Source organism: Takifugu flavidus, chromosome 8 (genome assembly GCF_003711565.1).
Source record: "Takifugu flavidus isolate HTHZ2018 chromosome 8, ASM371156v2, whole genome shotgun sequence".
Classification (NCBI taxonomy): Eukaryota; Metazoa; Chordata; class Actinopteri; order Tetraodontiformes; family Tetraodontidae; genus Takifugu; species Takifugu flavidus.
In genome coordinates, this window is record NC_079527.1 from 14,988,866 (window position 1) to 15,231,365 (window position 242,500).

At 46.9% G+C, this 242,500-nt stretch overlaps 27 protein-coding genes, 6 long non-coding RNA genes and 3 pseudogenes across 57 annotated transcripts in view; 17 read left to right on the forward strand and 19 right to left on the reverse strand.

Moving 5' to 3' along the window:
• Nucleotides 1-1,787: 1,787 nt before the first annotated feature.
• Nucleotides 1,788-17,236, reverse strand: LOC130530671 (uncharacterized). The gene is made up of 17 exons (XM_057042062.1): nucleotides 16,757-17,236; nucleotides 15,952-16,080; nucleotides 15,509-15,583; nucleotides 15,072-15,245; nucleotides 14,833-14,984; nucleotides 14,561-14,749; nucleotides 13,871-14,468; nucleotides 13,379-13,541; nucleotides 10,930-11,041; nucleotides 9,418-9,508; nucleotides 8,794-8,880; nucleotides 6,232-6,384; nucleotides 5,193-5,322; nucleotides 5,066-5,098; nucleotides 4,830-4,924; nucleotides 4,148-4,231; nucleotides 1,788-1,980 (listed from the first exon to the last, which is right to left on the reverse strand). The coding sequence occupies exons 1-17, from the start codon at nucleotides 16,826-16,828 to the stop codon at nucleotides 1,849-1,851; spliced, it is 2,469 nt and encodes an 822-aa protein (XP_056898042.1). The 5' UTR covers nucleotides 16,829-17,236; the 3' UTR covers nucleotides 1,788-1,848.
• A 360-nt stretch (nucleotides 17,237-17,596) lies between these two features.
• cd40 (CD40 molecule, TNF receptor superfamily member 5) lies at nucleotides 17,597-21,843 on the forward strand. Its single transcript, XM_057042063.1, has 9 exons — nucleotides 17,597-17,773; nucleotides 19,030-19,111; nucleotides 19,300-19,422; nucleotides 19,500-19,643; nucleotides 19,715-19,808; nucleotides 20,016-20,071; nucleotides 20,453-20,542; nucleotides 20,627-20,658; nucleotides 21,315-21,843. The coding sequence occupies exons 1-9, from the start codon at nucleotides 17,723-17,725 to the stop codon at nucleotides 21,564-21,566; spliced, it is 924 nt and encodes a 307-aa protein (XP_056898043.1). The 5' UTR covers nucleotides 17,597-17,722; the 3' UTR covers nucleotides 21,567-21,843.
• Nucleotides 21,844-23,444: 1,601 nt separating this feature from the next.
• Nucleotides 23,445-25,590, reverse strand: irx7 (iroquois homeobox 7). Its single transcript, XM_057042064.1, has 2 exons — nucleotides 24,579-25,590; nucleotides 23,445-24,425 (listed from the first exon to the last, which is right to left on the reverse strand). The coding sequence occupies exons 1-2, from the start codon at nucleotides 24,789-24,791 to the stop codon at nucleotides 23,682-23,684; spliced, it is 957 nt and encodes a 318-aa protein (XP_056898044.1). The 5' UTR covers nucleotides 24,792-25,590; the 3' UTR covers nucleotides 23,445-23,681.
• Nucleotides 25,591-29,629: 4,039 nt separating this feature from the next.
• LOC130530674 (ankyrin repeat domain-containing protein SOWAHA) lies at nucleotides 29,630-40,486 on the reverse strand. 4 transcript variants are annotated; one of them, XM_057042068.1, is made up of 13 exons: nucleotides 39,974-40,480; nucleotides 38,216-38,277; nucleotides 37,514-37,696; nucleotides 36,863-36,970; nucleotides 35,052-35,108; nucleotides 34,681-34,782; nucleotides 34,404-34,415; nucleotides 32,774-34,129; nucleotides 31,393-31,479; nucleotides 30,953-31,303; nucleotides 30,794-30,866; nucleotides 30,628-30,723; nucleotides 29,630-30,339 (listed from the first exon to the last, which is right to left on the reverse strand). In XM_057042068.1, the coding sequence occupies exons 1-8, from the start codon at nucleotides 40,104-40,106 to the stop codon at nucleotides 34,100-34,102; spliced, it is 687 nt and encodes a 228-aa protein (XP_056898048.1). In that variant the 5' UTR covers nucleotides 40,107-40,480; the 3' UTR covers nucleotides 29,630-30,339; nucleotides 30,628-30,723; nucleotides 30,794-30,866; nucleotides 30,953-31,303; nucleotides 31,393-31,479; nucleotides 32,774-34,099. The 4 variants fall into 4 exon arrangements, with proteins under 4 accessions (XP_056898048.1, XP_056898047.1, XP_056898046.1 ...); XM_057042067.1 differs by having other exon boundaries at nucleotides 32,774-34,415; nucleotides 39,974-40,486; XM_057042066.1 differs by lacking the exons at nucleotides 29,630-30,339; nucleotides 30,628-30,723; nucleotides 30,794-30,866; nucleotides 30,953-31,303 and having other exon boundaries at nucleotides 31,316-31,479; nucleotides 34,404-34,782; nucleotides 39,974-40,486.
• Nucleotides 40,487-42,129: 1,643 nt separating this feature from the next.
• On the forward strand, nucleotides 42,130-43,989 carry LOC130530676 (uncharacterized). Its single transcript, XR_008951896.1, has 4 exons — nucleotides 42,130-42,877; nucleotides 43,001-43,080; nucleotides 43,280-43,475; nucleotides 43,594-43,989. It is a non-coding gene; the product is annotated as an uncharacterized LOC130530676 (long non-coding RNA).
• On the reverse strand, nucleotides 43,712-86,685 carry plekhg5b (pleckstrin homology domain containing, family G (with RhoGef domain) member 5b). 7 transcript variants are annotated; one of them, XM_057042057.1, is made up of 21 exons: nucleotides 86,291-86,501; nucleotides 74,606-74,682; nucleotides 59,135-59,276; nucleotides 58,717-58,816; nucleotides 58,570-58,630; nucleotides 58,244-58,335; nucleotides 57,981-58,117; nucleotides 56,913-57,079; nucleotides 50,636-50,827; nucleotides 49,239-49,412; nucleotides 48,651-48,746; nucleotides 48,347-48,547; nucleotides 48,127-48,237; nucleotides 47,749-47,898; nucleotides 47,494-47,631; nucleotides 47,302-47,421; nucleotides 47,098-47,230; nucleotides 46,870-46,985; nucleotides 46,679-46,791; nucleotides 45,635-46,567; nucleotides 43,712-44,912 (listed from the first exon to the last, which is right to left on the reverse strand). In XM_057042057.1, exons 1-21 carry the CDS (start codon nucleotides 86,370-86,372, stop codon nucleotides 44,903-44,905), a joined length of 3,345 nt encoding a protein of 1,114 aa, XP_056898037.1. In that variant the 5' UTR covers nucleotides 86,373-86,501; the 3' UTR covers nucleotides 43,712-44,902. The 7 variants fall into 7 exon arrangements, with proteins under 7 accessions (XP_056898037.1, XP_056898036.1, XP_056898034.1 ...); XM_057042056.1 differs by lacking the exon at nucleotides 86,291-86,501 and adding an exon at nucleotides 80,063-80,809; XM_057042054.1 differs by lacking the exon at nucleotides 86,291-86,501 and adding an exon at nucleotides 80,063-80,812 and having other exon boundaries at nucleotides 46,679-46,985.
• On the forward strand, nucleotides 45,113-47,767 carry LOC130530677 (uncharacterized). The gene is made up of 2 exons (XR_008951897.1): nucleotides 45,113-45,251; nucleotides 47,084-47,767. It is a non-coding gene; the product is annotated as an uncharacterized LOC130530677 (long non-coding RNA).
• A 2,075-nt stretch (nucleotides 86,686-88,760) lies between the features above and the next one.
• On the reverse strand, nucleotides 88,761-94,231 carry nol9 (nucleolar protein 9). Its single transcript, XM_057040139.1, has 13 exons — nucleotides 93,971-94,231; nucleotides 92,975-93,489; nucleotides 92,678-92,888; nucleotides 92,390-92,520; nucleotides 92,165-92,300; nucleotides 91,858-91,954; nucleotides 91,650-91,747; nucleotides 91,293-91,460; nucleotides 90,950-91,202; nucleotides 90,760-90,874; nucleotides 90,514-90,688; nucleotides 89,960-90,093; nucleotides 88,761-89,888 (listed from the first exon to the last, which is right to left on the reverse strand). Exons 2-13 carry the CDS (start codon nucleotides 93,443-93,445, stop codon nucleotides 89,769-89,771), a joined length of 2,109 nt encoding a protein of 702 aa, XP_056896119.1. The 5' UTR covers nucleotides 93,446-93,489; nucleotides 93,971-94,231; the 3' UTR covers nucleotides 88,761-89,768.
• Nucleotides 94,232-94,339: 108 nt separating this feature from the next.
• Nucleotides 94,340-98,384, forward strand: zbtb48 (zinc finger and BTB domain containing 48). Of its 4 annotated transcripts, none has more exons than XM_057040136.1 (11): nucleotides 94,340-94,398; nucleotides 95,044-95,752; nucleotides 95,891-96,204; nucleotides 96,337-96,442; nucleotides 96,526-96,615; nucleotides 96,779-96,865; nucleotides 96,942-97,096; nucleotides 97,171-97,307; nucleotides 97,426-97,590; nucleotides 97,670-97,758; nucleotides 97,849-98,384. In XM_057040136.1, the coding sequence occupies exons 2-11, from the start codon at nucleotides 95,054-95,056 to the stop codon at nucleotides 98,266-98,268; spliced, it is 2,262 nt and encodes a 753-aa protein (XP_056896116.1). In that variant the 5' UTR covers nucleotides 94,340-94,398; nucleotides 95,044-95,053; the 3' UTR covers nucleotides 98,269-98,384. The 4 variants fall into 4 exon arrangements, with proteins under 4 accessions (XP_056896116.1, XP_056896118.1, XP_056896114.1 ...); XM_057040134.1 differs by having other exon boundaries at nucleotides 94,341-94,398; nucleotides 96,523-96,615; XM_057040135.1 differs by having other exon boundaries at nucleotides 94,389-94,523; nucleotides 96,523-96,615.
• A 1,849-nt stretch (nucleotides 98,385-100,233) lies between these two features.
• klhl21 (kelch-like family member 21) lies at nucleotides 100,234-106,396 on the reverse strand. 2 transcript variants are annotated; one of them, XM_057040140.1, is made up of 5 exons: nucleotides 106,240-106,396; nucleotides 102,077-103,139; nucleotides 101,206-101,611; nucleotides 100,943-101,015; nucleotides 100,234-100,828 (listed from the first exon to the last, which is right to left on the reverse strand). In XM_057040140.1, exons 2-5 carry the CDS (start codon nucleotides 103,101-103,103, stop codon nucleotides 100,499-100,501), a joined length of 1,836 nt encoding a protein of 611 aa, XP_056896120.1. In that variant the 5' UTR covers nucleotides 103,104-103,139; nucleotides 106,240-106,396; the 3' UTR covers nucleotides 100,234-100,498. The 2 variants fall into 2 exon arrangements, with proteins under 2 accessions (XP_056896120.1, XP_056896121.1); XM_057040141.1 differs by lacking the exon at nucleotides 106,240-106,396 and adding an exon at nucleotides 103,814-104,328.
• A 1,249-nt stretch (nucleotides 106,397-107,645) lies between these two features.
• taf8 (TAF8 RNA polymerase II, TATA box binding protein (TBP)-associated factor) lies at nucleotides 107,646-110,270 on the reverse strand. Its single transcript, XM_057040142.1, has 8 exons — nucleotides 110,100-110,270; nucleotides 109,585-109,744; nucleotides 109,331-109,429; nucleotides 108,940-109,002; nucleotides 108,710-108,834; nucleotides 108,482-108,629; nucleotides 108,247-108,389; nucleotides 107,646-107,980 (listed from the first exon to the last, which is right to left on the reverse strand). The coding sequence occupies exons 1-8, from the start codon at nucleotides 110,145-110,147 to the stop codon at nucleotides 107,840-107,842; spliced, it is 927 nt and encodes a 308-aa protein (XP_056896122.1). The 5' UTR covers nucleotides 110,148-110,270; the 3' UTR covers nucleotides 107,646-107,839.
• Nucleotides 110,271-113,087: 2,817 nt separating this feature from the next.
• Nucleotides 113,088-117,330, reverse strand: LOC130529641 (V-type proton ATPase subunit S1-like). The gene is made up of 10 exons (XM_057040086.1): nucleotides 117,103-117,330; nucleotides 116,510-116,630; nucleotides 116,031-116,105; nucleotides 115,732-115,922; nucleotides 115,292-115,329; nucleotides 115,105-115,190; nucleotides 114,660-114,880; nucleotides 114,537-114,575; nucleotides 114,200-114,440; nucleotides 113,088-113,955 (listed from the first exon to the last, which is right to left on the reverse strand). The coding sequence occupies exons 1-10, from the start codon at nucleotides 117,279-117,281 to the stop codon at nucleotides 113,743-113,745; spliced, it is 1,404 nt and encodes a 467-aa protein (XP_056896066.1). The 5' UTR covers nucleotides 117,282-117,330; the 3' UTR covers nucleotides 113,088-113,742.
• A 498-nt stretch (nucleotides 117,331-117,828) lies between these two features.
• gdi1 (GDP dissociation inhibitor 1) lies at nucleotides 117,829-124,507 on the forward strand. The gene is made up of 11 exons (XM_057040087.1): nucleotides 117,829-118,305; nucleotides 119,350-119,457; nucleotides 119,642-119,741; nucleotides 119,867-120,001; nucleotides 120,143-120,341; nucleotides 120,491-120,622; nucleotides 120,704-120,803; nucleotides 120,897-121,068; nucleotides 121,238-121,382; nucleotides 121,497-121,551; nucleotides 121,876-124,507. Exons 1-11 carry the CDS (start codon nucleotides 118,261-118,263, stop codon nucleotides 122,026-122,028), a joined length of 1,344 nt encoding a protein of 447 aa, XP_056896067.1. The 5' UTR covers nucleotides 117,829-118,260; the 3' UTR covers nucleotides 122,029-124,507.
• itih6 (inter-alpha-trypsin inhibitor heavy chain family member 6) lies at nucleotides 124,061-132,567 on the reverse strand. The gene is made up of 17 exons (XM_057040077.1): nucleotides 132,270-132,567; nucleotides 131,641-131,676; nucleotides 131,121-131,275; nucleotides 129,477-129,587; nucleotides 129,125-129,372; nucleotides 128,870-129,039; nucleotides 128,670-128,786; nucleotides 128,398-128,569; nucleotides 126,773-128,287; nucleotides 126,554-126,580; nucleotides 126,444-126,461; nucleotides 126,328-126,375; nucleotides 126,166-126,195; nucleotides 126,027-126,071; nucleotides 125,820-125,933; nucleotides 125,365-125,748; nucleotides 124,061-125,216 (listed from the first exon to the last, which is right to left on the reverse strand). Exons 1-17 carry the CDS (start codon nucleotides 132,375-132,377, stop codon nucleotides 124,957-124,959), a joined length of 3,558 nt encoding a protein of 1,185 aa, XP_056896057.1. The 5' UTR covers nucleotides 132,378-132,567; the 3' UTR covers nucleotides 124,061-124,956.
• A 546-nt stretch (nucleotides 132,568-133,113) lies between these two features.
• pfkfb1 (6-phosphofructo-2-kinase/fructose-2,6-biphosphatase 1) lies at nucleotides 133,114-138,660 on the reverse strand. 4 transcript variants are annotated; one of them, XM_057040082.1, is made up of 15 exons: nucleotides 138,431-138,582; nucleotides 137,329-137,509; nucleotides 136,246-136,371; nucleotides 136,072-136,168; nucleotides 135,885-135,951; nucleotides 135,714-135,788; nucleotides 135,570-135,626; nucleotides 135,369-135,490; nucleotides 135,075-135,282; nucleotides 134,777-134,923; nucleotides 134,588-134,692; nucleotides 134,312-134,441; nucleotides 134,175-134,237; nucleotides 134,030-134,094; nucleotides 133,114-133,573 (listed from the first exon to the last, which is right to left on the reverse strand). In XM_057040082.1, the coding sequence occupies exons 2-15, from the start codon at nucleotides 137,435-137,437 to the stop codon at nucleotides 133,514-133,516; spliced, it is 1,431 nt and encodes a 476-aa protein (XP_056896062.1). In that variant the 5' UTR covers nucleotides 137,438-137,509; nucleotides 138,431-138,582; the 3' UTR covers nucleotides 133,114-133,513. The 4 variants fall into 4 exon arrangements, with proteins under 4 accessions (XP_056896062.1, XP_056896063.1, XP_056896061.1 ...); XM_057040083.1 differs by lacking the exon at nucleotides 137,329-137,509 and having other exon boundaries at nucleotides 138,431-138,660; XM_057040081.1 differs by lacking the exon at nucleotides 138,431-138,582 and having other exon boundaries at nucleotides 137,329-137,672.
• LOC130529637 (UDP-glucuronosyltransferase 2B31-like) lies at nucleotides 138,490-144,904 on the forward strand. The gene is made up of 2 exons (XM_057040078.1): nucleotides 138,490-140,019; nucleotides 142,656-144,904. Exons 1-2 carry the CDS (start codon nucleotides 139,942-139,944, stop codon nucleotides 144,264-144,266), a joined length of 1,689 nt encoding a protein of 562 aa, XP_056896058.1. The 5' UTR covers nucleotides 138,490-139,941; the 3' UTR covers nucleotides 144,267-144,904.
• Nucleotides 144,550-151,779, forward strand: LOC130529638 (UDP-glucuronosyltransferase 2B13-like). Of its 2 annotated transcripts, XM_057040080.1 has the most exons (3): nucleotides 144,671-144,687; nucleotides 146,001-146,123; nucleotides 149,154-151,779. In XM_057040080.1, exon 3 carries the CDS (start codon nucleotides 149,156-149,158, stop codon nucleotides 150,764-150,766), a length of 1,611 nt encoding a protein of 536 aa, XP_056896060.1. In that variant the 5' UTR covers nucleotides 144,671-144,687; nucleotides 146,001-146,123; nucleotides 149,154-149,155; the 3' UTR covers nucleotides 150,767-151,779. The 2 variants fall into 2 exon arrangements, with proteins under 2 accessions (XP_056896059.1, XP_056896060.1); XM_057040079.1 differs by lacking the exon at nucleotides 146,001-146,123 and having other exon boundaries at nucleotides 144,550-144,687.
• A 2,022-nt stretch (nucleotides 151,780-153,801) lies between these two features.
• LOC130530280 (UDP-glucuronosyltransferase 2B31-like) lies at nucleotides 153,802-160,350 on the forward strand. 3 transcript variants are annotated; one of them, XM_057041310.1, is made up of 2 exons: nucleotides 153,802-154,139; nucleotides 158,258-160,350. In XM_057041310.1, the coding sequence occupies exon 2, from the start codon at nucleotides 158,260-158,262 to the stop codon at nucleotides 159,868-159,870; it is 1,611 nt and encodes a 536-aa protein (XP_056897290.1). In that variant the 5' UTR covers nucleotides 153,802-154,139; nucleotides 158,258-158,259; the 3' UTR covers nucleotides 159,871-160,350. The 3 variants fall into 3 exon arrangements, with proteins under 3 accessions (XP_056897290.1, XP_056897289.1, XP_056897288.1); XM_057041309.1 differs by lacking the exon at nucleotides 153,802-154,139 and adding an exon at nucleotides 154,655-154,703; XM_057041308.1 differs by lacking the exon at nucleotides 153,802-154,139 and adding an exon at nucleotides 157,713-157,773.
• A 360-nt stretch (nucleotides 160,351-160,710) lies between these two features.
• LOC130530281 (P2Y purinoceptor 1-like) lies at nucleotides 160,711-163,121 on the reverse strand. Its single transcript, XM_057041312.1, has one exon. The coding sequence runs from the start codon at nucleotides 161,776-161,778 to the stop codon at nucleotides 160,804-160,806; it is 975 nt and encodes a 324-aa protein (XP_056897292.1). The 5' UTR covers nucleotides 161,779-163,121; the 3' UTR covers nucleotides 160,711-160,803.
• Nucleotides 163,122-163,232: 111 nt separating this feature from the next.
• On the forward strand, nucleotides 163,233-164,981 carry LOC130529667 (UDP-glucuronosyltransferase 2B20-like; the record flags this gene model as incomplete). Its single annotated transcript, XM_057040118.1, has 1 exon — nucleotides 163,233-164,981. A coding segment is annotated over one exon (1,269 nt), but the record flags the coding sequence as incomplete, so codon positions are not given.
• Nucleotides 164,982-165,341: 360 nt separating this feature from the next.
• On the reverse strand, nucleotides 165,342-167,741 carry LOC130530433 (P2Y purinoceptor 1-like; annotated as a pseudogene).
• A 1,985-nt stretch (nucleotides 167,742-169,726) lies between these two features.
• On the forward strand, nucleotides 169,727-172,453 carry LOC130530334 (UDP-glucuronosyltransferase 2B13-like; annotated as a pseudogene).
• Nucleotides 172,454-173,248: 795 nt separating this feature from the next.
• LOC130530336 (P2Y purinoceptor 1-like) lies at nucleotides 173,249-175,128 on the reverse strand. Its single transcript, XM_057041401.1, has one exon. It carries the CDS (start codon nucleotides 174,374-174,376, stop codon nucleotides 173,342-173,344), a length of 1,035 nt encoding a protein of 344 aa, XP_056897381.1. The 5' UTR covers nucleotides 174,377-175,128; the 3' UTR covers nucleotides 173,249-173,341.
• Nucleotides 175,129-179,809: 4,681 nt separating this feature from the next.
• On the forward strand, nucleotides 179,810-181,625 carry LOC130530335 (UDP-glucuronosyltransferase 2B31-like; annotated as a pseudogene).
• A 349-nt stretch (nucleotides 181,626-181,974) lies between these two features.
• On the reverse strand, nucleotides 181,975-183,493 carry LOC130529496 (P2Y purinoceptor 1-like). Its single transcript, XM_057039770.1, has one exon. It carries the CDS (start codon nucleotides 183,040-183,042, stop codon nucleotides 182,068-182,070), a length of 975 nt encoding a protein of 324 aa, XP_056895750.1. The 5' UTR covers nucleotides 183,043-183,493; the 3' UTR covers nucleotides 181,975-182,067.
• A 152-nt stretch (nucleotides 183,494-183,645) lies between these two features.
• ccn5 (cellular communication network factor 5) lies at nucleotides 183,646-187,782 on the reverse strand. The gene is given in 6 exon segments (XM_057039769.1): nucleotides 183,646-185,005; nucleotides 185,107-185,339; nucleotides 186,088-186,339; nucleotides 186,716-186,745; nucleotides 186,748-186,931; nucleotides 187,574-187,782. Coding segments are annotated over 6 exon segments (1,050 nt in total). The 5' UTR covers nucleotides 187,637-187,782; the 3' UTR covers nucleotides 183,646-184,717.
• Nucleotides 187,783-193,308: 5,526 nt separating this feature from the next.
• Nucleotides 193,309-201,688, forward strand: ada (adenosine deaminase). Of its 3 annotated transcripts, XM_057039760.1 has the most exons (11): nucleotides 193,309-193,534; nucleotides 195,319-195,380; nucleotides 195,978-196,100; nucleotides 197,056-197,199; nucleotides 197,732-197,847; nucleotides 198,795-198,919; nucleotides 199,651-199,722; nucleotides 199,806-199,907; nucleotides 200,130-200,197; nucleotides 200,271-200,400; nucleotides 200,949-201,688. In XM_057039760.1, exons 1-11 carry the CDS (start codon nucleotides 193,403-193,405, stop codon nucleotides 201,051-201,053), a joined length of 1,179 nt encoding a protein of 392 aa, XP_056895740.1. In that variant the 5' UTR covers nucleotides 193,309-193,402; the 3' UTR covers nucleotides 201,054-201,688. The 3 variants fall into 3 exon arrangements, with proteins under 3 accessions (XP_056895740.1, XP_056895741.1, XP_056895742.1); XM_057039761.1 differs by lacking the exons at nucleotides 193,309-193,534; nucleotides 195,319-195,380 and adding an exon at nucleotides 195,397-195,683; XM_057039762.1 differs by lacking the exons at nucleotides 193,309-193,534; nucleotides 195,319-195,380 and adding an exon at nucleotides 195,586-195,828.
• A 471-nt stretch (nucleotides 201,689-202,159) lies between these two features.
• Nucleotides 202,160-214,328, reverse strand: pkig (protein kinase (cAMP-dependent, catalytic) inhibitor gamma). The gene is made up of 3 exons (XM_057039771.1): nucleotides 214,019-214,328; nucleotides 203,434-203,618; nucleotides 202,160-202,741 (listed from the first exon to the last, which is right to left on the reverse strand). The coding sequence occupies exons 2-3, from the start codon at nucleotides 203,588-203,590 to the stop codon at nucleotides 202,659-202,661; spliced, it is 240 nt and encodes a 79-aa protein (XP_056895751.1). The 5' UTR covers nucleotides 203,591-203,618; nucleotides 214,019-214,328; the 3' UTR covers nucleotides 202,160-202,658.
• On the forward strand, nucleotides 204,981-207,115 carry LOC130529500 (uncharacterized). The gene is made up of 2 exons (XR_008951593.1): nucleotides 204,981-205,181; nucleotides 206,597-207,115. It is a non-coding gene; the product is annotated as an uncharacterized LOC130529500 (long non-coding RNA).
• Nucleotides 214,329-215,223: 895 nt separating the features above from the next.
• Nucleotides 215,224-219,027, reverse strand: ttpal (tocopherol (alpha) transfer protein-like). 3 transcript variants are annotated; one of them, XM_057039768.1, is made up of 6 exons: nucleotides 218,945-219,027; nucleotides 218,286-218,511; nucleotides 217,729-217,972; nucleotides 217,421-217,614; nucleotides 217,173-217,283; nucleotides 215,224-217,004 (listed from the first exon to the last, which is right to left on the reverse strand). In XM_057039768.1, exons 1-6 carry the CDS (start codon nucleotides 218,986-218,988, stop codon nucleotides 216,723-216,725), a joined length of 1,101 nt encoding a protein of 366 aa, XP_056895748.1. In that variant the 5' UTR covers nucleotides 218,989-219,027; the 3' UTR covers nucleotides 215,224-216,722. The 3 variants fall into 3 exon arrangements, with proteins under 3 accessions (XP_056895748.1, XP_056895745.1, XP_056895747.1); XM_057039765.1 differs by having other exon boundaries at nucleotides 217,421-217,972; XM_057039767.1 differs by having other exon boundaries at nucleotides 217,421-217,972; nucleotides 218,832-218,951.
• A 4-nt stretch (nucleotides 219,028-219,031) lies between these two features.
• On the forward strand, nucleotides 219,032-222,317 carry LOC130529499 (uncharacterized). Its single transcript, XR_008951592.1, has 3 exons — nucleotides 219,032-219,242; nucleotides 221,074-221,248; nucleotides 221,349-222,317. It is a non-coding gene; the product is annotated as an uncharacterized LOC130529499 (long non-coding RNA).
• Nucleotides 219,730-232,141, reverse strand: hnf4a (hepatocyte nuclear factor 4, alpha). 2 transcript variants are annotated; one of them, XM_057039764.1, is made up of 10 exons: nucleotides 231,970-232,141; nucleotides 223,463-223,637; nucleotides 223,282-223,376; nucleotides 222,859-222,965; nucleotides 222,456-222,611; nucleotides 222,019-222,106; nucleotides 221,787-221,939; nucleotides 221,455-221,691; nucleotides 221,072-221,194; nucleotides 219,730-220,686 (listed from the first exon to the last, which is right to left on the reverse strand). In XM_057039764.1, the coding sequence occupies exons 1-10, from the start codon at nucleotides 232,016-232,018 to the stop codon at nucleotides 220,544-220,546; spliced, it is 1,326 nt and encodes a 441-aa protein (XP_056895744.1). In that variant the 5' UTR covers nucleotides 232,019-232,141; the 3' UTR covers nucleotides 219,730-220,543. The 2 variants fall into 2 exon arrangements, with proteins under 2 accessions (XP_056895744.1, XP_056895743.1); XM_057039763.1 differs by lacking the exon at nucleotides 231,970-232,141 and adding an exon at nucleotides 224,724-225,393.
• On the forward strand, nucleotides 225,589-232,685 carry LOC130529498 (uncharacterized). The gene is made up of 3 exons (XR_008951591.1): nucleotides 225,589-227,958; nucleotides 232,321-232,518; nucleotides 232,619-232,685. It is a non-coding gene; the product is annotated as an uncharacterized LOC130529498 (long non-coding RNA).
• Nucleotides 232,686-232,738: 53 nt separating this feature from the next.
• On the forward strand, nucleotides 232,739-233,769 carry LOC130530097 (uncharacterized). The gene is made up of 2 exons (XR_008951738.1): nucleotides 232,739-232,885; nucleotides 233,656-233,769. It is a non-coding gene; the product is annotated as an uncharacterized LOC130530097 (long non-coding RNA).
• Nucleotides 233,770-234,708: 939 nt separating this feature from the next.
• fitm2 (fat storage inducing transmembrane protein 2) lies at nucleotides 234,709-236,794 on the forward strand. Its single transcript, XM_057040349.1, has 2 exons — nucleotides 234,709-234,922; nucleotides 235,558-236,794. The coding sequence occupies exons 1-2, from the start codon at nucleotides 234,750-234,752 to the stop codon at nucleotides 236,165-236,167; spliced, it is 783 nt and encodes a 260-aa protein (XP_056896329.1). The 5' UTR covers nucleotides 234,709-234,749; the 3' UTR covers nucleotides 236,168-236,794.
• A 749-nt stretch (nucleotides 236,795-237,543) lies between these two features.
• The window catches only part of gdap1l1 (ganglioside induced differentiation associated protein 1-like 1), a 7,722-nt gene continuing 2,765 nt past the window's right edge, over nucleotides 237,544-242,500 (reverse strand). The window contains exons 2-6 of the mRNA XM_057040347.1: nucleotides 241,883-242,075; nucleotides 240,605-240,778; nucleotides 240,415-240,509; nucleotides 240,142-240,256; nucleotides 237,544-240,075 (exon numbers count right to left, since the gene is read on the reverse strand). Of these exons, the coding sequence (XP_056896327.1) occupies nucleotides 239,732-240,075; nucleotides 240,142-240,256; nucleotides 240,415-240,509; nucleotides 240,605-240,778; nucleotides 241,883-242,075 (921 nt within the window). The 3' untranslated portion in view covers nucleotides 237,544-239,731. The remainder of the gene's footprint in view (nucleotides 240,076-240,141; nucleotides 240,257-240,414; nucleotides 240,510-240,604; nucleotides 240,779-241,882; nucleotides 242,076-242,500) is intronic.

Below are 242,500 nucleotides of genomic sequence, written 5' to 3' on the forward strand. Positions count from 1 at the left end.
TTTCAGGTGTCCTGCGCAGATATTGACGAAGGATTAGAGGTAGGAGCACTCGGCTCCGTGTCCTCGTGTTATTTACAGGCGTCCACAAAGCGGCAGATCAATTCTTGCGCCCTTTCTCTGACTTACAAAGTGTCACATCTACTTTCTGGCTGAAATTCATCTGCAGATGAGCAGAATCTGCCGTGTGGAGTGCAGAGAAATCGAGACCAATGAAATCTATCTTTGAAAAGGTGTAAAAATGTGACTGAAGAGAACTTTATGCTGCATTTAGAATGTTTCTATTGTCGTCCACACAGAGGTGGAGAACTCTTCTTCAGAGGGTAACGAGGTGTATAAACCAAACGCACCATCAAAGGACGACGAGGGGAGGCAGATTATTGGTCAGGTTCTTCTTCCTGGAGCCCCTCAGGAAGTGGTCGCTGCAGCGCCTCCACAATGTTCTTCCAGGAGCCGAAGAATTCAGGGCCCACGAATGAATGAACAAAGCCTAGAAACCCTCATTTGATGCTGGAGACTCTAGATCAGCACGTGGGAGGGCGGTCGTTTGATCTTTGCATCAGCAGGTGAGGAATTTCCATTAAAGGGGCGAAAGTGTTGGGATTTCAACCAACAACCTGTCCAAAAACGGATGTGACCAGATCATGAGCAGCCAGAATCGCTGCTCTTCTAACGGCTTTTGTGTTACCTGCACCGCCAACAGATGGTTCCCTCCTTAATTCCACTCATATTTAGCTTTCTTCATGAATGTCGGCATTTTCTTGAATTTATTTCTTTAATCTGGGGACGAATTCACCTGAAAGTGCAGATTAATACCAGAGGCCGCCTGTGGCGCTGCTGGTAGCAGACACGTGCTAATGCTTTGACTAATGGATGATATTTCCATGTATATTTTCCCGTTTCCGTGGGATATTTATTTGCTCTGCAGCTACTGCAATATTCCCTCTGCAGGCTGACCAGCAGATTGTGAATAAACCATAATAACGTCTTGACACCATGATATTTGCACCCAAGGTCTAATTTTCCAATTTTTCTCCTTCGTTCCATACTTATATGTTTGCCTCTACGGTTTGTCGACCCGCCGGTGCTCATTCATCATCGAGAAACTGTAATTTATTCAGATAAAAATGCACATTAGCTCGTTTGCTGCCACTTCTGCTGCATCTGGACGGAAACGGTCCGGCTGAAACCACACGGATCGCATTAATCTTTCACTCCGGGAATGATTTTTGGATGTGATCTCTACTCAGAGAGGGAAGTCATCCATAAAAGACAGAGGGGGGGAAAGTCCAGCCTCTCCTCTCGCATCACCTGGATCAGCGCTGGCGCAGACGGAGCCGCGTTGAGCCAAAAAAGAGCCGACTCACTTTTACCAGGCGTCAGATCCACATTGGCACTGAAATTTCCAGTAGTGGAAATGAGAGCGAGCGGCAGACGCCTCCGTCCGACCCGCCCAGAAGCGTGTTTCTGCCCCTGGCGCAGTGGGCCTGCCATGTGTCTTTTGTAACCTGCTCCTCCAGCTGGACCCTGTGGTCCTGCTCCTGGAGAATACGCTTCTTTCATCCTTTCAGCAGTTTTGAGGGTCACGTTTTCATTCACGGAGTCGCGGCCACAACTTCCTGAAGGCTACTGAAAGGCAGAACAACGTGTGAAGCGCTGTCACATCGCTGCACCTGAGCTCCACAACCAGGAGAAGCCCTGGACTCCTCCAGAAGGGACAGGAGACGTCCCGGAGCTGCAGCAGCTTCAGGGGGGACACTGGACTCCAAGAAAAGACACGATGACATCACTTCAGTGGTTCTCAGGTAATTTATTGCTCCCACCGTCTCCACATGGGGCCAGATCCAAGCTTCAGCTGGACTGGTCCACAGCCGTCACGCCTGATCTCAGGTCAGCGTGAGTCCTCCTAAAGTCGTGGACAAAGTGAGAGATCAGCCCGAACAGCTCCTGGGAGTCCTGATCTGCAGCTTCGCCGAATTTGACCTTGAAGAGAGGAGAGAGGAAGGAGTCAACCAGGAGGCAACGCTGGGACCTGGTGATGGTGAGCAACACGGTCGGCTGCGGCTGGTCCACGCTGGCGCAACGATGCCACCTAATCACCTCGTTTGCTTCATTAGAGGGGAGCCTCCACCCCCGCTCCGGTTAATCGGATAAATCAGCAGGAATTGGAAAAACCAAACTGTCGGCATTTCAGAGGTGAAAAGGTGCCGTTTGGTAATTCCCTTCCCTGCATGCAGATCCTCGCTCTCCAGTCCGAGTTAAACGGCGGCGGCTGCACTCAGAACCGGCCCGAGCCGGTTCAAACACGTGTCTTTTATGTGTCGCCGCGTTCGCCGGCGCGCTGAAACATCCCATTGTCGCCTGTCTCGCCAAAAGTCAGGCGAGCTCAGCAGGAAGAGCACAAAGTCCCTCAAGATAAAAAAGGTGTGTGTGAGCAGAGAGAGCTGACACCGGCGAACACACACCTGCCCTTAAAAAACCGTAAAGAAGGTGAAGACAAACGAGATTTGAACGTGTAAAAACGCTTCAGAGGCGTCGATGCAAGAGTGTGAAAACACCTTTGAGAGGGGAGGATTGGAGCTGCTGCTCCTGCTCCTCACGTCCTCGTGACCTGATGTCCTGAACATCAGCTGATGGTTCCTGCAGCCTGTGTGTGTGTGTGTGTGGGGGGGGGGAATGCTGCTGATGGAATCCATTAATGATGATTCACTCTTAATTTGTCTTTAAATGGAAGCGGAACTCTTAAAGTTACGGAAGCGGCAGCTTTAGGAGACCTCGCAGCGACGTAATCTCCATAAAATCTCTGCTCCTGTTTTAAAATCAGGCCTCCGGAGTAACGGCCACAAAAAAGCCCCCCCACAAACTCAACTGCCAAAAAAATTAATGAGGCCCTTCGATGTGTTATGAATATGCATGGTGACTGTTCAAGAGCATCATTAGGAATTCTCTTTCCAGTGACGAGATGTGACTAAATATGAGGCAGGTGGAGCTGAGACGGAGGATTCATCGGAATATTTCAGGCTTCATTCTGGAGAAAATGAGACTAATTAGCAATTCCACCATTGACTTGAGGACATTAAAGATCTCCCAGCCTACAGGAGCCGCTACAAAGGTGACATTAAACTCCACAAAAGCAGATTATTCCCGGTGGGGAGATGATGCTCCACACCCTGAGATTTACTCATCAGAATTCCCACAATCACGTAAATATATCGGCAGCGTGATGATCCGTCATCGGGCCTAATCAGGAGCCAACGAGCCAAGTCGGCTCAGAGGTTCCTGTCTGGTAATTAATGTGGACCACGTTCTCCACAATTAATCAACATGGCTTTAGTGAGCGTCGGGTGTGTGAAAACACACAGGAAGTGCAGAAAAAGGGTTTCCTGTGGTGAACAGACTCCCTCCACATCGACAGTATTGTTGTCCAGAGGAGCCAGGAACATCTCTCCGCTGCTTCTTATATGGGAGAAGATGAATAAAGAGCTTCTCAGGAGGTTTTTCTTCTCCGCTCGCTTCCTCACACAGGAACAAAGCACAGAATCCAATTGTGGGTTTAATATAACACAATTTTCTGAGCCCACAGTTCCCCGATCGCAATATCTCAGTGGTGAGCGCAGGCGGAGGGGAGCGTGGACGCTGAGATGATGGATCATCCTCAGAGGAGGGGTGGGGAGCCGCCGCCGTGGCGGGAATGGTTGTTTTTGCTGGTCAAAGAGGAGATGAGCTGCATCCGCATAATTAACAGCAGCTCAGAGTGAAAGAGTCGCCGCCACGGCTGGTGTCAGGGATGGAAGAACACGGACGAGGAATGCTCCTCACACAAACCTGGGAAACCTTTCTCAGTAATGCAGGAATGAAGGAATTCAAACTATCGTTATTGCAAATCCAGCAGGAGGTTCTTCTGCTCTCACTAATCTGTGATCATCAGCAACAGCACGTTTGCGCACCACCTCTGAAGTGTCCTTGTGCAGCACGTTAAGGAGGCCAAATAAGACAGAAGCAACCTTGTTGACTTTTCTTTCCTTGTGACACACATGGGCTCTCCCAGTGGATTGTGGGGGATTGTCGTGGCAAATAATTGAAGAGGGCCTCCTGCACCACACGACTGGAGAGCGAAGCCTCGGCCCAGTGGAGAAGGAGCAATAATTACCAGTATGGTGGAGTAGAGTTTCTTCATCTCCTCACAGAGCTTCGTCAGCGCCGACAGGTCAGTGTTGTACTTGTCGATCAACGTCTGCGGCGAAAAAATGGGAAATTAGTTTGTTTTTACCTTTAATCAATGGCTGAACAGATGCTGTCAGTGCTAAAGCTAATGTGAAGGTTAATGCTAAAGCTAATGCTAAAGTTAATGTTAAAATTAAAGTTAAAGCTAATGTTAATAACGTTACTCTCACAGACTGAGATTAGTGGGATCATTTATTGCAGGAATGAAATGAATTTATTAATTTTGCTTAATCACTAAGTACTTTTGCAGGTTTTACATGCTAATTATAAGCTTAAAGAAACACATCATTAATTGTTCTGTGAGGAAAGGTTTTGGCTGCAAACACAAATTGGACAAAAACAGTTTATTACAAAAGGGGTGAAAAGATATAAATTTCAACTGTTGTTCAGCGTTGCTCCTTAATTCATTACATTTCTGAATTTGAATTGTTTTTATTGCAATTATTTTAACATTCAGCTCCACAGTTGTGCCTGAGGTGTCTACAGTTCCTCATCTTCAGCATTTATGCTCAATAACAAAAGCAGAAATTTTTATTATCAGCTTTATTTTGCAGCTTTTAGTCAAAACTTTAAAGCAACAGCAAAAGAAACAACAGGAAAACTTTCACCTTCAGGTCTTTGGAGAACTTGGCCTGTTGGCTTCCAGTTTTCCTCTTTGATGTTTTTCTGTACTGGATGACTTTCTGTAGTTCGTTCTTCAAAACTGGAACACACACACACACACACACACACACACACACAGACAGAAGAATAATAATTGGTTGGTGATTAAATTGGTCATTTAAAGTTTAGAGCTGAGTTTTTGCTCATGAATATCTGATGGGGGTCATTTTGATCTCCTCACCATCGATTTCTGCGGTCAGTCCTTTGATGGAGGCTGTCCAACGAGAGGAGGAGAGAGAATTTCACCTCAAACGTACAAAAGAACCGCTCTTTTCTTCAATTCTGATTAAATGGGAGGTGGAACACACCTCCTGGGATGGTTTCGAATTCCGCCAACTCCTGGGTAAAAGCGGCCAAACTCGGCTCGTGCAAGATGATCTGCTCCACGACGGCGTGCAGCAGGGTGAAGCCCCTGTCCCTCCCCCGCAGCTGGGACAGCTGAGGAGGGGCAAAACGGCAGAATGAGCAGCGAGGCAGCGAACGAGAGACTTTCTCATCTGCATGAGAAACACGCAGTCATTTTCCATCATTACTGGTAGAACTAGAAACGCTCTCCGTGGTCGGAGCGGCGGCGCCGCTGCACTTTAGGGTGCGTTCATTGGCATGCAGAGGGCGTCCGCTCGGGATCTTTGACAGACACTCTTTCAAGGTTCTGTTTGTTTGCCAATTTGAGGCCCTGGGGGGACATGAGACACGCACAAGGTGCTCAGGAGAAGGAGAGACGGTTCTGGAGAAACTGGGCGCTGGTCATTCATCTGGCGAGGCCGAGCGGAGCGGAGCGGAGCGGAGCGGACCGGACCAGACGCGCGGCTTCATTAGACGCGGCTCGGGATGTTTTACCGGCAGGAGCGCCGCCTCCTCAGCCTTCCCATTAGAGGGACGTGAGGGTCGAAAATGCAAATTGGCAGGAGGAAGAAAATAGGTTTTAGCTTTCACCACCTCTCGCTAATTGACAATAATGATATTTCATCCACCGAGGAAGCACATTAAGACGTCTCGTCGCACACGCAATTTAAAATACGCTAAACTAAATGACAGCCCTTTCCTCCGGCTTTGAAGCAACACGCCAGCAACCATCGCCTGGATCCAGCCTCAGCGGCGCTGAGGAGGTCTTCAGAAAAGACCATCAGCGCCGCCCCGTTTAGGAGACGCCACCAGGCCGACTCGTTCCACCGCTCTCACCGGACTTTGGGCACAGGTGACGTCTCCTGTGACGGCAGCTACACGCGTGTCCACACCTGATGTGGCCCGACTGGGTCAGAAAGCAGCAGCAGAGGGATGAGGAGCCACGGAGAAGCTGTCGTGGCTGCCAGCGAGGGGAAGCTCGTTCAAAGGTCAGACTCGTACTTTGGTTAAGGAGGACAGGCGGATTCCCTTGGCCTTTTCCTTCCCGGCGTTCTCATTCAGGTAATTGCCGATGGCGAGGAGGTGCTCCAGCACGGAGACAAACGACCTGCAGCTCTTGAGCTGTGTGCACATTCGGATCTTCTGGTTAATCAGCTGCAAGACAAACACACAAACGGGTTGTTTTCATCCGTACTCCAGCCTGAATGAAGCCGATCCGGGTTCAAACAAATAACTCCAGGTCTCGTTGGGGGTCTCCTGCGTCGGGATCCGACCTCATGTGTGAATAATGAGAGCTCGGCTGTCTGGTGAGATCAGGAGTGCTTCGTGATTGTGTCTACATCCCTCCAGGATGTCTCTTATCCGCCTCTCTGACCATCTGAGAGCAGATTCTGTTGAATATGGATGCAGATCCTATTTAGCACAAATCAAAGTTGTTGGGATTTCAGGAAGAGGAGTTGATGCTCCGGAGGTTTTGTCCTCCACAAACAGCTCGGCGCTCCAGCCAACAGCAACACTCCCACCATATGCTGCTGTGTGAAGAAGAACCCCCCCAAAAAAACCAACCGGGGGGACCGAGGAGACAAAGCAGCTCCATTTATTTACCGGCTGTGGAAGTGAGCATCTGAAAGAGGCTAATATGGAATTCTTCAAGGAATGTTGGACTATAATAACACTTTACAACCTCTATGAGTGCGGCTCTGGTTTGAGACATGGGGGGGTGTAATCCTCACCTCAGACTTGGTGTATAAAGAGTTTATTAAAATGTCAGAGACGCGCTGTCGGTGACGGAACAACGGCTTTAATCTTTTGGGAATCTACCCAACAAAAAAGCAAATCTCAACTCAAGTGTATAAAATCCAAACGGCTCCAGTTTGTAAAAGGCGTCTAGTTTGGTTTGAATCCCCTCGAGAGGCGGGTGTTTGCTCACAGCCAGAAACGAGCTCGGATGAATCTGAAGAGTTTCTCAGTTCTAGGAGGAAGAAAACACTTGATAGATGAGGAAGAAGTGGCGAGGCACCATCTGGCGGCAGCACACCTCACATCTCCTGAGAGATGAAGCCAACGAGATCGGCATTGAACACCTGCGGAGCACGGATCAGGAGCATAGAGAGAAAAGGTTTCAAACTAATCTGAAACATGGGCTGTGATTCTGGAATCCTGTCCGGCTGTCTCCAGGGACGCCGGCTCTGAGCGTTGGCCTCCAACCGTCACTCAAAGCTCCACACCTACTTCCTGCCACACCAACGCTGATCAGCCAGGTTTGGAACGTTCATCACGAACACTCCGGTCTGAGCAGGAAAACAACCTTTTAAGGAAGAGCTGAAGTTCCGTCAGGAGGCGGCTCAGGCGGGGAGGAAGCGCTAAAGTGAAACATAATGAAACGCTTCATCTTTCTGGCGGCGCCGTCCTGCCGACGCACAACTGTCGCTCCCGACAGAGAAGGATGGCAGCGGCAGGCGGAGGGTTCCAGCGCATCACTCTCGTGCGTGTTTCTGCTCGTTCTTAGACAGTCGCAGAGACGATACATCAGGACGGAGGCAGCCGAGCTGAAAGGAACAGGAGCCGCACAATCCCATTTTTAAAAACAAGCAGGCGCCCGGAGGCTCGCTGGGTGGGAACATCCTCCCGCCCGGCAGACCTCAACGCCAACAAACAGCAACGCTCCCTAAAGTCCTCCACCTGTATCATCCTGACTAACAACGCTCCCTAAAGTCCTCCACCTGTATCATCCTGACTAACAACGCTCCTAAAGTCCTCCACCTGTATCATCCTGACTAACAACGCTCCCTAAAGTCCTCCACCTGTATCATCCTGACTAACAACGCTCCCTAAAGTCCTCCACCTGTATCATCCTGACTAACAACGCTCCCTAAACTCCTCCACCTGTATCATCCTGACTAACAACACTCCCTAAAGTCCTCCACCTGTATCATCCTGACTAACAACGCTCCCTAAAGTTCTCCACCTGTATCATCCTGACTAACAATGCTCCTGGAATTTCACCCACACAGAACAACCAGATCAATAAACTCTGACTTCACATCCTCAAAGGGATTTTTGAGTAGACGTGTCAGGTTTCTGCTTAATGAGCCAAACTGAAGTTCATACGGGAAGAACGGGCAGTTTAAGCCTTCCCGACGTTCCGGCCAGAAGATGCACCAGGTGTTGTCTGATTCTAATGTCTTTGAAGAAAACCTGTTCACTGATTTGGACATCACGGAACCCGACGCGGGCTTTATGAGAGAGGGCTGAAATGTCTGCTCTACATCATCTACACTTGATTTGATTAGGCTCCATCTTCTGCTCGCCGTCAAATGAAGAGAAAGTGCCTTTTTATTAACCATCCAGCAAGAGCTCCCACCGCCTCGAACACAAAAAAAAGCTTTCGCGCGTTAATGTCAGTTTGTCTCCGGATTGACTTTTCATTTCAGGCTGAAGCTTCACGCCAGCGAGCGCCTTCAGGAGGGTGATGTGGACGTCGGCGGTGGCTTCCTGCTCTCTGGACTGCAGAGAGACTGAGCCGGCAGATGTTCGACTCCAGGGGAGATGGCGAGAACTCACCGGCTGCAGGTCACTCATGCCGACGGGGAGCTCCCTCAGCGTCAGCAGCAGGTCCAGCTGTGTGCTCAGGAAGGGGATGTTGCACATCTGCAAGAGAGGGACACGGATCAGGTGGCGCTGCGGCGGGGCGCTCTGTTGGCGCGGCGCTCTGTTGCCGCGGCGCTCTGTTGCCGCGGCGCTCTGTTGACGCGGCGCTCTGTTGGCGCGGCCTGAGGTGAGAGCGGACGCCGCAGGCTCGGCCACAGGCGGCTCGATAGAGCTACGCGCACGTTGAAACGAGCGGCTCAGCTACCGAGTCGACCTTTGAGTCCGTTAACCTCTAATCAATCACCGCACAGGCGTCTGGCTGCTCGCTCAGGCAACGTCTTCGAGGAGCCAAAGGTCGCTCTGTCTGACAGAAGGTCACGGGGAGATATTTATAGATCCTTTTGCTATCTGACCGACTGATTCTTCTCACCTGTTCTCAGGAGAGATTAACAGCCAAAACGATCACATTCTCACAGCATTGGTGCTTAAATACGCTGAGGAAACTCAAATATTCCTGATCCTTCTGCGGACCAGAGCCTGGCCACCGCCGGGCGTGTTGGGCCGGGCCACGCCGTACTGGGCGCTGGTGAACTGTACCTCCATCATGTACTGGTCCACAATATGCAGCTCGCTCACTGGGCCCTTGTGGGATTTGTACATTTCCACGTCGTCCACGGTGGGGACGTACCTGGAATCAGAGCAACAAACACGAGGTCAGAGACTGAGCTCAGGCGGCTCCGACACCGGCTCAAAGGTTCTGACAAAAGACGTCGCGTTCAGCTAAAGCGGACCGGTGCTGGACGGCGAGGACAGCGCGTCGGCCCGGAACGCCTCTATAATAAATACTCATCCCAGCGACTTGTGTTGCTTTGAAAGGTCGCGGTGCGTATTAACCCTATTCTAATATTGATTATTCACACGCGCTTGTGAGTAATGAGGCGCCGGCACGCGTGATGATCGCCGGCGTGCACGGCAGCTTTGTTGGTGAATGAAGTCACTCTGATTCCAGGACGCTTCGCTGCGGCTGGGCCAGAACTAAAGCCCTGATGTTGAGGCAGGTGTGAAAGATGCTCGTCGGCGTGCACGAGCGCGGCGGCAGAGAAACACGGACAATGGGAATCCAAACACAACAGAGTTGCACCAGCCGTGCGGCGTCCCAGGTATCGATGCGAGTGTGTTTTCCTGGCTCGGAAGTTGTTTTCCAGAATAAAGAACAACATTTGGGCAGCAGCAGCAGTAAGAATGGAATATTTGGATTTAAAGATTCATGTCTCCATCTCCAGCTTCCCCTCTTTAGACCGGCTGTAAAACCGTGATTCGCAGCGACCCGTGTTAACCCGAGCACGCCTGGCGCCGCTCGCCACCCCCCCCCCCCCCCCCCACCTCCGTGACGGAGGGGACGCTGATGGGCCCGGCCACTCCCTCGCTTGCTCGGAGGCTGAACCCGAAGCCCGGGTGCGCTCCTGCCGTCGGATCTGTGAGTTCTGACCTCAGACCGAAGGCGTTCACTTTTTCATGAGCCGGGTTCTGAGCCACCGGAGCGGCGCTGCTCATCAATATTGCAGCACCTGTTGGGAGTGGTTCTTTCAAGATTGTGTTCCTCAGGCTCCGGCATTAAAATATATATTATGTTTTCATGTGGAATAAATAAAATCCCCCACACAGTACATTAATCCACCCCCGCCTTGCAGGAGGTCACATCCCATCAGCCACTGCTCAGACTGCAGTTTAGAACCAGGCGGCGTTTTGCTCGCTACCCGTCGTACGTTCCCGAGGGCGCGTCAATAGTTTCCATCTCCGCAAATAACCAGGGATGAATCTTTTATTAGTCAGCTGCTCTGGTAAAAGGTTCTGGAAGCTGCTGTTTAGTCTCAGAGCTGTGAAGGAAACAGCAGCTCCACAGGTGCCCCCCCCGCTCCAACCACTGCGTGTCGAACGTGCACGGGCGAGATTCATCACCACGGAATCCAGTGAACTCCAGTTTTAGAGGCAGCTGGACTTTATGTGTCTGGATTATTATGGGCTACATCATTTTTCCTGCCAGTGTTCAGCTCACCACAGACTAGGAATCAGCGTTTCGGAGAGTTTTTCCTCTCTCTTTTCTCTTACCTTCGCAGAGATGTGATGTGCTCATCAGACAGTCCTCCGTCTTCCTCGCTGATGATGAAGAGTTTGTCCTTGAGCTCTCGCGGCTGCACTGGGAAACTTTTGAGGAAAATGTCTAGAAGAGCGAAAGATTTCAAAATCAGTTCACTCCAAAAGCTTTAAAGCTGCCAGCTTTCCTGCACCAATTACTAATCAAAATTCTGGATCTTTCACTTCATTTACATAATTATTTCATCTTTTACAAACACCGGAGGTGGTCAAAAACATCTGCGTCCCAAAAAGTCCAACTGAAGGACTTTTCAACATTCATGGAAGTTCCAAACACTGAATTTTAACACTATCAGCAACTTTCCCAAATTTTTCTATTCTTTCCGGGACTAAATTAGGAGTCCGATATAGGAAATGCAGCAGCGATTCAAACAAACGTGCTGATAGAGACGCTGCAATGCTGCAACGTGTGTCTGAAGCTATGAGGTTAAACAGCAGAGACAGAAATTCCCTCATCAGCTGCCCCTCTGTCACCTTTTGAAATGAGTAATCCTGACATCAGACATCTAAATCATGGCAAGTTGTCCTGGCAACCTGACGCTGAGGGCAATTAAATGAAAACACAAGAGTAGATCCAGCTCTTTGTTGAGTGGCACTCCGACAATACGTGCATTATTCTCTAAAATTGGAGTGCAGAAGTGGAGCGTTTCCTGCTGGGAGCAGGGCGAATCGGGCACACTTTTAATGAGCAGAGCGACATTTCCACTCATCAGACAGGCAGCAGGCGCAGGGTGAAGAGCCAGATCACCCAAAAAGCCCACAGAACCCCGGTGGAGCCCAACCAGGAGTGGAGAGATGCAGCAAACGTCCTCAACCTTCAGTTAAAGAACTTTAATTCTTTCCCTTTGCAACATTTCTTCACTAAAGAGGAACAATCAGCTCCTAGAGGGAGAAAAACAACAGCTTGTGCAGTTTTTCTTTCTTTAACATCCTGTTGTTGCTCTACAGAAACAGAAACACCACCAGAAACGTCATCATCTTCGTCTGACTGTCTGGGTTTTCAGGGCCTTCACACATCTGGATCGCTCTGCATTCTCCCGATGCAGCTGTTGCTTCGCGCGATCATGAGCTTCATGTTGATTAGCTGATTAGCTAAACCAGCGCTAACCACCTCCTGCTCCTCTCTCTCCCTCAGTGTCTGACTGAGAAACCCAACAAGCCCATGGTGCAGCCTCCTAGTCGCTGCTGATTAAATGCTCGTACCTTATTCCTTAATTATTGATGAGCGTCTCATATTATCTCATCGAGGTGTTGTTAGACAGTCTGCTGAGCTGTTGCTACACGGAGCCAGGCTTTGCATGCGCTCACGGCTGCCAGCATAATGAGATCAGATGAATAAAAACCCCTGGCAAAGACTGAGCCATGAGCAGAAAACCAACACTGATCTAGGAAGGTTTGTGACAACAAACAGGCAAACAAGCACAGGGGGGCTCAGGGGGGCTCTGGGTGTCACTGCGAAGGCGATGCCAAGAGAAAGAAGGGATGTTTTTGATATGCAGCTTTGGTAGGAGCAGGAATCCGGAGGCCCTCGCGCGTTTTTAACATTCAAACATGCCGAAAGTGCCTTTGGTCTACTGGCTGCATAAATGTCTGCATGAATAAACGGCTCAGAAAGGCGGGACTGCCGAAACCTTCATATTTACTAGCTTTTATACATGAATGAACGTTGTTGGTCTGATATCTAAGTGAAATACCCTTGAAAAAGACATAGGCTTTTTATATCAAAGGTAACTACAGGCTGTTTTAATCCAGCCGCAGGTTGATGTGTGGCCCCGGGTTACCTGCAGGCTGCCATCAGTCAGCTGCTGCTCCTCATACAAGTCAAAGTTTCCAGGTCAGGGAGGAACATACACTCACAGTGCTGGGGTGCTCTGTGTTGAGACAGGAAATCCCTGTCACTGCTGCTCACATCCCTGATCCATATTTTATAACCGTGAACTCTCATTATGCTGCCGGTTCACACACTCGTACCGATTCCCCCTGGAGGAACTTACAGTCTTGGAAGATTCTCGTCTATTCCGGTCCGTGAAATACACAAATCAATCAGTTGATGGAAAGCAAAGTGACATCGGCTAAGATAAAGAAAATGTTCTTTAACCGTCTCACTGCGTTTAGAGCAGCAGCAGCTGGTGACACACCGCCCCCTGCAGGCTGTTTCGGGTAACGTTTCTATTTTGGTCTCATTACAGCCTGAAAGCTTCAGCATTTCTGGGATCAGCAGTAAAGATTCCAGGTCAGCACTCTTTGAACTGGCTATTATAGTGTCTTAATCAAAACTGACGGTTTATATTTCCTGTGGGCTAGGCGCTTCTTTCTGGTGGTGGTGAAAAGAAGGCTTCAATTCATACTGTGACTTCAGTACACAGGAGAAATAGGCCAATCTCAGCCGTGCGGATCTACTCACTGAAGTTGTGTGCAATCTTCTGGTTCAGCATTATTTGTTGGCCATTACTTGGCTCAGGTACACCCAACGTCCCCAGGTCTTTTACTGAAAATTGCTCAATTAGGCGAGCTGTGTTGATTTCAATCCTCCTGCTGCTTCGCTGCGTCCAAAAGGATTTTTCAATCTGCAAAGAAATAAATTCATCCAGCACAGTCACAACATAATCACTCTGAACAGAACATAACAACCGAAAAAGAGTAATTGTTTCCTGGAATCAGTGAAAACAGGAAAAAGAAGTGAAACCAAGCTGAAACTTGCGATATGCTCGACGGCATTTCTAAGGAACGAGGTTTAAAATGAGCAAACGTACTCAGCAGGAATTCTCTTTTTCATCCCTTTGGTAAATTTACATACATTTAAACGTACTTTTTGGTTGGGAATTCGTATCAAATTTACATAAACATTGGCTTTCCTGATAAACGCGTTCCTGGGTCCAGGGGCGGCTGAGTTTACCTTGTCGGGGGCAACAACGTCCCAGTGGAAAGGTTTGGTGTGCCTTTTCTTGGAAATGCTGCACTTCCTGGGCAATGGTGGGGGGGGTGGGGGTAATGGAATGTTGGCAGCTGCTGGTCTGGGTTCAGGGCTGAGAGACTGGTGGATTGAGGTAGAAGGTGTGGACGCTTTGTGGGTGGGTGAGGCCTGGGAGGAGGTGGGAGAGGGTTGGGGGGCGGCGAGCGAGTCTTCGGGCCCAACATCTGGAGCAGACATCTTCCTCCTGGATCTAGGGACGGGTTTAGGGTCTGACGGATCGCTTTCTGCGGCACCAGCGGAGAAAGGATCTGGTGCAATCTGGTCGTCTGCAGCGTCACGGTTACCTGGGGGGCAAACGTCACCACCAGATCCACCAGTTGGCTCCAGCTCCGAGACCGTCCTCTCTGGCTCTTCAGCTTCTTCTTCTATGCTGATATTTCTCAAAGTCTGCTGGCCCACGAAGGCGTGTTCCCCCATCGACTTCCTTTTCCATTCTGAACACAGTCTGTCAATCGCCTGGACCCAAGCGTCCCGCTCCCGTTCAACGGCCCCGGGGCCACTCGCAGCAGGCAGGCGAAACCTGCCGGGAACGAAGGGAAACTTTCAATGCCAGTGAAATGACACGGTGGTGAGGCTGAAGCCCGCCTCCTCCGCCGAGCCATCGTCACTCACTGGTACGTGTTTTTGTGGGTGATCAGGGTGAAGGTGTCGGGGCTGTGAAGCTTCTCTACCCTGGTGTCGCCATCAGACAGGTGAACCACAGTGGCCATGGGCGCGTATGAGGCGCCCTCCTCATCTGCAGGGATCTGCTGCCTGGAGGGGGTCATCGTTAGCTGGCCTGGGTGGAGGCAGACCTCATACCTGGAGAAGAAAAACGCTGGTTCCAGATTCCCCACCAACCTCCTTAATCACAGGTTTCATCCATCGTTGAAGCACATCCTTACTTCACCCATCTGAAAGACGCCAGGCCGCCGCGGTGGAGCAACAGCACGCCTTCACGGAGACTCGCTTGAGGCTCCTTGTCTGGGTCTGTGCTGCCCCCCTCCGGGACGCCGTATATGTTCCCGTAGATGATCTGACTGACGAGCTGAATGATCTGCACAGAGCAGAATCACCCGGGTCAGAAGAGCTACGGGGAAAAGACAGGACACACACAGACACACACACACGCTCGCTCGCTGACCTTGTGTTTGTCCTCCAGGGAAGTTGCCTCCAGCTCATAATCATGATGGTCTTTAAAGGAAATGGAAAATCTGGATCCAGCCCCGTCGTCACAGCTCTTGACCCGTGAGAAGGAGAGCTGGCGCTGGACGATGCCTTTCTGGATGCTGCACAGCATTTTGGTCTTAAAATCGATCTAGAAAGTCACAAAATGCACATGTGGCACCTTAATGGGTGCTCAACGCCGGCCCACAGTCTGTAGCCTGACGTGGATGTTAGTTGTCATCTGAAGAAGAATCCAGGGAACAGGGATCAGCCATTAATAACCCAGTCGGGCCAGGTCACTAAGTGTGCACGTTGACTCACATTCAGGAAGCAGAGATCATTAAATATCAGGGCTTGTTCAGTTAATGTTGGCGATACCGACTTCAGCGCTTCCTGTTTGGTTCTTTCGCTCACCTGAAGAACCCGTTTCTGCCACCTGTAGCGGTTGTGCTTGTGCACGCTGAAGTTGTGTTGCGTTGGCTCTTGCTCCTGCGCACGTGAACAGAAAAAACAAGGTCCCATTCACTTAAAGTGCAGAAGAAATCTACCAAGAAAAAGAACGTTTCCCTAATGGCCTTCGAGGTGGTCTGTTGCCTCGGGGACGGCGCCCACATTCTTTTGGAGGGAATTTTTAAAACCAAACCAACAGGAAAAGCAACTCATCCCATAACCGTTAAGAAGCGACAGACAAACAAAAGTTTATTGTGTCCCCAGTTTAGTCCTCAATTCACCACAGAGATGAAAGAAAGCCGCTGAAGAAGAGTTGCTTTTTCATTCACAGACCGATCTCAGACGGGGCTGGAGCGCTCTGTCCCCAGCTCAGGGACACGCGGTCGGGGACACAGCCAAGGCCTCACCTCTTCAGCCTGGCTCTGCTGCTGAAGCACCTGCGTCCCCCCCTTCCTGGCCTGGTCCAGCGCGTCCTCTATGGACAGCTCTCCGCTCTTCACCTTGTTCATGATGCTGAGCTGCATCTCGTTGCTCAGCTGAAAGCAACAGGGACCCACCGTCAGTGACATCTGGACGTGTGTGTGTGTGTGTGTGTGTGTGTGTGTGGTGGTGATGGGGGGGGACTGAGGCAGCCCTAAATATTCCAGCATTTCTCTTTTCTTTCAGAAAATTTGCTAAAAATACAAGATTACAAAGAACATAAGCACCAAAAAAAAGAAGAATTTTTGGGAACTATTTGTTTTGTGTCAGGTGCTTCTCACGGTCACTCGTTCCCGGTTCAGGAACACTTTGGTTTCATGACGGGATGTCACGAAACCAAAGTGTTCCTGAACCGGGAACGGCTGATCTCAGGGAAGTTAAAAGCTTATTTCATCTTTTCACACACATCAGCAGCGAAACAGAGGTTTGTTGATTCTAAAGAGGAACCTGATCTGGTACAATGTACAATAACCGCATATATGTGGAACCTGACAGGAACTCATTGTGACTCTTCTGCTCAGTTTCTGCCTGAAAGGTTTCTGCTTGGTTGGGGGGAAACTTACAACCAGGCTGATTTGAGGAAGTTAAATTGCTGTAAAGTCTCCAGGCTGCGCTCAGGCAAAGCTTGGCTGCCTCCGGCTGCAGGTTGACGCCAAGAAAGAGCCAAATCCTGCCGCTTCAGCCTGGATTGATCACGTGTGATCACGCAAAAGACACAAGAACTGGGTTCACCTGTGGCAGCTGCTCGGCGCACCGCTCCACTCTGGGGGAAGCCTCCTTTTTCTTGGATCCCAAACTCAGCATGGTGAGATTTGTCAAGATTCCACTGAAAAATCCGCCCAGCTGAAAGTAGCCCAGTTTTTTGGTGGATTAGGGGCTTTTCTGCTGTCATCCAGGTGCTGAGCAGAAGTTCTCCAGCTGGGGAAAGTTGCTGTGAAATGCGGTTCAACCTTTGTCCTCTTCAGGCTCGGGTTATTTCCAGATTCGGGCACACCCACAACACGCACGGGATCTGTTTTTTTTTCTTCAGCATTTCCAGTCAGACGGCATGTCTGCACTTGTACGACAGCAAGCCTGACCTGCTGCTTTTGCAGGTTCCCCCAGGAGGGGGCGCTACAACACAGCGGCTCCTTTCCCCCTGCGCGATAAGATCACAACTCCTGTTTTTAGTCACCCTATTTTTTTATTTCCCATTCTTACTTTTGCGTCGAAATGTTATTTATTTTGGCCATGATCGCCCCCCGCCCCGTCAGAACTGGGATGAGTGCTCGTGTCTGCAGAAGGACCCACAGACAGACACGGTGAATGGAGGACAGGGTCTGGGTGCAGACGAGGCAGTTACAGGGTGGGTAATCCCCCCCACCCCGAGGAGTCCAGGGGATTCCCTCCAATGGTTCTGGCAGAGAACATCTGGGGAGTCGAGAGGTTTTCTGTCTCTTGAATGTAAAGAAGAACAAACTGAATTCATTCGGCATCACAGCACAACTGCTCCCTTCCGAAATGCAGCAGTCTGCGCGGATATTCGGGGGGGGGGGGGGGTCGTTAACAGCTCTTTACAGGAAATGGTCGAGTGTACGTGAGAGGGGGAATATCCAGAGCGGCACCCTCCTCTTCCTCCTCCTCCTCCTCCTCCTCTCTCCTCCTCCTCCTTTAAAGCAGAAGCAGCTCTGCAACACAAGCGACACAAGTTCAACCGAAATGTCCGACACACATCTGCTGCAGCTCTTCGTGATATTTTCCACTTGTCTGGTGAGTTAAGCGTTCGAAATGTTTCATCTTCAAAGAGAAAATCGCTTTTTTTAACAGGACGGAGCTGAAAATTGCGCGTTTTTAGAACCACATTAGAACACTTCCGGTTCTAATGGTCTCCTCTGTGAAATCTTTTCACTTTGTTCGAACTTCTGAGTGGATTTAGTGAATTTTAGTGTGAATATCAACGTGACGTAGCAAAATAGATCCCAAAATACTTTCACTTTCGTTTTCGTATCCAGTTTAAAGGCAAGCCAGGCTGGAATTCTGGGATTTTACCTTAATTCCTATCGGCAGACTAAATCTTTATAGCATTAAAGTCGCTGTAAAGAGAGCCTGAGATGTAGCTTTTGGTGTAACTTTATTCGAAAGTTCGGGACTTCCCGTTGGACCCTTTTACAGTTGGGTCTGAGGAAGTGAACCAACCCTTTTCACGCTAGAGAAAAGGGTTTTTACTGACGCCAAAAGTCCCACATTCCAGCCAGTGCTGATTCAGGTGAAGAAAAACTCTAAACTGTGGTTTGGTTTAAAGTTATTTTAAAAGGTTGGCGTGAGTTTATAATTAATTGATAGGAAATGAAAGTTGTGAAATTAACATTCCTGGAGTTTTGCGTGACAGACCTTAAAGATTAATAACATTTAGAGCTTCTTCTTGAGTTTTAATAGCCATTATTGTTTCAACGGTTTCTGATTAAATTCAACATGAGCAGGAAGAATTTAGTCTGGATTTAACAGGAATCCAGGAAAGGAGGCCGCCTCCGCCTGGGAATAAAACTAGTGGGGTAAAGTGGGTGGGAGGGTTGCCATTGGTTACAGCTGCTGGCTGGGTTGTCCTTCTCCTCTCCTCTCCTCTCCTCTCCTCTCCTCTCCTCTCCTCTCCTCTCCTCTCCTCTCCTCTCCTCTCTACCCCCCCCCCCCCCCCCCCCCCCCCCCCCATCAGCAGGAGGGTCCCCCTACATGAGCCTGGTCCTGCTCAAGGTTTCTTCCTGTTAAAGGGGAGTTTTTCTTTGCCACTGTTGCTTGTCTGGGGTCAGGCCCTGGGATTCTGGAAAGCGCCTTGAAACAATTTTCATTGTATAAGACGCTTTATAAATAAAGATTGATTGATTGATTGGTTGATTGATTGGTTGATTGATTGATTGATTGATTGATTGATTGATTGATTGGTTGATTGATTGATTGATTGATTGATTGGCGTGGACTCTTTTTCTGCGAACGTTGTTCCAATGTAAACGTTCAAATGCAAATGTGTGCAGGCGCCGGCGGCCGCTCAGCCTCGGTGTGACCCCATCACACAGTACCTGCAGGATGGCAAGTGCTGCAAGATGTGCGTCCCTGGTACGTACACGTTGAGCTCCACTCCCCCACGGTGCAGATTTCTGACTGACAGAAACAGAAACTCGGGACGCCGTCAGAGCACAGAGCAGCCACATCCAAAGGCTCTGACTGGACTCAAACCCAGACCCGGCGTCCTCGGCACCGTGAGCCGGCCCCCTATCGTGCGCCTCACTGTGAATCTTTTGCAGGGACCAGCATGACGTCGCTGGGCAGCTGTCTGGAGCCTCAGTGCCAGAAATGTGAGGACAACGAATATCAGGACAAATTCACCAAAGACTCCAAGTGTCTACTTCAGCCGTACTGCGATACAAGTAAGAGCGGAGCCACGGCCCCTCGTTGCCTTCCCTGCTGCGTTCTGACCTTTGGCCTGTCTTCGACGCTCCCACAGACAGAAACTTTCAGCAGCCCGTCCACGACGTCACGATACAAACCAACTGCACGTGCAAAGACGGCTTCCACTGCTCCTCCAGCGACTGCATCACCTGTGTGCCGCACACGGCCTGCGAACCGGGATACGGAGTCCAATCCAAGGGTGAGTGACGGCGCCCTCGCCTGTCCGCGTCTCCCAGAGCGCCCCAATGAGTTTGGCTGTTGTCGCTGCAGGCTATCACCTCCAGGACACCGTGTGCCAGAAATGCCCCGAGGGCACTTTTTCAGCCAATACCTCGAAGACCGAAGTCTGTCGGGAATGGACAGAGTGAGTACAGCTTGTTGGTGTGTGTTGCTACGGCTACGGTGGTGCTGTGAGAGTCGGCAGGAGCCTCTTTTAGCCCAGCCGGGATGCCGAGCTGGAGCGGTGGGGTTGTTATGGCGATAAAAGGCAGACCGAAACCTCGGGAAGTGAGCAGGAATCTGGTCCGTGCTGCGAGCATCAGGTCCACTGATCGGTTCTGATCCTTTGCAGGTGTCCACCTGGGCAGCTTCTCCAGGCTGGAACAGGAGAGTCCGATAACGTCTGCGGTGAGTTTTAAATATGTGAGAAACAAGTTAGTTTGAGCTCTCCTGCCTCGGCGCGGTTAGCTGACTCAGAGAGAAACCTCGAAGGCGGAGCTCTGGTCTGCGGTTCAGCGTGTGGGATTCGCACATTTCACCTGCAGGCCGCTTCCGCCACCGTTGTGGGCAGATTCCCAGCGAATGAATGGCTTCAGCATCAGGCGGTGATCTGTGAATCACGTTTGCTCCATATCTTAAGTGTCTTCCTCCTGCTGAAGGTGTGAAACCAGTTTCCTGTTGTCTTAAACAACACGCCGGCTAACGCCGCTGACAGACGGTGACGAGCTGCGACTGTGAGTTGAATGGATTTTTAGGTTTTTATGTTGTGTTTGTGTTTTTATGTTCCAGTTGGAAACCTTCGGCAGTACACGGCCGTGATCGGTGTGGTCACAGTATTTTTCCTTCTTGTGTGTTCAGCCGTAATTTACCTGCTTGTTGGTACGTTTTCAAATTTTTGAATATAACTGAAACAATTCCAGTTCCTGCCCAGTTCCCCTCACGCCATCTGTCTTTTTCTGATAGTTAAAAGTTGTGGGCCAGACAGGAAGCTGAAGGTAAACGCTATTTCTGTCTTTGACGCTGTTTCCTTATCTGTTTTATGAGACAGTCGAGCTTAAAGCAGCTGCCAGTAACCTCAGAGGAACCTCAACTTCAAAGATCCTACATGTTTACCACAGCCTTTGACCTACAGGGGTCGCTGTTTTTCTGCCTGTGCAATGCATTCTGGGATGCCAACAAAAGCCGCTGCTAACCTGTTTGTCCTGCTTTTGCTCCTCGTCCATCGGATCATCCTCTTTTTCAGCTGCATTTGATGAATTTCACTGTTGTTTTTCGTTCCGTGTTACCCAGAATGCATTGCAACATGAGTGAAATCCTTTTTTTATGAAAACACATTAAAACAAAAGTCAAGAGTATTTATTTTAACACTAAGTTGGGGTTCCTCTTAAAAGATTCTTTTCCTAAACTTTCTTATTGTGTGTTTGAATTCATCTATTAGCATAAACTGGTTACACTATACACACATCTTTGTTATAATGTTTGGCAAACTTAGTGTACTTTTCAGTATGATTGTTCTGCTAGCAATGAGGTGGTTGTTAGCATGTTGCTCCTCCATGTTTCTACAAACATGAAGGTTAATATTTGTTAATATTACTCGAGTATGATCACAGTTTGAAAGACGAACACACCCGTTGTCCATTTACTCTCATAGAACTGCATCGAACTCTGTGTTGGAGAAAAGCAGGAGCCGCCCAAAGAAGCCAACCCGCTGGTAACTAACCCGCAAGACACCTATGACGAGCCCATGTTACCCGAACGCCAGGCCTCACAGGAAGAACCAAGGACGCCTGAAGAGGTGGACTACGAACTGCAACAAGACATCTCCATAACAACCGAAGTACATTATACTGAAAACGGCAAGTTTGTGATGCAGGACAAGGGGAAGTCGGGCGACGAACCGTAAACGTGCGAGAGGCCTTTCACCCTTTTGGTTTATCCTGCTTTGTATTTCTGCTGCATGTTTCAGGTGTACATAACTCTTTCATTTGTACATTAAGTGTAATAATAGAATCTACTTCTGTGATGGTCCTCTGGTGGCTTTTTAATGGTGTAAATGTGTTGTTAGATTGTGTAAAACACTTGTGTGGCGATTGTGTAAGTTATTGTTGGTGGTACTTACATGTTTTTGCGCCATCCGTTTTCTCATGAAGAAATAGACAAACAATCAATTCTGAATGAAATGTGTGTGATTTTTATTTATAACAGACTTCTGGAATTACTTACAGAAGCCCTGAGCACTGCGTCCACCGATACAATACTTTGTGAACACCCTCTTTCCCATTTTTCAGGACACACAATCCCACACGACTCCCAACAATTTCCGATGCTTTCAGTTTTGTTTTTGCAGCCAACACCCATCACACAATGATTCTGATTAAAACAACTCTCAAAACTACTGCATGAAAAGATGAAATTTAAAACAACGCGATTAATTTAGCATCTAAACAAACACTAAAACTGAAGGTTTCTGTCCAACTTTACAACAGGGCAGTTTTTGATTCAGACCTTTTACTGATGCCTGAATAAAAGTTAAAGATTAGGATGATTAGTGTAATAAAAATCTGATTGAATTTAATTTTGGAGTAAAGTTAAATGACTTGATATTTCCCGTGATGCCCCGCGCCAGTGGAACCGGAAAAACGTCGGTTTGATTTTGTACCGCGGTTGTTTAACTGGAGCGCATCATTTCCTCAAAAGTTACCGAGGTTAATTTGCACAAATTAATTACTACCATTGAGTGAGGTCAAAGAGGTTTTTAAGACTCGGAGTGTCGGCACACTTCGGTTTTAATGATAATCTAATCAAATGGATTAATGGACGTGTCAGCGCAAAGATGTCTGCAAAAAAGATGTAAGTAGCTCTGAATCCTAAAAAAAAACTATTGTTGTGTGATGTGACCATGTTCTTCTGTTATTTAAAACAAAACATACTTTAAGAGTTTTAAAGTGTTGAAGAATCCCAGCGCAAACACACCTGATTCACCTGTAATTAAATGTTGTTGCAGTTGGTGCAGGTATCCATCAGGGGGCGCTGCCGCCCCATAGATTCATGTACATCGGTGCAACAATGCATGTTTTAAGGGGAGAAATAACGAGCACGCCAAAGCTTTGTCCCCATGGCTGTTAGTGGTGCTTTCCTTCCTAGATTTATGGTGAACAAGTGATACTTTTTGTGTATCAAATATGAATATTGAAACTTTGGTAGTGATGTTTACAGCATCTGTGGTGTGTGTGGTCTCCTAGTTTTGGTTTATCAGCCTGTAACTGGTCGATAGCTACTTCTGGCTGTGGAGGGGCTTGATAAGCAGGGTTTTCTACTGGTGGGGTGCAGTTCATAAAGACCCCAGTCGAAAAGCACTCCAGCGGCCTGGAGGCCCCGCTGGTCAAGGCCCAACCAGCAGAAGACTCCCATCATCCAGCAGGTCCACTCATCAGGAGCCGGCCGCTGCGATCCATTCTGGATGGTTAGGAAAATAGATGAAAGCAAACACGGGCGTTTAGTCTCTCCCCAGGTGAATCACAGTCGAGCTCCTCCACATCAGAACGAGCTGATAACTTTTATTGAAGCGGGCGTGAGGGTTTTTCCTGTATGGGGCTGAGCTCGTGCTCATCTGCTGTCTGTGTCTGCAGGGCCAGTTCCTGCAGGGACTCTGATCATCCCCAGGCTAATGGGGGTACAGTCCCTTTGATTTCAGACGCTGCTTTGATAACCAAACGCTGTCTCCTAATGAGCAGCCTGTGCTGATATTCTGCTCTGTGGAAAATATGAAACTGGAAAAGTGTCAGGAAGTTGCTACAGCAGCTTAACTTTATTAATGCAAAAATATTTATGGGTGATTAGACAAAGGAAACATAATTTACAGCTGGGTGGAGGGGAAATACATTTACATCTATTTACAGAAACGTGTGAAGTCTTTGGTCTCGAAAGCTCATCTGGCTGCGAACTTCAGGAAGCCCTGAGGTTTAGAAGGTTAAAGTGCAAATGTGAGGACAGCGTCTGTGGTCGTAAAACACCCGCTCTAGACCATTTCTCGCGGTGTGTAGCAGGACGGGACAAACAGTCCGTTCCTGGAAGCCCACTCTGCCCACAGTCTGCCGGCCGGCTGCTGAATACCGTCCACAGGCTTCCTGACGGTCTCCGAGGTGGCGGTCTCCGCCAGAGACCAGATTTTTGGTTTGTGGTTGACGATATTGTCTTTAGTTTCCAAAGCTGGCCTGTCGGAGTCACTTTTCTGCGTCTCCTCGCCGCGTTGGAGCGCTCTGTCCACGCGCTCGCTGCTCTCCAGGCGCGCATCCGCAGGTGCCGAGCTCTCCAGCGCGCTCTCGTCCCGCTCGGACCCGTCTTCGCGCTCAGGCTCGTCCTCGTTTTGCTTATCCAGATTGCGCAGCGCGCCGTCCTCCTCGTCGCTCTCTCCCTCCTGCTCCTCGTCGTCATCCTCTTCGTCCGATTTGCCCTTAGACGCCCAGCTCACCCGGTTCTCCTTCTTCAGGCGTCGCCGGGCGTTGGCGAACCACGTGGAGACCTGCGTCAGGCTCATTTTCGTGATGATGGCGAGCATGATCTTTTCCCCCTTGGTTGGATACGGGTTCTTCAGGTGCTCGTTCAGCCAGGCCTTCAGCGCGCCGGTGCTCTCTCTCGTGGCCACCTTGGCCACTCGGCCCGCATCTTCCACAGCTCCGTGGCGGTAGGGCGCAAAGAACGCACCCCCGCGAGCCAGCAGTGCGTGATGGTAGGGAGAGACCGCCTTCATGTCGAACCCATTCTGGAGAACAGGAGAAATGGACGTCATGGATGCGTAATTACGCAGGGAGCGCACAGTTCTGTTCCATATCCAAACTAGTGAGTCAAGACTTTGTAGCCGAGGCTGTGAAAGTGGCAACAAATGAGTAAAAGAAAAGGGAACTGATGGACTCACCATGTGCGTGATAGGTCTGTGGTGCGCGTACGGGACAAAGTTGTATCCTTGTAGTCCTGAGTATGTGACGGGGACCCCAGCAGCCATCGCTGCCAGATGCTGCTGCTGCTGCACCCCCGGCGGGCATCCCAGCACCGGAATCTGGTATCCAGCCGGCATGCCGAGGGTCCTCTCTAGGATGAAGTTTCCAAATCCCGTTTGCGATGCGGGCATGTTTCCTGCGTGCCAGTTGATCGGAGTTGACTGGCGGCTGCATCCTCCTGCATCTCTTTATATAGACTCCACAGCGGGCTGCCAGCGTGAGAGCCGGGGGGGTGGGGGGTGCAGGGGGAGGGCCTGGATTGGGTTGACTGACAGTTGCGTTGAAAAGACCCACCGGCTTTCACTGGGCCTAAATCCCATCAAAGAGGCTCTCCGCTGTTCCTTTTAGCGCTGAGGCCGAATGTGTTACTGCACCCAGGGCACCCCAGCAAAGCGCGAGGGCTCCCCAAATATTCCTCCTAAATAGGGTGAATATGGGGGTAATCCGGGTTTGCTGATTGCGTTGATTGAATGAGGAGCTGATTAATTAAACGCGCCTCTTGTCTGGCGCCAACAGACGCTCCGAGCGTCGCTGGTCGCACCTGATCACGCGCAGATCTGGACTTCAGCAGAATCGGGATCAGAGTTGATCCAGCAAACCAACTCAAAGGTTCCTCGCTGACCAAACAGAACCGGGCTGCGGGGGTGAGACTTTCTGGACCGAACCGCTGATGCGGCCGTTCTGGGGGCCGCGCAGCGTTTCAATGGGCCTAATTAAACCGGGTTAAGCGGAACAGGTGTTGACTAATGTCTATGATAATTGTGAGATAACAGATGCTAATGTGAGGGTGGTGGGGATGGGAGTGATAAGCAGATTACACTCTTCATGCCGGTGTGCATGATTCAGAGATGAGTTCAAAGGGGAAGCTTACCTGGTTTCAGCAGGTAGAAGAACTTAAGGAACACATAAGGAACGCTGCTGGAACACCACAGGTCCTGTTGGAGCTTGATTTCATTCGAGAATATTTAGTTATATTTGGGTGAGCCATGAAAGAACGAGTTTCCTAAATACTCATTTATTTTCAAAGTGATTGAGGAGGAACACCCATGGGGATAATTTGCTCCTCAACTCGACTGAGCAGCAACGGTTGGTTAATTATTTCAGTTTACCTGCTCAGACCGTAAAAATCTGCATTTTTATTGTATAATTGGGACAGATTTAACTTCTGCTCTTTAGTTTCCTACTTTGACTTTTTCCCCCCTGGTAGCAGACTTTTTTTGGTTTCTGGTATTTTACTCCCAATTAAGATTCTGAGAATCTCAGTTTCTCTTTACGCATTTGTGACTCTGATAACTGAAAGTATTAAAATGAGTAACGGGTAAGAGGTGATCTCCTGTGTGTGTGTGTGTGTGTGTGTGTGTGTGTGTGTGTGTGTGTGTGTGTGTGTGTGTGTGTGTGTGTGTTGTGTGTGTGTGTGTGTTGCTGCGTCACAGTTCAACTCGTCTTCTCAACTTCTTGTTTCTCTCAGTAACGTCAGAACTGAGCAGTGACGGGTTCGGCCCGTTTGTGACCGTGTTCCTGGTTCAAAGCACCAACTTCCTGTCTGAACGACCACAAACACACGCTGGTGGGGGGGGGGGGGGATTTGAATACACAACCATGAATATTGGGCTGATTCCATCTGCAGTTTGTGGCAGCTTGTCGATCATTTTGGTGTTGGCGTGCACGTGTGTGTGCAGGGACCCAGATACTCAGTCAAGCACAGATAAACTGGTGCCTGGTGGGGGAAGGAGGAATTTATTTGGGTGGGGTCCAGAGAACCTAAAGCAAATTTGAACAGGGCAACAATGGAGCGAGCGGAGAGGGAAGGAGGCTTATGGCACCTCGCAGCACAAACAGCTCAGGGCAGCAGCTTTTGTCCCCCCCCCAGCTCTTTATCCTCGTCCTCTTCTGGCGGCTCGGACCACAATGCAGGTGTCAGTCCTGCGCCGACAGGTCGAGTCGCTGCTGTTTGCCGTCAGGATGTCGCTCGTTTACAGGAGGGAAAAGTGACCAAATGGAGGACGATTGTTGTCAGCGGCCCAACAGATAAGAGGAGGAGATAGCAAAGAGGATGAGATTCTCCTTAAGTCTGATAAATCACCGCTGAAACAGTGAGTCTTTACCTGCAGAGCTGCGGGTCACCTTGTCGGCCAAGGAAGGGAGAGAAAAAGAATTCTGCTGTAACACAAAAGTCAGTTAAAAGACACTTTATCAGGAGGTCCAAATCTGAGTTTCAGCATTATGAGCAATAAAATGAAAGGCCACAAACGGGCTCGAATGTCTGTCAAAACTATTCAGAGTCATTTAAAAAGTTGGTTGATGATAAAACCTTATCATAAAATTGGAAACTTTAAGGCTTAATCTACAGATATGCAACAACTATGAAGAGAGATGTTTGGCTAAAAATGCTGATTGATGGAGACAAAAGGTTTAGGTGTGACTTTAATTACAGGCCTACCTGTGGGCCAACAAAGGGACAGAAGACACAAAGAGCAGCTCAGGTGTGAACAAGACAAGAAAAACCTAAAGAGAATCCACAGCCTTCGACACCGACGGCTCGTTCGTTTATTTTAAACAGATCCTGAGGGAGGAGGAGGAGGAGGAAGGTCTGCTGTCAGCTGGGCTGAAGATCATAAAAATAAAGACCGAGCCTGTTAAATGCACCAAATTATTCCACATATTCGATTGAACTGTGGAATTTAGCACACAAATAATTAGAATTTTAGCTGAAAAGTCAAGCTTATAGTGAAGATTTTGGAAATTTGATCTCTGAAACCACAGAAAAAAAAGATCCCGTTTGAAGTTTGTTCTGCAAAACAGCAACATTGTACATTTGTAAAGGAGAAATTCTCCCGCTCTCGTGTGAAACCCGAAGATCGGGAGGAAAAATCCCCACAAACCAGAGAATTCACCTCAGCCAGGCAGCAACACGCGATCTCCAGCCTGAATTGGAATTTTCCTCCTTAATGAGATTTTCCTGGGGCCCCAACACAAATGGAGAGATGTAGGCAAAGTGGGAATGTTATCAAGCTCTCCCACCTCTTGACTATCGCCCCCTCTCCCCAGACCCCCCACCCCACCCCCCCATCCTTTGTCATTACTCTTATCAGCTCCACTCTATCATTCTTTCAAAATACTCGTGGCGCTGGAACCGCTTGCAAATGTAAGTATGCCTTTGTTTGGGCCGGCCGGTCGCCCGCCTCCCAGCTCCCTCCTGGGTGCAGCTTGATTGATGGCCCTCTGCTGGGTGAGTGACAGGCGGCGTCGGTCGGAGAGCGGCGGCCGATATGACAGCTGGTCAGGGTGGGTGGGTGCTGGCCCCCAGGAGCCCTCGGCCCAGTTTGCAGGAGCCCGGTCAGAGCCCGGTCAGAGCGGCCTCCCTGCGGTGTGCTGGCTGCTGCTCAGCAGCTTGTTAGTGGAAAGTGCTTCATACTTTTCAGAACCTTTCAACGTCCAGTTCTGGAGACGGACTTCATGAGTGAGGGATGGTGCCGATGTCTGTTTCCCACACTCGGGTTCGGTGTTTTCCAACCCGACGTGAGCGATACCTGCGTCAGGTTCCTGCCTTCATCAGTCCCTCCTCTTCGGCCTCACGGTGAGCAGCTAATGAGGTTATTGGGCATCTGTGACGTGACATCTACATTTTGGCCCATTTGTGAAACAATGGCGACAAGGAAGCCAGGGACATTGGGCCCTGTGTTTTCCGACTCAAAATAACAAAGCCACGCCGCCGCCGGCGGGAGGCTGTGCTCTCATGGAAATGAGCAACTGAACCAACAATGTGGAGCTAATCTCTACAGAGAGAGGAATCAGTTACACAGCAGTATGCTCCCCTCAATGCTTTTCATTAGAGTCAGCGTGCTATTGAATCAGCCTCTCCACCCCACCCCAACACACACACGCACACACACACAGCTCTGCGTGGAGCCACAGGCTCCGCTCATACATGCTCGGATACAAGGTAGCCCCCCGACAACAGAAGGGCAGAAATAAGTGGGCCAGAGGGAGGTATGGGGGTGTCAGGCCTCAAAGCACGGGATTAGAGTTAATGTGCCCTCCCTGGGATATAATCTCTTCAGAGGGGGACTTTGTTTGAGAGGCTTGAGGGCAGTAAGATAAGTATCTATTACAGAAACTCCCTCTTTCACCCCCCCTCTAAACATCCTCACTTCAAAAATGAAGCACAAAAACACTTGCCTCTGTTCCCCTCTGTGTCGTCTGATATCCAGGGAGCAAAAGCAAGTGTTGCCCTTTTCAGCTAATCAGGAATTAAGGTCTAAATCCATATGGAGTGTTAGCAGGACCCATATTTACTCCATCTGTGGCCCACAAAGTCGCGCAGTTAAAGTTAAAACCAGAGCCGGTTTAAAAAAGCACATCTGGAGGTTCTCGTGAAGGAAGGAAGGAGACGTATGTGAGCGGTCTGGGGGGTCACAGCTGGCCGCACCAGAGCCAGGTCTTTGACTTTTAGTGACGTTTAACTTTCTTCCAGGGAGATCTCCATTTCTAAACTCTTTTTTTCTTTCTTCTCCATCTGGAGTCTCACCTCCGGAGAGGGAAAATCACCCCGGATTATTGGGAAATGACGCCCACGCCGCTCAAGAGCCGCCCTGAAACGATCGTTTGTGATTCCATTGAATTTGAACTGCGTCATAACTGCGATATTTCAGAAGTAGAAAAAACTACATTTAAATCTTAACGTGACTGGCTCCGCCCTTCACAGCTAAATAACGCGTCTAAATGTGCAATCTTTATCCTCTAACACTAAAATCAACATTATATGAAGATCTGTGAGTGAATGTTTATGCAAAAACAGAAAAATGATGTTTCTTCGCACTCAGGCAACTATTTTATCATTTTAAACCCACTGTAATGTGCTTTACTAATGATTTTCTATTTAATTACCTGCGTCTGTTTACCTGTAATATTCTGCATTTGGCTACAAGTGAAGGATTTTCTGTTAATTCAACATAAAACGCAGAAATCGTTAAGTATGAATTTTAGTTTAATACCAAAATATCTTCATTGTATAAATACTGTGCAAAGAATTGAATGAAGGCAATTAAAGTTGGAAAAAGGGTAGAAAGAAAAGGCGTTTTTTGCGAAGGCAGCAGTAGATAAATGTAAAACATGTAAAAGGGAAGCAGCCCTTTCATAGCAAACACTGGTCACTCTCCACAGGGCCCATTAACACGTGGTAAAGGAGGATAAATACATGAACCCAGCTGGAGAAGGTCAGACGACAGCAGCAGAAGGTTCCCAACGCTGGGAATGAAAACACTCTTGGGTTTAGCTCCAAACGTTGTGCAACAGGAAGGTTAAATTTAGCTCTTCCTTCATCACAGAGGCTCGTGCTGCGCTGGGCAAAGGTTAAACACCTGGTGGGCGCCACATAAATATGGGTGATGCAACACGTGCTCGGGTGGGTTTTAAGCAATGTTCTGGTGTCAGAAAGTGGGAGGAAACACACACACACACACACACACACAAGGCAGAACGGGCCTCTGCTGGGTGATGCTGCTCCTCAGCGGGAGAATTTCCGGGGCCTGAAGGCGGGAAGGACGAGTTGGGGCGGCGCCGTCCGCTCCTCCTCGATCGGGGCCAGCTCCTCTGCTGAGCCCCACTTCTTCTTGGAGTGAAACAGCGACGCCAGCTTCCTGTTTCGGTTTCGGTCTCTCGCTTGAGTCACCTGAAAAGCTGATCGAGACCGTTCTCATTTGAAAGAGCCAATGTGGACTTTCAGTTGTTTTTAACGACATTGACACTGAACGGAAATATGAATTCATCAAAAATCAGATGTTTATGTTGGGGCGACACATCGTTCCTGTTAGAACTGCTCGGCACCAACCCGGGGCAGAATTAAGGACGTTCTGACATCCATATTAAACTACAGTATGTGACGCATGTATGTGATCCATAAGGGCGGCGGCACACAATATCAACGCTGCCAAAATGGGGCTAAAATCAGGAAGCAGAAGTCCTCACCCAGCTCGCCATAGTCCTCAGACCCCTCTGGCTCCTTCATCTTTAAGTAATGAAGGGCGAGATGGCCACTGTAGTCCCTCAGGTTTGCTTTAGCTCCTATAAAGAGGCACATTTAGAATCCCGTAACGAAGCATCGTCCCCCCGACCCACGAGCGGTGGTTTTTACCGTAGGTTCCCACGAGCAGGTCTAGAATGTGCTGATGACCGTGCAGCGCTGCGATGTGTAGCGGAGTGTATCCCTGCAGAGGGAACCAAGAACACAAACACTCAAGATGTTCCGCTCTCATCAGAGGTGTAACGGGGCTGCAGAGGTGTTTGAACGTACCCCCTGAGGTTCCCCAGGCCCAGAGCCCACCAGCCAAACCAGCAAGAGACACAAGTACACAAATTAGCAAAGGTTATGGAAACACAAGGTAATGATAAAAACATAATTGTGGGTAATTCTCTGGAAATTGCATCGTTCTAGCGTCGTGGCACATAGAAGCACTGTTCTGGGAAACAATTAACGTGACATGACGTGATTTATTAGCGCGGCTCCACAACACTTTGTGCTGTCATACATTTGCACAGCTGGATCTCCACAGAGACGCTGTGGGAACGGTACGCTAAACAAGAAACCAGCAGCTGGTGCCGCCCGCTCAAATCCACCAACGGGCCGTCGCTGCGTACTCACGTGCTGCAGGGGACAAAAGGATAAATCAGGGAATGGGCCCAGACAGGGAAGAACCTGAAGATGATGATTCCAGGACAGACACACAAACCCACCGATTTGCTGTTGACGTCGGCGCCGGCGTCGGCCACCAGGGCGGCCATGTCCCTGCTGCCGTGCTTGGCCGCCCAGTGAAGAGCCGTCTGTGAGGAAGAGGCAAAGAAGAGTTCAGCAGAAAGTTTTTCCTTCGCCGACGTTCCGGACGTCTGTCAGGAGGAATCAGTCATTCCCTCCAGGGTCTCACACAGAGCGGCCTGGACAGATGGGGAGATGGTTTCCTGCCATCTTACAGCCTAATTACAAAACAACACAGCACTGTGCCCACAGCTGGGGGTGGGGGGGGGCAGCCGCTTGTCACGGGGGGGAAGATTGATGATGTTAGTGTGACCCGCAGAGTGGAGACCCACCCAGGCATCAGCACACTTCTGTCAGCACGCATCAAAGAGGGGAACCAAGCCCTCGGAGACGCAGGGCCGCTCAAACGCCAACGCTGACGGGAAAATAACTGGCATGTGTACTGAAAATACACAAGCGCACGTCCCGGTCACCTGTAGGAGGACGTCTGTGATCCGGAACACGTAATTACGGGCTATCAACAGGTGCTGCGGTCAGCTGAGCAGGCAGCCGTTCACAGTTCCACCTTTGGACATGCTAACAGTTTCGCCGTCGCTTGCTAACCGTGCCAGCTGCTGTTAACGGAGGGAACACGACCAGGCAAAACCTCACGATTGACATTAACTTAGAAGATTTTTACTTTAGCTTAACATGCTATTAGCCATTTAGCTCTAATTGTGGGGTGGTCTTGGAATAATTCTGCAAACACCTTCGTGTGTGTGTGTGTGTGGTTCAGTGGCTGTAATATACGTGTGTGTGGTTCAGTGGCTGTAATATACGTGTGTGTGGTTCAGTGGCTGTAATATGCGTGGCAGAAATGTGAGTCCAGTGTGTTGACAATTGCTTTTTCGTGTTTGGAGGCTAATTGTAGCATGAAGAACTCGTCCAGCAGCTGGTTGGAGAGACATTTCTGAGCAGAGCCAACGCAGTTCATGATGGATGCAGTCTGGCTGGAGTGTCTCCATCCCTTTTGTCTGCTGGCTGTCGTCCTCTAAGATGGATTGGCCAAAGGGCAGTTTGAGAGGCAGCTCTGCAGCTCTCCCAGTGTGCACGTGTGATGGACGAGGCTAAACAGGATGCAGAGTCTTCCCTTCCTACGTCTTTCGCTTCTGTCGCTGCCCACTAGGGTCCCGCCCCCCCACCGCCTCCACAGACCCACCTGTCCAATCATTCAGGGACGGCTCTATCGCCGCCGTGCGCTCCCCAGAGAGGGAAGTGGCGTCACATCAACAAGAAGACACAATGGCGAGTGTGGGCGACGCCTGATGCACAGACAGAGAGACAGAGAGACAGAGAGGAGTGATGGCCCGATGATGTACTTACAAACTGTGTGGTGGAGGAAGTCCGTCACAGCGGGATCACGGAAGCAGGAAGACAGGAAGAGGAGAGCAGTTAGATGAGATGATGAGGAAAAAGCCCAGTACCACTGGTTCAACTGGTACTGGTGGGCAAACATCGCCCACAATGACTCACAGTCGAGGATGTTTAAACCACATTCAACAGACACCGACAAACTGCTCGTTTGTCCTTCGGTCCTGGAAATGTGGGATGTAACTGGACTGTAGGTGTTCCAGCAGCTCTAACGGAAAAATGCAAAAATGTCTCAAGGAAGGTTCCTTTAGACACTAGCAGAGAGCCGTAGGAGCCCATGTGGGGAAACCTCGGAGGCATATTGTTGTTTTTGAGTCCCGAAGTGTCCCGCGGCAGAACGTCGTTACTCTCCTAATCCCAACAAACATTTGGTCAGAGCAGGAAACACTTGATTCCTGATGAAGAGTAATCCCCGCGGCCGTGGTCACACACGCCATTTAGCGCCTGGCGCTTGACACGCTAACATCCCGTACATCAGGACGGGACTCTGACAAATGTAATAACTGTTACGTGTGAAGTCTCGGGTTCTCGTGGCTCTTGGGACTCGTGTTGTCCTGTACGTTATCTGCAGAAGGGTTAGGGTCGGGGAAAGGCTGAGGGCTAAAGACAACATCAAAGAGGCCTGGGGGGGACTTAACACCTTCACAGGGACACAACCGGCATTGTTCTACAATTAATCCCAGCCTGCTCTATTACTTTCAGATTATCTTTAAGTGGGTGAAGTCTTTGTGGAGCATTAAGACTCTCCTTAAGCTCTCCCCCATCTCCCCACACTTCAATGGCGTCCATGCTATCTTGTCCGGGTGGGGATGGCAGAGGCTTAGGGCAACTCTTAGAAGGTGGTCCGGCACGGCTGCAGGACAGTGTGAGAACTGTGACACAGGGGAGGGACAACAAACATGAGCTCAAATCTCTTAAGCGCACAGGGAGACAAATGAAAGGATTTGGGTTGTCAGGGGGGCAAAGGAGCTAAAAAGCTATCTTTCATAATCCTTTTGATAGCGGACCTTTGAAATGCACGATCTGGATGTTTTAACACCGAGTTCTCAGAAAATCTCCACAGAATGAGCTTGTGAAAGTTACACAAGCAAAACAGATCTGAGAGTTTGTGCATCACAGCTGAAAGATCAAGAAATGCAATGAAAGGTGATCAGTTTCTATCCCATTAGCATGGCAGCGGCGGTGCGCTCACGCCCACCTCGTTCGGTCCGGACCTTTGAAACCGACTGTTTCAGCTAACGGAGGGAGGAGCCGAGGTTTTTGACTGGGGGCAGTAAATCATAAAAAATATAGAAGGACACTTACCCCCTGGGGAGCGTGGTGGTGCGTCAGGAAAAAAGAAGAGAGAGAAAAACCGTTCAGTCAGACCAAAGGCACAACAATCAAAGAAGCTAGCGGTCACATGGAATGTTGGCAGAGATTAGCTCCACAGGTTAAACATCCAATCATTTAAGTTGGTGAAAAATGCACCAGCGACGCTCTGAGATCTGAATCATCAGTCAAACGTGTAGAGACGTTTGTCTCGCTGAGATCAGCAGCACTTTTGAGGACATTTGAGGCACCAGCGTCGGGCGATACTCACTGATGTGAAGTCCTGGATTTGGTGCAGCAAAAAGACAAAACACAAGAACATAGATTAGTGGATCTGTGCATCACACCACACAAATGGGTTCAGCTCTCCTGGGAGGTGAATTTGTAATTGTGCGGTACAAAAGCAGCCTGGATGACTTTAGTGAGCAGCTGTTCTTTTGCCCTGGAAGACTTTTTGTGTTAGAAATCGCTGCAGATGATCACAAATGTGATCCAATATAAATAAGTGGTATTATCCCTGGAGGGGGCAGGTCAGAGGGCGGGGCTACCTTCTTGTTGGCCAGCGAGGGGTCCTGTCTGAGCAGCTGCGAGAGGTCAGGGACTCGAGCTCCGGCGGCGGAGTAGATCCATTCCTTCTCTATAGGATCCAGCTAATAAAGAGAGAAGTGGGCGGAGCTCAGATGTGCACACAGAGGAGAAACCCACCCCGCTGTCCACATCCTGTCGCGGCCTCGCTTGATAGTGCTGAAGCTGCAAACGTCTAATCCGGTTCCTACAAACCACTGAGTCACGGACGCGTGAGAGCAGAGTTCTGTGATGAGTTCAGGAGCATCAGGAAAAGACGGCAGTAATGGCTACAGCTAACAGTAGGATGTAAAGGATGTAAAGATCCAGAAAGGTGGTCGTAGAAATCACTCACGGCGACAGCAGCAGAGCCCACGCTGCCCGTGCTCTCCTCATCCTGCTCCGACTCGGACTGAAAGACAGAACAGATGATTTTGAACTCACCGATGACTTAAAAGGTCAGCGTGACACGAGGCGGCCTCGACCCCAGTGGAGTGCCCGCTGGCTTCAACACGCACGCCGGCCGGCGCTCTGATGTTTTCCAGCTGACCAGACGTGACCAAAGGGTGTCAGACAGTGAGCGAGGTAACGACCCGGCGAGGCCGAGGTGTCGCTTTCACACATGAGGGGTAATGAATAACAATCCAATTAACAATTAGCTAAAGAACAACAGACGTGTGCTTTTTTCTCTCTTCCGGAGAAACTTGTGACAGCTCGACGTGTCTCAGGTTGATTTATGTGTTCTTTTGAAGCAAAAGGTTCTCAGCTCAGGATGTTAGGAGGTTCCAGCCTCTCACGTGTGAAGTGTTCCTTTAGATCAGGAGCAGACAGCAGATTAACAAGCTTTAAAGTGCGGGGGGGGGGGGGGCAAAAGTGTGGAAAAGGTTCTGTCTGTTTAACAGAAATCTCCTTTTTCTTCTCTATTTCAGATCAATCATTGGAATTTTTGCCTTGATCACAAATCTTACGGGGAAAGAAACAAGTCCCCCTCTTTTAATTGTTCCTTTTTAGAATTTTAATGACTAACATTAAGACAACTCTTAATTTGAGCCTTAAAAATAAGTGTAAACCATCTTTACCTCCCTGAACTCAGAGTTTCTCCCACAAATGTACTAAAGTTCTTCTGCGTAAAGCTCAGATCTTCATCAAAACAGCTGAAAGGTCTTTTCTAAGCTTCAGGTGTTCTGATTTGGAGCGGTGACGCTGCAGCGTTCAGCCGTGTCACTAATGCGTTAAGCAAACAGATTTAATCTGATTGATGAACATATTTCATCCGTGGATTGTTGAGGTCGTCACAGAAACCACCTTTGTTTCTGTGGGATGGATCTCAATCTCTTTAATGGACACAAATGATGATTATCTTTCTAATGAGTTCCAACATGTTGATGCTTAACATAATAACGGTGAGCTTCATTTAAATGCAGATTCTCCCCCTGCAGGTCCTCCTCCCACTCCAATTTAACATACTGAAGGCTACAAATCCAGGTAATTTATTTAGCACCACCTGCTGGGTGAAGCTAGAACCAGTGCAGAGAGGAAGATGATGCTTTTGCAGCAACAACATCCAGTGTAAAGAAAAATCTTTAATCAATTAATTGCACTGAATCAGAAACACAAATTTTCCAGCAATATCCTAAAAGGATGGTTATAAAGAATAGAAAAAAATAGCTGAGATGATGTGAATCAATCATGAGACTAAAATAATCTTGATTTTAACAACAACAAACAGATCTGAAATCTGGGGTTTTCATATCACCGTTGGCCAGCAGGGGGCGCTCTGCGGGGAAAGCTGCAGCCTTTTATCAGTGCCGTCGAGTCAAATCTGAACTGAATCAGGAGAGAAGCCCTTTAACGCAGACGTGTCTCCTTTAGGGACGTCCACTGGCCGGTCCCGACTGGTTTATATGGTAAAGTTTAATCACACCACTTTGTGTCTTAATTGATTGAAATATGATTCAAAGCTGTAATAACCAAACTTTAGCCGCTGAAATCGAATCTCGTCCAGCTTTTTCCAAATTAGCACAAAAGGAATTCACCTTTGTTCGATGGTTTGATTACATTTGTGCCATTTAGCTCAGAAACACTAATTGAATCAAACCTCCCTTTTCTGCTCAGAAATGTGTTCCGATACTTTCTTAACTGGCGAAACGGTGTGAAAATGGTCACCTTTGACCCCGAGTCTTTGTCCAGATCCTCCTCCCTGCTGCTCTGTGCTGTGTTTGGGACTGGGATGATGGGACACGACGGCTCGGTGTGCTGGACCTGCTGCAGAGCCTGCAGGGGAGCAGAGATCAGTCAGGTCCGACTGCTCGGACATGTGGCCACGTCGAGCATTAACAGGCAGCAGCAGGGCAAATAAAGCACAGGTGGCATAAAATCTCCTCATCTTCTGTGATTAAATACTGTTGTTGTTGCGGGAACAATATGTAAAAGTGCCTCTGTGGAGGATTAGTGTGTTTTAAAGCAGCTCCGAATGTTTTAAAGTGCTTCTATACATTCGCTTGCCCTTTAAGTAAAGCCATATAACCTTGCCTTTCTTCTGATAGCTGCCACCTCAGCTGCCCCCTCCCCGCGTCTGTGCTGCCCCCCTCCCCGCATCTGTGCTGCCCCCCTCCCCGCATCTGTGCTGCCCCCCTCCCCGCGGCTGTGCTGCCCAGTATTCTTCTGTAAATGTTTATGCCACGTGACCTCCATGAGCGCTCCAACAGAGACATCTTTGTGTAGGAAGAGAGGCCACAGCGGCGTTGATGGTGCTTTCACTGACTTTTGGATTTTCGAGCGTTGTCTCTGAGTCTACCGCGCTAACATAAAGGTCACCTCTGCGGCAGCGTGGGGTCGCCTGGACACGGCTTGCGTGTGCGTCGCGTCCCACGGCGCCGTGGCCGGGCTCCTGGCTGGACTCGCGTGTCTCTGACCGTCCACGTCTGCTCTGGGATGTCGGCCGACTCGCTCCTGTAGCATCTGTCTGTATTTCTTCTTCAGCACAAGATATTTCTCACCCTGCAGCAAACAGGCAGGCAGCAGTGGTGTGGGTCAGAACCTGAGCTGCTTTAAATGGGTCTCATTTGATTATTCAGCGCTGCGCCACAGCTCTGCTGCTCTCATGGCTCAGTAGGAAAGTGTCCATTATTATTGATCTGGCTACATTTAGCGTATATAACTTATATTGGGTGATAAGATTACCCGTTACACATTCAGTGCTCAGCACTTCTGAGTTTTGATCACTAGAGGGACAAAAAGACTTTAAAGACGCCCCTAGTGGTCGGAGGATAAAACAACACAAACTGGACCACAAATATTCATCAATGGATCCGAATCAGTAGTCGTAGAATCAATTAAAATCCCAAACAAAGATCCAGATATTATTTAGCCAGTAAAGCCAAATGTCATATCTCCTTGTTTAATTATGGCTGTTTATGTAAAGCATGGCTCTTTAATGGCATTAAGAGATTATGTAGTAAAAATGTAAAACTGGGAGAACAAAAAAGAGCAGGAACTCTGAGAAAGTCTTTTACTTACATTTTCTGACTTCACCACAGCGATCCGGTCGATGATGAGCTTGAATTCTTCTCTGTACTTGGCTGCAGAGACAATATTTACTCTTCAGGCTCTCATTTTAAACAAATTCCTCAGGTTATTTTATGGACGAGGCTTGATGGTGGCCCAGCGTGAAGGCTGACAGACCAGTCCAGATGCTTCTCTTTAATACCAACTGAATAATAAACAACCAACATGGTGAGGGGGGGCACAGAGACCCCCCCACCACCACCCAGGCAGCAACCTGAGTCTTTTAATAGCTACAGAAAATCTTTGACTGTGGATCCAAACAAAGAGGCGCTGACGGAGGTCAGCAGATAAAGATCTCTGATTTGTTGACACCAGGAGCAGGTTTTCACACACGTGTCGTCTTTGTCATTAAAGGGCTGCGCTGGTCGTCAGGACAACACATTTTTCCAGCCTTAGGTATTTCATTCAGGCCTGTAGGTGTTGGTGGGCACATAGCTCAGGACAATTGAAGAGTTTCCTCTTTCCATGAGGTGGAAGGAAAGAACATATGTAGTGAGAGCTCACAACAGGAAGTCGCAGGGAAGCAGGCGCTCACGTTTGGGAATTCCTCAGAATTCCACAGCAACCTACTGGTTATTTATTAGCCCAAAATGACTCCCTCCCGTGCACAACACCCCCGCTCTTCCCACATGCCCCAGTTTGCTGATCTGATGAGAACCAGCCCATTAATAGAGGTCCAGATCCAGTCATGCATGTTGGCTGGCTGATTAAATTGCTATCATCACAATTAAAGGCCTCGAAAACCTGCAGCCACATGTTAGCTGGGACTTTAAATGGGTGAGAAGCAATTTCTAATTGGACATCTGTGTCAGATGGCAGCGCTCTAAACCTCTGTCAACAACCGGAGCATCTGGACGGCGCATGTTAGCAAGGTCACTCCGTGTAATCATTGGGCGGCGTTTCAATATGTTTGTGTTTAAGGCTAAAGGTCAAGTTGGTGTCCAGTGGACAGACGGTGAATCACAATCTTCTGACCACTGAGACATAGAATCTCTCCGCTGTGACGTCTTATTTAAATGACTCTACTTCCTTTCAGAATATTTCTGTTTTACTGGCGGCTCATGACTCAAGAGTGACCGCTCTCTCACCGCTACCATCATCTGTAGGTCAGATTTCGCGTTAACTTGATTCAGTTTTAACGTTTCAGCACAAGCTGGCAGCTTTTGGAGTGGATGTTTGCCACATTCCTGGAGGAAGTGACTCCGTGGTCTCTTTAAAGCGTCAGCCTGCAGACAGAGGTCTGGGACCACCTCGGCCAGCCCGGCAGAACCCGTCTAAATAAAGATGGGAGGCATTCTGGCTGCTGAGCTTCATAGAATGATTATATAAGGTCTGCAGAGGGAGGAGAGGAAAGCCTCGCTGCGCCGGTCTGCGCACAGACCGTCTGAACGCGCGGCCACGGGGCCTCCACGTGACACACGACGGGCTGCGGCGGCTCCTCTGATCACCGATCAGACGGCTCTTACTGGCGCGAGGCCGGAAGTGACACAATCCTGCTGGAACTGCAGCTATTCGGGTCTTTAATGCAGACCAGATGTTTGAGGTAGAACAGGCGAGGACAAAAGCAGCACCAGGGGACACAAACCCCACCTTCCCCAACCGCCTCCACCTAAAAAGAGCGGTTTTTAACAGAAACTGCAGCGCGCGACCTCATCGCCGTTTGCGCGCCGCTTTTTTTCCCCGATCGCTGATCGATGATCGATCACCTACCTCGTAGCTGCGGGTCAGAGTGGCCAATAAAAGGCTTGAAGGTCTTCAGCAGATCTGCGTTTCGGACCCTGCCGGAGCCTCCTCCGCTGGAGCAGAAGTATTCCAGCAGCGCCTCCTCACTCACATCACTCATGGCGCAGATCCGCGGCCCCAAACGGCCCCAAACGGCCCCAACTCCTCCGGACACCGAAGAACCGCGTCTGCCGGGGGGGAGGGGGGTTCACCACTGCTCCATAACGCAGTCGCCGGGATAATTAGTTGTGTAGTTCATGTGTAAACTTCACTCCACCCAGAGGAGCAGAGCGCCGCTGCGCCGCGTCCTGTTAACCCTTTAGAGCCCAGCGCGCAGCAGCATCCTGCCTCCAGCCCGGGCACCGCGCACACGCACACGCACAGTGCCACTGGGCATTTGAACGTTTTCCAACCAAACATGGCCGATATCAGCTCTTGCGTTGGGGTAAAGGACACGTTCAGACCCGGAGAAAGCAGGTTTCTATTGAAAGGATGATTATTATTATCTGAAGGAAACGACGTTAACGACCATCCCATCATACCGGCACGATGGTCCTCTGATTTACACAGAATCACTAAATAAGAACCAAATCATCATTATTCTCTTGTTGTCCGAGTCGTGACGTTGAACAGGCCGTTTCCCAACACTGATGAGGCTCCATCGGCCTTGGCACAAGATTCCTGTTTGCATCTGATGAAAAGATGTTTCTGGAAACTTCTGCCTGCAATTGAATGTTGGGATGTTGCTGTGTGCCATCAGCCCCAGTAGATCCACCGGCCCCAGTAGATCCATCGGCCCCAGTAGATCCATCGGCCCCAGTAGATCCATCGACCCCAGTAGATCCATCAGCCCCAGTAGATCCACCGGCCCCAGTAGATCCACCGGCCCCAGTAGATCCACCGACCCCAGTAGATCCACTGACCCCAGTAGATCCATCAGCCCCAGTAGATCCATCAGCCCCAGTAGATCCACCGACCCTGCTCCAGGGAGCGTAAACGGACCCGCTGGGGTGTTTGTTGGGGATCGTCTGTGCCTTTAACTTCAGCTGAGCTGACTTTAGCTCCTGGTTTTGTGTTTCTCTGTTCTTTCTATTTCTGTCTTTGCGTTGCTGTAGCAACCGACGTGGCCCTCGGGATCAAACCAAGGCGTCTGATATTTGGGTTTTGAAGTGCCACCAGAATGAGAATAACCCTATATTTTGGGTTCAGGGCAGCGATCAGCATCAGTTCAGGTATTACACGCGACACACTGTCAGATTAATTTAGCTGTAAATATTAAATGTGCCAGACCTCCTAATCCCTCCCGTGTAGTAGCAGCGTCTCCATTTAATTTATAAAATGGGCGGGTTTTGTTCCTGGTTTTAGGCCGCTGCTCTACCAAGACAATATTGTAATTACGTTAAGCTTCTTACCGACTGATACAATTATTGAGGTGAGGAGTTTATCTGACTCATGTGAAAGTGGGACCTTATGCTTTTTCAATTTAGCAAACAACACAAGTTTTACAGGAATTAAGGCGATCCCGAGGGATCTGTGGCGTCTTTATGGAGCAGCTGCTGATCTCATCACCTGCTTCCAGAGCTAAACCCCATCAGAAGGAAAGTTCTTCAGCACAATTACTGTCTCATGCTCTTCGTTAGCAATACAACGTTAGTTGAATTCTTTCCATTTTCATCTTATCAGGGTTGAATGAGAAGGTCCAGGCTGTGATCCTGGAGAACCCCCCCTGATGCTATCAGAGGCTTCACCAGTATTAGAGCGGTGTTAGAGGATGTTTCTGCTGCCCTGGGCTGGTTTTTATGGATTTACATGCGTATCAGTAACGACTTTGTTAGAAAAGTAAATAATTCAGTGGAGAAAAAGTACCACAGTTGCCTCTGAATGTGTGATTTTAAGAGGAATTAAAGACGAGTAATTACCGAGTTACTTCTCATTAACGCTAATCAGATTAATATTGATCCATTTGAGCTTAATGGGAATTCTGATCACCGAGGGGTGAGACCGGTTCTGCTGCCGAACGCCGGCTCCACGGGTCCACGCCAGATGTTCCTTTGCTCCACGTGAAGGTCAAAGCTGGAGTGTTGTGTGCTACTGATGGAGGGCAGATGTTGGCAGGGTTATCTGCTCCATATGGCCTCCGCTCGTCTGAAGGCCTTTTCACAGCACAGCTCATGTAAACACGCTTTCCAATGCTGTTCTGGCTTTTTCCCGGCCTGTAAAACATGTCCTAAATCCAATCACCTAGTCCTCTAAAGGGGATGATGTTGATGAATGGGGCTGCGTAGTGGTTGTAGTGACCCATAAGCCCCTACTGAGATTACAGGCAGGCGACCAGCCGGACCGCTCAGGGGCACCAGGAAACAGCCAGAGCTTAAAGAGGGATTGTTTAGACAGACAATGGTGTCTACCTGCTTTTAATCCCCGCTCGAAAAGAGAACAGCGGATTGGCAGAGTTTAATAAATGAAAGTGCTCCTATAATCGGGATTTGTCAAAGTGCCCCTTTGTGTTAATCGGACATTTTTTACAGCATGGTTTCTGACATCTGCCGCAGCAGGTGGCAGTGACCCGTCCTCCGCCCCGGTGCATGTGGCGTTTCTGACCGGGCCTCACACGGAGATGTGCACTCGCCCCCTCAGGGCGTGCCGGGTAAATCTGCAAACAAATCAAGTGTGAAGACCTTTCTGGGTTGACTAAACTGCTGTGTGATATTGTGTGATACCAACCACGACAGTTGCCGTTTGGCGTCACACTGAAAGTGATGGAGAGTGAGCAGAAAACACGGCGCAGGACGCCCCCTGGTGGTCGGGAGTGGCGTTGAAATGACGCGCAAATTTATCTCAATTCTTTGTCTCCCAAAGTTTTCAGCTGCTGCGGAGATGACACATCTGTGAGTGAGTAGGAATACCCCGAAATAGGAAGGATCGAAAGATTCCATAAAATCTTATCTTTATCTCCCGTCTGCCTCCTCCTGTCTTATTGCATTTGAGCTGTAATTTTTCCTTTTCTTCCATAAGTGGTGAGTCCACCTGAAAGAGTAGAGTGCTGCTACATGATAATAGCCTCCTCCGCTCTGCAGGCAGGATGGTTGAACCAGGTTGTGTAATTAATTCATTGCTCAAATAGAAATCTGCATTTAAATAATTACAGTTCAGCGTATTAAAATCATTTTAAAATCAAGGATTACAAGAGTAAATCCAGAAGGGCCAGATGTGAGCACGGGAGGGGCCCCCGCTGAATTCTGGGAGCAGATTAAGGAGAAAATCCCACAAGCGCACGCTGTCTTTTCTCTGCAGCTTAGAGGCAACATGCTGTAATCCAGCGATTAGCTGATATAATCACCTGTAAATACACCTTGGTCCGTGATGGCGGGCTTCAGAAGCACCACTCACATCTGGACTGGAAGCAGATGTTTGGACCAGAGAGACAGCTGGACCTGATCTGTGTTTCTGAGTGGAGAAGCTGCCACTAACCCAAACAATTCCCCCAGAGGTCAGTTGGTCGGAGTCCATCACATCGTTAGCATAATGACTCATGCCGACCCCACAACTCAAGTATGTTAAAAATAACTAAACTTTTGTCACGACCCGTCTGATCTCTGCCCCCCCAGATGTTCTCCCACCGGCTGTCGGCTGACATCAGCGCACATTTTAATGTCCACCCAGCCCCCAAATGGGTCCATTAAGGTGGATTAAAACTTTCAAAACACAGGCTGTGACACATTTAGGTGCTTTTTTACGTTTTATTTTGTAAGACACTGTAAAGTCATTCCTGATGGAGGAAAACATGATTTTGGTTTGTGGCAAATTCAAATTATTAAGACTACATCCACAAAATGAGAAAAAAAAATTACAAATCGTAGGCAAACAATATAAACAATATCTTATATAAAATATAGCAAGCATAATAAATATTACAAATAAACAAAGAACTAAAAGTAAACAAACTATTTGGTTTGGGGCAAAGTTTGGAATAAAGTTTCCGCTGATCTGAACACTGAAAAAAATGGATTCTTGCGTTTGTCACCTGGAAAAACAAGCAAACCCAGAGTGACTCCTCATCCTCATCTTCATCCTCATCAGAGCACCTCAACTTTTCATGTTTTGTGTCTTGAAAAAACACCAAGAATGTAAGCCAACGTGCCGTTTCTGACAGTGTTCAGACATGATCTCATGCTCTTTGGTTGGTGGAAACTCAAACTCAAACGGTGCAGAAGATTCCTCAAAGCTTCCTCAGTGACTTCTCTTTTTTAGCAAATCACCTCATCTTGTTAGTTCCTCATAACCAAGCGGCGTCAGTTCCAGAATAGTAAGAAAAGGGAGGACTGATGGTCTGTGACGTCTGCTGTGGAGCTTTGGCGAGTCGCTGGGAATCTGTCGCTGCGTTGACAGGAGCTGGGAATCTGTTTTGGTTCAGTCGGGAATCGGGGACACACATTCACATCTGCACAACAACAAATCCGTGGTGAGACTTTAATTTCACTCAGTGTTTCTTCTATACATCGACGACTGTGCAATTTCATCTTTTTTTTTTCTTTTTGTTGAAGCAAACCAGGAGTAGCACAGATATGGGCTGGTCGCCCTCCTCCTGCATCACTTAACGTCCGTCTTTTTAACTCGGGATCGCTCCCGATTCAAAGGTCCCGACCTTCATGATGCTACTTCTGTCGCAAAGTGCAAGCAGTTAATGAGTCTCTCTGCTTCTCCCTCCACTCCAAAGGAACTCTGGAGACCAATGCAAAATGTCCCAACGCAAAAGAGGATTGGATCAGAGTCCAGAAACAGGAAGAGAGAGGCAGCAACGCAGAGAGAGAGAGAGAGAGAGAGAGAGAGAGAGAGAGAGTGCATCTGTGTCTCAAGAACTTCGGTCCACTGAAGCCAAACAAGTGTTGATCCTTACTGGTTCCACTGGTCGAGTGGTTATACCTCCCTGCAAGAAGGCAGAAAGAGTTTCACACAGCTGCCTTCAAAAAGAGAAAAGACTAAATAATAATAACATAATAATAATTGCTGACAGAAACAGTCGTGGATCCAGATTCTGCAACGATCCCTTCAAAATACGCGTATCCAACATATTTTACAACCAGTATTTTCGTGCATATTCGGCTAAATGGAAAGGCACAATCTGTGTCAGACAACAGTATTTTCCTGTTTCCCGTATTTGATATCAACACTGTCTCGCTGTAACCTGGACACTTTTCTCTTGGCAGGATTTTGGACCCAGAATGTTCCCGACCCTGGTTGTTCTTCAGCACCGAGACTTCTAACTGTAAGAGTGGCTTTAGTAATCGCACACGCCAGCCGTTGTCTGTTCTTGGATCAGAACTTTGCTGTTTGTGCTCGTTCTGCTTGCACGTCTGTGCTTTGCTTCTGGAATTTTTCTGATCCCAGCTAAGGGAACGTCAGGTCCAAAGATGCTGAGCAGAGACACCCTGAGAGTGACGAGACGTTTGCTGCTGAGCATCAATTTAGAGTGAATATGATACCAGGCTAAAGCTCTCAATGGGAAGCGTCTTCTGAACTAAGACAGGACCACAATCCCTTACTCCGTTGTGCACCTTCACCTCATCTTTGTGTGTAACTGCTGTCGCTGCTTCAGCGTTCCTCCTCTAAACTGTGGGAAGTGTGACTCTGCTTCTGTGGGGAACTTACGATGCAGTGAGCGTGGAGTTGAGGACGAGAGTGGTGCGTATCCTGTACAGCTGAGCCACCGTTAGCTTCTTGTGCTGCTGCGCCGGCGACTTCCTGTTTTTGGGTGAAACTTCCCCCGAGCTGCCGCCACCAGATGTGGACTTGTTCCTCGCGCCCACGCCAGCAGGCAGAGCCGTTTCCCCGTCCGAGCAGCTGTTCTGCGACTGATCGGAAGGCGAGGAGCGCCCAGCGTCCCCCCCGTCCTCCGCGGCGCAGGTCGGCTCAGCCGTCTCGCTGCCGTTGGAGCAGTCACCTAAATGGTCGATGTCACTGGTAAACAACTCCAGGCAGCTTTGGCCCAGTTCTGACATGCTCCTGCTGTGAGCCAGCGTGCTGTCGGGGTCCCTGGAGCGTGACTCGGCCTGCGCTTCAGGGTCGAGCGAACGCGTGTGCGATGCGGCGTTTTTCCCGTGAAAGTGCTGCAGCAGGTTGTCCTCCGAGCGAGACAGATGGAGGTGCGGCTGAACACGGGGCCACCGCCGAGGTTTAGCGGACTGGACCACCGATTGCTGGGACCCTAGTGACGTGGAGTCCTCCTCTTCCTCCTCCTCTTCCTCTACCCTCGTGGCCTGCTGCAGTTCATCCTCCTCCTCCTCCTCTTCTCCTTCACTCTGGTCCGGCTGTGGTTGAAGCTCTCTCAGGAGCGACTCTGGCGAGAGAGTCCCATAGGCGCTGTCCATGGAGAGAGAGCGGCACTGGGGGTCCAGCTCTTCTGGGTCAGGTCCTGGCTCAGCGTAAAGTCTGCGGGGACTTGAAGTGGCCCGAGTCTGAGGGACTTCAGCCAGGTCTTTATCTGTGATTCCCTCTAGATTCTTGTTGGCAGAAGGATCTCCGTGTTCTCCGGGCTCGTCAATGTCCATCACCGACAGCGTCTCGGTGGAACCATCTGATTGGCTGGGAACAGAGTTTTGGTTGGTTGGAGCTCAAATGCACATTCAGATCATCTGGAGCTGCATTTTTAGCAGAAATGCACTCATTCACAGCCTGGAAGGAACGCGGTTGTACCTCGAGTTCTGCTGGTCTTTGTGCCTCAGACATGGAGAACTTGTTGTGGAGTTACTGCTCTCCTCCTCCTCTTCCTCCTCCTCTTCTTGCTTTGTGCATCTCTTCAACTTGTTCTGCCATTCAAAAACGTGCCGTCTCTGAATACTGCCTGGGAATTTGTGAATAAATGAAGCTTGAAGCGAAATTCCAACCTGTACGTTGGAGATTGCATCGACCCAGCTTCGCCCCTGGGTGGCGCTGTTGGCCTGGAAAGTGTAGGCTGCCACTGCATTCTTAAACTCGTTGAGGTAGATGAGGATGAAGGAGCCTGCAGGGGGGAGAGAACAAAACCCAGAGGTGATTAGAAGACGGCTACCTGGCTGGATTTTTAAAAAGCACTTTATTATTTCTCCGTTTCCTTTGAAGGCCTCGGTACTCGCCTGGATCTTTGAGCTCCTTGCAGACGATGTTGTGGACAAGGAGAGGCTGCCGGATGATTTTCACTTTCTCCACTTTCTTCACCGGTTTGGTGATCAGCAGCAGATCGGTAAACAGGACACAGTAGACGTCCATCTGAGGACAAACGCGTTTCATAAGTCGCCGTCACAGGAAATGATGCGTGGAGCCACGGAGTGGACCTTTACCCGACTGTCTTTGCCTTCCTTCATCCTCAGAGCCCCCTCCAGGTGCAGCTGTCGGATTTCCTCCGGAGAGGTTCCTCTCATGGGAGCCATCAGGTCGAAGTGGTTGAACTCTTTAAGGATCTGAAGAGGAGGCCGCAAAAGTGAGTCGGTGTCTGACGGCGCGTTCATTTGAATAAAGAGCTCTCGATTGACCTTTTCTACTTCTTCACTGCTGCCCTCGACGGCTTCATAGGAGTCGATGCGAGCGGAGATGGTGGCGAGTTTCTGTTGTTCCTGACGCAGGCGCATCTTAGAGTCCACGCTGTTGATGAAGCCCTCCACTACTGCCACCTGGTGGAGGAAGAACAAACGTCACTTGTCTAAACACATGGCAGAACATGTTCCAACACGTTTTAGTAACTTCTGATGAAGCTCTGATAAATACCAATCCAGCATTAAAATGCTCACCATGCTGTTGAGGACGTCACGGGTCGCCGGCTCGTCCGTCTTCTTCAGGATGCTCTTCAGCAGGAGCGGATACTTGGTGAGCCTCTGGTGAGGCTTCGCCACCATGTCGGCCAGCTTCAGCCGATTACACTGCTTGTGCGTTTCTCCCCACTGAAAGGAACCAGAACAAAGACGGGAAACGGATCATGTAACAAACTGGAAATGCAAAAATGAGCAAGTCCTCCGGGTGCAGGGTGGGACCGTCAACAAATGTACGAAGCCCGTTTAAAAGCCAGCGGAGTTTCCAATAGCGCTGCACAAGAAAACTCATTTCACAAATACAACAGGAAAAACACCTAAAATAACTATTGGATCACCAAAAGGTTGTGTAGGACTGACCGTGACGTAGGTCCTGAAGAGCTCATTGTCCCTGAGCAGCGTGCGCATGTATTCCATGCAGCCCTCCTCCTCCATGCAGTAACGGATGTATGGCTGGAACCTGGAGCCAAACTGGACACGCAAGAAAGGCGTCAGAGGTATTAAACACGCAGGAAAGCCACGGGCGCAGTCAAAAACAACATTGTTAAACAGGAAGATCTGTTCTACTACTCTGACTGACCGTCATGAAGCCGTGGTGCAGGTGGGTGGGGTCGAGGAGGGCACGCGCCTGCCTGGCCTTCTCCAGGACCGGCAGCATCACCTGGTTCCACAGGGCCCTGTGAAGGCGGACGATCTCCTGGATGTTGCTGAACAGCCTGGACGGCTCCACGTCCCCCAGCAGGCCGCTCTCCTGCAGGTTCAGCAGCCCACACTGGAAGAGCTGCACGTCCACCCAAACAGAAACAGACGTTTGACTACAACCGCTCAGGAGCTCAACACGCATGTTCAGCTGTTGATGTGCAGATTGAGCTGTTTGCACGTACATCAGTGATGACTCGCAGTTTCTTTATGTATGTGGCTTCAGTGTGCAGAAGCTCCCATATCGCCTCCTGCTGGTGGAACTGTCTCCTGGTCAGAGTCTGCACGAGGAGCAGGTGGGAAATCAGAACAGATCTTGGGAATGTTTTAAAATGAGCAACGACAGTCGTCCACGCAGAGCAACCAGACCAAATGCAATCAATATGACAGATTTTATGGGAGGATACATACATTTACTGACTGATTTGAGCTATTAATGTGTATTCAGTAACTTCATCATCCCACATATTACTGGGATACCTGTAAGAACTTTGGCCTAACCTTTACTGAGGGAGCAGTGGTATCTGGATGTTCTGATTAGTCACGTATTTGTTATCGGCTGAAACGGAGCAGCCTCAGATGGCTCTCGTGATTTACACAAGCATGTAAAGGCTGTGTATTGTTCTGGGAAGTAGCATTCAGGGCAACTCTACGGGAGATAAAGGATGAGGAAGTCCATCCAACAAGCAACTCCTGCCTTTTTAATCACGTGACGTCGGTGTTGCATAAGGGAGGTTTGTGCTTTAATCACGTCCTCCTCGCTGTGTTCGTACCTGCGGATCGTCCAGAAGCATCTGCCAACTGTCCTCCATGGCCAGGTTGGTCTCCTCCTCCTCCCCCTCCTCCCAGGAGTCCTGGTGGAAGGACAGCTGCTGGGGCACTTTGGGCAGACCAAACATTGAGTAGGAGTGGAGTTTACTCTGCAGCTGCTCCAAACGGTCCAACTCCTGACAAAGAAAGCAGGGAAACAAAGAGATTAATGCCGTCGCTGCTGCGTCAATTTATTGATGCGTTCACACTGTAAGTGGGGCCGAGTCGATGCATTAGCATAATTCCTGTCCTCACTGGCGCCTCGAGTCTTGAATCCAACAGTAGCTGCTATTCAGCTCATTGTTCAGCCTCTCGGGCCTGATGTAGTTATGAAAATTAGCTCTGTGCATAGAGACCACTTTAACAATAGAGTGGAGGGGGTGGGGAGGGAACACCAGCATAGGGGGGGAGAAGGGCTACTGGTTCGTGGCTCATGAAGTGTCCCGACTGTGGCTTTACCTTCAACAGCTCTGACAAATTGTACAAATGTGATCAGCAACTGGCAGCTTCAAAGAGCTGTGACAGGAGGGTTTGCCAGTGGGTCATCGCCACAATATGGAGGGTCTGGGTCCAGGTCCTGGTGGAGGAGCTCTGGCCCTCGGGAGGTTAAGGGGGACAGTCTGGATGAATAGAGGTGAGGGCTATAGTGACAGATGACTGACAGATACTGTCTCCATCTGACATCTGCTTCTTTGCAGGATGTGACCTCAGGATGGAATTTGGTTTTAAAGAAATCATTATGCTCCCATTTATGTGCAGGTCTGACATTTCTGTCAAATTTCTGGGAACAAAATTGATTGTTTCCATCCGTCTGCAGAATTGATGTGAAGCTAAAAGCTAAATTAGCACTGACAGAGTTGTTTAATGAATCGCTTAAAGATGTTATTCCAGCACTCCGCGTTACCTTGTTAGGGTTCCTGCAGCCTCGAGCAAATTAGATTTAAAGGTTTTTAAAACGGATCAGATCCATGACCACTACACAGCTGCTTCAGACAACCTCTCCAGAGCGCACGAGACCTCAATCATTAACGCTACGCAAAGTTTCCCCGATTTCCTGGATTTATTCTCCCATTTAAACCAAGAGTGGAGATTTTTTTATAATTATGCAAAACAATTTAAATAGTCTTCATTCAGTTCGGGGCTTTTGAAACGAAGGTGGGAAGAACAGAATGAAACTTTCCATCTATTGAAAACAAGTGAGCCAACAAGTCACTTAAAGGGAAATTACCTCACCGGGTCTTGGGGAGGGAAATGACCTGCTGACCCCCTCGTGCTGCTGCCAGCTACCGATTCTCTTTCTCTTGAATCATCTACGCTGTGACCAACAGCTTTAAAGCAACGCTCATGTGATCAGGGTTACCTTGCCAAAGGGTCCCGCTCCAGCGTTGGAGCTGAAGAAGCCACTGAAGCGGCTGGCAGCCCGGTTCTTCCAGCTCTCTGACCCAACCCCAACACTGGGCAAGGAGCCACTGATCTGCCCCAGAGCATCCGGGGTGGGAATATTGGCCTCCCCCAGGAACTCTGTAATGTTCTTCCTCCGTCGTGCCTGACCCTGAACAACAGAACGACAAACTTGGTGAAAAAGTCTGGGGAAAACATCTTAAAAGTTTCATGTCCTTCTGATGGAAAATGTCTTATTTTGGGAGGGGGGGGGGGGGGGGGTACATCATTATATAACTAATCATATCTAAAACATTGTTTCATCTGTCAGTCTAAAATTGTGTGTAAAAATTAAACATTTGCATCCAAAACACTTGAGTAGATGCACTCATTTACAATAAATTGCCCCAGTGACCAAGAACTGAAAATGAAAACTAAAGAATGACCATCCTGGAAAAAACCACTTACATTTCCAGTTCTGGAACGAAGAGACAATGAAGCAAAGAGAGAAATACGCAAAGTAAGGACAAACAGGAAGTTGGAGGGGAATTCTGTGTGAGGGTGACATCACTAACGATGAGACACAAACAGGAGAGGGAAGGAGCGCCGCTTCCTTCGTTACATCACTCGGAGCAGGAGGGAACGCGGTCCGAGGAACACCGGGCCACTCTGGCCATTGTTCCCCCTCCATTGTCCCCCTGCCGGCGTTCCCTCCTGCAGGCTGTGACCACTTTATGAGCGGCCAGCAGAGCAAACAAACAGGCAGCGCAGTATCTGAGGAAACACTTGTTTTTGTTGTTAGCAGCGAGGAATCTCACCCCCAACCTTCAAACACGGAGATGCTGAACCCACATTCCCGGACCGAGCCGTCATTCCTTGTCAGCCACGTACCCCCCCAGAGAGGCAAAACAGGACAGAAAGCAGTTCCTCAACGCTGCACGCAGCCGAAACATCCCAGAAACCCTCGGAACAGGTTAAATGTGACCGTGATGTTCCGTGGAATGACGTCAGCCTCCCTGATCCCACATGGGAATCTGTGCAGTGGCCCTTTCACCCCATCACCACTGCCCCCCCGACTGTCACCAGCACCAAGTTCTCACTGTTGCTGAACCTTTTTGAGATCATGAAATAAAAGAAAAAACATGTTTCCGGTGTCTTGAAGGTTCCAAAACGGAACGTTTTCCTCCTAAAAACCCACAAACATGTAAAATCAGGTGGGAGAAAAGCAAAGTGGTTTGAGGGCCCAGACGAGCTGCAGGAAGGGGCCGATAAAGGCTTATCAGAGGGTTCTGAGTGGCTCTGCGCCCTGCATGTGTAACACCATGAAACATAAATATTTTGACTGCTCGGCGTAATTGTTCTGGGTTGCACAGCCATTTTAGGAAGAACATCCCGGGTTCTTTGTGAAAGCACTTAACTGGAGTAAAGGCCTGAAAGGGGGTTACGTAACAACAGTAAATCTGAGTGTGGGGGGTCCTGCTCACTATCAAACAATTCTGCCCTTTTCTGGCTGTATTGATCACCAGAGGGGAGAAACTTCCACGCAAATACACATTCCGGAGCTGTGGGGCCACATTTAGTGTTGGAGCCTCGGAGAAGTGACCCGCGTTAAACCGATCGGCCGAGTTTAGACGAGGTCAGAGAGCCGCCGCGCACGGAGGCAGGCACGTTTCGGCTTATCCCGTCTACACCAGCAACAGAGCCGAGAAAACAGATATTTCATAAAACGAACAGCGTCCTTGAGAACTTCAAACTGGAATCAACAAGTTTTTGAGCCTCACCACCAACTCACATCGGAGCCAAAATGGGACATTTGCCTCCAGAATGTGATGAAGCCATAGATCAGCAGAAAGGCTCCAGCAGAAGAAGCTGATGTACAGTTAAACGACAGGTTCATGCAGCAGCGGCGGCGGCGGCGCTCACCATCGAAGCCACGGGCATGTCAAAGCTAACAAAAACCATCCTAATCCTTGACTGGCGTTCATGGACTGCAGCTCATCCTGGAGCCTTCTTCTTCCACCGCGAAGAGAACTCATCAGCCAGGGACTCTAGCTCATGACCTCCCCCACCCAGGTACTCGTGTTCAACTTCCCCGCGCTCTGGGCAGCGTCCCGTTCCCGCCGGAGGGGTCCAGGTGTCTGGCTGGCGTGGCGTCTGCGTCCGACAGAAGCTCCGCTTTGAAGCTGGATGTGTCCAGTGGCTGCATGTCACGCACGCACTGGGCTGAAGTCATAGCAACCAGGAGGATCCTGCCTCTTTGTGCGGGGCAGGAAAGAAGAGGCGGAGTCTGGGCAAGAAAAAACGGGACTGATGGGAATGTTTGGAGGCGGAGCCTGGGTGACAGCTGAGCGGGAGTCCCTGCTGCAGACTGAAGCCACATCCTGGTCCCGAGAGTCAGTTCAGAGGTGGAGCTAGCTGCTAAACACATTTAATCAGTCCTGAGAAACTTGTTTTTATTGCCCACTTCAGTTCACTGTCCTTTAGTTCCGTTTGTTTAAGGTTTAAGGTTCGTTTGGAAAGACTTGAGACCTTTTGCTCTAAACTTTTGACGACCTCGAGTAGCAAAAGAGGTTAACAAAGCTGACAGTGGCGCTACTTTCAAGGTGCAGGACTAAAGAAAGGATTTAGGTGCCGATTTTAATTCAAATTGGGCAGTGGCGCTCAGACTGGCAAACCTCTGGAAAGGCCAACATCATTCTGAGACATTTCTTGCTATTCTTTGTGCTATCTTCAAATCTCTGTTCACTGGAGAATGTAGAACAAAGCCTTGCTAGCTGGTCACAATAAGGAAAGAGAGCGGCTGGAAAACGAAAGGATGGAAAACCCCTCCTTCCTTTTTGCACATGTCGGCACATTTCATTTTACAAGCCTTATATAATCATTTGGCCTCTTTACACCCTGACACTGTATTTTCTTACTTTGGATCTAATTATTCTCCAGCTGTAAAAACACTTAAGTTCAAGCAGACACACACGCGGCCGTCGGCTCCCGTGTCGCCTGCTGAAGTAATCACATTTCCAGGGTTTCCCTCGTGCCTCCCCAGTAAACGTGTCAGTCAGGACAGAGAGGAACAAGAGCTCAAGCACTTTTAACCACCTTTCTATAAACTGGGGCATCTGAGTGTCTGTCTGTGTGTTAATCATGCTAACGATATCATGGCATGTGTGCCCTCCAGCTTTATCTTATCAAAGTTTGTGGTTTTAACCTTGGCTTGAAAAGAAAGAATCTATAAATGGGAAGGGATTACATTAAAATAAAGAAAAGCAGCCCTAACAGCCCCGCAGCTACTGCCTTTATGATGATAATGGCTTCCTCTTCATCAGGCTGGTTGATTAATGATGGCAAAACTCTGTGACACTGACCTGACTGAAACACACACACACACACACACACACACGTAGCACCAGGAAACGCCAGCCCCTAACACTAACCCCCCCCCCCCACAGTCAACACATTTCAAGGCCATTTCAGTCCCACCACTGCTACACAAACTGAAGATTATTTTTGTGTGTTTTTCTTTTCACGAGTTTGGTAAAGAGAGATCATGGGGACTCTTGACCAGCAGGGGGCGACACTGCCCCCGTCACACAGAGCAACAGTCACAAAAGGAAAAAGAGCTCAAACATTAATATTCTCTGTTCAGTCCAGTCTTTCAGGAGGAATTTTAAAAAAATACTTCTGAAAATTGCACAGAAATATCTTATACCAATACACATCTATCTGTATGTACTATAATGAATACGGTATATATGGTATATTGAGTTGAGCATATAGAATGTTGGCATATTCTGAAAACTACGACATTTAAACTTCTCAACTATCCTGATTTTCCAGGCTACTGTCTGCATGTGTAGTTACTTTTATTGCACCTCAGCATGACACCATCACGAGAGTCTGACCCTAAACGTCTCACCTGACAGTCGGTGGTCAGGTTCAGCTCAGGAGGAGGCAGCTCCAGAATCCCCGAGTCCACATTCAGCAGGTCCCAGCTGCGCCACGATGTCAGCCGAACAAAACGAACCATTTTCAAGTCAAACTACCAGAGTCTCAAAACGATGTGTGGGAAAAAATCAGATCCCAAAATCAAATCCCAAATCAGAAAGAGGCCATGTTTTAAGGGAATTAGAATCCAGAGAGGAAGTTGTGAGCATCAAAGTGACTTTAGGATCCTGCTGCAGGATCAGCCACGCAAAGGTGTGTGAGTGTGTGCTCAGCACGCTACTCTGCACCTTTCAGCATCAGGGGAAGGTCCTGATCACACACACTTCTCAACATTTAGCTCCTCCCACAACACAAGGCGAATAAACAACAGGCGCGAAAATCAGGAGTCGATTCCAGTCACAGGATCAGATTTTTGATGATGAAGGTCCATAAAGTTATGCTGCCGCCTTTTCTGGAGCATGAAAATGCTTTTATTGGTAACATTCGTTTGATTTTCAACCCAGCATTCCAGAATCGTTGGAAAACGATCAAATCCACAAGCTAACAAAGCTGCAGAATAACTATAACGGATCTATGGGCTGGTTTTTTTGGAATGTAACCTCCTGGAAAACTCAATTCCATCTTTAAAAACATCACAGCTGAACATAAACTCAACCAAAACTTATCAGGCCACGATCGACCCCCCCTCTGTTTGTTGCAGCGTCTGTCTCACACACACACACACACACGGACTAAAGAACAACCGTTTCTGAAACAAAAGCACAGAAAATCCATTGTATGAACGCAACTGCATGAATACAGTTTAAAGGCTCCTCGGCAGCTTTTGCAGTAGGATTTAACATACAGAGATTGTGGAAGGTCACAGAATAAAAACGTCTCCATGGAGCTTTTTTTAATTCTCACACCCACAAACACAGAGGTTCTCACCTCCGTTTCATCAGTATTTGTGAAACTCGCCGTCAGCACCTCGGTGAGCCGAGTATTGAGAAAAAAGGGATTAAAACGAGAAGTGACGACATGGTAAAGAACCACAAACACACCACACGAGTCCCTCCTGGTCAGCAAGTTTGCTTCAGTTTGGGGAGTTTTAGGGTCAAAAAGAGGGAAACACCTTTGTGTCCAGAGCGCCGTGGCAACCGATGGCTGTTATATAAAACAGCTGAGCGGCACAGATGAGGCTCAAAGTACTGTACACGCATACTGGAAACCATAAAGTCTCAGACGGCTGAGTTATCTTTATAACGTCCATAAACGCTGCGGTTTCTGTTCCCAGGAAAAAGGGAAAATCAGGTCTTATCAGTTCCCAAAAACTGTTCTGATACTGTGCCAACAACAGTTTCATCATTTTATATGAAACATTATTAAATATCTTAATAATTTCTTAACAAATAATAGTTCTAATATTTAAATGAATAATAATCACTTTAGTATTAAAAGTGAATTCATCCTAAATTTCTTTAACAGGGGATTCGGTTGATTCACAGCAGCAGTTTGGATCCTTCTGATTTGATCTTCGGCTCAATGACCTTTCAGCAGAACACGGCTGGATGGTTTTATTGTGTCGTTATCCAACCGTCACTCACCGAGTTCTGCAGATTAAAAGTGGAACTTCCCTTTGATGTGTATCAAAGGTGAGACCATGAGAAGATATTGGCAGAGCGCAGCGGGCTCACAGACGGGCAGCAGAGGTTCCCACCAGCCATGGGGAGGCACCTCCAACCAAGCAGAGCTGAGCTCAGACCTCCCTCCTTAAATATGAATCACCTCCATCATCACCTCCAGAACCCGTCAAGGCCAACAGGCGGGAGCAAACGGTGCAGTCAGGTGAGGCCGGATCTCAGGATCCTGGCCCAGCACCAGGCTGATTCCCCGGCAGCAGTTTACGGTGAAGGCCGAGACCCAAAGACAGGCCTCAGTGTCAGACCTTCCACGGATCAGCAGCCTCCAGGCCCGGTCGGCCTCTCAGCGGTGCCAAAACAACCCCGTCCTGTCGCTGCAGGAAGTGCTGAAGAAGCACAGACGTTTCCTGAGTGAGCTCATCCTCTTCAGCCATTCGGGGGATCGGTTGAGCCGGCAGCTGGCATGAGAGCAAAGCCACAGCTGGCCCGGCACAAATACGCCCCACAGACCCAGATAGAATTCCATGAGGTCATCTTTGCACGACAACGCGGTCCTGAGGCATCATGGGAGTGAACGAGGGAGGAGGGTGGGTCCGAATGAGACAATATTTGTGTCTGCAGGGTTCGGTGTATTTCAGGGGTGAGAGACAGTTTGAGCTGAAAGTAGAAGCGCTGTCGGGCCCAGATGTGACTCACCAAGAGATCGTCACCCTCTCGGCGTCCCAGAGATCCATGCTCCGCCTTCTCGCTGCCGGGGGTGAGGATGTAGGAGCTCTGACCAGCAGAGGGCTTCATGTTGGGCAGGCTGAGCGAGCGCAGGTCCTTCACGCCTTGTTCCACCTTCAGCTCATCGCCCTGTCGCGCTAAAACCAGACAGAGAAATCCAGTTCAGACCAGCTAGAACGGGGGCGTCACATGTTTCCAGCAGGCGACCTACTCACAAAATCACCAAGTCAAAGTGATCCACCCACCACAAAAATGCAAAACATCTAATTATTTTCACATGTATTGAGGACTCTTTGTATGTCCAATGTATGGTGACGTACCTTGCATAACCAAATGAGCCGATATTGCAAAACACACATAATAATTAACTATTAACATTTTTTTGTAATTGCCCGAGTTTACTTTGATGACTGAAGCAGCCAGGGATGCACAGTCGGGACAGGAGCACACTTCCAAATGTTCATCAGTCATGGTGGAACGTGTTTGGACTTTCTAATCTTCATTAGACCGGCAGATGAAAACGCACTTCAATAATGACATCGTGAATAAAGTCCACCTCCCATTCCGTGTGAAAGTGATCCGTTTTTGCATTCTTGGTCCCGCTCCCTCGTTCATTTGATGACCAGAAGCTTTAGTGATGGCTTCCAATCAGAGGTAATTGGCTGCCCTGGCTGTCAATCACGTGACGGGACGAATGACGGGCTGAGATTTTCTAATGTCACGATCGACGTAACGAGCCCCCCTGAGCGAGAGTCTCTCACCTCTGGGGTTGACTCAACGCCGAGGGTCATTAGTGCAAAACACTTTTCCAAATGATCAATTATTTTAATAGTTGATTCTGATGATGAGAGTAAACGAGGTTGAAACGAGCGAAGGCGCAGCAGCAATTAGTCCTCATAAAGACCAACGCTGTAGGTGGTTCAGACTGGTGCCGAGACCTGCGAGTCCACGTGGCGACACCGCCAAAGCCTTCTGAGAAGCCTGCTTTGTTCCTTCGCGTTCTGCCGAGTCAGCATTCATAAAGACGGTGGATCTCACCTTTGACTTTGAGGTAATGGCCTCCGAGGGGGTACGCATCAAAGTCGAGGGACAGCGCCGTGTTGGACTGGTCCAGGAACAGGTTGATCCGGGACATGTCAATCCCGTGCCTTTCAAACACCGGACCCAGAACCTCTCTGGTAAACAAGCAACAGGAGAGTCATTCATTCATTCATTCATTCATTCATTCATTCATTCATTCATTCATTCATTCATTCATTCATTCATTCATTCTTGCTGCGCCTCTTCTGGCTTCCTCTCACCTGAGGCTTTTCTTTTTCATTGCAGGGACAATCTCCGTGTTTATGTCCACATTTAGATCGAACTTGAGGGTGAAGCACTCCTTACTGGGGTCCTGCAAAGAGGGAGGTGATGTCAAAGCCGTCCTCCAGCCGGACTGCGCCGGACCTGGACCAGAACTCGCCCCCCTTAGTGTTGCTTTATAGAGAACAGATTCTGGGTCTGCCCGGGGCGCGGCCCATCACGCCGCCACAATCAGGCCTCCGGCACTGATCAGTGGCTCAGGTGCCGTGAACGAAAGCTTGCTTTTATCTCGTGCGCTGCAGCGCACGTCTGCGTGACCACTCACATCGGTATGTCGTCTCCTGGCCTTCTTTTTCACCAACTTTATCCCTCCAGTTTTCCGCTCCCTGAAAATCAGTTACGCAACATGTGAGAACCTCCCGGCGACGTCATCACCCCCCCCCAATACCCCCCCAGATTTACAGCTACGCACCCGCGGTCGTTGCTCCCCTCGTCTTCTTCCTCCAGGTCAGAGGGGGGGCTGGTCCGCGGGGGACATGAGCGCGTGGATACGTTCCGAGCCAGGATGGAGGCTAAGGACCGAGAACAGAAGCTACATCACAGGTTCACGTGCACTTATTCACCACAGAATCCCTCCACTTATAAGTATTGGTGTTTATGGAGTAATAACAGTATGTACCTTTGTCATAAAAAACTACGAGTACATGTGCACTGTGTTGGTGTCCTTTAAATTACACACATTTACGTGCACAGATTCCCGAACTAGTTAGCAGTGATTATTTTGGGGCCCACAGTTATGCAGTAAATGCTGTAAATCATCGACCTCATGCTGGAAATGTAAAGCAGAGCACGCGAGTGTGACTGTCCCACCCGTGAAGGGAAGAATCTACCTTGAGGCTGCAAGTCGAATCGTGGGTGTCGGTCAAAGTGCATGTTGTCCGTGTTCTCCGAGTGGCAGCGCGAGTCACATGACTCACACAGGTGAAGGGGGCTTTTGTTATTCAGGTCACGGCAGTCTGGGTGGTGGCAAACCTGCACAGAAACAGACCAGAAGCAAAATCAGCTTAATTTAAACACTTAATTACACGATTTTCCGATTTCAGGTAAATAAAAAGGTTTCACAGATGGCGGCGAAGCTGCAACGGGGACAAAGCAGTGGCCGCCGAGGCCATTCCGTTGGTTCGGTGACACCCCCCAACAGACCATCTGTCCCACCGTGGGATGCCAACTAATTACCTTAATGTTACTTTTTCACCTTGTGTGCTGATCTGGGACCAGCTGAACCTTCCATAATCCCAGCCACAAAACCAGGGCTGCAACAGTAAAACTGACCACAGGTCAGAGGGTGGGAGGCTGCAGGATTAAGGGCCTCCCCCCGTCCCGGCCCAGACGGACCAGCACCCCCCACCACCTCACACGCCCAGCTAAGGAAGCAGGGATGTATGGGCTGATACAATGGCAGCCCCACTAATGTACTTCCTGTTATTGTTTCCATGTCGGCAGGAGAACCAGTGTCTGAGAGTGTGTGTGTGTCTGTGTGTCTGTGTGTCTGTGTGTCTGTGTGTGTGTGTATATATCAGCAATGAGACTCTGTTCAGTAAAAATAAACCTAACTGGCAGACGCCATCCCTGGAACAGAACAGCGGAGATCCCTGCTGTTCTTCACTCAAACAACAGAAGCCTGGCAGGAGGTCGCGTCTCCACGTGCACGAACTCGAACGCAGCTCAGGTGAGACCCTAAAAATGAAAAGCTGAACGGCGTATTCTCGTCCCCATCGGCACGCAGGCGCCGCTCGGCTCAGTTACTGACACAAAGTTGCTTCTCCAGTTCTTTTTGTGCTGGATTTATTCATTCAAGAGGGAAATCTGATGAAAGGATCAGTTAAATCTCTCTGTAGCTTCTCTGAGCATCGTGGACGTCAGCAGAGAGGAAGCGCTCGGCTCCATCTAGTGGACGGACGGGTCAACACCACAGCCAACTGTGTCGATTCGATCAAACGTGAATTTATGCAGGACAAATTGTGATCCGATGATTAATCCTGCAGACTGGAGTCTCCCCCACTTTTGGACTTTGGCTCCACGTCCACACGGAACCCCAGTAACCATCCGCCGTGCCGTGTTTCCAGTTCACACGTGTGTCGTCTTATTATTAAGCCAGTCCTCTCGAGGTCTCGCCAGGTATGGACACAGACTTTAAATGAGCTGGTCACAGGGCTGGATAAGGACAGAAGGAGGGAGGCAGGGATAAAGTCACGGGAGGGTGAGGAGTCACATTTCAGATATAAACACAAGCCAGGAAGAAAAAATAAAGTCCGTCCAGAAGCTTTTCAGAAGGACAAAGCCCCCCTAATCTTCCTGCCTAATTGGTGCCTGTGCTCTGTCAAAGCCATCTGACGGCTGCACAGAGATTAAACTGGCCCAGGAACACCCCCCCCCCCCCCCACCACCATCTCCTCCCTTCCTGTTCATACATCTGGGGTCAACACACCCAGGCCGAGCCCCGAGACCCCCCCAACTCAAACCCCAACTCAGCGAAAGCAACATTCAGCTAAAAGAACTGAAATAAACCCTTAAAGGTCGCTGTAATTCGGCCGATTCCACATTAAAGGTCAATTTCAGAGGAAAATGACGACACCGCTGCAACGAAGTGCTGCCACAGATCAGATCAGCATGTTTGAGACCATTTCAGCATGACAGAAGCCACAACGCTTCTGAAATATTCTTTACCTCACTGGTGAGACGGGCTCATATTGAGCAGCGGGCACCGGAGGACGGGTCAGGTGATCCAGTAGTTTTCCCAGACACGGACGTCTGGAAGCAGCTCTATATTAAAGCCGACTGGGCTCCGGTTCAGCCCTGCGCTCCCGCTCAGGTGCAGCCGTTTCTCAACCGTTGTGGTTTTGCATGTGTCTCCGAGGGAGTCACACCTTCCCCAAGGTCAACGCATGCACGCACGTTTCCCCGAAGGAGTCAAATGTCACGTCACACACATGTGGCATGTTCTCCGTGAGGAATGGAGCCGGCGTATCAACACACGCCAAGGGAGAGAAAAATGACCTAATCAAAATCAAAGGAAAAAACTGCAGCCTATAAATGAATTCATTGTTTTAAAAACGCACAAACGAGTGTTTCGACCAGAGATCAGACGCCTCACACACCCTCGCGCAGCTCGTGTAACATCTTCACTGTAATACCAGACATTTTTCCACCGTAAAATCAATAATTTGAGGCAGTTCTAGCCTTTATAGATCCACAGGGACCCTGCGTGCAAAGCAGGCGCCATATTTAGACAACAGGCCGATTGGTGAGACGTCCACACGCGTCGGACGGAGCGCCAAGATTCCTGCAGGAACCGGCGGAGCCGAAATCTTCCAAGACTTGAGCCAAACAAATAAATTGACAATGATCATCCCAATAAACACACGCGCGCTCGAAGATGCAATCGCCCGTCGATACATTTCCGTTCACTTTGCTGGAGAGGCTCCGAACGCCGGCGTGCGAGCACCTCGACAACCCTGGAGTTTTGGTACATTCCAGAAGTGATGGCTCAAGACTTGTGCAACAGGGAATTTCTGCAGTACTGAACATTCCCGTCAATGAGAGCGAGCCGATTGCTAAACGATAACGACATTCGTCTTCTGACGGTCGTTAGACTCCACACAGGAGGAGGAGCTGGGGCCGACTTCGGGAGAATGTGACCGTGCGCAACAGCTGACAGCTCAGCATTTGTCATGTGAGTTTATGGGCATGTGCGCCCCCACATGCCTCCGCTCAGCTCTCCCTGGATTAGTGGGGGCATGAGTGAGGGCTGGAGATAGAAACACCCACCAACTATGAACCCACTTGTTCAGCACATCTACGTGCACTAGCTTCCACGCATCCGCCCTGAGGACGTACGTGCACGCTCTGGCGCTGTGCTGGGGCCCCCACACTCAGCCTGCCATAAGAAGCTTGTTTGGGGGAAGAAGTCCGTGAGTCCTGTGAGCTGAATCAGGATTAGAACCACAACACTTAATCTACCTGATGTTCTCATCAGACAGAGCTAATCACATCAATTAAAAATGTCATCAAATTACTTTAAGGCATAGGCCTTTAACCCCCCCACCGTGATGCAACCAGGCTAATGTCCGAGTGTGCCGGATTTTATTTCCCCTCATAAAAGTCTTGGCTTCAGAATTAAAGATTAAAGATTAGTATTCTCTACCCTGACATCAGTGGCGCCTAAATGCAGCGTCAATAATCTGGTTCCAGTTGTAATTTTCCGAGTCGTCTTCTCTACCAACCCCTTCAAATGTGATTTAAAATTAAGGATGGAAATTGTGGGTTCGGCTCAGCAGCCTGGCAGGTCGACATGGCGACCAGCGTCACGATCTGGGCTCCGTGAGCGCGTTTGGGCGACTCGCCAGGTCCTCACAGGATGGAAAGTCTGAGGGCAATCAGCCCGCGTCTGGAGTTATGCGGCGCTCCGAGGGAAGGGACGCAAACAAATTAAAAGCCAGATTAGGGATCTGCCTCCATGTGACACCAGAGCCATCCATCACAGGAGCTCTGCTCCGTAATGATCTCCACATCCTCTCTGAGCAGCCTCACACGGAACAGCTTGTCCTGCCAAGAGCGCACCTCGCACTTACGTAATGGCGCGCAGCGGCGTTTGTTATAGACGGCTATGAGCCTCCATTCCTCCTCGAGATAACCATCGTCTTTAAACGACCCCCTTGATGTCGTCGCAGCGCTCCTCAAATCTGCACGTCTCCGTCCGCACATAAACCCACCGTGGCCTCGTGGTTCCGAAATGGACCAACTTCTAAAGACGACTTGATTCTTTTTAACTCAAGAGTGCGACAGACCAGATGAACAAGAAATAAAAGCTGTTTTTATTACCAGCCTGAGCGGGTGTGGAAGAGTCTTTATTTATTTTGTTTATTTGCATCCATGAGAAAAACACTGCAATTCTTATCTATTATTGACAATTGTAAAAAAGCTCCCACACGTTTGTTGCACAACTGGGTGCTGTTGTCGGTGGAGGCCACACCCACCGCTCCAGCTCAAATCCCCATCATTGTTCTGGTGACCACCAGACCTAAACACACACACACACACACGCGCCACGTCTGGCTCCATCCACACTCACCGAGCATGTGTTCATTTTCGCTGGGTTGGTACCAAAAAGCGAGACAATCGGCACGAATTTCAGCGGATGGGCTCGATGAATTGGACCGGGCCCAAACTCGGCTATCAGGCTTCTTGGGATGCTAATGTTGCACTTTGTTTTCTTTACGGTTTTGTGGGGGACGAGCAGGTGTGATCACCACACAACCCAGGTCTGAGGCCGACAATCACAACACTCACTCGAGCGTTTTACAACCTGTCTGGTCTTGGTTGAAATTCTTGCTAATGTGAGTTACAATAACATTAGCATCCCAAGAAGCCTGATACCTTCACACCCTCTTTGGTGTCTATCAAAAAACCAACCCAACCGCACGTGTGTGTGTGTGTGTGTGTGTGTGTGTGTGTGTGTGTGTGTGCCCCCCCCCTCCTCACAGAGACACCTCCAGCAGTTCCCAATAAACACACCCACACACGCAACAATGACTGGTTAGCCGCAGATAAAGCAGCAGTCAAGCTCGGTCTTGTTGGTGGAATGAATGCAGGGCAGACAGTCAAACACCCAGACAGACTTTGGCCAGAACAACTCACACAAACTAGAACCTCAAACTAGGAGATCGTCATCGAGGGTTCAGAGTCTACGGCCCAAACAATGTTTTCCACTAATGCACTGACCTTTGACCTGATCAGAGGATATCCAAACAACGTAGATAAAGCCAGATGTTGGTAATACGTACATCTACAGCAGAGCTTTGCATTGATTTTCCATCTGCAAATAACTAAAAAAAAAAAAATTAGGTTAAGAGTTAAACCAGGTTACCGTCACGTTGGGAGCAGGTCACGCCTCCCATTACAGCCCCCCCCCCCTTTAGCTTATCTGTCCTCAAAACAAGGCAGCATCCTCAGCCCTTATTCTTCAGAGGAGAGGAGAGAGAGAGAGGAGAGAGAGAAGAGGAGGAGAGAGGAGAGGAGAGGAGAGGAGAGAGAGGAGAGGAGGAGAGGAGAGGAGAGAGAAGAGAGGAGAGAGAGAGAGAAGAGGAGGAGAGAAGAGAGGAGAGGAGAGAAGAAGAGGAGGAGAGAAGAAGAGAGAGAGAAGAGGAGAGAAGAAGAGGAGGAGAGAAGAGAGGAGAGGAGAGGAGGAACCTCCCCCCCATGTAGCTGTTATGCAACAGCCGCTCTGTGCGTCTGGTCCTCATTAACTGAGCCTCCTCTTATCTGGTCTCGTCCTGACACCTCACACACGCGCACACACACACCTCTCTCACACACACACACACCTCTCTCACACACACACACCTCTCTCACACACACACACACACACACACACACACACACCTCTCTCACACACACGTGGGTCTAGAGGAACAGAGGCTCCCTTTGTTCCTCCCGTGATGATGATCCGAGGTGGAAAGTTCATTAAATGTAGGCGGAAACGGGCCAGACAGGGTAATGATGTCATTCAAAGCAAAAAAAAAAAAGGAATTTTTAAAACTAAAACAATGACAGCAGGTGCAGTTAATCGTCCCCATAAATGATTCTGCACATTTAAACGCTGATGCTGATACTTCAAAGGACCATTTCATCCTAGTGTCACCGTGTTCAAACCTGCAGGCTGTCACCATTCAGGATATTCCAAATTAAACCAGGCGAGTGGCCAGGACACACCTTTCCCCTATATTCCAGGAGCATCCTGGCCTGGATGTAGTTTGGTTCTGAATGTGGCTCCTGCTGCAGGATGTTTGTGGCCAAAACATCACAAAAGAAAAGAAAGCATGCACTTCAGGAGGACAAAAGATGCCCTTTTTTGGACAAACCTGACAGCATCCTGGGAGAACCGGAGCTTCAGGTACTGGCCTGAGGACAGGAGGACAATGTCCCACACAGGAATCTACAACTTTTACCAGTGGCACACAACATTTGCATCACAAAGACGCTTCTGTGAAGCAGCACAAAAGCTGTGAAAAATGATCAGGTTTGGAAACTCTCCGCTAGCTCGCTGGAGTTTTCCACGCTAAGCAACGGGCCGAGTCTGTCGGGCCCGAGTGGAATTTCAAAGTGTATATCTGAGTCACAACTTACTGAAAGTTGCACCAGCTCAGCTGGAGCTGCTTCAGTATAAACTTCCTCCAACCAAAAACAGCACAGAGCTGCTAAAAATAGTCCAGAGTGTGTCTGGTCCAGCACTCTTAATGAGCCGCCCCTCAACTGGACCGGTTACGACATGGTCTGTAAATCCAGCGACACAACTGGACCCCCTCCCCTCCCCTCCCCTCCCCTCCCTCCACGACATCACAGCTCTGACAGCCTTCAGGTCCGGAGCGGCTCAGCGGGATGAGGCGCACGTTCGGGCCGTTTCCTAAATTCAGACAATCGGCGTCAACACTCGTCACGAATCGGACGAGTTTTTTAAGCTTTTAAACAGTTTGAACTCGACACAATAAACGGCGACTTCCTGAAAAAGAAACGTCGATGCGACTTGGCCGCCGTTCCAAACTGCATCTGTAGGATTTCATAACGTCGTCCTCCTCTGCACAGCGACAGGAAGAGGTGGGATTTTCCAACATTACACACACACAATAAACATTTCAGAGAATCGGGATCCCTCAGAAGCCGCTCGTTTTCTCCAAATATTCTCCGCCGCCGCTGTCGAGGGGAGCATCAACAACATTTGTCACATCTCTTTTAACTTTAATCCTCTGCTGCCATCCCAGACAGCAGATCCACACAAATGAGCTGCAGATAAAGTCCAGCCTGCTAGGTCGCCATGGCGTCCAGCCGGCATCTCCGGGGCTGAACCGTTAACCCAGAAATGAACCAAACTAACCCTGGAACCAAACAGGCCGCTCCCTCCGCTTCAAGACTGCAAAAGCCAAAACAAACCCCCCACAGCTCCCTCCAAATCTGCCACAAGGTCAGGACAAGGTCGTCTTCATTATCAGTAAACCAGCAGAGCGCGACGGGATTCACGTCAGGACGGGAAAAGGTGAAAAGCAGAACTGATCTCAGCTGGTTGCTCTGAACCTCAAGTGTTCTGGGGCAATTCTGCTGGACTGTGACGCAACCAGCCGTCCTAGCCACAACCACAGGGCAAGAGAGGGCAGATAGACAGGAGGGTGTTGAGCCAGACCACGGAAAGGAGGAAGTGAGAGGAAAAGTGGGCTTCTGCTGATATTAAAACTGACTGAAGACGGCTCCAAAACCATTACCGGCACCGATTGATGCGCCCAGAACTGCCAGCGTGGTGCAGATGAAGAGGGGCAGGCTGGTGGGTTCCAGGAGGTGGAGGGTTTGTTCACGAGCAGATGTGAAATATGCAGACGGAGGAGGAAGAAAAGGAACGATGGTCTGCAAAGATGTGAACAGGAGAGGAGATAAAAACCAACAGACACCATAACTCAATAACCCGAGAGCAGAACCGTCTCGCTGTCGCTTGGATTTCCTGCTTTGGTTTCTTTTATAATGACATTTCTTTTTGCAGGATGGATCCAAACAGATTCATAAATGAATCAGTGGACTGCAGAAGAGGGTTCTGCAGAAGAGGGATGCTAACAGGCTAACCAGCTAACCCAGGGAGCCCATATTTGGACCTTTAGAGGTTTTCCGAGTGTTGCTCAATAATGTCGTCATAGCTGCAGGTTATTTGCATACCATAATAATATTCTGATGACCCCTGCCAACAGTGTCATAGGGTCAAACACAGCAAGTTCTCACCCTCATCTATTCCTAAACCTAGAATACTAAATCTATGCAGCACTTATCCTCGGATCCAGACCATAAATGCCTCAGCAGGTCCACAGCAGATGAATGAGCTGGTGCCACAACACAACACACGTCTTCATAAACAACCGAGTAGATTTCAGACGGGATCACTTTTATTCATCATCCACCGTGAAGTCACAGAAATTCCCGTTTGTAATGATCCAGCACACGGCTGCAGCCAGTCCCGCATCTGAATATCAAATCAATGAATTGACCCACCATAGGAGAACTTCCAGGGAAGAAAAGCCCCGTTCGAGCCTCTGCAGCGGAACCAATCAATCCGTCCAAAGTCCAGCAGACAGTGCAGCAGGTGGGGAGAGTTTCTCAAACGTCCGCCAGAGGAGCGAGCGTTAATAATCCAACCCTTTGGAAGTTCAGCGTTCCCTGAGAACTTCGCTCTTACGACTGGGGAGACAGGCCAGAGCGCTGGAACACACTACAGTGAAAAACAGACACAAAGCCCCGCCCACCGTCTCCTGCACACCCCCACCAGCTCCCACACGCCCCAGCTGACTCATGTAAACTCACACTGAAACTTTTTTTCCCCCCGCAGAATTAGCAAAGATTTCCATCCTGATGTAACGCAAACCGGCCGCACCAGCCACACGCTGCGTCTCACCCGTGTCCGTGCCGAGTCTCCCCGCCGCATTTACAGCTCCGGCTAAACTTTGACCTTGAGGTGACCGGAGGTTAAACGAGGGAGTTCGTTTTTCGGAGCAGCTGCAGATTGAGAAACGAGGCGTGGACAAACTCACTGTGCAAACACGGCTCGTACCGGCTTTGAGAAAGGCCTTTTGAAGTGCTCAGGTTACAAAATCAAATATATTTAGAGAGGAAATGGCGAAATAACAAGTCTGTCGACTGCCTGGTCGCCAGAGGCTCACGAGGAGCGTCGTCACGTACCCTCGGGTGTCACACCTTCCACACCCTGAGGCTGATTAGTTATTAGCTAGAACCGTGATTAGCTCACAATCTTTTCAAAGGTAATTCTAGAGTGACGCAGAGGATTCTTTTCCAGTTATTAGACCATATCTGGGACAAGTTTTGAGGGCTTCTCTCCAGCTGGGAGCGGTAACCTGTCCAGGACGTAATCCTGTCTCTGGGTGACAGATTCCAGCACTGGCCTCCAGTCTGACGACCCGTCTGGATCGGTTGTACTGATCAGGCCACCGCTTCTGCTTTCCAGCTGGAATTGAGTTATTTCAATGTCTGCAATTAGCTGGTTCCCAAAAACCCACCCAGGACACGAGGCTAATGGGGGGCGAGGGGCACGTGGGGAGCAAAAGGGGGGGGGGGGGTGAAGAGTTTAAAGGAATTAATAGGTTTTAATTCCCAGACAGACCTCATCTCTTCTTGTCCAGCAACCTGTTGAATCCATGTCGGCTCCGCCGCCCCCCCACCGTCAGCCGTCATTAGCAGAGGTTTTATTTAAAAGAGCGGACAGCAGCAACACAATTACCCTTGAAGGATTAGTCCCTGCTGGCGGGGCCTTTGTTGGAGGCTGGGCTGGGAGGAGGGGACGGACACTCGTGACCTTTCTTTTATGTATGACCTTGGCATTAACCCCTAAACATCCATGCGTCTGGAATTTTTGAATTTGTTCAATAGGAAGGGGGAACAAATGGACATATGAGCCCGAAGCTAACGAGGATCAGTGCAGGAAGCAGCAGGAAGACAAAAAGAGAGGATTAGTGTCAGAACGTCCTCCCGTGATGCTGCTGGAGGTTTCCTGGCTGGCTCGCTCTGAAACGGATGCGTTTCCGGCCTTGTTATCACCTCTCAACTCAGCTGCCGTTTTCACCATTTTCACGCCTGTTTCCACCCTCAACACAAACAAGATTCTTGATTTGCCAAGGACCGAGGGGGGCCATGTGTCCGTCATCTCCTTGCTGGAGTCTTTCAATCCCAGCTATATTGCCTAGTCCTTATAAGGCCACAGACCGTCAACCGTGGACCGTCGCCTTGGAATTCCTGTCTGCTCCGGGATGCTATGGATGGACACACACGCCGCTGCCCACTGCAGGGCTCACAAATGGCTTCCATCACCAGTATCAATCACCCTTTTCAGATGGTTTCCAGCAATAGAAAACCACACAACCCTAAATTTACCACCACAATAGACATTTTAACTTTAAATAACTAAATCACACATTTGTTTGTGAAATCCTCTCAGACGTCTCACACTTTAGGATCAGTGACCTGCAGGAGATGCCGGCGATGAAACATTTGCCTCACACACTCAGTGGGGGGTCCAGAATCCCCCTCTTGGTGCAGTATATTTACCCCGACTCGCCCTCAGAATGGTTGCTGCTCTCCGTGGATTACAACATCCCGAGAGATAGAAGTTTACAGGCGCGTGAAGGAAACTGTGACTGGCTCACAGCTGATGACGTACTGGTGTGTGTCTGTACAGGAGAACGCTACCAGCCTGTTGTGGCCTGCAGGGGTGGCTGAGCCGGTCTCACCCCCACAGGGGGACGTCCACGTGCAGAAACAACCAGCGTCTGGGTTCGTCATCCTTAACGGTTCAGCTTACCGTCACAGAAAGGAGGTTTCCGCGCATTGTTCCGCCGGTTGGTAGCAGATTAATGCGTCAGACATAAGACCTGAACACCACTTTCACGAGTCGAGGTCATCTCGAAACAATCAGAACCCAAACAGGCAGGACAATCAAACGAGGACGGTCCCCACAACAGGATTCTGAATGTATTTTGCCCCCCCGAAACATGAAGGTACAGCCGGTGGTGCTTCTGCCAACTGGGCCATAAAAAGCAGAGTGAATCTGGCTTGTGTGTTTAAATAATGGTGCGCTGGCAGGTTCAGACAACCATCAGGTTACGTTTGTGGTTTGGACTGAATAATCCCAGTATACAAACTCTCCACGGTTACCAAGAAGGACGGCTGAGCCTAACACCAAGGGGTCGGAAGGAGGGACACTCTTCTTACAATGGCTGCACTGTGTTGACTGGTAACTCCGAGCTGAGCGACTCGCCTGCTAACACACACGTCCAGAAGTCTATACGTCTGCCAGCTGAGGAGCACCGAATGTTCCGAACATTTCTTGGCATGAACTTGCGCGTGTCGCTTTAATGACATTCAAGAATGTTACGGTTTCCTAGTTTGTGCTTACAGCTGCATCCTGTACGTTGGAATCCTGTATGAGGTTACGTTATTATGTATAAAAAAAGACGTTCTGGGCAGCTGTTGATGAACGGAGAACGTCTGCACACATGACGGAGGAACGAAAGGCTGCAGCAGAATGTGTAGCGTCACTCTTCCCCTCATAAACACGCTAACACCAGGGCGTCTCGACACTCCGTTTCCTGTTGGAGAAGGTGATTAGCTAACTTTTCTCCAGATCTCCAAGTAACTCCAGACTCACCCAATCATTTCCGAAAGCAAGCTCTAAGTAAGTTCTGAATAACTTCTCCAAAAACAGCTTTGGAGTTGAGGCCTCCACTGTCCACATGAGAGGGACTTTGAAGAATCTCTGCTGTGTGAAATGCATGTGGGAAGTAATCAGGCCAAACTGATGAGCACGCCGGCGTCGCCTTTTTCCCGATAAATCAGTGGCAATGGCTTCGACGTGAAGACGGTGGAAGTATTTGCAGAGTAAGAAAACAAACGTAACTCACTGAAGCTGTGTGATGTCTGACAGTTTTGCCCACCAGGACCTCTTTAAACATTAACAGAACATCTCCTCAGAAGAAGCAAAGGACATGAAGGATGATGTGGGGAGCCAGAAGAATACACACAGCTGTTTTAAATAGTTCTACTGTCCACACATGCCGAGCCGAGCGCCTGAATGTTCCCACCCAGCAGACGGAGGGATCAGATGCACCACAGTCGGGCAAACCCAGCTCAAGCGCGCGCACGCACGCACGCACGCTTTTTTAGCAGCATTAAAATGTGCTGCTGCACATCTGCGCCACTTCAAAGGGAATTAAACATCAATTACTGGAACAGAACAATCAGAATCCCAACGTTTCCTTTTAGCTGCCACCATTTTGGAAGGTCACTTCCTGTCTGACCCAAAGTCAGATAAGAGTTCCAGGCGTTTGTGACACTTGTGGCTTCATGAAAATGAACGAACAACCTTTGAGCTACGCTGGCAACAGAGATTAAAAAACACATTCAAATTCAAAGAAGCAGAGCTGAAGGTCAAATGATTCAAGCAGCTGGAATAAAGTGAGTGAGTGTGACGTAGTCCACACGAGCCAGTCTCTGCTTGTCTGACTAACGTTTTTTTCCCCTGTACAACATCAGAAAAGCATTAATCAGAGAGTGGGGAAAGAAAAAAATGAATCAGAGCCGAACACTGGGATGATTTTAGGGCTAAATGTTAGACACTTGGATAAATTATCAGTTATGTGGACATTTTGATCACGATGATCAACACTGAGGGAGAAAAGACACATTCACGAGTCATCAAAATGTCCATTTTTGCACATGTGAGGATTCATTAGTCCGTCTCGACCTCCGCTTACTTAGCTTCCGTTCTCTGCCTCCTCTTTTAGTCACAAAAGCTGAAAAATAAATAAATAATAAAAGAAAAAAAGTCTCTGACTATTTACAACATCCCTGTGGCACCAGCTGTTCTGGGGAGGGTTGCCATGGCGATCCACACCTTAGCATTTTGTCTTGTCTGGTCCTGTCATGTCAAAGGGAGAGAAAGACTCAGGGCTGGTGAGGAGATAATAAGCCCTTCCATCTGGGAGCAAGCAAGCTCCAACTAGCATCCAGCACTAACCAGCATCATCTGAGCTGAATCCCGCCAATCAGCCAGGAACCGACCGGCGCGGCTGAAGCTAGTCGTCCTGCAGGGCGCCAGAAGGCTGATTACAAATCCAAAATCCCACCGCAAAGTATCCAAATACACACACGAACCCTCCTGGAAACACATGCCGGGCCAGCAAAACGCCTGCCAACATCCTGCGAGCGCTCCTGTTGTGTGATGTGGTGACAAGCGCTGAGCGACGGCGGCGCGGGTTCAGAGGGGGACGCAAACGGCGGCGCAGCCAAACACGCTCACAAAGTGACTCTGCAACTGTGGGAGAGGCGGCAGCCCTCCGAGTTCCACTCCTCACACCACCAACCACTGAGGAGTGCAGAAATGGGACAAAATGCCTGAAAACACGCGTCACATCCGCCTTTGTGGGCATCTAGGAAAAGGGTGCTATGGAAGGGACAACGTGCAGCACAGATGGCACAGTGGGCCCAGATTATCCAGCATAAATTTAAGGCAGATTACTCCTTCCCAGGCAGATGAATCTGATGGAGCTGAAGGTACTCCAGCAGGATTTAGGGCGTCAACACAGCGAAGAGAGGCAGGCTGGTGGTGATGTTGCCCCCTGCTGTTTACAGCTGCTACACAGGCTACAATTCCAACTTCACATATTGAGAAACAATGTGTACAAAAAGCTTTCATCTTTTCCCGTAATCTCTCGTGATCCAAGTACTAGAATCAGCAGGAATAGTTGTTATGAGACCTCAGGATGTTCAGGACAGAAGGTTGGGAAGTGAAGCAAAAAAGTGCACTGACAATAGTGATGCAATCTAGTGAAGTTTGAGCACGATTCCTTTTCCAAAACAAGCACCAACACAGAGTTGGAACTATTTCTTCATTTCCATTGATAACACTGGGACTCTTTAGCTGCCGTTAAACCTTAAACTTCACAGAGATGCTGAGAAACCACACTTGAAACAGTAAAGTAAGGGAACCTCTGCTGCATGTAAACAGTAATTACTTTAATAAAATAACACTTTAAAAACAGTTACTGCCTCTCCTTACATAATCCCCCCCCTTCCCCCCTTCCCAGCAGATAGAAGGAAATGACGCTGCGGCAGAAGAGGGCAGGAAAACACAAACGGATGAAGAGCGGGGTAAGTATAGCTCAGGTTAAGCTCTTTTCCCCTGATTTATTATTCTCTGTTGCCATGGAGAGCAACTCTAGCACATCAGCAGAGCAGCTGTAAACAGGGTAAACAGGCAGGTGGGTCCATGTTTCACATTAAACCCAAACACCTTGTGCACGCTTACATTAGCCCCGACATGCCTGCGGATTTCTGATCTGTGTGCAGTTGGCAGAGGGAGACCAGATGCTGTCCTACACTCTGTGTCTTGGCAACTACGACTGGTTTCACTTCAAAGAAATACCAATATCATAAGTCAAAGGCAACATGCTCTTTAAAAGGTGGACTGGTGTAGACGTGAAGCCAACATCCCGCTCCCAGACCGCCCCCGCCCGCCTGCCATCAGGCCAGAAGCCAGGATTTATGCACTTGGACTGTGCTGCCAAGCTGGGTTTGGACCATGACTTCACTGAGGAAATATGTCACTCCTCTACATTCAGAACGCTGGATTAGGTCCAATGAATTGGACGGTTGTGTCCGCAGTGCCGTAACCCAGGAAAACGCACCTCCCCCCGAGATGCACGACTGTGATCAGAATTAAAGGACACAAAGTATTTGACGATGTCTTAATGAGGACATAAAGCTTCCTTTAATCGTCCCATCGCAGGAGCAAAGGGGTTAAAAGGTTTCTGCTGAGAGGACAGAAAGACGGCATCTTGCCTCCATGGGGGAAATCCACCTAATCCTCAGCTCTGGTGGCAGCGAACCAAAACAGAGGGACAGACAGAGGGACGGAGGGACAGACAGAGGGACAGGGGGACAGACAGAGGGACGGGGACAGACAGAGGGACAGGGGGACAGACGGAGGGACGGGGACAGACGGAGGGACGGGGACAGACAGAGGGATGGGGGGACAGAGAGAGGGACAGACGGAGGGACGGGGACAGACAGAGGGACAGGGGGACAGACAGAGGGACGGAGGGATAGACGGAGGGACAGACAGACAGACTCCACTTGGTCTTCTGGCCAGACCCTCATTTCCAGAAACCCAAAGCTAAATCATGTCCCAGTGTGACTCCGGACTCTCTCCTGTTCACACCTGAACGGGACAAAAGCCAGTTTTTTAACAGCGGTTCAGGAGCGCTGCAGCCAGATGTGCTGGGCGCTGCAGCCAGATGTGCTGGGCAGCTATGAGGAACCTGCACGGATCCAGTAGACACACTGTCAGCGTGGAGGACATTGAGGTTGATTTACCCACAGGTAGAAGCTGAAGAACTGAGGAGAAACACTCAACCTTGCTGCTAAAGAGAGGTTTGCTAGCACGGCAACAATAAACCAGTGTGGGGAAGCCTGAGGAACGGGCGCGGCCAACGCTGGCAGACACCAACGCTGGCAGACACCAACGCTGGCAGACACCAACGCTGGGTGTCGGCCGGGAACAGGAAACGAACCAGCGGCTGAAGGCTGGAGTCCAAACGACCTTGTGACCTCCTAAATATGCACTGTGGATTTAGAACTGTCCGGAGATATAGGAGAAGTCTGGTTTGTTCCTCAGTGTTGGATGAAACCAAGTTATTGTGAGATGGCGTCAGTCATTTCGGCCCCTGCGTGTCGTGTATAGAAGCACAAGTTTGGAGTCCTACCTTGGAGGCCCTCCGGCGCTCCGCACACTCGGGGTGCTGACACAGCACCCAGTCCTCCTCCTGGACGGGCTTGTCATCTGAAACAGAACACACGAGTCCTTTTAACATGTGTCATTATCACCACAACACTGAGCCCACCACCCAGGCAGCCATTAACACACCTGTCTGAGGAACGCTGGAACAACATTCTCGGCCTGTGTTTACATAAAGACGGAGAGAAAAAGAGGGAAAGAGATGGAGACACACTCTCGCGTGGGAAGAGAGGCCCGAGCTGTCATCAGTGAAGAAAGACAACTCCGCTTAAAAAGAGTTTCCTGAAGAACAGCTAAACAGAGGCAGGAGGTGGGGGTGTGGTGCTGGGGGGAGATCAGAGAGAAATGACCTGAGGGTCCAGAAGAAAATGGAGCAAATGGAAGGAAGGCCTGTTCTGTTTGTTGTAGAAAAGTGCACTCATCGAGGATAAGCTCCACAGCAACAAATCACCATTGTCAAATAAACTCAAACCCAAATCGCCGCTGACCGGCCGGCCCACGATGCCTTGAGAGTGCGATAAAAGGCGCCGTTTAGGTCTACGTCGTCTCCGTGTACACACACGATAAAGATATCCTAACATATATATATATAGATATCCCTGAGAGCGCCAGTATTTACCTGATGCTAATGAGAAAAACAGCTCGGACACGTGCAGGAAGGAGAATGAAAGAGCGGGGAAGCCGAGCAGGGAAAGCAGGAAGAGGCGGGAGGGGGGATGGGACAGACCGCCGAGCTGCCCCTTCCAAAAAAAAGTGTTTTCAAGAATGAAGAGACTTTCTAGAAAGACATTCCCAGCAGGATCTGGGGTTTTCATGGCTGCGCTCCCTCGCTCGGCACAGCTTTAATGCATTTACAGTGACAGACGGGCAGCTGTTTAAACTTTAAGACCGACCTTAAACAATAACTGTTGGCTAGAGAGAAGCCAGGAAACAAGGTCAGAGACCTTCCCTGAACTGCAGTGTTGTGGAAGTGAGCAGGAAGCATGAAAACGGCCACCTCGAAGTGCTGCGCTGGCGCCGCTGCTGCTCCATCACCTCTGAGCTGAAGGACCCAGCAGCCTCCCGTCATCCAGAAACCTGCAGCTCCTCACGGGTCAGGAGGGTTTGAGGGGGAGAAAGGGGAACCTTCCCAGGTTGCTGATGTTCCACGGCTAACGAGGACGGAATAATCTGCCACCACTGTCAAAGTTTGACCAACTTACTGGGGAAAAAGTGAGCGAGTGGGGCCGAGCTGCAGCTCTGAAGCCACAGCCAAGCGGGCCTCCGGCTAATGGCTCCCTCAGGCTTTTACAAGCAGCGAGCTACAGAAGGAGCCGCCGGCTTTTCTGGACCAACCTTTAAAGAGGCACAACTTTCTGTATCATTTCACACATGACTTGCGCTCTCTAAGGTCAATGAACGAAAGAACTGCTAATGAGGCGCAGTAGCTGCTAAATTTAAAGAAACGATGCCGTCTCTTGTTACAAAGTAGTGCAATCAAGTACAAATGGTTTAAAAACGCAAAAAGCTACTGCTCATTAGCATTTAGCTGCTCCGTCGGCCACAGAATGAAACGCATTCATTTCTCCACCCTTTCCAACTCCTTCCAAAGTTCGGAAGCGTCATCCACATTTGATTAGATAGCTGGTAATAGTTGCTGTAATCACTTTAATGCCCTCGTTTCACTACATCAACTGAGCTGTATTCAGTCAGAAAATTGCAGCTCCATCTGCCAAAGCTCCATCTTGTCTCCAACTTATTCATATCTTGCTGACTCTCCCTCTTTCTCTCTGTGATCAACTGGAATTCCTGAACTCAGCAGTGCTGATTAAGCCAAAAGCAAACACAAGCACACATTATACAGCAACACACGTGACAGCAGACAATGAGCTCGCACACTAAAGAGACAGTGGAGCATCCCATCTGCACGGCTCGGGGCTGATCGCTCACTGCCCGGGGCAAAGACCCATTAGGCTTCCATAAATAAGCCTCAGCAGCTGGAGCGAGGTGAACGGATGCACACGAACACACCAGACGCACCGACGTCCCACTTTATCAGCCTCTGCTTTGTTTTAAATCAACGATGAACCTGAAAGCAGGATTTGTTCTTTCTTCTAAGAAAGATCTGTTTTCTTCTGGAGCTGGCTAAAAACACACCACAATTTTCTCTTTGCCTTTCCCAAATTCTTCTTTGCTTCAGTAAAACTGAAATAGGATCTGCCAACGTGTCCGGCCTGCCCAGCTGCCAGCCAGGATGCCGACCCATGACCACCACGAGGTCACCAATGGTTTTCCACAGCTGCTGAACTCAGAAGACATGATGTTCGCTAACGTCCAACATCATCTGCGGCAGGTCGAGGAGGCCGGGAGAAGCCGAACTGGCATGCGTGACACCAACATCATATCTTTTTATGAGGAATGCGAAGAATGCTTCGCTCTATTTGGTGAGATCACATCGTGGCACATGAAGAAAGGCTGAGATGATTCTTTCATTTGCCCAGACTTCACTCCCTAGATTCCCATGTTTATAAGAGCCCCCCCGATCTTTACATAATCTGATGAGCGCCAGGTGAGATGAACAAAGGCCAGAGGCAGGCGGGATGCTGGGAGGATCTGCCGGATCTCAGGGCGCCAACAACCAGCCAGAAATGTGACAGCAGGTAACATTTCAGCCAATAGAGGTGAGATGATACCAGCAAACCTGTGAAAGCTGCATAAATAATGGGCCACGGTTGTGTTTTTATAGCATTTCAGAGCTTTGGTGCACGTTCAGGCGTGAGCTTGGGGGTCGTCCGTCACCTGTGCCGTACCATGGGGGCGTGATGGGACCCCCGACATGTGGTCTTCTGGTGAGCACAAGCAGGAAGCTGCTAGAGAAGCGATAACTACACCAGCAACAGTCGCTCTCCAACCATCGTTCGTGTCTTTTCCAGGGTCACAAATGTGCTCACGTGAATTTCACTCCTGGGAATTTCTTCTTTCAGACGGGTTAAACGCTCCACGGTTCAGGACCTTTGGGATGAGCTGGAGGAGTGCTGATTTCTGACTGCCTGCATGCATTCAGATTCTCGCTACATTTCTGAGACCGCTCGCTCTGAAAGCGTCTATGCAGAGGGTGATATCCACTCACAAGTGGAAAATGTGACTCAAACAACGCAGCAGACGCCAACTTTAAAAAAAACAAACCCCACAGTGGCTCCGACCACTGGAACAGCAAGTGGTTCAACATCATCTTTCATGTGATTTACATGGTTCCTGGGACCGGGTTGAAAAATGAGAAAAGAAAGAGCCACAGGAAGCTCTCAGGGCCCAAACATAGTAAAAAGATTCCGCACCTTCCAGACACTTCTGTCAGAAAAGTGGCTTTGTTCTACAGGTGAACGAGTCCCGTGGGCAGAAGTGAAAAGTGAAGCAGGTTGCAGCTGTTTCTAATCCAGAGGCTTGGTCGGCAGTGGGGGAAGGAACCGAGCCTCCTGCTCAGTGTTGTTTTAGCCCCACAGTAGTGAAATCACATGTGCATCACACACTCGCCTGCGTCTATCGCCACAGAGGAAAGCCACAGACGAACAACGCTAAACTGTTCCAGGGACGCTTGGAGGGACACACGCAGTTGGTTTTAATGTGAAAGATGGAAGAGGACTACAGTCCGTTCTGCTGGTGGAACCCTGCCACGCAGATCCGTGCACGTCCGTCCTCTGCATGGCAACAGTACAACAGATGTAGCAGAGAGCTACTACGGGGCCCTGCCAGCATACTTAGGAGGGGTCGTGAGGAGATTACTGCATAGCTCACATTTTTAGGGTATTGATGCCAAAAGGTACAGTAATCATCAGAGTAGGAGGCTGTTGCATAACAGTTTGGACTTTTTTGGATCAGACTTATATGGACTTCATTGGCACCAAATTCCAAGAAAAGCAGAAGCGTTTTCTGCTGTTACTGGAACCTCTGGATGACTGACTCCAGGAATCCCAGCGGGAGCTGATATCATGGACATAACTGGCAAATGCAGACGATAACTGCAACAAGGACAAAGTTGAAAGTCTTCTTGTGCATTTGAAGAGGATCTGAAATCATCACGATATTTTTATTTGCTTCCTGAATGACTTCCGCTTCCTGAGAAGCCCGAAGGTCTTGAACAGACAACATTTCAAACAGCGTTTGAGAGGTTTTGCTCGTCTTTGCCTGCACGACTTTCATCAGGTGGGACGAAAGAAAAAAAGAAAACATTCAAAGCTGATCGGCAAGAGCAGAACTCTGCCAGAACCGCCGCACATCTCTGGAAAGTCCACTTTCTCACCCGAACACCCCAACTGCTGCTCACCTGGGTTCCACCTGGGTTCCAGGTGAGCTCTGGTGGCTCGCTGGTGGTGCTAATTACAGAATCGGTGGGAACGGTAGACGAAAGCGTGGCATACCTGCTTTCAGGCTCCGCCAAACACGTCTGCCGGAGACGTTCTGGAGATTAAAGTGACCTGATTTTGAAGACCACTTGGCAGAGAAGGGATGAAGAAAATTCCTTGCTGGTCCTGCACAACCACTCCCCTGCACTGATGGCATAAATCAGGGCAGCGCAGCAGAAGGAAAGTGCACTTCAGGAGTGGTAAATGCTTCATGTGAAGGCCGGCTCTCGTGCACGACCCTCCTTCCTTCTCTAACGTGAAGACGCACCCATGCCGGGTCACAGAGTGCTTTCCACGGAACATCACAGCAATGGAAAAGAAAACCCTTTTCCATGATGCTGCTTAAATCCTCAGCTCAAAGGTGCAAGTGAACCAGATCCTCCACGAGAAGAAAATCCACTAGCGTGACTGAACGCCAGCAACGGCCACAACCACAATTAATCTAAAAAAAACCCTGAATTTCCTCAGATGATCAGTTCGGATGGCTTTAAGAACCAAGCTGCCTGGAACAAACAAGGGTTCGCTACGTTCACGAGGAGGATCCTGTGGAAAAAGGACGACGGCGAGTGGACGTTCTGGTGTGGACCTGAATTTGTTTGGAGATTAACGTTGCGGCTCATACTGATGCGGGACAGTTACTCATGATCCTCAGGTGGAAGCCATGTGGACCGAGACCAGACGGACAGAGAAGCCTGCTGGCTCGTGGAATGCTTTCCCTCCCCAGCTCTAAGAGCCCAGACATGAGACACAATGTCCACCTGCCCCCCCCCCATCGGTCTACATCGGCACACATTAGGAACCGGTGAAATATGTGGGATTCTAATCTGGATTCAACGATGGAGGTCGAGTTTTCTCTGTCCAGCTCTTTACAGGTTTGAGCTCTGCAACATGTGAATTCAGGAAAGAAACTATCCTGTAAAAGGCTTAATTAAGATAAGGTAATTAGGAGATTACGTCTGAAGTCACAGAATCTTAAATGAACGTGAACAAATGTGGCCAGTGTCTGACACAAAAACTACTTAGTCAGGTGATCCTCTTCAGCTTACCACGCAGATTATGGATGACGTCCAAGGAGGAGGCCCAGGAGTAGCGCTCTTCAGCCAGAGAGGGGGGCGAAGCCTCCAGCTCGTACGCCCCGCGTTTCTTCCAGTAGAGGAACATTCCGACTTCCTGCGGCGGCTTTGAAGATCTGATGTAAACTCTTATTGTTTAAACGTCAGTTCTGGATTGGACCTGAGCGGCCCCTTCCTCAACCGCCCAAAGCTCATTAAAACCAGGGCATCTGCGGTCAGCTTCTCATCTACCATCTTTATAAAAGTCTCGTTATTGTCCGACTCGGCTTTGCCAGCACCTGCACAACCACCTCATCCAGCTACGCCCTGAAACACTCTGCTTTGAACCTCCTGTTTGGGTCTCTAACCTCGGCCGTTAGCTCTCCAGGGGGCCACATTAGTAGCTCTAAACCTGGAGTAAGCTTCACCGCTGCCATGCAGGTTTCAGCTTGTTAACAGGTGGTGCAACAACATCCCTCAACCTTTAGTCCGGCGCTCCCCGTTGCTTTTCAAGTTCAGTCAAACATCTACTTATTGCACCAGCACCAAATGCTGCCTGCTTCTAATCCAGTTACCGGAGCTATTCCTGACTAAATTACTGACGGCCAACTGCTACAAAAACAAGCTGCAAACTTATCTCCATCAGCGAGCGGCGTCCGCTCCTCATCTGCCGTTAGCCTCAAACTTGTCCCTGACAAAGTTCTGCAAACTGTACAGATGTGCGAGCCGCTCGCATTAAATCCCCGAGTAGGATCTTCTGGTAATGCGGGGGCTTTCTGCCCACTCCATCACACAAGTGTTGTATTCATGCAGAGGTGAGATGCATGCTGGGACAGGCGAGCTCAGCCAATGGCTTTTGGGCCGAGTGACACAAAGATCCCTTTTAAACCGCGGCCCACACCCAGAAGTCGATTTTATGTTTTTCACCAACTCTAAAAGTCTGACATTTTTCTGCATTAATTAGCGCCCACGCTCTTTATGTCTGCTGACAGATTTATTATGTTTTCATGAATGCCTCCGTTCTGTGGAGCCTCGGCTCAGTTATTGCTGCTGTGGTACAATGAACAAACTGGCCTGTTGAGAAGATGATTATCAGAGACACGAGCAGCTCAACGCCAGCCGATGGGAGGCTTCAACGTTTCCCCGATCACTGAAATCTGCAGCATTTTGGCGTAACCATCCACCATGAGGACGACCTACAACTGTTCGAGACCTGCAGGGGGGACTCGCGTGCAGGAATAATTCCAGCTCTACAAGTTCAGACAAACCAACGTGTGCATAAAGGCCGGTTTCAGTCAGGTTATATTACAACTATATGCACAGTAGTGTCTGCAAGTCCCTGGACGGAGCAGAAGCAGCTACGTGCTGTTAGATATCAGATGCACGGCTGTTACTCATCTAACATGGGAAAAGAGGCACTGTGAGAGCGTGCTGCACCGTCCGGGGGAAGGGAGGGATGTTGTCGCACACAAAGGCCCACATGTCCAATTTTGGGATAAGAAATTAGAGGGTAGAATAGGAGCCGGTTTGCTGCTCAGCTCTGGGCTTTGCAGACATATGGTAATAATCTGAAGCAGCTTTGAGCGCGCAGCTTCCCTTTTAATGAAGAGAAGCAGTCGTGCAGCATGAGAGCCTGGCTGCAAACACAAGAGCCAATTTCCTCCTGCTGCAGGAACAAAAGCGGAGAGAGAGACAAGATAATAGACCGCCGTCAGCAGTATCCTTTTTCATTCAAACCTTTATTTCACTGGGGTGGAACCCTCAAGATTAAAAAATCTCCTTTACCAGAGGGTCCTGATGGACATACAAGAGACACCAAATGAAAAACATCAATTGGATTAATAAAAATCCTCCACTTTTCATAACAAAAAGAAGCACAAATGATGCATCCCTGTTTTCATCGCCGCTATGAGGATGAATCCACTTTTCCCATGATCAAAAATAGGAAATTCCGGGGTTGAGAAACGTCACTTGACAGTTTTATATGTCCTCCAGCAACAGTTTTACACAAACTGTGGTCAGGTGCTGCGGGAGGCCCACAAGAGGCTGATAACTCCCCAACGCCAGTGAAATTCTAAAATATACTTTCTGATGCAACTTCTAGAGAAGTGACACGTACACCAAACTGCACGTCATGACAGATGCACTCAGGTTATTCATCCGGAATGGCCGTATTTTGCAAACAGACCTCTTCAAATGGAACCTGCCCTCATTCTGAGCACCAGTGTAACAAATCAGAGCACAAATGTGATCATGTGCAGAGCAGAGCATGAATGAAGCGGCTGCTCGCTGAACTATTAATGGTGTGTTAATAAAAGTGTGTGAGCGGCTGCAGCACTAGACTGTAAATGAGCCCACTGCAGAGTGTGTGAGAGTGTGTGTGAGAGTGTGTGTGTGTGTGTGTGTGTGTATCTCCATGACAGAGGGACTGCAGTTGAAGGCTTGTGCGTGCCCAAGTGGAGGAGGTTTTAGGTTATATTTAGCAAGGTGGCCCATCAAAATGGCTGAAGTTAACCCTTCACAGGTTAAGCTCACACTGGGAGTGCTCTCAGAACGGAAGGAACTAGTTTCTCCATCGAGGTTCAGAGTAATAAAAACACATTCTGCCTCAATGTAATGAAAACAGCTCTTGTCTCATTTGTTGGACACAAATATTGTTTGAGCTGAAGGCAAATGGGCCAATGCTAAAATACACAACACACACACACACACACACACACACACACACACACACACACACACACACACACACACACACACACACACACACACCACACACACACACACACACACACACACACACACACAGGCACGCACGCCTTCAGGCCAGACCAAGTTTACAAGTTCTGCATCCTTCTGCTGGCTGTTATAGATTAAAGTTACCTTTGGATCATAGCATGAGCGCAGGATAATGCAGAGGACACATGAATCACCACAGAAATGGACTCTGCAACTTGTTGATTAAAATAATCCCTTAATTGAAACAGTGGGACTGGAAGTGCTGCCAGCTGAGAAGCCAATAACAGAGTGAACAGGATCATAACCACTTATTCCCCCTAAAACATACCCTAAATACCCCAAAACACAGTTATTGTCACGTGGAGGGCAGCAACCCAAACAGTCATTAAGAGGGTGGAGATTTTAAATGTGGAGGGAAACTGAGATAATCAGCTGCCGTTGTCTTTGTCAAGAATGTGTGAGTGTGTGTGTGTGTGTGTGTGTGGGGGGGGGGGGGGGGGGTGCTGCAAAGAAGGGGAATTTAATAATAATATATTGATTTATGCAAAAACCTCATAGAATCTGAAAATAGAGTCATTTTCTAGTTTTGGGTTGTGTGTCCTCCCAGGAAACTGGGATCCCAGGTGAGAGTGGTGCATCCCTGTAGGACAGGATCCTGGCTGGACTGTTGCCCTCAGGGACCGGGTCCGGACACCCCTGACTTAGATGGACCGAGGTTGGACAGGAGGCCACATACGAAATGATATTGGACCTCAACACCGAGGTCAACCTCCAGGAACGTGCGAGTGTGCAACGCGTCCTCAGCTCACACTTCCAAAGCCAAAATCCAGGAGAGGGTGCATGATGGGTAATCTGCACATCGGTGAGGCTCAACAGGATTTACAGGTTCTGGAGCGACACACGTGGCCAAATAGACAAAGTCTCATTCTAGGAGGGACTGTGAGCGTCAAACCACATCCTGCATGTGTTGAAAAAAAAGTTTGCTCTTTAGAAAAACAGTTAAGCTGTCAAACATTAAAATATAGCCCCCAAGCTTTCGAGTGCTACATCACACACGCAAAGAAGAAACAAGAAGAAAACCGTTGGTGCAACTGTGGAATACACTTTTACTGGGTTTCATACCATCACCAACAGAAATTTGGTTTTAATACTTGATATGTTGTTTTTCTGTCATTCCGATTGCACATGATGCATCAGGTTTGGCCCAAGGTGCTGGAAAAGTGGAGGACAAGGACAAACAGAGCCGTGCATCATCTGAAATCTGACCTCCCCTCCACACAGAAGTGAGACAAACACACCAACAATGCACTGAGAAGGGCGGTAATAAGAGCCAGGATTCTGTTTCCCAAGTGTCCTTCATGAATAACGGAACCAGAAAGAGAAAGTGGCCCACAGCGATGACCTCAGCTGTAACCCAAAACACCGCCACCGCCATGGTGACGAAGGTCACCTCATCTGCTGGATTCGTCTGCTCTGACAATTTAAAGACAATTTATCATCACCTCAAACCTAATTTGGGCATAATTGTCAATTATAATTAGTGGTGGAAGCGTAGCGAATGGAGAACTCCGTCTTAAACAGAATCACCACTAGGGGGCGAACCTCAGTTAAACAGCAACTAAGGAGAGCCGGACGTTTTACAGGGTGTAAACGGTTCTTCTTGCAGAATGAAGGCAACTAACTGTGAAACTGGACCTGATAAAACTGAAAAAACGGTTCCTGAGCAGAGCAAACTGTGACCCCGGAGCAGCTTCAGGAAAAGGCAGAAGTGCAAAGAGTGGAAAAGAAAGGAAATTACTGCTGGAGAAAAAGAAAAGAACAATGGAAAGAGTCCGAAGGAGGAAGTCTGAACTGTAACTAAGGCACGAGCCCAGCAGAAACACACTAGTTTTAAAAGAATCAAGCGTTCAAACCCAAACAAAGGTTCCATTCAGAGGCCTATTTAAATTCAGAACTGTGGTGGGTGCGTCCAGACATCAGCTGAACGCCCCGTTAGTCAACGAGGACCGTGTGCTCTGACCAACAATCATTCATGTTCATTTCAAATCCACCATATCAGAAGTCAAAAGCGGCTCAGAAGTCAGAACAAAGGAGGGAACTCCACGGACATCAGCAGGCCAGACCCTCCACTGATGAAGCACAGCAGCTACCTACAGATTCCAGACCCCCACATAAACATGTTTCCCAGTCTGGTCCTCTCAGAGGACCGTCAGTGCCTGAACGCTGGCGCTCGTGACGTCCCTGTTTTTGTTTTTTGGAGGTGGCCAAAGAGCAGACACGACATCTGGTCCCAGATTAGACTGGTGTGTTTAAGACAGGTTTAAGTCTCCGGTGGCCTGGAACACCGAAGAGTTCCAGACTCAGCCAATTAAGGGGGCTAAATCTTATCTCCACGCTTACTGCATGAACCCATGACCACTGTGGCGGCACCCCAGTAACACCAGTGGAAAACGACGTCAGAGATGGAGAAAGAGAAACTACCCACAGCCATTTTGTAAACACCTCCTTATATAATTAGACTCTCTCACTGCTTCCATATTTATCCACGTCGATATTTTGGTCACTGGGAAATTCAGCAATGTTCAGCTTTTCACAGTGATATTCTTGGGATTATTATGGGGTGATGAGAAACTCCTGATCCAGCAAAACAGCCATTTGCCTGCCTGATTTTGGGTTTTTTCCCCAGGATATTCACGAGGTCATTTATGTGATTTCTAAAGCCTCTTTAGCCTCACACAGATCCAGCTGATCTCCACAGATCTTCTTTTTTTCTATTTTCACATGTACAGAAAAAATGTCTCTTACACGTGTGATGTGCTGGCGAATGTCCACAGAGCTCCGCCGGCATCCGCGTAAATATGTTCTGATTTGATCATATAGCTAAATGTCTGCTGGGCTGTTTTCATACCAGTCTGACGCACCAGGAGCTCTTTATTTCTCCAAATGTCTTCTTGTCACCCTGTAAATATCACACACACACACACACACACACACACTCAACAGGCTCCTGCTGTATTCACACAGGGGGATCATGCTGAGTTTATACTGGGGAGTCTGGAGCACCTTTGGAATAAAGTGTGTGAGCTGGATCGATATCAAACACAGTTCTTGACATCTTTAAACGGGTGTTCAGCACATTTTCCAGGGACAAAGCTGCAGGTCGAGCAGGCTGGAGGAGCTTTGTGGAGCGGCAAAATGTAAAAACGTATAAAACCCAGTAAAGAGCTGCACCCCTGTGTGGGTGAGAGCCCTTCAGGTCTGCGTCCCCTCGGACTCAGAGGCCCCTGTCTCCAGCTGGGATAACTGCTCAGGTCAATTGCCAAGTGCAGATCTGAACCCTGGAGTGCAGGAAACGCAATAAAACAAAGACCTGCAGGTTCAAAGTCAGTCAAGGACCCGGACCCGAACCCGAACCCGCAGCCCTGAGGGTGGACAGAAAAGGCTCGACCCCAAGGTAACTTTTTTAGGTGAACTGTTACTTACTGAGTCGTAGTCTGAGCCCGAGCCAGCTCCTTGGAGGCGACTTGTGAAGAACTGAATTCATGGTCCACTTGTTTGGCACCATTTAAATATCCGAGCCTGTTCGGTCGAATCTGCGGCTCCACTCGGCTCCGTCTGTCAGCAATGATCACACACAAACCCAGGTTCAATCACTCATTCCGTTCCCATGCCCGCTGTCGTCCCCTCAGCCTGGAGGATCTGGTCGGTGTGGAGCACAAAGCTGCAGCTCACATCACGGAGAACGCTGCAAAGCCCCGAAGCCAAGCCGGTCCGAGAGAGCTGGTCCCGGGTCGAGGAGCGCCGAGGCACCGCTGCAGGCCGGACGCCGTGTGCGGCTCGGAATGACCTGTTGCTGGTCACACGCTGCTGCTGAGAAGGAAAATCCCCTCGACGACCGAGCGAAAATGTTTGCTGCTGAAGCTTTGGGGGGTGCGGGGGGAACCCGCCGATCAGAGGCGTTTAAAAGTCAGGATCCACGCGTCGTCCTCTTTCTGATGACTTTCCATGACGCGGTGCTGGAGTCCAACTCGTCTGGTGGGTAGTTTGGTGTCGAGGTCGCGCACGGACCGTCGGCTCCGCTTCATTCATTCAGACCAGCTCGAACCACAAAGACGCGGCGCACTTTATCTGCGCAGTGACAGCGAGGAGCCGCTGGGGGCGCCCGCGCACAGGGAGGCGGCAACACCTGATGAGGTCACAGGTTCCGTCCAGCCGCAGGTGGGTCGGGGAGACCGTCACAATGTCAACCAATGGAAATAAGGAAAATCAATAAGCCAATCTTTCAGGGCCATTATCTTTGTGTTCTGGTTTGATAAGCCAAAAATGGTCTGATTTCAGGATAGCTCAAAATAAATAAAACCTTTTCATGAATTTTGCCAATAATGTATCCAAAAACAGTCAAGTGTTGTTTATTTACAATAAATTTTCTTCATTGTTTTTTTCAAATCACATGTCTGAAGGTCGGCTCAGGCCGGTTAGTGTAAGTTACAAAGATAACAAATTCAACGTTTAACATGGACCTAAATAACCCATATTTTCCCCATTATTGACTTTATCCTGTTTAAGCTGCATATGCAATAATTAGAATGCAAAAATAATTGCCATTTTATTTGATCTGAAAAGCTTGAACAAATGAAAGCGGACAAGCTGTCGTTTTCTTATTTCAGGCCTCTCGAGTTACCACAGAGAAAATCCTAAATGATTTCATTTTGTGTTCTAGATGGAAATAATCCATTTCTCCAGACTGAAATGTTTGGGATCATTCGGTTCACCTCTGCTGTGCTGGTTCTTTCTGCAGGATGATTGTGGGAAAACATCTGAGCTGACAAAGCCAAAACAATGACTCTGCCAAACATGGCTGCGTTGTTTGTCTGCTCCCCTCAATAAAGAGGCGGGGTACAGCCAACAAAGAGAGACAACAGGGACAGAGAGGGGACAGAGAGAGGGGACAGAGAGGGGAGAGAGAGGGGACAGAGAGAGGGGACAGAGGGGACAGAGAGAGAGGGGAGAGAGAGGGGACAGAGAGGGGACAGAGAGGGGAGAGAGAGAGAGGGGGACAGAGGGGACAGAGAGAGGGGAGAGAGAGAGAGGGGACAGAGAGGAGAGAGAGGGGACAGAGAGGGGAGAGAGAGGGAGAGAGGGGGGACAGAGAGGGGACAGAGGGGGAGAGAGAGGGGACAGAGAGGGGAGAGAGAGAGGGGGACAGAGAGGGAGGAGAGAGAGAGGGGACAGAGAGAGGGGACAGAGAGGGGAGAGAGAGAGGGGACAGAGGGGGGACAGAGAGGGGAGAGAGAGGGGGAGAGGAGAGGGGACAGAGAGGGGAGAGAGAGGGGACAGAGAGGGGACAGAGAGGGGGGACAGAGAGGGGAGAGAGAGAGAGAGAGGGGAGAGAGAGGGGACAGAGAGGGGAGAGAGAGGGGGACAGAGAGGGGACAGAGAGGGGAGAGAGAGAGGGGACAGAGAGGGGACAGAGAGGGGGGACAGAGAGGGGAGAGAGAGGAGAGAGAGAGGGGACAGAGAGGGGAGAGAGAGGGGAGAGAGAGGGGACAGAGGAGGGGAGAGAGAGAGAGAGGGGAGAGAGGGGACAGAGAGGGGAGAGAGAGGGGGGACAGAGGGGACAGAGAGGGGAGAGAGAGGGGACAGAGAGGGGAGAGAGGGGGGACAGAGAGAGAGGACAGAGGGGGGACGGGGAAGCAGCTCCCATGGCAAATTAGCAATACTTTGAGAGGGAGGGTTAGTCTACACCTGGATCCACTTTAACCTGCAGTCAGGTAAACTTGAAGTCGGGTAGTATGAAGGGAAATAAATTATTTCTCTCTTAAAAACGTGAATTTGAAGGATAATGAAAGATTAATTATTAAGTCAAGTCTAATTACGGGTTTTCTGCTCTGGCAGTGAACTTCACAAAAATGGCATTTGCTGCCCCCTAACGGTTAAAAAAGATAGCACGATGGACAAAACTGTAAAACATTTATTCCTTTATGTTCCACAAAGACCTGTGTAAGAAACTGTAAACATTTATACATGTATAAAATGTCATCAGTGACCTACAAACTGTGGTGCACCATTATATTCCTTTAACACAAATGTACAGCAGTGCAGAGCAACACAACAATGCAAAGAACCAGTTCACTTTCATAAAATACTGAAAAACTGTCTCACATTTGTCACATTAGCATCCCCTCAACTGGCTCAGCCTACTTTTTTAAAGGTTGGAGGTGAGCGTGAACAAGGTAACAGGCGCCGCTAAGAACATGTGCTGGTTAAATGCATCCAGAGCTCCAAGAATATCCAACCAGACAGCCGTAAACGTTTCAAAAGCACTAGAAAGCAAGAAAACACAAAGTCTGCACTCAAGACATTTATCATTTATTATCTGGCAAAAATTTTCCATCTTCACTTGAAGCTTCAAAGTGCCACGGACAAAGAAATGGAGACGCCAAATAAGAGCTTAAAGAGAATTTTGATATTATTGGATCATGTGACAGCGTATATCAAATGTACTGTAGGATCCCCCAGATGGAACTCAGCACATTCACTATGATCCTGATGGCTCCGAGCGGCAGCCTCCAGGAGAGCCCCTGGATGAGCCTGTGGCTGCCAGCGGATGTGTTGATGATGCATTTCTCACAAAAAAAAAGCAGTTTTAAAGTAGAGCTGTGAAAGCCTCTAGTGGTGGGGGCTGATGGTGAAGTCGGCCAACACATCCAGGAGATGGAGAAGCATCATCACGCTCTCCAGATCCAACATCTTGGAAGATGCCAGATCTCCTGTCAATGGTCCAATGTGGGGAAACTCCTGATTGTCCAGAGATCTTCCAGGGTGCGTGTCTGAAGGACCTGTGAAGCAGCTGCTGAGCCTTGGAGTAAACTGTCCAACAGTGCCTCAGGTCTGCACACTGGAAGGTCGATGAAAAGCCGTGAATAAAAAAGGCCAATGACCCGACAGCATGTAGAAACGTTCAGTGTAAGCCCAGGTGACTGGGTCTGGTCAGTCCCTTGAAAATTCTCATCTTTCCTGCACCGCTGAGATCAAAACTGTAGTCTGTGGTCACGTATGGCGTCTCTCCATCAAACCCAGGCTGAAAGAGAGAGACGTGTCACTTCCTGTTCTAAAGAAACAACACTTATCTGCAAATATCTGCATTCTGACCTGTGATGTGAGGATGCAGGCAGGCAGTGAAATCGCTCCTAGGAGGAGACAGTTGACGTTACGGAGGACGGAGGGATCCACAGGCGTCAGCAGGAAGTAAAGGCCTCGCTCCTTGTCAATGCCTCGAAGCACGCCTGGAACACATCCACAACCACGTCTGTTTTACCACTCAAACTTAAAATGGCTGCAGCTTTTTACCCACAAAGTAATTGGGGGAACAAGTAAAACCTGTGAAAATATCAAAGAATTTGGTCCTTCAACATAAAGAGTGAAGACTTGTTGTGCGTGTGTGTTTATGCATCTCCACAAAGCAGTGGAACCTTTTATGAGACACCCCAGTCAGACTCCCCCCCTAACGATGTCAGCTGTGAAACTACTGCTTTTCCCAGTTATACACATTTTAACACATCACATAAATGCTATAATATACACTTCAGACCCCCCCCCCCCCCCCCACCGCACAAGGTTCAGATTGTCATTTTAGATCAATACCTCCATCTGACCACAAGGTGTCGTTATTGAGACCATTTTGCCATTGGTACATGTCTACTTACCAAAGCCCACACAGGGGCAGATGGGGGCCTGTGACAGCAGGACTGGTCCCCCCCTGTTGGTTACCTTCTCTGCCAGACAGCAGAGTCCCACCAGACTGCCATTGACTGCATAAAACATGTGACTGGGGGCCACCTCACAATGGACCACACCTAGTGCCACTGCAGTGTAGGGCACCTACGAACAGAACACACTTATTCACCCGTTTGCCCAGCATCATAAACATCCAGTTCAGAAAGTTCATGTACCTGGTACGGCGTGAGGCTGTGAAGAGGTCTAACTGGTCCCAGGTCTGCAGACTGGAGCTGACTCAGGTAGGCCAGCAATGACAGCTCTCTGTGCTCATTACTGCGCTGGTGTTTCCTGTCGCAACACAAAGCAACATTCAAGCCTTTGCTGATCAAATACTGACCCCCTCACACAGGCTGCAGCACTCACGATGTTCCCTGCCGTGCAACACCCTGGAAGTCTGACTGGACGGCCAGATGGGTGTAGCTCCTGGGGGGGTGGTGGCTCTCTGTAAACTCATCCAAGGCCGTCTGGGCTGGTGGGTGAGTCTGGTAACCCTGCGCCGTCCTCAGAAACTCTGGTGTGAGGGCAGCAGACTGGGAAAGCTCACTCTTGTCCAGCTGCACCACGTGCGAAACTGGGAAAAAGCGGATCATGTCCACCAGCAGCTGAAATCCAAACCCTGTGGATGGCCCAAGAAATGGTTCGGTCTCCGTTTAAATTGGACGATGTTTAAAGATGCTTTCTTTTACTGGGTGTAACTGGTGCTGACCTTTGACCCAGCCCATAGTGTTGATGATAACCGGAGTCTCTCTGCTCTGAGAGCGCCTTCGCCACAAAAACTTCAAGGATTCCAGATAGCGGTCCATGTCTGAATCGCAGGAAGGCTGACCGTAGTAGATCATGTGTTCTGGAGTCCACTGATGTGTGAAAGGAGGACCTGAAACATAACGCATGTCCGGTAAAAATATAAAACAGGAAAAGCTGCTAAGAAAGATATTCAAAAAAAAGAAAGACTTCACAGAACATTTATTTTGGAGGAGTTAGGTTAGCTTAGCTGCTTGCCAGAGCTCAGACTCTGGGGTTTTGGTCCGTTTTAAGTGTCATAAAGAGAAGGATTAAAACATACCCAGAAGTGGCTCTTTAACAGTTGAGAAAGACAGACAACCAGCAGGCGTGAACTCCGTTTGACCAAGGTCGCCTTCCAAATAGTCAACGCTGGTGGTGCTACAAACACACGCACAAACATCAGCTTTCACCTGGTGCTGTTCACAGGGACCATTAAATAAAAGCATAGGATATAACCATTGGACACAATGTATAAAAAGAAAACCTACTGATTTAACAAAGTATTGATGAGCGTGCGGATAAATGTCGACTTTCCCACATTTCTGGCACCACAAACAAAAATGACAGCACAACCATCCATGTCCCCTAAAAATGAAACATATATTCATTTAGTTTCCACCGGTTTTCTCAGGTGAAGCCCCGACTCGACTGCCTGACCTAAGGCCGAGGCCTCAGTCCTGCTGGTGTATTATACAACCACCATTTGTCTGCAAAATTGCTCCCTTTCATACTGGTGCAAAATGTTCGTCCAGTAGGAGACGTTTGTGGATGCGAGCCGTGTCTAATGACGCCTACCTCTGCAGGCGCTGACCACCGTGTTGAGAGCATCTCGGTAGCTCTTCGACATACTGAGTCCCTCAACGCTGCTGACGAGTGGAATCACTCCCAAGCCATTGAGTGGAGTGTCAAAAACCGCTGATATGAGTTCACTCTAAGCAGGAGTGAAGGGAAATTAGCTCTCCGTGACCTCTGGGACTGCTCTCATGACCTTTCCATTCTAGTGACTGTGACACAACGTACCATCGGGGGGCTGAACAATTCACTGAGATCAGGGAAGCTGGACAGAAACCGCGTCAGCCGACTCTCCATGGGCTCCAGCAAGATGATGGACGAGGTCGGCGTCATCTGTTTTAGTAATTTCTTCCGCGATGCTGGGCAAAGTACAGCGACAACAGTGAGACAGAATTATACAAATCAATTCGCCAATAGAGAGACAGAACAATAGATTTTGTCACAAAACTAAAACAGACAAAAATTCTGGCCGTGCGGCAGAACATTCTAAGGGGAAAAGCAATCTGAAGCATTCACCTGTAGGCAGGTGTTCCTGGAGGATGCGTGCAGCGTCCGTGCGGGGATCTCTGTTGGGACCTGACGTTTCCAAAGTCCTGACCGTCAGGGGACAATGTGAGGCTGGTGAGAAGAGTGGATAGGACTCCTGGCCCTCTTCGATGGTGAACCCCATCACTTCTACTCGACCATATAAACAAGTCAAAAGGCATTTCCCACGGAAACACAGGGTCTAAAGGAGAATGACGGGATCAGAGTGAATGAAAATAAAGCTTTCGGAAGTGTCAGATCTCTACCTGAACGGCCTCAACAGTTTACCTGATCTTTCTGCATGATGAGCACAGCATGGTTTTTCCGATCATCTCGCTCTGCGCAGTAGTGAAGAGCTTCTCCCTCTAGTCTGCCCTGCCGCGTCTTCTCAGGTGCACTTGAAGGTTCCATTTTCTCTAACTGAACAGACTGGGAATACTCCCTCCATTCCTCAACATCATCTGACCCACTTTCAACCGTAAACACCGCGTTTCCGTTGGTCTGAGATTGGGGCTTCCTTGATTCGGTCTGATGGGAGTTTTTGTTAGACTCAGCAGCTGACTTTGCTTTATTCTTTAAACGCTTGACGCTGGGCTTTTTCTTCATGGACACTTGGTGCTCCTTGATAATGCTGATCATCACAGGAGTAGAGTTGAGCTCAGAGGATGTGACGGGGATCCTGCACCGCTTCCCCTTGATGTCCTTCCATTTCTGAGACTTGGCATGTTCCTTAACTTGAGCGTGCTTCTTTACCTTCATGACTGAACTATTTATACATGTGGGTGCCAGCAAAGATCAATGACCTGCAAACAAGGATGTGCAGTAGATGTTCAAATAACGCAGATTTCTTCAGGTTGTTTTAGTCAAAATGTAGTTTGATTGTTAGCACAGGGACGCTCAATCCTATGCTGACAATCACGCCGTAGTTGAATTTAAAAAAAAAACAGGCAGATATAAGTTGGAACGTCAGATTTTTGAATTATTAAACGATTAAATGTACTGCCGAGTAATTAATATATTCGGAACATAACAGCATGGCATGCATTGATTTGGATAACAGTTGCAGACTATGCCAATTCCAAACCAACACACATCATGAGTGCATTAAATCTCTAAAAGTGCAAAATATAAGAGCAAAACGTACAAAATCAATTTAAAACGGCTAAAACACCGTTGCAGCGTGAATCGAGCTTGCGGTGTGAAGTTCCGATCGCTAACGTAGGCTAACAACACTGGAAAAAACCAGCAGGAAGACTATGTTACGTTCTTTTCTACAAAACTTACCTGCGTCTATCCGAAAGTGATACAGAGCTGTAGATTTTTTTCAAGCAACATACGTAAACGATTCTAAAGTGAATCCATTAGACTAGCTAAGACTTACAATAACAGTGCTAACGGGCTAGCTAACATGTGTGAGTCACAAACAGGTGCCGCATCTAAGTGGTCAACTATGATATTTCCCGGAGTTTTTTAAACGACTAGAAATGTGACTCGGATTACTAAAACTGTTTTATTGTGCCATAAATCATCATTTAATTATTTGTTTGAGAATAATGTAGATATATATTGTGATATTTTAAAATATCAAGAAAAACAAGAATATTATTGATTAAAAATGGACAACATAGATTTATCCCGGAGTTCGTTCGCCCAATCAGCGTCATATCCTGTTCCTTTTGCAGTTTTAGGGGCCTGCAAGAAACGAAAAGAAGGTAAACACAGCTCCCTTGCTATGTTTGTTAAATGTTTTACAGGACAACTTGAGCTTTTACGGCTCCTCATATGTAGGAATCAACAATCAATTTCGTGGATATGAACGTCAAATTAAAGCCGTTAGGTGCGTACCTGTCGTGCTAAGGGACTGTCTTAAAATATGCGCTAAGAAATAAACGTCGAGCTGCTAGGTAGCTCTGGCTGTGCAAGAATTCAGAATCCTTTTAGCTGTCAGTGCAAACAACATGGAAAACTATGAACTATTTTAACTAGAAACAGTGGTGTCAGTCAAAATTAAAACGATGTTGCTCCAAAACTTTGAAAGTTGACGATGATTTTTCTTAATTCAGTTTTAAACTAATGAAAAATTGTAGTTAAATATTTAGTTTTATTTATTTATTACTTTTGATGTTGATGGTGATTGAGATGGTGTGTGTGTGTGTGTGTGGTGTGTGTGTGTGGGGGGGGGGGGGGGGGGTTAACGGTATATCTCATTTGGTTAAACAATAATTGGCAGTGATAGCTGATTGTGTGACAACTGAGACATTTAAGACTGGATTAATCTTCTTACAATTTGATGATAATAACTGGGTTGTCAATAGCGAAATGGCTGATTGTCTTTGTGTCCGTGTGTCCTGCACCAGTGGACCAGCGATGCCTGCTGCAGAGAGCAGCCACGCACTGCGTGTCCTGTCCTGCCTGAACCAGCAGAGGGCGGTAGGGACGTTCTGCGACGCTGCATTGAATGTAGGAAGTGGAATCATCTTCCTGGCCCATAGAAACATTCTGGCCTGTTTCAGTGACTTGTTCCAACAATCTGCTGCAGCTCCCACTGCACCGTGCACAGAATTCTGCCTCCAGGAGTGTCCTGAAGATGGTCTGGAGTTGCTCCTGAACTTTGTGTACACAGGAGAGCTCAAGTTGGACAGTCACAACTTCCACAATGTGCAGCATGCAGCATCCAGTCTCTGTGTTGAGGAAGTGCTCAATCTCTGTCAGCAGTTCAAGGCAACCTCTGAGGATCCTGTGCCTCTGAAACGAAAAAGGGGAAGACCAAGAAAGCCCACCTCAGATCCAAAACCTCTTTGTTTAGTCAAAGAAGAAAAAGAAATCATGTTCAAAGACTCAGAGGCTGAGGCCGCCGTGGTGAATCATAGCATGGCATCCACCACCACCACCACCCGCTCCGGTCGCATCGTGAAAGGCCCCAGACGTCTGATCCCTGACGAAAATCCCTCTATTGACTTCACGGCTCCTGATGTATCCAGCAAGAGGCCTCCGCATCTTCCCACAGAGGCAAAGATACGGGAGCCTGTTGGGGACAATCCAGATCAGCCAGCTGGTGAAACAGAGGTGGAGTGAGAGTCTGTAATAACATCGATATCAATACTGAATATTCCAAAAACATCCTAAGGGGCTGAGCGATATGACCCAATATTAATCATTAATCATCATCGTGCAGGATTTATTTCATGAACTGTTTGTTTGCAGGTAAGTGAGGTGCAGACTGAAGCAGGTGATGTTGGCGAACCAGCAGAAGATGAAGATAAAGATGATGATGATGATGATGCTGTGGAGAGTTTTGAGCCAGTCACTGAAGAAACGGATGAAGAGTATGTGCCCGCGGCAGAGCTGAGCTGCTTGTCCGCATCTGCGCCGTCAGCACGGAAGCGCAAAGCTCAGCTGCAAACGGACAAAACCGAGAATAAGGAAGTTGTGGAGGGCGAGTCCAAGAAGGACTGTGTCCACTGTCCCATCTGTGACAAGTCCTTCAAGAGCAAATATTACCTCAAAGTGCACAACAGGTACAGACGTGTTTGAAACTGAAATGAAGGCTTCGGCTTTGCAATAGAACCGTTTGCCTGAGGACAACTTAAATATTGTTTGGTTGAATATATGTGCTGCAGTAAATGAACGCTTTTACCCACAAATAACAGACGGCACACAGGAGAACGGCCCTTCGGTTGCCTGAAATGTGGGAAGAGATACTTCAGGAAGGAAAATCTACTGGTGCATGAGTTCAGAGACTGTGCCAGGGTTCAGGTCAGTAAACGAGCAAACAGCTTTACTCAGATTCACCTGAGAAAATTAAAATCAATGTGTGCCTGACTCTTTCGTGCCAGAAGTTCACCTGTGTTACCTGCTCGGCCACGTTTAACGGGAAAGAGGAGCTGCGGCTGCACGTCGTCTCTCACACTGGAGACATGCCCCACAAGGTGCGTCCTCTGCTACCCTAACGGGACACAGTCGACGCCTCCAGTTTTCCAGAATCACTTCCCAAATGTTGATTTAACTCCGCGAACGTCTTCTCTTGCGGTTGGTTATGAAAATGAGGAGATCTTTCCCTTTTACAAGATATTTTCACTGACTTCTTTTCAGTGCTCCATTTGTCCTGAACAATTTATGCGCAAGAAAAGTTTGACTCTTCACATGATGAAGGCTCACGGTCACCCCAAACCACACGCAGTGAGTCCCTTACTGTCAGCACATCCCCTCCGTGAGGAAACCACCTCTAGCTTTGCTGAAATGCTTCACTCTATAGTGTCCCCAGTGTCCTAAAACCTTCCTGACGCGTACGGAGCTGCGTGTGCACGAAGCAGCGAAACATCGGGGAGAAAAGCCGTTTGTGTGTGAGGAGTGTGGACATCGAGCATCAAGTCGGAACGGCCTCCAAATGCACATCAAAGCCATCCACAGGTACTGAAATGGGCCCGTCCCTGCCGCGTGCACCACGCAGGACGTGACTGGCTGAGTATGTTTCCCGTTCACAGAAACGAGCGGCCTTTCGTGTGCAACTTGTGCGGCCACGCCTTCTCCCAGAAAAACAACTTAAACATACACCTGCGTATCCACAGCGGCGAGAGGCCGTATCAGTGTCATCTGTGTGGCAAGACCTTCCGAACCCAGGGTAGCAGCTGCCTCCTGTCCTGCTCGGCACCTGTGGAAAGATAACAAGCAAAAGCTGTTTTTACAGGTGATGCCACGAGGGCTCTTTCACTGCATCTATTTGTCTCTTCCAAAAACAGCCAGTCTGGATAAACACAGTCGGACGCACACTGGCGAGCGTCCGTTCGCCTGCGACGTGTGTGAGCAGCGCTTCACAGAAAAAGGTGCCCTCGTCCGACACAAGGCCAGCAAGCACGAGGAAGGCCGACCGCACTGCTGTCACATATGCAACAAAACATTCAAAGGTACAGAATGTCAGCATAGCACGTGGCTTTTAACTTCCGTGGTCAGTCACAACTCCTCCTGTGCTGGTTGTGTCCACAGCCAGAGAGCAGCTCCGTGTTCATCTGCGTCGACACAAAGGCATGAGGAAGTTTCAGTGTCCAGACTGTGGCTACAAATTCACCAGACAGGTAAGGATCCACTTGTATCCGTTACACCTGGTGTTTAAGCTGCTGTTACATGTGTTCTTGGAGAGCTGATATGTATTTCGTCATTCCCAGGCTCATCTGCGGCGACACGTTCAGGTTCACAAACGGACTGAGAACTACAATCCCCGACAGAGAAAACTGAGGAACGTTGTTGTGCAGGAAGTGGACGTAAATCCCTCAGAACACGAACCCGCTGAAGTCGTGGAGGCCTCGATGACCTCCGAGCACAGTGGTTACATCATAGGGGCTGTTAAAGAGTCCACAATCCCACAGCCCAACAGCAGAGGGGGCCTTCACCCTGGTTGCATCATTGATGGAATTGATTCGAGCCACATTGTGATGGAGGAGGTGGTGACCAACCAGAACCTCGGAGAAGATGTGGCAGCAGAAAGTTTCTCTGTGTCAGAGGTGCTGCAGCAGTCGCAGCTGGTCCAGTCATATAGGTCATCCGTGCAGGAAATGGTTCAGAGTATATCTGAGAACAAGACCTGAGGACCAAAGGACAGAACTCATTCAACATTTAGGATCAAAACATGTAAATGTGAAAGTTCAGTCTATTGTGTTGCTTTAGTTGTTTAAGAACTTACTAATAAATTACTTTGTGGTAATTTGGTGGAGTTAAACTTAGTTACAGAAATGCAACATTACAAAAAAAGAACCTTTTTATAAATTTATGTTGAGTTGGGGTGTAGTGACCCTTCACGGCCACTGGATGGCAGAGTCGCTGCATCCCGGTTTAAAGTTAGTCAATTACAAGAGAAAAATGTTTTCCTCGACACAGTGGAAATGAATAGATAACTTGAGTTAGTGTTCTAATTCACAAAATACAGTAACGAAACTAACAAGAGCGACTTAAATAAATAGCATTAAAAACGGCTATCTTGTTAGCTTAATCTTCTTCTGCTATCGGTATTTGGCAAACCCGCTTATGGCGCATTATCGCCACTTCCTGGACCGGAGTGTGGCTTTCAAAATAAAGACAAATAAAACCTGTTTGGGTGCAATATTGCTTTCTTATTGTATGACTGACTGACACCTGTATGATCCTCTCATGAGGTAAACGGCCAGTTTCTGCAGCGTGTTGAGTCAGGCTGCAGAACCAGACGTTTTCACAGATGCACTGAAATCATCTCGAGTTTGTTTTTTTTAAAAAAACCTCATTGTTTTCTCTAAAACACACACTGTTGCACTTCTTTCATTTGTATTTATTTGTGGGAATTTCATTGAGACCTTGCATGCAACTGGGAAGGATTTAGCAAGCACGGAAAATAAAAGAATACAACCACAAAGCAAATGCTGACAACAATCTCAAATCATACATTTTATATACTGGAGCATAACATTCAAGACCAAATGTAACTGTTGAAGTAAACTAAGGTTACAACAGAAAACTGACGCTTGAAATACAAGTTTTAAGTGGACTGTTGCTATTAAAATGCATGTCTATATAATGCTCAACCACAAATATAATCAATAACTTTTGATGAAACTTATCAACTTGTGATTAAGCACACCAGCCTGCAGTCTGATATTTGAATAACCACATCAAACACTGTAGCTACAGGAAACAATACTCAAACATTACTCAAAGAAACATCCAACCCAACGCTTGTAAAAATTAAAAAAGTACTTCTGAGCAAAACGAGATCTTTTTCACTTCCAGTTGCAACTGACGCTTCATAAACATCCATCACGTATTCTGGCACTGCAGCACACATATCCATAAATAAACATTTAAACACATATGTCAATACACATTTTAAGAAATTGATTCATGCACATTTGACTGGAGCGCGAGAGGCTGCTTTCAGGGTTTGCCAAAAAATTTATATATATATTTTTTGCTTGCCAATTAAATTTGCTTTTCTCTTCAGGCACGCTGCAGCCGTTCTTTACGCCATCAGTGATCTGACTCAGACACCCAGTTCACCCACCATCTCAGCATCCCAGTGATGAGAACATGAGGAGTGAATCTGTTATTTTCTGATGAGCTGTAACCAGCAACAGAGAATCAGCCGAGTAAAATGTAAACCACCCTAAATGATCCTGTTCACTTCTGAGTCTGTGACTCAGCTCATTTTAGAATCTAAACAGATGAATTGGTTCCGATTCTGAAGCGATTCTGAAGCTGCCTTGGATGCCCCATTAACTATTAAACACCACGTCAATGAGATTTGGGGCAGGTAGTTTGTTGTTTATATTCAGATTTAGCCTTAGGTTTGTGAATTCAACACAATTTAGCATAAAGGCTAACAGAGCTATTGACACAGATACGACCGAGGCAGATTCTTCACATGAAGCACTAGAGTCTTGGTTTTACACCACAAACTCAACTCACTAGACTGTAGAGCATCCTGTTACTCCTTCAAGAGGACCAAAGGGTTTGGGGGGGGGGGGGGGGGGGTTACTGGCTTAAAAAGGCAGTCAGAATCATGTTGGAAGAATAAGGAAGTGCAAACTAGTTATGATCAAAACTCGACATCGAGATTTAGCTGGTTTATAATCTCCTTCACCGATCAAAGGAGGACAAGAGGAGGCTGCATCTCAGAACAGGTCCAGGCCACTGATCTGGAGCCACGCAGTGAGACCTGACCAAGGTCTCAGGAAGACTTGACACCTGTGTCAGCCCGAAGCTCCACCTGCCTCCGTCTTCCACAACTTCAGCATCGCGATGAGGTAAACTACACAGAGCACGAGAAACAAACAACATGGAGGTGCACACTCAATGTGCTGGGTTCACATCCTGGTTCTGGTTGAGATTATTGTTGAGATTGTGGAGCGCCTGTAGACGCTGGTGTCGGTGCAGGTGGATGGCGTTTGACTCGGGAACATCAGCAGGTTCAAATGAGCTGGAGACCAGAGGCATGAACTGTCGGAAGATGCTGACGCTGCCGTGCCAGAAGGTCGGCTGAGGGAGTCGACCAGCAAGAGTCCACCTGCGTATGCTCGGGTCGTAGGCTTCCACCACATCCGACAGCTCAAACGTGTTGTCGTAACCACCGGAGACGTACAGTTTACCGCCCAGTACCGCCACACTGCCTCCAACATGGACCTGAGGACACAAACCAGTAAGGCTCATCGAGCGAGATCGTGCCAGCATCACGCAGATATCATGGTTTAAGGCGACTGCTGTGATAAAACTGTAGTTTCAGTGTGAACTACAAACCTGGTTCATGGGCGTAATTTTGTCCCACTCGTTCTTTTGGGGGTTATAAACATCAACCTCTGCCGAGTCGTCCCTACAGACAGAGACACTGTATGAAACCATGTAGAAAAGGGGCAGAAAGGAGAGGAAATGAGCAGGAAAAGCCTGTTCTGATGCCTGTCAAACCCTCAGCTCTGACAGCTCCTGGCTCCTTGAGAGCAGACCCTATGCACTAGGATGCTTCTAGGCACCAGGATGAGATCCTCAGTCTCTATAAAACTCACCTGACGAAGTAGATGAGGCTTTTGAGGGTGACCGTTTTTGGGGTGAAGGACCACGGCGGCAGCTCCCCGCAGTTGACCATGGCCCAGCGGTTGGTGTCCGCGTCGTAACACTGCACAGCCATCGTGTCCTCGCCGGCCAGACAACCAATAGCGTACAGGCGTCCGGCGCACGTGGTGGTGGAGCAGTTGTCCATGGGGTGCGGCATGGGCGGAAGGGCCTCCCAGCAGTCGAGCATGTGGTCGTACCGCTCGGTGCTGTCCGACGCCACCACGTACAGTTGACCTCTCAGCACACAAGAGCTGTGGTACTCCCGCGCCTTCAACATGGGCGACGCCTCCGTCCACTCGTTGACGCTGGAGTTGTAGCGCCAGACGCCGTCGTAGAGGCGAGAGCCGTCAGAGCCGCCTGGAGGACACAGACACGCCGATGAGACCACCAGCACCCACGCTGCCAACTCGGAAACTACCGACTACATATCTGGAACAAAACCTCTTAAATTCACTTGAAATTCCTAAAGTACATGATTGCAATACAAAATAAATTGCAATAATAAATAAAATAAGGCTCCGCCTCAAAGAAATTACATCCCTGATCGGGCCCTTCAGCTATTACGCAACATCATTTCTCATATTTCAGTCAGCGATACACTGAATCCACTCTGCTAAATTTATCTCACAACTCGAGATCAACACAGCCTCAGAGTCTGAGGTGATGTTCTCGAAATTGAGGGGGCAACAATGACGCCAGGGCAGAGGTCCAGGCAGAGCCATCACGTCCTGTCTCAGAGCCACTGACCAGCAACGCTGAAGGTTATTTATAAAGCTGATGTCCAGCTCAAATGGAACCAAACCCCGTCCCTGCGTGACCTACCGGAGACATACATGTCGTTCCCGAGGGCCGCTATGCTGTAGCCTCCCCCCAGGTGGTCAGGAAACTCCGCCAGGTAGCGCCACTGTCCAGTTTGAGGGTTGAAACAGTCCACTGTGACCAGTTCATCACAGTCCTGGTCACAGCCGCCGATCACCACCAATATTTCAGCCAAACCCGTGGACGGCCGAGGGCGCATGCGGTGGCAGGGCCTGTCGTGGCGGTCATACTCGCACGACTGGAAGCTGCGCGCCTCGTTGACCATGCGGAGGCATGTGGGTGAAAGGTAAACGAGCGGGTCGCTCTCCACGTGGGCCAACAAGAAGAACCTCCTCACAAACGGGAGTCGGACCTGCTGGAGGAGCTCCGGCCAGTGGTGCAGCCTCCGCTGGAGGTCGGCCTTCACCCAACGCACCGCGATCTGGTAAACCGTCTCCTCCTTGTCCACGCACAGCTCATCGTCCGACACAAACTCCAGGAGTCGCTTCCACGGCAACCTGTCAAAGTCCATCCCTTTGGCCAGCTCCATCATGTTTTTCAGGACAAAGCGGCGAGCGCTGGCTGCTAGCTCTCGGCAGGCGTAGGCCTCCGCAAAGTCCTGGATCTCCAAACAGTTGGAGACGTCCAGTCGCTGCTCTAGGAAGGCGCAGCAGGCCTCTTTCACAGAAGGGAACTGAAACAGATCAGCCGTCTTCAGGAGGACGTCCACGTTGTCCTGAGTGACCGTGACACGTCCTGTGTAGCAGAAGTCCACCAGGAGACCCAAAAGTTCAGCTGAAACCTCATGAAGGACCACGCAGTCCATGACGCTCTCCCGCAGCGTTCCGGTAAACATTGCCCGGAAGTAGGTGCTGGCGGCCGCCAACACGGTCCGGTGACAGCGGAACTCCCGGCCCTCGGCACATAAAGTCACGTCGAAAAACTTTTGCTCGGCGCGCAGTTCGTGGATCCCCCGCAGCAGGTTGAAGGCGTGGGCCGTGTCGAAAAACGGCAGGGTGGATGGCTGTGTCTGCAGGCCTGGCCGCTCCATCGCTGCTGTGCGTCTCCGTCAGAAGGCTGCTCTCATCTGGATCAAGACAAAAAACAGGTCAGAGTTTCTCAAACATCAACACGTCACATTCGTTTTTTCCTCCCTCACGTCAACACAGGAGACGAGGAAAGAACCGACCAATCAGAGCTGAGCTAGTAACCCTCTTCTGACTCATTAACTACTGATTTAAAGATCACAAAAAAAACACACACAAGCTTCATGAGTCAACCTGAGCTGACTCAACAACCTCTCCTTCTCACATCATGTGATTAAACTTTCTATGGAAGCTACTAGATCTGCCATCTCTCCATCCTGTTCCACATTAGGCTGACGAGCACGCTCGTCACCTCGTAATTACCGTGTCGTTTGACTTCCATTACATCAAAATTGAGTAAGTCAGAAGCCAAAGTAGACGCCCTCAACTTGCTCAAGAAAGAAAAGATCATTCATAAGTCATTTATAATAAACCCGTGAGACGGGGGGGTAATTAGAACTGCATCATGGTTGACGAGTCTGAACTGTGATTATAATGAAAAAGAAATAAGGTGCTCGGCTACGATGACGCGTAACAGCAGTAAAACAGGTAAGAACAGACAAAAAGACATTTCTAAACAATCTCCGGCAGGTTAAAAGCGTCTTCAAGTCAAAACAGAACGAAAGACAAGCACTGAAGCTCTTCCCATGAATAGTTTTCCCCTCCGTGGGCCTACCTGCTGAGCTGCTGCAACGGTCTAAAACGCCACCGCGAAGCTGAACAACAGCAGCTCCTGGCTCCTAGTTAAGAATGAGAGCGCGCTTGTGCTCAGGCGCTATAAATACACCAGCAGTGTCCATTTCCAGGCATACTGGGGGCGGGCGAGGGTGAGGGAGGAGAATCTGAGGCGTCAGCGGAGGTAAGTGGTCTCTGGGAGAGACTGGCTCAATAACAGAAACCACTCATCAGAAGTTCAATCCAACGGGATCGAACCCACCAGGCCGACAGGTTCCGTTTCCACCCTCGGTGAGAGATTCTACCAAAACAGGTCCGACTTTGTGCTGTTCTGTTCAGGGATCCTTCCTGTGACATAATGCAGACTTTTATTTCCATTCCAAACCTCTTCAGTGAGTCACCACACAAGCATCCATCCAATCTTCCTCTTCCTGAAACATTCTTTCATCGCAGCGCTGCTAATCTGAAAATCACTCCTGGCTGTTTATGTTTCAGTCCGGATCAGGAGAATAAATTTCAGTTTGTCAAAAAGTGCCGAGTGAACAGGTTGAAGCCACCTACAGGAGCAAGCTGCCTCAGATAATATTAATATTTGGAGATGATCTTTCCTGCTTAAAATACACAGCTATCTTCTTACGGCTTGTTTAAAGGCTGGAACACAGCCGCTGCTGTTCTAGCCAAAGGACACATTCCCATCAAAGCTCCCACAATGTCGAGCGAGGACTGACCTCCTGAAGGACAGACCAGCCTCCAAACAAAGGCTCAACTTCAGAAACCCCGTCGCAGGAACAACAGACATAAATGAGTGGAGTAAACATTAAAATCTTCCTCTGGATGAACTGAGGGCCCATTCAAAGCAGCGTTTCAGGGAACTGAAAGGTTTCCAGTGAGATCGCCCGTTCCCACCTGAACAGGACGCACCGTGTTTGATGGCGTCCAGTGAGGCCGGTTGGATGATTGTCAGGTGGGTGTGTGAAGGCTTTTACAGCCCGCATGTTTACCCAGAACAGCTGACTGAAATATATACTCCCACAGGAGGCGGTGAGGAGTGAACAGCAGCACCAGTGTGCATTCAGAAGCACAGAGGCTGGCTCCAGGGCCACGGGGCCCCTCCAGAGGTACCACAAGAGCTCAGTCTGGAGCTGAATCAAGGCCACAACATCACACGATAAAAGCAGCTGATGTTGGCGTTCATGTGCCGACGTCGGCTCGTGACAAACAGATGCTTTTAAAAATGTAGTTTGGTAGAAGCGCTCAAAAATAGTGTTCAGAATTTAGATTTCTCCGTTGTGTTGAGGAACGCCATCATCAAGTTGTGGTTTATGGTTTGTGAACACGGCTGGAAGCAGGCCACCATAACAAAGCTCCACAAACAGACCCGCACAAACGGAACCGCCGACTCGGTGTTGGTTTGTTCCACAGCTTCATGAAAGTGTGACGAGTCCGAGCAGAACTGGGCTGGACGTAAACGGCACAAATATAAAACGGGGTCAGGGTAACTGCCGGTGCCGACACCCGGCTGGGGTCCCTAAAGTGTTTTCAGAAAATTCTAAATATTTAATTTACAGGGAAAAAAATACAGTCCATATAAATTCTTGTCAAGCTGCATCTTTGATACTTGAGGGCATCTACCGAAAAGGAGAGAATTATATTTGAAATCAGACATTGTGTTTTATATATGGGTGACAGCACCTGGTGGGTTAACGACCTTATTAACGACAGCTTCTCTCAGGGAAAAGTAACCAGAGCAGAGCGCAAAGCTCCAATCTGGCCATAAAAAGGCAACCAGACAGTTCATCTGCCTCCTGACAGAGGAGGGCCTCCTCCTCCTCCTCCTCCTCCTCCTCCACCAGGGCCTAACAAGGGAGTATTTAGGCAGGATGGGTGGATGGACTGTTTTCTGGATAAACCTGAGCAGAGACACTGGCTAAAAGTCCCACCGAGCTGTGATTGGACCCTGGACCCGACAGCAGAACATCAGGAGTGTTCAGTCAAACTAAAGTTCCAATTAGATGAAAATCGATTTAGTGCAGGTTCGATTGAGAAAAACAGAAGACGGGAGAATTGGAGCTGTGTCCCGACAGCCCGAAGCCCTGTTTGCATAGATCAGAATGTCATTTCAAACGTGCATGTGAGAAGGTTCTATGCAGATGCAAAGCGGCGTCATTTACATTTCAAAGTTGCAGATGATGAACAGCCGCAGCCGCTAAACTTGGACGGTAGCTCAAATACTTGGGCGGCAAATAAAACAAAACCATGCAATGAAACCTGTGAAGCAACTTCAGTCCATTTTCTCCTCAGCTGCTGTGAGAAATTAGTCTGCAGGAACCGTTTTTAACCGTTTTAAATTGCGTCATGAACGTTCTTCAGTCCGGTCAAATCCGCAGACGTGCACACGCACAAAACCTCGGCTGTTTTCCAACTCACCCGTAATCGTGTTGAGCGATCGTTGCCGATGTTAAAGAGGCTTTCGGGGTAACATCAGACATCGAGCAGAGATTAAAGTTGTCCGTTCGGCCTCGATGTCGCCATGATGTACTCAGTGATGCCTTCAAGTGCCGTCGTAAATATCGCACTCCTCGCGCAACCTGCAGCGCGGACCCGTTTTACTTCCTTATGAACTGTCGCTTTGCAGTCAGTTCTCTCCTCTTTAAATGGTCGTGCTTCAAGCATCTACAAAGGGATTCTCTTTCATATAACACATTTCTTTATGTCAGCATCAGGTGAAAATAACACGTAACAAATGTTTCCCTCTGCTCGTCCAATGACTGAACTAAATACACTTTAGTAGACAACATTGGTGCTTTAGCATTTAGCAGGTTTCCAGGGCAGCGTCGTCCTGTTTTCAGCTAGATCTGGGCAGGAACTGTAATTAAGGGACTTTTCTTCCAACTCCCACCGTGAAAGTGTATTTTACTCTGTGATGGATGCAGGTGCAGCCTGAAGCCACAACTCCTGCGGCCCTTGTTCTGGTCTGGAAGAGATAAAACCCGCCTCTCAACCTCGGATTCCTGCAGACACCATTCTGTCACACATCTGCACTCGAACCTCAAACTGCGGCTTATTGATCAACCCTGTTCTGCTGTTATTGTCAATTATTTGTTTGCTTCGCTTGTGTCCTGTCGTCGGTCAATAGGACACCAGTGCCACCTTGTGGCCCCACGGTGCAGCTGCACAAATCATTGACTAATCGAAACATTAATTCATTAATAAAAAGTTTGCCTTGCCCTTATTATTCCAAACTATTTTGGTGGGTTAAAGACGTAATAGTTTTGCCGAATAGGTGACTTATTTACGTTTTAAAAGATACATATTTGCGCCAGGGGAATATTTACGGATTTCGACATACATAGTATAATAACCTCTACTGGACATTCAGGGTACTGCAAGATGGACGAAGTACTGCGTGCGTGCGTGCGTGCAATAATGGATACAGTAAAGAACAAATTCTAGATTTATAACATTACTTTAAAAATCTTGCCTTCATCATGTAACTAGCCTAGATATCAAACTACCTACTGTAATGCACATTTTTAAATGTGTTTACCAAAAATTGTTTTAAAAAAAAAAAAAATTTCACCATGAAGTACAAACCACTGTAGTTAGTTATTAAAAAAAGAATAAGGATCTCCACCACTTATGAAGATGCCTGATGTGCTGCCACACTTGTCTAAGGAGGCTAAATGTCCATAATGAGAAGAGCCACCATTGGTCTCGTCATTTTGAACAAAATGAGAACAGAGTTTCTCCCCTGGTGAAGTTTTCCAGTCACTCACCTCTGCTGATGATCTACGTATAAGGACAATTTTTAAAAAAGACTCCCAAACCAACGGTTATCACGATACTCCATGTTATTGATTATAAACTGACACGAGACACAGTTCAAACTCAGTGCTTGATGAAAAAAAACGAAACTTCTGTCAATAGAATCTAGTCGCTGTAAAAAAAAAGCCGACAGCAGGACAGATCCATCAAACACCGACCGCTTCGGCAAAGATGAAGCCCGTAGCTTCGTGTGAGTCCCGACTCATTTCTTCCTCCTCACTTTGGGCTTCTTGACCGGCCGGAGGTAAGGGTTGTCGATCATGCTGTCCTCATTGACCTTTGAGGAGGGGACGACCCCGCTGGGAGGCAGCATGGAGTTCTCCTTCTCAGCTCCAGGATCATCCTGGGGGACAAAATGGTTGCACATGGAGAAAAAATAAAACACAGAACATGGAAAATGTAGATATTGGAAATGTAGATAGGTGATCACTTTAACTCGCACATGAGTAAACTAGTTTAATCTTGACGGTTCACTCAGAGCCACAATAATTAAAGTCATCAGCTGATATCGTCACCACTAATCTGGCCAACACCACCATTGTGATAGAAAATCCTCGGGAATAATTTTCCCTTGGAGAAAATAATAAAAACTCATAAATGAGGACTTACAGCGATGATATTCCCTGCCGTGTTCTCGCTGTCCGTCTGGTCGTCCTGCTCTGATGAATCCGTCTCCTCAAGACTCTGCAATTCCAACTCCGAGGGCAGGAGGGCACTAAGATATGGAATTGAACTCGGCCGCGCTGCAATCACTGGCAACACAGATCCGAAAGCAGTCGTGCAGAAAGTAAATAGCTGTGGGTGTAAATATTAATGCAGATTTTTCACATAAAGTTGGCCTCACGTGGGAAGGTGGTGATGTCATCTTTGAAAAGGCTCTGGGTTTCTCCCGTCTTTGCCATGAATCGTGTGAGGGCTCGCTCTACATCTCTTCTCTGACTCGCTGCCTTCTCCCTCAGCACTTGATAGTCAGACACAGGTTCTCTAAAAGTCTGCAAAAACACACTTCGTGTAATATTCCAGCCCTTTGGGATTTTTTTCTACATGGCAATGAAACGCAGTTCTGACTCACAGGTGTTTTGATGTAGGTGTGAGGGTCAGGGAACTCTGGGAAGTGGCTGGGAATATAGGCCGGATGTGATCGCTTGTGTCCGGCTGTCAGTGCTTTAGGCGTCACAGGCGGGTTCGTCACCGGGGCTTAATGAGAGCATCAAATACGCAGGTGTAAATCACAGGTTTGCCAAACAAACAGCACAGAGATGTAGATGAGGTGTTGGTGTTGGAGAGTGGGCGCCAGCTTACGAGCAGTTATAACCATCCTCTGTGATCTCTTGGCGTACACGGGCAGAGTTTCAGCATTAAAACCTGCAGAGACACCATCACATTAAATCAACATGTGTTCATATGGATGATTACCTGCCCCCAAAACACCAACAGCACGATGATTACTGTAAAAAGGTCATGGCAACTATTTCATAATAACTTCACAATCTCAAAATATTGTGGATCTTCCACAGAATTCTGACTTTTATCTGATTCATTTTAAATGAACTTCAAAACACTTCAAGAACCATAAATGTACTCTCCCTATGGCTGTGTATGTACATCAGGGATATCAGCAGAAATATTCCTGCAGCTGCAAGGCAATTGGGTTAACTAGTCTAGTTTATGTGTTGGGCCGTCGAGGACTTACCCATTTCAATGAGTGTGACCACTGTATCTGACAGGGTCGGGATGCTTCTCGCTGTGTGTTCACAGTAAGCTTTAGCACTCCGACCAACTTCAGTAATAACTTGGGGGAGGAAAAAATAAAATAAAGTTTAGTTTCGTCATACATGTTTCTCTTCCCGTGTAAACGAATGTATTTCATGAGCCGACAACACAGGAGATTTAAAGAAAAATGGCGACGATGAGGCCAGATGAGCGAATTCTAGGGTTGCTACACACAGCTCTGCATCATCTCCGTCAGCGTCTCCACCGCTGCCTTCTCCGCACTCTCGAATCCAGACTCGGTCAGGAGGGCGCTGACCACCACCTGCAGGGTCCGTCGCCGGGCCAAATGGTAGTTCTCCGCAGGACTGGAAGCGGCTTTACTGCCGCCCCCGCGCTGAAAATACATTTAATCACATGTGATGGGATGGTTTAGGGTTGCGCTGCACCAGGGGTGGACTCATTTATTTAAACACAGTAGGAGATTCCGCATATATGAAACGAACTTATGGTCATATTTCTGCTTGTTAGCGCGTGAAAAGCTCAGAAAATGCGCCGCCTTATAGGAAGACGTAAAACACAAACGTAACCAGCTGATTATCCGAACATTTATCTGATGTCATAATTTACTCTTTGCGCCACTGTTACGTGGTTTAGTAATAATCATTTCAGGAGGTTAAACTCAAGACAGAGGAGCAGGCGTTCGTTTCTGCTGAGCACCGTGCGGATACGGACATTAAAACTTCTCTTACCGCTCCTGAATTCAGTGGACCCCCAGAGGCCACCACAGAATCCGCCATACTTGACTACTGGTGGATGCCTAATGTATTAAATAAACTTAAAGCTAACATCAAAGAGAAAACAACTTTATTTTGTCGAAGAACGTTCGATCCACCATTTGTAAACACTATGTGTTGTGTCGTCACTTCCGTCGAGGGACATTTACACTATTTATAAAACAACTAGCGCCACCTACCGTAGCGGAGTTCATACAGCAGCCTGATATATAAAAAGAACATATTGAAAATGACAAGGGAACTAAATTATAATTACTAAATTATTACTAAAGTATGAAATTGTAGAACGATAACATTTAACACTGGACTGGAAAGCTACTACATTACAAAAGACCCGAGCAGACTGGCTGCTGTAGACACCTAACAATAATAATATCAATAATATCAACCACAGTCCGTTTTCCTCAGCCTACAACCTTATCTGACTGCTCACCAGTTTTCCATCTGCTCCTCTACAATTGTCCAAGGCGTGGAGGGGCTCTTCTTCAGGTTTCCTACATCTCACAAATAGGGTTTTTAAGTTTTTTCCTGACCCGGTTCAAGGGTCTAAGGGCAGAGGGCATCACAACTGTGCAACTACAGCCCTCTGAGGCTTGATCAAGGCTTCTTGGCTCTGGTCATTTGCAGATTAAAGATATATCCAGGTTGCCTCCTATTCCTGCAGGGGGGAGGCAGGCGTGCCCCGACGCAGGGCAGCTTGTTGGGTTTTCTCACACTTGGATTACTTGAAAGGTGATCTTTTACCATTATTACTAGGTGATCATTTTAGAAATCCCCTCTAAGAAAATTTGCACAACCAACAGTAAATTATCTGTATATGCATATTGATTTTTTTGGTTTATATATAACTATTTCTTGGGCTTTAAACCTCTGGTGGTATTTAACATTTTGTTGCATGATACCTACATACATTTTTGAAAAAATTAAATCTTTTTTACATTATAGCAAATACCGTAATGTATTTTCTCTTAACGAACCTAAAAACTAGATCCTGATGTTTCACGTTGATTTTGCTGTCAGAATATTGAGATGCTGCAGGTCGGTGGGACCATTTTCACTTCCACATTATCATCTTGTGTAATATCCTGTCGATTGTTTAAAATGTAAAATAACAGCCAGAATCATTGAAAAGTGATACACATCACACATCACACATTTTCCTTCTTATTTTGTTTAATTTGCTGCCCAGCAGCCAGAGATTCCAGTAGCCTGCACTTCCCCCCCCCCCCCCCAACATCTTTCCCTGTAATCAGGTAAATATATATATTTTCAACCAGCGACAAAATTGAGCAGTATATCTGGTGATTTATGCTGCCACCAACATTGTCAGGTGTGTGTCTATGTGAAGAGAAAGCATTTCCTTCACGAAGCATGTAAACGGTTTGCTGAGCCTCTCTGTCCTGCAGGCCGATGCGTGGAAGCCACCTTGATCCCTTGTGGCTTATGCATGTCCATAACGGCAGGATGAGCCAATTCAGACCTCCATCTTTGCTGTTTTTCTCCGCTCAACTCCGCTGGTGGCTCCGTAACAAACCGCTGCTCCACAAACGGTAGGAGAAGTGCTTCCACCAGTGCGCCGAGCAGCCCGAGCAGAGCCAGACTGGAACCCAGCATGTAGATCTTCAGCATGTGCCTGCTGGGCCGCTGGTTTAGCATCTCCTTAGCAAATGGGATCATCTCGCCAAAAGATTCCATACTGTGCTGCTGGATGTGACAGTGGATGTTGTATACGCATGCTTTAGTAGTGTTAAGTAGTGAGCAGGTTTCTACTTCAATCAAAGGATGATGTGCAAATACTCACTTTGAAGTTCAGCCCGGGTTGTGCCTCAGAGTTCAGTCCGGTCAGGAATCCAACAGCACAAATTCAAGGCTTGATCCTGGAATTTAAACACCAGTGGAGCGTGTGCTCACACCGCATGCATATTCATGAGGCTGCAGCACTTTGTTTTGGAGACCTGATTGGGGGAAAGGGCACGGCTGTGAACGCTACCATAGGTGAAGCTGTGCATGTGACATCACACATCATGTAAACATTCACAATCCTGAACATTGAACAGCACGAGCAGTTGCTGGGTTTCGTGGCTCCTCACCATAAACGTTGATCCTCATCAGGAGAGTCTCCACACCGGCCAATCAGAGCGTGGGACTGTGAGGACAGCCAGGTCCACTTATTGGCGAGAACCAAGGAATGATATCAGCGTGATTATACATCCCCCTACTGAACAATGACCAAACGCCGTGAGACAAAGTTCTGTATAAGTGACAACTGGTTCTAATCACATGTTCTTGAGGGGCTTTTGTTCATGATCACAGCGAGGTGATACTATAGCTGTGTGTTGAGAGCGTGCCTTCATTTCAGCCTCTCTGCTCTTTGACCTCATCCATCCCCATTCTGTAGTGAGAGGGGTTGTGAAACACATTTGATCTTTGCTACAGAGACGTGTGTCGTGAAAAAGGAGCTGACAAGTGTCACGTCATATCAGCAATGCAAATACAAATGTGCAGAGCAAAGGATGGTTGCTTGAAAATACCAGGGCTTTTACTCCTGATCACATCAAAATAGTCTTTCAGAAATTTTGATTGGTTTAATTTTTCTTCATTTATGCTCTGATCAATGTTTTTCACAAGGAAAATGATAACTTTTTAAAGATTATTTTATGAGACCTTAAGTGTGTGACTACGGTATTTATTATTTAACTCAGCAATGAGTCAATATCTTGTTTTTTGTATTCAGAAAATGTGGAATAAAGTTCAATGGGATTAAAGTGAATTGAACGGGGCTGAACCCTCAGGCAGGTCTGACTCTGATACCCTAGTTACCCTTTTTCTCGGTCTGGGTGAGACAGCAGGGCTCTCCACCAAAGCAGCAGTCAAAGGTCACATGCAAGTAAAACATTATCCTTTTACCTTTTCATACTTCCATGTAAAAGATTAACACATTCGCAATTTGTAAATATTTTTATTTTCATTAAAGGCAAAGTTTTTTGACATGAACAATGTTGACACAAGCAGAATTAAGGCACCATGAAACTATTTGCTGTCTGGAAATGCCAAAATATACATAAATAAATTACATTTTAGACAAACATTGTCAATCTAATGGCACTTGTGTGTGTGTTGTGAATAAATCTACATCTGAGAAACATGTAAAAACACATTTTTAAGGCAGTTCCTAAACATTATGTACAGGCATTTATCACAACAGCAGTCTTTAAATTAAGTTTTGTGATTGTTAAACAGTAAAAACTGTTTGGAAAAGGTCCTACAGCATTAAGGCAACATTGGTACAGACAGTGGTACAAAAATCATCTTTAAGCAGAAACACACACTCACACACACTCAAAATGGTTTGAAGCTGAATCCATTTTGGTAGCTGTGAAATGAAAGAAACAATATTTCTCACAGAAAAAACCCAAAAGGAAAAAACTAAAGGAAAGAATAAAAGAAGGGAAGCAATTGTGACACCTTTAAAGGCTCATACAAAAGCTAGGAGAGGAGAGGAGGAGAGGAGAGGAGAGGAGAGGAGAGGAGAGGAGAGGAGAGGAGAGGAGAGGAGAGGCTCCTGGATGCACCTAAAGACCGAGGAATGTCTGGAGCTTCACTCCGTCTGAGGCACTGAGATCGACGGACCTTTTGGGTCGTCAAATCTGTCCATGGTGTTCAACTGCATGATCATGTGCACGCCATAGATGAAAATGAGCAGCAGGATCAGTGAGGTGAGCAGGGCCATCCATATTCCTGGGGTGAAGAAACCAGCACAGTCACTGGCGTAGGAGAAATTAGTGCCGTTGGCCAATCCAAAGCCTTGGATCTAGGTCACAAAACAAACAGCACGAACCAGTCAAATCACAAAGCCTATATTTAAAAACTGAGGCAGAATAATGAGAGACTTTAATAGGTTTCCAAGTATAAATATACTTTTCGGTGGCCAATGAGTCCTAACATTATATCCCGTTGGCAAAGGTTCAAACAAGTGGAGTTTCAGCCTATTTATAGTAATGTATTTACATTAATGTATCTCTAATACTAATAACATTGCAGCACCGTAGGTGTACCTGGAAGTCTACAAAGTCCAGCCTCCATGCTGAAGTGCTTTGGTTAGCGGAGCTTAGCACAAGCAGAGCATCGTCTTTTGAACTGCTAACAGACTGGCAGTGATAAGAATATTCTGCTGGGGCGTAGATGCCGCGGCTCCCAATGAAAGTCGCCGTCATGCCGTTAGACCGCAGCTGCACAGAGTTCAGGGTGAACCAGTTCCGCGCAGACACGGGGAAAAACCGTTGACTCATGAAAAAACTGGAGGTCAATAGAAATACAGGATTACTGAGCATTGCAAAGACACTGTATTCAGATGTGATTAATAACACTCCAGAAGCTGCAATATTGTCTTACCTTAGTGTAATGCCTGATGTGGGATAAGTCAGGACAAGTCTACAATTAGACAGAAATGACATTTTTGACAAAAAACCCTTTTCATCAGCAGACACCATAAGAAAAAGCTGTAGGTGGTCTCACTGTGAGTCTGTGTTGTTACACGTGGAGCCGTCAAAGGACGGGGTTTCTGCAGCAAGATCGATCCACGGTTGCGAGGCTGAGAGGGCAACGTTGAGCTTCTCAGCCCAAAGCATGATGCAAGGAGCACCAGAAGAATTAAAAATGATGGGGGGCTTGATGTCGGCTGTTTGGAGCAAGGACCTCCCTACGTGTTGGTTTGACATGGAAATCTCTGGAATCACCTGTAGACAGGCAGTGAAATTTAACAAGCCCCACATCCTAGTACATCTTGTTTCATTGTATAGAATGTTGGATTAGTAGAGCTACGACTACAACACAATACACATTCTTGCAATTTGGTCAGTTCAAGTCACATTTAGTTACAAATCTTGATGTTAGCGGTGATAGATGGATCCTGATTAATTGTCTAGTAATTACAAGATGTTGATAGAAAATGTTTTCCTACTCTTGATGGCTGGAGTCCTGTGTATATCGCAGCATATGGAATGTTTTTGGCTTTCATGCTGCTCACAACTTTGCCAATTATCTCATCTGTTGAAAGGGACACAAATGAGCCACATCTATCACGTGTTGACCGATGACATTTACTGTAACAAAATATAAAAGATGAAATTCCCTGACAGGTAACTTACCGTTGTCACGCAGGAGCTGCTGGCACGAATTTTCCGAGCTAGAAAATGAATAACAAATTTTAGGTTTGTCGGTGTAATTGGACTCAAATGTGACTGACACATACCAACCCAAATGATTTCAACTTCAAGTGTTTATGTTGTGTTACGTGTTGCACCAAAAACTGCACCGCTCAGCTGTCTGTCACCTGATGCCACGTGCACTAATGCGACGCTATAGTGTTACAGATGGTGGCTTCTAAACCATGCAGCCATGACAGATGCAATCTAAAATTACAGCGATATGTTGAAGTGTGTTCTCTGAAATATGCAGTGATGAATCGGCACCAAAATGCCCATTTAATAATGTCTATCTGCGGTTATTAATAGACTACACTGATAGCATGTTTGATAGGCGTCTTTTGACATTTTGTGCTTCAGTATTAAGAAGGAAACACTCTTACTCTGCACAGTAGGGCAGATTGATGAGCAACAGATTGCTGACAGCTCTGTCGATACTGAGATGTGCCAGCGTGTCTGCATCTAGAAGAACAGGTGAGACACTGAGCTTTTCCTGCAGTAAAGCCAGAACAGGAGAGGAGTCCAGCCATTCCACCGCAGGAAGACTCACTGAAGAGGAAGTCTGCAGCGCAGCCTGAAGAGGAATGTGTGCAATGAAGGAACAGCATTGTTAACGGTACAATGAAGTCATCTCAACCCCAGACTAAACTGAAGATGATTTAAAAAAAAAAAAAAAACTTGCCTCGAGGTTTTGAAAGGCACCATCCCCCTTGTTTCCATACACTCCACCAAAGATTGCAAAGTCCTCTTTGCTCAGCTGCACAGAAAAATAATTACAATTGATCCACATCAGAAGTTAAAATATACCAACATATTCAATATTGGAACTAATGAGGAACTAAAAAAATAGGAAGCAACACAAAAGGTCACAGTTACACAATAATGAAACAACTCGGTCACATGGTAAACCAGTACTAATACGAGCACTAATGACCCCGACGTCTTCGTCTTCTTAACTGCTTTGTCTATTTCGGGGTCATGGGGAGGGTACACGACCCCTTACTCTCCTCATTCTTACATCCAGGCTGTCTGCACAGGCTTCAAAATTCATTACAATCACAGACATCCAATTGCTCCACGAGCAATGTGGTCGTCAAAAGTTTTCCCACTCAGATCTAATATGTTTTACTACTACTGACAACTGGAAACATGGAGGCCGACCTTGTCCTGCAGAAAGAGCAGCACGGTATGGGGGCCAGAGCCAAAGGCAGCGCTGAAGTAGGCACTCAATTCTTCAATGGATGTGATGTGGCCAGCAGCCAGTGGGGCCAGGGGTGGTAGGCTATATGCATATAAGACAAAAGAAAAGGATTGTAATATGTTATACAACAGCTGTTGGATTTTGCATAGCAAACCTAAAGTGAGTTACTGCCTCTTAAAGGACAATCCAAGACTGTCAACATTCACAACATGAATGTAAATTTGCACCCGATGTTCCTGGAAAAAGCCCCTATAAATGAATGAGCTGCTGTTGTGTTCATAAGAATTAATGAGACAGGAAGTCCACATGCAAATGACAGAAAGTAGAATAAAACAAAAGCAGGTCACAGGCAGCTTCCTACTAACTCACTCATAGGTCGAATCACTGATTGTGATAAAGAAAGCTCGACTCCATCTAGACTAATAAAATAAGCGAAAGGGGTGGGAAGAATTTAGTACTTTGTATGCGTATTTGTAGTTAGCTCCAAGCGTTAGCGTGTTAGCCAGCTGGCCAGGGTTTACTCCTAATAACTCATTTTAAATCCAAATATTACCTCTCGGTGGTCCACATCAGGACAGGAACTTGGGCAGTGGGGCACACCGCAGCGAAACACGAAAAGAAAAGGACATTTAAAATGATGAATCGCTCAGAATTCAAGTCCCTTGAACCTGCCATTTTTATTTCCGCAAAGCTCTGCCGCTCACGTGACACCACGCGCCAGCTGACAGTCATGTGAACAGCAGCAGGACCAAACTGCTTCCGGTTTCCTTCACTCCCCCTGCCCTGCCCACGTTTCTGCTTCTGAATTAAGCGACAAGATGCGGGATGAACCAACTGGATGTTTCAGTGGTCGACAGACAGCAGCGGGTTTCGTCACCTCTGCGATGATCTTTCGAATAAAGAAAAATAAAAAAGCTCTTTCGAAAAAAACGTTTTGCATAAACCAAACTGTTGGACTAAAAACCAACAGGATGACGTGATGGATTCCTATCCAGAATTATTCCATTGTGATCCAAACACCTGCAACTTTCAATGGTACTGGGGGCACTTTCTACCTCAGTAAATGTGTCACAACGCTTAAGTTTTACGAACGACAAGAGGGTGGACAGTCAGCCAAACCAACAACAGCAAATGTCTAACTAAATGTTTGGAAAGAAAACGTCTGTTTGTATTCAGTGAAAGCAACTCCCATTGACATCTGTGGTGGCGGAGGGATACCGCTGCCTGCATCCACGCGAGCCCGCACCCGCAACTGGAAACGAAGCAAAAGCAATTGGACAGGATGTAATAATATACCAAAGCGTTATATTCTACGACAAAGATTAACGCCGAAACTCCTGCGCAGTGTCGTGCAATAATGCAGCCCAATAAACGTGTGACCTTTTCTATTCCATTTGCTTTCGTGTCCGGTGTGGTGTGTAATGTAAAGAGAGAGGCAGGACTAGTTTCTGGCGCGCACCGTCATTGTTCTGGAGTGCTCCGCTATCAGGGCCATCTTTGGTCGTCCTCGCCGGTGACAGAGTGGACTGTCTATTCCATTAGTCATTAAATGCCGACGATTATCAAATAATATCTCACCCCGATCGAGTCGATTGAAAGAGAAAAAGGGAGACAACAACCCGCTGTTTTGTGGACCCTCCGACAGACTTTCCTCCAATAGACCTTCATTTCTTTTGCAAGAAGAGAGCGACGGGAGAGGCGCTGATACAACATGGATGAGGAATATGATGTGATCGTCTTGGGCACCGGACTTACAGTAAGATCTCGGGCTTTTATCACCCCACACACTGACAAAACAACGTATTATCAAACTATTTTGTTCAGCGCTCAGACCTTTAATCCGCTATTCATGCATCCAGAAGTGAAAGCCTTGCACATCCCTGTGCGCTTATGTCATTATATGGATGCAATAATAATAAATGCGCGTGACATTTGTCGCTGGATTTACCAGTCCTGGTAGTTTGCGTGTCAGGAAGTGAAAAATTCCCGAGGATGTATTTTATATTCCAGGTTTTCCCCCTGGAATGTGGTCAGTGATCCACCCAGTAGCATCATTTAGGCGTAACCCCACACTGTCATGGTCCTCTGCAAAGACAGGCCTCCATCCCGACGGTGGCGCAGGCCTGGCTGACGCTCTGCCGCTTCCATCGTCGCATTTCCCTTCCCTCATCACGCCCAGTGCGGCAGAAATGCGCCGCATGCCATTCCTGAGATTTCTAACTGGATTTCAGGACGCGCAAAAGTGGAGATTTTTAAAATGATAGCGGGGTGTCAGATTACTGCTCGTCACTGTGCAGCCATAATAGCTGCACCATGACGTGATGGTGATGTACGTGTATTCATACAGTTGTAGGTGACAATAACAATTACAATAACCACAATATTCAGACAGACGATGAATAAACCGATTCGCGCATGCGTACACGTTTTAGTTGCCCTCCCCGATGGCTCCCCCCCGTATCTTACCTTGTAAAATAAATGAAATAAGACTGGTAAAATGTAAGCTTTTGGTGTTACAGTTCAGGCCTCCCAAATGTTTTTTGCCACCATTTAGGCTTCAAACAACTTTGATTTTTCAACCAATGTAACAAATGAAAAAGCTGAGAACAGGAACAGATTGTGAGATTAATATCCTGATTAATTAACAAATTCTTTATTGTGTAAGGTGTGAGAAGATAAATGTCCTTTGGTCTGTAACCTGGATGTTTTGATGCATCACATCATGTCAGTAGATGTCGGTGTTTGGTCAGTTTCCTGTTTTTGGTGTTTTTGGTGACTGTTGTGCCTTGTTCTACAACAGGAATGCATTCTGTCTGGGATCATGTCTGTGAATGGAAAGAAGGTTCTGCACATGGACAGAAACCCCTACTATGGTGGGGAGAGCTCCTCCATCACCCCTCTGGAAGAGGTAACGGACTCATGGGAGCTATAACACCAATCAATATATTTGATGTCCCTCTGTGCTCCTCAGTCCACCGCTGTCATTGTGCAGCTGTGCCTGTTGCTGTTGTCTACATTTGCTTAACCCTCCTTGATAATTCAAATTCCTTCATTTAACCCTAACCCTAACCCTTTCTTGCCCTCTTTCACAGCTTTACAAGCGCTTCAGTCTTCCAGACTCTCCACCTGAGTCAATGGGAAGAGGAAGAGACTGGAATGTTGACCTTATACCTAAGTTCCTTATGGCCAACGGTCAGTTCCACCTATTAATAAATATAGCCATAAGTCCTGTGGGCTGCTAAGGAGATGCTGGTAATAATGCAGGATTATGGGCTGTGTGTTTTGGTGTGTAACCAGCAGTATGTTTGTGATTGCAGGACAGCTTGTAAAAATGCTGCTTTACACAGAAGTAACACGGTACCTGGACTTTAAAGTGGTGGAGGGAAGCTTTGTCTACAAAGGAGGAAAAATCTACAAGGTGCCGTCGACTGAGACTGAGGCGCTAGCTTCAAGTGAGCGTTTCCTGCGTGCCCTTTAGGTTCCAGCCGCTGACTACAAATAGAGATACAAATAGAGATTGTTCAGGATGTTTACGATCACTTCAACACTATTTAATCATTACATTCCTGAATCTCGGCGCTTTGTATCTCCAGATCTGATGGGAATGTTTGAGAAGCGAAGGTTTCGGAAGTTCTTAGTCTTTGTGGCCAACTTTGATGAGAATGACCCTAAAACCTTTGAGGGTGTGGATCCCAAAACCACAAAGATGAGGGACGTTTACAAGAAGTTTGACCTTGGCCAGGATGTGATCGACTTCACGGGCCACGCCCTGGCCCTCTACAGGACAGACGAGTAAGAGCAGCGCGTGTTGATGCAGTTTACAGCTAAATGCATGAAATTAGCATGTAATTATTCCGCTTGAATCTGGATTTATGAAAGTTTCAGTTGTTATTGGAGGCCGACTGTCACATAACCTCTACTTCTGTCGGTCTCTCTTTCAGTTATCTCGATGTTCCTTGTTTGGAGACAATTAACCGTATCAAGCTGTACAGTGAATCTCTGGCCCGGTACGGGAAGAGCCCCTATCTGTACCCCCTGTATGGTCTGGGAGAGCTGCCGCAGGGATTTGCCAGGTCTTTTAATAGACGTATCTCTTTATAGTGCCAATCGAGGCGCTCTGCAGTTCCCCAGTTCTCATTTACTTTGCATTTTAGATTGAGTGCGATCTATGGAGGCACCTACATGCTAAACAAACCTGTGGATGAAATAGTGATGGAAGGGGGCCATGTGGTTGGAGTGAAGTCTGAGGGCGAGGTACACAATGCAAATTTCCAAGTGTCAAACCAAAGTTAAGGTGTTTGAATGCTGCAGGTGCTCGGTCCTCACTGATTCCGCCTCCTGCTGCAGGTGGCTCGCTGCAAGCAGCTCATCTGCGACCCCAGCTACGTTCCAGACCGCGTGCGCAAAGCAGGTCAGGTGATCCGTGTGATCTGCATCCTCAGCCACCCCATCAAAAACACCAACGATGCCAACTCCTGCCAGATCATCATTCCCCAGAATCAGGTTAACCGCAACTCAGGTGAGCGAGGACAACCGATGCCATTGCTGTCACCTTGTGGCTCGTAGACATTAGCTTGATAACAATGAAAATCCTCCTAAAGTTCCTTTACCAGATTTAGCAAATAGCTTTTTTACTAGGAAAGCATAACTTTGAGTTCTATAATTCAGCCTTTGTTTCCATTCTCCAGACATCTACGTGTGCATGATCTCTTATGCTCATAACGTGGCGGCCCAGGGCAAATACATCGCCATCGTCAGCACCACAGTGGAAACCAGCGAGCCTGAGGCTGAGATACAGCCGGCCCTGGAGCTGCTGGAGCCCATTGACCAAAAGTGAGCAGTTCTGCATTTCACACTCACCTCTTTTTTTACCAACATACAAATCAAACACGATTACAAGAATTTATGGAACTCGGAGTTGTTTATTTGAGTCTTTTTCGTTTATAGATTTGTGGCTATTAGCGACCTGTATGAGCCCACAGATGATGGATCTGAGAGCCAGGTAAGAAATTAGATGGATGGATGGATGGAGGGATGGATGGATGGATGGATGGATGGTGGAGGGATGGATGGACGGACAGAGGGATGGATGGTGGATGGATGTCAGAGGGATCGGTCCATTGTGGTTTATTCTGGATTGGCCCCTGTCTGATGGGTCTGAATGTCTTTCACAATCTTCTGAAATATCAAATCTGGGTGCAGGTGAATGAGGGTGCTGTAGTCACCCAAGAGAAGAGCATCCGTGCTTTTGTCTGTGCAAACGTACACCCTTGAAGTTCCTGTATGTAAAATGCTAAATAAGAACAGGACTTCATTTTTTTTCCAGGTCTTTGCCTCAAGTTCCTACGATGCCACCACCCACTTTGAGACCACTTGTAATGACATCAAGGACATCTACAAACGCATGACTGGGAGCGACTTTGACTTTGAAAACATGAAGCGCAAACAGAACGACGTGTTTGGCGAGGACGAGCAGTGAGGGGTAGAGAGGGTGGGGCCTGGAGAGGGGGCGGGGCATCCTTTACCCACTCTTTATACACATTAATGCTCATTCACACACACACACACACACACACAGTTCAAATACTCTGTCACAGAGAAGCAGGGTTGATATGGTCTTTCATTCATTGTAGAATTTACAGTATAATCATGTCTTAACTATTAACTTTTAGAGGTGAGTTTATTACTCGTTGGCATTTCATTCTTTCTGTAACTCCTTTTCTCTTCATATCAGAGGTCGGCAGGATGGCGAGCTCTGGCATGAGAGATCTCTGGAAGTGTCACCTCCAGTTGACAGGCATGCATCTTTTACACAGTAGTATGTACATAGGCTGTAATGAACGCTGGTCCATTCCGCACTCATCGCTCCTGTCAACCCTGCTTTCACTTTTCTCTTACTTTTCCCGTGTTTCTTCAAGAGATGCTCCTCATTTTGGCTCTGTCAAGCTCAAACAACAACAAAAAAGATGAATTACTTTAATGCTGTGTTCCGTCAACTGATAGTGCTCACATTGCAATGCTGTTGTGTTCCCTGTGCTAGCAGGCAAGCTAACCAGTGGCTATTAGCCGTCACCCCATCTCCAAAAAGACTTTCCTTTCCTTGCCTCTATTGTGTGATGTCATTTTGAATTGAATAGTTGACTTTCTAACATTTTAAACTATCGAGGAGTTCTGCTTCTATATATTTGGTGCACATTTCACTGGCTGAAGTTATGAAGTTTATAGATTTGAGGTTGGAGCTCTTTAAAGGGAATATAAGGTTGTCTTTGTTGTGTCGGGTGAGGCTTCAACAAGTATTCTGGTTCACACAGATCTAAGAAGGAATAGTGGAGCTGAGAAGTGCCACGTGGTGAAAGAATGTATGTTGGGAGGAATGCTCGGAAAGTTTCACTTAGGAGTGGAGAAGGGGAAGACTGAAATTTCAGCTGACAGTGAAAACACCAGATTGTGTCTTGGTTGTTTCAAACCTTTGTGCTCCTCATTCTCAGAACTCTCAGAACCTTGAGCCACAGTCATAGATTACAACCCATACGAAGAAAGTCAGCTGTTGACACTTGCTTTTAGCCTTAATTAGGGGTCAGAAGTCGTTTTTTCTTCCTTATTTTTGACTCTCTGATGCAAATCCAGTGCTCTGGTGAAGACGGTGGCGTCACCTTCTTACACCCAGCACAGACAATATCTCTGACACTGGCCAGTAAATCCACCGGCACCCAATCTGTGGGCCCTCTGCCTGCACAGGAAACTCTACAGTTGACCAACATCTCCACACACTACACATACGTGATCTCAAATCTTTCACACTAGCAATCAGTTGATCACACTAATGATAATGATAATTCATCCTACTACCACCGCACATGTCAAAGGTTTGATCAGATCAGTTGCTGGTCGTTGGAGGAGAATTGGTCCCGAAAAACACGAAAACTCTGGTGATCTATAACAAGATCAAGACATGCCTGATTCAGCTCGTGCCAGAGCCTCATCCTGGTGGAAGATCTTTATAAGAACATCTGCAACAGGTTTTTCACGCAGGTTTTGGTCTTAAACGCGACACAAAGCCGACACACTGGTGATACACGTCCCTCTGCTCCCTGACACTCCCAGCTCATCCACCATTATGCTTTTGTGCCTCAGGTACACGTGTTCCTGTAGTTGATGAGCAGTTGTTCTGATCGCTTGATGTGATGGATTCGGTCACTTGTTATTCTAGTGTAAGACAGCTGGGGGGGGATCAGCCTTGCACCAGGAACGGTGCTGCAGGAGGGAACACTGAAGCAGTTCTATCTGATGACAAACAGCGAGGAAGGAAGTCGCCAATGTTTGGGGCAGACATGTCTTACTTATCCTCTATTTATTTGAATTTCACTAACGTGTTGTGGAATAAAGGTTTATGTCAAATGCTGAATATGCTATGCTGTTATTTTATGCTCTGGTGATAAAAATGGATTTTTAAAAGTGATGCACACCCATTTTTGTTAATTGCCGTGTCATGTGTTATGATCATTCCAGTGTTGCATCACTGTAGTAACATGTTTATTGGCATTCCATGGAAACAGGTTGTAGTGGAAGATAACAATAAGAGATGGTAACAAGCCTGTATCAGCATAATCCAACACTGCGGTGTTCAACCTGGAAAACACGATCTGACTGAAACTGGAATACTAATTACTTCCATATTTAATGCCCATTTTCCCATTAAAAGCAGCCTCTTCTTATTTAAGTTATTGAAAACAGAAGCCTCTTATGTGGTGTTTTAATTTCACCCAGTTCGGCTGTGTGGGAGCCACTGTTGAGAAACTCCCTTGAAACGAGAGATGAAATAGTTCAGGCTGAGTCGTAGAAACTTGCTGTCCTTGTTTGATCACTAGTATGTGAACAATGCCTAATGTCTTGTGTAACAAATAAAATGAATTAAACTACAAATGAAATCATAGAAAAAATAAAAAAAGCACATGGCATACCTGGAGTTGACTCTGCTTTAAGTTTGAGGTTTCTTTTGCCATCACAGATGATCTAAAGGTTCACTGTAAATGCTGACATAAAATCTCATAAAATCTTAATAAAGGGAGACTGGAAGAGAAGAGTCTTCCGAGATTAAAAACATCTTGATTTTATAAATACATCAACACAATATTATGCAGAATATTAATAGTGATTGTTTGTAATACGGGACAATATAATCTGACTGTGAATGAGTTGGAAAAATAGCAAAGTTTACTTCCCAAAATCCATTTTTCTGTTTTTTCTTATACTGAGATTCATTACCGGTTTAATTTCTTCTTTCATATATAGTGAAACTAATTTGATATTCTAGTTTTGTGACAATAGCTTGACCACATGACTCTCTGATAAAACCAGGCCTCGCTGTGGCCTCCCAGGTCTTCACCCCCTCTTCAGAGAGCCAGGTTCAGAAGGCCTCACGAGCCACCACGTAGCTCTGGTAGGCGTGACCCAGCAGCCTCTCCACCTCTGCCTTGGGCACCACCCAGCACTTGCCTGCGTGGTGTTTTCGAACGCTGTCTTTCAGCGTCTTGTCCTGCAAAGTGACCGGCATGTGCTGGGAGCCCCAGCGCAGCATCCCGCGGGCTGAGGCCGCACGCTGGTGGGCGCCTTCATCCACGGGATCCTCCACCACAGTCACACTGATGTCGGCGTGCTGAAACTGGCCTGCAGACATACAGGACAGCAGCGGCGAGGAGTGAACACCAGTTCTTCCTTCAAACTACGGACAATTACGCAATTATACCTGGCTTAATTACCACATTAACAACACAATATGGGCACAGTCAGTCGATGCTGACCCCTGAGGCCGTACCGAGGAGACCTTGTGTGGAGGCAGACAGTCCTCTTCCATCTGTGATGTAGAAACCAAGGTGAGCCTTCTGCAAGTAGGTGGGGTGTTGGTATTCGTGGAAGAGGATCAGAAACTGGACGTCCTTGGCCAACTCAACCCAGCAGCTCCGATGGTTGTCAACGGTAACGGTTACTCCCTGCCTCCTCACTGATCCCTGCTGATTGATGGGAAGGATGTCCCTCCCCTCCCCTTCCACCACCACAGCGTCCAGGGAGAGCGTGATTGAGATGTCCCCGGGACCGCCTGTGTCTGTAGAAATTGTGAGAAGGTCGAAGTATGTCCGGGAACGTTCCTCCACACCGTTCTTGGGAGGAGCCCCCATTAGGTGGCCGTCCACAATGATCCCTTCGAAGGACAGAAAAACACTTAACAAACTGATCCAAGTCAGGAATGTAGCCCAAGGAACACAGGTGTACCTCTCTCAGGGTCCTCCAGCAGTCTGAGAACATCATTGGCTCTTCCATCTACAGTGAAGCACATGTTCTCATGCAGCTTCCCCAACGACACCACAAAATGAGGATCTCCGTCAACTAGAGGAGGCAACAATAACCATCGTCGTGTGATTTTAAAAAAGATTCTTGACACGGTGATGTTTGGAAATGAAAACAAAGTAAGTTCTCCACCTGATGAGGAGAAGAGCCGGACCGTGCCCGTTCTGGATAAAGGTTCTGCAAACACAAGAACAGTCCACTTCATTCCCCAGCACTGGGACCAGTGACAGAACTACACAGGTACTGGAAACAACAGAATTCAAATACATACCAAAGGATTCCATGTCCGCAGTGTCATCCCCTGAAAGTGCAAACATTTCCATAAAATCTCAGGAAAATCTAAATTAAAGACCTGAAGGAATGTTTAAAATCCTTAGCCGCAAAGTCAGAGTCTCCCTAAAACTCCTGATCTAGAAAACACATGAAAACTTACAGGTGTCATAGTTGAGGTCGTAGTCATAGTCGTAGGTGGCATCAACATCTGCAAACATCAGGAGTTCAACTCGCATCCAGCTGTTCGTGATGAACAAACATTAATGTGACACTCACCTTCTGCAAGGTCTAAATCTGTGAGGAACAGAAAAACAAACAGGTGAAGAAGAATTCCCGAGTCATGTAACAACCGTCCTTAATTCAAGACAATAAAGGAACTCGGTCACCTTTTCTCTGAATGAACGTCGAGACGTCTAGTGGAGAAATACGGAAAAACAAGTTGGGAATTAAAGACGCTTTAATGAGCGGCGGCTTTTACCAGGAAAAAAGTTCAAGTTCCTTTAAAATTATATATAAATTATATACGTATAGCTTTTGTTGGAGCTGCTTTTCCATGATTGAATCTCTAAATACTCTAAATACTAAATCTGGAGTGTGAAACCTACCCAGAATGCCGGCTGCCTCCCACGGGTTTGGCTCGTCTGTTACACCGGGCATGGGGGCAAAGGTCGCCGTCACAAAAGAGGCAACGCCTGGGGCCAATTCTAAGTGTGTATCATTGTGCTCCGTGGCTGGAACTGGAGCTGGGGTGGGAAGGGCGGGTGAAGATGGGAGCGCTGGTGGAGCTACAACAGTTTCAGGCTGTGGAAGCTCTGGAGCAGATGTGATGCTGTTGTCAACCTGTGGTGCTGCTGTTGACCCCACCGGACCCAGCTGTGGGGTAAGGGGTCGCCCATACTGGGTGACGGTGTCGGTTCTGGGTGTATTGAGTGAAGGTGAGGTGAAGGGGGCTGTTAAGGGGGGCGAGGGAGAGGTTGTTTTCAAGGCAGTGGAGAGTTTTCCTGGGGCTGGAGCCGATGCTGTTTTTAGAGCATTAATCAGGGAGGTGGGAATCTTACCTCCAGCAGGAGGGGGGGCAGTTTTGGAATGCTGGGTGGTGCCTGGCTTTTTACCACCGAATGGTGCTGGGGGGCTTTTAACAGAACTGGGACTTGAGGTTGTTGTGGTTCTTCTGGGAGGTGAAACGGCTGCTTTTGTTTTAGTTGGCGGTGCCCGAGGAGGATCGGGCTTCCCTTTGGGCGGCGAGCCGGGTTTCTTTCCAACACCAACAGCAGATGCTTTGGTGGTAGCGGTAGTTGTTGCAGTCGTGGTTATCGTGGCTGCGGCGGCGGTGGTGGCAGAGTCAACTTCATCCAGTTCTGGTTGAACCACAACCAAAGAAGTAACCGGGGTCACAAAGTTATATCTGAGTGAGAGGTTAGTGGCTTTGTCCACCAGGAGCCTCTGAGTTGCCGGGTCAGTAGTGTTCAGTTTGGCCTGGAGCAGCTCTTTGATGGTAAAATAGGCCCAGAGACGATGCACAGCGTTTGGGATTCCTTCTAGGTTGGCTAAACAGTCCAAAGAATCAACGCTCCCATTGCCTTCAGTCTGGGAAGTCAACACACGGTTCTCCATCTTGACTCGCTGCCTGGAGTCCGTGGCAGACATTGAAATCTTTAAATCTTTCACGCCGGGTTTGACCTTCCCAGCCACCACCAGCTCAGAACCTTGGAAGTAGTTTGGGAAGAGGGAGCGAGTGACGTCAAAAGCCTGATCATCCAGATATGACAGCTGGACGTCAGACAACAAAGGACTTGCTACTTCGTCATAGAAGCCCTTCAGCTGCAAAGCAGCGTCCGCATCCTCGTACACCATCCGAGCAACGCCCCGGTTATCCAGAGCCAGCCGTTTCAGGAGCAGGAAGTCTGCATCGTCCCCAAAGGCGAGGCCGAACAGAGAGGCTGAGCCCAAAGCCTTCCTGGCGTTAGTCAGGATGGTGTCACCAGCTGTTTCCCCAATGGTTGCCTCCCCATCAGTGAGGAAAATTACCAGAGGAACACGGTGGGACGCGAGGTGTCTGGAGGAGGACGGAGGGTTGATGAGCTGGGCAGCTGAGAGTAGAGCTGCATTGATATTGGTCCCTGATGGGGAAGAAAAGGGGAAAGTGATACAATGGCTCAAACTATTTTCTCCCCCAACGCCCATGAACAGAGACGCAGTCATGCAGGTTGTGTTCCGTCACTGAACTCACATCCTTCTGCAATAATCCTCCTCACAAACTCTTTGGCGTCTCGCACGTTCTGTCTGGTTGCTCTCACCGTTCGCCCTCTCTTCCAAGTGTGTACTTGGTCTGAGAAGGTGATAATGTTGAAGTGGTCTCCCTCTCTGAGGTCAGCAAGAATGGTGCTCATGGCCTGTTTGGTCTACTGACAGGAAGGATTAGGACGAGTGCCAGACGTCACTCTGTGTCGCAGAATGTAGCAGATGCAAAACTAAAGCCGGTCAAATCCCGTTCTACATTACCTGTTTGATCTTAGTCCCTATCATTGAGCCGCTGACATCAATGACAAATATGACGTCTTTGGGTACCACGGGGAGCCCTTTTGGTGCAAAATAATGGACAAAATATCCATCGTGCACCTGAAAGCAGACCAAAATACAAGGTGGCTGTTTCGTAATTCACCTTTACAGCCGTTCTTTCTTTAAAAAAGGCTTGTTCTCACCTGAACTTCGCCCATGAGGTCTCTGAGTGCCACATCATACTGGATCATGAAGTCAGCATGGACACCTTTAGGGGAGACGCTGCTCTGCTGCTGCAGAGACGGACTGTAGTGAACCCGAGCGCAGCAGCCGTTCTGCTCAACCCGAGTGGAGGCCGGGGCTTCTGTGTCACCTGCAGGAAAGGTGCACGGGAGTGCCACAGCAGTCATGGGAGCCAATTATGACATCTTAAACTACAGTCATTGCTGGAGTTTTACCTTGAGCAGTGCTGGACAGGAGGCGGCTTGTTTTGAGAGGAAGCACTTTGACGAAACTAAGGCCCGTCTGTTCTGTTATACTGACATCTAATGTAAGGTTCTGCACAAGCTGCCCAGGCCTCAGACCCAGACTGAGCTCATAACGGCCCAGTCGTCGTGGTAACAGCTCCTCATAGGTCAGGCAGAACAACATCTGAGCTCCGGCGGGGACGCTCACAGCAACACGGAACTTTTCCGTCTCCCTCTCTCTGGAAGACAACAGAACCTGGTGAAAGCTCTGAATGCAGGAGAACACGTGCAAAACTGAAATCATTCTTCATGCAAAACGCTTGTAGGAAAGCCTTTTGCTAACTTCGTCGCCACAAGGCCAGCTGCTCGTCCTCGCTTCTTCGCAGCATCATAAATCTTCCTGGCAGCAGCTCTTTCCTTCACCTGAGCCACATACACCTTAGAACCGGAGGTACTGGTGGGGAAAAGAGGAGAAATAGTTATTTGTCTTCTTTGTTTTAAAAGCAGTCACAGAGTGCAAATGTTTATTTGCACATGCCGCTTATGGCTATGTGGTGGTAGTAGGTAAAAATAGGATTAATAGGGGTCATAAGCAGGTTGGGTGGGGAAGAAAAAGAGCAATTTCCCTTGAAAAACAGCGCAAATGGAGAGAGATCACACAGCCCGGTGACGCCCGGGGAGTGCCACGGCAGGCTACACCCGGCAAAGTCCCAACCAAAACCATGGCTCAAAAGCAGGATCCAGCTCACACAGCATTTCGTGAGCTTCAGTGACCACTGATGCCATGTGACAAGGTGCAAAATTCAGGTCAAGTCCATTGAACAAATATGTCTGCAGCGAAAAAAACCCATCAAGGGCCGGCTAACATAAACATGCAGGCTTGAAACGGCTCTTGTTTAAGAGACAGAGCAGAAAAACACGAGGATCGGAGCGGAAAAATGGAGGCGCTTGTATTTGAAGGCGCGGTGAGGAGGGGGTGCAGGAATGACCGGAGCACAGAACACACAGTTCTCAGTTTCAAAATGCCAAAGAAGTAATGCAACACATTAGCCGCAACCTTTCCCCTGAAAACAAGAGCGGTGTGAGCACTTATGCTTCTGAAACATGTGTAACCTCCTAACTAACACTTCCATATGAAAAAGTGTGTGTGTGTGTGTGTGTGTGTGTGTGTATGTGTGTGTGTGTGTGTGTGTGTGTGTGTGTGGTTTCTAAACTGGCAGGGTGCCAGGGTAAACTGCCATTTTCTCTATTAACGTTCTGACTTCCATTCACAAAGCCAGTATTCATCAGGTTGCGGGTTCTCCCTCCTCCTGACCTGCTTCACTTAGCAAATCCTGCTCAAGGGTCAGTGTTTGACGTGCAATGTTGACTTGTTTGTTTTGCTTATATTTAGCAGTTTAAAGAAGAGCCAACTTCGTGTCCCATCTGGACCAAACCTGGACCAGAATCTTTCTAAAATGCCTTTAAAGTTTTATTTAACGTCTATAACTGACACCAACACATCGTTCCTTATGTCACATACATCTTTTAGAAGAACATCCCTGAAAGGTCAGTCTGTTGGTGAAGCTCTTCAGGAAGCTGCTGCAGCCTCACAGTCTGCAGACCTGAACCTTCAGCTCGTCCCTGGCTTTCATTTTCCTTTCATGGGCCGGGCCAGAGGTCATCAGACGTGACCTTTTGCGGGTCGTTAATGTCACCTTGGTCAAGGTGTGAATGGATGTTGAATCGTCTGGGCCGACCTCTCAGGAGATGCAGGCGTCAGATCCTTGCTGTCTGAGGTCAGAAGGTCAGAAGGAACATTGCCCAGTAAACGTTTCCTCTAGAGGTGCCCTCATCATGAAAGGAAGCTCATTAACTTCTGTCTAATGGGAGGACGTGTTTGTCCACTGCTTCTCCACCCGACCGTTCATGACGGACATGATGGTCCATTTTGTTGAGAAATAAAGTGTATGTTGGGAACATGGGGGACAGAATAGGTCTGACTCACATGGTGAAGTTGGAGATGAAAGCTGTGGAGGGCAGATCCACCTCAAAAGCAGCTTCTTTGGTGACGGAGAGCTGGTTCCACACTGAACTCTGGACGGTGGTCACGGCGTAGCGGGACACCACCGAACACCTCACGTGGTAGTCGGTCACCTTCAGCTAGTGAGAGTTTCAAATGGACACGTGATATCAGAGCTGGAGGCGAATTCTGAGGTCTGATTAGAGCGGCGGCGTCACGGAGCTTCCTGGTAGACAAACCTCTCCAAGGTTATCTATCTGTATCGACCCGTGAGCAGCTTTTAACAGAGGACGCATCCAGGCGAGCATCGGCGGTGGCTGAGCTGCCCACCTTTGAATTCTAGTTTTATTTTTACGCATTTTTTGGCAGTGAAGCCTTCCTATGAGGGCACCCTCTGGTTTGTGAGCACTCCACAGATGTTGCGTCTGATGCTGTCAAATGCTGCTCATGAAGTCCAGAAGCAACATTTCGGACAGTTTCAATGACAGCAAACACTCAAACTCACCGCTGGTTTTGTTGCTTTGCTTTGACGTTTGATCCTCTGGAACAGAAACAAGACATGAGGGCAACAAGACATTCCCTTATAGATAAGTATAGGGTACAGTATAGCTTCAGATACAGTCAGTACATAGAACACTGTCCTCAGTGACATCAGTGAGATCTTAATGTGATCTCTTTCCTTTTCCAACACCATTTATTCGTGCTACACCTCTATTTTCTTCCCCATTCTGCCGAGCTGAGGGTCGGTCAAGCTGTTGCCTAAAAGGTCCAATGAATCAAAGTCATTCATGGAGGGAGGGGAAGTGAGACTAGAAACAAATGCTTCCAGTGTAGCTGAGCCCCACAAGTGTTATTTTGCTGTCAGGAGTTGAAGCCCTGCTTTAGGAAAAATATCAATAACAGTAAATGGAAATCTACGTTCTTGCTTGTTGTTCTGGGAACTTGTTGCTGAAGTTCCTCTTTTTCTAAAATTCTTTTCTTATCAATTTTACTCATTCATACATTAAAAGTTCCTGATGCAAGACTGAACTACACAGTTTAGTTTGGGACAGGAAGAAAGGAAAAGAACATCTTAGCATAATTCCTAATTAACGAATCCCAGCCGAAGGGAAAGGGAAAAGAGGAAAAACGTACCTGCAGCAGATTATTACTGTTGAGCTTCGCTCTGTAGTTGCTGCCAAATCCCTCTCGTACACAACAAGTGAAGACAACTAGAATCCAGAGAACTTTGAGGTTCATCATGTCTGTGATACCGGAATAACGGCAACAGCAATAACAATAATAGCACTTTTAATTCCAAGGTGAAGTCAGCTGGTGGAAGGACTGATGGCAGCAGCAGCTCAGAATCTCACATTTTCCGTGCGTGATTTGTCTCCCGCTGCCTCAGCTCCCCTCCGAGTCCCTCCAGGTCCAGAAATATGTGAGGATTGTGAGTGGAGACGCAAACGTGAGAGTCAAACTCAGCCTGGAAGTTGCGTGCGCTCCGTGGATTTGCAGAGGGCAGCTCCCAGCGTGCGCTCACGCACAGCTGCTGCACCAGAAACGAGGGGTTTGTTAACCCCTGCTGGGCTTTACCCCCTCACCCCCCAATCTTTGAGAGTGTTCAGAGAAGGTCTATTTGTCCCTAAATTTGAGTTAATATCATGTTTGACCCATTATTGTCTAAACGAACCAGAACCTTTAGAGTTCAGCTGTCTTTCCTCATCAAATCTTGCGAATGAGACGTGTTGGGGGACTTATTTTACACAGTGTGTCTCTATTGCTGTTGTCCCCCTCTCAGGTTGGACCACATCTGTGTCCCATTGTTTTGTTTATTAGGTGCTGTCCATGGTTCTGATCCACACCTCCGTTATCTGCACATGAGGATTCAACTGCGGCTTCCTAAAGATTCTACTCTATGAGAAGCATCAGTTTTCAGGTCACCACTGAGTCTCCGACTGACCTGAAGGGTTTTTGGAATAACTGGAGAAAATCCGCATCGGCAACCTTTTCTGTATTTGGTTTGCTCTGCTGTTTTACAATAAGATCAAAAAAAAAGAAAATATTCTGAAGAAATTTCTGTTTAAAACCAGGAGTTAAATACATTTCATCGGGTAGTTTACATCACTTGCACAAACATTACTTTAGAAAATCTCAGCTCTTCATCTTACAACACATTTTCTCAGCTTTAACACACATTTATGCCCTAAATCTGTGTAAACAATGTGCAGAATTCTGAGTAAAACAGCTGTAGTCAGATAAGACACAGGAATATTTCACACGCACATGTTAAAAACAGTCTCCTGCAGTTTCACCTTTACGCCGCTGCTGTTTTCACCTCCATCACATTTCACTGCTGCGCCTGCATGTAGAAACAGTAATGTAACGATGGTCATCACTCAGATGTGCTCCGGAACCGTCTGGAGGGCGTCTTCCGGGTTTCTATTTATGTCAACATTCTGCAAGGACAAGAAAATAAAGGGCAAAAGCCTTTTTCAGCCACAAGCATCCTGCAATACTAATGCAGAGTCATCCGGGACACGTTTGCACTGTCCAGTGTTGATAAAATTAGGTGTAATTTTTAAAAATGCATGAAAAGACAAATGAAGCAGGTCATGGATGTAAAGGTATAATAAATTCTAATTAGTTAGAACTTCGAGCTCTATTGAACTTTAAAACGGATTTTTAAATATGGGTTTATGTCGCCACCTGCTGGCATATATAGTAATTACACAAAAACTGCCACATTCCGCCCTTTGAATGTGAGAATCTATTCTATTACTGACCCCACCTGTGTCAGATAAAGTTGTTTCATTTTCTAATTTAACCTCAATGGTCAACACTCTGAGTCAACAATTCAATAATATGACCTTTAAGAGCTGGCTGATAGTTACAAAGTTCCTGTGGAAACGTACCACTGGCTTTTCTCTGTGTGTGTTCACGGCTTCAATATTGAGGAAAAATGGCTCAACCTTACAGCCTGCATTTGAGGAGAGAGAAACACACTCAAAGAAATGGAAAATTATAGGCTACATTTCTTATTACAACTATTAAATCTACCATATGCCACCGGTGTTAGTTTGAGCACTGTGTGAAGGGGGCACCGCAGGTAAGGCAGCTGATCTGTGGAGGTGAACGGTTATTGTTATTAACATGAAACCACACGTGTCAAAGGTTTGGAGGCAGATTCTCTGTACCTGCAGGCTTGTCCAGGAAGTAGGCCAGCAGGCAGCGCATGATAGCCTGGTGGCAGATAACCAGCACGTTTTCCTGCCTTTCCAGCTCCATGATCACTGGCTCCAGACGATGGACGAGGTCCTCATAAGACTGAACAGAGGTGAGACGATCATTCAGACACTGTCAGGTTGCATCCAGAATGACGAAGGTCTGTTTTATTCTAATCCTGATGTTGTTTATAGGTGCTTTCAGCCTTTACCTGAACTCAAACGGGACAGTGTTTCATGCCTTCTTACCTCCCCTTTGGGGTAACGGTAACGATACTTGTCCTGGTCTCTCAGTGCAAACTCTTCTGGGAAGTTCTCCTGAATCTCCTCGTAGGTCAGTTCTTCACAAACGCCCTAGATGCGACGACACAGTAGAAGAAAAGCTCTGCCGGGTAACCATGAAAGTTCAGATGAAGGCTAGAACTATCAGAAACCCACAGCATCGATCTCATTGAGGGCCTTCCACTGTTCGTACTGAACTCCCAGAGACTGTGCAGTTTGGATGGTCCTCTTCATGTGGCTCGTCCACACCTTCAGGTCACGGATGTTCTGACCTTGGATGAAGGTCGCCAAGGCAGTTGCATACTGGCAGAACAGTTGAAAAGAAACAAAAACTGCTTTTAAATGATCTAATGGGGAGATTAAATGGTTGCAGGACATGTGTGCATACGTGTGTGAATGTGTGTGTGTGTGTGTGTGTGTGTGTGTGTGTGTGTGTGTGTGTGTGTGTGTGCACCTTCTGTCCTCGAGGCGAGAGGCCCGAGTCTCCACCAATGCGGCCCAACAGGTTGAGCTCGCTCTCTCCGTGGCGGCTCAGGTAGATGGACCTGGCGGTGACGTGGATGTTCATGAGGTAGTAAACGATCCTGCTTTGAATGTGGTCCTGCACTCGGTTCACCAGGTATCTGCTGCCCACATTGAAGATCTTGATGTAGGAGAGCTTCCTGTCATGACAATATTAGGAAAAGGGTCATAAGTGGAATGCCCCTATAATAAGGCCTGTATATTTCCAGGACGGTGTTGGTGCTACCTGTCTCTCTCATCATCTATAGGCATGTAGCTGGATTTATAGCACTCGATCCGCTGGATGAAATCCTCCATGGCCTCCTCAACGTCGCGATCTGCGTAATCCGGACTCCCAGATTTAACTTGCTGGGAAAAAAATGCACAACTGGGCCATAAATTCCAGGTAATTAGAGGCTTATAAGCGTCCTGCTGCGACGCTCCTCACCTTGATGTTCTCTGCGATGATTTCCGGGTCATCACAGATTGATTCCACAAAGAAAACCTGCACACAAGCAGTCGTTTAAACAGAGATCTGGTGCGCGTTCGAGATCCTGAAGGAATTGGCCAGAACATTCCCGAGGTTGCTCACTTTGTAGCCCCTCTCTTTTGCAAAGGTGAGGATGATTGTCCGCCTCTCTCGGGTGGTGTTGGTAGCATCGAACACCTGCAGGAGACGGACAGAGGTGATGGGACGGGTTCTACCCTGGTGACTGTTGAACATGGCCAGATCAGCAGGAATCCTGGATGTCTGTTTACTCACAGCCACTTGTCCCTGCTCCTTGGTGAAGTAGGCGGCGACGTCTTTGAGGGCGGCAGCTGCACAGGCCCTGAGGGAGAGGTGACACTGTCTGACCTCCAAACACAGCAGATATTTTAATCACATTTCCGTCTGGGGCTCTAATGCCGCCAGGACTAGTTACAGGTTCCTGGGCGGGTTCTTGTCTTACTTGCGGATCCTCATGGCCTCCTCGTTATCAGGTTTGAAGAACTCAAAGTTCTCGTAGATCTTGACGGCCTCCCGGCGGTACTGGCCCACGTTGAACACTGTTTGGATACGAGCAACAAAAGCTTAATTCAAGCTTTTCCTCTGACAAGGACACACTGGAGCTGCGGGAACTGACTTTTTGTGGGCACGCCGATCCAGTTCAGGTAACGGGTGAGCTTCTTGGAGATGTAGGTCTTCCCTCGGGCTGGCAGGCCCACCATCACAATCATCGTGGGAGAGTTACAGAACTGAGGAACTGATGCTGAGACAAACACAGGAGCACAAACACACGCTTACTGTTGACACGCAGCTGGAAAAATGTGGATTTTAGGGATGAATATGTTATCTTTAGCTCTTCAGGGACACATGCTGGGTCACTTAATCTCTCCTAAGAGTGACACAATGAGCACAGAGCCCCAGATCAAGTATCGGACACGGAGCGAAGAGTCAGTGGTGGATGCAAGGTTTCATGTTCTGAACGGAAATATGTTGATGCGTTGAACACGCAGAGACCAGAAATCAAACAGAAACACTTGAACTAGATCTCCTTAGTCCTCATTCAGCCTGGTGTTCTGCACCATATGGCTGAGGGAACACGGCCCTCCTAATCTGTCTGTGTCTGAACTCTTCCCTGAGAGAAGGTTCAAGTTAACGCTGCACATTCTCCCCACGACGCTACGCTTGATATGCAGTTTGCTGCATCAGAACTCGTGAAAGGATCCATAACCGGTACTGTAGTGCACACTGGAACCACAGTGGCTTTTGCTTCTGTCAGTGAGAGCTGACGCATGCGACTCTGGGATCGATCATCAAAAGAAATGAATGGTCACATATTCTAAGCTTCAGTGACCTTTTTTTTTTTTTTAAAAATTGCTAATTTCTTACCCAGCCATGGTGACTCAGTGGTTGCATGTTTCTCTGTCTGAGGGGGTCACAAATGCCAGTCATTTATAACGCAGACTGCCCAGTCACTCGTCTGTCTGCCTATACAAGGACTGGGACAGTGGTAACCTCCAGGCTGTTCCATCGTGAATGGAGTTCGCTGCATCAGCAGAATGCTGAAAAGACCACGTCAGACGCAGCACAGAGAGCCTGGCGTGTCTCCTCTGGCTGTCGTCCACGGCTGACTCGCCTGTCTCTCAGACACCGACTGAAACAAACGCTACAACGTCTAGCTACGGACAGCGGGACAGAGTGTCCCCGTCTGTGCTGCACTTACATCCTCTCCTGCAGTTCAAGTTGCAGCCCATCCATGGCACCCAGATCTTGAGCAGCGGGGTCTGGGTGAGGCATTTCTGGTCTATGGATGTGTTGACGGTGAGAGCCATGAGCCTTAGATGCCAGAGCGAGCTCTACTGCACTGATTAGCTGCTGCTGCTCAGCTGACTGTTGCCAAGGACCTGCAAACATGAGCCGGAAGGAGGATGTTCTGCCTCTCCATCTGTTTATTGGGTTATCGGGCCTGAATGCAGCAACCAGAATCACTACGGTGACATCAAAGAACATCCAAATCCACCTTGTGCACGTGGTGGTGCAACAGCTGTTGCCTCAGAGTCGCTGGATCACGTGATCTTTTCTTCTTTTTTTTTTTTAAAAAACCGACCATGTTGTTACCCTTTCGTTCCACTAGATGGCAGAAAAACCCGGATCTTTTTGGTATATAGAGATACCACAGAGGCAGCTCTTTTAGCAGTGCATGAGAATCCAACACAGGCATATTTAACTGATTATTATATGTGATTTTTTTTTAATTGCCCTACAATCACCCTGAAATGGCTACTTTGTTTTTGCTTTATTTTCTTATGTCCTTATCTGCTTGTCCCAGGTTGGAATCATGAAGGCAGCAGCCACATTCTACCAGAGCCTTTTGGCGACTGCAAAAGGTTGGCTAAAGATCCATGTCTGTGTTTTGGGCCGGCCTGGGGAAGCGCACGCTAGCACACAATGGTGTTTTTGTTGTGCATTCTTATCATCTACTTTCACTTGATAGACTGTGCTCACTTGTTTAAATAATGGATAAACAGATTTTAAACTGTAAATATGATTTTCAATGTAATCTTGTGCAGGAGTAGCATGTAGAAATAAGAATAGAAGAACGTTCCACTGTGTTCAACTGCTCATCAGTTGGATCACTCGGCTCTCAGAATCTCCAGAGATTCGTCATTATTTTTAGAAACCTGCACTTGTGCAGCTGCGACACTCAACAAGGCAGTTTGTTTTTTTGGCATCAGAAGACGTTGAGTTATTTCTGCCCTCATCTCTGTGTTGCATTAGAAGAACCTTTGCTGCGTGGTTGCTCAGGCATGCTTTGTTGGTCTCACCTGCACTGTCACACCTGCGGAGTCTCACGCGCTCCAGCTGAGGAAGCTCCATGTTATACTCCAGTGAGGTAGCCAGCAACACAGCGCTGGAGACTGTGGCCAGTGAAAACAAGTAATGCTCTTTTTAAAGAAACTACACCCCCACTAAAGAGCTCTTGACTGCCCACCACACTCAGCTCCTATCTTTTCATGACACATGGACATATGATAGTACCACACAGGGCTTGTCCTTTACTGTGTGCCAGGGCCAGAGTTCACAACATACACAGCAGCACTCAGAGGGCGTGTGCAAGTGCAAAGGTCATTAGACAACTGCTTGCTGTCGCACATTTGGACATGATGGTATATAACATGAAATTATAAGATATGACAAGATTTATGTGGGGATTGATCACTGCTGGGTTGCAGAGTTGGGAATGCTGCCACATGATGAATGTGTTGTTCGCATGTGTCATTTTATGTATTGACAAGTTCAGCATTATAAAATCCATATGTAGTGTCTTACTCCTTTCTCCTGCAGTAAAAGCTGCTACTGGACTGGTCAGCGGCGCCAGACCCAGTAACAGACCAGTAACACCAGTCATCCGGAAATGGGATTCAAAGTAAATCCGAGTTCTGGGTGGAGAGTCTGTCTTCATTAACAGGCACTTGCCACTAGAGGGCAGCGTGCACTCTGGTCGGCTGCTTATATTAATTAGTAATCCAGTTAAAAACGTTAAAACAGTTAAAACGTCTTTTGTGTTTCTCACGTATAGATTTCTATTTGATGGAAACATGTACGTCACTTTTTAATTTTTTCTTTTTCTTCTTTATGTTTGCTGCCTTTCATTGTTCTGCACGTGGAAGTGGTCATCAGTCGGTGCTGAAGAGAATTGTGTTGTACCATGTTTCTGTTTTCATTTAGGAGTACTTTAGAATTTAGGAATAGTAGAATCATTAGCAAGTGTAATAAAGATCAGTGACCCTTCTGTGACATGATTGTGGTTTAGACAGTTGTAATCGCAGGAGCCAGTCAGGCTGAAGGTGATAAACAGATATCGTAAAACTGGACAGCATGGTGGTCCTGATAAGCTCATCTGCAGGAAGAAGGTGAACTTTGACCTGGTCATTTGGGAAACAATGGAGAACAAGAACTGTGTCAGCAACCAATGGAACGGGAAGAAGAAGACGAGGTCATCCAAGAAGAAAGACTGGATTGGACTGGATTAGCATCAGTAATTTACATATGTGTTTCTATAAAAGACTGGGTCAAGGGATAGTTAGGTTGTCAGACTTCATGCCCTGACAATTGACTCTGTTATTGTAGGGTTATGAACTGGCCCGGAGCTCTGTAATATTTGTATCTTGAATTGGTTCTATTTGCCAAATACATTTGGAAATTGGCATTTTTCTTCTTGAAGTCTTCATTCAGAGAACACGTGGATCAGCAGTGACACACGAGAGGTATTGCGACCCAACAGTGCAAAGGGTTCACAGGAGACCTTCTACCCACGTCACCAGATAAGTTACACATGAACTTGCTTTTGAGTGAACCCGATAATTTTCACTCCCACTCACGATTGTCCAGGAGAGGAGGAAGAGGGTCCAAGGTGAGGATCAATTTCACACTCATCTGACTGGCATAAGGGGTGTAAATGCTAACAAGGCTCAAATATTATGAACAAAAAACACTTATTCTAAAACTAATCATGACATAGAGTAATCATATTAGAATTAGAACATAATGACATTAATTCAGTTATTTTAAGAGCCTGTTTTCCAAATGCTAATCAAGATGTAAATTAAAAAAGATGATTTGTAAAATACCAAAACCCATTATTTAAATTCACATTATACAAACATCACAAAACCTTGAAATGCATCATAACTGAGTGCAAAGACAGAAGCAAATTAAAACTGAACAGGTTTTAAAGTATTGCTGCACAACCCTGTTTTGGATCTGAGGAAATCACTGTTGACCGTTTTCCACTGAATTATTTCCTGTTTTTGCTTCATGTAGTTTCCCAGGAATTCACCATCCTGTTTCCACTGGGAATTTCTTTATTAGCTTTAGTCTGAAATATTTGAGAGACAAAACCTTCATGGAGCCACTCTGTCAGATAGATCTCCACCACGAGACTCAGGAGAAGTTTGAGAACTCAGCATGACTCTGCATTATTAGTGGGAGAAAAGTCCTGTGGACTCTTCAAAGCAGTTAAAGATCAAAGATCCACAGTGTTACAGGCTTGAATATTGATCCTTATTGATTATCCTGATACACAGACCATCTCATGAATGGTTTAAATGGACGAAACTGAGCTTTCAAATTTTTTATGTCTACACACTCATATTGAGTCAGATTTTTGTCCTACAGAAGTTCTCCAACCTGATTTGTCTGCACCTCTTTTGATTTAAAAACATACTTTAAAAATGAAACCTGCCAAGACTGAACACCTTATCTCTGGATTCAGTTTGCCAAACCTTTTCTATTCTGAACACAATCTAAACTTCAAGAAGTGTTGCAGTCAGGGTTTAGGACAGGTTTAGTGAGCATTTATTGATTTTATCCTATTTGGAGCCTATGATGGCCTATGTGGTGTCATGAGGAACGTTTCCACTGCAGAACTTTGGAGTCATTTTACCAGCCAGGAACACCAAGTCTCTGCTCCAGGGGACCCCTGAAAAACTCCTAGGTGGGGCTTGAGGTTTGCTCGGCGCTGATTGGATGTGGTGCCATGAGAAATCATCTTTTCTTTTCTGGAACTTTCTCAAGTTCTTCTTCGCCTCTTGTTCACGGACACAGAGCTGCAGCAACCACCTCAGCCTCAGCTTCAACCCCAACCCTCAACCCTTCCATGTTCACCTCCTTCCTTCGTTGTTGTTTTCATGGTTGTGTTTTAGTCAGTTGTTTTTGAAACCCATCCATCCATCCATTCTCTGCCGCTTATCCGGGGTCGGGTCGCGGGGGCAGCAGCCTAAGAAGAGAAGCCCAGACTTCCCTCTCCCCAGCTACCTCCTCCAGCTCATCCGGAGGGATCCCCAGGCGTTCCCAGGCCAGTCGAGAGACATAGTCTCTCCAACGTGTCCTGGGTCTCCCCAGGGGTCTCCTACCGGAGGGACATGCCCTGAACACCTCACCAGGGAGGCGTCCAGGGGGCATCCTGACTAGATGCCCAAGCCACCCCATCTGGCTCCTCTCAACGCGGAGGAGCAGCGACTCTACTCCGAGCTCCTCCCGGATGGCAGAGCTTCTCACCCTATCTCTAAGGGAGAGCCCAGCCACCCTACGGAGGAAGCTCATTTCAGCCGCTTGTACCCGTGATCTTGTTCTTTCGGTCATTACCCAAAGCTCATGACCATAGGTGAGGGTAGGAACGAAGATCGACCGGTAAATCGAGAGCTTCGCCTTTCGGCTCAGCTCTCTCTTCACCACAACGGACCGGTGCAGAGTCCGCATTACTGTGGACGCCGCACCGATCCGCCTGTCGATCTCCCGCTCCATTCTTCCCTCACTCGTGAACAAGACCCCGAGGTACTTAAACTCCTCCACTTGGGGCAGGATCTCCTCCTTTACCCGGAGAAGGCACTCCACCTTTTTCCGGTTGAGAACCATGGCCTCGGATTTGGAGGTGCTGATTCTCATCCCAGCCGCTTCACAGGCGGCGGCGAACCGATCCAGTGATAGTTGGAGGTCACGGGCCGATGAAGCCAACAGGACCACATCATCCGCAAAAAGCAGAGACGCGATCCTGAGGTCACCAAACCTGATCCCCTCAACACCATGACTGCACCTAGAAATTCTGTCCATAAAAATTATGAACAGAATCGGTGACAAAGGGCAGCCCTGGCGAGGTTTTTGAAACCCCGAAGCCAAATCTCCTGCTTCACCTGTGTTTCACCTCTATCATCTTCCACTGGGTCTAAAATGGAAAAGAAAAAAAGCATTTCTATGCAGATGATTCCAAAATCTACATTTAAGTTGATTCCTGTACTTTTTCATATTTCCAACTTTTAGTATCAGTGGGTTCAGCCAACCAGCTACTTTTGTAAGTCCCTCCTAATCTATGGAAGCAGCTTCCTCTCAGCTGGACCAGGCCCCACCTTCACAATTCTCCCCTGCACAATCTTTAAAAATGAAATGAACCAAAGCTGAAAGAATAAAATGAAGGGTTGATTTCTGGGATATTGATGGTGATGCTGAAGGTATTTACCAGGCTCATGTGTCTGTTGATCTGCGTCTCCACAGATGGCTTCATATCCAGTCCTGACCTTCCTGGTGTTCTTCTCAGCAGCTCTGTCCTCCACCTGTGATGGAGGAAAAGTGCTTGTTTACCCTCTAGATGGGAGCCACTGGCTAAACATGAAAATCCTCTTGGAGCTGCTTCACTCTCGGGGCCATGAAATAACGGTCATACGTTCGTCCACCAGCTGGTACATTTCTGAAGTCTCGCCCTACTACACCTCCATCACCATCGCCCAGGACCACTCACATCACATCGAGAGTCAAGACTTCATGACCTCTTTTTTAAAGAGGTCAATAGAGATTCGGCGGAGAGAAGGTTCACTCTGGGCTTTTTTTGAATTTTATCAAAACCTTTTCAATATGTTAGAAGAAAGCCAGCAAGACGTGGCCAAGATGGTCATCAACATCTTTGAGAATGAGACGCTAATTATGAAGCTAAAGAAAACTGAATACGATTTCATGCTGTTGGATCCTGCATTTCCAGGTGGAGTGTTGTTAGCGCACTATCTCCAGCTTCCAACGGTGCTCAGTGCTCGCTGGGCTTTCAGCGGCGAGGCACACTCTATCATCGCACCTTCTCCGCTCTCCTACGTTCCCCAGGTGTTGTCTTACAACTCTGATAAAATGGACTTTTTTCAGAGAATGAAAAATGTCATCTCTCATATGATCTTGGTCTACATGCACTACTTTGTTGTAAATCCCCCTTACCAAGCAGTGTGTGACAAATATTTTGGTGCCGATGTCAACGTCATGTCTCTCATGCAGGGAGCTGATCTCTGGTTAATAAGAACTGATTTTATATTCGAGTTTCCTCGTCCTACCATGCCCAATGTGGTCTACATCGGAGGGTTTCAGGGCAAACCTTCTAAGCCTCTTCCAGCAGATTTAGAGGATTTTATGCAGAGTTCTGGTGAGCACGGGGTGGTCGTCATGTCACTGGGGACTCTGCTGGGCGATCTTGGCCCTGAGTTATCAGAGATCATTGCATCAGCGTTTGCCAACCTTCCTCAGAAGGTGGTGTGGAGACACATTGGAGAAAGACCCACCAGCCTGGGAAACAACACCATGCTGGTTAAATGGCTGCCTCAAAATGATATCTTAGGTCACCCGAAAACCAAACTTTTTATGTCGCATGGGGGCACTAACGGTATTTATGAGGCCATCTACCATGGGGTCCCGATCCTGGGCCTTCCTCTCATCTTTGACCAGATTGATAATTTTGTACGCATGAAGGCGCGGGGGGCTGCTGAGATGGTCGATGTCACAACGTTGGATGTTGAGTCTCTGACCAATACTCTGAAGAATATTCTCGATCCTACGAAGGCATACAAAGAGAAAATACAGAAGCTGTCACAGCTTCACCATGACAAACCAATGAAACCCATAGACAGCGCCCTCTTCTGGATGGAGTTTGTCATGAGGCAAAAGGGCGCCTCACACCTGCGTACAGAGTCCTACAAGTTACCGTGGTACGCCTATCACTGTCTGGACGTGATGGCCGTCTTCACAGCCTATGGCTTGATACTCATGTCATTAGTTTGGGTCTCCTGCCGATGTGTCATCAGAGCTGTCATTAGCACGACAAAATCACCAGCAAAATCTAAGAAAGAATAAAGGTTAATATTTGTCTATAACTGACAAATCAAGGTTTTCCCCTCATGAATTACAAGTGTTAAAAAGCCATCAGTCAGTCCTTTGATTAGGAAGAACGATACACACACTTGTTCACAGCAGGACGTGATTTACTTTTTAAAAACATACAAATTAGGTAAAATGTGGATGTAAAGAAGTCAGCAGTGAAGGTGGTGCATTAGGCTTGTTATTGTAGGTCAAACATTCCTTTGGTAATGTGATGACGAGCCTGACGACAGAAACAAATCTGAGTGGAGGGAAAGAAGCCTGATTACGAGCTCTCAGCAGGGTGCCTCAGCTCACTCAGGGACACGGTTATACATTGACTTCTGTTTTAGCTGATGTTTGACAACTCTGGACATTCAGGGGGTTCTGGCCAGAGGGTGAAATCACAGAGTCTGAGGTAAGAAGACGTTTTAGTTTGTGCTCAGTTTTTAGATGTTTATAATGTAATAAAATCCCGTTGAGCAGTTTTCCTCTCGAGCAGAACCAGCTGCTGTTTACTTTCCACTTGGCATCGTTTAACTGCTGCAGCTAACCTGCTGTAGAAAGGCTCTGATTCATGCATTTCCTCTGTGTGTCCTATCACCTTTGTCTGATTAAAAACCACTATGATGTGTGTTCTTTTTCTTGTTTACTTCCATTTCCTCATTTATTGTTTTTTCTTCCTTCTCTTCATCCTCGTAGTTGTGACTGTGACATACGTTAAAGATATGAAGCTAATCTACCATTCATAGACAAATAACATCATTTAACAGGTTCTCATTTAGTCTTAGTACATGATTTGTTGTCTTACCCTTGTTAAACATAATATTTTATCAATATTCTGTGTGAACTGCAAGTCATGCCGTGCATTGCATTTATGCGTTTGCGTTAGGACTCTGAACGCACCTTTGGAAAAGAAAAACAACCTTTGAATAAAAAGCAAAGACGATGTTAATGTTATTCACACGAGCTGGTGCTGCTGGTAAATCATCATTACAATAATACAAACTGGTTTCTGCTGCACACAGGAGAAACCTTTGAGACATGACGAGGTGGGGGAGTTGGGGGTGAGGAGGTGGAGGGTGAGGGTGGGCTTGAATGGAGGGATTCAATTACCGCATATATTTTAAGACAGTTTCAGATCACGGAACTGGTCAGAATATAAATACCATGTAGTTCTTGTTTCTGTCTGCTATTTTGTATTGTGCTTTTTGTAAACCTTGCGAAGCTCTTCCTCATTTTTTACTTTGCCTTGCTAATTTATCTGAAGAGCTCAGTAATGAGACCTACCGAAGGCACAGACGTTATGTTGTGTCGCTGAAGCCATTGGTGCACTTTATTTACGTTTGATTTACAAATGACTCTGTGAAAAACAGTGTGGTTGATCTTCTCCAGGATATGTAGACAGGAAGCAGATGTCCGGGTCTGAAGCTTATTTCAGGTTCTCGCGTCTTAGCGCTCACTTCCCTGATTGTTCTCGCAGTCTCACAGATGCATCATTCAATTCTTCCTCTCATGCACTTCATAGTAGTCTGCCTTCAGTTCAGTTGCTCTTGCTTCATTTGTCTTTATTCCTTTAATGACATCATTCCCAATGTCTCGAGTTTTGTGTTCCACCAATGCTTTTCTCAAAACTCATGAAACTCTGCGTTGTTAGTCTGATTTTGAGTCCAACCTCTTCGTGGACCTTCAGGTCCTGACACGGGAACATCTCTATTTTGTTCTCTTTAGGTTAACGGGGATAAAGTAAACTTCCTGTGAACAAGGAAGCCAATCATCTTGGCTCCGCACATGCACGGCTCAGTATTATATCACTGCTGCTTACCACCAGAGATTTGCCCATAAGATTTCCAGGTACCTGACCGCTCTCAGTACCCTCCGGGGCCCGTATGAGTGTCTTCACCTCCAATTTTGCCTTACTAATGCCACAGTTGCCTTTCAGTAAATGTTGGAGGGCACCCTTCCCGGCATGAGGGATAAATGCTGTTCTCCATATCTTGAAATTTCATGACTATATAGAGGATCTGAAAGGGGTAGTGGGAACATGGCATCAGATTCCAAGGAAGTGTCAGCTCATACATAGGTTGCCTGCATTCAGATAGAGACCTGGAAACATGTGGGAGAATAACTCACAGAGCATCCTAATGAGTCCAACCAGAGACCCAATAAAGGTATTAACATCACATCCAAAAGAAAAGTCACAAAATCTGGCCTGACAAACCTGTCCAGTGAGAGTCATCTTTGCATACCCAGATTTTATTTTGACCTTTGTGATAAATACTGACACATCCAATAAATATCTGGTGGCTGAGCTCTATCAGCAGGGCTGTAAACAACGTATCATTACTTATGGTTTCAGAACACATCTGATTATCAGATTTGCCATCTACACTCGAGGCAAGCTCGAGGTTCTAGCTTTGATTCCGGGGTTATCTCTACTATGCACCTACGTTCACTGTGTACTTCTGATTTAAGCAAAGCCAAACTCAGCATTGTGGGACATCGCTGGGTGGGTCAGTCAGCAGAGTTCCACTTCACCACAAAATAATAAACAAGACAAATGACTATGTCCGCTGATACACTGTCAAGGTATCCATTAAAGCTCCAGGGTCACATAGAGGACTACACTGAAACTCTACCCCAATGTAATTTCCACCATATCAATCAATCAATCAATCAACCAACCAATCAATCAATCAATCAATCGATCAACCGATCAATAAATCAATCAATCAAAATGGTCTCTAGGCGCTTTCCAGAATCCCAGGGCCTGACCCCCAACAAGCAACAGTGGCAAAGAAAAACTCCTCTTTAACAGGAGGAAACCTTGAGCAGGACCAGGCTCATGTAGGGGGACCCTCCTGCTGATGGCTGGCTGGGTAGAGAGAGAGGAGAAGGGGGGAGGACAGGTAGAGGAGAGAATAGGCAGAGATCAATGAAATGCATTAACTATATTAATTATAATAAACTGCCAGTAAATCTGAGTGGGTCAGCAGGGTCGGAGGTAGGGGCAGGAAAACTACACAAGAAATAACATCACTGATCTACTTTGTGAGGAGGAGAGGAGAGCCTTGACCTCAGTTTTTCCTGAATTAAGGACAAGGAAATTTGAAGACATCCAAGACTTTTTGTCAGTTCTAAAGCTTCACTAACGTCTCTGTCTCCTCTGGTTTAATGGATAAATATAGCTGAGTGTCATCAGCATAACAATGAAAATTTATTCCATGCTGCTGAATAATGTTTTCTAAGTGGAGCATTTACAAGGTGAAAAGGATTGGTCCAGGTGAAGAAACTTGTGGAACTCCATGTCTAACCCTACTGTATGAAGAGGGAATGCCGTGGACATGAGCAAACTGGTATCTATCTGATCTATCAGCTGCACTGAGGTCCAACAGAACCAGCAGAGAAACCAGTCCATGATCTAAAGCTCTAAGAAGATCATTAGTAACTTAGCCAGGGGAAGAAAGCTGGAGGGGGAAAGGACGTGCCATGGATGGCTGCACCTCTCGGGGTGACAATGATCCACCTGTGACCGTTCCCACCTTCACCCCAGATGACTTTAGAGTTGCCCAGGAAGAGGATGCTTCCGTCTGTAAGGTCATGACATCGAGGAGGAGAGGACAGAATCTGCATGATAAAGAAAAAGACAAATAGCAGCCAAAACAAGGAGACTGGTATCTGAGCAGAAGACAACCAGCAGGTCCTTCCCAGTAAACTGAGGCCAACTGTGCCAAATACCTACATCACAACATGGGTCATGTCAGAGTTGATAAAGCAATCCACCTGGTGAGACGAGGGTCAAATAGAAGACTATGTGATCCAGTGATCAGGTATTTAACAGAAAGGACCCACTATCCCAGAAAAACCACCAGTGGGTTCATTCCTAACTGGTGTCCCATTTGAGCTTATTTCTGTGGAAAACCTCCACCTAGAGACAAGGGGAGGAGGCTTGGTAGACCATCTTTCCCACTTCACACAAGTGACCCGTCTAAAAACACATCAGCCAAAACTGCGGCTAACATAGAACTTGACCCACGTTGACTGACCTGAAAGACACTGACTAACCCCAACAGACACTACACAGGCCAGGCAGGTGACCTTTCTCAGACTCTAGAATGACCATTGTTTGCTGGTTTAGTTCTAGATGTCCAGAGACCTCTTAAATCAGGGCTGTAGAGGGTCCAGAAAGATTTACGTAGCAAACGTGCACGGCACGTGTTTTTCATCATCACAATTGTGGATGTGGAATCTTATTTGACGGCCTTGTCTGTAGATGTGAGGGATCAAGGAACATTATAATCTTGGCCCCATAAACGCAGGCACAGCTCAATATTAGATCACTGGTGGCTGAACAAGCCTTATTGACAGTGTCCTGGTCCTCGTGGTTCACAGGTAACTATTATTTCCACACTCTAGCTGTTGCTGAAAAATAACTGACTGTGAAAGAAGCGTTTAGTGACAATTTGAGTTGATTCAATGTAAGTGTGGATGAGTATTTTTGGTGTATGTGAATGTTATAGCAGTTCATGTATGTTTGATAAAGCAAATGTATTAAACACAGTTGTGTTATTGTATTTTAAGTATTTCTGATATGTTCAGTATTCGTTTTTTGCTGGCTTAGCAAGCAATAGTAACGTGTCCTGGTCAGTGTCCGGACTAAACCTTAGCCATAGTAACGTGTCCTAGTCAGTGTCCGGACTAAACCTTAGCCATAGTAACGTGTCTTGGTCAGTGTCCGGACTAAAACTCAGCCATAGTAACGTGTCGTAGTCAGTGTCCGGACTAAACCTGTTCGAAACAGACTCAATGTTTACTGTTTTGTAGTCATTGGACACACAGTGTTTAATAATAATTATAATCATAATATTTGCCTCTTCTTGGCAGTGATGGCTTCATATCCAGTCCTGACCTTCCTGGTGTTCTTCTCAGCAGCTCTGTCCTCCACCTGTGATGGAGGAAAAGTGCTTGTTTACCCTCTAGATGGGAGCCACTGGCTGAACATGAAAATCCTCTTGGAGCTGCTTCACTCTCGGGGCCATGAAATAACGGTCATACGTTCGTCCACCAGCTGGTACATTTCTGAAGTCTCGCCCTACTACACCTCCATCACCATCGCCCAGGACCACTCACATCACATCGAGAGTCAAGACTTCATGACCTCTTTCTTAAAGAGGTCAATGGAGATCCGGCGGAGAGAAGGTTCACTCTGGGCTTTTATTGAATTTTATCAAAACCTTTTCAATATGTTAGAGGAAAGCCAGCAAGACGTGGCCAAGATGGTCATCAACATCTTTGAGAATGAGACGCTAATTATGAAGCTAAAGAAAACTGAATACGATTTCATGCTGTTGGATCCTGCATTTCCAGGTGGAGTGTTGTTAGCGCACTATCTCCAGCTTCCAACGGTGCTCAGTGCTCGCTGGGCTTTCAGCGGCGAGGCACACTTCGCCATCGCACCTTCTCCGCTCTCCTACGTTCCCCAGTTGTTGTCTTACAACTCTGATACAATGGACTTTTTTCAGAGAATGAAAAATGTCATCTCTCATATGATGTTGGTCTACATGCACTACTTTTTTGTAAATCCCCCTTACCAAGCAGTGTGTGACAAATATTTTGGTCCCGATGTCGACGTCATGTCTCTCATGCAGGGAGCTGATCTGTGGTTAATAAGAACTGATTTTATATTCGAGTTTCCTCGTCCTACCATGCCCAATGTGGTCTACATCGGAGGGTTTCAGGGCAAACCTTCTAAGCCTCTTCCAGCAGATTTAGAGGATTTTATGCAGAGTTCTGGTGAGCACGGGGTGGTCGTCATGTCACTGGGGACTCTGCTGGGCGATCTTGGCCCTGAGTTATCAGAGATCATTGCATCAGCGTTTGCCAACCTTCCTCAGAAGGTGGTGTGGAGACACATTGGAGAAAGACCCACCAGTCTGGGAAACAACACCATGCTGGTTAAATGGCTGCCTCAAAATGATATCTTAGGTCACCCGAAAACCAAACTTTTTATGTCGCATGGGGGCACTAACGGTATTTATGAGGCCATCTACCATGGGGTCCCGATCCTGGGCCTTCCTCTCATCTTTGGCCAGATTGATAATTTTGTACGCATGAAGGCGCGGGGGGCTGCTGAGATGGTCGATGTCACAACGTTGGATGTTGAGTCTCTGACCAATACTCTGAAGAATATTCTCGATCCTACGAAGGCATACAAAGAGAAAATACAGAAGCTGTCACAACTTCACCATGACAAACCAATGAAACCCACAGACAGCGCCCTCTTCTGGATGGAGTTTGTCATGAGGCACAAGGGCGCCTCACACCTGCGTACAGAGTCCTACAAGTTACCGTGGTACGCCTATCACTGTCTGGACGTGATGGCCGTCTTCGCAGCCTGTGGCTTGATACTGATGTCATTATTTTGGGTCTCCTGCCGATGTGTCATCAGAGCTGTCATTAGAGCGACAAAATCACCAGCAAAATCTAAGAAAGAATAAAGGTTAATATTTGTCTATAACTGACAAATCAAGGTTTTCCCCTCGTGAATTACAAGTATTAAAAAGCCGTCAGTCTGTCCTTTGATTAGGAAGAACGATAGACACACTTGTTCACAGCGGGGAGTGATTTACTTTTTAAAAACATACAAATTAGGTAAAATGTGGATGTAAAGAAGTCAGCAGTGAAGGTGGTGCATTAGGCTTGTTATTGTAGCAAAATCTAAGAAAGAATAGATCAATGATAAATTTAGGTTGTCGCCTACAGTTTAGGATTACGGTAGAAATCATGATAAAGGGACAGAGAGGTAGATGTGAATCCTATATCAGAAAGAAGAGCACCAGTTTAGTTGGTGTGTGGGCTTGGGTTTACCAGTTCATAGAGAAAACCAAGAGAGACACTTGTGTTTGTACCATCAAATTTTTAAAATGTTTTATGATAATATGTATGTAATATGTACATCTAACATCTGTCTGAATTGATATCTCTGTTAATAGAGGTCTTCAAAGAAAACACTTCCTTGTTGCCTTCTGTTTTACACTCATTTTTCTCTTGACATTGTGTAAATCCTTTTGTCAGAACTGAACCAAGAAAGACATGAGGCAGTTACCCACTCGTGTTTCCCCATCAGAACTTTTTACACCTACAAAATGTGTGCAAATGTTTAATCTGATATGTCCACAAAGGTTCTCATTCACCAGGTCATAGTAATCCATTCAGGTCATGTGGACACTCAGCTGGACTGTCCAGTTGGCTCCCAATGGATTACTATAACCTGCATGGATGAGAACCTTCAGGTCAAGTACCCTTAGACTGGTACAGGAGGGGAGGGGAATGTCCTTTAGTGTCTCTCAACAGTCCACTTGACTCTCTGCTGGACCTTACTCTTGGAAGATGCTTATCAAGCTGCCATTCTTATCTTGCTCTTCCTTCAAGGACATGCAATGATGATCTCAGTACTATCATAGCTGAATCTGAAAGACATGAGTCTCTGAATAAAACATGTTGTGGTTGAGCCATGCCTCTTTGGTTGGACTGATACAACAGGAATGAGTAGGATACACACAAGTATGTTTGCTAGTAGAATGATGTTTTTGACACTATATGTGGTAAACATGAGGACGCACACACACATACATGCTACTTCCCTCACCTATGGTCAGGTACGTTGGGTTGCGAATGAAATAACAAGATGGATGATACAGGTGGATGAAGAAGGTTTCCTCTGCACAGTGGTAGGACGCTCCCTTAGAGATAGGGTGAGGAGCTCTAACGCTTGGGACGAGCTCGTAGTGGAACCGTTGCACATCAAGAGGAGCATTTGAATCAGGTGCCTCCTGGATGCCTGTTTCAGGCTGTCCCACCAGGAGGAGACCCCAGGGAAGACCTGGGAAACGCTGGCGTGACTGTCCAACACTTCCTGAGGAGCTAGAGCAAGTGTCCCGAGAATCTGGGCGTTCCTGCTCAGGCTGCTACCCCTGCCAATGGGTACGAGCTAAACGGGAGAAGATGGATGGATGGATGGATGGATGGATGGATGGATGGATGGATGGATGGATGGGTGGATGGATGATGGATTGGTGGATGGATAGATGATGGATGGAAGTTTCTTACATTGCATGTATAGTTGAAATGCTAGGTTATAATATACACTATTGTATAAAATACACCCTATAGACTCTTCTAACAAAGCTGTACTCTTATTAAACTGTAGAAACATACAGGAGCATGACTGATCTGATGACTGAGGGAGATGCTCAACAGAACCAGCGATTGGACCGAACCGCTTGACAACAGCCAGACATTTCCACGTTCCTTTGAGTCAAGAACACGAGGCAGGTTTACAAGTTAATCAATCAATCAATCAATCAATCTTTATTTATATAGCGTCTTATACAATCAAAATTGTTTCAAGGCGCTTTCCAGAATCCCAGGGCCTGACCCCAGACAAGCAACAGTGGCAAGGAAAAACTCCCCTTTAACAGGAAGAAACCTTGAGCAGGACCAGGCTCATGTAGGGGGACCCTCCTGCTGATGGCCGGCTGGGTAAAGAGAGAGGAGAAGGGGGAGGACAGGTAGAGGATAGGATAGGTAGGAGAGGAGAGGAGAGGGGTAGAGGAGAGGAGAAGTAGAGTGAAGGGGAGGTAGAGGAGAGGAGAGGAGAGGAGAGGAGAGGAGAGGAGAGGAGAGGAGAGGAGAGGAGAGGGGTAGAGGAGAGGAGAAGGAGGGGGAGAGGAGAGGGAGAGGAGAGGCACAGAGGACAGAAACACACACACAAAAAATGATTAATGATTGAACCCAATATTGTGTAAGTTTGTCTTAACTGTTCATTTACCACTGCTGCCATATGTTTTTCATTTTTGCGGTGGACAGAACTGCTGTGCCCAACACCCATGATTCAGCATTTTCTGGAGGGAGAAAATGGAGATAATCCCTCAGTCTATTGTTCGAAAGTCTCCACCTTCAACAAAGAACCTCATGTTCATGTTCAAAGCCTCACTTTTGCATATTTGAACCTATTTCTCTTTCTTGCTTTTACAGGTTTGGCTGATAACATGTAAAGGAAAAACAGCAAAAACATCTTTCATTCACTGTTTAAGAACGCGAGGCAGGTTTACAAGTTAATGATTGAACCCAATATTGTGTACACTTGTCTTAGCTGTTCATTTACCACTGCTGCCATATGTTTTTCATTTTTGTGGTGGACAGAATTGCTGTGCCCAACACCCATGATTCAGCATTTTCTGGGGGGAGAAAATGGAGATAATCCCTCAGTCTATTGTTCGAAAGTCTCCACCTTCAACAAAGAACCTCATGTTCATGTTCAAAGCCTCACTTTTGCATATTTGAACCTATTTCTCTTTCTTGCTTTTACAGGTTTGGCTGATAACATGTAAAGGAAAAACAGCAAAAACATCTTTCATTCACTTTTCAAGAAGAATCAAGAAGAAAAAAGGTTAATATTTGTCTATAACTGACAAATCAAGGTTTTCCCCTCGTGAATTACAAGTATTAAAAAGCCGTCAGTCTGTTCTTTGATTAGGAAGAACGATACACACACTTGTTCACAGCAGGACGTGATTTACTTTTTAAAAACATACAAATTAGGTAAAATGTGGATGTAAAGAAGTCAGCAGTGAAGGTGGTGCATTAGGCTTGTTATTGTAGGTCAAACATTCCTTTGGTAATGTGATGACGAGCCTGACGACAGGAACAAATCTGAGTGGAGGGAAAGAAACCTGATTACGAGCTCTCAGCAGGGTGCCTCAGCTCACTCAGGGACACGGTTATACATTGACTTCTGTTTTAGCTGATGTTTGACAACTCTGGACATTCAGGGGGTTCTGGCCAGAGGGTGAAATCACAGAGTCTGAGGTAAGAAGACGTTTTAGTTTGTGCTCAGTTTTTAGATGTTTATAATGTAATAAAATCCCGTTGAGCAGTTTTCCTCTCGAGCAGAACCAGCTGCTGTTTACTTTCCACTTGGCATCATTTAACTGCTGCAGCTAACCTGCTGTAGAAAGGCTCTGATTCATGCATTTCCTCTGTGTGTCCTATCACCTTTGTCTGATTAAAAACCACTATGATGTGTGTTCTTTTTCTTGTTTACTTCCATTTCCTCATTTATTGTTTTTTCTTCCTTCTCTTCATCCTCGTAGTTGTGACTGTGGCATACGTTAAAGATATGAAGCTAATCTACCATTCACAGACAAATAACATCATTTAACAGGTCCTCATTTCGTCGTAGTATATGATTTGTTGTCTTACCCTTGTTAAACATAATATTTTATCAATATTCTGTGTGAACTGCAAGTCATGCCGTGCATTGCATTTATGTGTTTGCATTAGGACTCTGAACGCACCTTTGGAAAAGAAAAACAACCTTTGAATTAAAAGTAAAGACGATGTTAATGTTATTCACACGAGTTGGTGCTGCTGGTAAATCATCATTACAATAATACAAACTGGTTTCTGCTGCACACAGGAGAAACCGTTTATGCACATAATAAGTTACTCTGGTTGATATTAGGATAAAGTTCATTATTTTCCATAATGTTTGCATAAGGTAGACTATTGGGATTTATGTTTAATGACAATCCAAAGGGTGACATCTATTGAGTAGGCCAGGCCTGTATTTAAATGACAATCGTTTGTTTCCTTTGATTTGCTCATGAGCTGGGATATCACCTCACAGGATGGATAAATAAATGATAGAGAGATAAATGATGCCTGGCAGGAATTATGACCCTTAGACAAGCTCCTACGACACATGTGTGTTGATTACCATTAGCTTACATGAGCTAAAGCAGTAAATTATGTCAACGTGCTCCCTGTTGGACATTTTGAGCAGGGAAACATGACAAGGTGGGGGAGATGGAGGTGAGGAAGGGGGGGGGGGGGGGGGGGGCTCAAATGGAGGGATTCAATTCTACATTTTTTAAAAGCCTTTAAGGCAGTTTCAGATCACGGAACTGGTCAGAATATATAAAATACCATGCCGTGAGTGTAGATATGACTTCATTTCACTGTGTAGTTCTTGTTTGTGTCTGTTATTTTGTATTGTGCATTTTGTAAACCTTGCGAAGCTCTTCCTCATTTTTTACTTTGCCTTGCTAATTTATCTGAAGAGCTCAGTAATGAGACCTACCGAAGGCACAGACGTTATGTTGTGTCGCTGAAGCCATTGGTGCACTTTATTTACGTTTGATTTACAAATGACTCTGTGAAAAACAGTGTGGTTGATCTTCTCCAGGATATGTAGACAGGAAGCAGATGTCCGGGTCTGAAGCTTATTTCAGGTTCTCGCATCTTAGCGCTCACTTCCCTGATTGTTCTCGCAGTCTCACAGATGCATCATTCAATTCTTCCTCTCATGCACTTCATAGTAGTCTGGCTTCAGTTCAGTTGCTCTTGCTTCATTTGTCTTTATTCCTTTATTGACATCATTCCCAATGTCTCGAGTTTTGTGTTCCACCAATGCTTTACCGTATTTTCACGACTATAGATTTTCTCAAAAATCGACGGTGCGCCTTATAATATGGAGCGCCTTGTGTGTGGACTGAGTTCCAAAATCTGCTGTGCGCCTTTGGTAGGTGCACTACGGTAAACGATCCGCCCATCGATTAGCGGCACACCTATGCGTAAGGAACCCCTAAAATGGCGCCGATCAAGCGAGACGCATATGAAGCTTACTTTAAACTGCAGGCCATCGAATATGTGGCAATCTTAGTGTTTTTGCTTTATGAGGAGGCGGCATCTCTCCATACGCGCAAGGACAACTGTTGCGCAGCGGCTGCCCGCGGATTACCAGGAGAGGGCGGCCATCTGCCACGACAAGATAACCGCGACCAGCCACGTCACCAACATGGATGAGATCCCTCTGACTTTTGACATCCCTATGACCCACACAGTGGAGAAAAAAAGGGAGCAGCACGGTTGCGATATGCACAACGGGGCACGAGAAGTCGTCGTTCACCGTGGTTCTCGGCTGCCATGGAAACGGACAGAGCGCTGGATGACGGAAGGTGAACACTCCTTCACAAAGACTATGAGGCAGCGGCAGTTCTAAAGCTTCACTAACGTCTCTGTCTCCTCTGGTTTAATGGATAAATATAGCTGAGTGTCATCAGCATAACAATGAAAATTTATTCCATGCTGCTGAATAATGTTTTCTAAGTGGAGCATTTACAAGGTGAAAAGGATTGGTCCAGGTGAAGAATCTTGTGGAACTCCATGTCTAACCCTACTGTATGAAGAGGGAATGCCGTGGACATGAGCAAACTGGTAACTATCTGATCTATCAGCTGCACTGAGGTCAACAGAACCAGCAGAGAAACCAGTCCATGATCTGAAGCTCTAAGAAGATCATTAGTAACTTAGCCAGAGGAAGAAAGCTGGAGGGGGAAAGGACGTGCCATGGATGGCTGCACCTCTCGGGGTGACAATGATCCACCTGTGACCGTTCCCACCTTCACCCCAGATGACTTTAGAGTTGCCCAGGAAGAGGATGCTTCCGTCTGTAAGGTCATGACATCGAGGAGGAGAGGACAGAATCTGCATGATAAAGAAAAAGACAAATAGCAGCCAAAACAAGGAGACTGGTATCTGAGCAGAAGACAACCAGCAGGTCCTTCCCAGTAAACTGAGGCCAACTGTGCCAAATACCTACATCACAACATGGGTCATGTCAGAATTGATAAAGCAATCCACCTGGTGAGACGAGGGTCAAATAGAAGACTATGTGATCCAGTGATCAGGTATTTAACAGAAAGGACCCACTATCCCAGAAAAACCACCAGTGGGTTCATTCCTAACCGGTGTCCCATTTGAGCTTATTTCTGTGGAAAACCTCCACCTAGAGACAAGGGGAGGAGGCTTGGTAGACCATCTTTCCCACTTCACACAAGTGACCCGTCTAAAAACACATCAGCCAAAACTGCGGCTAACATAGAACTTGACCCACGTTGACTGACCTGAAAGACACTGACTAACCCCAACAGACACTACACAGGCCAGGCAGGTGACCTTTCTCAGACTCTAGAATGACCATTGTTTGCTGGTTTAGTTCTAGATGTCCAGATACCTCTTAAATCAGGGCTGTAAAGGGTCCAGAAAGGTTTACGTAGCAAATGTGCACGCCACGTGTATTTCATCATCACAATTGTGGATGTGGAATCTTATTTTGGCGGCCTCGTCTGTAGATGGTGCTTCTGCGTTCCAGTGAGGGAACAAGGAACATTATAATCTTGGCCCCATAAACGCAGGCACAGCTCAGTATTAGATCACTGGTGGCTGAACAAGCCTTATTGACAGTGTCCTGGTCCTCGTGGTTCACAGGTAACTATTATTTCCACACTCTAGCTGTTGCTGAAAAATAACTGACTGTGAAAGAAGCGTTTAGTGACGATTTGAGTTGTTTCAATGTAAGTGTAGATGAGTATTTTTGTTGTGTTAAGTTGATTAATGGCTGCTGTTTCTGTTACTGCGTTGCACACAGAATACCTACTGGGTGTGTGTGGGTTTGAGAATGCTTGTGCATGAGAGACAGAGAGAATGTGAATGTTATAGCAGTTCATATGTTTTTGATAAAGCAAATGTACTAAACACAATTGTGTTATTGTGCTTAAAACACAATAACATAACGGTATTCAATTTTTGCTGGCTTAGCAAGTAATAGTAACGTGTCCTGGTCAGTGTTCAGACTAAACCTCAGCCATAGTAACGTGTCCTGGTCAGTGTTCAGACTAAACTTCAGCCATAGTAACGTGTCCTGGTCAGCGTCCGGACTAACTGGTCAGCCAGTTCGCAACAGATTCGTTGTATACGTTCTGTAGTCATTGGATACACGGTGTTTATGAATACTACTACTACTACTACTACAACTACTACTACTATTAATAATAATAATAATAACAATAATAATAATAATAACAATAACAATAATAGAATAACTGGTCCGTATGTTTGTAATAGCCTTTGCCTCTTTTTGGCAGTGATGGCTTCATATCCAGTCCTGACCTTCCTGGTGTTCTTCTCAGCAGCTCTGTCCTCCACCTGTGATGGAGGAAAAGTGCTTGTTTACCCTCTAGATGGGAGCCACTGGCTGAACATGAAAATCCTCTTGGAGCTGCTTCACTCTCGGGGCCATGAAATAACGGTCATACGTTCGTCCACCAGCTGGTACATTTCTGAAGTCTCACCCTACTACACCTCCATCACCATCACCCAGGACCACTCACATCACATCGAGAGTCAAGACTTCATGGCCTCTTTCTTAAAGAGGTCAATAGAGATTCGGCGGAGAGAAGGTTCACTCTGGGCTTTTTTTGAATTTTATCAAAACCTTTTCCAGATGGTTGGAGAGAATCAGCATGACGTGGCCAAGATGGTCATCGACATCTTTGAGAATGAGACGCTAATTACGATTCTGAAAAACAATGAGTACAACCTTTTATTGACAGATCCTGCATTTCCAGGTGGAGTGTTGTTAGCACACTATCTCCAACTACCGCTGGTTTTCAATGCTCGCTGGGTTTTCAATGGAGATGGACATTTCGTCATCGCACCTTCTCCACTCTCCTACGTTCCCCAATTATTTTCTTATAACTCTGATAAAATGGACTTTTTTCAGAGAATGAAAAATGTCATCTCTCATATCATGTTGGTCTACATGCACTACTTTGTGTCAAATCCCCCTTACCAAGCAGTGTGTGACAAATATTTTGGTCCCGATGTCAACGTCATGTCTCTCATGCAGGGAGCTGATCTCTGGTTAATGCGAGTTGATTTTATATTCGAGTTTCCTCGTCCTACCATGCCCAATGTGGTCTACATCGGAGGGTTTCAGGGCAAACCTTCTAAGCCTCTTCCAGCAGATTTAAAGGATTTTATGCAGAGTTCTGGTGAGCACGGGGTGGTCGTCATGTCACTGGGGACTCTGCTGGGCGATCTTGGCCCTGAGTTATCAGAGATCATTGCATCAGCATTTGCCAACCTTCCTCAGAAGGTGGTGTGGAGACACATCGGAGAAAGACCCACCAGTCTGGGAAACAACACCATGCTTGTTAAATGGCTGCCTCAAAATGATATCTTAGGTCACCCGAAAACCAAACTTTTTATGTCGCATGGGGGCACTAACGGTATTTATGAGGCCATCTACCATGGGGTCCCGATCCTGGGCCTTCCTCTCATCTTTGACCAGATTGATAATTTTGTACGTATGAAGGCGCGGGGGGCTGCTGAGATGGTCGATGTCACAACGTTGGATGTTGAGTCTCTGACCAATACTCTGAAGAATATTCTCGATCCTACGAAGGCATACAAAGAGAAAATACAGAAGCTGTCACAGCTTCACCATGACAAACCAATGAAACCCATAGACAGCGCCCTCTTCTGGATGGAGTTTGTCATGAGGCACAAGGGCGCCTCACACCTGCGTACAGAGTCCTACAAGTTACCGTGGTACGCCTATCACTGTCTGGACGTGATGGCCGTCTTCGCAGCCTGTGGCTTGATACTCATGTCATTAGTTTGGGTCTCCTGCCGATGTGTCATCAGAGCTCTCATTAGAGCGACAAAATCACCAGCAAAATCTAAGAAAGAATAGATCAGTTCATGAGAAAACAGGTGTATGAACCTTGTTCAACCTTCTAATTTTAGGTTGTAACTTTAATCCATTTCTTTTGAAGGCTGCAAAGCTAGCTGTAGGATTTAGCCAGCTTGAATCTTCCCACTTCATTTTGGTTGAATAAAAGTGGAGCGTCGTTGCTCTACCAGTGGTAACTTCATGTGAAATTGATTATGCATTCACTGTAAGCTCTGCTTCCCCCTCACGCAAGCTAGAGTTGTTGCCTTGTTTCTTTTTATGGGTTACAACCGACCAAACCAGGTCAACTGCAGGAGTGTTGAGGTGTGCAAATAATACTGAAGCCTTATTGGAGAAAAAGGGTTGGTGATAGAATATTAGTTAAATGGTTGTTGAATATGTGCTAAATATTTCGCTGATGAGCTTAAGACTTTTCGCCATTTGTCAGCAACGTGCGCGTCCATCCAGTGTGAAATAAAATTCTTTCTTTAAAAACTACAACTGTGGTGCAATTCCTCAGTGTTCTGTCTCCAAGTCAAGGTGTCCAACTTTGTCTCACTATCTATGAATGTATAAAACACACTTTTTTCCATTCAAAGATCCTGTGATCTACATCTTATAATGTTTAATCAGCAACTTTCATTAGAAGTGGATCCGTTGGAGCGGGTGTTGCACGCAGCTTGTTCCAGACAGGTGCTGCTTGTGCCCCGGTTGTGGTTTTCCTTTCACGGCTGAATAGAATTTCGCTTTCACTAAATCTCTCACTTTGTACTACTCCTCGTGCATTTCTGTTTCACTTGCGTTTAAATTGAAGTTCCGCACCTCCTCCCCACCACCCTGTACTATCAGAGAAGAAACGGATTCCTTAAGAATGTTTTATTATTTCATCTGAGTATGACGGATGAAAGCACCAGTGATATAAAGCAGCAGATGCACATAAAAAATAAGCTTGTATCAGATGGCTGATGGAGGAGAACCTCGAGTAAAAAGGGTTGTCGCCTGTGTGGCAGGTTCCTGAGCTGGCTGCAAACATTTTCTGAGAGGAGCCAGGATGTTTTCATCTCCACGGAGGTAAACCAGAGGGTTGAGAGCACTGTTCAAACAAACAAGGCCACGACTGAGCTGACGGGCGATGTACACTCCGTTAGACCATTTTGGGCACACCTTCCAAATGAACAGAAGTCTTGACCAAAGGCTGAGGTTCTTGAGTATGTGATAGGGGATGTAACAAACAGAAAAAAGAAGAACCAGGAGGAACAACAGCTTCATACATCTCTGTTTTAATACCTTGTCAGTGGTATTTTTCCGGCAGAGAACAACAAGCACGTGTCCGTAGCAGCCCAGTGTGATGAGGAGCGGGATGCAGAATCCCATGAACGTCCATCCAAGACTGTACTTTAGGTAACTCTCTACATACTCGTCATCGGTGGTATCAAAGCATTTCTCAGTGTTTCTCTTAAATGTTTTGGTGTAGAACATATCTGGAAGACACTGAATTCCAACTAACAGCCAAGTGGTGACAGAGATAATCACAGAGTGGGTGAAGGTGATGCGTCCCATCGCTCTCATCGGATGGACAATAGCCAGGTACCGGTACACACTTATGCACGTCAGGAACCCGATGCTGCCATACAGATTAAGATTGAAGCAGAATCTTGTTATCTTGCAGAATGTCTGTCCGAAAATCCATCGACTCCTCATGAGGTAGTAGACCACCAGAAATGGAACCGTGAGCAGGTAGAGAACGTCTGAAATTCCCAGGTTGAGCACAAATATGCTGATGTTGCCCAGTTTCTTCCAGTTCTTCAGCAGAGATCTTAGTCCCCATCCATTAGCCGCCAGACCGATGAAGAACACCAGGATGTAAACAGGAGGCAGGAATTTGCCCGAGAAACTAAAGCTGACAGGAGGACAGAAGCTGTTATTCATTGTCTTCTGGACAGAGATCAGCTCTGCTCTGAAACGTGCTCCCCGAGGTGTGGCTGCATGCTGCAGAGAAGACTTCCTGTTTTAATGCTTTTATGTGTCAGAAGGGAAATAACCCAAAACTGTACATCGGAAAGAGTTGATATGTGTTGATGACTAACAGAAACATCGAGTCAAAGTACAAGTGTTATGTTTAGCATTCTGAGAAACAATGAGATTGAATGAACCTCAACCAACATACAAAGTCTTGGACTACTATTTAAAATCTACATGCATTTAATTTAAAACTGCTTGAATAGATGAAGAAATAGATTTGAGTTTCAAATTGTTTCTGTTCGCAGCCCCTGTGCTCAGAACCTTATTTTGTCACTTATTAGTTTATACTATTTTTAAAATCGTTAAGGTTGTCTCATTTGTTCACTGATACTGAGCTGGTTGCATTTTTCTGTCTGTGACACCGTAGCAGCATAATCCTTCATAAAAATCAGTATTGAGAGGAAACACATCAGGATTCCAGGAAAACTGAGGAATCTGATCTGAATTTGAGACTCAAATACAAAACAAGCATGAAGATCTGGCAAAAATCAGCACGAAGATTAGGCAGATGAAGGAAAACAGACAGAAAACCACGATTGTAAAGCTTCAAAAAAACACATTTTTAATATGTATTTACTTTGAAACGTCCTGACACAACAATAAGACCATCAAAACAACTCAAACTCTTAGCAGCCCTCAAGTAGGCTCACGTCTCCAAACACACACAAATAACATCACCATCAAACATCGTCTCAAACAAATATGGATGTTAGGACCAAAACCAAAGGAGATCTTAGGTCCGCCATGATGGATAGGAGAGGTGGTTTTATAAAGAAACCATGAAACCAACTCAGGTCTGAAATAGTACCACACATACAACTACAGTATAGAGAGGAGACATCTGCGCAGAATTATCTACAACAGTAAACGAAGAAGTAAAAAATCATCACAAGCAAAACTGTGCAAACAAATAGTTGCATTGCTCACATTAGAGAATAAAATCAGTCAACACAGAGACTGGTGTCATAAAATTAACAAGTTATCAAACATTTCTGACTCTAGAAACACCAGTTAGTGTAAACTAGACACTATTAGATATCATTTTAACTCCTGACTTTTAGATTTTACTTGCAATTGAAGGTTTTTATCAGTGCACGGCCTCTAAAATTACCATATACATTAAACTCACTTCTATCCTTGACACATGCTACCATATGTGTATCTTTGGCTTACTTGTTAATTCCTATTATTAAAAAATGTGTATTATTAGTGGTAAAAAAAAAAAGTGCTGTCATGTGTCCGCTGTCAAGGTATCCAGTAAAGCTCCAGGGTCACATAGAGTACTACCTCATTGTACTGTAATTTCCACCAAATCAATCAATCAATCAATCAATCAATCAATCATCAATCAATCAATCAATCAAAACCTTTTCCAGATGGTTGGAGAGAATCAGCATGACGTGGCCAAGATGGTCATCGACATCTTTGAGAATGAGACGCTAATTACGATTCTGAAAAACAATGAGTACAACCTTTTATTGACAGATCCTGCATTTCCAGGTGGAGTGTTGTTAGCACACTATCTCCAACTACCGCTGGTTTTCAATGCTCGCTGGGTTTTCAATGGAGATGGACATTTCGTCATCGCACCTTCTCCACTCTCCTACGTTCCCCAATTATTTTCTTATAACTCTGATAAAATGGACTTTTTTCAGAGAATGAAAAATGTCATCTCTCATATCATGTTGGTCTACATGCACTACTTTGTGTCAAATCCCCCTTACCAAGCAGTGTGTGACAAATATTTTGGTCCCGATGTCAACGTCATGTCTCTCATGCAGGGAGCTGATCTCTGGTTAATGCGAGTTGATTTTATATTCGAGTTTCCTCGTCCTACCATGCCCAATGTGGTCTACATCGGAGGGTTTCAGGGCAAACCTTCTAAGCCTCTTCCAGCAGATTTAGAGGATTTTATGCAGAGTTCTTGTGAGCACGGGGTGGTCGTCATGTCACTGGGGACTCTGCTGGGCGATCTTGGCCCTGAGTTATCAGAGATCATTGCATCAGCATTTGCCAACCTTCCTCAGAAGGTGGTGTGGAGACACATCGGAGAAAGACCCACCAGTCTGGGAAACAACACCATGCTTGTTAAGTGGCTGCCTCAAAATGATATCTTAGGTCACCCGAAAACCAAACTTTTTATGTCGCATGGGGGCACTAACGGTATTTATGAGGCCATCTACCATGGGGTCCCGATCCTGGGCCTTCCTCTCATCTTTGACCAGATTGATAATTTTGTACGTATGAAGGTGCGGGGGGCTGCTGAGATGGTCGATGTCACAACGTTGGATGTTGAGTCTCTGACCAATACTCTGAAGAATATTCTCGATCCTACGAAGGCATACAAAGAGAAAATACAGAAGCTGTCACAGCTTCACCATGACAAACCAATGAAACCCATAGACAGCGCCCTCTTCTGGATGGAGTTTGTCATGAGGCACAAGGGCGCCTCACACCTGCGTACAGAGTCCTACAAGTTACCGTGGTACGCCTATCACTGTCTGGACGTGATGGCCGTCTTCGCAGCCTGTGGCTTGATACTCATGTCATTAGTTTGGGTCTCCTGCCGATGTGTCATCAGAGCTCTCATTAGAGCGACAAAATCACCAGCAAAATCTAAGAAAGAATAGATCAGTTCATGAGAAAACAGGTGTATGAACCTTGTTCAACCTTCTAATTTTAGGTTGTAACTTTAATCCATTTCTTTTGAAGGCTGCAAAGCTAGCTGTAGGATTTAGCCAGCTTGAATCTTCCCACTTCATTTTGGTTGAATAAAAGTGGAGCGTCGTTGCTCTACCAGTGGTAACTTCATGTGAAATTGATTATGCATTCACTGTAAGCTCTGCTTCCCCCTCACGCAAGCTAGAGTTGTTGCCTTGTTTCTTTTTATGGGTTACAACCGACCAAACCAGGTCAACTGCAGGAGTGTTGAGGTGTGCAAATAATACTGAAGCCTTATTGGAGAAAAAGGGTTGGTGATAGAATATTAGTTAAATGGTTGTTGAATATGTGCTAAATATTTCGCTGATGAGCTTAAGACTTTTCGCCATTTGTCAGCAACGTGCGCGTCCATCCAGTGTGAAATAAAATTCTTTCTTTAAAAACTACAACTGTGGTGCAATTCCTCAGTGTTCTGTCTCCAAGTCAAGGTGTCCAACTTTGTCTCACTATCTATGAATGTATAAAACACACTTTTTTCCATTCAAAGATCCTGTGATCTACATCTTATAATGTTTAATCAGCAACTTTCATTAGAAGTGGATCCGTTGGAGCGGGTGTTGCACGCAGCTTGTTCCAGACAGGTGCTGCTTGTGCCCCGGTTGTGGTTTTCCTTTCACGGCTGAATAGAATTTCGCTTTCACTAAATCTCTCACTTTGTACTACTCCTCGTGCATTTCTGTTTCACTTGCGTTTAAATTGAAGTTCCGCACCTCCTCCCCACCACCCTGTACTATCAGAGAAGAAACGGATTCCTTAAGAATGTTTTATTATTTCATCTGAGTATGACGGATGAAAGCACCAGTGATATAAAGCAGCAGGTGCACATAAAAAATAAGCTTGTATCAGATGGCTGATGGAGGAGAACCTCGAGTAAAAAGGGTTGTCGCCTGTGTGGCAGGTTCCTGAGCTGGCTGCAAACATTTTCTGAGAGGAGCCAGGATGTTTTCATCTCCACGGAGGTAAACCAGAGGGTTGAGAGCACTGTTCAACAACAAACAAGGCCACGACTGAGCTGACGGGCGATGTACACTCCGTTAGACCATTTTGGGCACACCTTCCAAATGAACAGAAGTCTTGACCAAAGGCTGAGGTTCTTGAGTATGTGATAGGGGATGTAACAAACAGAAAAAAGAAGAACCAGGAGGAACAACAGCTTCATGCATCTCTGTCTTAATACCTTGTCAGTGGTATTTTTCCGGCAGAGAACAACAAGCACGTGTCCGTAGCAGCCCAGTGTGATGAGGAGCGGGATGCAGAATCCCATGAACGTCCATCCAAGACTGTACTTTAGGTAACTCTCTACATACTCGTCATCGGTGGTATCAAAGCATTTCTCAGTGTTTCTCTTAATGTTTTGTGGTGTAGAACATATCTGGAAGACACTGAATTCCAACTAACAGCCAAGTGGTGACAGAGATAATCACAGAGTGGGTGAAAGTGATGCGTCCCATCGCTCTCATCGGATGGACAATAGCCAGGTACCGGTACACACTTATGCACGTCAGGAACCCGATGCTGCCATACAGATTAAGATTGAAGCAGAATCTTGTTATCTTGCAGAATGTCTGTCCGAAAATCCATCGACTCCTCATGAGGTAGTAGACCACCAGAAATGGAACCGTGAGCAGGTAGAGAACGTCTGAAATTCCCAGGTTGAGCACAAATATGCTGATGTTGCCCAGTTTCTTCCAGTTCTTCAGCAGAGATCTTAGTCCCCATCCATTAGCCACCAGACCGATGAAGAACACCAGGATGTAAACAGGAGGCAGGAATTTGCCCGAGAAACTAAAGCTGACAGGACAGAAGCTGTTATTCATTGTCTTCTGGACAGAGATCAGCTCTGCTCTGAAACGTGCTCCCCGAGGTGTGGCTGCATGCTGCAGAGAAGACTTCCTGTTTTAATGCTTTTATGTGTCAGAAGGGAAATAACCCAAAACTGTACATCGGAAAGAGTTGATATGTGTTGATGACTAACAGAAACATCGAGTCAAAGTACAAGTGTGATGTTTAGCATTCTGAGAAACAATGAGATTGAATGAACCTCAACCAACATACAAAGTCTTGGACTACTATTTAAAATCTACATGCATTTAATTTAAAACTGCTTTGAATAGATGAAGAAATAGATTTGAGTTTCAAATTGTTTCTGTTCGCAGCCCCTGTGCTCAGAACCTTATTTTGTCACTTATTAGTTTATACTACGGTATTTTTAAAATCGTTAAGGTTGTCTCATTTGTTCACTGATACTGAGCTGGTTGCATTTTTCTGTCTGTGACACCGTAGCAGCATAATCCTTCATAAAAATCAGTATTGAGAGGAAACACATCAGGATTCCAGGAAAACTGAAGAATCTGATCTGAATTTGAGACTCAAATACAAAACAAGCATGAAGATCTGGCAAAAATCAGCACGAAGATTAGGCAGATGAAGGAAAACAGACAGAAAACCACGATTGTAAAGCTTCAAAAAAACACATTTTTAATATGTATTTACTTTGAAACGTCCTGACACAACAATAACACCATCAAAACAACTCAAACTCTTAGCAGCCCTCAAGTAGGCTCACGTCTCCAAACACACACAAATAACATCACCATCAAACATCGTCTCAAACAAATATGGATGTTAGGACCAAAACCAAAGGAGATCTTAGGTCCGCCATGATGGATAGGAGAGGTGGTTTTATAAAGAAACCATGAAACCAACTCAGGTCTGAAATAGTACCACACATACAACTACAGTATAGAGAGGAGACATCTGCGCAGAATTATCTACAACAGTAAACGAAGAAGTAAAAAATCATCACAAGCAAAACTGTGTAAACAAATAGTTGCATTGCTCACATTAGAGAATAAAATCAGTCAACACAGAGACTGGTGTCATAAAATTAACAAGTTATCAAACATTTCTGACTCTAGAAACACCAGTTAGTGTAAACTAGACACTATTAGATATCATTTTAACTCCTGACTTTTAGATTTTACTTGCAATTGAAGGTTTTTATCAGTGCACGGCCTCTAAAATTACCATATACATTAAACTCACTTCTATCCTTGACACATGCTACCATATGTGTATCTTTGGCTTACTTGTTAATTCCTATAATTAAAAAATGTGTATTATTAGTGGTAAAAAAAAAAAGTGCTGTCATGTGTCCGCTGTCAAGGTATCCAGTAAAGCTCCAGGGTCACATAGAGTACTACCTCATTGTACTGTAATTTCCACCATATCAATCAATCAATCAATCAATCAATCAATCAATCAAAATTGTCTCTAGGCGCTTTCTAGAATCCCAGGGCCTGACCCCCAACAAGCAACAGTGGCAAAGAAAAACCTTGAGCAGGACCAGGCTCGTGTAGGGGGACCCTCCTGCTGATGGCCAGCTGGGTAGAGAGAGAGGAGAAGGGGGGAGGACAGGTAGAGGAGAGAATAGGCAGAGATCAATGAAATACATTAATTATAATAATTATAATAAACTGCCAGTAGAACTGAGTGGGTCAGCAGGGTCGGAGGTAGGGGCAGGAAAACTACACAAGAAATAACATCACTGATCTACTTGGTGAGGAGGAGCAGCAGAGCCTTGACCTCAATTTTGCCGGAATTAAGGACAAGGAAATTTGAAGACATCCAAGACTTCACTAGCTTCACTAACGACTCTGTCTCCTCTGGTTTAATGGATAAATATAGCTGAGTGTCATCAGCATAACAATGAAAACTTATTCCATGCTGCTGAATAATGTTTCCTAAGGGGAGCATGTACAAGGTGAAAAGGATTGGTCCAGGTGAAGAATCTTGTGGAACTCCATGGCTAACCCTACTGTATGAAGAGGGAATGCCATGGACATGAGCAAACTGGTATCTATCTGATCTATCAGCTGCACTGAGGTCCAACAGAACCAGCAGAGAAACCAGTCCATGATCTAAAGCTCTAAGAAGATCATTAGTAACTTAGCCAGAGGAAGAAAGCTGGAGGGGGAAAGGACGTGCCATGGATGGCTGCACCTCTCGGGGTGACAATGATCCACCTGTGACCGTTCCCACCTTCACCCCAGATGACTTCAGAGTTGCCCAGGAAGAGGATGCTTCCGTCTGTAAGGTCATGACATCGAGGAGGAGAGGACAGAATCTGCATGATAAAGAAAAAGACAACCAGCAGGTCCTTCCCAGTAAACTGAGGCCAACTGTGCCAAATACCTACATCACAACATGGGTCATGTCAGAGTTGATAAAGTAATCCACCTGGTGAGACAAGGGTCAAATAGAAGACTATGTGATCCAGTGATCAGGTATTAAACAGAAAGGACCCACTATCTCAGAAAAAACACCAGTGGGTTCATTCCCAACCAGTGTCCCATTTGAGCTTATTTCTGTGGAAAACCTCCACCTAGAGACAAGGGGAGGAGGCTGAGTAGACCATCTTTCCCACTTCACACAAGTGACCCGTCTAAAAACACGTCAGCCAAAACTGCGGCTAACATAGAACTTGACCCACATTGACTGACCTGAAAGACACTGACTAACCCCAACAGACACTACACAGGCCAGGCAGGTGACCTTTCTCAGACTCTAGAATGACCATTGTTTGCTGGTTTAGTTCGAGATGTCCAGATACCTCTTAAATCAGGGCTGTAAAGGGTCCAGAAAGGTTTACGTAGCAAATGTGCACGCCACGTGTATTTCATCATCACAATTGTGGATGTGGAATCTTATTTTGGCGGCCTCGTCTGTAGATGGTGCTTCTGCGTTCCAGTGAGGGAACAAGGAACATTATAATCTCGGCCCCATAAACGCAGGCACAGCTCAGTATTAGATCACTGGTGGCTGAACAAGCCTTATTGACAGTGTCCTGGTCCTCGTGGTTCACAGGTAACTATTATTTCCACACTCTAGCTGTTGCTGAAAAATAACTGACTGTGAAAGAAGCGTTTAGTGACGATTTGAGTTGTTTCAATGTAAGTGTAGATGAGTATTTTTGTTGTGTTAAGTTGATTAATGGCTGCTGTCAGGGTTTCTGGGTTGTGTCGGTCGTTGTCCTGCAGGGGGGGTGTGGGGCACAATCGGTGGCAGCTGGCACTGCTGGCACACCCACCTGTAGGCAATTTACATCATGCTGCCTATTTAAGCAAGGTGCGCCTGCCTGTCAGTGCCAGGGTGTCTGTTTGTCTTGTGAGGGTGTTCTGTTCGTCTTGTCAGCGTGTCTGTTTGTCCTCCTCGTTGTGTGCTGGTGTTCTGTGTTTCCTGGGGTGCTGCTCCAGCTTCGTGTCTCCTGGAGGGCCGCCCCAGCTTCGTGTCTCCTGGAGCGCCACCCCAGCTTCGTGTCTTCTGGTGGGCCGCCCCTGCTCCCTGGCCTGCGTTCAGGTCCTGATCAACCCGTCTGTGACAGGCTGCTGTTTCTGTTACTGGGTTGCACACAGAATACCTACTGGGTGTGTGTGTGGGTTTGAGCTTGTGCATGAGAGACAGAGAGAATGTGAATGTTATAGCAGTTCATGTGTTTTTGATAAAGCAAATGTACTAAACACAATTGTGTTTTAAGCATTTCTGATATCAGAAATGATATCAGAAATGCTTAAAACACAATAACATAATGGTATTCAATTTTTGCTGGCTTAGCAAGTAATAGTAACGTGTCCTGGTCAGCGTCCGGACTAACCGGTCAGCCAGTTCGCAACAGATTCATTGTATACTGTTTTGTAGTCGTTGGATACACGGTGTCTACTACTACTACTACTACTACTACTGCTAATAATGATAATGTTTGTAATAGCCTTTGCCTCTTCTTGGCAGTGATGGCTTCATATCCAGTCCTGACCTTCCTGGTGTTCTTCTCAGCAGCTCTGTCCTCCACCTGTGATGGAGGAAAAGTGCTTGTTTACCCTGTAGATGGGAGCCACTGGCTGAACATGAAAATCCTCTTGGAGCTGCTTCACTCTCGGGGCCATGAAATAACGGTCATACGTTCGTCCACCAGCTGGTACATTTCTGAAGTCTCGCCCTACTACACCTCCATTACCATCGCCCAGGACCACTCACATCACATCAAGGGTCAAGACTTCATGACCTCTTTCTTAAAGAGGTCAATAGAGATCCGGCGGAGAGAAGGTTCACTCTGGGCTTTTTTTGAATTTTATCAAAACCTTTTCACTATTTTAGAGGAAAGCCAGCAAAACGTGGCCAAGATGGTCATCGACATCTTTGAGAATGAGATGCTAATTATGAAGCTAAAGAAAACTGAATACGATTTCATGCTGTTGGATCCTGCATTTCTAGGGGGAGTGTTGTTAGCGCACTATCTCCAGCTTCCAACGGTGCTCAATGCTCGCTGGGCTTTCAGCGGCGAGGCACACTTCGCCATCACACCTTCTCCACTCTCCTACGTTCCCCAATTATTTTCTTATAACTCTGATAAAATGGACTTTTTTCAGAGAATGTCATCTCTCATATCATGTTGGTCTACATGCACTACTTTGTTGTAAATCCCCCTTACCAAGCAGTGTGTGACAAATATTTTGGTGCCGATGTCAACGTCATGTCTCTCATGCAGGGAGCTGATCTCTGGTTAATAAGAACTGATTTTATATTCGAGTTTCCTCGTCCTACCATGCCCAATGTGGTCTACATCGGAGGGTTTCAAGGCAAACCTTCTAAGCCTCTTCCAGCAGATTTAGAGGATTTTATGCAGAGTTCTGGTGAGCACGGGGTGGTCGTCATGTCACTGGGGACTCTGCTGGGCGATCTTGGCCCTGAGTTATCAGAGATCATTGCATCAGCGTTTGCCAACCTTCCTCAGAAGGTGGTGTGGAGACACATTGGAGAAAGACCCACCAGCCTGGGAAACAACACCATGCTGGTTAAATGGCTGCCTCAAAATGATATCTTAGGTCACCCGAAAACCAAACTTTTTATGTCGCGTGGGGGCACTAACGGTATTTATGAGGCCATCTACCATGGGGTCCCGATCCTGGGCCTTCCTCTCATCTTTGACCAGATTGATAATTTTGTACGTATGAAGGCACGGGGGGCTGCTGAGATGGTCGATGTCACAACGTTGGATGTTGAGTCTCTGACCAATACTCTGAAGAATATTCTCGATCCTACGAAGGCATACAAAGAGAAAATACAGAAGCTGTCACAGCTTCACCATGACAAACCAATGAAACCCATAGACAGCGCCCTCTCCTGGATGGAGTTTGTCATGAGGCACAAGGGCGCCTCACACCTGCGTACAGAGTCCTACAAGTTACCGTGGTACGCCTATCACTGTCTGGACGTGATGGCCGTCTTCGCAGCCTGTGGCTTGATACTCATGTCATTAGTTTGGGTCTCCTGCCGATGTGTCATCAGAGCTCTCATTAGAGCGACAAAATCTAAGAAAGAATAGATCAGTTCATGAGAAAACAGGTGTATGAACCTTGTTCAACCTTCTAATTTTAGGTTGTAACTTTAATCCATTTCTTTTGAAGGCTGCAAAGCTAGCTGTAGGATTTAGCCAGCTTGAATCTTCCCACTTCATTTTGGTTGAATAAAAGTGGAGCGTCGTTGCTCTACCAGTGGTAGCTTCATGTGAAATTGATTATGCATTCACTGTAAGCTCTGCTTCCCCCTCACGCAAGCTAGAGTTGTTGCCTTGTTTATTTTTATGGGTTACAACCGACCAAACCAGGTCAACTGCAGGAGTGTTGAGGTGTGCAAATAATACTGAAGCCTTATTGGAGAAAAAGGGTTGGTGATAGAATATTAGTTAAATGGTTGTTGAATATGTGCTAAACATTTCACTGATGAGCTTAAGACTTTTCGCCATTTGTCAGCAATGTGCGCGTCCATCCAGTGTGAAATAAAATTCTTTCTTTAAAAACTACAACTGTGGTGCAATTCCTCAGTGTTCTGTCTCCAAGTCAAGGTGTCCAACTTTGTCTCACGATCTATGAATGTATAAAACACACTTTTTTCCATTCAAAGATCCTGTGATCTACATCTTATAATGTTTAATCAGCGACTTTTATTAGAAGTGGATCCATTGGAGCGGGTGTTCCAGACAGGTACTGTTTGTGCCCCGGTTGTGGTTTTCCTTTCTGACTGAATAGAATTTTGCTTTCACTAAATCTCTCACTTTGTACTACTACTCGCGTCAGGTTCCCAGTTTCTGGGAACTCTTTTGCAGGGTTTCTCCTGCGGGGGGCGTGGTGGAGCCATGCCTCAGCCACAGGTGGTGCCGGGGACTGGCGCACCTGCAGACTATCGTAATCAAGCCACCTATTTATTGACTGTTCTCATGGTTGGCCAGCGTTGGCGTGTTTTGTCGTTTTCGGAAAACCCCGGCTGTACCCTCCTGGACTTTTGTGAGACTGTTTCCTTCGTGGATAACTTTTGAACCCGTTATCCGATTATTGTTTTTTCTTAATCCTTCATGGACTGCTTGTGTCGTAAGTTTACGTTCCCTGTTTTGATTAAGCACCGAGTCGTGGTCTCCGCGCCTCTTTTTGAGTTCTACAAACTTTAATAAAGCTTCTCGGAACGATACGCCACTGTGTCCTGCCTGCTTTCGGGTCCTGATACAACCACTCCTAACACCTCGTGCATTTCTGTTTCACTTGCGTTTAAATTGAACTTCCGCACCTCCTCCCCCCCCACCCTGTACTATCAGAGAAGAAACGGATTCCTTAAGAATGTTTTATTATTTCATCTGAGTATGACGGATGAAAGCAACAGTGATATAAAGCAGCAGGTGCACATAAAAAATAAGCTTGTATCAGACGGCTGATGGAAGAGAACCTCGAGGAAAAAGGGGTGTCGCCTGTGTGGTAGGTTCCTGAGCTGGCTGCAAACATTTTCTGAGAGGAGCCAGGATGTTTTCATCTCCACGGAGGTAAACCAGAGGGTTGAGAGCACTGTTCAAACAAACAAGGCCACGACTGAGCTGATGGGCGATGTACACTCCGTTAGACCATTTTGGGCACACCTTCCAAATGAACAGAAGTCTTGACCAAAGGTTGAGGTTCTTGAGTATGTGATAGGGGATGTAACAAACAGAAAAAAGAAGAACCAGGAGGAACAGCAGCTTCATGCATCTCTGTTTTAATACCTTGTCAGTGGTATTTTTCCGGCAGAGAACAACAAGCACGTGTCCGTAGCAGCCCAGTGTGATGAGGAGCGGGATGCAGAATCCCATGAACGTCCATCCAAGACTGTACTTTAAGTAACTCTCTACATACTCGTCATCGGTGGTATCAAAGCATTTCTCAGTGTTTCTCTTAAATGTTTTGGTGTAGAACATATCTGGAAGACACTGAATTCCAACTAACAGCCAAGTGGTGACAGAGATAATCACAGAGTGGGTGAAGGTGATGCGTCCCATCGCTCTCATCGGATGGACAATAGCCAGGTACCGGTACACACTTATGCACGTCAGGAACCCGATGCTGCCATACAGATTAAGATTGAAGCAGAATCTTGTTATCTTGCAGAATGTCTGTCCGAAAATCCATCGACGACTCATGAGGTAGTAGACCATCAGAAATGGAAGCGTGAGCAGGTAGAGAACGTCTGAAATTCCCAGGTTGAGCACAAATATGCTGATGTTGCCCAGTTTCTTCCAGTTCTTCAGCAGAGATCTTAGTCCCCATCCATTAGCCGCCAGACCGATGAAGAACACCAGGATGTAAACAGGAGGCAGGAATTTGCCCGTGAAACTAAAGCTGACACGAGGACAGGAGCTGTTATTCATTGTCTTCTGGACAGAGATCAGCTCCGCTATGCAAACGTGCTCCCCAAGGTGTGGCTGCATACTGCAGAGAAGACTTCCTTCTCCTGCTTTTTTTTAATAGATTAGATAAGATTAGATTCAACTTTATTGTTATTGCACATGTACAGGTACAGAGCAACAAAATGCAGTTAAGCATCTAACCAGAAGTGCAAAAGAAGCAGCAAGTGAGGATAATAACTTAATAAATACAGTATGTGCGGTTATTTTTACAGTCGTTTACCAGGTTGTGCTATAAACATATTTTACAGATGTGACAGAAGGGAAATAACCCAAATCTGTACATTGGAAAGAGTTGATATGTGTTGATGACTGCATTGCTCACATTAGAGAATAAAATCAGTCAACACAGAGACTGGTGTCATAAAATTAACAAGTTATCAAACATTTCTGACTCTAGAAACACCAGTTAGTGTAAACTAGACACTATTAGATATCATTTTAACTCCTGACTTTTAGATTTTACTTGCAATTTTATCAATGCACGGCCTCTAAAATTACCATATACTTTAAACTCACTTCTATCCTTGACACATGCTACCATATGTGTATCTTTGGCTTACTTGTTAATTCCTATTATTAGAAAATGTGTATTATTAGTGGTAAAAAAAAAAGTGCTGTTTTGTGTCCGCTGTCAAGGTATCCAGTAAAGCTCCAGGGTCACATAGAGTACTACACTGAAACTCTACCCCAATGTACTGTAATTTCCACCATATCAATCAATCAATCAATCAATCAAAATTGTCTCTAGGCGCTTTCCAGAATCCCAGGGCCTGACCCCCAACAAGCAACAGTGGCAAAGAAAAACCTTGAGCAGGACCAGGCTCGTGAAGGGGGACCCTCTTGCTGATGGCCGGCTGGGTAGAGAGAGAGGAGAAGGGGGGAGGACAGGTAGAGGAGAGAATAGGCAGAGATCAATGAAATGCATTAATTATAATAATTATAATAAACTGCCAGTAGAACTGAGTGGGTCAGCAGGGTCGGAGGTAGGGGCAGGCCTCCTACACCCCAATGGGCCCCGAGCTTGCCTCTTCTGCCTCTACCCATCCCAGATGACCTTCACCCGCCAGAAGGACTCCACCCAACAACCACAGGGGCGGCCTGTGGGGTGAGCCCAAGAACATCATTCTTCCCTATAGCCACCAGGGGGACGAGAGAACCGGACCACAGGCCCTTGGGACCTGCCTTCACCATGCCAATGGTTCAAGTGGGAGGCCCTCAGGGCAACCCAATGTATGTGTACAGGCCCTGGACAGAAGCAGACATTGTGGAAGCTGCAAAACACCTCCCTCGTCCGGAGAAAGGAGGAGCGACAATGGCAAAAGCTCTGACTGACTTCTTTCGAGACTATGTCCCGACATCCTCTGAGATGGCCAGAATAATGATGAAGATCTGCTCACCCACACAGTTCGCAGCTGTAAAAAGCATCTTCAGCGGGCACTGGCAGCCTGCAACAATCAACTGGGCGTCATCTGGAGCAGACGATGACCCTCATGACATAGCCTATAGGGACTTCACCACCCGCCTGATCACCAAGGTAACCGAAGACTTTAAAACACAATGTGATCTCTCCAAGGTTTCTGCGTGTGTTCAGGCAAAGGATGAAGGACCACAAGACTACGTCCAGTGTCTCATGATAGCGTTCGACGATCACAGCGGCATGACCAAGCCTGACCCTTATCCAGGCCCAGAAGTCACCCCGTATGAAACCCTCCTGAAACAACAATTCCTTCAAGGCCTCCAACACCCACTGAGTCAGCTGGTTAAGGACTCATGCATCGGATGGAGTGATGCTGATACGCGACTCTCCATGGTGGTAAAGCATGCTGATCACCAGTACAAACGACAGCAGGAAAGAAGGACCGCTACGGAAGAAGAGGACAAGCATACAAAGAGAGCCCTGCAGCAGAAACAACTGGCTCTCCTCAAGTATCCTCCACCAGACGGCGCCAGACGACACGACGGAGGAGGCCCTCCACGTGCCCCATCTCGAGGCCCACCGCAGACACGACAGCAACCACCGTACCAGGGGCAGGAAGACTCAGACGCCTGCTTCTACTGTGGTTGGAATGGACACTGGTTACAAGACTGCCCCCGGAGGAGAGGAAGAGGGCGTGGCAGCGTGTCTGTGTGTGTCTGTCAACTGTTTGATGTTCAAATGCTGCAATGTATTGAATCCAGCCACCCTCCTCCCCATCCCGGAGGAGGGCAACCCTCTTGATTGCGTGACAGAACTCTCTGTGTCTTGTTCCCCACGTCCTGACCTCATGGATCAACCTCTTATCAATCCTGATCTTGTTCTCTTTGTCGATGGGTCAGCATCCCGGGATCCGGACACAGGCCGGTGCAAAGCCGGTTACGCAGTCTGTGACTCCCGCGGCACTGTTGAATCTGCATCATTACCGTCCAACTACTCAGCTCAAGCCGCTGAATTGGTGGCCCTTACCAGAGCTTGCCACCTCGCAGCCAACCAGTCAGTTACCATCTTCACTGATTCTAGGTATGCCTTTGGTGTAGTTAATGATTTTGGAGCATTGTGGAAGCACAGGGGCTTCCTCAAGTCTGACAGCGCTCCCATCTTGAATCATCGGCTGGTGGCGGCTCTTTTGGACGCTGTCCTTCTCCCCTCACAGACTGCAATCTGTAAATGCACCACTCACACTAATCTCTCTGACCCTATATCTGCAGAAATCCGGACACAAGTGAAAGCAGCACTGCCGTCTCCAGCAGACCAACAGCTCCATCCGTTACATCCAGGGGACTACGTGGTGATCAAGGACTTCTGGAGGACCAGGTGGAACCAGAAAAGGTGGCAAGGCCATTCCAAATCCTGCTGGTGACTCAGACCGCGGTGAAAGTAGCCGAGAGAGCAACATGGATCCACGCATCCCACTGCAAGAAGGTGCCAGAGCCGAAGGAGCCGGTCAGTAGGGAGTGAAACTAGCGTCCCTGCTGCTCCAAGTGGCGTGCCAAGCCACCAGCGAAAAAACAAGATGAGCCTCCAAGGAAAGCCTTTGCATCCCAGGCGACGGACCGACCTGATCCTGAGGAAATTCCTGTTTGTTCTGGGTGTGATATCAATCACAGCAGCATTACCCATCTTCTCCCCAACGCCACACGAGAAACCAGACCTAACAACACATCCCACAGCAGAATGGCCTCTCAGGGAAAGACGTCAGGCGCCCACAATCTCTCCCTCGTCTAGGTGTGCCTCCGGTACCGCCCATTTATTCATCCCTCAGGTGTGCCTCCTGCCTAATACCTGGGCCACAGTCATCGTCCCGCTGTCCAGCATTTCCAACCTTGAGAACACAGCTGCAGGGTATGCCGGGAATCAATGGTACATGACCAATGATCAGCTAGATACCGGATGGCACACCCTAGTGGCAGACCCACCGGGCCAGGACTGGTCATCGTATACGACAACAAACTCTGCCCGTCGACAGCGCTCTCTACTGACACTCACCTCGACGAGCAACAAGCTTACACTGACAGTAAATCTCACAAAAGGAAGCCTCCTTGATGATCCTGACGGGAGCGGCTGCTGGTTGTTCCTGATGTGGCCATGGAAGGATGGAACTGATCCTAGTTTCCTGTTGCAGCTCTGTGTGGATCGTCCCAATGGCACCCCGATAGACCCCATGCCTGCTGTCCTCTCACCTAAAGCCACTTCCTCGGGAATCAAGCTAGTCCTAGAACCCACGGTGGATGATTATTTCGAAATCATGACTGGTATTTCGGGATCCACAAATAACTGGTTACTGTTAGCAGAACAGGCAGGGACGGCTGCAAGATCTGACTGCACTGTATGCTTGGGACCCCGTCCAGTGTTAAGAATAGTCCCTCCCCCTCCCGGTCTGAACGCAACATGTCTGACAGAACTCCTATCCAAATCAATCATGACTTCCTGCTCAGGCTGTGAAGAGCCCTTCCCAGTTGTAGAAAAGACAAGATCACCACCTATATTTAATGCTGATGTTGCACAAGGGAACTTCACATGCTTCACAAATAATGCTCCAGGAACCACCCCACTAGGAAATGTAAACATCACATGGTGCCAGACGACCGTCAACTCACTGTCCGGACAATACAAGGTGGCCAGAGCTGACCTCTGGTGGTGGTGTGGAGGGAATGTCCTGCGAAGCATTCTGCCATCCAAATGGACAGGAATTTGTGCCCCTGTAAATCTTATCCTGCCTGCCATAATTGTTTCAGGATCGGTATCTCATACACTCTTCCCACAAACTTCAACCAGAATCCGTAGGTTCGCAGACAGCACGGGCCAAGATTCAACCTACATCGACGCTATAGGAATACCACGGGGAGTGCCCGACGAGTACAAAGTGGTGAATCAGATTGCAGCGGGCTTTGAGAGCACCATCTGCTGGTGGTGCACGATAAACAAAATGTGGACAGAATCAACTATATCCATTACAATGTGCAGCGACTGGCCAACTACACCAGGGATGGACTCCAAGCAGTGCATGAGCAGCTGCGTGCAACTTCCATGATGGCATTCCAGAATAGGTTGGCGTTGGATATGCTCCTTGCCGAAAGAGGAGTGTGCTCAATGTTTGGAACCGAGTGCTGTACATTCATCCCCAACAACACCGGCCCCATGGGAAAGCTAACACGGGCGGTGAATGAACTAAGGACTTTAAGCGACACAATGAAAGAACACTTGGGGGTTGACACCAGTATGTGGGACAAGTGGCTAAGTGTTTTTGGGAAATATCGGACACTCATAACATCAGTACTAACATCATTAACAGTGTTTACAGCAATTCTTGTGTTGTGTGGTTGTTGCTGTATACCATGTATCAGGGCTCTCTTGGTGAAGCTGATTAATAGAATGATGGGAGAAAGAGTGATGCATCTGACCTATGAAGTTTTAAGAACTAACGAAGAAGAAGCAGTTTCACCAGAGACACCTGTCGTCACTACAAACAGCTGGCTCAACATTGACTCCAGCGAAGATTCATCCGAATGTGAACTGGAAGAGGATTATAAAGATGAACTAAGTTACTGATGTATTTCAAGTTTACTGTCAAAATCAGGTTGATCCAAGTAGGATCAAAAGGGGGGAATTGAAATGGAATTTGATTGTGGAATGTAAATTGTATACAAAAGGAGGAAATTGAAATGGTATTTTATTGTGAAATGTTAATTGAGAGCAAAAGGAAGGCTTGAAATGGAAATTTAGGAAGGGTGTGGTGGAGACTGGGAGAACAGATGAAGTCCATTTGGTTCCTCATTCATTTACAAGGAAACAACGGTTGAAAGAAGACCAGCGTCAAACGGAGGGGGGGACATCCTCAGTCATTCAACTTCTTGTGCCAGCCGGAACAGATTCATTGTATACTGTTTTGTAGTCGTTGGATACACGGTGTTTATGAATACTACTACTACTACTACTACTACTACTACTACACTACTACTACTAATAATAATTAATAATGTTTGTAATAACCTTTGCCTCTTCTTGGCAGTGATGGCTTCATATCCAGTCCTGACCTTCCTGGTGTTCTTCTCAGCAGCTCTGTCCTCCACCTGTGATGGAGGAAAAGTGCTTGTTTACCCTCTAGATGGGAGCCACTGGCTGAACATGAAAATCCTCTTGGAGCTGCTTCACTCTCGGGGCCATGAAATAACAGTCATACGTTCGTCCACCAGCTGGTACATTTCTGAAGTCTCGCCCTACTACACCTCCATCACCATTGCCCAGGACCACTCACATCACATCGAGAGTCAAGACTTCATGACCTCTTTCTTAAAGAGGTCAATAGAGATCGGCGGAGGGAAGGTTCACTCTGGGCTTTTTTTGAATTTTATCAAAACCTAATCCAAATGATTGGAGAGAATCAGCATGACGTGGCCAAGATGGTCATCGACATCTTTGAGAATGAGACGCTAATTACGATTTTGAAAAACAATGAGTACAACCTTTTATTGACAGATCCTGCATTTCCAGGTGGAGTGTTGTTAGCGCACTATCTCCAACTACCGCTGGTTTTCAATGCTCGCTGGGTTTTCAATGGAGATGGACATTTCGCCATCGCACCTTCTCCACTCTCCTACGTTCCCCAATTATTTTTTTATGAGTCTGATAAAATGGACATTTTTCAGAGAATGAAAAATGTCATCTCTCATATCATGTTGGTCTACTGTACATGCACTACTTTGTGTCAAATCCCCCTTACCAAGCAGTGTGTGACAAATATTTTGGTCCCGATGTCAACGTCATGTCTCTCATGCAGGGAGCTGATCTCTGGTTAATGCGAGTTGATTTTATATTCGAGTTTCCTCGTCCTACCATGCCCAATGTGGTCTACATCGGAGGGTTTCAGGGCAAACCTTCTAAGCCTCTTCCAGCAGATTTAGAGGATTTTATGCAGAGTTCTGGTGAGCACGGGGTGGTCGTCATGTCACTGGGGACTCTGCTGGGCGATCTTGGCCCTGAGTTATCAGAGATCATTGCATCAGCGTTTGCCAACCTTCCTCAGAAGGTGGTGTGGAGACACATCGGAAAAAGACCCACCAGTCTGGGAAACAACACCATGCTGGTTAAATGGCTGCCTCAAAATGATATCTTAGGTCACCCGAAAACCAAACTTTTTATGTCGCATGGGGGCACTAACGGTATTTATGAGGCCATCTACCATGGGGTCCCGATCCTGGGCCTTCCTCTCATCTTTGACCAGATTGATAATTTTGTACGCATGAAGGCGCGGGGGGCTGCTGAGATGGTCGATGTCACAACGTTGGATGTTGAGACTCTGACCAATACTCTGAAGAATATTCTCGAGAAAACAGGTGTATGAACCTTGTTCAACCTTCTAATTTTAGGTTGTAACTTTAATCCATTTCTTTTGAAGGCTGCAAAGCTAGCTGTAGGATTTAGCCAGCTTGAATCTTCCCACTTCATTTTGGTTGAATAAAAGTGGAGCGTCGTTGCTCTACCAGTGGTAACTTCATGTGAAATTGATTATGCATTCACTGTAAGCTCTGCTTCCCCCTCACGCAAGCTAGAGTTGTTGCCTTGTTTCTTTTTATGGGTTACAACTGACCAAACCAGGTCAACTGCAGGAGTGTTGAGGTGTGCAAATAATACTGAAGCCTTATTGGAGGAAAAGGGTTGGTGATAGAATATTAGTTAAATGGTTGTTGAATATGTGCTAAACATTTCACTGATGAGCTTAAGACTTTTCGCCATTTGTCAGCAACGTGCGCGTCCATCCAGTGTGAAATAAAATTATTTCTTTAAAAACTACAACTGTGGTGCAATTCCTCAGTGTTCTGTCTCCAAGTCAAGGTGTCCAACTTTGTCTCACGATCTATGAATGTATAAAACACACTTTTTTCCATTCAAAGATCCTGTGATCTACATCTTATAATGTTTAATCAGTGACTTTCATTAGAAGTGGATCCGTTGGAGCGGGTGTTGCACGCAGCTTGTTCCAGACAGGTGCTGCTTGTGGTTTTCCTTTCATGGCTGAATAGAATTTTGGTTTCACTAAATCTCTCACTTTGTACTACTCCTCGTGCATTTCTGTTTCACTTGCGTTTAAATTGAAGTTCCGCACCTCCCCCCACCCACCCTGTACTATCAGAGAAGAAACGGATTCCTTAAGAATGTTTTATTATTTCATCTGAGTATGACGGATGAAAGCAACAGTGATATAAAGCAGCAGGTGCACATAAAAAATAAGCTTGTATCAGACGGCTGATGGAAGAGAACCTCGAGTAAAAAGGGTTGTCGCCTGTGTGGCAGGTTCCTGAGCTGGCTGCAAACATTTTCTGAGAGGAGCCAGGATGTTTTCATCTCCACGGAGGTAAACCAGAGGGTTGAGAGCACTGTTCAAACAAACAAGGGCACGACTGAGCTGACGGGCGATGTACACTCCGTTAGACCATTTTTGGCACACCTTCCAAATGAACTGAAGTCTTGACCAAAGGTTGAGGTTCTTGAGTATGTGATAGGGGATGTAACAAACAGAAAAAAGAAGAACCAGGAGGAACAACAGCTTCATACATCTCTGTTTTAATACCTTGTCAGTTGTATTTTTCCGGCAGAGAACAACAAGCACGTGTCCGTAGCAGCCCAGTGTGACGAGGAGCGGGATGCAGAATCCCATGAACGTCCATCCAAGACTGTACTTTAGGTAACTCTCTACATACTCGTCATCGGTGGTATCAAAGCATTTCTCAGTGTTTGTCTTAGATGTTTTGATGTAGAACATATCTGGAAGACACTGAATTCCAACTAACAGCCAAGTGGTGACAGAGATAATCACAGAGTGGGTGAAGGTGATGCGTCCCATCGCTCTCATCGGATGGACAATAGCCAGGTACCGGTACACACTTATGCACGTCAGGAACCCGATGCTGCCATACAGATTAAGATTGAAGCAGAATCTTGTTATCTTGCAGAATGTCTGTCCGAAAATCCATCGACTCCCCATGAGGTAGTAGACCACCAGAAATGGAAGCGTGAGCAGGTAGAGAACGTCTGAAATTCCCAGGTTGAGCACAAATAGGCTGATGTTGCCCAGTTTCTTCCAGTTCTTCAGCAGAGATCTTAGTCCCCATCCATTAGCCGCCAGACCGATGAAGAACACCAGGATGTAAACAGGAGGCAGGAATTTGCCCGTGAAACTAAAGCTGACACGAGGACAGGAGCTGTTATTCATTGTCTTCTGGACAGAGATCAGCTCCGCTCTGAAACGTGCTCCCCGAGGTGTGGCTGCATGCTGCAGAGAAGACTTCCTGTTCCTGCTTCTATGTGACAGAAGGGAAATAACCCAAATCTGTACATCGGAAAGAGTTGATTTGTGTTGATGACTAACAGAAACATCGAGTCAAAGTACAAGTGTGATGTTTAGCATTCTGAGAAACAATGAGATTGAATGAACCTCAACCAACATACAAAGTCTTGGACTACTATTTAAAATCTACATGCATTTAATTTAAAACTGCTTTGAATAGATGAAGAAATAGATTTGAGTTTCAAATTGTTTCTGTTCACAGCCCCTGTGCTCAGAACCTTATTTTGTCACTACAGGTTGTCTCATTTGTTCACTGATACTGAGCTGGTTGCATTTTTCTGTCTGTGACACCGTGGCAGCATAATCCTTCATAAAAATCAGTTTTGAGAGGAAACACATCAGGATTCCAGGAAAACTGAGGAATCTGATCTGAATTTGAGACTCAAATACAAAACAAGCATGAAGATCTGGCAAAGATCAGCACGAAGATTAGGCAGATGGAGGAAAACAGACAGGAAACCACAAGTGTAAAGCTTCAAAAAAACACATTTTTAATATGTATTTACTTTGAAACGTCCTGACACAACAATAAGACCATCAAAACAACTCAAACTCTTAGCAGCCCTCAAGTAGGCTCACGTCTCCAAACACACACAAATAACATCACCATCAAACATCGTCTCAAACAAATATGGATGTTAGGACCAAAACCAAAGGAGATCTTAGGTCCGCCATGATGGATAGGAGAGGTGGTTTTATAAAGAAACCATGAAACCAACTCAGGTCTGAAATAGTACCACACATACAACTACAGTATAGAGAGGAGACATCTGCGCAGAATTATCTACAACAGTAAACGAAGAAGTGCAAAATCATCACAAGCAAAACTGTGCAAACAAATAGTTGCATTGCTCACATTAGAGAATAAAATCAGTCAACACAGAGACTGGTGTCATAAAATTAACAAGTTATCAAACATTTCTGACTCTGGAAACACCAGTTAGTGTAAACTAGACACTATTAGATATCATTTTAACTCCTGACTTTTAGATTTTACTTGCAATTGAAGGTTTTTATCAGTGCAGGCCTCTAAAATTACCATATACATTAAACTCACTTCTATCCTTGACACATGCTACCATATGTATATCTTTGACTTACTTGTTAATTCTTATCATTAGAAAATGTGTATTATTAGTGGTAAAAAAAAAAAAGTGCTGTCATGTGTACATTTGCTTTGTTTTATTTTATTAAATTACTTCATGATCACCTCTGACTTGGAGATTGAAACAAACCTAAAGTGGATCAGCAGGATGGGGGGTGGGGGGGGGGAGGGGTGGACTGCATATTATTTAATTAGTAAAAGTGGATGAACTAGATACAGATAAAGGGGCGAATGCTGGATTATGAACTGCCGGTGTTCTCCTTTCTGTCGTCACGATAACGACCAAGAGTATAATAATGAAGCAAATGTCAGCAATTGTCCCCACTCACAGTTTTAGTATCTCTAATATGTTGGCCTGGTGACAGAATGTGTGCTGATTGAAATACCTTCAGTCACTGGCCTCAGTCCCCTCATCAACCCGCTCCTACGGGCCTGTCAGGGCCTGAAGCCTCCGAGTGCTGGGTTACGAAAAGGCCCGTAGGGGCAGCTGTCGCTGCAAACACACGAGTGGATCATCATCACGGGCCGCCGTATCAGCGCCCCCGCCAGGCAGCGGAAGGTCACCTCAGCAGTGCTGGTCTGATGAGGTACACAGCAGGAGGAGCCGCTGCACTGGCCGCAGTAGCGCAGCCTGTAAGCGTGAGTACTGACGCAGCCCTGGTGGACCAGCCGAATGGGGCCTGGCAATGTGTAGCTGGCCCCACACTGCCCCTGCTGCCCTGCCTGGACGTGCACAAACACACGCATGTTAGAAGAACGGGTGAGGTCAAAGGTCAACGTGTGTCACGGCTAATGAAATGACAGTAATGAAGACGAGCGCTCACTTCGGGGGCTGGGTGAACTGTGTAGCAAGGCCGCACTTTGCAAAGTCTCATTTCCATTTGCAACTTGCAGGCGGGGTTCTGGTTGGAAACCCGTGTGGAGACCCCGGCGCCACAGCTCTGAGAACAGGGGCTCCACTGGGTGCTCTTCGCCGTACAGGTGGGGGGAGGTGGGACTAGTTTGTTCAGGGGATGATATTGCGGGAGAAAAGGCCACAACCCGGTTTTCCTCGTGGCTAAAGAAAACAAAGGAGGAAGTCAAACATAAAAAGATGAGCATGTTTCAAATTGCAGCTACTTTCTCCTTGCAAATTTTACCCAGACCCAAGAAATCCATTCAGAGTGATCCCAGTCACCCCAGAAAAAATGGTTTTGGAATTATTTGATCTTTTGTTTTCCCAAAATGGTCCAGTGTATGAATTCACAATTCAGTTTGTGGGAGTAAAATCCAAACAACACATATTTTCTCCCCAACTCTACCCGCTTCCTGTCCTGAAAACCAGCTGACCTCTGGCAGTGACCAATGAAACAGGAGATGTTTGCCTGCTGCTGTCAGCAGGTTGTTTGACTGAGTCGATGTTTGAAACTTCACTTTTTTCAGACACACCTTTTTCTAAGGTCTGTGTCTGTCTTCCTGTGTGTTTGATTTTCACACAGCTGTTATGAAAGCAGGAACAGTGACTGTGAATAAAAAAAAGTGTTTGGATGTTTCCAGAAGAGCATGAGTTATATTCAGACTGTGAATGTTCCTTTGGTCAGACACGCCCAGTCGAGGGCATAAAAATGCTCCTGTAAAATGTTCCAGACATGACCTCTAATGACAAATCTCATATAAACAAGAAATAGTGCCGTCACCACGACATCCACTAGGAAGAAATTTGTAAAAATGCACCCCCCCACACACACACACACACTTTAAAGGGGAATATGGACACTGTCAGCATGAGTAGAAACAGTCGGGCAGAGCTGGATTACAGGGCCCACCTGTGATGGCGTCCTGAATGACGGTGTTCTCCAGGTTCTCACACACCCACTGTTTGCAGCATTTCCCCGGTAACCGAATGTGCTGTGGTCTGGGACAGTCTGGGGTGGGACGACGGACATCCAGAGGGCAGGCTGGCACACAGGCCACCCCACCCCCGCTGCAGCGGCACAGCGTGTGTGTACAGGAGGGCTGGAAGGACTGGCCCTCGCCGTAAGTGACGCCGTTGACCACGCAGCCCAGCGCTTCCTGACCTGAAATGTGCACGCAGAACAGAAGCTGTCTTCACATCCCTGACCTACTGATGTGGGAAGTTAATCAGGAAGTGGACGAGTTAGGCCAGGTGAGGAGGGTGGAAAACACAGGCGTCGCTGTCTGAGCCGGTCCAGTTTTATGAGAACCGGGCCTCACTACTGAGAACCGTCTGTGTCTCAAGTCTAGTATCTGCAATCTATCACACCCAGACAGCAGTCGTTACAGGAAAAGTGTCAACACGAGTCCTTGAAACAGAAGTCCAAGTGTTTCTCGCCCCCGGCAGCCTGTCGTGCTCTGCTGAGCAGACTTTAAACACATGCTGTCGCACTCATGCGGGCCGAGCGTCGGCCCCGCCCACACAGACCTGAACCTCACCGACACATTCGCCGGGCCCCCCGGGGAACTGGCACTGTAGTCGCACTGCAGGCCTCTCTGGCCGTCGCAGGGAAACCTGTGGCTGCAGGGCTCCCCCAGCTGCCGGGCACACACCGGGCAGCACCGGCAGCCGTCCGCCACCAGGGGCACTCCTGGGGGGCACTGGGGGGCCGAGGTGGGGCACAGACAGGGCCTGTCACACAGCTGGGAGCACACCTGAGGGAACACACACGGGGACAGGTTACAGGAAAAAAGTGCACTGAAACACAGCCAAAAGCCTACCGCCACACCCACACTTTGCTGTGCACGTGCATGTGCACGTTCTCATGGAGATAAACAAACAAGCATGGGGTCACTGTCCTGACCCCCCCCATCACACACAGGCAGCTCTAATGGGAATCCTATAATCTACTATTGTGGGTTTGCTTGATTTCTTATTCTTCTTGTTTACCGATTTGTTAAAACAGACAATAAGAAGAAAAAAACCTTGGTGACAACTACAAATTAAGGAAAATAAAACTGTACAGCAACTAACACAAATATGAAGCTGATATTGAAGATAACTCACATACAGACAGAACACACACAGAAAAGTGATGATTCTGGGAGTGTAAAAAAGAATATATAAAATATAAGACATTTCCACAAGAAGATTTGTCCAAATTACCATCAATTATCTTTGAGATACGCAAAAAATGTATCACAATTATATTGAATTGAGGTTTGACCCACAAATAAACAAACAATAACCATTTTAATGAGCTTTAAATGAGAGCATGTTCCCCCGGATCAGTAAAAAATGAACCTGAGTATTATTAGTAGTGAGGTGAGAAAGGTCAGAGGGCAATCAGGGCTCACCTGTGTCACCACACACAGCAGAACAGCCGACGCCATCAGCACGTCACTCCACGCTCGCTCCATGAGGTCTGCTGGTGCCGATGGAGCTCGTCCGTCTCAGCCAGTCGCTGCTCATTTTCGCTCCTGCTGACATTTATAAAGTCTGGACGCTGATGTCACAGGCTGACGACAGTGTAAACAGCTGCTGGAGCAACATCTGAAATGTTTCGCATTCCTCCTCCCTGCTCCCCACACAGCCTCCCTCCCTCCTCCCTCCTCTTCCAGTCTTGTGGCCATCCGAGTTTGCACAGCTTAAGACGCGCCGAGGGGAGGAAAAATACACGAGGCCAAACGTCCACAAGGAAAAGAACCTTCTGGGATTTTGTGGCGATGTCTCAAATATATGTTGATCTTATCGCGCCGCTGTTTTTACAGGCTGCCGCTTTAATGCACCTTCAGGGGAAAACGCTGGTGTTCCCAGAAAGGAGAGCTGAAGAGAAAAGAGCCCCTCCATCTAAACGCTCCCTCATTTATAATGTGTAACTTGGATCAACGTTTCCTCCGTCTGGTTGCCGTGGTGTCGAGGCAGCACGTCTGTTGTTGGCCTGACCTTGAATCATCCTGATCTCTTCCATTGTGAGACATTCAGCTCCTCGGGTCTCCGCTGAGACGCTTCTCCCTCCGCAGGCGTAACCATGTGGAAGGCAAAGTTTATCTGTGTGAACCAAAGAAGAGCAGCGCACAACTTCGTCACACTAACGGCCGCCGTCGGAGGTCAAGATCCCGGAGATCACCAAAGATCAGAGTCAAAGATCTGGCCCTGTTGGAGGGAAGATTCTTGATGTTGCTGCTCCAGATCCAAACCACTCAGAATCGAAACACCTCAGCTGAATCCAAAGAAACGTCACGCCAGCAGCAGACAGCTGATGGTGACGTTGCTGCTGAAGCCTCGTTGTTGCTGCGCTCATGTAGATCTAATTATCTTGATTTGAAAGGCCTTTATGACAGAAAATTGAGATGATTATTTTGGATATTCTCTGAATTTCAGCATCAGGCATTTGCAGACGGTGCTGACATCTTGTGAGTAACAACAGTTATAAATAGAATGAGAAGAAAGGAAAGAATGTGGGACTCTGTAGGTGGGCTCCAGGTGGTCGATCGCTGTAGATGGGCTGCACCAGTTTGTCTGAACACGAGGACTTCCTGGCAGCTGAGCCACATGTTTTCCCCCAATTCCAAGAATGTCAGAGGCATTTCCAATCGCTGCAAAGACTTTCCAGCCTCAACACACAAAAGCATGTTTTTCTTATTATAACTATATATATCTATATACATCTCTCTCTCTCTCTCTCTCTCTCTCTCTCTCTCTCTCTCTCTCTCTCTCTCTCTCTCGCTCTCTATAAACACACACACACACACACACACACACACACACACATATTTATATATATAAATTTCCTGAAAAGTTTCTGTATAGAATCACCAAATTAAAATTTAGGCTAAAATCTTTGAACAAAGGGAAATATTACTGACTCCAATAGCTTTGTATCGAATGATTCAGTCTTTATCACGTCTGTCACAGTGGAGCTAAAATGGGAAAGTGGGAAAATGAGCTCAGAGGGAAATGTTGTTAGTTTACGGTTATTAACGCTGCCGCAACCTCGATCTGCGGCCACCAGGTGGCGCCAAAACACCTTCACGGTTGAGTAATCGCGAGCAACAGCTGCGGCCTGGTGTTGTCGTGGAAGTCTTCCCTTGGGTTTCCATCAAAACACCAAAGTCTAAAATAGAGTTAGATTGAACTTGGTTTGATTATGAGCCATAAAGTTCATCATTTTAGTGGGGATCTAATTATCACGGAACCACAGGTGTTGATTAAAGTGAGCTGATTTCCCCCTCAGTATTGTCTGTATTCTTTTATTACCCTTTTGTGACCTCGGTGAGTCCAGACAATGGTAAATGCTGCCAGTTTGTGGGTTTGGGCCGTACCAGCTCGCTGAGGCCGATTTGAACACGTCTCAGAATAAACAGAGCGCGGGAGGAAACAGCTACACATCAGACTCAACTCTTTTCCAAGGACAATGTTTGACACACACATAACACGAGCAGCTCCAGTTGCATTTGGCATTTTTTTGTCTGAGGTTTTGGCCAAATGGTCCAGTCATTGGCAGAGCCTCCGCTTCTCCTTCTGGGAGAAAGTGAAGAGGACAGAGAGGTCCAGCTTTGCAGCCATGAGTCAAACGTCACGTGCAAATGAAGGTCTGAGCAGGATGTTGATGAGTTACACTGACTCATTATTCCAGTAAAACATTCTGTTCTGTAACGTCAGCCATCCTTGGATCAGCACCACACCCACAAAATAAAGACCCAGAATCACAATCACAGCCTGAATTACCGTGTCAGTTCCTCTTCCTCCTTTCTGTGCGACTCTCATTTCAACACTTCAGCCCTGAGTTGATCCTCTCACACAGACGCGGATTTCCTTTAGTCAGGCGTGTAGGTGATGATGTCATTCCTTAACTTTGGCTTTAACATCAAACATCACAGCTAAATCACTTCCACATGAGCTGTTCATTTAGACCTTCAACACGGAGGGAAAATACGGGCAGAAAGTGCACGGAAACAGTTGAACATTTACAGAATATGATGAAAACCTACACCCACTGGTGCAGGTGTTTCCTATGAAAGTACCCTGCAAAGGAAACACTACAGCTGTTGGAATAATATATGCTTCCTAAATTGAATTCAAAGTAGAAATATATCCAAAAATATCAAAGTTAGACCTGAGCTGATTTTCTCTGGCCACTCATCCAGAGACTAAATATGATAATTAGCTCTGAGCCAAGAGACTGAAGTTGGACCTTTGATTAAATAACTAATAGAAAGAGAAAGGGCGGATTGTTCAGAGGCCGATCACCTTCGTGGTCTGTGCGCTTGTCATCGCCAGTATTAAAGTTGATCTGCTCCAAAATGAGGCTGCTACCTGAGAGAAACATGCACACGCGGCCCCAAACAACACTAGTAATTCCAGTCACAGCCAAAATGTTTCCCTAGAATTCCGGACATTCTATCCTGATGTGTGAAAATCCCACAGTGTTGCCACAGGAACACCAGCGGCTGAAGGGAAGAACGCCACCACTCTCAAAGGTCACCTCCTGACGTACGCAGGGTTGAGGTCACAGAGAGAACCGATGGTCCAGACACTTCTTCTCACCTATTCATCATGAAATCACATCAGCCAGAGCTGCAGGGACACAGTCTGGAGCGCCAGGAATGGCAGCTGACAGCTTCCTCTTTGACTCTGCGTGTCCGTCCTCCAACACCTGAGCTTCATTCATTTATGGGTCGAATACAGATGTTGTTTAAAAAGATTGTAGATGTGACCGGTGTATGTCTGCGTTGTGTTATTTTTGTGGTTGTGGTGCGTAGAGTAGCCACGGGACACAGTTGAACTTTTGGAGGCACTCTCCGTTTAATCTGGTCAAAATAAAACAGCAAAATTAACATGTGCCGCTATTTGCTGATCCAGCCCAAACTACAGAGAAGACAACATGGAGTTAGCACCATCGCACCTGTTCACATCAATAAAACACTACATCGGAGCAACATCAGAGCTCAATATAGACTTGAATAGAACTGTAGTGTTATAAGAGTGACAAATTAAGACAAAATAATAACAAAAAGACACTTAAAACAAGGGATTACAAAAGATGACTGACCTCTTCCCAACACGAGAATTGCAAAAGGGAAGAGGAAATCGCGACCCTCGAATTTATACAGGTGCACCAAGGGGAACACACGAAGAAGAAATAAAATACAGAAGAAGTGACTGGAGGACCAAGACAGCACAGTAAAACAAACACCAGGTATGTTCAACAATAGTAAACAAAAGAACAATTTTGTGTAATTATAATACAATATTATATATCCCTGTTACATAGACACCATTTTGTTGCTGACAGCGTTCTGGATGCCTGGAGATTGAACCCATGGGCCTGTGGTTGGACACCATTGTAATCCAGCACAACCTGCTTGCACCAGCCGTGTTAACGAGTTAACATTAGAAAGTGGAACTGGGTGTGGGGAGAATTGCAGCCATGAAGCTTGTCTATTTCAAGTAATTCTACTTATAACTACTGGAGTAAGAGGGTGTTTGTGGAGGGTTTTTTTTTCACAGAAACATAAATTAGAAATAGAGGCCTTCCTTTTTAAACACACCAAAATCAACAAAACATCCATTTCTGGCTTCAGTTCCTAAAAATAGTTAAAACAAATAATCAACAAGGATCCAATTCATGAACTTGGCTTCTTCAGCACGTAATAGCTTGTCTTTTTTTTATACATTCAAACTAAAGTCATATTCTTTGCGGCCAGTAAGAGACAAGATTTTACCATTTTTATAATATTTTTGGAATTATTTCCTTCTTCTGATTATGTCTCTGAGCTTCAGAACGAGTTCGGGTTCGTGGTCCGCGTACTGGCTGTTTTTTACTGTCTTACAGTGGCCTCTAGTGGTCTAATGATAAACGACACCGAGCCAGAGGGTATTTGCCCGCAATGAGCCAAATATTCTGTATATATTGTCATCTTCAGTATTTATTTATTTAATTTAGGGAAAATGGCGGTAAATGGAGTATCTTTTTATGTTCAAGCTTAACATACATTAACGGGGGAAGAGACAGATATTTCGATGGTGATTTCACTTCCTGTAAGAAAAAATCTGTCTCGCGTGTTTTTAAAAAAAAAAAACTCTTCAGTTGATTGCGCAACTGTTTTTCAGAATTTATGATGCAATTCTTCCACAAAACTGCACAAAAAAAAAACGATCACTTTCCTGATTATTACACATGTATTAAGAGTCTTATGCCACATTTTTATTGCTGATTTAGGCTTTTACTCAGTTCCAACACCTTTTAATTTCTTCCCATGAATTTAGCAGGTTGTTGTGATGTCTTGTGTTATAGAGAACACACTTAAAAAAGAACAGTGATGCAATTTAAGAGAACCCTGCTGGTTGAATTACACCCACGGGGACTCTGCCAACATGGAAACTGACACACGTAGAAACATCTGACCTGCAGCTTCCCTCGAGGTGAAGGACTCTGAACACGATGGTCAAGTGTAAAGTCACATGCAGACGTATAAAAGTATGTTAAAGGTTTCTGCTGTTCTGCCGAAACTGCAGCTGTCTGTGGAAGTGGAAGCAAAAGAGCCACAAGATGGTCATGCTGACGTAGATAGTTTCAGGAGAAGATGGTACACAGATTACTTAGAAACCTTCTAACAGATCCCAAAATAAGGGTTTATTTTTAAGGCTCCTGTCTGCCACAGGACCCCAGCGTATACCTCTGGTCCTGGGTGACAGGAACACCTCAGGATCAGGTGCTCTATGATTCCAAGACTGGAACTGGTCTGAACTCTTCCATGAGGTGGTCACTGTTGGTCCCACACACCCGCTTTGGCGTGACCATGAAAACAGCTTCTTCTTCACCAAGAATCGAAATTAACCAAACCAAAGTGAGTTCTCAGGATTCCTCTTCTGTGGAGCGAGCTGTGGTTATTCAGGGATGTTTAATGGAGGTGAGAGCAGCACAGATCACCTTGCTGTTGCTTTTGTTGTGTAACACTTGGACAGAATTAATTAGCAAAGCTCTCATCACATGGCTGCAAAGCTGCTGCCGACCAGCCAGGTTAATCCTCCCGACATACTGTCCGTTAGAACGCACACTTTCCCGCACAGCTCTCTGCTCCCGCACCCCTTGCACGCACGCTGACCGCGCGGCAGCGGCGTCCGGGCACCGAGCGGCGCGCTTGTTGCAGCTGGGCGGTGGAAAGGCGTGTCCTGGACTCATGCGTATAATAACCCGGCGCGCCGCGCTTGCGGGTTTTGGCTCTCTGCGCACCGGCAGGATCACCGGCATCCACAGGACCCACACGATGGCCGAGCTCCCCCCCGGTAGAGTGGTGTTCAACCAGCCCAAGGTACGTTAGCGGCGCGCGGGGAGTTTTGGTTCAAGTACTTCAGCTTTTTGATGCGGCCGCTTTATATGAAGCTCAATATGAAGCTTCCTCTACTGTCCACATTTGCAGCATAATGGAAGCAGCAGCGCTTCTTGGTGCTGATGGAGGAGCTGGAAGTCCATTTGCTGCTTTATAGATTTTGCAGCGCAGGGAGCAAAGATGATGCTTTAAAGGCGGAAGTCCTCCGTTTACAGTCGCTCATAGACGCGTCTGGCCCGGCTTGGTTTGTTTTGGAGCCCAAAAATGTCAGTTTCCTCCAGGTTCTGTATTTTCCACTCGAGACACCTGCTGAGCTGAGCACGCTCCTTCAGGACTAAAGGCTCCACAAACTGTCCATCTTCATATTGGAAGATCCGTTTGAGAAATGTTGATCAAACGGATCAGAAGAGAGAAACGATCCTGTCAGACAGTTTAATGCAGATCACCCAGAAACAATCATCAGCATGGCGCCCTTTGGAGTCCATGCTGACTGGGCACATGATCTAACGAGAAGAAAAACGTTGACAGTGAAGTGAAGACGCACGCACGCACGCACGCACGTTAAAATTATGGGCTATCTGGTGACAGTTAATGGTTTGTAACAGAACATTCTGTGGGACGGGCGTAGCTCTTCTCTGTTAAAGTGATGTGATGTTTCTGTGTTCTCGTCGGTACCGGAGGAACCAACCAAAAAACCCCGGTTTCATTACAAGTTTCAATGGTGCGTCACGCCCTGATCATCAGGTTCCCCAAACAGCTCCACCGACACCGTCCTCAAGGGTGGTTCTGAGAGGTCCAATCGTTGGAGAAGCACTCGGCCTCCTGTGTCACTGGTGGCACTCAGAGCTTCGGCGTCCTGATCGCATTATTGTGAGGGACCGATTCTCTGTTCTCGTGACTTTAGGGACCACAGTCTGCCAATGCAATCACCAAGACCAATTAGTCCCAAACGAAGGTTCCAGTACAAGAACAGCACACTGAAGAGCAAAATCACTGAGGAGTGTTGCCTGACCCTGGAAATAGACCCTGGAGGAGAACCATCAGCTCCTTCCTGAAGGGCTGGCTCTCTTTCTGCCCCGTCCCCTCAGGAATTTGGCGTTTTGGCGCCCTTATTTCTGAGCGTGGTCCAGTTTGATCATATCGAGTTTCAACCAAGAGTCCAAATACAGTAAACAAGGTTATAAAGTCGCCCGCATAGAACATCGGCCGATTCTTCTGACCAGAGGAGCCACACTGGAACTAGCAAAGTCTTCCTTACGTAACAACACTGTCCTGCACACTCTGAACGCGGTGACCCAGGAAGTGCTGTGTACGAGGTTCCTCCGAGAGTCCCTCAACTCACAGACGACTTAAGCAGCTGTTGTGGATCCTTTCGACACGCTGACGACGGCAGGAAGTAAACATTAATACACGAAACAGATGTGACAGCAGATTTTCGGTCTTATCTCTAAATGTTCTTGCACGAGCGTCCTGAATGTGGCTGCAGCTCTGAGTCTGGCATGTGACCAGAAATGGCAGCAGAAATCTGCTCCTGAGGTTTGGACCCTTGCAAAATTTCCCATTTAAACAGATGTTCATCATCAAGCGATTTCCCAATGTGACTGAGTTCTGGAGCAGCTCTCATTTATCTGGGATCTGCCATAAATCCAGCTCCCAGCGCCGAGGAGGCGCCGGCCATTCCTCTGGAAGTGTTGCCCAGTCACGCGTTCTGCCACTAACACCTCCCGGTTCCCCTTTTACTCAGTCTTTTGTGTTCCTCTCTGCAGGTTGAGCTGCACGTTCACCTCGATGGATCCATCAGGGTCCAGACCATCGTCGACGTGGCCAAGTAAGGGGGCTCTATTTTTGTAGTGGGTCTAAATGTTGGAGACAGGGAGTGCCGGGGAGTGTCGTCTTTTTTCCAAGACATCCCAGCGATGGCGCTGAACCGAGCCCCAACGCTGACGTGCTGGGCATCAGATGCTGGAATGTTGGGAAGTGCTGCCTTAAAACAAGAATAACAGCACAAATCTTCACTAAAGCTTTAGTTTTATTCCGTTTTATCACCTGTGTGGATAATGAGCGGGGACCCTTGGAGAGGAGCCAGCCGGCACTTAGAAGGCAGAACTCACGTCAGGACCAAGGTTCAGCGGTCAGGAGACAATAATGGAGCGTTTTACCACTCAGTTAAGCCCACATTTGCATCGCTGCCACGCCTGATAATGACTCATATCAGCTGATATTTACAGCGAGCTGATAATTTAAAGAAGATATTGGAAAGCATAAAACTAAAAGACGTATGTTGTTGAACTTATTGTACTTGCAGTAAAACACATCCGCCCGTGTCTGATTCACCTCCCTTTACCTTCCTAGATCATTATGTAAATTATAAATATATATATATATAGTTATGGGGACCACACAATGCTCTTTTTCTTCCCTCCAGGAGACGTGGCATCCGTCTCCCAGCGAAGACGGCGGAGGGGATGAAGCAGCTCATCATCCTCAAACAGCCAGCCACCCTCACCGAGTTCCTGGGCAAGTTCTCCGAGTACATGCACGTGATTGCGTAAGTTGGGCGGCGCGTTGACTTCAATAAAGGAGCGCGGTGATTTCCTCCCTGTCCAGATGATGGGATACGGGCCTCACCTCTCGCTCACGTGCCTGGAATGTTCACAGTAAACGAGGAAACCAAGGTTCAGTCATGTTGTTTCCTATCAAACACGTGCAGCTCTACTGTTACCGGACGTCCAAAGGCTCTTAAAGGGACGGTTCACCTCATAATGAAACCTAAAGCTACTTCCCTCATTCAGTGTTTAAAACAGAGAACCAACTCTTTTCTGCAGAACATCAATATTGGATCTGAAAACGGTCAATGAGTGACGTAAGGTCTCAAATATCCACGGGTTTTAATGCTGCGCTGATCCGTCCCTTTAACACCCGTGCGCTGCCCCGTGTGTGATTAATTGTAGGGAAACTCAGCAGGATTATGTAACGTTACTCAAGCACAAAGGTGTGGGCGTATTTGAAATGCCGGACATGTAGAACATCAAGTGTAAAGTTGTTGGGAGGCCCGTCGTGGTGTCTCTCTGACATAGACTCAGTCCTTTGGTACCAGAGCTAAACTGTTGATAAAAGAGCAGAACCACTCTGTCAGAACAGCCCTGAAAGCCTTTAACAATGAGCATCTGTCGTGGTTGTGCCACAGTTGTGCTGAATGGAGCCTTCTGTGCTGAGGCTCTTCAAAGCCCGCTCTACAACAATATAGAGGAACCTGCTAGCTGAATTTTAGCCCATGCGGTTCAATTTTGGAGTCAATACTGGAAGCTGTGCCGTGTCATGTGACACGAAACAGAAAGTCTCGTAATGAGGGAGTCAGTTCTGCCCCTGACACTGTGCAAATGCTTATCATGCTCATTTGAAAGGATTATTACTGTGTTAATGGCTCTTGTCCTTCAGCGATAAGTGATTATTGGTGTCTTTATCAGTTATCTGTGTTTTTCTTCATCTTTTTGGTTTTTCAGAGGAGACAGAGAGGCAATAAAGAGGATAGCATATGAATTTGTCGAGGACAGAGCCAAGGAGGGTGTGATTTATGTGGAGGCCAGGTACAGTCCACACTTCCTGGCAAACACCAAGGTGGATCCTATACCATGGAACCAGAAGGAGTAAGTACTTCACTTTCAATAGAATCTGGGTGTTTTCATAAAACCACAGTTTGGTAAAATGTTCAAATCATGGCAGGAAACTGTGGAAAGATCAGATTTTGTACACAGCTTTTTGGTGTCCGAAGCAAATTTTGTGATTAATGAGATGTCCGATATTTATCACAAGAATTCCTCCATCTCAAAAGTCTATTTTCTCCTGGCAACACTTCCACGCTCTCCTTCCCAGGCTCGTTCCCCGTGGGAGCGGATTAAGGGAAATTTACACAGTCACTCTGAAGAATGGAACAGAGTAATGTCAGTTGCTTCAGACATGTCGGACAGGTTTTGCCGTATTTCCCCTGTGCTAACCTGGATCAGGAGGCTGACTGGTGCCACCTTCCTTTTAAATTATCCCCATCTTGCAGGAACACGCAGTTCCAGCTTTTATTCTTCTGTTTGCCCTGACGGAGCATTTAGACTTGTGGGTGGGGACGGTATCGAGTCACTTTTGTGCTATTTAACTGTGTTTTTCTTTGTTTTCTTCTTTACTCAGAGGTGATCTGAGCCCAGATGAGGTGGTTCACCTGGTTAACCAGGGCCTGAGGGAGGGGGAGAGGGCCTTCAATATCAAAGCCAGGTCCATTCTATGCTGCATGCGCCACATGCCAAGTAATGAACTGTTCATGCTCCTGTCTGCCCAAAGCACCTCGTGAGATAAGGCTCCTGCCTGTCTGTCTGTCTGTCTGTCTGTCTGTCTGTCTGTACGTCTGTCTGTCTGTCTGTACGTCTGTCTGTCTGTCTGTCTGTACGTCTGTCTGTCTGTCTGTCCGTCATGTACCCAAAGCTCTTCCTCTTTATGAGCAACACAGACAAAGAAAAGGAAGATGTTTAAAACCAGCTCATATTCAAATCACATGCTGATAAAAGGGTCTGACATTTTAAATTAAACACACACCCTTGTTTTGTTTTTTACTTTTGTTCTGCAGCACAGTGACACTTTTATGTGACCAGAACCGATTAGACTAGAGTCAAAGCTCAAATGACCTGTAATGGTGTGAACAACACCTGCACAGAGACGGGTGCGTGGTGACGGGAGGACCAGGACCACCTGGTGAATCACCTGTCCTGAAGGGTTAAACAGTTGTTTTAAATGTCAGGATTCTGCCAGCCATTGTGCACAGCTGAGAAGTTTCTCGCTGTAATGCTTAAACGCGAACGTGACGTCCAGCTTGACCCATTTGGACCTCTTACTTTGTGCAATGGACTTGACAATATTTCATTATTCAGCTATAGTTTCAATAATGTCTCTGCATGCTCCCACTCCTCCAAACCATCCAAATCGCTATCGTGCATCCATTTGGTGTCCACGATGTTCATGTGGCAGCTTCTGGATCAACAAAATAACTGAATCCTCTTTAAAGGTGATTCAGGAACTAGAAGCACTTGCAAGTGTCACAAGCGTCTCATCGTAGAATCCATATCACAGATGTGAACCTGTGGGTGTAGCATGATGCTAACGCCACATTGAGTCAGACTCCATCTGTGCAACACCTGTGTATACTGGGTGTGGCAGGCCCACAGTGTGTAGTGATATTGGTGTATTTTGTGTTCTCCAGACTGGTCCATGGATATCGTGGAGCTGTGTAAGAAGTATCAGCATGAGGGCGTGGTGGCCATCGATCTGGCAGGTGATGAATCGCTCAGCAGTGAAGCCAACCCTGACCACAGGAGGGCCTACGAGGTGAGCAGGAGGTGTCAGAAAATCTAAAACTCATTACCTTTACGGTATGTTTTTGAGCAACGGGGCTGTAAAGCTCCATTTTACAAGCGAGCTGTTGTGTCTCTTGGGGCCACTGTAATATCAGCATGTTTGAGAAGTGACACCTGTCATGATAGAAGCGTCTCCAGAGACGGTGAGCAGTGGGTGGGAACCGTCTGTGGAACAACAAATAAATTGTTCGTTTTCAATTATTGACAACGAGCAGAACAGAGTCCACACTAATATCAGCACTTATCTTCACATTAACCTCACCTCTAGATAAAGATGTGCACGTTTAGCAAATCACAGCTGGCCTGTCAAAGGTTAAGGCTGCAGGTTAGAAGTTGTAACTAAGTAATCATACTCAGGAGCTTTTAAAGATTCTCTTTATCTTCTTTGACTTTCACTACTTTCGCTCAAACCTGGCGGTGACCCGCCGGGGAGGTGCTTCTGTTCTGTCTCCGAGCACAATGGCCCCTTATTAAATTATTAACCTTACTGAACGAGTCTGCAGCCAAGCAGGTCACTCAATATCTGCTTCTGGAAGATATCGCTGCCAATGGGCACAGCTGATGGGCGTCCAACTCCAAGCTGGCCGACTGGATCAAAGTGGTGGTTCCACACACGGACACAGTATCAGACTCTGACCTGCTGCAGCACCTGAGCACACCTGTCGCGTATATGTGGTTGACTTGGCGTATTATTGGTAACAGGAAGCTGCGCGCTGTGGCGTCCACAGGACCGTCCACGCAGGGGAGGTGGGGCCTCCATCTGTGGTGAAGGAGGTAGGCCCTTAGACAATAGGAGACAGAATGCACCGGCAGCAAATGAGGATCCGCCCGTCACTCCTGCCCTGTTATTATTCCAGGCGGTAGAAGTGCTGAAAGCTGAACGTGTTGGCCATGGTTACAGAACTCTGGAGGACCAAAGCCTGTACAGAAAGCTTCTGGATCAGAACATGCACTTTGAGGTAAGAGGATCACTCAATCTGTGTAATGGAGCCTTAAAATAGCAAGAAATATTTTGCTTACTTACAACAAGAACCTGCATTCCAGCTCAAATAAAGATGATCTCACCTTCCTAATTAACAATTATCAACAGCTGCTAATACAGAGAACTTTAGCTGTCAAACGCACTCACAGCTGGGAGAAGGTGTTGGGCTGACTGCGCTGCTCTCCTGCTCCCACAACAGGTCTGTCCTATTTCCAGTAAACTGACGGGAGCCTGTGACCCAGACTTCACCAAGCACCCTGTCATCACGTAAGCCAGCTGCATTCATGGCCACCTGACTGGGTGACTGTTTAGCCTGGTTACCAGTTTTGCCCGTGCACAGGTTCAGGAAGGACAAGGCCAACTACTCCCTGAACACAGACGACCCTCTGATCTTCAACTCCAGCCTTCAGCTCGACTACAGCGTCGCGTCCAAGTACATGGGCTTCACCGAGCAGGAGTTCAAACGGCTGGTGAGACACCGACTCGATCCGTCTTTCACAGGGCGAAGCTGCTAAAATGTGCTTGCTGGTGGAGAAGCTCCGTGCATCCCAACGCTGCTTAATTAAAGGCATGAATAAGCAAGGCAGATATCAGGCCGCGAGCCGCAGGTCCAATCAAAATAATGGGTTTGGTCCCTTTAAACGGCTCCTCTGCAAATGTTCCCATGTTTTCCAAACATCAGGTTTGCTCATGTTATCTCGTGTTTATACAAGGAGCTCAGCTCCTCGTGAACTCTGTTCGTCCAGTTCTGAGATGTCCGTTTTGAAAAGAAAAAACCCAAAACGTATTTCTCCTGAAATCCAAACGCTTGATTTTCGTGTGGTGGAGGAAAAACAGAGAATTTGCTTCCCGAGTTTCCAGAACATGAGAAGAAGCGTCACCATTTCAGGTCTGCTAAAACTCCAGCCAGGATCCAATCAAACTGTGGGATCATCGGATTAAAGAAGCCATCTTGTGCTAACGAGGGAAAAAATTAAAGTCTAGTTCCCAAACGAACATCTTTTTTTGTTTCTTGTAGAACATCAATGCCGCAGAATCCTGTTTTCTGCCAGAGAAGGAGAAGCAAGAGCTCCTCATCAGCCTTTATAAGGCCTATGGGATGTTGAAGAGCACTCCCTTCTAGAGCTGACGGGTCCACCGGAGCAGCGTAACAACCCAGGGAAAAACCACTGTGACCATCACAAACGCCCCGACACGACAGCGCGTCTGCGTCCTGCAGCTAACGGACACACGGACTCTCGCATGTGCTCCTTCCTCCACGTACCCGTTTGTCACCTGTGAGGTTTCGCCAGTTTTTCCATCTCTGTGCTTTTAGTTTACAGTCAAATTCCTGAAGGTGTCACAGTGTTGATAAGACTTGTCATCATGTGGCGGCTTCAGAATCAGGGAACTTCCAGTACGCGGGCGCGGGCCATCCTTTGGGTCCTCGTGTTGCATCTTTTGGTGAGCACACCTGCAGAGTAACACGTGGTCTTTAATCACTGTGGGTTTTCATGTTTACCGGCGAAGCGAGGGACCTTTTTTAACTCTACACATCATCTGCATCAGGTGAAACAGCTAAATACCAAAAGTACTTCAACATTTAAACGCTAGATGGCGCAATACTGCCACCAACGTGAGTTTACAGTATTTCAGAATTATGATCCCACGATCTTATCATGTATTTATTTAGAATATTTTAGACCAACTAAAGCACTTCCATCTTTATCAGATGCATTATGAGAAACAAATCCTAATAAAAGCTGTGCTGAACTCTTCTGCATGTCTCATCTTCAATAATCTGCACTCCATTAGATTTAAAGATTTATAAAGAACAACCAAAATTAAAAATGTTGCCCAACAGCACAAAAGGTTAAATTTTGGATTTAACTGACTGTTAATGAATACCTGAAATGATACCTTAGACAAGATGTATGGACTCAGGTATGAATTCCAACTATGATATAAACTGACCCTCACTTAAATCTCGCCAGAGCGGATGTCGTTATTGCTATTAAAGAGGCCAAAAAACGATTTAGAGATGAAGTGCCCTGTCATGCTCTGTTTCCTTATGGCATAAAGAGATAAATGGGAACACTGGGGCCCACGTTGGCCACACATGTAAGCGCTGGAGTCCGGAGGCAGCACAAAAGCTGCATTCAGCAATATTTATGGCTTCAGATGTGATTAATCCAGGCTGGTTGGTGCCGATCCTGCTCAGACGAACCAGAAATAATAGCAGACAACAGATACAGTAATTCATATCTATTTTATTACAATTGCTATCACAAAGATATCACTGAACATTAACAATAAATATGAAGTCTGTACACAACAGTTTAATGGCAATTAAGCTTGTATAGGACAAAAAAAACCTGAAACTGACTGAGGATCACAAACAAACACAGACGGAGAAAGTAAACGAGAGACGGATGGTGGTGAACATGCCCCCCCGGTCACACTGTTCAGTATCAGGCGGTAAAATGCTTTCAGCTCCCTCAAGTCTTCAGAGTTCTGTCTTTTCTTGTCTGATCGGGATTATAAAATGACCAACAGAGGAAAGAGCAGCTCCTGTTTCAGTCTGATCCCCCGGAGAAGACGAGCGTCTGGGCTGCAGCAGCTCCAAACAGGCCGGCAGTGAGCGAAGGCGTCCTCCATGAGGACCACCAAAATGCACTCTCCTCCCTCCTCCACGTCTCTGCCCTCAATAGTCTGTACTCCCCCCTCGCTCTTCAGTCCATGGTTGACTTTAGGACGGGTCTCCACTTCCCTGGGCATCGTGGCTGCTGGAGCCCTCTGCCTCTGGCGCTGGGGCGGCCCCGGCGTTCCCTTCTGCAGAAAAACACAGACGTTAAAGAAATCAATGGGAAAACCATTTGCTTTCTGTGGTTTCTGTGCAGAATGAAGGTCCAAATGAAGTCCTGGCAGCATAACGGTCGAGTGCTCTGACCGCTGGACGGCCTGCCAAAGCTTTAACACTCGGATCTGCATCAAATGATCACAAATATCCAATTGTGTTAATGAGCAAAACCAAATGAAATGAATTCCTACCAAAGCTATTCTTCTAAATCAGACCTGTGAATTCTGCATCTCTGACTCTGAGAATGAATAAAAGCTGTGGGTTTACACGGTCCTCGCAACAGGCCAGAAATCTGCCTTCAGTGCTCAGAAAAATTAAATTCCAGAGAAAAGAACCAGAAGTTCCTGTAGCTGCACCCTGTTGGCCGTGATGCGAGATCCGTTAAAAGCTTCCCACAGAGCCACAGTAGAGCTGCGTGATTTATCAGCGTCGGCGGTTATCATGTCATGGGAAACTCGTCTGTGACTGAGACGGAAGTCCGAAACAACAACCGAGTAGTTCACAATGGTGAGACTGGAGATGTGGCCAACACCCAGAAAGGGAGGAAACCTCCCGGTGATTGTAAACACCTGAGTGCAGAGACCCCGATTCACAAAGATAAAAGCTTCAGCTGGAGTTCCAGAGGGGCCGTGCCTCATTAGAATCCCTCTGCAGGTGAGCTTACCTGCAGCCTTTAGGTCCATCTCCGCCATGTCTTTGGCAAGTTCACTGGTGCCGGCAGGCCCTTGTCCTCCTTCCCTGGTGATGTCGGGCACGGCGTTCCTGCGACCTGTGCGATCACAGTTGATGAAGTCTGAGTACGACGCCTCTACGTCCATCATCTGTCCATGACCTGCGCTCTCATTACACCTGCCAGAGGACGGAGGAAGAGGAGTCAGAGCCCTGAGACGGGGGGGTCGTGCCCGGTGACCTCACAGTCATCGTGAGCAGAGCGGAGCCGCGCTGGATTACCGAGCCAATACCAGCTCTTCAGAAGCTTTCAGCACCAGACCAGATATCAGCCACACAGAATGAAGGTGTTCAGAATTCCCAGAACTGTTTCAGAGGAGCGATTAAGGGCCCCACCGACATCGCTGCTAATTGGTTGCGACAATTATATCAGGAAAACAAAACCCAGTTGAAATTCTCTGCGGCTCTTGGGCGTCTGTTGTCAAATATCTAATCAGTCAAATGTGTCCTATTTTTCACAGTCTTGATAGAAACCCAGGAAGGGCCTGAACGGAGGAACACGGAGACTCAGCAGCGCTGCAGCGGCAGCCAACCAGAGGGGCTTTTAAATGACTGGGAGAAGTTTGAGGCACTAAAGTGCCCTGAAGTTTCAGCTGTCTCCTCTCCCTCCATACGCTCATTAACTCCAGCTCTGTTATTCCTGCTTGTTAACGTCATATTCTCCCTGCCTTCTTCCAACCGTCTGAGGAAAAACAAAAGTGTATTAGCAACTTATTTGTCCTCCGTTTCCTGTTCTCAGTCCATATATAACTAGGTCATGGACACCGCCAACCATTAAAACACCACACAGCTGGCAAATCCTCAGGAGGGAATACGTCTGCGCCAGAACTGGGAAACGGAAAGAATGCAGTAATGGTGGTAAACACAGAGCTCAGGGCTGGATAACAAGGACAGATTCACAGTCAGGAGCTTTAAAACCACCTCTGCAGCTCAACTGTGGATCTGCCGAACAACAAAGACGCCAGCAGAATCCAACAGAACTCCAAACCCGCCTGACCCGGCGGACCCAAGGCCCAACCGTTCCCACTCCAGCCACGATCCCTCACATTCCTCTCAAATCACTGAAAGGGTCCCACAATTGTTTCCTTTCTGTTATGGACAGTTTGCGTTCTCCGTGCCAAAAAGGAAGCGCCGTCTGGTCGTTGGCTTTCAGGTCACACGCAGCCACCATGTTTCTGGAGGGAAAATGAATTTGGCAATGAAAGGGCAATCTTTAGGGCCCCGGGGGGGAGAGCGCTACGTTGGCAAATGTCACCGGGTTTCTGGGCGGCTGACTTTCCCCCAAAGCTTCGCAGAAACACACAAGACATTCTGCATCCTGGCTGCACACGGCGGCGCCGCTGCTGACGGGCAGGTGGTCGCTAATGAGCCATATCAGGGGGGAGGAGTGACGGCTCGTGGTTACACCAGTGAGTGTTCCATAAGCTCAGGCGGACCTGAAAGCCTTTCATGAGTTTAATCATTAAAGGAAAACTACAAGAGCTGCAACATGCCTGCGTCTCCCGGTCCTCCGGTCAGAGACGCCCGGTTCTGTAGGACAAAACCCAGTGAACTGGAACAAAGAAGGAAATGTGTGTCTGAAGGAACGGGTGGATCCAGGATGTTCAAAGACAAACTTCCTCAAAAACAGACGCTTGTGAAGACGACCCTGCATGTGGAGTTGCCGGGTTTAAAAGACACTCGGTGGGTTGATGTGATGACGAGACTGTTGGTGAGCGGCGTTGTTTGTCACTGGCCCAGCTGCTCGGTGGCTTATGGGACCGTCGTTTAATTACCATGTTTGTTTAATTAGTCGGCCGTGCTTGAGGAGGAACCTCTTCCCTCAGATCATTAACAGGTTTCCATGGAAGGAGGACAACTTTGGTGGTGATGTCCTCAGCCTGGCCTCAGCAGTGATGATGTTGAGCTGCAACAACACGTATCTCATGTTGTCCCCAGCCGGGCAACGGCCGTGTGGGTCACGGAACCTTGGTCCCGTTGTGTCCCTGCTCTCCCTTTCTAGCTCCGCGCGTCGGGTAGAGAATGTCTGCTGAGGCTGCAGACACGGCAACAGTTGCAGTTCTGGCAGGGTTGGAAGGAACCTGCTGCAACTGTCACGTGACCTCGAGTGTCCAGCAGGAGAGGGTTGGACAGCATGGAGAGCAGGGCCGAGGCTGTGGGCAACGCCAGTCAACCCGACCACTTACACTGGGCCCATTAGAGCCCAGCTGGAGCCTTTTAAACCTGATTTGGATGTAATAAGCTCACATCAACATCAGCACTAACCTAGAGAAAGCCGGGTAGAAAATGCTAATGGATGGAAATCAGAAACATGGAGGAGGGTGTAGAAAGCTTCTGTGAACCCGACGACCAGCTCCAACGGGTCCACTGGTCTTCAGAAGCACTTAAAAAAAGATGGCATTTTAGATTTACATTTGAGTTGGTTTGTCTGGAAACAGAATTGTCTTTGAATCGTTGACCAAAATGGTCTTCATGTCCTTTTTGTGATTATTAACCAAAATCTGGCATCACTAATGAAATCTGAGCAAACCAACACAGGAAAACATGAAGCTGACAGTCCTACCACAGCCGCTCCACGCGTTCTCCACTACCCACACGATCCTCCGCAACCTTCAGCGATCCGGCATGGAACCAGCGTTCCAGCTCTTTGCCCTCCCGTTCGCCTACTCGCCCTTTCAGCCTCTGTCAAACGTGATCTGGGCTCCGTCTGTTCACATGATGTCAGCAGCAGCTTGTTTGACACTGAGCCCACTTCAAACAAAAGGGAGCTGTTTCTCCTTGCTGAGATTTAGCATTGTTTCCCCTCTGCAGGCTTCCTCTATGAGCTCCCCACATTCAGCTCTAGTGTGTATATTTGCCCATATCCTTCCTCTTCTCCTGGGACCAAGGGTGTCAACAACTAATTTCCCCTGGTGAGGGAAATAATGCTGCTTTTTCTCTGCAGTAATCAGGTGCTTTCAACGTTAAAACTTTTCCCTGCTGAGCACAGACACACACACACACACACACACACACACACCATGACCGTCACCCAGCAGCACTTAAGCTTCAAGCTCCTACTGTAAATTCTTGTTCCAGCTCTCCGTCTTCTTTTTCAGACATTACCAGGAGTGAGTGCGGATACCACGATGATCCCGCCCCTCTCCTTTAATTGCCATCCAAAAGGAGCATGCTGAGGTCTCATGACTGAAGGCGTTATCATCTGAAGAGCCGCGGATAAGACGTCTGACCGGTGCTATTAGCATCAGCTGCCAGGAAAGACTTGAACAACCTAATGAATAAAACAAGAGGTCCAGCTCAGGCCACTTCTTCAGAAGGGTGCAGCCAAATCAAAAATCAATCCAGCTCGGACACATTAGGGCACACAGACGAGCCCCCAGTCGTGCTTTGGTTTCTCTCTTCACAACTTCAAGCCCATCTCAGATAAATTCCAGAGAGGATCAATAGACAAAGAGAAAAGATCTGGAAAGGATTTTTGCTGCTGACTGTTAATAAGCTGCTCAGAGATGCTGCCAACAATCACTTTCTGCATCTGTGGATTCTCTGATATTCTGATGAGACTTTTGACTTTGAGGTAAAGATAAAACCCAGACGTAGAGCAGACAAGTGTCCCAAAACCTAATCTTCACTACATGGGTTCAGTTTAGTCTTAGTTCGACTGTAACTTTGCACAGATTTCCACTGCAGAAGTAAAGAAAAATAGACTTCATTTTGTAGGTTTCTGAGCTATATTACTTTTCATTTAAGCAAAAGGACTGAAGCTACACTGTAAAACATCCACAATCATAACGTTGCAGCTGGAATTAGCATGCTAACAGTTTTACTCTAAGAAATGTTTGGTTTGGGTTTTTTTTTTTTACCCAAAAAGGAAACAGAGAGTCAGTGTGACCTTTTGCATCAGGAGGGACATTAGGAAGGAAGAGCAATGCACATGCATGTTATATCCTGGCTGATTACAAGTACATTTGAGGATTTGCTGACCCGGAACGGCAGCCCGATTTCTCAGATCAGCCTCTCTATTCGAAGTAGTGGGGGAGGAGACCCACCAGCACCTCCGTGCAGCCGAGAGGGCTCGTCCCCTTATTCCAGTCTGCAGGTAACTCCCAGCTTTGTGAGACTTTCACAGGATCCAGAGTAATCCCCCCCAGCACCACCGAGCCCAAACAAATCACATCAATCACGTGACCTTTCACTGCACTGCAGCAAATACAACCGACTGAGTAAACGAAGGTTGACAGTCCAGAAAATTATTAATAGAACATGTTTATTTGAAGTCTGTGGAATTAAACAGACTTCCCCTCAGTGACCACTGGACTGACTCACTTCTGTTCATCCGTCAGGCCCGATGATAATAAACACCCAGGAGCCGGGTGATATTCCCACTACACAACAAATTCCTTTTGTTAGCGCAGCTCACATAGCAACAGCTGCGCTGGTCGATACACACGCGAACGAGTGCAACCTGACGTCGCCACACTGTCACGCAAAATACGGAAACAGGATCGCAGGATCAGGCATCCGTGTTTGAGCTGACTGAGGGTCCCGTTACATGTACGACAATGTGCAATTTGTACGGCTCTTCCTGTGAAATGTGCAAATATCCAATTTTTAACGGATCCCTTCCAGGTGGTGCCGACATGTGACCGGATATCAGAGTCAACAGCAACAGCAGGCGTCCTCTCGAGCTATAGGGAGCCCCCCCCCCGTGGTGTATTTGTGCCTGTGTGTGTGCCTGTGTGTTTGTGTGTGTGTGGAAAAAAAAACATAATTCACAGTTCAAACAGGATCAGCAAAAGGCATTAGATTATAATCTGGGTTATTAAACGTCCTGGACACGTTTGCCGTGATATAAAAATCAACATTCGATACTGTCAATAAGCCACAGTGAGCGAGCGTCTCGTCACCACACGTAGGACCCAGGTTACCTCGGCTGCTCTGCCTCTTTTAGCAGAGACCTTTGCAGCCCAGCATGGTCACAAAAATGATCTCAGGGTCTAAAACTGGCCTCCGTCGTGTGTTCTGTTCTAGTTCCCAGGAGGACTCGAGGGTTTCGGACCTTCAAGACCAGTCCAGGAGCAGCTTCTCAGCTGCACATTAAATTTCTCTCTGCTCCGGTTGGATGGATGAGAACAAAAGATGTAAAGTCATTATTATTATTAATATTATTATTCCAAGTAATCTGTTAAAATGCTTCTGTTCTGAGAAAAGGTGATTTGATGCCATTAAGCAGATGAAGGGAAACAGTAATTAAGTAGGAAGGAAATAATTACAACAATCAATAAATCCCAACTGCTTTTGCTTTTCAAATGGTTTTCTTTCATTTCTTCCCCATTTCAGGGTACTGACACACACTAACGGGACCCTGGGAGGCGTCACTGATGAAGATCCATTTCGAATTTACATCTAAATCAAATCCAACCTTTGCGAGGTGTAAACAGATCCTTCTCCCACCGTCCATCTATTCTAATTCTCCTACATGGTCTCATGCTTCTATTTCCGTCCATAATAACAAGCAGAGCTCAGCAGGAAGCAGGTGTTTGCCCGGCCTCCGTGTTTATGGCCTCTTTTTCCCCTCTAAGCACATGCTGGAGGCTAAATGACACCCTTATGTTGATGAAGAGGAGAGGAGGAGTGAGGACAAGAGTCAGATAAGATGGAGTGATGCAGGAGGAGGTGGAGGGGAAGAGGTGCAGGTGGAGGAGGAGCAGCCTCCTGTTTGGTGATGATTGTTCTAAATTTCACGGTAAAGAAAGCAGCTCAAAATGAGTCTTGAGTGATGATCATGGCAGAGCAGAGTGGATGAAGGAGGAGATGGAGGAGAAAGAACGCTGCCAGAAGACGAGGGAGGACGAGGAGCAGGGAAGGAATGCTGTCCTGTTTATTGTGCTTTCTATATACGGAGAGGAAGATTCCCCACAGACTCCAGTGTTTTTATTACACTTTTTCATGCATCAGAATCAGACTTCCTCCTCCTCCTCCTCCTCCTCCTCAGCTAAACTGCAGCCCATGACCCTCATGACCCCTCTAAGATTAGAAACCCCCCAATTTTCCATACATGAACACTAATAACACTCCATTTGCAGCAAATACATACGGCTAATGGAAGAGAACGCCACCCAAATCTTTGTGACAGCGTCGCTGACTCGACCTGGAACTTCTGCCTGGGTCTCAGGTGCCTGTGCTGATGCCGACCGCGTTCCTCTGCTCTCTAAGTGACCTGCAAAATCCTCGCCAGCATCGTCCTCACACCACTTCCCCAGCCGAGGAGGATGTGGGCGTCAAATGATTGGATGTAATGACGCTCACAGGCTCCTACATTGTGGGCATGAAGCAGATCATCTCCAACACCCCAGACAGTCGACGCACCGACTCACACAAGCGTCGGCTCCAAAGCAGCAGCTTTAAACGTCCAGCTGGAAGAAAGAGGCGAGTCCCCCTGATAAATATCATCCAGGTGGGATTGTGTTAACCTTCAGGTCACACAGCAGATCCATCAAAACAGCCTGTGTTCAACAGCTGGGATCCCCGACTTCAGCGTCAGGTTTAGTCAGGAGGGTTTCTCCTTTGTTGAGGAGCCCCCTGCTTTTTCAGTCCTCAGAGAGTTGGATTTAAAGAAATCTGACATTTTAAAGCACGCTGAGACTTTGGAGTTGCAGCAGATACAGAACAGTCCATCACAGGCCGGCGCTTCCCTTTGTTTGCGTTTCCCTTTTTAGTCCTCAAATGTGGTGACTCCTCTTACTCTTTTAAAAGTCATACAGCAGATTTGCTTTGTAATAATTATTCATCTTTTTTCTTCAGGAACCCCATCAAATCATCGTAAGCTTAAAGAGAACAGCAAAGGTCTGCATGATTAATACCACGTGATAAAAAATTCTCTTAGTGAATTGATTTCTCGTGAGTCAGCTGATGTATGGGCCCATTTCAATTATTTACAATCAATGGTTATAATATGATCCTTTGGGGGCTAATGATATATTTTATATGGCATAGATTGGGCATAGTTCAGTTAAAGACATCAATTCAGGTACCTCTTAGTAAAACCTCTTAAAAGGAATGTTAATGTTGGGTTTTATTCTAGTATGGCCCACTGTCGCTAGGTAACAGGCAGCCATTTCAGAGGAAAGATGGGAAGCCTTGTTTAAGTCTGTTGACATAAGATAATAAAAGTATACTAATAAGACTGTAAAAATAGCTGAATGTCCTCAGATACTATTATCATAGAATGTTTAGCCTGAAATGTGTATTTATTTGTTCAAGCACCTTCTTTCCCGTGGAATCATACAGAACCCACTAAAAGATGTTTTCCTGTTAGTTCCCTTGTTTTTCTTCATTGATATTTGTCATTTCTGATGATGCACGCTTCGCACCAGGCCACTGGGTGGCGCTGTTACGCAGTGTTGCCAGTTTTGCGATATCAGCGAAGAAGAATGAGTGACAGTTATGGATGCTGCATAACAACTGTCCTTCCAATAAATACTATACGCACATACATCTGCATATATGCTAGTCTGTGTCACTAAAGAAGACCCCAAGGCAATTTAATGATGACGTCATGCTTAAGATTTACCACAATGTCATAATAAAAAGGCAGGAATAATGATATCATCTTAAAGAAGAGGCAGTTCTGTTCATTCATGATGAGTTGAGTTTTTACAGAAATGTACGATAAATGGAACATGTGTCTTTGGGGAACACCGAAAGGCTTGAAAACTCCGATCGATCCAATTCCACATTGATACTTAGCCTAGTTCAAACTGGTTGGCCCAGTTCAGTCCCAAGGAAAGGCTGCACTCCTCTAATCCCAGAGCAGCTATAATTACACGCACGACCATTACCCACGGCCTCGGCTATTTATAGCACCGGTAGACCCATTTCATTAGATTTACCTTTATGCCATCACAGGCAGCAACCAGCAGATGGATGATACCAGTCATGAATCACATAAAATGAGATGATCTCATGCTTGTTTTACAGCAAATGTGCATCTGTGATTCTTGAAGCCTGGTGGGAATATTTAACATGTTCTAATGAGCAGATGCAGCCTGGTACCAACAAGCCTTCAATGTCTGGCACATGATAAAGGGGCTCACAATATACTCTGCTGACGAGGAAGCTTGAATCTTCCACAAAAAGGCCAAAGACCTCAGTTCTGGTCAATCGGAACACCACCATCCGGATCCCTGCTGTCTCTGAAACAGAAAGGCCTCTGGACAGGTGAAGGGATCCAGACATAATCTCTCATCTGGAAGAAACTGGAACCAATTCCGAGATTAAGTTTCTATATTTAACTAAAGCACGTGATCATGATCCTTCTGCCCTTGCGGGAAAAAAACAAACCCTTCCGGAACCCACTGCATTAAACTGCTACCGAGGAGCAGAGCTCTGGAAGAGGAACTGACAAATATCATCCAGCTCTGGGAGGAAAGAGAACTCTGAAAAAAGTAACTGAAATGGTGGTCGTAGTTTATAGAGACTCGGCAGGAGGAGAGGTTCATTCACTATCCTCAAGTTGTATTGACCATAAAGAGCTGCAGATGATCAGAGCTGCACTGCCGAGACCCGATTACTCGGGATCTAGTCCCGTCTGAGTGACACTAACCACTGTCACAGGTCAGAAATATCACACAGAGCCCCCGAGGGTAAGCGGCATTAGAAGCAGAACTACGAGCAGATGTTATCCTGATGGTCATGTGACCGCTCATCTGCAGACGTCCACAGTTCTGACAGGCAGGAAGGAAGGACGGTCGTGTCCATGGCCAACAGAGCGTCTCCAGACCGTCCCTGCCTGATCCAACGGCTCCCTGCTGCTCTCCCTCCCCTACTTGGCCATTTTGAGGATACCAGACCATGTTTGGTTGGCTGATGCTAAGACGAGAGAGCGATTCCAAAGAAAGCCATGCGAGTCGGCTCCGGCGCTGCAGCGTTAATGCTAAAGCTCCACAGATCCTTCAGGGCAGATGGATATTGGCACCAGTGCTACTGAATACTGGGAGCTGCATTGTTTTGAACAGATTTTCAGCAGTCTCATTGGAATCAGACTGAGCTTTAAGTGGTTGTCACATTTATTTACTATTATTTATCATTACTATCTATTATTAACTACATTTAACCACTATTAACTATGACCAAACGTGTACAGATCAAAAATCAAAGACTGACAAACTGCCTTCCAGTAAAGACCCCACACACACACACACACACTCACTCACTCACACACACTCCAAATGCATGTGCACCTATCTGCCAGAGGTAATTATTGGTTATCTTATCAAATGAATCCTCACTGTCATCAGTGATGTCAAACACTCAGATCAGCGAAGCCACTTCCTGTTTTTGCTGAGCTTTTCCAGGCACAAGCTCATCTGGACACATCAGATTGCAGCTCTCACACAATGCGCTGATCCAGTGTAATCGGAATAGTTTTTGTTCCAAAACACATGGCAACACAGCTGCGTGTCAGGGCGCGGCGGAATGGTTCACCCTAACTAAAGTAATGAACGTTAATCTGTCTCCTCTCAGATGAGACCGCGTTGCTTTCATATCTATCTTGTCTAAAATGTTGACAGAGGAAAAGGTTGCAACTATCAAACCAATTCAGACCCCAGGAATGTCACTGCACGTCACACTCGTGACCAAATCAATTGATTTTTTTAAAAATTTGATTTATTTCCATCTTTCCAAGATCTACAATCAAAACTCAAACTATAGAGTGACTTGACCTAAGCGGCCTCCTCTCAGAGTGACTGCTGTTTCCAGTAGAGCTCTACATAATCCACCTAACATCATGGAATAGTGGGAACGGACAGAATCAGGGCCACAGCCATGAACCGCTGTAGCCACGGGATGAGGAGAAGCAGGGGACACTCTTGGTTTCAATCCTCCAGCCATGTGACAGTGAAGCAAAGCAGCACATGCAGGGCTGAAGGCCAGTGTTTATCCTCACTGCTGCTTGTGCCCAGTGACGCTGGCCCCTGCCCAGCAACACTCATGCAGAGTGGGGGGTCCCAGGCAGCTCTGGCCAGCCTCAACAGCAGCTCTTCAGCCAGAGACGAAGCCGCTCTCACATGAACAGAAGCGTCATCAACGCTTCTGTTCATCCAGTCGAGAGATCAAACAAAATTACCATGAAAGTTTTTGGCGTTGAGAGGATAATAAAGATGAGGAGACGTAATGGATGCCGAGTGCTCGTCATTACCACAACGCGTGTGCGTGCGTGTGTGTCAGTCCCTCAAATTGAACACGACGCGCACAGCTGAAGCACTTGAATGTCATTAACAGCGACGATAGCAGCCAACATTTACGGACGCGCAGGCACAAAGACGCGGAATCTGCGCGCTCCGTGAAGGAAGCACGCATCGCCTCAGCCCGCAGAGATGTATTGTCTGAGCCGTCGCTGTTGTGCGTGAGGAAATGTCTCAATAAAGCCACGCAAAGCGCCTCCGCGGCGACGCGGTTTCCCTATTCTCGAGCAGCCGACCCAACAAAGGGCGCAGATGTGGGAGACGCGCGCCACTAACCTTGGCGGGGTCACCTCCTGTTATCCACTTGTTACAATGGAGATTCAACACCATGGATCCTCCGCTTAAGTTTGCTGGCAGGCGGACAGGAGGCGCTGCAGGCCGAGCTGGGCTGGAGCCGGAACAGGCGGCCGTGGAGGCAGCGGCGGGGAGCCCGAGGACGCGTGGACGCTCCTTCCCTTTCCCCGGGATACCAGCCGCGAAACAACGAGAAAAGGTTACGTCTTCAAACAGCTGTTATTCCAAAATGGAGTTAGCCGCGGCCAAGCCAATCAGAGCGCGCCTGCGGAGGCTCCCACTCCTCTGTGGGCTGGAGCCAAGCGCCACAGCGCGCTCACATCATCACAAGACTTCCAGTTTACAGGCATTTTTCACAATAACCACCATGATTCACTGTAGCTCTTCTGTCACGACAGCTTTATTTTTACACCAAAAGAGCGGAAAACCCCCACTGTTGAGACAGCTGCAGCCTTCCATGACTTTCAGGGCTCGATTCTTTATTACCCGTGATGTAGTGTGGCAGAGGAAAGAGGGGATTTATTATATTACACAGTATATCAAAGGACAGATATGAATAGATGGCAAAGTGCCATTTGCAGCAAATTAAACAATCCCACAGTCCTGATAAATACACAAGGAAGAACAAAGTGGACATAAAGAGAGGGCCATTCTAATTACGCTCAAGGGAAATAAATAGAGGTTACAGCCGGTGGGACGCACAATACAATATCAAGAGCTCTTTATCTATTTAAAGAGATCCTATACACACTGGGAAAACCTTTAAAATCTCATGGCCTTCATATGACTTGGAAGCTCATCATAGGCTATAAAATATTATTTAAGGCCAGGGTCGTTTAGTTTAGTCCCAGAACAGCACAAATATCTTTGCTTTAGCCGAACACATTATTTATTTGGGAACATTTAATGATTTTGACTTTTTGGTTGTTTTTACCAGAAACTACAGTAACGCCAGTGTCTCTTTTTTATTAATAAGAATTAATAAATTCTGTAGTTCAGCAGATAGTCAATATTTAAACTCATTTAGATGTCTTGACTGTGGTGGTTACTGGGAAAGGGTGAAATGCCGCCCCCTCGTGGACATGATCGATAATAACGAGTGTGCGAGTGGTCAGGAAAAGTAAAAATGATGCCAAAGCCCCAATAAAATGCAGTTTATATACGCATCTGAAACACGAATACACAAATTTAGCAGTTTGTTCCTATCATTTTATTTTCCTGCTTTCACTGTCAGCAGAATAATACAGCTCAAACACGCAGACATGCCTAAAATAAAAGTATAAAAAAGACAATTGATAAAAATAAGTATTTTCACTCCAGCAAAAGAAATAGATTCAACATTATTGCACATTCGTCAAGATGGCCTGGTGAAAGATTTGGCAAAACAGATGTTGGTAAATTCAGGACTGAATGTTCTGCGTGTCCCTCTCAGCTGCCATGTTGAGACTGGGCCACAAAACAAGTCAGAAACCAAACATAAGGCCGGTCAGCTGACCCTGCAACACTCATTCTCAAAGTAGATTCAAGGCTGCGAAGATAAAAGCTGGAAAAGCTCTGGGAGGGAGGAGACATTCAATCCCATCACATCCATCGGTAAAACAAACCATGACAATGTTATTGACAATATCCATGAACATTCTTTTAGTGCACACAAATCTAGCACAGGTTGTGACACAGAGAAGAAGCTAAGCATCGATAACCATTTAAGGCAACTTATCAGAAGCTTACAAACACAAAGGGTTTCAATCCTAGTTGTAATGACCAGATGAGCATTTAAAGGATGTTTGGTTGAACTGGCCACTTCCCAAGCGTAACATTTTTTGTCAAAGTAACATATTGAAATTTGCTTTTGTTGCTCAGAACTTGGTAAAATCCGCCTCCTCAAATAAACAAGTTGCTAAAATAAAATCTTTACATTTCAATTGTTGAATTTGAAGACTTTCATGCTGAGTTGCTGGTGTGTAATTACTTTAAATTCAATAAACAGGCCAGTTGATGAAGATATGTACATCTTGTATTTTGTTTTAAGCCATAAAAGAAATAAGAAGCAATTCAGTTAAATTTGTAGTACCTGTTACCAAAAAAGCTTATTCAGCATTAACATTGACTCAGTACCAGCCGATACCAAAAGCCCAGCAATCAGAATCAGGACCAAAAAATGTGAGTTCTGCACATCAATACAGATGCTAGCTAAAAATTAAATGAAAAACACAATTTAAAGAGAAAATTGAAAATAAATAAGAGTTATTAATACTTTTTAAAATGTTAGAAGCCATTAGTGATATTTAAACATGAACCTGCACCATCGTTGTGAATTGCATTTTCATGTGTGATTTTTTGACACAAATATTACCTAGTTCATCTAAAATTTTCTAAAAATCTTCCCTTCCAGGCGACAAGAATGAAGCAAATCATTACGTTTTGGAAGGTGGAGGCATGAAGGATTTGACACCTTAAAACCAGACTATAATTGTGTAAAAGTTGGCCATCCTGATTTGTGTCCTTCTAATTTGCTGCTGAGATGATGGCGTCCTTGGATGCTGGGCTACACCTCAACTGGACCCACCGACCTGGACCGGCGCTGCTACTAAAGTACATTATCTAGGATACTATTTGCATCTTGCCCTGAAAGAGTCTACACACGTGTCAGATGAAACAGGAAGTGTCCTCCCAGAGGGGCGGAGCCTCAGTAACAGTAGTAGAGTTGAGAGCGAAGCCCCCTGAAGGTGTCCTCATCCTGGCCGCCCCCTGCCTGTTCTCCATCAAACAGCATGGAGTCGGGGAACACCACGCCCTCCAAGGGGTCAGGCTGGCAAAACTCCACTATGAATTCCTCCTCACTGTCCAGTAGCAACCTGGACCAGGCACACATGTCCAGCTGTCCCGCCGTGCCGCCGTACTCCTGTGGGAGGACGGAGCGCGGAATGTGGCGGTGTAGAGAGCGCGGGTCTGACCCGTGGAGGACGTACTGTTGGAACACAGCAGCACATCGCCATATTCACTTTAATACTGGTTATTCAGCAGCTGTGATAGCAGATCAGGCCAACGATCATTTCAATAGCGTCATCATTTGTGACGTCTAAGTCTGGCTAAAGTGTTCACAGCATCTCCGGCTGGAAGAAGAAAGGACACTCACCCTCTCCGCCATCTTCTCCTTCAGAAAAGGTTTAATTATAGCAAAGATGCCTTTGAAAATCCGAGGCTCGTTTATGATGTTAACCGCCTTGATCCTAATGGGAAACCCGTCCTGTGAGTGACAGGAAGTCACAACAAACCCTGAATGCAGCATCACTTATTCAATTAAGCAACATATTTTGCTTCAAGAGTTCGATAATAACTTAAAACCATCTGTGGAAGATACAAAGGAGTTAGGTGTCACCTTACCTGGAGGATGCTGACCACTTTTTTGGCGAGGAACGGTCCCGGATTGGAGGCTTGTGACATGCCGACTCCAGTGTAGTCCGCCAGGATCACAATACCGTTGACCTGCGTCACCTCGGGCTGGATCAGCTTTTCCAGCGTTAGATAAATGGCTCTCACATTATCAACAAATGGATAATCATTGGGTTTCCATTTTCCTGCACAGGGAGATGGGCTTGAGCAAGTGTGCATTAACAACAATGAGACAGCAAGTAGGATTAGATTATATAGGGCTGAAAATGTTTTATAGAAGAGGAGGAGACAGCGGCGACCTGGCCTCAGACAGAGGATAAATCTGCCGTTAGGATCAGGGTGTGGCAGAACTGTGAGGAAGCCCAGGTCCAGAACATGTTTAACTGTGGAAGGCTTCAGGTCCTTGAACACTTCTGGCCAAGCTTTACGGCCCGCGTGGTAGTTGAGCAGCAGCTGCAGAGCGCGGTCATAATCAAACTTCCTGGCCCGCAGGAAGCGGAGGAGAAAGGAATCATCCAGCCTGGTCCGAAGATTGGGCTGTTCCTGAAGCAGGGTTGGAATGTTCAGTTATAACAATACAATATTCCAAAATACGAAAAAAAAACAGTTACCAAACTAATAAAAAGGCAAATAATAATGTTACATCATTTGTGCACAACGAATTATAGACCTTGTTAAATGCACATGTATTGTCATATCTGATTTTAATCAATCTAAAGCTTTAGGATAGCATAAAATAAAAATAAAATCTTCAGGATGCAACAGAAAGATGATTGTACATCCCTGTCCTACTATACATAACTCATAACAACAATAACAACAACAACAACAACAATACATGAGAAGAATGAAAAACCTTCAGTATCATGTCTCTCAGGGCTTGGACATCACGGAGACGCCACTCTGGCTTCTCCTGGAGCTCTTCCCGTGCTTTGGCAACAAGTTCTGGGGTCAAGGTACAAGAATAGATGGGTGGCGGGGGTCCAGGGAACCAGCTGTGCCCTGCGGACCCTGGCGGGTCTGCGGGTGGTGACATGAGATCGATGGACTCATGCTGATCAGCCATGGACTGAATAATAAAGCTGAAAAACAACAAATTCGTTTGAATGCCTCGTTTTGGACTGTCCAAATAACAACTGTATATGTGCATGCGCGTATACGTATGCACATAAAATATATATATATGTGTGTGTGTGTGCACTTTGAGTGTCTTGGCATATTTTCTAAAAACACACTTTTATAAATGAACGTTTCCAGCATATTATGTCGAATAGCTATTTATCCAAAGCTGCTAATTTTGCTGAATGTGTTAGTAATAAATCAGTGTCTGTTCTTCCTCCCGAACCGGATCTTAAGCAGAACCGATGCGAAATGATTGCTGACAATAATGACTCAAAAATACCTTTGATTACTCAACTATTAAACGTGGGTTGTTTTTTTTCAAACACATATGATATTTTTGATATATTACGAACGTTTACAGCATAAAGGAACCAAAACCAGCGTATAACTAACCTGTCACGAAAACACTTCCGAGTTGAACAGACGACGCTTTTCATTGGTCGGAAAGCGACACGTGACCAACTTCTTCTTCTTCTTTTTACTTCCTCTTCTTCTTCGTCTTGTCATTACTACCGCTGTTTTGTTGTGGTGGTGCTTATTATTGATAATATTAATATTTTATTTATTCTATGTTTCTATCTACCGTGATGCAGAAGTTACACCTGTAAGCGACAGGTGGCAGTGTTTACCTGCATGACGCTCCGTCTCAGGCTGCAAACAGGATCAGCTCCCGCTTACCAACTTTTCTCAAGTAGGTTTTCAAATTTCAAACCTGAATATATCCATCATATATATATATATGTGTGTATATATACATACACACACACGCACACACACACACACACACACACACACACAAAAGTGCTGCTTCTATCTGTTGTCTCAGTTGAAATCACTCTCCTGGACAATGTCTCTGTATATTAATATATGTCATATTTAGAAATTGCATGTTGGTGTTAAAATTGTATCCTTTAAACCAAATGCTGCTTATATTATGCCTTTATCTGTTGATTTAGGCTAAACAATGTGATATAAACCATACATTTCTTTAGTTTGTGTCACTGCTTGGAACCTGTGCTGGCTGTTATGATTTTATGGTATTTTATCAATCTGATGCCACAGGTCGTGATCATGCAGCACTGCCGCGATGGAACTATTTTATCTCCCAACCGATATCTTTATTGTGTTGCTCTTTTTGCTGTTCAGCAGAATCAACAGATACCATAAAATACATGATATGCAATGTAAAAATAGACCTCGAGATTTATTAAGTCTTCATCACATTTCAAAGCCACCGTGTATTTTTTAAGGCAGTACGAGTTACAAAGGCACAAAATTTATTCCATCAGTTAAACCATGACAAAGTACTAAACAAAAATATATATATTATTGTGAAACCTCCTCAGTGTGTTTGCCTATAACATTTAAAAAGTGGGTACAGTGTTCACTATATGTCCCAAGATTTGTTTGGAAAAAAAAGTTGCTTGATGAAATAAAATATACAGTTTATTCTAGCTATTTAAAGGACTTAAAAGAGACCCCATAAACTGAAGTTGTATTCCTTTATCATTTAATGGTAAAGTTTTTGCTTTCTTAGTGAGACAATTTTGTCACTAATGAACATAAAATAAAATACTGTGCAGTATTAAACACACAAAATGTAAGGCCGCTGTAACATTCATGAAACACTGACATGACCACATCACCATGCACACACTGAGGACATTCTAGAAATATTCATGTTGCCGAATAATGAACCATATGTACAATTATAGAATCTTTGTGATGATCTTAAACAATAAGAGCAACCATTAAAGTTTGAATGCTTTTAAATTTCTCTGGCCTTCACTGAGCTGCAGCTGCATGTGTTAACAAGTGGATCCCTGATGTAAAACAGCAATCTGCAAGGAGCTTAGACACAAATATTCATATTATTTAGCTACATATTTGTTTCTGTCAAGTTTACAGCTTTAATCCTGACTGTATTAAAGTACTGGTCAAGACTCTGGTTCAATACGTTAAAAATCTGTAGGAATAAAGATTCCGAAGTCGTTAGATGGCCTCTTGCTTTGTGATAGTGGGCTGAGGGATGGAGGTGGGCTGCTTGGGCACAGTGGCAATGACCCCCTGAGGCAGTTTATAATGTTCTGAACTGGAGGCAGTGGGTGGAGATGGAATCGGGGTTTCAGGAGTGGCTACAAAACAGAGCAAAAATAGGACCGAGTCAGTGCAACACCAGCAGGCATATGCTGCCTGTACCATTCTGGGCTATAGCGTCCTGGACAACACAATATTCGGGATAAGAATAAGCACTTGGGGAAATTTCTCAGAGCATTAAACGCATTAAGAAAGAATAACAGGAGTTCTCTTTTACTAAATAAGCCAGATTAGTTTCCATGAAGAATTTTAGAGGATTATTCTGCCAAGCCTGTTTGTCCTTCCAGCTACCTGGCTGACCTGCACATGGAGCGGGTGAACTGTCTCTGAGGTCCTTCAGACCGGCCAATTCTGGCTCGTCAGCTCAGCTGTGTATGGACACCACATAAAAGCCTTCTAATACTCGCATGTTCTCCTACTCACAGATTTGACCGTTGTGGATGGGCGTCGGCATGCTGCTGGCAACAATGACGTTACTGCTGAGGTGCTCCTGGACCAGGTGAGGGTGCAGAGAGTGAGGAGCATGTGGAGCCTCGTTAGCAGAACCTGAGACAAACCTCAGAGTCAACACACTTCGGACCACATGGCTTTAACTTACAGGTGAAACAGTTTTATCAAGTCAGAACTCTCACATCAGAACTCTGACATCTGTGAATCATAATTCCAGTTGTGAAACTGATTCACATGTTTAACATTTCAGAATTCTGACGAGGGTCAGCTTGAAAGGGTCGACATCAGGGCTTTGGGGAAACCGTCTCGATTTTAAAGGGAGACAAAGACTGGGAACAAACTGTGAGGCAGCTCACCCCCGAGCAGCATTTCCTGGAGCAGGTTATCGATCTTGGCCATTCCGAAGAGTTTGACAAACTGAATCTGCTCGATCATCTGCCAGGTGATGCTCTGCAGCGTCGGCAGTAGCAGGAGCAGCTCTCCGAAGCGACCCCGACAGTCGTACTGCCGGTCGTTGATGTAGTCTTCCAGACTGACCTGGACCTGGTAGCGCATGCGCTTGATCTTTCCAGGATCACTCAGACCTTTAGCATCTGTGGGTCAAGAGATGCACAGGAAAACGTTGCACACCGGCGTTCATGTTTAGATTTTCCCCTCCGTCCCAGATGGGCTGTAGTGGAGCTCGTACCAGGATCAAAGAAAACTATGGCTTTCAAGCAGGCGTATTCGTTATCATCTATCTGAAGCTCCTGGAAGGGAAGCACAAGCTCATCCAGGATTCTCACAGCCACCCTGCCCACCTCCAACTCTGGGCAGTTTCTGGGAATGATGTAGTCATTTCCTGCAGGAAAAACATCAGATTTGGGGGATTTAAACATGAAACGCACGTTAACGGCATTAAAGCCTACACAGAAATTTACCTAATAAGAGGACATCTTTGAATAGCATGGACCTTTTTGCAGCACCCAGTAAGAGGTGCTCTCCTGCATGAGCTCGCAGCAGCGCCACCTGGAACACACAGAACAGTCTGGGTCACCATCTAAACAGCATTTAGCTTTATGCACCAAACTCAACCTAAAACCCTGGAAGAAGACCTGGAAAATCAGTTACAGAGGGCAGATGAGCTCACTGTTAATCATTCTGTACTTCTTCAGCGGGCTTATAACTTTAAAACCAAGCAATACACTTCAACTCAAGATTAAAACATATTAACCCAAAAGACACTGAGGTGTTGGAGTGATGAAGGAAAACACGAGTTCTCGGTGACATTATTCACTCAAAACTGCTGTGATGGTCGTCCTGCTGTAGCGGCTCGTCCTTCACCTCCGCACGTGCGCGGCCTGTGCATGAGTCTCACCTGGTCATCCAGCGGCAGGTCGCAGAACGCTGGGATGTACTTGGCCCATTCCACCAGGACCAGCAGCTGCTGCTTCATGGACTCGCACACGTCCGTGATGGCGGCGATCTTTTTGGTTCTGATGTCACCGTTCAGGATTGGTGCGGGAGACGTGATCTGGGTGACGCGAGATCATTTGTCAGCTGTGGGAGCGGCGCTCCATCCCGGAGAATTCTGTCTAAATCGTGGTTTGGAACTGCAGCGTCTGATTAAAAGCGCTGCGATGCTAAAGTGTCGTGGGTGGAACTTCCTGATTGAAGGGAATGATCTCCTCATTAAGCTTGGCTGAAGAGCCCTGCGCGGTTGCCTGCAGCACCTTTATTTGTCAGGGTGTAAGGTGAGACGCTGGGGGGTGATGTCTGACCTGTCGTGACAGAACGTCTGCCTGGATGAGTGCGTTGATGGAGGGTAAACTGCTGTCCTCGTAGCTGGACCTCCTGGTGCTGATTCTGTCTCTCTCATTCTGCACAGCTGCAACAGGAAGAAGCACAGCCACTAAAAACTCCCTCCTCTTCGCCGCACAACAGATTCCAGACGCATTTATTGGGAACGCAAGTCTTTGCGAGTGTCGTCTTTATCAGGACGCAGCGATTATTGCTTGGAAATGTTTGCTCAGCAAAAGCTGGTTAGAGACTTCAGCACTGCGCTGAGTGAACATTAACAAAGTGCTGCTCTCCTCGGTGTCGCAACAGCCTCACCACACACAACTCTGGCACTGATTTGCTGGTGGGAAGTGGAAGAGAACCTGATGTTTTCTCAGGAGCGCCTGGAGGAGGCAGGGTCCTACCTTCTTTCTTCATGCCCGCTCTGAAGCACTTTTTCAGCCTGCAGTATCGGCACTGATTGCGCTTGTCTTTGTCCACGATGCACTGCCTGTTGAACCTGCCGAGCGAGCGCTGTTAGCGTCGTGTGCTAACCCTGAGAGGCTGCGTTCAAACATTCACACCCCCCTCGACCGGCGCGCTCACCTGCAGGAATACATGTGGTTTTTGCGGACGCTGCGTCTGAAGAAGCCCTTGCAGCCGTCGCAGCTGGACGCCCCGTAGTGTTTGCCCGTGGCTCTGTCTCCACAGATGGCGCACAGACTACCTGCCCCCAGGTGGCTCGACGCGTTCATGTTGGCCGTCTCCGCCGGTGAGGAGTCTGACACAACGACAGGGACGAGCAGTTCAGTGACACAGATTACGCTGATAAGATAAGAGAAATGTTTGATGTTTTAAGATTCATATTTTCATTTTAGTTAAGACTTTTTATGATTCAGTCTTCATTTTTTCCCCCGAATGGTGGTGATATTTTACACTCCATGAATGTTATTCATGTTAAAACCTTCACTTTTGTCTCTCATCAACCACCCATCAACCTGATTTGGTGGCAGACAAGCAAAATGACATCTAATGCTAAGTTACGTGTATTTATGAGCGGGCTCACAGGTATTTCCTGTGGGCGGGGCTAACAGCTCCTAAAGGTGGAAACGGTCGCGGTGACCAGAGTTGATCAAAAGCAACTTTAGCAGAGAACAATCGGAACCTGATTACCTCTCGGAGAGCAAACAATGCACACAATTATCAATCAACCAGTCAATCATAACGTATTAAAAGGTGTCACACATTTAAAAAAAAAAAAAAAAAACAGCTCAGAATTCTGACATCAGTACTCAAGAAGTCCAATATTTCATTTTCCAAACAATTCTTTCCATTGCACTACAAACTCGGATGAATGGAACCCGATTATTTCGTTAGGAACCTGTTGGATTAATTGAGGATATCTGTCGATGAGCAAACATGTAAACTGTCCAGCGGGTTGACGTGCGTTTATCCAGGACAGCGAAGTGATTCCATAAAAGTTGGGAATTCCCAGCCAGCATGAGAAATTCGGATATTCGAGAATCGAAGCGAGAGCCAGATGTCGTGGGAGAGTGGAAACATAAATAATTTGGTGTCTTGTGAATCAGAAAAGTGAAACTGAACTTTGGTTTCCAGTTTAGGCTGAGTGGAACCAGCCTGTAACCGGAGCCGTTTCATGGTTCTGCTGAACTTCCACGTCCAGCTGAAACAGGCTTGAGTGACACAACAGGCGTCTCCTGCTTCCACGTTTCATGCGTCCAGGCTGATAAAAGGTGTCGGACAGATGACCCCCCTCCCTCATCTATCACAACACGCTCCAGACCAACGTTTTAAATCAGTAAAAGTCTCAAAGTTCATCGGCACCCTCGCGTACGTGCGCACTCACCTGTGCCCAGCGGCAGCACCTGCATGTTCTCGAACTCCAGCGTGGTGTAGGCTGGGTCCAGAGCCTCGCTGTAGTCTGCCATGTCCATGTCTGCCTGCCAGCACTTTGGACAAACAAATGCTCAACTACCTGACAGCAGGACTGAGACACTTGTCCAAGCAGCTATTGTGCCCCGTCCTGCTCCACACACCTCCACGCAAGCGCCCCCCCCACCTCTCTTAATTCGAGCCTATAGCTCCACCCAGTAACGGAGCGACTCCTTGGCCCAGTGGCGGATGATGGGTCCTGGTGTCAGATATGGAGAGCGGTGAGTGACAGCGGAGCCTCGTGCGTCCAACCCCAGAGGGGAAGTGTGAGTTTGTCTCTGCGGTTGATGGTTAACCAGCCTTTTTGATGGTGAATCACTGGTTTTAGATAGCACAACTTTGATATGTGTCATCTCGCCTCTTCTCCACATCAGCGCTCCGCCTCTAAAAAGCAGCTTATTTTATGGTCAACAACACTTTCTGTGGCTTCAACGCCGCCCTAGAAATGTGACGAGTGTCCAGTTTTGATGCCCGTTAAACAAAATGGAGCCTTTGCATTAATGAATGTAAACTTAGTGTGTCACTGTCCTCTTAATCCCATCAATTATTATCATCCTTAATTAACTGGGCTGCTGGGGTCCACAACAACTACTAAATACTCCAGTACGCAGCTCATTTGCTTTTGATTAACAGCCTTCCCAGATTAAAGTGGTCACTCACACACACACGCACACACACACACACACACCACACACACACACACACACACCACACACACACACACACCCTTTTTAAACATTTAAACATTTTACATTTTTCACCCATTTTAAAAATTTCCTCCATTAATCATCTGCAAACTATGTTGGAGTTAATATTCATTCCACATTGTTACAGATAATAATAGTGTAATGTTGATATTTGTCTTATTTTGTAACGTCCTGTAGAGGCTCTAAGTGAAACAGTTTTATTTTATTGATATTTTATTTGATAGCTTTTGGCTTCGGTGCTAAAAATGATGAGTTTTAGCATCATTGGAGCTGCGCGGCTGCTCTTTAGCAAGTCCCACTCCTGTTTAAAGACATCTTCCGCGCCGTGATAACCTCCGGTTGTGTGTATCGGTTGTGTTTGTGTAGCTTGTGAGGCTTTGGTCTGAAATGTGTTCCCTTTAGTTTTGGTGCACGACAACCGTAATCTGATTATTTTCAACAACAAATGCTTCACTTGCGCAAATCAGCCGCACACACAGCAAACAGAAGTCTTGTATTTGAAGAGAAAGTGCCAGTACATAGCAGCAGGTCAACGCTCTGGAGTTCAGACGCAGCTCCACAACCGTAAAGCTCGTGTAGGTGACCTTGTTAACCACACGCACACACACACACACACACACACACACACACACAGTATAGTGGGAGCTCATAAAAGGATTCTTCCCCCAGCTAACAAATGTCCCAACTCTGCTGGGGCCCAGAGGTTTGCTAACGCTGGGATCCAATCAGAAATGGAAGCAGCGGTGATGCAGCGATGGCTACACCCTCAGAAACTCCTCTCATTGATCACGAGCTTGGATTTATTGATCTTGTGGTGTCACGTTGAGTGAGGAACCTGATTAACTCAATGGAGACCTGCTTCTGTGATCATTAGGTGATTAACACACTCAAATTAGAGCGTGTTGGTTCACTTGTGTGTACAGAGGTCATCCATTACAACATTTCTACAGCTTCGATCGGCTCTTCTGCAATAGCCATATTTGCTCAAGAAGTGTACTGATTATTTCAAAGCAATGAGCAGGGGGGGGGGGGGGGGTGAGGATGGGAGAATCAGCATGAAGCTATGAATGAGTCACTGGGAGCAAATCTTATCTCCTCCGGCATTAAAGTGCTTTTATTGCTGCTCCCATCTTGGATTTCTGTGAACTCCTCAAGGAACCGTCATATACAGGACTATAAAGTATAATCTGTGCAGTAATCCTTTACAGAGTCCTTAATCATGAACTGACAAACTGTCCCAGCGTAGGCAACAGTTCCAAAAACAGCCCTCCATCTTGTGGGCGGGGCTTCGCCGACGTGTTTACCGAAAGCTTTCCTCCATCTCGGTCACAAGCGCTAACGTGGCCACATGGGCTTCAGGAATAAAAGCCTTTCGTTCTGAAAGGGTCTCAGAGATGTGACGCCTGTTCTCCATTAAGGCTTTTAAACCAAATGATGTTTGGATGAAAATGTCTCGATGATGTTTTCATTCTGTTTTCTGACAGATTTTCAGATCCTGGATCTAAAAAGATTGGTGGGTTGCAGGTTAAAATAGAACAAACCAACAATGTTTATCTCCATCTGCAGCCTTTTTACATTTAAAACATGATATCAGTCGTGTTTGGTGGAAAATCAAAGTTTGTGTTCTAAATGTAGGTCATCTGTTACAGCAGGGCCCATCCAGGCTGCTGATAAAACACACTAATGTTACACGTTGGCGCCCACCGTGACAGGCCCCTGCACATCAGGAGGCCCCCACACAGGAGACTACTAGAAGCCTCCTCCCCAGAAAAACCCGACAATCATCATTGTTCTCAACTATGTTTCTGCTTTCATCGTTTGGGTCCAAACCTAGTTTCCTGCTTTGTTTCTCACTCTGCAACATCTGCCGTTTGGTTTGAGCCCAGTTTGTGCAGGTGTGGAGAAGAGGGGCGCGGGCCAATCACGGTGCAGGGTTTAACCGATAAAGTTGTGTTTTTGGAGCCCATCGGGCGGCTGCCATGTTGAAAATGATGCACTGAGCGTTCTGTCTTATAATGAGTCACCCAAACTGCTGCCCTGAGGCTAAAAGTCAAAGGATCGCCGAGACCTGATGTAACACTTGTGTGATTCTCCCCTTTGAAACTTCAAACTCCAGTTTGTGAACAAAGTCTGAATAGGAATCTCCGACCACTGACCAAACTCCATTTTCAACTGCTGCCTATTTGTACCTTCTCCTCAATGACTACATTTCATTTATACAAGCCGGATCTCCAAGGCAGCACCGTTGTAAAATAATCACAATGCAGGAAACGAAGGAAACTACGGCCTGGACGGCCTCACAACACACGGGATATATCGCTGCCTGGGGGACCTAATTTGTTTCTTCCTGAGGCAGATTGGCCACATCAGGAACCCGAGGACCAGCGTCCTCCAGCAGACCTGAGGCCAGCAGAGAGAGGCTGCAGGAGATGGAGCAGACAGGTGAGTAAAGTGTCATGGCAAAGACCTTGTCAACAGATAACTATCTGCAAATAACAGAGCTTATGCAAGCGCATGCGTCCGAGCGGGGGAATATCATATTTTCTCTGCTCGGTTCCACCGACTCTAAACAGATTAGCTCAGGAGGATTTTACTAAACTGACTGAAGTTACGCTTTTCCCTGCATTTTGTTCAACAACACGGCTCCAAATATGAGGTGGAACTGTCCTCAGAGGCCTTCGCCCCCAATAATTGAACCCAAATCACCGCCATTTGTTTTTCTGTTGACACATACGCTGGTTTCCACACAGGAGGGTTAAATGACGTTCCTTATATTTTAAATAACCACCGCGTGTGTTTGAACTTTTGTAAAATGCTCAGTTGAATGCGCAGCTTTTCCGTCTTCACTATCGTCACTATTTGTCTTTTGGGTAATGATAAACCTCCAGCCCTGTTTTGTTGTTCATTATCTTGTAGTATTACAGGGTGTTAGAAATGTAAAGTAGATAAAAAGGCTGTCGTATATTCCTGACATTTTCCCTCCGGTCTTAGAAGACAAGATTGATGAATTCCTGGTCATTAAATGGGATTTTTTTTTGGGTCAAACCGACTTCAGACGCTGCGAAATATTCAAACTTTTTAAATCAACATTCATCCTGTCACGCGTCCCGCCAGACTGAAAAAGTAGCCCGTGTGCATGAAATAAGTAAACAATTGCATCAATAAACATGCACGCCGTAAATCAATCACAGTTTGTGATAAAGGTCTGTAATCATTAACTGTTTTTGCTGAGGATTCATTTTGAGCGCAGGCCTGATCCCCTCTGTCAGCAGCTCCTCTCTGATTGTTTTTATCTCTCAGATTCTCTGAAAGTCATCAGACACACACTCCACATTTAACCTCTGCCATTTTGTCAATGATTAAAAATATTGTTTTACTCAACAATGCAAATATACAATATTATAAACTGCAGCTCACATGCATACAACTGTGTCCTAGTCCTTCAAATGCTTTAGTTTCTTATTCCTAACCATTATTTTGCAAAGAGTAAAGAAAAATCATGCAAATCTCACAGATTTAATTGTTAGTGACATTAAAGGTGAAATATGAGCAAAAGGCCTCAATGATTTCCACCCATAACACTAGTGTAGTGCAGAATATGTAGTATGTTACATACTCAGTAGTTTAAACTGCATGTACAACTGAGAATATGCACTATTATTTACGTTCTTCCTAATCACGAGGCTTTTGTGCCATCTAGTGGATAAAACGTGTATGCACAACTCAGACTTGACTTAAATTTCCAGGAGTAAATTAACTGTTATCAGATCCAATTTAACATGCATTTTGTCCGTAAAAATGATACTTGATATAAATATAACATATAAAAACATAAAACTATTCTATTTCTTTTTATCGGTTTGTCTTGTTTTCTGTAACAAATGCTTAATATCCCATTAATGAGATACTGTTTCCCCACACCTGTTTTATACTACAGCGTTTGTAATTTCTGATGCTGATTCTCTTGAGATGGACAAATCTCCATCAGACTAAAAGTTATTAATAAATGTAATAAGCTCCAATGTTCATGGAATCGTTAAATTAAGACGAAAACATTTCACCTGCAACTATAGACTGGTCTGTTAGCATGTAAATACGGTAGCATCAACATCACACATGTATTTTACTTCAGAAACTCCTCGTTATACCTCTGTAGGTCGATCGGAGCAGCATGAATCTGCCTCACAGCAGCTCGAGGCACAAACAGCAGCGGCTTGTTTCAGAACTAACCTACCAGCTACGGGTCTCGGGTTCCTTTTACCTTCAGCTGGCTCGGTAAAGACCAGCGTCCCATCCTGGCCATACATCCCTCTAAAGGCCCGGCGAGCCGGCCAGCTGAGCAAAGGCCCATGAGCCTTGGCGGCTCCCCCAGGCCTGGCCAGGCTGAAAGCAGGCCTGCTGCTGTTTAACAGGCAGTGCTGCCTGGAGCCAGCAGGGCTGGCTGTTAGGGCCCGCAGGAGCCCGGGATAATCCCATAATGCCTGCCACAATGAGATTTGATTGGAGACTTGAACACTCAGATTAATGGTGCCAAGAGAACAACGTCCTCCCCCTCCAAAGCTAGCCTTTTGGCCTCAGACCGAGGAGTTTCGGTGTACACACATGCAACATCTTCCATCTTCCACGTAACCCTGAACCTTGCAGACAGGCTGGATTCAGACCCACAGCAGGACGACGCAGCCGGAAATCAACAAAGTTGTTCCATAGTTGTGTGTTTGGTACTTAATGGAAGTAAATCAGGACGGCCCATTAGACTGTGTCAGTATTCAGATATTAAAGACGGGGGACAAACCTCATCAGTACTTTTATAGCTGCTGTTAAGTAATTAGTGCTTCTAATTGACTGTAAATCTGAGTCTGTAAAGTAGCCTGAAAACAGCGCTCATTTCAGGGCTAACGTGTTAATACCCAATAACTGAGTCATTAATTGCATCCCAATTTGCGCCTGTGTGCTTGTTTTTATCATTTATTATGAGCCTCAGACCTGTAAAAGCACCTGAAAAGGTGTTTCGCAGATGTTGTGTTTTTCCCCTGGCAGGTTAGTGGGCCTCTCGCTGACCTACAGACGCCTCATTCAGCTCTGAGGGCAAACAGATATCTTCCCCGAGGAGCTGTACAGCGGCTGTTGTCATGTTTGCATTCCCCAACTTATTCTGCCAACAGCACAGCTTGGGAGTTTGTCCAGGTTGTGACCGTTGAGCAATTAATCTCCCGCGTCTGACACCAAGTTATGCGTTAAACGAGCCGCGGAAGGTTCAGGCAATCCTGGAAGATGTGTTTTAACGCGCTCGTTTCTGGCAGTTCCCTTTGAAGCAGGACGTTCTGGTCACTGTTGTTCCATGTGGAAGTTTGCTCGTTCTGCAGAAGTCGCCAATACAAGCAAACAGAAGAGCGAAAACTGGACAAAGACCCCAGTGTGACTGCATCTAGGCCAAAAAGAAGCTTAGCGAAGCTGCAAAAGAATGTATTTGTCACATAAATGTGCTGGTTCTCAAAGATTTGCACCACAGAGCCACAAAAACTCTGAATTCACAGGAGTTTCTGCTAACAGGCTGATGTTTCCTCTCTGCCAGGAGGAAAAAGAACCTTGTGAGGAGATTTCAGACTTGAAAAAATGAATTCGTTTTTGTTTTGAACGTTCAGGGCGTCTTTTTGGCTGCCGCCACTGATGAGTCAAACCAAGAGATGGAGATTAAGGAGGGAATTCAGCCAAATGTAATAACTTATCCTAAATCTCCAACCAGCAGCAGAATCCGTTGATTCCAAAGTTTTAGAGCTTTGAGTTGCAGGATCATCAGGATCAGATGATGGTAAAATATTGTTTTGACGCTAAAGCAGATCATGATTATTATGATGAAGGAGTCCTTTGATAATGATGTGTTTCTAAGTGAAGAAGCCTTTGGTGGATTCACCACATCTGCCTCTTATTTCAATTCAAACTCATTCATTTCTGGATGAATTTGCTAACAATTATCTACAAAAACATTGTTTTCTTCTCTAGAGAAGATTCATCTCTGCTTTATTAATGTGCCAAATTTACAAAATAGCCAAATTTACAGACTCATTTTGATGCACATTTAAGAGAACTTTAGCCGTCCTTCATGCTGTTTGGACATTAATAAATAATCAGACAGAAGATCATGGTGTTCCCTCTCAGAACCTCCAGAACATTCTCACTACTGGAGCAGAGGTGGATGGTTCCATCCTGAGTTAAAGAGAGAGCAGATGCAGCTGAGCTCATCCTGGCTCTCACTGTCCTCTGAAGAGCCTCCTCGCCACCACGAGGCCTCAGCGCCAGCAGCCTTTTTAACAGCCTCCATATCTCAGACACACCTCCTGGATTAAGGCCGTGTGAAAGAGGCAGACACCAATGGCGTTTCCACCCTGAATCTGATCCTTCAGAGGCAGGAAAAGGCCGGCGGCCGACGGACTTTACAACAAAAACAGAACTCACCAAATGGAAATTCCACACTTGAACTGACTTGAGTGTTTACATTGACCATGTCGAGCGCTGCGTCCTCTCGGCCGTCTGTTTAAAATCCACCTTCAGCATGAGGTATAAAATGTGGAAGTTCCTCGCGGTGCTGCGGTGTGAAGGGTGTTGTTGGTGCAAGGTAAGGCCGCCGTTGCCGCTGTTATCTTATTGATTTTCCTAATCTGGGCAAATGTGGGTGGAGAGGTTAAACATTAACCAGGCTCGTATGGACACCATCTATGCAACAGCTGTAACTACGGCAACACGATGATAGAAACTCAAATAGATATAAAGCTATCGTCTGCTTTTCCCCCTGTTTCTCATCTTCAGACGTCCCTACAAACAGTGTGGGAGTGAATAAAGACAAGAAAAAGGAGAGTTTCTAGGGGAAAGGAGGCTGAGCGGGTGGGGAGTGACAGGTGGAGGAGTGGAGAATGTACCGAGCCCGTCGTGACATCATCACTGACACAGCACAGGGCGCAGAACTGCTCAGCTGGGTCGTTTGTGAAGCGGAGCTGAAGAATAAAGGTGTGTTTTTATGTACTTTCTCTGTTTCTGTGGGCAGAGCTGAAACCTGTTCTAGACCAGAGGTCACGTCGGTCACACCTTCTCTCTCCTCCCACCACAGCACAGAACAGAGAAGATGGAGCTGCTGCAGGAACACACGGCTACCAACCAGCACGGGGGGGGCAGTGTCGGGGGTCGGGGGGCAGTGCCAGGGGTCGGGGGGACGGGGGGGGGGGGCAGTGTCGGGGGTCGGGGGGCAGTGCCTGGACCTGACCCCAGCAGCAGGCGCTGGTGTGTGGAAGAGGCCACATGAAGGAATATCAGGACTTCTGAGGTGCGACTCAAAGAGGCGCTCATGATTCCACGGCAGGACGACTGGACAAGAAAGGTTCTAAAACTATTATTATGGTCTGTTCTTTTCCTGCTCCTCTGCCGATTCATTAAATGTCTCCTGGTTTCTCCCCTTCTTCTGCATTATCCTCATGATTTGTATGTAGCGCGTCACACATCCAGACTGCACTTGTTCCACCTGCCTTAGTCCTTCTGCCCCAGTGAGACAAAGTCAGATGGGAATGTCCCGTTTCCATAGAAACCAGACTGGTTAGATGTGTATTTAAAATGCAGACTAAACTCTTCATTACTGAACATAGAGGCTGCCAAAAAGCTGCCTGGAATGGCAGCAGAACCCTGGAGGTAGCCATGCAGCAGGAGTAAACAAACAAACAAACAAAGAGCACATTTTCTTATTCAGCATCATTCATTATTTACACCTCAGCCAATCAGGACATAAAACTTTGTTCAATATATGAGATCAGAGTCTTCAGTCAGGGTAGCATTAGTTATTTTTTTTAAAAATGGCTCTTTCAGCCATAAATAATCTGCAACAGGTAAGAAAAAGAAATAAATGAATCCATAAAGTCATAGAATAGAGTTCAGTGTCTCCTCAACACAAATAACTGATATAATCACTTTAAATCATATGTGACTCTGTGTTAGCAGGCGTCCAAAACCGTCATGTGTCGTTATTTGAATTTCAGGTGAAATGTTTCCGTGTGTGTGTGTGTGTGTGTGTGTGTGTGTGTGTGTGTGTGTGTGTGTGTGTGTGTGTGTGTGTGTGTGTGTGTGTGTGTGTTCTGGTCGACTCCCCTTTAACGGCAGGTGTTCGCTGTAACCCGTCATCCTCACTGAGCAGAGGGCTGCGGGCTCCAACTGACAACACTGCTGGTTGAGGAAGGAAATAATAAATCTTTAATAAATAAATCCCTACCAATACATGTGTGAAAGCACATTTTATCTTGCATTATTCAACATCTCCAGGTTCAGATTTGATAAGAACGCCTGTAGCCTAAATTAGGCAGTTTTCAGCCCCAGTGGTGCAGCAGCCTCGTGGTCGACACGAGCAGCAGCGTCCATTTAACCCAACAGGTGTAACCATGCAGCACAGTCCTGGACATCATGGACTTCAGGGACCGCGGAAGAAAGTCCAACAGGTTACGGTCCAGCAGCGCCACCCAGTGGCGGACGGAGAACGCCGATATGGCGATCAAGGGACCCTTGACCCAAATGGTCTTAAAATAACCTGCTGTATTATGTAGTCTTATTACCATTGCTCTCTGCTGTGTATTAAGCTATCAATTAAGAGCGGAGGGAACTCACTTTAGGTTATTTGGGGTTGGTTACCAGCTCTCTGGCCATTCTTTAAGACATCTTTGCTGCGTTTTATAAAATAAATAAATAAATAAATAAGCAACTCACAATGTCTACAGACTTGGACCCAAGTGTTGGCTCAGCAGGAGACAGCAGAACTGGTAAATGTGCTGTTAGTTTACATTCAAATCACACCGGCTGAGGTTCTGTTGGTTCCGACTCACAAGGCTCTGCAACAAAAACACAAGATATAGAGAACGCTTTTAGTGAACTGCAGTTATTTAATGCAAATTCTATAATAAAATAAATAAATTAATTAAATTAAATTAAATTAAGTAAATTAGCTACTTGCTCTTAGCATTTAAGTCATACAGCAGTTTGACATAGTCCCACTATGTAAATAATAATAATAATATAATAATAATAATAATAATAATAATAATAATAATAATAACAATTCAGCCATTTTTAAAAAAGAGAAGAAATTTAATGCGCTATAAAACCGGAAAAAAGAGCGCGTGCCGTCTGTGAAAGAGCTCATTGGTTGAACTAAAATGACGTCAGACGCCGCACCCGGAAGCAGCGTTCACTTGAACGATGTAAACATGGCGGTGGAGGACGTCATTGTGGGCCACTTTGTGAAGTTCTGGAGGCTACCAGCCGTCCGACGATACTTTCACTGGATGTTTTTATTTCTAACGTTGCTGGGGTCGCTTCTGAAGGAGCTCGATGTCGTCCCGCAGTCTTATTTCAGCCACCGTAGGAACGCCATCAACGTGTATGTAGCGCTATGATGCCGCTAGCGTCCGTTTAGCTGCCGTAACTCCAAGACGCTTCCTTCGATGTCACATGGAATAAAACTTTTCTTCAACAACCCTACTTGGATCTTTTTTATGATTGAAATTATGACTATAATTTTGAATGACCGGTGCAAACATTTCATTTAGAACAAGAGATTAATCTAAAAGAAACACTGTTCATATAAAATGAAAAAAGGCTTAGAATGAGTCATTCTTACATTTTCTGCCATAATATGTTAGAATTTACTCGTATATCGTTACTTCGTTTAAACATTAATCTCCAAAGGTTAATGTTAAAGTATGGAACCAATAATGTGTTCTATTCTAAGTTGACTTGATTAACAACTAGACACTAACCATTTTAATCTGGAACTTGGATTTTTGTAATGACTGTAAACTATGAAAAGGCTTCATTACAACGGTAATGATAATTGTATTTTTAACCCGTATTCTCAGTTATCCAGTGTGATATAGATGGTTAGAAAATGTATTTTTATGATTGTGTGGACTAACAAGATTATACATTAAACTAACATCCAATTTCTGAGTTATAAATAGATTAACCCAGTAGTTAAGACAGATATGGATGATGATCTTTTCTTGTCTCCTGCAGGTATTTCATCAAACTGTCGTGGGGTTGGACCCTGCTGCTGCTCACACCCTTCCTCCTCCTGGTTAACTCGCTCTTCAGCAGAAGTGTGTCCTTCCTCGGCCGCCGGGTTTGTGCCCTGCTGGTTGCAACAGGGATTTGGTACGTTTGCACCGCGACCTTCGTCTACATCGAGAATGTGACTGGTTCGTGCTACGAAACTGAAACTATGGCTGTTCTCAAGAAAGAATTCACCTTCAAAGCCAGCTGCAAGCAGGCTGGTCTCCACTGGGATGGCTTTGACATCTCGGGCCATGCTTTCATCCTGGCCTATTCTGCCCTTTTAATTATGGAGGAAATGGCCCCCATGGGCTCCATGATGGCGGTGAGCTACTCTGCCCTGCCCAGGATGGTGCTCAACTTCCTGTACATTGCCTTGAACCTCATTGTGATTATTTGGGTGTGGATGTTTGCCTGCACTGCCGTTTACTTCCATGATCTCTCTCATAAGTTAATTGGGACAGTTTGTGGCCTCTCGGCCTGGTTTCTGACCTATCGACTTTGGTATCTAACGCCTCTGTCACCAGGACTCCCCCCTGTGCGTCACCTAAAGGGACAGAAGCAGCAGGCCTAATCTGCACCCATGTTCCTCCTCTTCCCACACAGGCCGACCTGGAGCTCTGCAGCACCGAGGGCGGTGCAGCCTGGGTCACTTGGTTTAGTCTGATAGCTTTGGTCAATTTAAGTCATTTAAATAACAGATTTTACTGTTGCTGAAGTAATTTTTTAAACATTATTATTCACTACATGCTCAATCTGAATCTGTTTCCTAAATGCAGAAAAGCTCCAGAATTGAACTGGTCATAGTGGGACACATGTTGGTCGAACTGGACACAGTGGCAAAGATAAAATGGAATGGTTGAACACAGAAAGGTTTACACACAGGATGGAGGTTTTGGCAGAACTTTAGTGCAAAAAAAGGACATTTTCCTCCGGTAAGATATTTCAGTATATCACTGCTCACACATTTAACAGTACAGGAGCCACATCAGGGGCCCATCCCACCATAGGTGCCTGGTTACCGCCTGGTAGGCAGCCAGTCCGACCAGTTCTGGGGTTTTTGTCCTTCCACAGTCCCAGTTGAGTTTCTTGGTGAAGGGTTAATACCTGGAAGGACAGAAATCCTCGCTGGATTCTTGTCCAAATCCATACTTGTGATTGAAAACATGCACTACAGAACAGATTAAAAGATTTTAATAAGTCTGTGTGTCTACTTGCATTACTGAACATATGGAGACCCTGAACCATCACAAAGGCAGAAAAGGCGCAGGATCTGATTTACTCTGCTTGTGTGATCCATTGTGATCCAGCGATCTTCCTGGAACACCTGATCATTCCCGGCTGCTGCTTCTGTTCAGCTGCTCTTCCCAAAATGACTCTTGGTCATCCGAGAGGCCGACATTATTGGCAGCTGCAGCTTCTGCCCGGTTTGTGCTCGTTGGTCCCCGTTTTCACACGCACGCACGCTAATCTTTTCTGAAGAGATCGCGTCATTTTGCAGACGTGCGTCGCATCAACACTTTGAGAACGTTGGTGTGAAACCAGAACAAGAAGTCGATCTAAATTAGATTAAAAATCTACCTGCGACTATGTTCACCTTACTGGACGCGAACCCTTCCTAAAGAATTTGGATCTATAGATCTCCTGTTACAGGCGCGCGTGGCTCTGCGGTCACGTGAAGACGAAACGCCTTTTCATTGGACACAGCCCACAGGCACGTGACGCAGGGGTCAGCGTGATACCTTCACGGGTGGTAGGACATTTGAGTTGTGTTCCAATCCAGCCAATTACCAAAGTGGGTTTGTGCAACCGGTCGTTTTTTCCTGTCTGACTAAATCCGATTAGATATTGATCCGATTCCGAGCGGCTGAGCTGATCCAAAGGAACGAGCCGTCGGGTCTTTTGTCTCATTTAGTGCACAGAAAATGTATAAATAACGAAACACAAACACATGTTGCAATTTTCATTTATTTGTCATTGATGGCAACTAAATAAATTAAGGCTTATGAACAAACAGCATTAAAAAGCACCATAAATAAATGCATATATACCTAGAAAAAATAAATGAAAAAAATACTATAGTGAAATATAATGGTCACAAATCACAACTACTCTCTCTCCACTTGGACTCCAAACCCATCAGGCTTCAATCAGCTGTGGGGTCTTAACAAAATCAATCAAAAAATGAAGCTATTGATGATTGACTGATTACATTTTCCTTATTTTCTCTTCTTCTTCGGCAGCAAAATCCAAATAGAAAAAATTCTCGACATGTTTGTCCTTGACTATTATCACTTTCTTCCGTGCCTTTGTGTCACTGCTGCTCATGCAAAGATAGAAAAGCAATGAAACCCTCCCAGTTACAGCAAGTATCTCCCAGCAAGATCCCGAGTGTTCATAAAGTTTATGACTACAACATCCATGTTTGCATCAGCAAATGTGAGTATGGACACAAATATCTGTAGGTCATCGTCTTTGGTTCAACCAAATCTGCTTCAGCCTGTGAGGGAACATGGAGCATCCTAGAAAAAAATCATTAGATCTCCTAATTTGATGGATCTATGGCTGACTTTCATCATGATTAACAAAATCATGTGTGCAACTGCAAGAAGAACCAGGAAGAAAAGCAGCTGACGGCGACAACCCAGACGTTAGGAAAATGACTGTAAAACAGTAAAATCCTGCTCACACAGAACCGAGTCATAATTAACACATGCAACAACAGATTTTGAAATTTGTTAGTAGAAAATCAAATCTGACCCTGCGTGAATGGAACTGAGTCCCTCACAACTGAGCTGGAAGCTGCTGTCTGAACGTCGCTCAGGCTCGTCACTGAAACGGGACCGACCCGACACGTGGGCACACGCTAACTCCATGACTGGAAAAGGTCACCTGTCCGCATCATCGCAGCAAATATCCGGTGCAGAATTCCAGTTTTTCCGCATCTCTGTGCTGCTGACATGTTTGGGTGGCTTCTGCTTTCATGTGCACGAACTGGGAGCTGATTCATGAATCAAGGACAAAAGGCTTTTTTATTACGCTCCTTCAAACCGCTCATTACAAACCTGGCAGGCTAAAATTACTGACATGTGATTTAAGAGACAAAAACAATCTTGCGTCTGTCAGGGAGAAATGGAAAAAAGAAAAAAGTGCCTATTGCTGAGGGGGGGTCGCCATCTCTGCAGAGGTTAATCTGTGGACGTGAATCTTCACACCCACATTTATCATCACCAAATTCTTTACAAAAACAACAAAATCCCCACGACACCAACATCCTAACCTACACTTGTGCCAGTGAGAATGTAGAATTTACAATTTTCCCACAAATTTTAACATTTCAAAGGTGTTGATCTGCGTGCTGTGAGCGTGTGTGAGTGTGAGTGTGAGTGTGTGTGTGTGTGTGTGTGTGTGCACGTGTGTGTGTATCACCGATGAACGTCTGCAGGGTGCACAACAAACATATTCAAAAAATCAACCGTTCTTTACAGGCGTACGATGGGGTGGTTGGTTGCAACGTTAGCTTAGCATAAAGACCAGGAACCAGGAAAAAAAGCGCGCTCAGGTTTGGGCCTCTTTATATATGACCCACTTCCAAGACCTGAAATGAAAACATCTTTAAGTTTCTTCAGCGTGACACGTTAATCTGGCAGCTGTAGTCATCCGAACAATCAAGGCTCAGCCAGAAAGGAGGAACAAACACATCTGCAGAAATGTCAACGTCCTGCTGCTGCTACACCTTCAAACCTCGGTTCCTTTGGCGTCTCTGGTTTGACTGGTTGGAGGTGACGAGTGGCACGTGATGATTACAATAGTGGCATGCGAAGGTCAGCAGACCCCTGGTGGCGTTAGTTGTTGAACCTCTGGCTTTCTTATCAAAGTTCACAGTATGACTGGGCCGGACGTGGGCCTCCAACGTAACCTGCACGGCGGCGCCAAGTTGCCCCAAATTTAAACTTTGCTATCAGGAAATGTGCTGCCCAGGATCTGCCATCGTGGAATGTTTTCATATTTGTTCACCCAGGTAAGTAATAGTTTAGTCTATATAGATTCGGTATGTTTTCCTGCAGTCCTCAAACGTTACAGAAAATTAGAACATCACACAAATGCACGGACACTAAACACCACAGGAGAGCATTCACTACATATATTTCTTTTTTAAAAACCAGTAGGCAAAGTAGCCCATCCCTCCCAGTGAGCCCATAAGGAAAGAGGCCCCGAAGAAGGAAGGCGGCTTCTTTTTTACCAGTCGGAAGGCGTTGGGTAGCACTGCTGACAGCAGGGTCGTGTGGATGTCGCCCAGCACCTTTCGGAAAGCGTAGCGTTTTTGCACACGCGTAAAAAAGCTCTGCAGGTTGGCTCGGCTGCCGTCCTCCCAGTATTTCCTAGAAAGTCCCAGAAACTTGAGCCTGTGCAACAAGGCACCGAGGCAAACATCAGCTAGCGTAAATTCAGGTCCACAAAGCCACAGCTCGCACTTCTGACCTGCAGGATGAGGGAGCGGTCAGGCAGAGATGGGGAGAAGCCACAGAGAGCACCGGTGGGACGTACCTTGATACTCCAGTTTCCTTTTCTCCAGTTCAGCCTCCACCTGGTCCAGCACCATGGACAGCTCTCCCAGAATCTTCTTCAGGTAGTTCACGTTATCGTGGTCCAAGATTTTTGCCTGAAAATCACCGACAAGTCCAGGGGAAAAGTTCAGCAGCTGAACTGTGGCCTCCTTCTGGTGGTTTCTCTTCTGCTAATCAGGCTCAGAAATCACACACGACTGTTGGTGCGAAGCTGGAGCGGATCCCTGGATGTAACCCTGAAGGACAAACTCACCATGAGTTTCTTCTGCTTGGACAAGTAGGGTTCTGTCAGCTGGGGCTCCTCGTGGTCCAGCTTCATCAGCTCTGTGGCAGCATTGGCCAAATGTCCTGACACACACACACACACACCACACAGTGTGTGAGGGTGTTTTTTTGAAGACTTTCTTTGAACAGAGCACCAGAAACACACCGACGCCACTTACTCCGTATTTCTGCGGTGGCGTACTTTGGGATCATGGAGTCGGTGGTGAGCTCTGGATGGAGGATGCAGCCGTGCGTGTAAGCGTCCATGGGCAGAGCGTCCAGAAGCTGCCGGTACTGCTGCACGCGCCCGTAGAGAGGCGACTCAGCGTCGGGGATCAGCTGAGCCACCGAATCTGCAGGGGAGAAAATCGAAAATTACAAATAATTCATGAGGAGGACTGCAGAAATGAGAGTTATAAGAAATAAAGGTTAATTGGGCTCAGAATTCCCCGTTGGCCTGATCTGCTCCACTTATCTGCTGTCGCTCAAGTGCGGGATAAATAGTGGCGGGACAAAAGGTCATTAACATAATTAATACACTGATAAAGTTAGAATATCAGGATGAAAACTGGCATCTGTTGAGAGCAACGAGCAAAAACCAAAACCAAATGTGCTGAATCTTCGTGGGAGGGGTCCAGTTTTCCTCTCAGAGGGCTGACTGTCAAATGTGAGGGGACAAAGAGACGCAGGCGGACACAACACTGGAGACGTCACGGAAAACACAGCGGCTGCCAGAGGACGTGCGGACGTGGCCAGAATACAGACCCAGAATGTTCTGAAGATGATCTGAGGCTGAACTTTTGTCCGTAACAATCAACCTTAGATGGTTTGGGACGTGTTTGTCCAGTGGCAGGACCAGTCCGTGGTGGACCTGGAGGTCGTGCAGGATATTAAACATGAGCCCTCGCTGCCTCTGCTGAGTCACCACAAAGCTGAAAAGGACACAGGACCTTCCAGGCCGACACTAATTATGGATTTATGCACAGAGCAAAAGCATATTTATGAGTCTTGCATCTGGCCGACGATGGTTTTATCTGACTCCCTATGGCCTCTTTCTTTCTTCCTATTATTGTTAATTTTAGGTTATTTATAATCCATTTGTGTCTCTCTTTTCATTTTTACTTGACATTCATCCTTTATATTAGCAAATAAAGAGCAAACGCTGCAGTACACAACCCGACCACCGGGGGCAGCATGGCGCCTGCAGCTCTCTGCAGACGGCTCACGTTCCAAAGGCCCTGATGGAAGCAGTGGCAGCTTCATGCTGAAGACCACATACGGTCTGCAGTGGATTCCAAGGCTCTGCTACTTCAGCTGATGAGGAGAGGCAGCCAAACGGTTTCCGAACCCGGGCTCCTTATCTGAGCAAAACCAACGACGTTTCAAAAGCTGCTTTCAAACGTCATGAAAACGGACTTTTGGTGAGAACAGAAGAACGTGAGATCCTTATCACTCACCTCCCACAAAGGTTTTCTCCAGGTAATCTATAATCTGGTTGTAGTCGCTGATGATGGTGTCTCCATGGAGGAAGACGGGCACCTCCTCCCCCAGGTTGAGCCTCATGAACCAGGGTTCCTTGTGTTCCTGCAGCGGTAGGCTCACATCCCTCTCCTCACAGACCAGACCCTTCTCGCTAATGACCAGACGTACCTGCGACAGCAAAGACAGACATGACGGTGCACCCTTCTTTAAAAAGAACCGGTCGCTCCTCTCTGTCCCAGTATAAGCACCTATTGGCTCCATGTTGGGAGCATCAGGCTCTTTGAGGATCAGTTAAATCAGCAGTAGACTGAAGGGGTCCACTCCTGAAATGTTCCTGGAACAGAGTCCGTCTTTCAGGGACAGCCAGGAGGCATCACAGAGGGATGAAGGATAAGCCAAGGTCTAGGGAGAGCGGGAATATCGGGCGACGCACGAGGAAGTGCAAGCTGGGAGCTGTGCCCAATGCAGGGTAATAAAGTAGTAATAACATAGAGAACTGGCCCCAGATCAGATCAGCTCCAGAGTCACGCTGCACATCTCCATCAGTGTCGCGCTAAGTTCAAGAGTTCTGCATTCATGGGTCAAAGCTCCGA

Excerpts from the sequence above, each read along its gene's own strand:
- pfkfb1 (XM_057040082.1), bottom strand. The coding sequence starts at position 137,437 with ATGGCTCTCACCGTCAACACATCCATAGACCAGAAATGCCTCACCCAG. Across the intron at positions 136,372-137,328 it reads CTTGAACTGCAGGAGAGGAT|CATCAGTTCCTCAGTTCTGT; the intron begins GTAAGTGCAGCA and ends TGTTTGTCTCAG. Across the intron at positions 134,095-134,174 it reads ACTAACACCGGTGGCATATG|GCTGTAAGGTTGAGCCATTT; the intron begins GTAGATTTAATA and ends CCTCAAATGCAG.
- LOC130530671 (XM_057042062.1), bottom strand. The coding sequence starts at position 16,828 with ATGCTGAGTTTGGGATCCAAGAAAAAGGAGGCTTCCCCCAGAGTGGAG. Across the intron at positions 14,469-14,560 it reads ACCCACAAAAACACGTACCA|GTTTCGCCTGCCTGCTGCGA; the intron begins GTGAGTGACGAT and ends CGTTCCCGGCAG. Across the intron at positions 9,509-10,929 it reads CACATCACATCTCTGCGAAG|GTACGTCCCCACCGTGGACG; the intron begins GTAAGAGAAAAG and ends CTCTGATTCCAG.
- ttpal (XM_057039765.1), bottom strand. The coding sequence starts at position 218,988 with ATGAAAAGCGTCGTCTGTTCAACTCGGAAGTGTTTTCGTGACAG. Across the intron at positions 218,512-218,944 it reads CGGAAGTGTTTTCGTGACAG|CTTTATTATTCAGTCCATGG; the intron begins GTTAGTTATACG and ends GTTGTTTTTCAG. Across the intron at positions 217,284-217,420 it reads AAGTGGTCAGCATCCTCCAG|GACGGGTTTCCCATTAGGAT; the intron begins GTAAGGTGACAC and ends TGTCACTCACAG.
- irx7 (XM_057042064.1), bottom strand. The coding sequence starts at position 24,791 with ATGCCCGCATCGCAAACGGGATTTGGAAACTTCATCCTAGAGAGGACC. Across the intron at positions 24,426-24,578 it reads ACAGACCTATCACGCACATG|AATGGGTTCGACATGAAGGC; the intron begins GTGAGTCCATCA and ends CCTGTTCTCCAG.
- cd40 (XM_057042063.1), top strand. The coding sequence starts at position 17,723 with ATGTCCGACACACATCTGCTGCAGCTCTTCGTGATATTTTCCACTTGT. Across the intron at positions 19,112-19,299 it reads CTGCAAGATGTGCGTCCCTG|GGACCAGCATGACGTCGCTG; the intron begins GTACGTACACGT and ends AATCTTTTGCAG. Across the intron at positions 20,072-20,452 it reads AGAGTCCGATAACGTCTGCG|TTGGAAACCTTCGGCAGTAC; the intron begins GTGAGTTTTAAA and ends TTTATGTTCCAG.
- plekhg5b (XM_057042054.1), bottom strand. The coding sequence starts at position 80,177 with ATGTTCCTCTACTGGAAGAAACGCGGGGCGTACGAGCTGGAGGCTTCG. Across the intron at positions 48,238-48,346 it reads TGCACCACGGCTTCATGACG|TTTGGCTCCAGGTTCCAGCC; the intron begins GTCAGTCAGAGT and ends TTGCGTGTCCAG. Across the intron at positions 46,568-46,678 it reads AAAGACCAGCAGAACTCGAG|CCAATCAGATGGTTCCACCG; the intron begins GTACAACCGCGT and ends CTCTGTTCCCAG.
- LOC130530280 (XM_057041308.1), top strand. The coding sequence starts at position 157,728 with ATGGCTGCTGTTTCTGTTACTGCGTTGCACACAGAATACCTACTGG. Across the intron at positions 157,774-158,257 it reads GCACACAGAATACCTACTGG|TGATGGCTTCATATCCAGTC; the intron begins GTGTGTGTGGGT and ends TCTTTTTGGCAG.
- LOC130529638 (XM_057040079.1), top strand. The coding sequence starts at position 149,156 with ATGGCTTCATATCCAGTCCTGACCTTCCTGGTGTTCTTCTCAGCAGCT.
- LOC130530281 (XM_057041312.1), bottom strand. The coding sequence starts at position 161,778 with ATGAATAACAGCTTCTGTCCTCCTGTCAGCTTTAGTTTCTCGGGCAAA.
- klhl21 (XM_057040140.1), bottom strand. The coding sequence starts at position 103,103 with ATGGAGCGGCCAGGCCTGCAGACACAGCCATCCACCCTGCCGTTTTTC. Across the intron at positions 101,016-101,205 it reads AGCCTCATCTACTTCGTCAG|GGACGACTCGGCAGAGGTTG; the intron begins GTGAGTTTTATA and ends CTCTGTCTGTAG. Across the intron at positions 100,829-100,942 it reads AAATTACGCCCATGAACCAG|GTCCATGTTGGAGGCAGTGT; the intron begins GTTTGTAGTTCA and ends TTGTGTCCTCAG.
- gdi1 (XM_057040087.1), top strand. The coding sequence starts at position 118,261 with ATGGATGAGGAATATGATGTGATCGTCTTGGGCACCGGACTTACA. Across the intron at positions 118,306-119,349 it reads TCTTGGGCACCGGACTTACA|GAATGCATTCTGTCTGGGAT; the intron begins GTAAGATCTCGG and ends GTTCTACAACAG. Across the intron at positions 120,342-120,490 it reads GCCCTCTACAGGACAGACGA|TTATCTCGATGTTCCTTGTT; the intron begins GTAAGAGCAGCG and ends TCTCTCTTTCAG.
- taf8 (XM_057040142.1), bottom strand. The coding sequence starts at position 110,147 with ATGGCGGATTCTGTGGTGGCCTCTGGGGGTCCACTGAATTCAGGAGCG. Across the intron at positions 108,835-108,939 it reads GAGGATGGTTATAACTGCTC|CCCCGGTGACGAACCCGCCT; the intron begins GTAAGCTGGCGC and ends GCTCTCATTAAG. Across the intron at positions 108,390-108,481 it reads TGACATCACCACCTTCCCAC|TGATTGCAGCGCGGCCGAGT; the intron begins GTGAGGCCAACT and ends CTGTGTTGCCAG.
- hnf4a (XM_057039763.1), bottom strand. The coding sequence starts at position 224,811 with ATGGACATGGCAGACTACAGCGAGGCTCTGGACCCAGCCTACACCACG. Across the intron at positions 223,638-224,723 it reads GGTGCTGCCGCTGGGCACAG|ACTCCTCACCGGCGGAGACG; the intron begins GTGAGTGCGCAC and ends TCGTTGTGTCAG. Across the intron at positions 221,692-221,786 it reads CATAGTTTTCTTTGATCCTG|ATGCTAAAGGTCTGAGTGAT; the intron begins GTACGAGCTCCA and ends CTTGACCCACAG.
- nol9 (XM_057040139.1), bottom strand. The coding sequence starts at position 93,445 with ATGAAGGTAAAGAAGCACGCTCAAGTTAAGGAACATGCCAAGTCTCAG. Across the intron at positions 91,748-91,857 it reads ATCAATACTTTGTTAAATCA|CACCACCAGCGTTGACTATT; the intron begins GTAGGTTTTCTT and ends GTGTGTTTGTAG. Across the intron at positions 91,461-91,649 it reads TGTTAAAGAGCCACTTCTGG|GTCCTCCTTTCACACATCAG; the intron begins GTATGTTTTAAT and ends GTTATGTTTCAG.
- LOC130529496 (XM_057039770.1), bottom strand. The coding sequence starts at position 183,042 with ATGAATAACAGCTCCTGTCCTCGTGTCAGCTTTAGTTTCACGGGCAAA.
- itih6 (XM_057040077.1), bottom strand. The coding sequence starts at position 132,377 with ATGATGAACCTCAAAGTTCTCTGGATTCTAGTTGTCTTCACTTGTTGT. Across the intron at positions 128,570-128,669 it reads TAGGGACTAAGATCAAACAG|ACCAAACAGGCCATGAGCAC; the intron begins GTAATGTAGAAC and ends TCCTGTCAGTAG. Across the intron at positions 126,581-126,772 it reads GGAGGCAGCCGGCATTCTGG|ACGTCTCGACGTTCATTCAG; the intron begins GTAGGTTTCACA and ends TTTCTCCACTAG.
- pkig (XM_057039771.1), bottom strand. The coding sequence starts at position 203,590 with ATGATGGACGTAGAGGCGTCGTACTCAGACTTCATCAACTGTGATCGC. Across the intron at positions 202,742-203,433 it reads GATGGACCTAAAGGCTGCAG|AAGGGAACGCCGGGGCCGCC; the intron begins GTAAGCTCACCT and ends GTTTTTCTGCAG.
- LOC130529637 (XM_057040078.1), top strand. The coding sequence starts at position 139,942 with ATGAACTTGCTTTTGAGTGAACCCGATAATTTTCACTCCCACTCACGA. Across the intron at positions 140,020-142,655 it reads GAGGAGGAAGAGGGTCCAAG|ATGGCTTCATATCCAGTCCT; the intron begins GTGAGGATCAAT and ends GCGTCTCCACAG.
- LOC130530336 (XM_057041401.1), bottom strand. The coding sequence starts at position 174,376 with ATGCAGCCACACCTTGGGGAGCACGTTTGCATAGCGGAGCTGATCTCT.
- zbtb48 (XM_057040134.1), top strand. The coding sequence starts at position 95,054 with ATGCCTGCTGCAGAGAGCAGCCACGCACTGCGTGTCCTGTCCTGCCTG. Across the intron at positions 97,097-97,170 it reads CACATCAAAGCCATCCACAG|AAACGAGCGGCCTTTCGTGT; the intron begins GTACTGAAATGG and ends TCCCGTTCACAG. Across the intron at positions 97,308-97,425 it reads CAAGACCTTCCGAACCCAGG|CCAGTCTGGATAAACACAGT; the intron begins GTAGCAGCTGCC and ends TTCCAAAAACAG.
- fitm2 (XM_057040349.1), top strand. The coding sequence starts at position 234,750 with ATGGCGGTGGAGGACGTCATTGTGGGCCACTTTGTGAAGTTCTGGAGG. Across the intron at positions 234,923-235,557 it reads CGTAGGAACGCCATCAACGT|GTATTTCATCAAACTGTCGT; the intron begins GTATGTAGCGCT and ends TGTCTCCTGCAG.
- LOC130529641 (XM_057040086.1), bottom strand. The coding sequence starts at position 117,281 with ATGACTGTCAGCTGGCGCGTGGTGTCACGTGAGCGGCAGAGCTTTGCG. Across the intron at positions 114,576-114,659 it reads TGTAACAACACAGACTCACA|ACTTGTCCTGACTTATCCCA; the intron begins GTGAGACCACCT and ends GTCTAATTGTAG. Across the intron at positions 114,441-114,536 it reads ACATCAGGCATTACACTAAG|TTTTTTCATGAGTCAACGGT; the intron begins GTAAGACAATAT and ends ATTGACCTCCAG.
- LOC130530674 (XM_057042066.1), bottom strand. The coding sequence starts at position 40,106 with ATGAGTGATGTGAGTGAGGAGGCGCTGCTGGAATACTTCTGCTCCAGC. Across the intron at positions 37,697-38,215 it reads CTGTGGTGAAGTCAGAAAAT|GGTGAGAAATATCTTGTGCT; the intron begins GTAAGTAAAAGA and ends TGTTTGCTGCAG. Across the intron at positions 35,109-36,862 it reads ACAAAGACTCGGGGTCAAAG|TCCGAGTCGGAGCAGGATGA; the intron begins GTGACCATTTTC and ends TCTGTCTTTCAG.
- ada (XM_057039760.1), top strand. The coding sequence starts at position 193,403 with ATGCGTATAATAACCCGGCGCGCCGCGCTTGCGGGTTTTGGCTCTCTG. Across the intron at positions 198,920-199,650 it reads ACCACAGGAGGGCCTACGAG|GAAGCTGCGCGCTGTGGCGT; the intron begins GTGAGCAGGAGG and ends TATTGGTAACAG. Across the intron at positions 199,723-199,805 it reads CTCCATCTGTGGTGAAGGAG|GCGGTAGAAGTGCTGAAAGC; the intron begins GTAGGCCCTTAG and ends TTATTATTCCAG.